The 288,358-nt window shown below is 41.9% G+C and overlaps 5 protein-coding genes and 2 long non-coding RNA genes across 13 annotated transcripts in view; 3 read left to right on the forward strand and 4 right to left on the reverse strand.

Moving 5' to 3' along the window:
- Positions 1–7,046: 7,046 nt before the first annotated feature.
- Positions 7,047–42,421, reverse strand: Dram1 (DNA damage regulated autophagy modulator 1). Of its 2 annotated transcripts, XR_003480536.2 has the most exons (8): positions 42,088–42,421; positions 29,871–29,938; positions 26,959–27,101; positions 21,505–21,682; positions 14,159–14,217; positions 9,802–9,894; positions 8,806–9,012; positions 7,047–8,301 (listed from the first exon to the last, which is right to left on the reverse strand). XR_003480536.2 is itself a non-coding variant. In XM_027392563.2 (7 exons), exons 1-7 carry the CDS (start codon positions 42,216–42,218, stop codon positions 8,968–8,970), a joined length of 717 nt encoding a protein of 238 aa, XP_027248364.1. In that variant the 5' UTR covers positions 42,219–42,421; the 3' UTR covers positions 7,047–8,967. The 2 variants fall into 2 exon arrangements, 1 of the variants encoding a protein (XP_027248364.1); XM_027392563.2 differs by having other exon boundaries at positions 7,047–9,012.
- Positions 42,422–52,668: 10,247 nt separating this feature from the next.
- LOC103160195 lies at positions 52,669–66,191 on the reverse strand. 3 transcript variants are annotated; one of them, XR_004771595.1, is made up of 6 exons: positions 66,087–66,185; positions 65,234–65,428; positions 64,644–64,768; positions 62,295–62,396; positions 53,097–53,367; positions 52,669–53,005 (listed from the first exon to the last, which is right to left on the reverse strand). It is a non-coding gene; the product is annotated as an uncharacterized LOC103160195 (long non-coding RNA). The 3 variants fall into 3 exon arrangements; XR_003480538.2 differs by lacking the exon at positions 64,644–64,768 and having other exon boundaries at positions 52,672–53,005; positions 65,234–65,360; positions 66,087–66,191; XR_004771594.1 differs by lacking the exon at positions 64,644–64,768 and having other exon boundaries at positions 52,672–53,005.
- A 255-nt stretch (positions 66,192–66,446) lies between these two features.
- On the forward strand, positions 66,447–138,706 carry Gnptab (N-acetylglucosamine-1-phosphate transferase subunits alpha and beta). Of its 2 annotated transcripts, XM_027392564.2 has the most exons (21): positions 66,447–66,605; positions 81,509–81,594; positions 90,430–90,549; positions 91,042–91,083; positions 92,820–93,025; positions 97,980–98,044; positions 98,387–98,521; positions 115,486–115,647; positions 116,872–117,051; positions 117,262–117,432; positions 118,598–118,721; positions 119,785–119,988; positions 120,350–121,395; positions 123,115–123,314; positions 123,513–123,732; positions 124,806–124,919; positions 126,476–126,561; positions 127,027–127,125; positions 128,641–128,808; positions 133,629–133,719; positions 137,139–138,706. In XM_027392564.2, exons 1-21 carry the CDS (start codon positions 66,489–66,491, stop codon positions 137,214–137,216), a joined length of 3,714 nt encoding a protein of 1,237 aa, XP_027248365.1. In that variant the 5' UTR covers positions 66,447–66,488; the 3' UTR covers positions 137,217–138,706. The 2 variants fall into 2 exon arrangements, with proteins under 2 accessions (XP_027248365.1, XP_027248366.1); XM_027392565.2 differs by lacking the exon at positions 115,486–115,647.
- An 18,205-nt stretch (positions 138,707–156,911) lies between these two features.
- On the forward strand, positions 156,912–165,515 carry Sycp3 (synaptonemal complex protein 3). The gene is made up of 8 exons (XM_035450882.1): positions 156,912–157,041; positions 157,405–157,468; positions 157,750–157,784; positions 160,285–160,402; positions 161,073–161,172; positions 164,016–164,114; positions 165,163–165,267; positions 165,392–165,515. The coding sequence occupies exons 1-8, from the start codon at positions 156,912–156,914 to the stop codon at positions 165,443–165,445; spliced, it is 705 nt and encodes a 234-aa protein (XP_035306773.1). The 3' UTR covers positions 165,446–165,515.
- Positions 165,300–196,183, reverse strand: Chpt1 (choline phosphotransferase 1). Of its 3 annotated transcripts, none has more exons than XR_003480540.2 (9): positions 195,801–196,177; positions 185,836–185,983; positions 183,281–183,422; positions 176,055–176,139; positions 174,578–174,709; positions 170,492–170,650; positions 169,983–170,108; positions 167,568–167,771; positions 165,300–165,471 (listed from the first exon to the last, which is right to left on the reverse strand). XR_003480540.2 is itself a non-coding variant. In XM_027392566.2 (9 exons), exons 1-9 carry the CDS (start codon positions 196,071–196,073, stop codon positions 165,427–165,429), a joined length of 1,221 nt encoding a protein of 406 aa, XP_027248367.1. In that variant the 5' UTR covers positions 196,074–196,179; the 3' UTR covers positions 165,300–165,426. The 3 variants fall into 3 exon arrangements, 2 of the variants coding, with proteins under 2 accessions (XP_027248367.1, XP_027248368.1); XM_027392566.2 differs by having other exon boundaries at positions 167,661–167,771; positions 195,801–196,179; XM_027392567.2 differs by lacking the exon at positions 174,578–174,709 and having other exon boundaries at positions 167,661–167,771; positions 195,801–196,183.
- A 13,486-nt stretch (positions 196,184–209,669) lies between these two features.
- On the reverse strand, positions 209,670–285,825 carry Mybpc1 (myosin binding protein C1). The gene is made up of 31 exons (XM_035451369.1): positions 285,804–285,825; positions 272,182–272,217; positions 269,251–269,292; positions 261,766–261,804; positions 261,122–261,157; positions 259,491–259,604; positions 257,625–257,773; positions 256,755–256,872; positions 254,643–254,694; positions 252,746–252,802; positions 247,445–247,611; positions 246,246–246,378; positions 243,872–243,996; positions 242,898–243,003; positions 241,762–241,928; positions 239,543–239,705; positions 237,613–237,719; positions 236,940–237,073; positions 235,061–235,220; positions 233,307–233,411; positions 232,066–232,254; positions 230,715–230,849; positions 227,604–227,657; positions 226,548–226,715; positions 223,615–223,703; positions 221,962–222,157; positions 219,959–220,098; positions 217,116–217,275; positions 216,343–216,479; positions 213,986–214,172; positions 209,670–209,928 (listed from the first exon to the last, which is right to left on the reverse strand). The coding sequence occupies exons 1-31, from the start codon at positions 285,823–285,825 to the stop codon at positions 209,828–209,830; spliced, it is 3,588 nt and encodes a 1,195-aa protein (XP_035307260.1). The 3' UTR covers positions 209,670–209,827.
- A 2,301-nt stretch (positions 285,826–288,126) lies between these two features.
- The window catches only part of LOC113832984, a 4,501-nt gene continuing 4,269 nt past the window's right edge, over positions 288,127–288,358 (forward strand). Inside the window, exon 1 of the long non-coding RNA XR_003480541.2 lies at positions 288,127–288,358. This exon is cut by the window's right edge and continues 86 nt beyond it. This is a non-coding gene — a long non-coding RNA (uncharacterized LOC113832984).

Here is a 288,358-nt window from a genome sequence, read left to right on the forward strand (position 1 = left end):
TGCACATGATAGCTAAACAAAGTGGCGCACACATATAATGCCAGCACTTCGAAGGAAGAGGATCAGGAATTCACAGCCAGCCTTAGCTACATATTGAGTTTGAAGCCAGCCTGGTCTACATGAGACCCCATTTGAGAATTTCTTGGGCCTGCTGGCCTGGGAATGAAATAAATGATCTTCCCTTCTGGGCCACCATGACTTTTTCCATAGGAATTCGAGAACACACATCTCTTTCCAAACAGAAACAGCTCCTAATCCATCCTGCTGTGCCACCCAGAAGCAAAGATGCAGGAACTAGAAAGTCCTATGGAGCCTCCAGGGCCTGAACAACAGTGAAAGCCCCAACTCCAGGTCCAGCAATTCTTGATCAGCTCAGTGCTTGTCTCAAAGTCCAAGGGTGCTAGAGAACTGACCTTAGCCCACCAAACATCAGGACTGTCATTCAAGTCGTCTCTCCCTGCCGTTTCTACTGAAGCCCTAACCCTAGATAGCCAGAGCCAGCCAGGTTATCTACCCTGGTAAAAAAAAGCAAATAGATGAGACATTTCACCATTTTCCCACATCTGTCTCTATAGAGCTGGAGTGACGGCTCAGGGTTTAAGAACATTGGCTGACCTCAAAGAGGACCTGGGTTTGGTTCCCAACACCCACATGGTAGCCCACAACCATCTTTAATTCCAGTTACAGGGGATCTGACACCCTCCTCTGAACTCTATGGGCAACAGGTATGCAAACACACACACACACACACACACACACACACACACACACACACACACACACACACAGGGGGGGGGCCGCAAAATACTCATGACATTGTTAAAAGATTTATTATATGATGCAGGAAAACTGACAAATTGATCCATCCCCACAGTCAGACTTAAGGCTCTCAATAGGAGAGTTCACTCCCTCTTTCCTTGATACCTCCTGAATGCCCTGTTCTTGGGTCATTCTGCACCACACCCAGGTCCAGAAGACTCACCAGTCTGTTGGCTCCTCTGAGTTGCTGTTGTGGATCACTTGTCCAGGATGGAGAAAGAGAAGTTGAGATCTTCCAAAGCACAATTCTCAAAAAGAGTAATGATGTGTGTCCTTGACCCCAACGCTGGAGGACATGCACAAGGCCAACCTAGGAGATTATGATGGTCTGTGTCCATTGTCACCAAGGATTAAGAAATGTCAAGGGGATTAGTGGAGAAGCTTTGGTGTTTGTCTGAGATGATCCCCGGAGACTATGACACACCCTTGATGGTTCTTTAGTACCATGACAGCATCAAAAGGTGACAGAAGTGGGTCACTGGGAGAAAGTCTCCCAGGCTACAGCTCTTTTCTAGGCCCTTCTGGTAGCTCCCCTTTATGTCTGTTTCCCCATGCCTGATAAGAGGAGGAAGGCCCACCTTTCTCCTACCATCAGGATGTGATGACATTTCTGAAACAGTAAGGCAGAATAGACCCATCCTTAAGCCGCTGTGTCAGGCTTTCAGTCATCATGATGAAACATGACTAACACAGCTGTGTGATGAGATCTTGCTTTTCAAAAGAGCACAGTTCTCTCAAAAAATAGCAGACATCCAAAAATGCCAAAGGAAATAGGAATTCATATCTGTCACCCACAGTTTGGTCACTCTGATCAGTCATTTTTCCTTTCTTTACCCTGTGTCCTTTTCTACATCCTTTGAGAGGATTATTCAAGTAAATCTACAAAGATAGGAATGGGGCTGTGTCTCCAACATCACACTACAATTCTGTGGTACTGAGGATAAAGTTTAAAGCCTTGTACATACTAAACAAGTGGTCTACACTGAGCTATGTCCCCAATGCTTCACATCTCTCCAGTCATGGTCTCTGTAGTTCAGGCTGGTTTGAATTTGCTATATAGGTCAGGCTGACCTCAAACTGCAGATCCTCCTGCCTCATCCTGCCTAGTGCTAGGAATACAGGCAGGTGCCACCATACCCTGCTACTGCTGTATATTTTCCCAGTCAATTTTGTCATACCAACATCAACTATTCCAAAGGAATTACTGAATTTTGTTTTTATGCTTGTGATAGCTGCTACAATTTCTGTTGATTGTTAGTGTGACAGGTTTTTAGAATCACCGTGGAAACAAGCTTGATATGTCTGTGAGAGAGTTTGTCATGATAACTAAGGGGGAAGACCATCCTAACAGTGGATGGACAGCCTTCTGTGCATTTGGATCTTAGCCCTCATCAAAAGGAGAAGGCTAGCTATGCACCGAGTTTCATCATTCTCTGCTTCCTGACTACAGATGCCATGTGACCAGCTGCCTCGGGCTCCAACCACCATAAACTCACTGCCCCAACTTCTGCTCAAACTGTGAGCCAAATAACCCCTTCCTTTTAGAAGTTGCTTTTGTCACTATTTTGCCCCAACTGTATGTAAAGTAACTAATGCTGAAAGCAAAACTTTAACCACAAGATTTTCTGTTTGGAGAATTCAATCTCCCAAGCTATTTGTTCACATTGACCAACTGAAGTACCCAAGGCATAATTATTACTTATCTGTATGTTAAAAATATCAATATTGTGATTTTTTATATAAGGATCATTACATATCCAGCCTAGAACTCACTATGAAGAGCAGGTTGGCCACAAACTCATGGTCCTCCTAACTCAGCCTCTCAAGTACTGGGGTTATTGTAACCATCATCCCTGGCTTGATTGTTTGAATAAGTTCCACTCCCTTCCCCTCCTCTCTTTTTCTCCCCTTCCTCAATGTAGATGTAAATATATGTATACATATTTTACATATGATGCTGGGGTTGGAAGTGGGTAGAGAGGGAAAAGATTATGCTGCAGCAGCAGACTGCAAGGTTTCATTGAAACCCCGGGTGGACTAGAGATCATCTTGACCACACAAGGGAAGAGTCAAAGGGAGGCTGCAGATGACAGGAGCATTCTGTTGACTGACAGGTGAGCCCAAAGCCTAGCTCTTCCTATAGTGAGTATTTAAATAAAGGGAAAGTCTGTAGAGGATCAATAACATGTCAGCAAGCCTCTGTCCCACAGTGCCTGCTGCAAAAATCCATGTAGGTGCCCAACCCACAGTCACATTTACTTGGGGTGATGACTTTGTCCCTGGGAAAGGTGAACTCATATTTGGCAGTCTCCATGTAGAAGGAAGTGGTTGTACTTGTTAGAAACAAACAAACAAATGTCCTAGTGAAAATGTTTGAATAGCGAAATCACAGTGTTTGTTGTGCAGTTCCCCTTTGTTCCAGAAGCTCATGATGGAAATTTCACACACCGATTTTCTTGCACATGTATTAAAACAAGTTCATTTGCTCTAATTGCAGAGGTTAGGAAACCATACACTCATTCCATAGGAAACTTGCAAAAGAAATGGTAGCTGAGTTATCCAAGTGACAGGTATTCAGACATAGAGCACAGTATTCCCACAGCTAGTAATTAATAGGAAGACAAGAACTGGAGGCCCAGGGCTGATGAGATGGCTCAGCAGTTAAGAGCACACTCTGCTTTTCAAAGGTCCCAAATTTGGTTCCCAGCACCCATTGCCAATGGCTCACACCACCTGTAACTCCAACTCCAGGAACTCTGACCTCTGCGGCACCGGCACTCACAGATGCACACACAGACATAGATCTTAAATCTTTTAAAAAATAAAATAAAAAATAAGAGTCTGAGGCCTGCTGTGCCACACAGCTATCTGCTGCAAAGGACCCCCAAGAAGGTCAATTAACAAATGTATCTCCAAGATACACTGCTAAACCAAGGGGGGAGGGGAAAGGCTCAAAGCACTTTTTAGTAACACAGCTTTAAGTTTTGTACTTGATATAAACATGTAAAGGAGAAAACTGAGAAGCGTTTGATTTTTCTTATGAAAAAAAAAAAAGCCTAATGAAAGTAACTATCTATAAGCCAGTGGGTTAAAGTACTTCCTGTGCAAATCTGATCCCCAGATCCCATTGTGTAAGGAGAGAATCAATTCCCAAAGTCACTCCTTGACTTCAACATGCACTTCAGTACACTGTATCCCACCAATCCCACATATACACTAGCAAATTTTAGTTTATTTTTAAGGTTTTTGCTGTTATTTATTTTCATTGCAAAGTAGCCACAATTATTTTTATTAGTTCTTGATCATACTTACCCTTTCCCCACCTCCTCATGAGCCACACCCCTCCTTATGCACCCAACTTTCTTTTCTTTCCACCCATCAAATCCAATTTGTGTGTCCACGTGTTTGTGGGTATGTGGCTCTCCGGCAGTGGTCACATGACTCACTGAGAAAACTGGCTCTTAACCTCGAAGCAGCTATCAATTGTCAATAGCTCCCCAGCTATGGGTGGGATTTCGTGTCCATTTCCCCCCTCAGTGTGAGATTTAATTTTTAAAGTAGTTATCTTTGAAGAAAGTCGTAAGCTGAATAAATGGCTTCTCAGAGTATGCATCATTCGGTGTTATTGTGAGGATTTAAATCAACAATATATTGTTTATTCAAAATGTTTACAAGTGCCCGGTGGGGGGCGCACACCTTTAGTCCCAGCACTCAGGAGGTAGAGGAGGCAGACCTCTGTGAGTTAAAGGCCAGTCTGGTCCACAAAACAAGTTACAGGACAGCCAGGGCTGTTATACAGAGAAACCCTGTCTCGGGGGGAGGGGGGGGGAAGAAAAAAAAGAAAACACGATGTTTAATAGGGAGTGGTTCAAAGGATTTGAGTGTAGTGACCAAACCCCACTCACCTTGGAATCTCTTTTGTACCCATATAGTGACCCAGCAGCAGGTCACAGAATTGCCAATGGTAGGACCCCTGGTTAATTGTATCAGTTAGGAGTCTTATAGGTAAAATGTCAAGTGTATCTTGAGGTGGGTCTGGTGCCTTAACTTACTTGTGATTTCTGAATTTGGAAAGCTGAAAGAGGGGAACTTGGCTAGAAAGCCAGGTTCAGGCCAGCCTGGGCTACAGGACCAGATCTCCTCTCAGGTTTTTAAATGAATCTAAAATTTATTCCTATCAGAGAGCAACAATCCAGATCTAAACTAGCTTGGAGCTTTGGAGCACACAGAATTGCTTCCTGAGGAGGGTTGCCTACACCACAGGCTTCCCAGCATCTCTGGGAACCCCGGCTTCAGCCTCACACATCGCTGCTGTCTCCTCCAACCGTTTCCAAGCATCAACTTCGGAGGTTGCTGCCATCTCCAATATGAGCTTGGGGTTCTGTTGCCCTTCATTTTGGAACACGAATCTGCTGGGGGTGACCAGGGGGAGCCAACAGCTTCCCCTCCAGGGCCTCAGTGCGGTTGTTCTCTTGTGCAACCAACATGATGCGGATGCATGACATTCTGGGCTTGAGAATGTGGGGTATTCAGAGCCAGACCAAGAGTATGTGTGTGGGGAGACAGCTGGGCTTACAGGCGTGCCAGAATAGGGAGAGGGGGAGAGTGGGAGACCACTTATCTCCCTCCACCACTCCCCTTTCCTCATTCCAGGCCCCAACTCCAGACCAGCGTGTCTCCAAGTGAGGGAAAAAAATGGGAACATGGGACAATGCCACATGTAAAGGATGTTAGGAAACCCAAACACAGTTCGGCACTGATGTACTTAATTTGGTTTATAAAATGCAATTTGCAATTTCTGTGGAATCCTCTGTTAGTGTTAAAAGGGAAAACAAAAGGGCTCAGTTGAATAGACGTCAGAAAAAGAGTCCCGGATGGAGTCTGTCGCCATGGGGCGGGAGACTGCTCTCGCAGGTCGCTGGACCACTCTCCTTTAGTTTCCTCATTTGAAAAAAAAAAAAAAAAGCATGATAATAGCCTACTCTACTTCACAGAGGTTGCATAGAAACGTAAGAGCCATGACTTAAATGTTAACAAAAGGCATGAGTTACTGAAATGGCTTACTCTTACTTTTTGAATCTAAAAAGATTATTAGTGAGTATAGCTTGATTTGCTCTCAAACAAGTTGAGCTTTTTTTTTTTTAAACCCGTTCAAGACCTGTTTCCTACAACTTTCTGAGGAGAGCTTTACCCAGCATCAACCCAGAGGTTTTGGGTGATGCTGACTCCTCTGTCTCCCAAAAGTAGGCACGTGACCAATCAAAGCAAACCTGCCCCAGCCACGTGACCCGTGTAACCAATCAGTGCAACAATCGGTTTCAAATTTGAGCTTTTGGTGGAACTATAAAAGAAGCCTCCTCTCCTTGGCAGAGCAGGTGTCAGGCCTGAGGGTTCTAGAATTCTCCTCACTCCTCCAGAGGAGAGGCTGCCCGAAAACACCGGTCCTGCGACACCTTCTGTTGCCGCAGTCCCTAATGCCATTTCTGCTCTGTAACCTGAGACAATAGATGCTCTTGTCCTCGAACAGAAGTGGATTTCTGGGGGAGATGGCTCAGCGGTTGAGAGCACTGACTATTCTTCCAGAGGTCCTTAGTTCATTTCCCAGCAACCACATGGTGGCTCACAACCACTATGAATGATATTTGGTTCCCTCTGCTGGCATGCAGGCAGAAGACTGTATACATAATAAATAAATAAATAAGTGGATTTCTGAAGCCTGTAGCTCTCAGAGTCTTGGCTGATACAAATCACGAGACAGTCTGAGACTCTGCAAAGATGAATCAGTCATGCTCAAATAGAACACTGCATGAACTAAGACAACAGAAGACTTAAGCCACATCTTCATTTTTATGTACTTATTTCTGAGATGTTCACACTTGTATGCTCATCCAAAGGCCGAAGGATATCAGGTGTCGTTCTCTATTACTCTGTCTTATTCCCTAGCGACAGGTCTTCTCATGAACTCAAATGGCTCCATCTTTTCAACCTGACCCCCTGGCCTGCCAGCCACAGCCTACTGACCCCTCCCTCCCAGCACTAGGTCTACAGCCATGTTCAGCTCTTATGTGGGTGCTAGGGAGCCAAACTCGGGTCTCCATACTGATGCAGTTCTTACCCATGGAGTCAAGCCACACCTTTATAACAAGCATCCAGTTATCTGGAACCAGCCCAGATAACTATACTTCATAAGAGCACCCTGGTGACATTTTGTAACAAAGACAAATTACTAAAATAAAGTAATATTTTATTTTACCTTCTCAGGCATGCAGTCCAAGGAAATACACATTTGTAGAAATTAAAAATAATAGCAAAATGGGGATAACGTTAGAAGTTGCATGGAATCTGCAGAATGGGGTGATTTGGGACCTTCTCGGCTTGCCAAGACAGGTCTAGCCCATGTAACAATTTCTGTGGTATCTGTCCAGAAGAGAGTTGTCACACAATCATGAAGCCCAAACAACTGAAACATGTATGGTACACAAAGCAAAAAGGAAAACGTTACTAGGTAGCACGGACTAGGTGTTGACATCAAAATAACCGGTGAACTAGAGTAAATAAACCTACTAGGCAGCACCTCAAACATTACTCGATTTGTTCGTTCATTTATATATGCACATATTGGATTTGTATTTACTAAGCACCTACTGTGTGCCAGAAGGCACGGTGTTGAACTCTAGGTAAGGGCACCTGCTCTGCCCTATAGGAGTGAGCACCCAGTCTCCGGTGGAAATGCAGAGGACCACCTGCATTCTGGGAAGTTCCAACAACATTCCTGACCAAAGCAAACAGCAGCACGGATTCAGTCAACCACGGTTTCCAAGGGGAAGGTGCTGGCTCCCCTTTCTCTTCAGAATGACAAAAGGTCACTGTTTTGTTGTTGTTGTTGTTCCAGGATTAACAACACAGCATTGTATTACAGTGGACTCAGAAATGGTTGTCAGTTTCCTCCACTCCACACTTAAGGAAACCCAAGATGTCACAACAGAAGTGGCTGCTGACCCTCACCCACCCAGGAGTCACCACTGCATGCCCCTTGGTTCCCAGGTGTCCCGCACCAAGGCCATCCAAATGGGCTGCTCTGCCCTTGGCATGTGCCTTCAAGGCAGCTCCACTTGCCCATACTTAGATATGGAACTCAGGATCTCACCAGCACCTCCAAGGCCACTTCTTCCTCTACAACAGTTGTGAACCGGATGAAGAGGCGGGGTCTTCGGGCCTTGCTTACCTAGGAAAGGGCCTGACTGACACCTTCCCTGTGATGTCACTAACAGTGGCCACAGGCATTGAAAGGAGCAAACAGCAGCCTGCACCCAGGCTCCTAGGCCCATCTCCTGTGTCCTGGTACCTTGATGGGCTTACAGGGAAACTAAGAAGTCTCACTTCCAATGCCCCTCAGGAAGGGTAGTTTATCATTTCTGTGCTGCCATGCAGAGCCCATGCTACCAGGAATTAGTTCCTAGGTCCACCAGGTAATAGCAGCTTCTGTGGGAGAAGCCAATCAAATAAGGAGGCTGAATTTTCAAACTGAGGTCTTCTACATCTGCTGGTTAATGTGCACAGTAAATGGTTTTTGAAGCCTTAACTATAAAAACATTTTTGTTTCATGCATGCACTAAAAATCAAAGTGCTTTAGTATTAATTTATTAACAGAATCTTTACCATTAGGATATATAATCACTATGAATTAGATTATATAAATGCTTGTGATGAAAATTATGCAAATCATTGTTTTAAAAAATTAAATTTTAAAGTGAATATCCCGATTTGGCTTTTTTTTTTAATGCACCAAACTTAACATTTTTTTCACTTAGCGTATTTTTATAAGTCAGTCATACATAAAAGTCTAAATAATCTATACAAAAATATTCCCATTTTCTGCAATGCCTCATCTTTTCTACATATGAATTTGTTCATTAAAGTGTCTTAGAAAATATAAAAATATTGCTAAAGTGTCATTGATGCTAAACATTCTCTAGAAAAACATACCTTTGTAAAAAGAACAACTACTAGAAATTCTGAATGAAATTCAAGTCCCGGATGTGCCACAGATGCGTCCTGATCAGGGTGACATCCAAGTCCATCCGTCCTCTGTGCCACTTCCAGAAACTAACTGTGACATTCACTGAGTGAGACAGGATTCTCGCTCTTTCAAAAGTCATCATTGATTTCTGTGGATATCCTTAAGGTGACACTCTACAGAGAGGGAGAGGAAGAATATCAACAAGTAAAACAGTTCCAGTATTAGCGATGGCATTCTCAGATGTGCCCTAAGAGGTGGCTCCACTATTGTGCCATGCTTGAAATGGGTCCTAGAGAAGTCTCTTGGCTTTGTACATGTTTTAGCCAATGACTCACTTGTTCTAGAAGGTGAGAGTTTCCCTGGGGCCAAATATGCTAAGGTCTTGTCTTCTCTTGGTCTTGGGAATATTTTTCAATAACAAAGTTTTTGTGCTTGTTTGTTTGTTTTTTCAAGACAGGGTTTCTCTGTGTAGCTTTGGAGCCTGTCCTGGCACTCACTCTGGATACCAGGCTGGCCTCCAACTCACAGAGATCTGCCTGCCTCTGCCTCCCTAGTGCTGGGATTAAAGGCATGCGCCACCAACGCCCGGCTAACAACAAAGTTTATTACAGAGTCATATTTTCAGGGCTTTGGAACTAGTGAGATCTACCTGAAAACAGCCAGGACTTTGAGCATCAAATAGCAGATAACATGAAAGTTTCACTGGTTAAGTGGCCAGTTAGAGATGTATCTAATGTGTCCCTCTTTGGGAACAAGCCAATACGGTTGGGTGGTACAAAAGCCCCCCACCACACACACACACACACACACACACACACACACACACACACACACACACACACACACGCACACACACACACACACACACACACTGTAAGAGTAAAAGAGAATGGAACTTTTCAAATTTTTGCTAATCCTGATCATCACAGATTCATATAAAATTTGAACTGATGGATCCTTACCTGGAAATCTTGGATGAATGTTAGGAAATAGAAAATAAAACCAAAGGCCACAGTCCATTCACAGATAGCGCTCACTACGTGATACACATAATCCTAGTAACAACAACAAAGGAACAGGGTTTAGCCTAAAAGTGCTCATCCACAAGTAATCACCTGAAATACGAGGAAATCAAGACCAGAGGAAAAGCTGCCTGTTGAACACAAACTGTAACCTTGAGTTAAGGCCAGATGCAAAGCCTTGCAGGAAGAGGTCAGGGACCAGCCCAGAGCTGGTGGGGATGCAAACCTGCCCAGAGTTCTTTACATAACTTCAAGATAAGGTAGATCAAGGACCACAGAATAGTTGAGACCCCAAAGCATATTTGGACCCCAGTAAAGATCTTGATTTGATTTGGTTCCCCACTGAAGTGTCTTGTGTGCACTCCCAGGGACCGCCCAAGAATAAGTGTATGCATGCAGGCAAGACTAGCCCTGCCCAGCCTGGTTCTAGGTATGTCTCTCTGTTCTTGTTCCTGTTAATTCTGCAAACAGTTCTGCTCAGCACAATCAGGCAAGTAGCTGCAGGGCAAATGCCAGAGAAACACACCCATCCCATGACACTCTCTTTGAAGAAAACTAATGCCCAAATCAGGGCCTCCGAACTCAACTGTGTCTGGAGGTGAGGAATCATGAAACAGATGGTTGAGATACTGAAGATCAACTCATCCCATCTTTTGATTATATTAGTTTTTACTTTAATTTATTTTTCAGTGTTGGGGATTAGACTGAGGGCCCTGCACAAGCTAAGAAAAGTGTTGTTCCCTGAGATACATTTCCAACCCACTCACTACATTCTCACAAAACAGGAAAATAATATGCTGTTTCCAAAGTAAAAAGTTCTTCATATATGCATGCATGAGTGTGTCTCTCCCTTCCTCCTCCACCGTGTACTCCTCCATTTCTGGGTCTGTGTCCCCCCCTCATGTCTCTCTCTGTGCGTGTATATGTGCACATGTGTGTCTCCCTCCATTTCTGTGTCTGTGTGTCTCCCCTCATGTCTCTTTGTGTGTATGTATTTCTTCTTTCCCGTGTGTGGTGTGTGTGTGTGTGTGTGTGTGTGTGTGTGTGTGTGTGTGTGTGTGTGTATGTCTCCTTTCCCATGTCTCTCCCTGTGTGTGTGTGTGTGTATGTCTCCTTTCCTGTGTCTCTCCCTGTATGTGTATGTATGTATGTGTGTGTGTGTGTGTGTGTGTGTATGTCTCCTTTACCGTGTGTCTTCCTGTGTGTGTGTGAGCATGTGTGTTGTCATCTGTGCTTTTTTTCCTGTTGTAAATTCATTTGAAAGCACTATTAAATTCTACATTTCTTTTTTACCCTAGTCTGCACTCTGATCAACTCACATGCCAACTCTGTGGACACTTAGTTTGAGGTCTGTGATTTCAGGTGAACATGTCAGTTCTGGGGCAACAGCTCTTTTGACCTCCTTTGCATTCACAGAGATTTCAGATGTGTGCCAAACTGTGGTAGATATCTCTACAGATGTTCACATCCGTGCATGGTTCTCACCCAAGGTCACAACTGAGGAGATGCTGGCCAGTCTGATTAGGGACAGAGAAGAGTAGTCACTCATGTTTGGTGCTAGCAGCAGGAGTCATAGCCTACCCCAGATCAGCCCTGAACAATGAAGAGGGCTTACAAAAGCAGAGGCAAGGGATCAGAGAGATGGCTCAGCAATTAAGAGCACTGGCTGCGCCCCCGTTGGTTGCTCACACCTTTAATCCCAGCACTCGGGAGGCAGAGGCAAGTGGATCTCTGTGAGTTCGAGACCAGCCTGGTCTCCAGAGCGAGTGCCAGGATAGGCTTCAAAGCTACACAGAGAAACCCTGTCTCAAAAAAGAAAAAGAAAAAATAAGAGCACTGGCTGCTCTTGCAGAGGACTGCGGTTTGTTCCCAGCACCCACATAGTGACTCACAATGGTCTAACTCCAGCTACAGGGGATCCCAAGCCTCTTCTGCCTCCAAGGAGGAGCACCAGGCATGTGCATGGTGCATATACATATGTGAAGGCAAAACATACACACATAAGTATTTTTTTAAAAATGTAAGTAGTCAGGAAGATTGACAGATGGCTCACTGGATAAAAGGCACTGTGGCCACACCTAATGACCTGAGTTCATCCTTTGGAGTCCACATGATGTAAGTAGAGAAACAATTTTAGAGAGTTGTTCTCTGATCTCTCTCTCTCTCTCTCTCTCTCTCTCTCTCTCTCTCTCTCTCTTTCTCTTTCTGTGTGTGTGTGTGTGTGTGTGTGTGTGTGTGTGTGTGTGTGTGTGTGTAAACAAAACTGTAAAAAGAAAAATGATGGGGCAGTATGATACTGAGAGAGTACCAAACCAGAGTTCAATTTCTCCACTTTACATGTATATGCAGGCTAAGTTCCATAAATGACAATGAATTATAATTCTCATCCTCTCCACCAGGTATGCAGAGAAAGATCTAATATACTACATGGAAGTTCAGGGCAGGGCCTAACAATTACTCTAGCCAAACAACTGATTTAAAGATTCTCACTGCAACCATTGATACTGAAAGCAGAAGGCAGCATCTGGATGGCAAAGGAAAGACAAAAACCAGACACTATTTTTGTGCTCTACAAGGTCTCCCTATGTAGCCCAGGCTGGTCCTAAAGTCATGCTCCTTCTTGCCTCAGTCTTCAGAGCCCTGGGATTGCAAGCATGAGCCACCCACCCTGCCTTTCTCCTTTTCACACTTTCAGATAGGAAATGGAAGAAGCTAACAGATTTTCAGGGGCCTAAGGGCATGCTTTGTTGAGCCCTCGATTGCATTTCATTTGTGGTGGAACACTGCCACCTAGTGGTTGAAGATTAAAATATACCTGGAGTTGCTCTACTGACTTTTAAGTTTCCCCTTACTGAGGAACACCAGACCACCACTCAGACCTTTTGACCAACTATTCAAAGGCAGCTCTTTTTGAAACTCTAGCTGGGTCATTCTCTTCCTCAGAAGCATCCCTGTAGCTGTCTTGATGGTTTCCACTGCATGCCCAAATCTTCTGATCTTTTTGAAAACTCTTGCTCTGATCATGCTATCCCCTCTCCCATCACTGCATTGATGCCCTTCCTTTTCACCTCTTATCTACAGCTTCAAACCCAACTGCTTTCTGAAAAACATCAAATTCAGGACCCTCACTTCCCAGACTGCTTAGCTACACCTGCCATGGTTGAGGGAGAGGGAGAGAGAGAGAGAGAGAGAGAGAGAGAGAGAGAGAGAGAGAGAGTCCTTCTTTTAGTCCCTAGGATACATCCCCTAGTCCACGGTGAGAATTAACTATTGCTTCTGTGGTCTGCAGTTCTACAACACGCTGTTGGACTTCAATTCAGAATTGTGCTTACTTTCAGAGTACCATATGTGGCAGAAGACAGCACTGTCTGCCTCACTGATCTCCAGGCTTCCTTGGGGACTTGCTTACCCACAGCTTATCCTTCCTCTTAGCCTTCCCCACGGAGTCCTGCCCATGGCAGGCTCATGAGAACAGTCTGAGGGTGTCCCTGCAGAGTCTAGTTCTTAGACGGGCCTGTGCCTCTTCCTGTCTGTTTCTGACTGAAAACATCCCTCTTCTTGCCCTCTGGTACTTGCTATCATCTTCACATCCCCCATGCATTGCTCATTCTAGACAAACTGATACATCCTAAGGAAGCAGTTGGAGCCCCAAACTGGCCAGTTTCCTTGGGAAAAAAAGAGATTCCAGTTTACTGGAGTCGGGGTAATTAAGAAGACTCTCTGCTTTTTAAGAAAACCTGAAATGCCAAGGCTCCACATAGAAAGCCTGACTCAGGAAAAAAAGAAAACAAAAACAAGAAATGAATGAAAGAAATCCTAAAACAACCACAAACCTACACTTTCTTGCCATTGTCCAACTGCATAATGTCTCTGTGTGTGCATGAGTGTGTGTGTGTGCGTGCACGTGTGTGTGTGTGTGTGTGTGTGTGTGTGTGTGTGTGTGTGTGTGTGTGTGTGTGTGAGTGAGTGCGCGCGCGTGCGCATGCGTGCACTGGTCTCTACCACTGAGCTTCTTCCCTTCCCAGTGCAGCTCTGCAGTGATTACTCCAGTGTGTAGACCAGCAGCTCCCTTGGATTCATGAAATGCAAATAGCAGCCAATTGCACCTGTAAGTAGGTTTGCCTCCACACTGTCTTCTGGAACTAATGATCACATGCACACAGTAAGCTGATTCCATGTCACATTGACTCCACACTTCCTGGCCCATTCTAAGAAAGGTCAGTGACCCTTGCTAGGGTTCACCAGCCACAGTCTCACAGACCCACGGTCAGCAACTACACAAAGGGTAAGTGCTTACCTTTTCTTTTGGATTCCATTCCAGTTTGGTTATAGAAATTAGTGAAGCACAGGCAATCACTTATAAAAAAGGAGATGGTTAAGGAACCAGCAGAAGAAAACAGGTTCTTTACTATTCAGACAACTCTACTCAGTCATTATAATGCTTAAATATAGCATTTCTAAAATCAAACCACCTCTATAAACTCCTTGTAATCTCAGACCTTCAGTCACGACAGTAGCTATACAACAGGGCCGCAGAAACTTGCCTAGCATGCCTAGAGTCTCAAGTTCAGTCCCCAGTACCACCAAGTAAATACATAAATCAACAAATTATAGCATGGAAATGCAGTTATTCTTTAGCAATACTTTTTTGGGTGCTAGAGTGGTTTGAATAAGAATGACCCTCATAGGATTGATATGTTTGAATGCTTAGTCACCAGGGAGTAAAACTCTTTGATAGTGTAAAAAAGATTAGTAGGAGGGGTGGCCTTGTTGGAGGAAGTGTGTCATTTGGGGTGGGCTTTGAGGTTTGCAAAAGCCCACAACCAGACAGTTGTTTTCCTCTCTCTCAGCCTATGGATCGGGATATGGCTCTTAGCTACTTCTTCAGCACCATGCCTGCATGCCACCATGCTCTCTGCCATGACGATAATGGACTAAGCCCCTGAACCTGTAAGCCAGCTCCAATTAAATGTTTTCCTTCTAAGAGTTGCCACGGTCGTGGTCTCTTCACAGCAATAGAACAGTGACTGAGACAGGTGTGTATAGTAAAATTTTCATCTGTGTCTGTTTTGTTCAACCTGAGCATTTCCAGGTGTCCCATGTAAGCAAGCTACTTAAAGCTAGCCTGTCTGACACAGGAATCCAAGACAGGTCTTTTTTTGAACTCCTGCTACTGAATAAAAATATATTACCTCTGAAATGTCATTCCCAAGGAGACAGCTTCCATAAAAAGGAATACTCCATATACATAAATAAGCTACCAAGGGGCTGGAAAGATGGTTTTGTGGTTAAGAGCACTGGCAACTCTTCCAGAGGACCCAGGTTCCAATTTCCAGAACCTAATTTCCAGAACCTATTTGCATAAGCAACTAAGTCCAGTTCCAGGGGCTCTGGTGCCCTCTTCTGGCTTCTGGGGGCACCATATAAACTTAGTGCAAACACATACATACACGAATGCAAAATACCCATACACATAAAATACTAATTAAAAAAGCTAATTTTCAGATTCAAACTATTACCTTCTAGAAATAGATTTCTGATGGGTGGTTGGATAGAAGCAGAGCCCCTTCCTCCGACCCGGAATTTTAGAGCTGAACAAGTCTGTTTTAAGTCGGGCTTGGGGGTAAAGGGCAAGCCCCCTGCAGACCAGAGTAATGATGCAGCCATGGAGGTCCCCGCCTTCCCTGGGCACTACTGCCTCACAAGGGCAGGGGTTGAACTTGGAAGGTAAAGGGGGAAAAAGCTATGGGGGAAATAGAAAGCTCTAGAAAGTCAAAAAAAAAAAAAAAAAAAAAAAAAAAACTACAGGAACCCAACCCAAAATGCTGAGCCAAAGCCATGGTTTGTGCCTCCTCTACAGTTCAGAGTCACATGTCCTTTCCTGGTCCCTCCCTTCCTATTCTGCAAAGCTTAACAGTTCCCTACTTCTCAGAATAAAAGCAGCAAAAGCATCGATGTTCCTTGATCATCTAATGACCATACTTCTGCTTCCACTAGGTTCAGAGTCTATTCATTCTACCCTCTATTTACTCTTCCCTCCCTCGCTGTCTCGGGGGGCGGGGGAGGATGGGAAGTTCAGTCAAACAGACTTAGTCTCAGCACTCCGAGATACTAAAGTTCCACTAGAGCATGGTATGCTAGAAAGAAAAGAGTGGAGAGCATCATGGCTCAGATGAAAAAACAAACAAACAAACAAAAAAACCTAATTCAGTATGCACTGGCATTTGGGGTGCCGGGGAAAACATCACAGAGTTTTTCTTCATCTGAGTTATGAACTTTAAAGACATCTCTATAGCAGGCCCAACCTACAGAACTATAATGTGTAAGTGTAAATTTGCTAGTAACCATGGTTTTAAAAACTGAAAAAAGTCAGGCAGTGGTGGTGCACGCCTTTAATCCAGCACTTGGGAGACAGAGGCAGGCAGATCTCTGAGTTCCAGGCCTGTTTGGTCGACAGAGCAAGTCCCAGAACAGTCAGGACTGTTACACAGAGAAACCCCATCTTAAAAACCAAATAATAGTAATAAATGATGATGATGATGATGATGATAAAAGAAATAAATGCAGTTAATTTTAACAGTGTATCTTATTTAGTCCAGCTTACTAAAATACTATCACTATAGTAATATTATTTAATGTTAGCATATATTCTATGCTACCCGTAGTGAGGGAAGAGATCGATGGCTCATTGTTAAGGTTGTGCACTGTTCCTCCAAAGGACATGAGCTAGGTGCCTAGCACACACATTGGACAGCTAACAACTGCCTGTAAACCATAGCTCTAGGACACTTGATGCCTCTTCTGACCTCTGTGGGCACCCTGTATGCACACACACACACACACACACACACACACAATTTAAAAAATGATAAAAAAATTGGTGATGATGTCATTTTAATGTATAAGAATAGTTATTAGTGTAAACTGGTATAGGATCTCATATCAATAATCCCAACACATGGGAGGCTAGGATAAGAGAAATCAAAAGTTTGAAGCCAGCCGAGGCTGCATAATGAGTGTAAGCCCACTCACCCCAGACCAAAACAAAACAAAACAAAAAAGACAACCACCAACAAAAGCAAAAGGACAGGGAGCGAATGATGTCATCTAGTCTCTATTCCCTTTTTTCTCATGAGTGTGTATTTTTACATCTGTGAAAGATCTAGCCACATTTCAAGGATGCAGAAAGTCACAGTTACTGTGATGGACCAGAAGCCCAGCTCTAGAAAAACCCAAGGGATGAGCAGAGACCAAGCAGAGAACAGGAAACCACCATGCCTGGAGGGCAAAGTGTCACAATGAGGCTGAAGAAACCAGAAGTCTCAGGTCACATGTTTCAAGAGCCCTTAAAACTTTCCTTCTCTCTTCCTTTCTTCATTCTCTATTCTTTTCTCTCCCTTTCTTATTTGTTTATTTATTTATTTATGAACCTGTCTTACTACGGAGCTCTGGCTGTCCTGGAATACACCAGACTGGCCTTGATCTGCCTCTGCCACCTGAGTGCTGGAAATATAGGCATGTGCCACCACGGCCCAGCCGTTTCCTCTTTCTTCTCTTCCTTTCCCTCCCTCCCCCCCCCTCTCTTTTTTTTCTTCCTTCCTCTCCTTTATCTCTCCCCCTCTCTCCTCTCTCCTCTCTCTCTCTCTCTCTCTCTCTCTCTCTCTCTCTCTCCCTCCCTCTCAGGTTTGAACTATTACCATCGCGCCTGGCTTCTATGAAGTTTTTGGAAGCTTTAGAAGCTGAGGCAAGATGAGCCAATAAGCAGGAGAAATTAAGAACCTTGATATGAAATGATGGGCCTCATGGCTGGGTATGGTGGCACACGACTTTAGTCCCAGCACTGGGGAGGCAGAGATGGGGGGATCTCTGAGTTCTGGCCCAGCCTGGTCTACAGAGTTAGTTCCCGGACAGTCAGGGCTAGAAAGAAAAGAAAAACAAAAGGACTGGCCTCACTCAGTGGCTCAGTTTCTTCAGGAGTTAATGGAGCTGGGGTTTTTTTGTTTTGGTTTTTTTTTGGGGGGGGGTTGTTTTGTTTTGGGGGGTTGGCTTTTTTTTTTTTTCGGTTTTTCAAGACAGGGTTTCTCTGTGTAGCTTTGGAGCCTATCCTGGCACTCACTATGGAGACCAGGCTGGCCTCAGACTCACACAGATCCGCCTGCCTCTGCCTCCCGAGTGTTGGGATTAAAGGCATGAGCCACCACCACACCAGTTTCTGTGAGGCTGTTTTGTGTGTAAGAAACATGGACAGACGTTCTAAGGAGCCTTTACCAGCTTCCCGAGAAGCAATGCCACCACTGAAAAGCTGAAGGCCACAGACTTTCAGGAGGAAGTTTGTTAAAATCCATTCAAGGGAGTTTGTTGCAGGGACTTAGCCTGCTTCTGTGTGGGTCTCTGACCTTTGGCTTGGCTTAGGAATTTGAACCTCCTGGACATAAGAACAGGAAATGGAAATGATGGGAAATGGAGGCCAAAATGTCCCTTGTGCTGGGGACTCTCTGGTTTGAGTATTGAGAGATTTTCCTCTAGAAGTTGGAAGCAAAGAAAGGTTTCCTGCACATGAAACTGTTTATGACAATACAAACACCACTTACACAGTTTTACAGTCAACACAAGCTAAAGATTTAAGGAAATGTATTTCGAGAGAAAGTATGAACATCTTCAGACTAAAACAGGACAAGGAAATAGGGAAGGAGTTGTCTTCAGAGCAAAGGCTGCAGTTTGTTAGTACATTTCTCAGTGTCAGGACTCAGTTCCTCCTTGGTTGAAAATTTTATAATTAAAAATTTCTCCAAGGCTGGGCAGTGGTGGTGCACATCTTCAATCCCAGCACTGGGGAGGCAGAGGCAGGTGGATCTCCGTGAGTTCGAGGCCAGCCTGATTTACAGTTAGTTTCAGAACTAGGAGGAAGAACGTGTAATCTCCACACTCTGGAGGCTGAGAAAAAAAGGGCGGGTGGGGGGTGGGGGGTGGGGTGGGGTGTGGGAGGGAAGGTCATGGCCAGCCTGGGCTACAGAATAAGACTCTATCTCAAACCATAATAAATAAAATCAAAAGCAAAATTGCATACTTAGGCTATCTGATGTAACTTCTATTTTTGGATAGAAACACGGAGCTCAGAGTTTAAAGGACATGATGAGTCATGGAGCTTGACCACTATAGATCATGAACTGGCCTACATTGTTTGCAAAACAGCATCCATTTTTTTTCTGCAATCTAACACAAGATCAAACGGTGGAGAAGTTTCCACCCTTGAAATACCATATCACTTTTATTTTCTTGGTTTAAATACTTCATGAAAGAGAGAGAGAGAGAGAGAGAGAGAGAGAGAGAGAGAGAGAGAGAGAGGAGCTGAGTGTGATCACACACACACCTATAATCATCGCAGCACTGAAACCCAGGCTGAAACTGGTTGGCTACTGGCCAGCAGAAGTTACACAACAAGACCTGTCTCAAACAAACAACACACACACACACAACAGATGTGCAAGCACACGCACGCACGTGCACGTGCACACACACACACACACACACACACACACACACACACACACACACACACGGCGGGGGAATGCTTCCCTTTTCTTTTTTATTATTGAAAATAGATTCTCCTTTGATACAACACATCACCACCACAGTGTCCCCTTCCTCTACCCCTTCCCACCTGAACACCTCATCTCCCCTAGATTCACTCCCATTCCGTTTCCCTTCAGAAAAGAGCAGGCCTCCAGGAGACAACAACTAAACTGGACAAAACAAGACACAATAAGACAAGGTCAAAAGCTGTCACATTGAGGCTGGACAAGGAGGAAACGGGTCTTTAAGACCCTAGTCCCATAGCCCAGGCTCATCCTCATGCCTTTGCCAAGCCAGTGAGCTAGACATAAGCATGTGCCTGCATGCCCAGCTTTCATTTCCTTTAGATCAGAATATATCAGCATGATTAAATACTCATTTCCTTTATTTCAGGGCTAAATTAGAAAACGAAGTAAACTTCATATTGAAAACAAGGTTCGAAACTACAAAAAGGCTCAATGCATTTTGGTTGACTTAGTCGTGAGTGACAGAAGTTTAAAAGGAAATCCTAGGTCAAGTTGAGTTAACCAAACTGTCATGTCTCCAGTAGGCACGGAGTCCAGACTCTTGAGATGTCGCAAAGCTATTTCCTTAAATACAATGCCAATATTTGATGTCTTTAACCAAACACTTTTAAAAAACTAAATATTTTCATATGGCTTGTGAAAATGACCGGTGGGAAGGAAAAGTCAACAGGCTGGAATGTCCTTGCTTTTTTTCTATTCCCAAAGTCTGTTTGAATCTAATACTTCTGTAGTGTGTACACTGTTCTCCTATTTGGTCCTCTGAAGAATATGGACACTTGGCAATTTTTCCTTTCCTTTTTAGTGCTTTAGACATGGGTGTAGAGAGAACATCAGACTTGCTGGGACCAAGATTCTTCGCTTAGCTGAACTATGTAGTCTGAATCCTGACAACCCTTTCTCCTGGGCCCATCTGTTCATGTCAATATAAAAAACAATTTAACTGAAATATAAATTTAGAATATAAAACCAATTTAACGAAATCCTGGTTAAGGTTAGTGTGGTGGTTTAAATAAGACTGGCCCCCCAACAGGCTCATATATTTTAAAGTTTGGTTCTCAGTTAGTGAAACTGTTTGGGAAGAATTCAGAGGTTTGGTCTTGGAGGTGAGTCACTGGGGCTTTGAAATTTCAAAAGTCCTTGCCATTCCCAGTTACCTTCCTCTGCCTTGTGACTATGGACCAAAATATAAGTTCTTAGCTACTGCTCCAGTGCCAAGTATGTCTGTCTGCCACCATGGTCCCCCACACCATTGAGAGTCATGGACTCTAACCCTCTGAAACCATAAGCCCCAAATAAACTCTCCCCTCTGTAAGTTGCCTTGGTTATGGTGTCTCTTCACAGCAACCAAAAAGTAACTAAGACAGATATAAAGTGTCTCCATCACCACCCCCAAAGGTTCTGCCAGGGTCTGGAGGAGATTCTGGAAATGTTAAGAAGTAGGACCTATCGGAAGCAGATCGCTGTGGTCGGTCCTTAGCCAGGGCTGGGGAACTCATGTCCCTGACCCCTTCCCCCACCTCCTCCTGTTCCTGTCTCTCTTCCTCCCCTCTGTCCCTTGCTTTCTCTTTCCTGTTCATAATGAAGAAATTCAGCCTCCTCATGCTCCAATTGCCATAATGCTTTGCCTGAGTGCACCAGTCCAAGAAACCATGGACTGAAGTCTCAAAAACAGTGAACCCAAATTAAACCTTCTCCCCCCATAAGTTGTTTACATCAGGTACCACAGCGACACTGAGTCTAATAACCCATCTCCTCACAGTTGGTATGATCAATCTGGCTAAAAGCCATCTACCCCCAAGCTGTCTGATTGCCCTGAAGTGTCTTGTATGAGAATTATGGCAAGGAAGTTGAGCTACCTTAGTCCTCTTCTACCCAGTGACCCCATGCTGCTCCCTGCTATATAGACTTCCACTTACCCACAAGTGAGTCTCTCTCCCTACTGCAAGACCCCACCTTCAGCAGTCCCTCTAGCTACTGCTATGGCCTGAGTTAGGACAGTCTTCTTCCTCGCCATATTCTTCCAATTGACACGTGGAAAGGATACTGGGGACCACAGCTGCGCAGGAAACAGCAGAGATGGCCATCCGGACATGGCATGTCGTGAGACTGTTCCACTGGGGACATGATTTGTAGGAGATGATCGATTGCAGGAGCGTGTAAACTACACCGCAGACAAAAGCCAGAAGGGCACCACCATCATGGACGACAGGCACAGCTAACTCCTGTGGAGATCACAGATGGGTCTTACTCCATGGGACAGTGCTGACCTGAAGCTGCCAGCACTCGTCCACTCACCCTGGGAGTCTCCCAGCCAGTGGTTCTCAACCTTGCTAGTGCTGAGACCCTTTTAAAAGTGTTCCTCATGTTGTGGTGACTAATCAGAAAATTGTTTTCATTGCTGCAGTGGTGGTGCACACCTTTAATCCCAGCACTCAGGAGGCAGAGGCAGAGGCAGGTGGATCTCTGAGTTCGAGGCCAACCTGGTCTACAAAGTGAGTTCCAAGGCAGGCTCCAAAGCCATACAGAGAAACCCTGTCTCGAAAGACAAAAAAAAAAAAAAAAAAAAAAAAAAAAAAAAGTTGGTACTTGATAGCTGTAGTTTTGCTGCTGCTATGAATTGTGATGTAAACATCTGATATGTAAGATATCTGATATTCAACTCCTGTGGGTGGGTCATTTGACCCCCCCACAATGGGGTTGTGGCCCACAGGTTGACAACCATTGTAAGCCATCAGCAGTCAGGGAGGTAGATGTTTATCTGAGAATCAGTATGGAGCAAAGCCTCCTGTTATTGATTCATGCCTGTTGCTGAAGCTTCTTGCTCCACAATTATCCAGTATGTGAGATATGGAAAAAGACAGCATCCACCCTGGAGTAGCTCTGGGGGAATGAGCTTTAGAGCCTGGCACTTCTAAATCAAAAGTCCTAACTCCACCATAAGACTGTGACTTTAAGGTAATTAGAGCCTCCCTCCATCTTGGTCTGCCATCAGTTCTGCCGTACAAGCATGCTCACAGTAAAGACTACAGGACAGGTCTCCTACAAAGATTGCATTTGGAGCAGGGCATGATGGGGCACCCTTTAATCCCAGCTCTCAGGAACAGGCAGATCTCTGTGAGTTCATGGCCAGCTTGGTTTACAGAGTGAGTTCCAGGACAGCCAGGGCTATAGAGAGAAACCTTGTCTAGAAATAAAATTTTAATGCATTTATACATTTAGAAGCCAGATGAGGCAGCTCAAGACTGTAATCTCAGCACTGAGGCAGGTGAGTCACTGTATCTGCACAATTGCATCCACATTCTACAATACACCATGCTATTTTCTGTAACTAGGATATCTAACATGGGCATAGAGATAGTTCCATATAGAAAGCAAAGGACATTCTATGTTTTAAAATATGGGCCCCTTTAAATGTGTGTGTACTTACAGAATTCAGGAAAATAATCATCAGAGTGATAATGAGAAAAGTATTTAAGATGAAAATTCTATATTATATATGTCTTACCATAATTCTAAAAATATCTTAAAAGAACCAAGAGAAACAAAAAATTCCTTTTATTGCTTGAATGTGAGGCCTATTTGGGTGAGGGCAAAATAGAAACCAAAGCATCATCTGCTAACGAGTCACTTTCAGGAATAATCAGAATTCTGGTGCTTTCCACACTAATGGGCATCCTCAATTTGAATACATTTTCCCCTCCCACTATGAGGACATTTCCTTCCTCCACCCTGGCCATCGTGACACATCTTTTGGAGCAAGCTGAGAGCGTATGTCCTGCTATGATCAGATCAAAAGACTCCAGACTCTGCCGCATTTGCATCTCTAATGTGTCTTCTTCACAATGGAATATGTACTCTGTCACTAAAGAGGTCTTGAAACTAGGTGTGGTGTTACACGCCCATGATCACTGCACTCAGGAAGTCAAGGAAGGAGTATCAAGCATTCATGGCCAGCCTGCGCTACATAGTGAGATCTCATCTCAAAAATCCATCTCTCTCTCCTCTCCTCTCCCTTCTCAGAGCTTCATGTAGCCCAGGTTGGCCTCAAACTCCCTCTCAAGCTGACCTTGAATTTTGAGTCCCCCTGACTCCATCTCCTAAATGCAATAGGCAGACTTGCACCATACCCAGAATTATAAGATGTTGGGGATTAAACCCAGGCCTTCATGCATGCCAAGCAAGCATTCTGCCAACTGAGCCACATCCCCAGCCCCCTGTCTTTTAGAAGGGGGGGGTGTGGTTCTTAGGTCAGACATGAATTTTCAGTGGATAAGATGGAGACTCAGTATGTTCTTCGGAAACTTTTCCAAGTTTCAAGGCAATGAAGTACAGAAAACACTAAGCGGGTTAAACCTTGGATTTTTTTTTTTCACCATAATGAACATCTCAGTTTTAAAAAATTAGTTTTAACTTACAATGATATATATCTATGATATTTATGTAAGGTTTTGTATATGTTTATAATGTGAAATGATTAAGTCAAGATGCTCTCTGTCTCTTGGTGAAAGCGTACTACTGTGCCTGGCTTGTTTGTTTGTTTGTTTACTTATTTATTGAGTCGGTCTCTTGCTATGTATCGAGGCTGGCTTCTAACTCATAATCCTCTTCCCTCACTTCCTCCAGAGTGCTCGAATCAAAAGTAGGTGCGTCACCACATAAATGAGGCTTATGGCTCTTTTTTGTAAGAGAGAGAGGGTGTCTGTGCAAGCTGTCAGTTTTCTCCCTCTGTGGTGATTTGGGGACTGAATACAGGCCATCAGGCCTCACAGCAAGGGCTGTTGTCATCTGAGGGACCATCTCAATGCCCTGGTCTACAGCTCTTAACTGGCTTTTTTCCTAGTTCATCACTTTAACCACTTGGTTGTGACTACACAAGCATAGCTTTTTTTTTTTTTTTTCATGTTCTACAATCAGCCACCTTTTGTTTTATTTCAATTTTTGATTTTCTGAGACAGGGTTTCTCTGTGTAGCCCTAGCTGTCCTGGAACTCACTCTGTAGGGTTTCTCTGTGTAGCCCTAGCTGTCCTGGAACTCACTCTGTAGACTACACTGGTCTCCAGATTTGCCTGCCTCTGCCTCCTAAGTGCTGGGATTAAAGACGTGTGCCACCACTGCCCAGACTTCAGTCACCTTTTCATTCCATAAAATAAACACTAAAATAAAATTTATTTATAAAAATAAAAGGTTAGTGTTCTCTTGCTTCAGCTTTTAGGTTCTACCTATGAGGGAGACCATACAGTATTTGTCTTTTTTGTGTCTGTTTATATGGGTGCAAATATGTGTATGTTCATGTATCCACACAGAAAGCAGAGGTCAACCTCAGATATCATTTCTCAAGAGCCACCCTCCTTGTTTGGACAGGGTATCTCACTGATCTGTAACTCACCAGTTACCTTAAGCTGACTGGCCAGGGATCTGCAGGTCACTGCTTCCCCAGTGCTGGTGCCATCAGATCTGAGTTACAAGGACTCTAGGGATTAACTCAGGTTCACCAGCTTACACAGAAGGCACTTTATCAGTAGACAGAGCAATCTCCGCAGCCCCTGGCTCATTTTACTTAACTTGTTGTCTTATGTTATCATCTCATAGGAGAAAATTCCCAAAGAAAATGAAACACTGACAGAAATAAATGAGTCAAACCAAGGCAGGCATCCTGCCCACCCACAATTGGGGAAGCAAGCTTCAAACATCAGTGGATTTAAATGATCAAACTAGCAGAGCCTCCACTGTCTCCTGGACTCATACCTCAGATTCTTCTCCAGGTCCACGGCTATTGCATGCTAAAAATGAACCACGGAACCTCAAAGGAAGCTGGATGGAAACTTTATGAGAGCACTGACTAGGCAAACAGTTGACTCCCATGGAAGTCGTAAAGATCCTGTGCCTGGGGTTTTGTAAAGAATTAATTCCAGGAAGCCTTAAAGGAGAGTTTGTTTTTTTTTTTTTAAATCCACTTTCTAAACACCTACATTTTCCTAATAAAGCGCGTCCTCTATGATTTTAAAAGCGGCACTTACGGCTTAATAGTGTAATTCAGAGGCGACAGTGATATGATAAAATGCATACCACCCTCCCTCACATTCACACACTGATAATGCTCTGGCACACTAAGCCCCTATCCCCATCCCCACCCCTATGCTCACCCCCACCCCACTAACGCTAACAGAGGGCATCTCCCTCGGTGAGTGTGGAGATGGTGAGCCTGTGGGGCTCAGGTCAGGCTGAGGCCACTCTGATGGTGGTCCCGTTCCACACAGGGGTAGACATTAGACAATGGATGGACTACAGGTAACTTAGGAGGTGTGTGCTGATTCCTGCCTGTGGTATGTGCTTGAGCAGCTCACTAGAGTGAAGCCTGCCATCTTTTTGTAAAAACAAGCATCATACAAGGTCATTGCTGGGGGGAAAAGGTTACAGATTCCCCTGGGCAGAACCCAAGGCCTCCCATCCTGTAGTAGCCCATCCTACTCTCACTTGGAGAGAACAGTAGAGTGCAGGACCATCACAGTGGCTATGACTACCACAGCCACTAAGTGCAGACTCTTGGCTACTGTACACTGATTCGATGATCCAGTCCTTGCAACGGTCTCATGAGGTGGGTACTATCAGTAGTATGAACATGAAGTTCACAGATTTCTCTAAGATATTAAATAGCTTCTCCATAAACAAACCAAATCTTCCTTGGGAAAGATTGTGGGATGAACAGGAATCTACAAGTTAGAGCAAAGTATGGCAACTGGAACAGGGCCATATTTTGGTTCTGCAAACTAATTCACTGAATAAATCTGAGTAAATGATTTCACCTCCACAAACCAAATCTTCATCTACAAAAGGGAGAGGTCAGGTGATTGTCTTTGAATACCAGATGCATCATAAGCAGTGTCAGAATCATAAACATTCACTCTGAGGAAAATCGTTTACAAAGCTAAAATAGCTCCTCCTGCTTCGGACTAGATGGATATGAACTGGGAAGCCAGGCATGGCACACCATGTCTGCAATCCCTGCACTCAGAAGGTTGGGGCAGAAGAACTAAGCATTAGCAGTTTCAAGGTTAAGAGTGTGTGTGTGTGTGTGTGTGTGTGTGTGTGTGTGTGTAAGAGAGAGACAGAGAGAGAGAGAGAGAGAGAGAGAGAGAGAGAGAGAGAGAGGGAGAGGGAGAGGGAGAGAGAGATTAAAAGGACTGCCTTGAGTTCCAGACCAAGCTGAGTCATACAGATAGCAAAGAACTGTCTTTAAAAAAATAATGAGCAAACAGGGAGCAGTGTTGAGCCTCCAGCACTGTTTGAGGTATACACTCTCATTATCGTCCACATATTAACCCCTTCTCTCCCAAGTCCCAAGCAAGACTGATGACCATGTTAAAACTCAATCAACCCAATCCTAGTTCATTGACCATCTCATTGCTCTCCCAGCACAACCTGGTTTCTTGATTTCCTGCTTCTCTAATCATACCTGGACTCTTTCATTGTCAACCACCCCAAAACACTCAGGCCATACCTGAAAATTGGCTACAATGCCCATTCCGATACATCCCACCAATCCAAGAACTAATGACACCAAGTTAAAGACAGGAGTGCCAAAATAGCAGGTCTCATTTTGCTTCTCCACTATTTTATATCTTGTATACATCGTAGCTGCACCTGAAAAAAAAGTACAGTCTGGTGAATGTTAAGCCCCAATTCTTTTAATGAACAACAAGAACATGTGTGAATCTTTGTTTTTCTTTTTATATATATAAATTTTCTTAATTATGGCTGGGAGTGTAGCATGAGGCCTTGGGTTTGATTCCCAGCACGGGAAAGAAAGAAAAAAGTCCTGATTGCAACACATTTTGTTGTTCCCATTCTCTGTCCCATGCAGTGAGAGCACTCACGCACATGCGCGCGTGCGCGCGCGCGCACACACACACACACACACACACATCCCTACCTTGGCTATTTTCATGTAAAGAGCATTGCACTCCACAAATTATTCTATGATTTGCTTTTCTGGCTTAACAATGTACCATGAAGAATTTTCCAAGTCACTGCAAAATAAATCTACACTGTCCTTTTCAGTGTGTGAAATCCTGTCTTTATTTCTCCCTTCTCTTATAGATGGATTTCTACTTTTCCCCCTGGGGTTTCCAATTACAAATAATACTCCATTAACATTTCTGATTTGTAAGTTTGGGGCACATTTTCAGAGCAGTATTCTAAGGTTAAATACATACACACACACACACACACACACACACACACACACACACACACACACGCGCGCGCGCACGCACACACACGGCTTGGACACATTCTGCTCACCATTCTTCTGTCTACTGTTAATATTAACTTTTTTTCTTCTGGTCTGTTTTTAAAGTGCGTAAAATGTGTAGCCCTCAATATGATAAGGTGAACTTTGTGTGTATTGACACAGTTAAGGCCACACTGGGCAACCTAGAAGAGACCTTATCTGAAAATTTTTTAAAGTAAAAACTAAGTAAATAAAAAGCTGGCTAGCAAGGGGCAATGGCACAAGGCTGTACTCCCAGCTTTCAGAAGGCTGAAGAAGAATTGCAAGCTCTGTGCAACCTCTGGTCTACGCAACAAGTATAAGTGGCCCTGGCTGTACAGCAAGACTTTATTTGAAAGGGAAAAAGCTAAAACTGAACACTTATCCCAATTTCAAATTTGGATATATTCATGTCATGCATTGTGTCTAAAGCCTGAACCTATCATTGATTGTGGCCAAACAATTACTTATTCTAAGTCGGGCTGGGTAAAGATGCATAAAAAGGCATTGGAACTGACTGGCCCTCTCTCCTTCCCCGTTCTCACCTCCAAACCCAGCTGGAAGCACCTACAAATGGGTGAACAAGTGAAATTTTCTACCAAATTGCACAAATTCTAAAGTTGCCCAGTCACTCAAAAGGGTTCCAGGAAATCCTCCTGGCCTACTCTACTGAACAGAGAGGGAAGGAGTGTTGGTTATACAAAGGGACCTGGTGGTTCCACTGGGCGGAGGATAAAAGGAGGGTTGAGAGCCCCACATCTGACATCTATATCCTCCAATCCTCTAGTAGTAGACAGAAACCTTTATCAACCATGAAGCAATTGAAATCAGTGTACATGAAATTAATTGGCTCATGACAAGATTGCATCCCATAATTTATTTCCGCCTGGCTTCTGAGAAATGGAAAAAGGAAAAAAAGTCACACCTGAGATAAAAATTACTCTCGTTTTATCTTTTTCTATTTCTCCTCAGAGGTCAGCAGTTCCCAATCTGGAAAAAGCATCCAAGTCCCCTAAATGGTTTTGTTTTGGATTTATGGAACAAACCCAGTACTGCCCACATGCCAAGCAAGAGGTCTGTCACAGATCTACACCCTGGCTCCATGTATTCCTGACTGAGTGGATCTGTAGGTAGCTCCAGAACATGCTTCTAACCCCAGATGATTCCAGGTAAGCTGCCCTCAGAACACATTTTAAGACATCGCCTTATGCAAGGAACTACACAAGCGCCTTGGCTACAAATAAGGCTTTTTTTGTTGTTGGTGTTGACTTTTTGTTGTTGGTTGGTTTTAGGCAGGAAGGGGTGGAAACAGGGTTTCTCTGTGTAGCCCTGACTGTCCTGGAACTCTCTCTGTAGACCAGGCTGGCCTCAAACACAGAAATTCGCCTGCCTCTGCTTCCCAAGTATTGTGATACAAATAAGTTTTTTAAAACTAAATTACACTGAAAATCCATTTTAGGGCTAGAGATGACTCACCAGTTAAGAAATCTTGTTGTTCTGTCATGAGGATTGAACTTAAGATCCCAGCACCTACACTGAGGTCTTACCATAGAACTTGTAACTTACCATAGAAGGTCTTGTCAAAAAAATAAAATAAAATAAAATAACATGCTTGTAACTCTAAGAGATCTGACTTCCTCTTTCTAGCCCCCAAGGGCACTGACACATGCATGTTTGTGTACACACACCAATAGTTAAAATTAATCACCAACATGCACACACACAAATAATAAAAATAAATCTTAAATAAAATAAAAATATTAACTCCATGTCAGAAGTTTGGGATTTAAAACTACCTCTTGCAAACCCTGTGTCAGATTACCAGATAAAGTTTAGTTCTATAATGAGGCTATACATAATTTGGGATTTTTTAACATACTCTAACATGCACAAAGTAGTGCAAAATGCTAGTTACAAAAACATGTGCTTTTTCAGCACTTGGGAGGCAGAGGCAGGAGATCTCTGTGAGTTCGAGGCCAGCTTGGTATACAGAGTGAGTCCCAGGACAACCTCCAAAGCAATACAGAGAAACCCTGTCTTGAAAAAAACAAACAAAAAAAATGTACTTTTTTGTAAAGTACACAAACTATAACATTTTATTTCACATAAGACTAAATTCCTCATAATAATCGTGTACTTACCAAGAAATGCAGAGAAGTTTATCATGAATCCAAAAATACCACTCTCTGGAGGTGTGGTTCCTGTGTCACTGAGAAGGAACAAAATAAAATTTCTGAATTATTTCAAAAGGAATTTCAATTCCAACCCCTGGACAGATAACTGGTCCATTTCATATTGAACTTCCTAGGTGTTAATACACTGAATTTCAACAGTGTCACCTGAAGTTGTTCTAAAGTATTTTTAGTTTGAGCTGTAAAGAAACCTAAAATTACCAGGCGGTGGTGGTGCACGCCTTTAATCCCAGCACTTGGGAGGCAGAGGCAGGCGGATCTCTGTGAGTTTGAGGCCAGCCAGGTCTACAAGAGCTAGTTCCAGGACAGCCTCCAAAGCCACAGAGAAACCATGTCTCAAAAAACAAACATAAACAAATAAACAAAACCCTAAAATTTGTTTTTCTACCAAAAAAGGATGACATTTAGGGCTAGGGAGAAGATCTGTCAGTAAAGTGCTTGTTGAACTCAATTCCCAGCACCCACATGGAAAATCTAGGTGTGGTATCTCACACGTGTAATCCTGAGGGGCTCACTGCCTAGCCAGCTAGACTAGATGAATCAGTGAGAGATCTTATCTCAAGAAACAGATGGAGAGTAATTGAGTTTGTCCTCCAGCATCCACAAGTATGCACACCTGCTCAAGTGCACGTGAGTGCGCACACGTACACACATACACACCCATACCTGCACCTGCACCCATACCTGTACTCACACATACATGAAGACACTACACACACTTTGGAAGTTTGAAAGAAAATGGGCTCCAAAGGGGTGGCACTATTAGCAGGTGTGGCTTTTTGGCGTGTGTGTGTGTGTGTGTGTGTGTGTGTGTGTGTGTGTGTGTGTGTGTGTGGTCTTGGAGGAAGTGTATCACTGTGGAGATGGGCATTGAGGTCTCATATACTCAAGCCACACCCATTGAGATGACCCCTTCCTGCTGACTGGAAGCCAAGATGAAGGACATTCAGCCACCTCTCCAGCACCACGAAGGACTAAACCTCTGAACTGTAAGCAAGCATCTACAATTAAATGTTTTCCTTTATAAGAGTTGTCATGGTCATGGTCTTCACAGCAACAGAAACCCTAACTAAGACACATATGAATAAAAGATAGAAAATGGTTAAAATAAACAGCATGATTATTTCTCAAACCCACCTGATAAGCTCAATATGAATTGAGCGAGACTATTTTAAATTAATGTAACTAAAAATATGCTCGGAAATTCCATAGTTGATATATTAAGTACATATAAACACACCACTTATAGTGACTGGATTTATGTATAAGAACAAAAAGTTGAGCAATATTATTGATCACTACTGAGTACTATATGGAAGCCACACAGGAAGGGACCTCATTCATAGCCGTCCCCAGCTATAAGCAGTCTTAAGGCCATGGGTTGAACATGCCTGCTAGAATATTGAAGGTACACTCATTGGGTCAATTATCTTAGCAAAAAGAGGCTCCAATTTCTCAAAGAAAGTCTTCGGGGTGTTGGTAGCACACGTCTTTAATCCCATCACTCGGGAGGCAGAGGCAGGTGGATCTCTGTGAGTTTGAGGCCAGCCTAGTCTACAGAGCCGGGAGTTCCAGGACAGCTTCAAAGAAAGCAAGTTTTAGCTGGGTGGTGCTGGCACAATCCTTTAATCCTAGTACTTGGGAGTCAGAGGCAGGTCTCTGTGAGTTCAAGACCAGCCTGGTCTACAAGACCTAGTTCCAGGACAGGCTCCAAAGCTACACAAGGAAACCCTGTCTCAAAAACAACAAATTTGTTACTTAGGTAACTCAGAAAGCAGTGTTGAAGACTTGAGAGCATGGCCCAGTGTCAAAGTGCACGCACAGGCACCCAATTCCATTCAGAGGAAGTGTTTGGCATGTTCTATTTTCTTTTTGTTGGTGCCAGGTTAAAAAAAAAAAAAAAAAAAAAAAGCCTCCTTTCCAGCTTAAAAATGATGACAAAGGTGTTCCCAACATGTAATGGGTTCAGGGTGCTTCCACTTTTAAAAACAGCTCCAAAATGTATATGTTGAAAATTGATCACCATGAAAAGACACAAACCAAGCATTTGGGGAAACTCTACAAGAAGCTTGTGCAAGCAGAAAGCAGGCACCTCTAACTTTTAAAGGGATGTAAAGAGGCTGAAAGCGGCTGGTAACCAACACCTTGACTCCTTGCTGTTCCCGTCCTACACTCAAGGAGGGCTGCAGAAAGCTGTCCACATGCACGGTGCCCTTGAGCTCAGGGCTGAGTGGACCAGGGGGAAGGGACAAGAGCCAGGAACAGACTAATGGCAGATATGGTCTGAGCTCTTGGGCAGCACATTCACCTGGTGACTAAGTCTGATGAGAACATCAGGCTTTCCTGGCTCCACCTTAGGGTGTAAAAAAGCAACCCCGGAAAGATGCCCCACAGTGCTCGTCACTCATGAACACTTTAAGTGCACTAGGGACAGGAGCTAAGTAGATGTGTGTGTGTTTGGAAAGTGAAGGGAATAACCTAGTGGGATTACATTCAAGAAAGTATATAGCTAGGAGATTAAAAAAAAAAAAAAACCTAGGCTAATGGTGTGAAACTCTTGTCTCAAAAAAAAAAAAAATCAGCAAACTATTTGAGATAAAATTTCAGTCACAGTTGATCAGGTAAGAATTATCAGATTTGGGGTTTTCTATTCACAGATAAAATGGTACCTAATTGCATGAGCCAATTTTCTTTCAAGAATACTTCAGGAAATTTTTCTAAGCAGCAAATAAAATCTGGCCACATATACAAAATTTATAGAATAATATTATTGGGAAAGGTGGGGACAGCAGACAATGGAAGATGAGTCTAGTTTGTGGAAGGAGTAAGAGACATGCAAGACAAGGACAGAAGGAATGGGGATCCCTTGTAGGAAAAATATAAACAAAAACAAAATACATATTCCATAATTAAACTTATCATTTTTTATGCTAACTTAAAAATTAATAAATAGTAATAAGTTATAATAGTATTGTTTGTACATTATCATTAGTAAAAGTAAAAGAGTTCTTATATCAGTGAAAAATGTCTTCATGCTGGGTTAGATAGTGTAAATTTTTAATCCCAGCACTCAGGAGGCAGAGGCAAGCAGAGCTCTGTCTGTGAGTTCAAGGCCAGCCTAAGCCACATATTGAGTACCAGGCTAGCCAGGGCTACATAATGATACCCTATCTTAAAAAAAAAAAAAAAAAGAACTACATGAATCTGTCAAGTCTCTGATATTACATATTACATGATAAGAAAACGTTGAGTAATTCCTTCCACCAGATGTGGAAATTCAATGAATGTATTGAAGGACTGCCAAGAGACTTTGAGTGTGAGCCCTTTTGTTTTTTATGTTCTCTTTAAGCTCGAATTAAATGATGCCATTACACAAGATCAGAGGTAGACCATTTGTCCATCCATATCTATTGAATACATGAATTCAACCAAGCAAGAATCCAAAACACATTTCAGATTCAGTGGCAGCAATCAGGAGTAATTTTTCTTTTGCTCATGATTTAGAAGTTGTTGAAGCCATTGTATACACAGTAATTTCAAAATAAGTTGTACCTGAGGAATCAATTGTGACTGCATTTCCTGTGTTTACATTTAAATAAATTCAGCCAACTCTGGAAAATCCCAAGCAATTTGAGGAACATACTCCAAACTAAATTTATGGTAAGGCAGTGAATAATCGAACAATACAAAGAACACGTGCCTGATGGTGCCTGACTTTGCCAAGGATGGACAAACGAGGTTTTTTAATCACTCAATACATGTGATTCCCACTACGAAGGTGATGGCTTAACCGGGGGCTGGAGATAGTGAATGTGTCTTCAGACAGAAAGTTATTAGCCTAATGCCAGGTTCAGTGAGGAAGAGAGACTCTGTCTCGATGGGATAAGGTCTCTAGATGCATGTATCCTCATCCACTTGCCACAGACAATAAATGAGTAAATAAATATAAAAAGAAAGGCATTGGACTGACTAAGTTTGACAGCATGTGCCTGTAAACTCCAGCACTTACGAGCCTAAAGCAGGAGGATCAGGAAGGAGTCTGAGACCAGCCCTGAGAGATTTAAAAAGAATTCTGTCCACCTCCAAATAGGAAAAAAATCCTGCCTTGTCCAGGGTTGGGTTCACTGTTAACTTTCAAACCTAAATTCTCAACCTTAACTTGAAAACAAAAGAGCTACACTCAGAAGACCTCTGGACATTCCAGTCTAGCAAGAACATGCTAGCCAGGTGTTGATGGCATGAGACTTTAATCCCAGCACTCGGGAGGCAGAGGCAGGCCGATCTCTGTAAGTTGGAAGCCAATCTGGTCTACAGAGTGAGTTCCAGGACAGCCTCCAAAGCAACACAGAGAAACCCATCTTGAAAAACAAGAAAAAAAAAAAAAAGAGCATGCTAAAGAGTTATCATTAGTCAAACTCCTCAACAATGGCTCAAAAAAAGCCTGCACAATCCTGACTGCTAGCATACAATGCTATGCTCACACAGCATAGGAATGTGCTTAAGGAAATGTAACAAGGGCCATCATGGCAGAGCTCATAACTGTGTCCATGGACTTTAGATGTTCAGCCTGGCTTCCTACTCATGTGGCCTTGGACAAGTTTTTCTTTTTTCTTTTTTTTTTTTTTTTTTTTGGTTTTTTTGAGACAGGTTTTCTCTGTGTAGCTTTGGAGCCTATCCTGGCACTCACTCTGGAGACCAGGCTGGCCTTGAACTCACAGAGATCTGCCTCCCGAGTGTTGGGATTAGGGCATGTGCCACCAACACCTGGCTTTTCTTTCTTTCTTTTTTTTTTTTTTTTTTTGGTTTAGCCTTGGACAGGTTTTTAAAGAGATTTCCTTTATTTATTTATTTTTTAAGGTAGCCATACTGCCTTAGTTAGGTTGCTGTGATGAAACATGATCACAGCAACTCTTATAAAGAAGAGATTGAATTGGGGACTCACTTACAGTTTCAGAGGTTCAGTCCATTATCATCATGACAAGGAACATGGTGGCATGCAGGCAGTCAAGGTGCCGGAGTTGAGTGCTACATCTTGTAGACAACAGGAAATCGACTGAAAATCACACTGGGTACAGCTTAAATAAAAGAGACCTTAAAGCCCTCCCCTGCAGTGACACACTTCCTCCAACAACGCCATACTCATTTTGGGAGCCATTTTTCTTTCAAACCCCCACAAAAGCTAGCTTTGTGTTGGGTCCTTTGTTTGGCTTTGAAACTGGGTCTCATTTCCCTGGCTCATCTGGATTATTACACTGTATAGCCTAGGCTGGCCTTGAATTCACCTCCCTTTGACTCAAGAGCTGAGATTCTAAGTATGAGCTATCACACTCAGTTAAAGGTTTTTTGTTGTTGTTGTTTTTGTTTTTTTTGGTGGTGGTGTTTTGTTTTGTTTAAGGACAGACTCTTCCTATGGAGTCCTGGTTGACCTCAGAATCACAGAGATCACCTATCTCTCTGCCTCCCCGAGCTATGATTAAAGGAGTATGCCACCACATCCAGCTGTAATTTTGATTTTGAAATTAAAGTCCTGACCAAACTGTTTTTTTTGTAGAAAATATGAAGCAAATATTTATTTGCCTTCCAGTTTACAATGGTTCTCTGACATTATCTTTTATATATGAAGTTTGAAATATGTATATTGTTATATTGTTGAGAACAAACTTCCTCTTTTATTTTTTTTTAAAATATGTATTTTGACTTTATATTTATGTTATTTTCCTGGATTTATGTATATGTGCTACATACATGCTAGAAGTGTGCATTGGATCCTTTAAAACTGGAGATACAGACATTTTTGAGCTACCATGTGGATGCTGAGAACAAAATCTGGGTTCTCTGCAAGAACAGCAAGTGCTCTTAAGCCACTTAACTATCTCTCCAGACCAAGTTTCTTTTTGCATTGACTATTTATTTATTTATTTATTTATTTATTTATTTATTTTAATTAGTTTAAATTAGGAACACGCTTGCTTCACATGTCAATCCCTTCTCCTTCTCCCTCCCCTCACCCCCAACCCCCACCAACCTCCCCTTCCCCTGCTCCCCATGGAGCTAGGGCCCTCCATGGGGGCTCCCCAAATTCCACATCATCATCCTGAGCCGGGCCTAGGACCTCCCCCATGTGTCCAGCCTGAAAGAGCATCTCTTCACGTGGGATGGGCTCTCAAAGTCCCTTCTTGGACCAGGGAAAAATACTGATCCACTACCAGAGGCCCCATAGAGTGCCGAGGCCTCCTCGTTGACATCCACATTCAGGGGTCTGGATCAGTCCCGTGATGGCCTCCCAGACAGCAGTCTGGGGCCCATGTGCTCCCCCTTGTTCGGGCCAGCTGTTTCTGTGGGATTCACCAGCCTGGTCCTGACCCGTTTGATTTTCATTCCTCCCTCTCTGCAACTGGGTTCCAGAGTTCAGTTCAGTGTATAGCTGTGGGTGTCTGCCTCTGCTTCCATCAGCCACTGGATGAGGGCTCTAGGATCCTGACCAAACTTTTTATGTCACTTACTATGTGACTCTGGTTCCCTCTTTACAATGTCTTAATTCTATAGGTAGCCAAGTTTTCTGCCATTGTTTACTGAACAGAAATAATGATCATGAGGAACAGCATAGGTATTCAAAGGCCACATATACTGTCTAATAAAACCACACTCCCCACAAAAACTAAGATGGGTGCCCTTCAAGAGGCCAGACCAGGACCCAGAACTGACAAAACTGTAAGAGTGTAGGATCACACATCAGATACTAGCACACTTTCAAGGAAGGTTTACGAGGCAGCATGGATGTTATCATGGGAAGCCCAAAAAGATAAACTGATAAGAGAGCCTAGACAAAGAAAGAGAGTTAGGCTTCCTTGAGAATGTGGGTGTGGCCTAATCCTATGATCCTTTTGTTTTTGGTTTGATACCCACGCATTAGCAGGTTCATAATGCACACAAAAATATCACTTCATACTACTCCAACTTACTACATGTAGCTAATCTGGTCCCTTTAATTTACCCATAGGATAGAGAGCCTATTTGTTTAAAATATTGAAAACCATACAAAAATATGCCAAGAAAATTCTTATTGACCTCGGCTGTCCTTTGCCACAACATTTTTATTAGTCTATTTGAGAAGCTGGTAATGATTCAGGACAGGGTGCATGCCAAACACGTGTTTTGTTTTTGTTTGTTCGTTCATGTTATTTGATTTATTGCTTTTTTTTGGTTTCTTGGTTTTTTGGCTTTCAGGTTTTGCTGTTGTTTGGGGTTTTTGTTTTTGTTTTTTTGAGACAGGGTTTTAGTATGTTGTTCTGTTAATCCTGCAACTTGCTATGTAGACCAGGCTGGTCTTGAACTCACAGGCTGCTTCTGCCTCCTGCATGCTGAGGACTAAAGTGTGCTCAACCACACCTGGCTAAGCACATGCTCCTATCTCTGAGCTTGGTCCCTTGCTCGCTCTCTTATTGTTGCTGAAGTCTTCTTTATCTCAGGCTGTCCTCGGACTGGCAGCAATTCTCCTGACCCTCTTGAGTGTGGAGACTAAATTGGTCACTAACATACCCAGTTTCCTATTAATCTTCATGCAAGCTGATACAAGTGTATTTGCTTTTCTCCTCTTTTGTTTCTAACTAAAAAATGACAAGCTTTGTTCTGCATCTTGCTTTTTTATCCATGTAATAATGTAACTTGGACATTTATCCTTAGGGATGCAGTGCTCCAAAGATAAGAAACCACACTGACAGCTCTAGCTTTAAGCAGTACATTCTTTGGCTAATCTATTTATTTAGCAAGTTCTTTGTTATGACCATTTGAAAGGTTTCCAAGTTTACTGAAAACAACATTGTAGCTCAGTGGGAGAGACCTTGTCACACTTAAGTTTGAGTTTGCTCCCTATAACACACAGCAAATAACTAAATGAGTAACTAGGAACAGCAAGCAATCCTTACAGATATGTATTTCTTTCACAGACTACCCCCCACCCCAAAAGGGCAGCTGTTATATCGCATGCTTTATTTATCCTTTTCATAGATTTTCCACTAAAGTCCCTCCATAAAAATTTAAAATCAAGGGCTGGAGAGAGGGCTCAATGGTTAAAAACACTATCTGCTCTTCCAAAAAGACCCAGATTTGTTTCTCAGAACCCACAGGGAGACTGACAGCATCTGTCACTCCAGTCCCAGGGACCCAACACTTTCTCTAGCTTTCTGGGCACCAGGTATGCATAAGGTACACAGACATACATGCAGACAAAACACCCATTAATAATAATAGTAGTAATAATAATAATAATAATTTAAAATCAATTCACAATCCCAGGAGTAATGGAATTCTCCCCAAATCTCACCAAGAGTGTTATCAAATGGAAAACAGCATCATGAATTCCAACTGGAATTATTTCTTTATTTTTTATTATTACATATTTTACTTGTGTATGAATTTCAGTATCCTTCCATGTCTCAGAATCATCTGATCATTTATGCAACATATTAAAGACTGGGCCTGCTGGTCCATACCTAGTATCCAGGCACTTGAGAGGTGGAGGCAGGAAGATAAATAAATAGTTCAAGGTAATCCTTGGCTTCATATCAAGTTTGAGGCCAGCCTAGACTACTTGAGACTTCATTTCAAAAGGCAAACAAATGCAAAAAAAAAAAAAAGATCAACAGTGCCACAAAGAGAAGTTATCTGATAAGAAGGAAGCTGACTTTAAGATCATCCTGGAAAGTGGTTTCCCCTCTTATTTCATAATGCGCTAAAAATACCAGACCACCACAATAACTAAACAGCAAAGGGAATTCATCCTGAGAAACTACACATCACCAACCAAACACCCAATTGGCTGGTCTTATCTAATAGGGGTCCACCATGACCTGGAACAAACAGACTGGGGAGAGGGGCATTTTCTATACAAGCATGTTTTTATGTGGAGCTGGGACTCAAGCCCAGAGCTTTGAAAAAACAAGGCAAACACCCCATCATTGAGTAAAATCCACTTTCAGAGCTCTCATGGCTCTTGTATTCCTGATTGGCTGGAAGGCAATGGGTGCTGGGGTGAATAAAAGGCTGGAAATAACAATGCATGTGGTTGTCCTCTGATGCCTTCAAGCAGTTGGACTATAGCTGTGGTTGCCCTTGGACACCCATAGGCCAGCAATGGCAAGTGAACCACACATGTGACATGGATAGATTAAAACTGCAAGCACATGGCCTCCAAGATGATTCAGTGAGTGAATCTGCTTGCTGCCAAGCCTAGTAACCCAAGTTTGATCCCTGGAAACCACATAAGTAGAGAACTGACTCCAAATTATCCTCTGATTGCCACTTGTATGTCACAGAACTCCTGTGTGCACACACATACTCATGTGTATGTAGACTGGTTATAGGAGTCCAAGAGTAGTAGGGCACAATTTTAAGTCTGAGCTACCCTTCTAGGTATTATAACGATAGGCTTTGTTAAGATGATGTTTGAAGAAAGAGTTGAGAAAATCTGTAGATATCTAGATAGCATCACTGTGAGATAAAGAGGTGTGCGTGTTTCTATAGCATGGGAAGAAGGACTATAGATATTGCTCAGTAGCAGAGCACTTGTCGTGTGTGGCTAGCAATGACAAAACTGAAGAGAGCCAGACTCAGGAGCAGTTTTATCCCAGCTACTTGGGTAGCTGAGTCTGGAGAGTAGTGATACCAGCATGGGCTACAGAGGGATGCCCACTTTCAAGAAGGAGAGGAGGGCCAGGCGTTGGTGGCACACGCCTTTAATCCTAGTACTCGGGAGGCAGAGGTAGGTGGATCTCAGTGAGTTCAAGACCAGTCTGGTCTACAAGAGCTAGTTCCAGGATAGGCTCCAAAGCCACAGAGAAACCCTGTCTCGAAAAACCAAAAAAGAAGAAGAAGAAGAAGGAGGAGGAGGAGGAGGAGGAGGAGGAGGAGGAGGAGGAGGAGGAGGAGGAGGAGGAGGAGGAGGAGGAGACATGGTTAGATGTGATTACTCAGGCCTATAATCCCAGTACTCAGGAAGCAAAAACAGGATTGCCACAATTATGAAGCTAGTCTGGGCTACATAGCAAGACCCTGCCTCACAAAAAACAAAACAAAAACCCAAAAACCTAGCTATAGTCCAACTGCTTGAAGGCATCAAAGGACAACCACATTTCCAGCCTTTTATTCACCCCAGCACCCATTGTCTTCCAACCAATCAGGAATACAAGAGCCATGATACAATGTTTTGTATTTTTTTGGTTCATGACCACAATCCCTGGCTATAAATCCCTCCCGAGTTGGGACACTGAAATTCTTGCCATTTCCAGCCTTTGGCTGGCTGCAGAATAATTATCTGATCTACCTTATCTGATATTAGGTCATAAGACCCTTTTCAGGCCAGGCATTGGTGGCACATACTTTTAATCCCAGCACTCGGAAGGAAGAGGCAGGAGGATCTCTGTGAGTTCGAGGCCAGCCTGGTCAACAGAGTGAGTTCCAGGGCTCAGAGATCTGCCTGCAGAGGGCTTTTAAAACTTTCTTTTCATCATCTTGTCATTTTGCAGTGCTGGGGACTATGGCTAGGGTTTTTGTGCATGCTAGGCAAACAGTCTAAACTCTGATATATTTCCAATCCCCACATACTTATTGATGTCTAGCTATTACCTGCATCTGGCCCTTATGTCAAGGGCTCAGAGACTAGTGCCCCCACTGCTATAAAGGTAGAAGACAAACAATTACCCAAATCCCCAGGCACATTTGGGCAACCTTTTGTTTGCTTTGGCTTGTAGTTCCTAGCAATAAGTGGTCTGTCCCTCTTGTGACTTTGTGTCCCATAATTCGGCACTCCTTAAGGTTTTCCTTGTTAGGTTGTAAGCCCCTTCCTTGGAGTGTCTGTGATTCCAGCATGACCTTATTCAGCTGATTTGTCCACTCTGATCGCTTCCCATTAGAGGGGAACGTCAATCATAACTACACCAGACACACAGATTCCAGCCTGGCCAGTCCCTATCATATATTATCTAGGAATGAACTACAGAACTAGGAAAATCATAGCTGTTATTCTTCTCAGAAGGGATAACTGCTCATTTTTACACAAGTCAAATGTGTATCTTGATTCAGAAAAGGGAGACAGGGAGACAGGTGCTGGTACCTGGGACTAAGATAAGCCATGAATACCATACTAAGGTTTTTCAGGGACCCAGGACCAACCACTAAAGTTCCTCCAAGGACAAAGCTACTCCTGTCACTAAATACATAGAACCATTAAAGAGGACCAAGATGTTATCCCTGCCATGGATAAAGTGACCCTCAGGAAAGATGGAGACTAAATAGGAAACATTAAGTAGTAACACAAGAAATGCCACAGTTCTGACAACTTGAGGGTTCTGAATTTGGTGACACCAGGTCCAGGGGCCCACCCATCCTAAATTTGTGACTCCTAAGGCTCTGACAGTAGCTTTGTGTTGCTGTTGACACAGGAAGACCAGGGCATGAATTCTGTTTCTGACCAGCTTGTGAATTCTGCTTCTGTGGTTTGGTAGTTTTTACACCAATGTCCTATGGCTGTGGCTTCGCCCGTTTAAACCTCCATTTTCTTTCGTGGAAAATAAACTTAGACATTCACTTCAAGAACTGTTGAGAAGTGCCGGGAAGAGGTGGGGGGTGGGGAGTGCTGACCACCTTTAATCCCAGTTCTAGGGAAGCAGAGGAAAGTGGCTTTCTGTGAGTTCAAGGCCAACCAAGAGTTCAAGACAGCAAGAGCTGCACAGTGAGATCCAGGCTCAGAGAGAAGGGGGTAGGAGAGGGACCAGGAGTGGATGAGAAATAGGTGAGCAGCTTGGCACATGCCTGGATCATAATGGTATCCATTCTGAACTATCCTTGTCTCAATGCCACCAATGAAGGCTCTTCTCAAGATTTTATCACATACTCGGGTACCTTCTGACGGCCCTCCAAATGCTGCTCTGTGCATTGTTTCTCATAAAGGCAAAACCCAGCACGCACTCCCTGACTCTCTATTCAGGCCGGGGGCGGGGGGGGGGGCGGGGCGGGGAAGGGAGTGTCAGAGATTATCTTTCTTTGCCACACCTTGCCCCTACCTCAAGAAGATGTCCCTATACCTGGCCCGGATGCCTTTCCTCCCTCTCAGCAGCGCTGTCCCATGGGCTCGGTCCCCCTGGTCCCTGACGCCCCACTTGTCCCTCACCTGATGTAGGGGAGAAAAGGGTTGACGTGCCCAGAGAGCACCGCGACCACGTAGGAGATGATGAAGGCTGCGGACGACCATGTCACCAGGAGAAAGGGGACGAAGGCCATTCCCCTGAGGAAGCACAGCATCGCGGTGAGAGGGCGCTACGCTCGTCGGGTCACAAGCCGGCTTGCTGCGGGCTGCCTGGAGGCGGTGGCCACGACACAGACAGCTAAAGTACGGCGGGACGGAGGCTCCGCGACAGCCGGGGCAGGCCCAGCCCCGGAGGGAGGGAAGCGCTCAGAGGCGAGAGGGCGGAGGGCGGACGGGCAGCTGGGTGGGTGGGGCGCGGGCGGTCCAGGCTTGTTGCGAAACCGGTGAAGTCACAAAGCGGCCGCCCGGTCCCGAGGAGTCGGAGCGCGCGGTCACCTCCCCGCCCACGCCGGGCCACGCCGGGCCACGCCGGACCGCTTGGCTTCCTTTCGTTTTTGCTTGGGACAGTGTCGGGTGGGTGCCGCGGGAGACGCGGGACCCCGCCGGGCTGGCCAGCTCTTGCTCAAACCCGCCGGGTTGGCTGGATTCCCAGCTCCTCCTTCCCTCGGGGTTTCCCTCTGAGCCTCTCTCCAGCACCCACGGAACTTCCTTCCAGTGTCTGGTCGGGTCGAGCAGTTCCTGCAGGGTTCAGGCAGAGGGGTTCAGTGACGTTTGCCAGGTCGCTGGGCACCGGTGTGACACATGCCTAGGTGATAGGTACCTGGAAACCCAAATCGCATAGTAGCCTGGTTTGATAATAGGGGTCTGTCATCCCTGGTGCTTGGCTACTACTGAAACAGAGGCAGGAGGATCAGAAGTTCAAGGCCTGACTGGGCAGCTTATTGAGATGTCCTGTAAAGGTGGGGATGTAGCTCAGTGGTAGAACACTTGCCTAGCATAGCTGAGGCTCTGGGTTCTATCTCTAAGCATCACAAAGAACCTCCTTCAATCAAGTGTCAGGGAGAACTGGATCCAGCACTGTTCCAGCCTAAGTTGCCCAGGTTGCTACCCATGCTTCCGTTCCCACCAAAACTACTTGGAGTATTTATTTCCTAGCAATAAGACAAGATGACTCGACCTACTTCAGATTCACCTCAAACTCCATCAAAACCAAACGACGGGTGTTCCTGAAGCACAAACCTGGTCTGTGCAGCTGAGTTATAGTTTGGGGATTCTGAGCCCCACTTTTGACCAAACGTGACCTAATGTGGGTTCATCTTGGCTACATAAACTTATCTTGAGTGCCACACTGTGCTAACGGATAACCTATGGAGACTAAACAACACCATCAAAACTAGAAGACTGATCGACTGGCTAGCAAAACTATGCAGAACAGGATTTAAAGCATGAAATAGACAAGATGAGAGCTCGGGACTCAGAACTGGAGTCCAGATTAAGGACCATAGAGGTCTTGAGAGGATAACAGCTTTCAAGAGGAAATATGGGGATGAACACATGACCTCCTGCTAGCACGGTGTCACATCTCTAACGCCAAAAGGAAGTAACTAATGAGACAAAAGTGAGACTACCTGGCCAGGCCAAGGAAATGGCAAAAATGCAAGATGGAAAATGCTTGCTTCTCCAAAACTAAGACATTTAAATATTTGTGAGGCAAGGGATGGCTTGGTTTTAGCCAGATGTGGAGCTCACATCTGTAATCCCAACACTTAGAAGGGTAAGACAGGACAGTCAAGAGTTCAAAGCCAGCCTGGGCTACACAGTGAACTCTACACAGGGCTACAGAAACCCTGTCTCAAGTAACTGTCCTTCAGTCGTGACTTCTGGGAGGCTCTTCAGCCAGAACTCCCTATGTCTTCTGAAGCAGCAATCTCTCAGTCACTCCACACTCGTCGAAACCTGGGCCTGAGAGATGGCTCACTGGATAAAGATGCTTGCTGCCAAGCCTGGTGACCTGAGTTCCATCCCATAGACCCACACAATTGAAGGAGAAAACCCACTGACTCAGGCTATCTCACCTCCACAGATGCTGTGCCCCCCGCCCCCAAACACACACACATCAACTGTCAGTCATGGTATTCATTGTACATTTCTTTCTTTCTTTTTTTTTTCTTTTTTTTCTTTGGGTTTTTTTGGGACAGGGTTTCTCTGTAGCTTTGGAGCCTGTGTCTTGGAATGCACTCTTGTAGACCAGGCTGGCCTTGAAGTCACAGAGATCTGGCTGCCTCTGCCTCCCGAGTGCTGGGATTAAAGGCATGCACCACCACTGCCTGGCTCATTGTACATCTTGCCTGGTTTCCTGTGTTTTGGAAAACAACTCTCATTCAGTCCTCTTCGCCACCCTGCCCCCCTGATGGGGGAAGTCCTTCTGTGTATATGTTTGTCTTATTGGTTGATAAAGTACTGTTGGCCATAGGGAAGCAAGTTAGGCAGGACTGGGAGTCGAGGGGAATTCTGAGAAATGTAGTGGAGAGAAGTCTTGTGATCTAGACAGGAAGCGACATAGCAGGCAGATTCAAAATATAAGCAGGGACAAGCAGGAAATCACTCTCTTCCTCCTCTCTTCTGTGTGGAGTCGCCATGTGATCCCCGGAACAGGACACATACGGCTGGCATCCTCAATAAGGTAAGTCCTTATAAAATATATAGATTAGTAGTTATGGTTGATAATTAAGACTGAGCTAGCAAGTAAGAAATCCTAGTCATTGGCCAGCAGCATTGTACCTAATATTAATCTGTGTGTTATTTTGGGCGCCCACGTGGCGGCAGGGCTCCGGCAGCTCGTGGAAAGATTTATCGTTCCACCCTCACCACACCCCACCTTCTCCTTTTTTTGCTTTAGTAAGAGTTATATCAAAATAAAATTTTCTTTTGCAGAGGACCCCCCAAAGGAATTTCACTTGATCGCCTTATGTTTTTGTTGATTGTATGATTCCCTACAAAATCCAATTTGACAGTTACTGTTTTTGTCATTTAGAGATCTCTCTCTCTCTCTCTCTCTCTCTCTCTCTCTCTCTCTCCCTCTCTCTCTCTTTTGCTTGTTTTTGAGTCAGGGTATAACAGGGGCTAGCCTCAAACTCATTTTGAAATCTTCCAGCTTCGGCCTCATATATGCTGAAATTACAGATAAGCACCACCAAAAGTGGCTTACTAACCATTTAAAATATTGAATATAATAATTTGTCTGGCCATAGTAGCAATAGCATGTTTGCTGGTGCTGTTTTTTAAAGGGATTCAGATGAAGTTCATTACAAAGTAGAGGTGTGCACTCAAGGAAAATGCAGACTAGAAGGTCATTCATTTTGTAACTAGGGCACTAATAGAAGACATCATAGACATATCTATGAAGGTATTTCCAAAATGGCTTAAATGAGAAGGGAAAACTGACCACACACGTGTACGTGTGTGTGTGGGGGGGGGCGCCCAGAGTGAATAAAAAGGAAAAGAGGGAAAAAGCTATCTGAACACATTCCCCTTTCATCAGTGCTACTACAGATCAAGGGGGTCTGCTTACTCACTGTGGTAGACTGAGTTCCTCTCAACTGTGAGCCAACATAAGCCTTACCTTCTCTAAGTAGCCTTTTCTTTAGGTAGTCACAGCACTAAGAAAAGCAATGAATGCAACTGACATATGAGAAGTGGTTACCAAGAGACAAAGGAAAGAGGCAAGCAAATCTAACTCGACATCAAATAAAATTTATTTATTATTTGGTTTATCAAGACAGGGTTTCGGGCTGGAGAGATGGCTCAGCAGGTAAGAGCACTGACCATTCTTCCAGAGGTCCTGAGTTCAATTCCCAGCAACCACATGGTGGTTCACAACTGTCTCGAATGAGATCTGCTGCCCACTGCCTGCATGCAGGCAGAAGACTGTATACATAATAAATAAAATCTTTAAAAAAAAAAAAAAGACAGGGTTTCAGCGAGTGTTGGTGGCGCACGCCTTTAATCCCAGCACTTGGGAGGCAGAGGCAGGCTGATCTTTGTGAGTTCGAGGCCAGCCTGGTCTCCAGAGTGATTGCCAGGATAGGCTCCAAAGCTACACAGAGAAACCTTGTCTCGAAAAAAAAAAAAAAAAAAAAAAAAAAAAAGACAGGGTTTCTTGGATAGCTTTGAAGCCTGTCCTAGAACTCACTCTTTGGACCAGGATAGCCTGGAACTCATAGAGATCCACCTGCCTCTGTATCCCAAGTGCACAACTGGGTTTAAAGCTGTGCACCATCACTGTATAGTGATATATTATTTATGATTTATTAAAGCTTGCCTGAAGATTCAGAAAGCGAAGTCAGTCGTAAGTCATAGAATCCAGTCACACACCTTTAATCCCAGCAGCCAGGAGTTAGGAGGTGTTGGTACACACCTTGAATCCTAGGACTCAGGATTAAGCGATAGATGGAACTCTGTGAATCCAAGGCCACCCATGAATACATTAGAGCGAATTATTCTAAAATAGAATTACAGTTCACATATTTAATACCAGACGTATTTAAGATAGGAACAGGGTCAGCATCACATTTGTTCTTCAGCAACACTGAAAATAGGAGGCATTGATTCTCCAGCCATGCTGAGGAGAGACAGCAGGATCAGCCCATTCAGCTTGAGGTAGTGGTAAGAGTTAGTGGCCCGCTATTTGCTTTTCTGTTCTTCAGCTTTTAGTTTGAACCCCATATCAGTCTCTGGGTCATTTATTTTTCATGTTACACCACTGCGTGGCTCAAATGCAATTTAGTAAGACTTGCCAACAAAAGCTTATCTTATGTTGCAGAGAGAAAGAAGGACCAACCATCATTATGTAAGAGGGAAGGGATGATATGCTATGTTTTCGAAGGCCCACCAGTAGTAAGGTAACTGGGCTTTCTCTCGGGCGATCCCCTCTCTACATTCGCTTATTTATATTGTGTGCACACGTGCATGAGGGCATGTGCATATGAAGGTCAGAGAGCAGTTTAGATAGAGTCGGGTCTCTCCTACCTGTGAGTATGTTCGCCCTGGGGAAGCATACTTAGGTCATCAGGCTTGGCAGCAAACTCCTTTAGCCACTGAGCTATCTCACTAGCCCCAACCTGGGCTTTCTCAAAATCTATTCATATGCCAAACACTAGCTAAGAGACACATGTCTGCCTCAAAAGGCTTAATTGGCCTCCGTAAAGACTTTGTTCATCTTGTGGAATTTGGAATATGCTGGTTAGTCATTTGCCATATTGACACAAGCTAGGATCACCTCAGAAGACAGAATGTCAGTTAAGAAAATGTGTCCTTCAGGCTTGTGGACTAGCCAGTCTGTGGGGCAAATTCTTGATGGTTGATATAGGACGGTTCAGCCCACAGTGAATCATACCACCCCTGCGTAGGTGGTCCTGGGTCATATGAAAAGAAATTTGAGCAAGCCATGATAAGAGGCTGGAAACAGTGTTCTTTCATGGGCTCTACTTCAAGTCCTACCTTCAGTTTCTCTCATGGCTTCCCTCCATGACTAAGCCCTCTGCAAGTTGGCTTTGATCAGAATTTTATCACAAGAGAAACCAAACTAAATGCATGTCAGGGCTACCTGGCAGGCAAGATAGCACTTTCACCCCACATGGCCAGCTGGATCCTACATAGGTACATAAACATAACTAACCGTGTGTGTGTGTGTGTGTGTGTGTGTGTATGTATGTATGTATTTAACCTTAGAATACTGCTCTGAAAATGTGCCCCAAACTTACAAATCAGAAATGTTAATGGAGTATTATTTGTAATTGGAAACCCCAGGGGGAAAAGTAGAAATCCATCTATAAGAGAAGGGAGAAATAGACAGGATTTCACACACTGAAAAGGACAGTGTAGATTTATTTTGCAGTGACTTGGAAAATTCTTCATGGTACATTGTTAAGCCAGAAAAGCAAATCATAGAATAATTTGTGGAGTGCAATGCTCTTTACATGAAAATAGCCAAGGTAGGGATGTGTGTGTGTGTGTGTGTGTGTGTGCGCGCAGCATATGGTGTCAACCAGTCTTGAGAACACAGCTGCTGCTTTCCCTTTGCAAAGTTTGCCATACCATTGATCTCCCCAGTCCTAGCTTTACAGATATGTGACACTACATCCAACTCTTACTTCTGTATTTGAAATAACACAAAACATTTTGACTTTTTGTACTTCAGTTATTTTTCCACAAGAGACATTGCCCTGCCAAAAGGGCAAATAAATATCTTAAACTCTCTGTAAACATCCTAACTCACTTGAGACTATGGCATTGTTTTCTTTGCCTCCATTAACATGGGTGTGTCAGTCAAATATTGACTCTGCTTCCATTAGCACTATAAACTTTTGATTCTAGGTTTTGACCTACTCCCTTTTAAAGTGAGTGATTGCTTATTTTGCAGTTGTACTAATTACTAGTTACCCACTCTAATTTCTAAGTCCCCTTCCCAATAACAGATCCTTATTTATTTTGTCTGTCTCCAAAAACTAGATTGTAGCCTCCCTTGCAGTTATGGGTGCTTTTTTACCTGATTTTGACTAGTGCATGAATAAGATGCATTTCATGATATCTCTAAAAATGCTATTTCAGGAAAGCTGTCTTGTAATTAGATGAAATGACTGAACTCCAGAAGCTATATTGGAATATAAAGTCACTGATTTCAGGGGAAAAACTTTCACTGGTGATTGGAGTTGGGGTGGGTATTTTCAGGTTCTTGGTGTCAGTCAAAAAAAAAAAAAAAAGGCTCCCACAGATTTACAAAAGAACCAAGATAACTGTATTTAAAGCCTAAAAGGAATGCACTGGGCATGGTGGCACAGTGGCACGGTGGCACACGCCTTGAATCCAACACTCGGGAGGCAGAGGCAGGTGGTTCTCTTGAGTTCAAGACCAGCCTGGGCTACAGAGTGAGTTCGAGGCCAGCCAAGGCTACACAGAGAAACACTATCTAAAAAACAAACAAAAAATGCCACAGTAATAAAAAAAAATAAATGAAAAAGGGATACACTATCAATGGACCATATGAGTGGAGGTACTCAAGGCCCCATGACGTTTGGAGGGACCTTTTATGGGATTCAAGCAAAGGAGGAGCTGATTCTAGAGAGCATAGTTTTGGTGGTTTTCTATTCTGTACGATAGTTTATATAGTTTATTCTTCTTGCTGAGTATGTCCTTTTCCATCTGATTTTAACCATATGTATGACCCCTGTGTATAGCATAAGACGGTAAGTGGGAGACCCTCCCTAAAAGTTTACTAGAGGACACAGCTTTTCCTCATTTCTATGCACCTGAAATCAGTTCAGGCTAGATCAGTCCCTCTGTCCTTCATATCTGTATACACTGGGGACACACTGAATAGAAACTGAATTGTCACTAGGGGTGAGGAAAGCTACTGTGCAGGACTGGGACTTTAGTATGGTGGCCCGATGAAGCTAAAGGAATTAGGATTACAAGTGCATTGTTACAATAAAGGGGGCACTAAGCAAAACCAACTAGGGGCCCAGGCTAAACTCCCTTCTATGTATGCCTGCCTCAAAGCCATCAGTCACATCAGAGGAGGAAATGTGTCCCTTTCTGACCTCAGGGAACTACTGGGCAGTCTGTATTGTCTTGTTCTAGGTTTCTAATGTAAAAAAGAAACTTCTTTCTTACACAAACCACTATCACTTGGGGATTTTTTTCTTTTACATATAATCTCAATACTTTTTTCTATTGATTTAATTATTCTCTTTCTTGTATCAGAATCTTAATTGATTTAAGTATTCTCTTTCTAATGCACCAAACCAACAGCTGGCCACACTCCTAAAGAACTGGGGATAAATTCTTTTACACACACTTTTCTAAATATCTTTGAAATAGTCCTCTTGTTAATTCCCCAATTTATTTTTTTGAAAATCTGGATTTGTATGTGCTAAACTTTCTCTTAAAAGCCTCATATGTTTCTTCTACCAGATCAAGACATTTTTCAAATTCAAACTCCAGGGCTTTTGTTTCTCCCTTACACATTTCTGATTGGTGCCTTCAAGAGATTGTACTGGGCCCATAGGCAGGCCAGTAATCCCAGCACTCAGGAGGCTGAGGCAGGAGGATCATTGTTCAAGACCTTTCTGGGCCACATAATGACTCCCTGTCTCAGAATAATAAAATAATAATAATAATAATAATTAATAAATAATATATAATAATAATATATAAAGTGGCAAGACCATGAAAATTTAGAAGAGACTTAAGGAATTGACACAGGCTGAAGAGTAAGGTAATAATGACATAAGACAACCTGGATCCTGAACACACAGATGGGACATTAGAGAAAAATAAAATCCTAAGATTTGAATAAAGTCTGTCCTCAATGAGTACCAATGCACAGGCATTAATTTCTTGATTTGGTGAATATGCACTGGTCATCAACATTAGGAGAAAAATGGGAAAAGGTATATATAGTTATATACATATATAACTATAACATATATATATATGTATGTATAACATGTATCTTCTATTGTCATAATTTTTTTAAAGATTTTATTTATTATGTATATAACATTCTGCCTCCTCCATGTATGCCTGTACACCAGAAGAGGGCACCAGATGTCATTATAGATGGTCATGAGCCACCATGTGGTTGCTGGGAATTGAACTCAGGTCCTCTGGAAGAGCATTCAGTGCTCTTAACCTCTGAGCCATCTCTCCAGCCCCTGTAGTATGCCACCATTTTGTTTTGTTTTGTTTTTGTTTTTGTTTTGTTTTGTTTTGTTTGTTTTTCGAGACAGGGTTCCTCTGTAGCTTTGGAGACTGTCCTGGAACTCATTCTGTAGACCAGGCTGGCCTCGAACTCAGAGATCTGCCTGCCTCTGCCTCCCGAGTGCTGGGCCTAAAGGCCTGTGCCGCCACTACTGCATAATTTTTCTATAAATTTAAAATCATCCCCAAGAAAATGTTTCTACTAAAATTAACTACAGTAGTTTATTTGCCATGAACTCAAAGTTCTTTCTCTAAATATAACACACACACACACACACACACACACACACACATTTGTTCTGGAGATTGAACCTAGAGCTTTGTAAATGCCAGTCATTTGCTCTACCATAACCTCTGTGGTAAGTTTCTCATATTTCAAATTTCACACTTCAAGCCAGGAGTGCTGTTGCTTATCTGTGATCCCAGCACTTGGGATGTGGAGGTAGGGGACCAGGAATTCAAGGTTATCCCCTGATACATAGGGAGGCTGAGGACAGCTGGCCACATAAGCCCCTATCTCCAAACAAAAATTTCCGTATGTTTTTTGTCTCTTAGTTTAAATTGGGAGAGCTTTCACACATCAGCAGACGGAGGGTCTGGTAAACACCTAATTCCTAAGGTTCACCAGCTTTTTTTGGTAGTGGTGGTGGGATTGTTTTTCGAGACAGGGCTTTCTATGTAGCTTTTGAAGCCTGTACTGGAACTCTCTCTGTAGACCAGGCTGGCCTTGAACTCACAGAGATCCACTTGCCTCTGCTTCCTGAGCGCTGGGATTAAAGGTGTGTGTGCTACCACTGCCAGGCATGTTCACCCTCTTGTTGTATCATTACCTATCAGAGAACACAGAGAAGGAAGCAAGGCCATTTGGTGTTTTCTTCTCAAAAGAACATGTGATGGGTAATCTTGGTTATTAACAAAGATTTTGAATCAACTAAGGGACAAAACTCTAGGCAGGTGTGTAAATACATTTCCAAAAGGGATTAACTAAAGTGAGTGGATCTGCCCCTTTGCAGGGTAGGATGAAGGCCCACATAGATCAGAACTGGTAGAAGAAAGATCTCTTACTTACCTGCCTACCTTTGCTTCTTGCTGGTGAGCATATTTATTGGGATGCTCCTGTTGCTCCTTTCTGCAATCCTTTGCTGACATCTGGCAATCTTCAAGGCCTTTAGCCCCAAATGGGGGCTGCTGACACCCACCCACTTCATGGACTGAGCAGCCATGTCACAATGCAAACAGCCATTGTTGGACCATTCATTTAACCTCCCGCCTTTTATAATACACATGCATTTTATTGGTTCTTGTAGAATATATTTGTGATTTATTAAATTTTGCCTGAGGATTCAGAAAAGCAAAGTCAGCCACAAGCCTTAGAAGCCGGGCACACACCTTTAATCCCAGCAACCAGAAGTTAGGAAGTGATGGAACACACCTTTAATTATAGGACTCAGGATTAAAAGGTAGATGGATATCTGCGAGTTCAATGCCACCCAGGAATATGTTAGAGTGAATCAATCTAAAAGAGAATTATATCTCACACCTTTAATCCCAACATTAGGGACCTGTTTTAGACAGAAGCAAGGACTCAATAGAGACATTTGTTCTCCAACCACACTGAGGAGAGGCACCAGTTTTAGACTTGGTGAAGAGCTTGTGCGGGGATCAGTCCTTTCGGCCTCAGCTAGAGGTGAGAGCTAGTGGCCAGCTGCTTTGCTTTTCTGATCTTCAGCTTGAAGTTTGAACCCAAATATCAGTCTCTGGGTCATTTATTATTTCGTGTTACAGGTTCTGTTCCTTTTGCGAACCCTGAATTAACTAATTCCACCATGAGGACTCCAACCCCATGACTGAACTAGGTCCAAAAAACTTTTCCCACTGAAGGTTGAAGTTAGGGAAGAGGGCACAAACACCAAGCACATAAAAATCACTTTATGACAACCATATTACTTTTCGTAAGTACGGGATGGAGGCAGAAAACACACCATATTAGTTACTCTGTTCATTGCTGTGACAAAATGCCGGACAGAAGCAACCTAAAGGAGGAAGGATTTATTTCAGCTCATAGTTTCAGGGAAAGGCATTAGGGCAGGGAAGGCATGCCATGGCAGTGTGGTCAGTACTTGCAGGAGGGTGAGGAGACTGCTCACGTGGTGGCTGACCAGGAAACAGTAAGCATGTGAAATCATGGGTTTGAAGGCCCAGCTCCAATGACTTATTTCCAGCAGCCAGGCCCTTCCACAACCTCGAAATAACACAAAAGCTGGGTATCAGCACTCAGTACATGGACCCATGAGGGTTTCACACATACTGTACACAGATGAACAGGTTCTCACCTAGAATAGCAAGAATCCCACTTTTCCCAAGAGAACTTGCTGGGAAGGAACTTCTCAGGCCAGGACTTCATTTCCCAGGGTTCCTTGAGACACAGTGGATCAGAACTACTTACTTCCCCATAAGAAGACCAGAAGGCATGTAAGAAAAGTGAATGTGTCTTTCCCACTTGTCTTCCTTCATTTGCTGGCTGGATGCCAATGCCTGGGTGCCTCGGAAGTCACATGGTCCCTGAAAGACTTTGGGAGGCCAAGCACCCCATCCAGCTGCCACCTTAAACCACAAAAACAAAACACTCATTTGGGTACACTGACTCTGATCATGTCTAACTAACAGGGACAGGGTTAGTATCATGTGATCTTTCTAGACTCACAGCATTAAGCAGAAGTTAATCCCACTGACCAAAAATAAGACCACTACCACAGTTTAAAGCCAAATTTGAAGCAAACTTTAACTAATTACTGACCAGTTGGATGGGCTCTGGCCAGGTTCATCTCTGGTTCCTCAGAAAAATGGCTCGGAATCAAGTTTTGTAGAGTCTTAAGTATTTCCCATCAGGTCCAATCAGGGACAAGCCTACATCCTGACATATTTCCTGCCTGTGAACTTCCTGCCCATATGTGATGAAGCACATCTGGGGCAGATGGGCCAAACAAACCTGTTTATGGGAGTGAAAACTTATGGCTTGTTATCTCCCAGAAATAACAGCCTCCAGCATTTCAGGAACTATCCATCCTTGGACAAGGGGCTTATAGAACAGAGGCATTTTTGTTTCATGGATCTCTAAGGCATAGCAATTAAAACTTAAAATGTAACTTGTGCTCTCACAGATGTAGCTCAGTTACAAAGTACTTGCCAAGCATGTTCAAGGTCCTAGATTTGATCTCTTACCTTGAGAATGAAGATTTCAAGGAACAGTAGATACAGGGCATGAAAGAACTGTGCAAATCACTGTGTTTAAAACTAAAATAGTATCGGTTGGGCTGGGCGGTGGTGGCTCACGCCTTTAATCCTAGCACTCCGGAGGCAGAGGCAGGCAGATCTCTGTGACTTCGAGACCAGCCTGGTCTACAAGAGCTAGTTCCAGGATAGCCTCCAAAGCCACAGAGAAACCCTGTCTCAAAAAAAACCAAACAAACAAACAAACAAAAAAAAACAACAAAAAAACCCAACCAAACCAAAAAAATAAAACTAAAATAGATGCTTTGTGTTTTTTGGTTCATGACCACAATCCCTGGCTATAAATCCCTCCGGAGTTGGGACATTGAAATTTTTATCATTTCTAGCCTTTGGCTGGCTATAGAATAATTATCTGATATACCTTATCTGATACTAGGTCATAAGACCCTTTTCAGGCTGGGCGTTGGTGGCCTTTAATCCCAGCACTGGGGAGGCAGAGGCAGACAGATCTCTGTGAGTTCAAGGCCAGCCTGGTCTACAGAGTGAGTGCCAGTACTGCCTCCAAAACAATACAGAGAAATCCTATCTGGGGGGTGGGGCGATGATGACAGGACCCTTTTCATTCCAGAAGGACTTTGCCCCTCCCCTAGAAGAATGAATGTTGCAGTTGCAGGGAGTCCAAGAAGAGCACTGAAATACCTGGGCCTCCCTGAGTCCCCTGCTTGCTCTGTCTATTAGCACAGGGTCACCCCCTTTAGTCCAATCCAATTTCAACATGGTTGTCTATGTTTCAATCATGTCTATGTACTGAATTCCTCCACAAAAGCCAAAGGATACAGGCGTGATGCACTGTCCAGACAACCAGCATCCAGGAGGCAGAGGCAAGAAGAGTTTGAAACCAACCTAAAATAGATCATATGACTATGTCTCAAAAAGAAAAGAAAATGAGGAGGATAGGGGGAGGAGAAGAGGGAGAAGAGGATGAAGAGGAAGGAAGGAGGGAGGAAAGAAGGAAGTAAGTGAGGGAAAGAAAACCAATCTCAGAAGGAAAGGAGGGAGGAAGAAAACGTTTACATCTATACCTTTATATATTTAAGAAAACAGTCTGGTTTTCAAGTAGTGTCACTATTCGGAGATTCCTCTGAGAGACGCTTATGTGGGTGAATTTGTCTCTGCTCTGAAGTGAATAGCTACATGGTAGCATGCACCACCTCTTCAGAAATTACCATGGCAGTGGCTTCTTTTCCTGTCTCTGTGATACAATACTTGATAAAAAAGCAACTTAAGGGGGAGTTTTTTTGACTCACGGCTGGGGATGCAGTCCATCACAGCTGGGAAGCCACGGCAGCAGGAGCTTGAGGCAACTGGCCACATTGCTTCCAGAGATGGAGCAGGCAGCTTTCTCCTTTTTATGCAATCTAGGACCCAAGCCCATAGGAGGGTGCTCCCCACATCCAGGGCAGGTCCTCCTACCTCAGCTAGCCTTAGCCTGATCTAGATAATCCTTTACAGGGTCTGTCTAGAGACTTGTCTCCAGGTGACTCTAGATCTTATCAAGTTGACAATACTGCCCATTGCAACCATGTATGTTGACTCTAGTCTCCTTTTTTCATATGTGGTGCTGGGGCTCCAACCTGGGGCCTTGGGCATGCTTTCTTTCTGTGATCAGAAGAAATTTAAAAAGTGTTCTTTCTTTCTTTCTTTTTTTCTTTCTTTCTTTCTTTCTTTCTTTATTTATTTTGGCTTTTCGAGACAGGTTTTCTCTGTGAAGCTTTGGAGCCTATCCTGGCACTCGCTCTGTAGACCAGGCTGGCCTCAAACTCACAGAGATCCTCCTGTGTCTGCCTCTTGAGTTCTGGGATTAAAGGCGTGCGCCATTAATGCCCGGCTTTAAAAAGTTCTCTTGAAGACAGGATTGGATGGAACCTTCTCCATGTATTGTGATTCCTGGGCATGGAGCCTTTCAAAACAGAATCAAGGCTGGGACCAGGCAAGGCAGTCAAAATCACTATGCCAGCAACTGATGCTCTCTGTCTGTCTGTCTCTCTCCCCTCTCCCTGCTCTCTCCCTCTTCCCCCTCTTCCCTCCCTCTCCTTCTCTCCCTGTCCTCTCTCCCTCTCTTCTCTCTGTTATATACATGCATGTTCCTGCTTGTTTACACTTGTATATTATATTTTCCATAGTCAGGTCCCTATGCTGCGAATGAGTTCTGGGCTCTGTTCCCAGATATGCAGGGTTGTCACTCTTCAGTTTAGAAAGTAAGGAAATTTCAACATGTCCTCAACATATTTTGGGGTAAACTAGAGAGTACGAAGTAAGTTTGATTTTTCTGGCATCTAAGCTATAAGTATTCACTGATTTTTATACAGTTAACTCCCAAAGATGTGGATTTGTTTCTTTTTAGAATGTTCCTCTGCTTAGCCCTGTTCTTTCTTGAGGCTGTTCTCCTATATATAGGCCCATTCATGGTCATCCATATGTGGAACCATGCTTGATGTGGATGCCTCATGACCATTTGTTGAGCCATTTGCCTAGCAACCCAGATGTTGGACCTTCGGGCCACTTCTTTGCATCCCAGGTCTATTTCTGTTTCACATTCCACAATGATGACATGTTATCCCAGCAACTAGACTCTAACATCTTTGAGAGTAGGAAACAGTGCCAATAACTGATAGAGATTAATTGATTATTAAATGTTTGTTGAGCCAGGTGGTGGTAGCACACACCTTTAATGCCAGCACTTGGGAGGCAGAGGCAGGTGGATCTCTGTGACCTCAAGGCCAGCCTGGTCTACAGAGATAGTTCCAGGACAGCTAGGGCTGTTACACAGAGAAACCCTGTCTCAAAAAACAAAAACAAAACAAAAACATCCAAAATGTTTATTGAAACAATATATGGAAGTGAATGCTTGATACTAGCTTAATTCTATTACCAAGACAATCTGACTTTATATGTTTGTACACATCAGTTGCCTATTAGTATTTCATAAGATGTACTATGGCTTTAAGCATAGAAATCAGAAGGATGTTTAACAATCATTTGTCACTCCAGTCCCAGAGTGTCCAGAGCCCTCTTCTGGCCAACAGAGGCACTGCATGCATGTGTTGCCTAGTTTATACATTCAAACAAAATACACACATAAAATAAAATGAAAATAAATCTCCAGGGCTAAAGAGAAGGCTTAGTGGCTGATTTTCCATAGGTCCTGGGTCCAATTCCAAGCACCCACTTGACAGCTCACAGCTATCTGTAATTCCAGATCCAAGAGATCTGATCTCCTGTCTGCCCTGCACAGACACCAGGCATGAATGTGGTACATGGACAAAGGTGCAGGGAAAACATCCACATATATAAATAGTAACAAAAAATTAATTCAAAGGAAACAGAGAAATGCCAGTTTCTCAAAGAGACAGAGCACCAAAGTCCTTAGTGACCATTGTAATGATAACTCAGTTGTCCAAGTCATTGTCATTTAGAGCAGTAACATCTGATACTTCCTCGCTTTCATAACAATTTCTGGCAATTGGTTTTATTAAAGTTAATGAAAAGTGTTTCTGAGAAACCTGGGGATTTCCATTATGACAATGAATACGAGAACTGTTAAGTTTTTGGTTTTTTTTTTTTTCCGCCTTCCCCTCATGCATAGTTTCTAAATTAAGTCACAAGTACAGGAACTCCTATGACATGAGTTTCTCAATTTGGCTAACCTCAAATCTTTACTGACTTCAATAGTCATGCATAGAACTTTTCTATTAGATAAAATTCATGTTCAGTTGTCATTGTCTATGGAAATCCTGAGGTATGGTACCATCATATATAGACCACACAGGCTTATCTACCTATTTGTGTCCCATAAATGCTCTCTGTGTATATCTATATCCCTTGGGAAGTCCTATGTCTCTATCTATCTCATAAGAGGAACAGACTCCACACAGAGGAAAGAAAGATCTCCACTAGTATCTTCTCTTGCTACTCTGTGAACACTGAACAACACTTGAGACAAGACTAGGGAGGTGGCTCAGGGGATAAGGTACTCACCACCAACACTGAGACCCAAGTTCGATCCCAAAGACCCACATGGAATATGGAGCAAAATGATTTCCACAAATTTTCCATGTGTGTTCAGGTACATATGCACAAGTATGTGTGTGTGTGTGAGAGAGAGAGAGAGAGAGAGACAGAGACAGAGACAGAGACAGAGAGAGAGAGAGAGAGAGAGAGAGAGAGAGACTTATAAAAAAACACCTTGAAAATGGCTGAGAAAACAACAGAAACATTAGGATGTAACTGCTTGCCTCCCATCTTTGGAAAAAAATGCAATTTGGGGGTGGGGGAGGGGCTGGAGGCCTGGCTCAGGGGATAAGATAATGCTTTGAAAAGGGCCAGAGGTCAGTGCCTGGCACTCACATCAGGAAGTTTATAACAGCCTATAACTCCAGCTCCAGGTGACTGATGCTTGCCCTTCTCTGGCCTCCATGGTTACCTGCACACGTGTGCATACACACAGCCGGGTGGTGGTGAAGCATGCCTTTAATCCCAGTAGTGGTGAGGTAGAGGCAGGTGGATCTCTGTGATTTCGAGGCCAGCCTAGTCTACTGAGTGAGTTCCAGGACAGGCTCCAAAGCCACAGAGAAACCCTGCTTGGAAAAAACAAAGAAAAAGCCAAACCAAACAAAGAGAAAACAAAACAAAAAAAACAAAAAGAAAGATATACATGCAAATAAAAATAAAAATCTAAAATGTTTAAAGCAGCTTTTGGAGGGAGGAATTTTTTACTGATGTATTTTGATTTACTTTATGATTAAGGTCTTATTGAGTAGGTAATAACCCAGAATTTAAGATGGGTTCATTTAAAAGCACATTGACTGAGGATTTGCAATTTGCCAAACACTGTCCTTTGTGACTAGGGCTACACAAAGAGAGCACTCCACTCTACACCTGAAAACAAGGTCTCCGTGTTCAAATGAACGTTATTTGTCTAGGAGAAGCCAAGTGGTCCCATGTGGCAGGAGCTCATGAGGCTGGGAGAAGTGATTGGATTTTTACCATGAAAACAATAAGAAGTTAAGTCCTAGGGTGGCATCATTATTTGATTGGTTGATTTTGTGGTGATAGCGACAGCAGCTCACAATGACTAGAGATAGCACTGTCTCACTAGAGTTAGTGTTCAGGGTTAAAGGTGACTACTTTAAAGGGATGTTGACCAGATGTGGAGGACACCTTAGTTACACGACAAGTCTGAGGCCAGCCTAGACTATATGAGATCCTGTTTAAAAACAGAAAAGAAATACTAAACATATAAGATACGATGCTACATTGCAGGTGGAGGGAAGGATTTGGTCAACTTTTTGAGTGGAATAAAATAAAGAGTCCAGGATGCAGAGCTTGTTTTGGGCATCAGAAGCTCAGACATTTTAATCATTAATGGAGCCAGAGAACGTAAGTGTGGCAGGGCTAGGAGTTCTGTTTTAGAAATGTGTAGCAGTTTGAAGTATCAACATGAAGATACGCACGGGGGGGGGGGGGGGAGAAACTGGTTGGAAATAGTGAGATCACCGTGGAGAGACATCGTTATGGAATACCGAGGAAGGGGATGGTACGCTGGAGCAGACTAACAACGCCACGGATCTTCACCAGAATTCTAGGACAGTAGAGTACAGAGAAGCCGGATGACTGGACTGAAGAGTGCCCGTGTTAGAGTAGACAGCTCTGCAGACACAGCAAAAGGGGGTCCCGGGAAGTCATAGAAACTTTGTCTCTGCTTGTCTTTTAGCTGGTTAATCTGAAACGCCCTCTACTGGCTCCTGTCTTGGATACTCTGTCCCCAACTGGAGAAGGCTTGGAATGCTAAATGCGTTGGAGTTTCTAGAAGAAAGGCCTTCCTGCTTAAAAGTAGGTCACCAGAGGAGGGCCTTTGAAGGTTATATGGCCCTTCCCTCAGCCCCTCACCCCAAGTTCCAGCATGCTTTCTGCTTCCTGGTTGGCTGCCATGTTGAAAGCTGCTGCCTCCCCTTCCTGACTACCAGGTACAGATCTGCTGTGGCAGCCCAAAATCTCTCTGAAATCCTGAGCCAAAGCACGTGGTCTCTTTCTCTCCTTTGCATTGCTTTTCTTTCTTTCTTTCTTTCTTTCTTTCTTTCTTTCTTTCTTTCTTTCTTTTTTCAGCTGTTTTGGTCAACCAATACAGCTGGCCTGAAAAGATTTCTCTGGACGGGTGGTGTGTTCTTTATTAATTCTAAAGTTCCAGAAGCTGAGGCGAGTGAGGATCACTAAGTTCAGAGCTAACCTGGACTAGTGTTTTCCTGACCCCATCCAGCGATCGGGGCGGGGCGGGGGGAGGGGCTGCCCATACTATGAGTGAAGAAAGGCTACCTAGACAAAGGGGAATCAGAACTTGTTGACCCTGTTGTTCTGTGTGCTTCTCCTCCCAGTGTGTAGAAGCAATCACGAATATGTGATGAATTATCTATAAAACCCCAAAGGGATTGATTAGGTCTAGAGAGTTTCTGGGTAGCTGAACTTCTGAATCCTAACAGCTGGTACACCTGAAGAAGGCGTAAGGCATTATGCTGACCTGCCCTTGTCACCTGGCTGAATGCACTCAGGCAGTACCCTGGTCAGCCCAGGCTTCCATGAGTACTAGTCTGCAAGAAGCTGCAAAGGACCCCTTTAAAACAGACCCCCGCCCACTTACACTTTCTTCCCTGTGGTTCCCCTGGGACAGATGGTACTTTTCCTGTCTTCCGCTTCTCTTCTGTCCTCTCTCTGTCTTCTTGTCTCTTTTCTCTTTACTTTCCCCTTTCCCTCCCCTTTCTAATAAAACTCACTTAACTCCTGTCTGCCGCACGTTTGTCCCTCACCTGCCATGGCATCCACCAAGGTCCCCCTGGCGCTTTGTCATAACTGAGGATATGAGGGCTGCAGATCCCTTTTCCCTTGCATCTTTTCATTTTCATCCTCCTTTTCCTTTTGGTGGTGGGAGTATCAAACTCAGGGCCTGCACACGATTGCCAAACACTATCCCTGGACCCTGATTTTGTGAGTTACGGTCTCACCATCAAGTCAGGCTAGTCTCAAATTTGTGAAGCCCTGTCTCTGCCTCCTTATTTCACCTTACCAGTTACAGTCAATCAATCAGCAAGGGGAGGCGAGGCTGGGACCCGGAGGACTGCTGCGTTTTGGCTTGCTTCTGTGGCATGCTCAGCTTGTTCAGGACCATGCTCAGGTGTGACCTTGCCCACAGTGTTCGAGGCCCTCCCACATCAGTGAAATTGCCCTGCAGACATGCTCACAAGCCAGCGGGGGAAGCATTGTCTCAATGGAGGTCCCTCTTCCCAGACGACTCTAGTCTATGTCTAGTAGACAAAATCTAATAGGCACACTCAGGCAATTTGTTGCCTTTGTAGTGCTCACTATAATGAAGCAGCAATGAAGGTTATTCTTTGAATTCTGTGAGGTGCTCAAGCATATTAATTGAACCTGGGGAGAGAGGGGTTGCTTGGGCTGTGTGAACTCCTGTTTGTACCTTGTCCATAAGCACTGAGAAACCTGGGGTTTTGACTGGCATCTAATTAGAGGGTCCAGTGTTAGGCACTCAACGTTGGGATCTGCCACTATCTTGGTATCAGAATTTAACTGGAGTGGAAGATACCCAGATGTTGTTCACTGTTGCAGAATTTAGCCTTGTGGGTGGGGCAAAATCTCCACAGGATTTTTTTAAAAATATAATTTATTTAACTTTTATTTTATGTGCATTGGCATCAGATCCCCTGGAACTGGAGTTATAGACAGTTGTGAGCTGCCATGTGGGTGCTGGGAATTGAACCTGGGTCCATCAGGAAGAGCAAGCAGTGCTCTTAATCACTGAGCTATTTCTCCATCCCCCCAGGGGATTTGAGGTCACAAGTTTTCTATGTTTATTACAGTGTGACAGTAGAGGGAAAATGGGATGATTGTTTGTTTAGACAAGTTCTAATTGTGTAGGCCATAATGGCCTTCCGAGTTGTGCCAGTTATCAATTGTTGACTTTCTGCTCCAAATTTGTGTTTTTGGTGTGTTAATGTCCATCGTCTTTGCCGTGGGTGTGGTATTAATCTTGGCCAGTAGAGGGCAGTAAAGGAATGTTGCAGGAACAAGGCTGTCGCTTCCTTGTGATTCTAGTGTGTGGCTTTTGCTTATTTCTCCAGTTGCAAGGTGAGTCGGTGTGCAAGTAGGCGAGAAAAGCACTGGTGACATGTCCCAGTCGTATGCCTAGAAAGCAGTCTCCTCGGGACCTTGCCATATTGAAATGGTTTACTGACCTTCCTGCCATCCTTCCCCTTGTGGTGACACAGGGTGCCTCAGGTCTGACAACTAAAGCAGCACTCCGACTCTTCTTGAGAAGCTATACTCCATGCCAACATCTGTGAGATACAATAACATCAGTGCTTAGAGGGAAATCTATACTTTTGGGGTTTGCAAGAAACAATGCAAGAGGCCCTAGGTTCAGTCCTCTCAGCGCTACAAAACAAAATTGCTAGAGAAAAAAAGTGAACTAAGTATGGAGTTTGACAAACACCAGAACAAATGGAGAAAAAGAAGGATGGAACTTACAAAGATAAAAGCACAAACCATTAAACTAGAAAACCAGAAGAAAAAGTGGGGTTGGTAGCTTGTGTCTGTAATCCCAGTTGGAAGGGAGACATGGGAAGATCAAGAGTTCAAGGTTTAGAGGAGCAGTGGTGGCACACACCTTTAATCCCCGTACTGGGGAGGCAGAAACAGGTGGATCTCTGTGAGTTAGAAGCCAACCTGGTCAACAGAGAGTTCCAGGACAGGTAGGGTTTATACGGACAAACACTGTCTCAAAAAAAAAAAAAAAAAAAAAGTATGAGGTTTGTCTGGCTGCATTGGGAGTTAGTTAGAATTCATTTGAGACAATGTTTCAATATCCTCTGCCTCCCACCCCTGCGCCCAAAACAATAACTCCTAAACCAATTAACAAAACAAAACCAAAAAATAAAAAAACCTCAGGGGAAATAGGATAAATTAAAGAGTACACAAAATGAAACAACCTAAAAAACCCATAGGAAACAGGGTTCTGTTTTAATTTTCTTTTGTTTACCTTTGGATTCATAACCTTCTTGCTTCAATGTCCCAAGTACTTTGCAGGTGTGCACCGTGGTGTTCACAGCAACTGAGATCTTTGAATGAGTGTAGTTTCTCATACAAAAAATAACCCCAGGAGGTTCAAACAATTCTCCAAGTGAATTTAAGGTGAAAACATAGTTTATTCCCTCTAACAGTCCAATTCCTTTTTTAGTAAACTGTTAATCCAATTAATCAAAACCATAATTATGACAACCCTCTCACTTTTCTTTTTAGTACAAAGAAAGCCCATGCAAAATGCAATTTCTTTACACAAAACATATATGGTCCAGAGCACTTTGGAAATTGATTTTTCCACTTAAGTGTGGGGGAAGGAGACACTCAAAGGTGATTTTTTTGAGGTTCTAATTCCTGAAGGAAAATTCCTATTTTCTCCTGAATTTTGAATGCATTGAGAAAGCAAGTCTATAGAATATAGACCTACTTTAGTTCTGACAACTTTAATTACAGGATATTGTCTTACATCTTCAGATATGTAGGCAGCCTACTGCATCTCTGAGTCTTCGCAGGTATCAGCCTAGGCCCATGGACATGTATTCTTATGCCTGATCAAGTCGCTTAGATATCTATAGCAGATCAGTATATAGGGCATTCAGATAAATGTGCAAATATACAAGTAGGGTAAGTATGTCCCCCAAATTGCATGGGATATACTTATACTAACTATATGCATTGATTTTCTTCTAAGATTTTTAATTTTTATGTGTATAGATATTTTTGCTTGCATGTATGTTTAGTACCATGTAAGAGGCCTTTGACTTCCCTGAAACTGGAGTTAACAGATGTTTGTAAGCCACCATGGGGGTGCTGGGACTCAACCCTGGTCCTCTGGAAGAGCAGCCAGTGCTCTTAACAGCAGAGCCTTCTCCTCAGCCCTTGTACTGTTTTTCTGAAATTCAGAATTAACTTGGTATTCTGTGTCTGGCAATTCTACCGTCATTGCTCTTGCCTTACTGCCTCAGAACTTCCCCAAGATATCTTGGATTTTGTTAACATTCTCAATGCCTTTAAGAGAAAGTTTTTAAACTGATCAATTAATCTTGAGACAGGGTCTCACTGTGTAGCCCTGTCTGGCTTTGAACTTGCTATGTAGATCCATCTGGCTTCAAATTCACAGAGATCTGGCCGCTTCCACTTTCTCAGTGTTGTGATTTAAGGTGTACACCACGCCCAGTTAAAGTCTTTTATTTCTGATATGATCTTCAAGGCCCTGCCAAACTCTCCACTTTGCTGTGCCTCGGATTGTCTTGTCTTCAAGTTTCAACATGGCCAGTCCTGCCTGGATGCACCTCCCTTCCCATCTTCTCTAATCCTTAGGCCTTTTCTCCATATCATTTGAAGGTAAGGTTATAATGATTTCACTACCCCCAAGATAAATGATAAATGGGTGTTTATTGGGGAACACTTACACAGAAAAATACAAAGAACCCCAGGAGCACTTCTCTTCTCTTCCTACCTGGTCGGCTGACCAAAGAAAAAGACCCATGCAAGCGAAACCTCACCTTATGCTTCCCTTCTTAGGCTTCCCTCTTTCTGCTTCTGTACTCCTGAAGTCACACCCAAAGGGATGTGGCCACTGTTACAGGCAAGGCTGCTACAATCATGTGTTAAAGTCAGCTTTCTGTTACTGTAACAAATGCCAGAGACAGTCAATTTAAAAACCATTAAGGTTTATTTTAACTCACAGTTTTGGAGGCTTCATCCCTTTACCTGTTGCCCCCTTACTTTTGGATCTGGAAATCTCCTGATGCTAATACATGTATAAATTAGCCACACCTTTGTTGGTTGCCCTCTTGTACATGCCCTGCTTGTATCATAACATTGATTTTATACCTGGTGATTTATGCATTTATCTTCCCTGGCAAGAGTGACTAACTCTAGTTGTTCTCCATACCTGAAGGATGCTTTGCATTATACCAGGTATGTAACGAGCCTTTCTTTGTCCCACCTATCAGCTCTCAAATAACCACACAGAGACTTATTAATTATGAATGCTCAGCCTTCACTTAGGCTTGTTTCTAACTAGCTATTATAGCTCAAATTAACCTATTTCTACTAATCTGTGTGCTGCCACCTGGCTCATGGCTTTTACCTCTCCTCCTGCATGTCCTGCTTCCTCTTAGTCTTCTCGGTGTCTCCCAAACCTAGATTCATCTCTTCTTTTCTCCGTGCCCAGAAGTCGCACCTAACCTCTTCTTGTCAAGTTATCGGCCATTCAGCTGTTTATGAAACCAATCAGAAGGTGCCTTGGCAAATACACATCTTCACAGCATACAAAAGGATTATTCTACAACACAGGCATCAAGCAATTAAGCACTAACTAAATATATATGCACACACACACACACACACACACACACACACACACACACACACCCGATCTAATAATCTTGTGACTATACAACTTTTCAATTGTATGTGAACCGGCCCTGAAATGGCTCAGCAGGGTCAGGTGCTTGCTTCAAAGTCTGACTACCTGGGTTCAGTTCCTTGAACTCATAATGTAAAAGGACAGAAACGACTGATGATCACCTCACGCACATACAGAAGTGTCCAAGAATACAGAAACATACACACACATAGCTAAATATAGTAAAAGAAAAAAAAAGTGTTCTTAGCAGACCACCTATCAAAAGCTAAGGCATTAGATAGTATCTAAACCCGTTAGAGTTTTCCCTTCCTTTGCCATAACCAGCCTAACCTGTGGCCTCAAAAACGCATTTGGCAAATGCCTTGATTAGTGATTTCCATTTTTTTAGAACTAATCAAACCTCGTGCTAGAACATTCAAAGTAGATTGTCATTTTGGGGCAAGCTGAATATGTGTTCTCTAACCACTGTCCCTCACATTTGTCTCCAGAATAAACTTTAGACAGGAGCTGTGCTTTTAGCGGCATTGTGAGGATGCTCGTGAGGATACTTAAGGGGGACAGTCTAGTTGGTTACCTGTTGCACTGGGTGGGTCCCGCAGGCCTGGTCCCTCGGGGCCCAGAGGGCAGAGCCCGCAGCGCACGCGCAGATGGGAGGGCGCGCGCCTGCCCTTGCCCCTCCGCCCGCCAGGTGGCGCTGGCGACCCGCCGCCGCCTCTCGGAGGCCAACGCGGGCGGCGCCGGCTGCCTTGCGGGCCGCGGGTCCGCCTCCGCCGCGCCGAGGGCGTGGGCTCCGGGCTCCCGGAAGCGGCGGCCGCGGCGTGGAGCCCAGCGGGCTGTCGGTCGCCGGAGCGACCATGCGCGGCGGCCGGGGACTGTGAGCCAGGCGCGGCCGTGAGTGGCGGCTCGCTGAGGCGGTGGCGCGGCGGTGCGCGGCGGGCGTGGGCTCCTCCCGGCGTGGGGTGGCGGGGCCGGGGTGATGCTGCTCAAGCTCCTGCAGAGACAGACCTATACCTGCCTGTCCCACAGGTATGGGCTCTACGTCTGCTTCGTGGGCGTCGTTGTCACCATCGTCTCGGCTTTCCAGTTCGGAGAGGTGAGTAGCGGAGCCCGAGCCCTGCAGCCGCGTGCATAGCCCTCCCTGGCCGAGCCCCGCGCTGCCGGCGCCCGGCGTCTCCCGCCCGCCTTCCATCCTCCCTGCAGCCCGGGGACCAGTACGCAGCCCACCCGTCCCGGGCGCCCGCAGCGCGCATCCTCTCCCCGGCTCGGCTTCGCTCGGCTCGGCTGCGGCAGCTGCGCTGGACGTCCGGGCCTCCCGTACTCCAGTGCGCGGGTCCCCTTCCTTCCCCGGGCTGTCCCCAAGAGCCCTCCAGTCATTTGACTTTTGCTCTCTGGCCTTGCGCCGGTGAAACTCCCTTCGAGGACATGCAGTTGGTATTTTTTTCTGTAGTGATCCTCCATTCCTTGGCCCTCCTTCAGAGCCAATTCTCCGGTGCCACCCTCCTAATCTTTCACCTCTGACAAAACACCTTATCTTCTTAATCCGGTTTCTTCTGGATTTCAGACTTTTATCTAAGAGGCATGTGCAGTTTTGCACGTGAATTTGCAAGGTGAAGGGGATTTTTTTCTTACCCCCTTTTCACTCTTGCTGTGCAGTGTTGAACAGCTGTATGTTAGCGGGTGGTGGCCTCACTGGTAAGAATACTCTCCTGGATGGGAGGCACCAAGTGCTTATCTCAGATGAGCTGTGAGTAGGGTCCTTGTCAGGTGACCAGGACTGCCTGCCGACCTTGGACTCCAGCCCGGGACCTCTTGAGAGCCAGCACAGACCCTTGCGTCATGGGGTATGCTAATACTTTTTAGAGCAAGGCACTGTCTTTTCTTTGGCAGAGACCTCCGCTGAATTCATGTGCTGTAAAACAGTTTGGTTACATTGTGAACTATTCAAAGGGCACAGGCAACCGGTTTGGGAAGTGGGAAGCACCAGGTGAAAGGGATTTTGTGTTCCTTTGGAGCCATACGTTGGACGTTTTTGGACCGAAATTACTCGTTGTTTTAGATTTCATAGTTACTTGATTCTGGGCAGTCTAATGCAGCACTATCTTAAGTGTGCAAAGGCGATGGATGGGCACGCGGGTGTGAGTCAACAAAACACTACTTCTGAAAACAGGAAGAAAAATTGTGCTTTCAAATGGCTTGAAATTTGTCTCCCAATTTTATTTGTTATATTTTAGAAGAGGTTTAAAGGATTTTAAAATGAACACGATGATTTTATTATAAAATGCCACAATACACATGTATTGTAGAGGAGGTGGTATTTGCTTAAAGGAAGTAACTCCAGTCCAAGCTCAGTGCCAGGTACTACTACTGTATGCAGACTAAGCATGTGTTTAGTGACTGGATGAATTATATGGCATGTGTCTAGGTATGTTTTTAGTGGTTCCAGGAACTAGAAAAAAAAATAGTCTTAAAGTCGAAATGAGAACATCCCAAGCTTGTAAGAGTGGGATATTTTCTTTCTTTTGGTTTGTTTGTTTGTGTGGTTTTTTTTTGTTTTTGTTGTTGTTGTTGTTGGGGTTTTTTTTTGTTTGTTTGTTTTTCGAGACAGGGTTTCTCTGTGTAGCTTTGGAGCCTGTCCTGGCACTCGCTCTGGAGACCAGGCTGGCCTCGAACTCACAGAGATCCGCCTGCTCCTGCCTCCCAAGTGCTGGGATTAAAGGCGTGCACCACCAACGCCCAGCGGGATATTTTCTTAATATTGCACTACCTCCTAGTCTGTCTTTGTTTCATGTGATTGTGTATAGTTGGTGTGTCTTACTACTTTTGGATGACTTTGTTTTTAAAATAGTCTCAACTAAATTGCCCCGGCTAGGCAGGAGTTTGCAGTCTTCTTGCTACAGTCCTCCCAAATGCTGAGGCTGGGTTGTTTTTAACCTGGTTAATTTTAACTGAGCAGTTTATTAACCACAGTGTAAAATACATTCATTACAGCCTTGAAGTCCCCACAAATTTTTGTTTCATTTTGTTTTGAGATAGAGTCTCACCATGTAGCCCATGGCTGGCTTGGAACTCCCTATGTAGACCCGGCTGGCCTTGTACTTACTGGCAGAGATCCACCTGCCTCTGTGTCCTAAGTGCTGGTATTGAAGGTGTATACCACAATGTCTGGCTTGTGGGCACATATCTTAAAGTTTAGATTAAATTAGAGAAATGAGAGTAAAGAGTGTCAGAAGGGAGCATAAGAGCATGCCCCAGTCTGTAGTGTGCTTACACAGAACCGTGGAGAAGAGGAGCTGGAGGGCGAGGTAGATGGAATCTGGATTTGACTGTTGGTTCCAATTAATAACCATGATAATAATGAACATATACCTTGCTAGGGATTCTCCTTACTGACTTACATACTAATTTAGTCTTCATAGTATCATCTAATACGGACTATTATTTTACCCACCTTACAGGTTATGCAACTGAAGTATTTGCATAGGTTAACGCAGCTAATTCTTGGCAGACATTTGCATCCAACTTAGACAGTTGGCTTTGATGCCATCATCATCATAACACTTCTTTTTAGTCTCTCTTTAAAGATTTTATTTATGTTGTGAGCATGCATGTGGGTACACATGTGTACTTTGTGTGTGTGTGCTTCTCTCTGCCTTGTGGTTCCTAGGGGTCAAACTCAGCTTGTCAGGTTTGGCAGCCAGCACCTTTATCCCCTAAGCACTTTCATTACCTCTGCCTCCTCTCCTACTGCTGGGGACCGAACCTATGACCTGCTTCATCCTTAAGCTCTCAATGATTTCTCAAGCAGCCCACACTTAATCTGATCTAGGAAAAGAAATCCAACACCTCTCAGCTTCCTCTTTAAAATAAAGGCAAGGGTATCTTCTTATCAGGGTTGCTAGTGGGGATTAAGTATGTGAAGCACTTCATTCTAATGATAGCACATAACATTGTTGAATGATCTTGGCTAATGCCACTTTCAGTGTTCTTATCAGTTATTTTGTCTCTGTCTTTACTTTGAAATATTTTCTTGAAACAGTATTTTGGTTATATATGTGGCACCAACTTGTTAAATAGTTATAATGCATATAAGGGTTGAAAAAAATCATTGTTAAATTTCGAGTTCATTATTTTCCCCCTCTTAGTGCTAGAGGTAATGTGGGCATTTTTTTTTAATTCTCTCTCTCTCTCTCTCTCTCTCTCTCTCTCTCTCTCTCTCTCTCTCTCTGTGTGTGTGTGTGTGTGTGTGTGTGTGTGTGTGTATGTGTGTGTGTGTGTATGTGTGAAGTTCCCCTGGACCTGAGTGACAGGTAATGTGAGCAGCTCAGGATAGGTGGTGGGGTTCAAACTCCAGTCTGCTGGAAGACTGCTGAGCCAGCTCTCCAGCCTCTGCTAGAGTGCCCCCACCATGTGTGTTTGAGACAAGGTCACATGTACCCCAGGCTAGCCTCCAGCTCCATATATACCTGAGGATGACCTTGAACTTCTTTCTGAGTCTCCTGCTTTGACCTGCCTAGTGCTGGGATTATAGTTGTGTAACACTGTGCCCAGTACCAGATCTAACCCAGGGCCTCTAGGGCCTTATGCAGGTTAGGCAAGCACTGTACTAATTGAGCTATCTCCCCAGCCCTGGGTCGTTGCATTTTAATAAGCCTTTTGAGCACTGGTCCAAATTTTGAGGAAAAATATAATCAAGGGAGAGATCTATTAAGTAACTTGTTTTCCCCTAAAAGTGGGGCCAAGTATTTTCTGGAGAACCCTTGGGAATTCTTGGGAATTCCCTTGGGATAAATGGAAACATAGCTGGACCCAAAGGTGCTGCTCTAGAGGGTGAGCTGAGCCCTCATAGTGGATACCCTGGTCTGAATGAAATGACATGATGTCTCTCGGAGGTACATGAAGAGGCTTTTATTGTAGTTGTGAGGGAGAGTGCATCCAGAGGCGTTGGCAAGAGTCCAGAGCAGGGGGATAAAGGAGTAGACTAAACATGGCCAGTAGATTGGACTGCCTGTGAGAGGAGGCTGAAGTGAGGAGCAGGAGACAGATGGGAAAGGAGGGGAGGTCGAAGAGGAGAGGTGAGGTAGAGAGCAGAGAGAGAGAGAGCTAATGAATGCTGACCGGCAGGGTTAAAGGAATGAGAAGCTGAGAAGGGAAGCCCTTTTGCTGGAGAAGTTTAGGGTGGGGCAGGGAGAGAAGAGCTGAGGGGAGCCAGGATGCCAGCATGGACTCTGAAACAGGTGCTTGTGGTGTGAGAGAACCTGGGGTCAGCATACACTTTAGTATGCTAATAACCACCACAGTTAGCCTTTTGTCCCAAGTCTCCTTAGGAAGGCAGGTCACATCAGTGGGTGAGTGTAGCAAGGACCAGCTTGTTTGTTGTAAGTCACGTTGGTCTGAGTTCCTTATAAGTCAGAGCACTAGACTGTGTCCTTAAGAGTCCTTTAAGCAATCTAGATCAACTGTGCCCTCAATTCGGAAATGTTTGGTTCTGCTTTGTAGGGTACAACCTGACTGTAACGTTAGCACTCAGGAGACGACAGGAGGCCTGAGCATTAGAGGTTAGCCTGGACTGCACAGTGAGACTTTGACTCCAAGGAAAAAGAAAACTTCTGGCTTTAGCATTAGTGTTCTGTCTTGTTATAGGTGCTATTATGTGTCTTACGCCCTGCTCTTGAGGTAAGAATGTATTTCAGGCCCATCATCATTGACAAACAAATCTACACACCCTTTCCTGAAACTTCCACGACTACTGCATTATCTCACCATCAAATACCTGCACTCTCTATAGTGAAGTTCAGAATATTTATACTCTACTAGGAAAATACTGACTATAAATAGTCTCCTATCAGTTAGGTCAGGTTTTACCACCAAATGAGTTCAAGGCAGGTCAAGTATGCTGCCAAGCAAGGGACAAAAGCAAAACTGGTGTTTGCTGCTTTTTGGATTTTAGGATTGTGAATAAAGGTATGTGGGTGTTTGTATGTGTGCCTTGTCTTACTTGGGAATATATCAGTTTCTTCAGTCAACTAAGCACGGAAACAAAACCAACTCCAACTCACATAGGAAAGTCGGTAGGGTTGGTTAAAGCCTGCTCCTACTGTTCGAGGATTTCCTCCCTTGCCCCCTGTTCTTCCACTTGTCTGTCTGTGGTCATGGTTTTGGATTTATGAAGCATTCCTTTTCCACAATAAAGAGGATTGAAAACCAGGTCCAGCTCAAGTTACCTTTGAGACTAGTTTTCTTAACTTGTCCAATTTCAGCAAAGAAGTGTGTTACATGTTTGTTTTTGATTGGTTTCCTGCTTAAATTGTTAGGGTTTTAGTGTGATCTTGGTCAGAGGCAATAAAAGGGAGGGAAAGAGACCTGTCTGAGGGCGCAGTCCCTGGCCTGTACAAACTAATTCTCAGCCATGTCCAAATCGATTAACTCCTAGCTGATCCTGTAGGTGGGGGCTACCCCTCACAGCTTTATGATTTATTTTTGGCAGCAGAGGTTTTTATTAAAAGTAATTGTTTAACGCTGGGCATTGATGGCGCATGCCTTTAATCCCAGCACTCAGGAGGCAGAGGCAGGCAAATCTCTGTGAATTCCAGGTCAGCCTGGTCTCCAGAGCGAGTGCTAGGATAGGCTCCAAAGCTACACAGAGAAATCCTGTCTCGAAAAACCAAAAAAAAAAGTAATTGTTTTACTAGAATGGTGGTGTACGCCTTTAATACCAGCACTGGGGAGACAGAGGCAAGTGGATCTTTTGAGTTTGAGGCTGGCCTGGTGTATATTATAAGTTGATGGCCAGCCAGTGCTATGGAATGAGACCCTGTCTTACAAAATAAAAGCAACTAAAAGAACTGCTAGCCAATGCATTCAAGGCCCCTGGCTCCCATTTTAATGTTCAAGAATGTACATTTATTGGGACGTTCACACAGGAAAACTGAACTGACAGTGTGGCTCAGGGGATAGTGTTTGCTGTTCAAGCCCAACAACCTGAGAACTCATGTAAAGGGTGAAGGAAAGAACCAATTCCTCAAAGTTATCTTCTGACTTGCACACACACATACACATACACACCGGCACACAAGCACACTCACATACACATGAAGCACTAAAAAAATAAAAGAAGTGTTAACTATAATATTAATGGAATTTGTGCTATAGAGAAAATGTTATGGATTGCATAGCACTTTTCTTTAAAAAGTCTTTCTTTGGGGACGCTACTGTCAGAGCCTAGTGAATTGGCAAAGCAGAGACTATGTCTCAGTCACTACTCAACTCTTGGTAAATTGAAAGTGTTTATTAACCAGAAGGTGCCAAGTAAATTCTGGAGCATGGACGGTTGTACAGATGGTTGTACAGATGGATGGATGGATGGATGGATGGATGGATGGATGGATGGATAAAGGGTGATTTTTAACTAGCATCCTTTTAACTTCATTTTCAGTGAAGGTAAGTCATCTACTCTGATCAATGTGTCCTTACTTTGTATTTCCAAACATGATTAATGTGACTGTAACTTGTCTGTTTTCATGTTCTGAAATTAATTTTTGTTCTAGGAAGTTTTTCTAGAAACATGAGGCCTGCTGTTAGGAAGTGCACAGTATTACATAGAAGGTACAACTCAGGTTGGGGAGATGAGGCCACTGCACATTTAAGAACCGCATAATAGTGTAAGGGAAAAGGGAATTCAGTATGTGCATAACGGCTTAGTTTACGGGAAGACAAACCACTGGGTGAGACATTTTAGAGGAACCTTGGAGATGGTTGCAGGAGGCACAAGCTTTAGGGTGTCCTCATCAAGGAGTAGGCCTGAGGGCAGAGGAAAGGAAAGACTGCTTAGGACAGTAAAACTGGAGTAGCTGAGCGAGGCTTGGTAATGCAGATAAAGTGTGATCCCTTTGCATTTTCATTCCCTGGTCACTGGAAATAGCTGCTGGTTGTCTGTCATCAGTAGTACTGGGTTGCAAGTGACAGATTCCAACTCAGACCTGTTTTTTTTGTTTTGTTTTGTTTTGTTTTTTAAGGAGCTTATTAGCTGGTATAACTGGACAGGCTAAACCTCTGGCAGGTTGGGTCAGGGTGATTGAATGATGTCAGGATCCCTCCTTGTCCTGTTCTTCAGCTCTCTCAGGCAGCCTACCCCAAGTGGATGTGGTCTCCAGCTTCTCTACTGCTCCTGCTAGTCACTGCAGAGCCTTTCTCAGTGGGGCTGGCCACACTCTGAGCAGCCAGCATTGTCCTGGGGATGAATGCCCTTGTCATACCCATGTCAGCCACCTGAATCACCTGCAGAGCCTTGGGGCTGGGCAGGCCTGGGAGTCACAGCTGGACCACATGATCAGAGAAGGCTATCCCAGAGAACAGATACCAGTTACCACGTTGTTATCAAAGATTGGCCAGAGCAACAGATGTCCAAGATACCAGCTTCAGTTCAAACCCATTTCCTTTCCTTAGCCTTCACATTATCCTGAGATAACTGTTTGCCCTTTATTGTGTAGATGTAGTCGTGGTCTGTTTCTGTGGAAAGTATCTGTGAAATTTGTATTCTTGTTTGGGTTTATTATCCTTGGGCTTTGCTAAATACAGCCCAAGGGTATCCCATAAATCTTCCAGCAGTGATTCAGAATATAACATACACAGCAACTTCACATTTGCATTTGGTCTATTCTTTTGTTTTTGTGTTTGTTTGTTTGTTTGTTTTTTTGAGACAGGGTTTCTCTGTGTAGCTTTGGAGCCTCTCCTGGCACTCACTTTGTAGATCAGGCTGGCCTTGAACTCTCAGAGAACTGCCTGCCTCTGCCTCCTAAGTGTTGGGATTAAAGGCATTTACCATCCCCCCTCATGTCTATTTTTTTTTTTTTTTGGTTTTTTTGAGACAGGGTTTCTCTGTGTAGCTTTGGAGCCTATCCTGGCACTGCTCTGGAGACCAGGCTGGCCTCGAACTCACAGAGATCCGCCTGCCTCTGCCTCCCGAGTGCTGGGATTAAAGGCATGTACCACCAACGCCTGGCCAGGTCTATTTTTATTAATGAATTTTAGTATGTTGTAAAAGCAAAATTTCCTGACCAGACAATAGATGTCTGTAGATTGCTCTGTCTGCAGTAGCTCCATGCCCACCCTTTCTTTCACTGCTCACTGCTCCTTAGTCTTAAATGCTAGAATTGACAAGTACCTAGCACCAACCTCGAACTCCCCTCCTGTGGCAGACATACACATTTATCATAAGGTTCTTCCCACCCCAAGCCCAGATGCAGCCAGAAAAAAAGAATGTAGTAGCTTGGGGTTCCACCAGTGCCCCAGAACTCTCCCAGAAATGTAGGAAGAATTTGTCTGAGACCTAAATTCTTTCCTGCATTGTTACCAGTTGCATCATACAACCATGCCTGGAAGAACACTCAGCATTTGTATTATGTAGGGGTGAAGTTTCTTTATGAAAGAAGAAACAAAGGGTAGGCCATTAACTGTGCTTGTCCTGATGAATATAGTAGGCTGTAGTTGGACCCAAGATCTGTATTGGTAACAAAAACGTCTCTGTTGGTCTAGGCATGGTGGCGTACACCTTTAATTCCAGCAATGTGGATCTAGAATAGGCAGATCCTTGTGTTCGAGGCCAGTCTGGTTTCAAGTTTCTGTGGGCACTTCAGATTGCAAACTCTAATATCACCTCAGAATTAGGGTGGCCAGTCTCAGGGAGTAACAGATCCCAGAGCCTAAGTTGAGGCTTTGTGCCTCCCCTGGCTAGGTCTGCAACAAACAGCAAAACCGAAATTTAGGAAAGAGATGAGTTTATGGGCTCCCTCTTTCCTAACCCAGTGATCGAGCATACAGAAGACAACAAGGAAACAAGGGCAGGAAGTCCTTCCTATGTAAGTGTGAAGACCTCAGGTTTGTCAAGTGTCACATACCTAAAGGGCATCCTTCAGAGGCTACTCCTACCACCATGCTAGGAGTGGTCACTTGGTCATCCCTGGTGAGACCCTTTCATTTAAATGGGTTGGTAACTCCTTCCATGGCCTCTGGAGCTTTTTATCTTAGCCTCTGACTGGGGGTGGGAGTCTGGATCTAATATAAGGGTCTGTCTTATGTTTGACCCACTTCTGCTACGTGGCACACCCATCTTTGGGTCCAGCGAGGGAGTATCAACTTCCATTTCCTTCTGAGAATAGATAGCTGACAGTTCTTTATATTTCTTAGATGTGAGGCAGGGGTGGCATTTATGATTTGAACAATGGTGAGCCGTGTTGATGATCCACTGACTCTTCCCTGGGTAGGGGAGATTGGAAGAGTTTCTATCCTAGCCCCTGGAAGAGGTGGAACAGCAGTTACAGAAGGCCAGTTGCTTCCTCTGGGCTCTGCCCCCTTCATGCCACGATGGGGATGAATTTCCCTCCACTCTGTAGGGAACTTGGTGTTTGGGTCCATTACTCACTTGACACTGGAATGTGTTTTCTTGTATTTGGCACTTGAGAAGAAAATGTACACAGCAGCTTCTCAGTGCAACTGGCTAGCTCAGGGGATAAAACTTAACCTCCCATTCTGTACTCAGCAACCTGAGGTCAGAGGTGGCATTTCTGTAACTTTAAAACTGTTCCCACAGAATGCCTGGCTCATCCATTTTGTTAGGAAATACTTAATCAGGCCCCAGGGGATACAGCAGTCAGGAAGACATACATGGCTGCTGCTGACAAGGAGCTTGTACATCAAGACATTAAATACTACTTCATTACAATTGTGAGCAGTGCTGCAGAGATGTAGAGGGTGTGGTGGGAGAGACCAGTGGTGGCCTATGTCAAGGTGGCTTCTTGATGCTATGGAAGCTCAACAGGAGGGCCAGAAGTACTCAGGGAGAGAGGGAGGAGGCCAGGGCTGTTTCCAGCATTCACCTTCAGCTGGTGGGGACATTTAGATTGTCGTGGCTGGGCATGGAATGAAATAGTGCTGTGGGCTTTAATGTGTAGAAGCCAAGGAATGCTTTGAATGTATAGGACAAATCCCCAACAGCAAAGAATTATCCAGGTCCAATGGCAGTGGTGCCAGTATTGAGAAACTACCATTTCTCAGCCAAAGAAGCAGAGCAAAGGCCTTGGCATTAGGGGACAATCAAAAGTGAGTAAAGGTGTCTGTCACCAAGTCTGGTGACCTGAGTTTGAGTCCCAGGCCCAGTGTGGTGAGAGGAGAGAACAGATTCCTAGATTCCTACAAGTTGTCCTCTGCCCTCTACATCCATGCTGGGATATACATGCCCCTGCCATACACAAAATAAAGAAAGAAAGTCCCTGTGGCAAGGAAAATGCTCTGATACAGGGGTGATCAGTGAACAGAAATAAGTTTTGATGCTCACAGAATTCCTTCATCAGATGCTCAGGGAACACCTGCTCTCAGGGACTGGGAGCACCAAGTGACTATTTTACTTACTTTTGATGATGAAGTTAGTGGAGTGGCTGGCAAACACATGATGAGCAGATGACTGGGCCTGCTAAGCGTTTCAATTCTACCCTTTCCTCTATGCTCTCCCACCAGCCTAATCCAAGAATCCTGCAGAATGCCCTACCCACAACCACTCACTCTCTTATTCAGGATTTCTCAGTTCTGTTCACTGATTGTACTGGCTGGTTTTAGGTCAATTTGACACAAGCTAAGAATCATCTGAGAGGAGGGAACCTCAATTTAGAATACACCTCCATAAGATCTGGCCATAAGGCATTTTCTTAATTAGTGATTGATGCAGAGGGCTCAGCCCATTGTGGGTGGTGCCATCCTCAGACTGGTGGTCCTGGGTTCTGTAAGAAAGCAGGCTGAACAAGCCATGGGGAGCAAGCCAGTAAGCAGCACCCTCCATGGCCTCTGCATCAGCTCCTGCCTCAGTTCCTGTCTTGCCTTCCTTCAATGAATAACAAGGCCACATAAGCCCTTTCCTCTCTGCTTACTTTGGTCATAGTTTCCATCACAGTAATAGAAACCCCCTAACCAAGACACTGATTGTGACCAAGCCTGTGAGGACAGGTGGGTTAAATGGGATGTCAGATGTTTACAAGACACCTTGCAAAGTACTCCATGGAAAGCATCCAATAAACACTAATTAAGTGCCATATGTCCCCTTTGGGGAGCTCTTCTAGCTGTGATGTTCATGTAGGCAGACGTGAGAGACTGGCTTTCTTAGCTGATGCTTGTCAGCTGTTCCCCAGAGACAGCAGAAAAGCTCACAAGGATTGCCCTGTGTGCTGTACTGTGTTAATGGGATAGCAGAGGGGCAAGTACTTTATTAATATGTCTTGCACTTTTATAATTGCTATATAGACATCTCTAGTTCCTTCTAGAGTATAACAACCCAGTGCTTGTAATAGAGGATGTATATTCACAGTATGCCTTTTTAAGTTTCTCCAGTCTTGGGACAGTTTGTTCCAATCTTGTGGTGCAAATGACAGTATCTTTAGCAGGTGATTTGTCAGCTTGTGGGTGATTCATACATGCAGCACATTAAACAGGAAGAAAGGATCTTAGAGACAACCTACAGACTGTCTCTGTATCCTGTGATCAGATGGAAAGCCATATGATTTAAAAACAAAAAGAGAGATAGAAAGCAGGTTGAAAAAGCCATGAGGAGCAAGCTCATAAGCAACACTCCTCCATGGCCCCTGCATCAGCTCCTATCTCCAGGTTCCTGCCCTGCTTGAGTTCCTGTCTTGAGTTCCTTTGATGAAGAACTGTAGCCTCATTTTCTCATTAAATTTTAAATTAGATTTTTGTTGTGTGTGTTGTGTGTATACATGCATGCGTGTGGAGATCGGAGGACAATTTGCAGAAGTCAGTTCCCTATTTCATCTGAGAATTTTAGCCACTGTAAGGACAGGATAAACACACACTTTTTATTTAATTGTGGCTATTTATGGCTATCTCAGGGAAATAGTTCTGGGTCACTGCTGTGTTAGGTAAACACCAGTTTCAGAACTGGTGAATGGCTGCATTCATAAGTGTGTATTTTACAAGCCAACTGCTGGTAAGTGAGGGAGCAGCCTGGGCAAAGCCAGAGCCAGGTGACACAAGCTCAGCCCTATGGCCAAGAAGGGGGCGGTGTGTGGCATCTGCCTCACAGTTGCCATCCTGTTACAGGGATTCAATAAGGTGCAGACTGCCGTTTTTTGTAAAAATGGACCAGCAACTGATTATGAAAATAGACTCCTAGAAGTAGGAAACATGAGAGGTAGGGAGTTGGCTCAGTCAGTGAGGTACCACTTTGCAAGCCTGAGAACCTGAGTTCTTGTTGTTAGCACCCACATTAAAAGTGAGGGCAGAAGCATGGTTCTCCATCTAGCAGAATCGGTGAGCTCCAGGCTTAATGAGAGACTACCTCAAAGAGTTAAGACAGCGCAACCTAGGAGGGAGATATCCCATGTTGGTATACCTCCACACACATTCACACAGATGTGCACACACACAGACACACACACACACACATTTTAACCTGATATTACAAGCCTTCTAATGTTATTTATACTTTAAAAACTAGTAACATTGTATGGTGTGTCAAAGATCACTTTTATAAATAGTATTGTAGTTCATCATTTACCAACAAATCACCCTGATGGCAGAGAAAAGCAAATACTCTGAGGAAACTGGTTTAGAGCAGTGGTTCTCAACTTTCCTGATGCTGCAACACTTTAATACAGTTCCTCATGCTGTGGTGACCCCCAACCATAAAACTATTTCGTTGCTGCTTCATACCTATGATTTTGCTACTGTAATAAATTGTAAATATCTGATATATAGGATATCTGATATGTGACCCCAAAGGGGTGGCAACCCACAGGTTGAGAACTTCTAGTTTAGACAGTGGTGTCTGGAGGAAAAGCTTCGTGACAAATCTAGCATTTCATCTGTAGAAAGTGACATTAATTTCCATATAAATTTTTTTAGAACAGATCCAAATCTTTTTTTTTTAAGATTTTAATTTTCTTTTATGTGAATTGTGTTTTGTTTGCATTCATGCCTGTGTGAGGTTGCTGGATCCCTTGGAACTGGAGTTAACAGTCCAGACAGTTGTGAACTGCCATGTGAGTGCTGGAAGTTGAACCTGGGTGCTCTGGAAGAGCAGTCAGTGCTTTTAACTGCTAAGTCATGTCTCCAGTCCCTCCACATAGACTTTTGATTTGCATTAGTGCATATAATGCTCTAAGTATCTTGCCATTACAAGAATGAAGGTTCCGGAAGCTATGCTCTGTTTAATGAGATATCTAACATGCCTGGCTAGCACAGGAGAAAAGGCAAACAAGGACAACAAAGCTGGGGCTGTAGGTGTAGCTCAACATTTAAGAGTACAGGCTACTCTTCCAGAGGACCAAGGTTCGATTCTCAGCTGCATGTGGCAGCTCACAACTGTCTGTAACTCCAGCCCCAAGGAATCTGATGCCCTTTTCTGGCCATCACAGGCACTACATGTGTGGTGTTCACATACCATGCAGGCAAAAGAAATGATTTTAAAGATAAAAACAACAAGGCTGACAGTCAGGCATGGAGTACTACAGACAGTGGGTGCTAATTTCCAAGTCATCAGTCAGGATGCAAATTACTTGGAGCAGAGACGGGAGGGAGCACTTGGATTGGACTGAGGGATAAGGAACTGTTTTACTCACATGTCAGAGCACTGTGACGCTGGTTGTTCTGGTGTGAGCAGGCACATGAGGGAACATGAAGCCTATCTGCTGAACTTGGCCTTCCTTGGTGAGGTTATGCACCCTCTCTTCCTGCTGCAGCTTCTGGGCAACCCCCTAGCCAACAACAATTTTCCTAGCTTTTTTTTTTTTTTGTGACTTGTTTTTCAAAAATGACTAGTGTTGTTCCATGCCAGACTACACAGAGATAGAGATGGAGAATGATGGCTATGTTTTACTCAATAAATTGATATTCATACAGTCTCTTCTGTTGAAAATTAGCACACCTGTATTTTACAATGCAGTTGACATTTTATAGCTACAGGTTTGGTTCTGTGTAATATCAAAGATGGAGGATAGTTTTGTACATGTCTAACTTTATTTCTAAGTATCAAATATATTACTGTTAATCATAGTCACAAACCTGTACCATAAGTCTCAGAATTTACTCCTCCTTGCAGAACTCTGTGCCCTTCAGGCAACATCTCTTTACAACCAATTTTCAGAATGAAAGTTGACTGCAATGCCAACTGCACCACTGAGGACAGAATGCCAACCCCTCCTAGGAAAAACAAAACAAAACAAAACAAAACACCAAGAAAGGCTTCTCTGAGGAAGCAAGGTTTGCAGTGTTAATGAGTGGAGTCTTTCTGAAGCACAGTCAGAGAGCAAAGGAAGTGGAAGCCCCGGGTACAGGCTCTGAGAAGAACCCTCCTCAGACTTGCCGTGGGGCATAGGCTGCCGTGCAGTTCTCCTGCGCTTCTGTTAACCCATCCATGGCAGGCAAGTCATAGTTAGGGCCCTGCTTCCTAGCCTGGCTTCTATTCTCTCCTGGTATCTACCCATGCTCTCTGAAAAAGTCAACTGCACAGATGCCCTCAAACAACGTGCCCCAAATGCACTCTTCCAATTAGCTGACTTTGTCCCTTTCCCATCTTCCCTCAAGACCCCATTCAAACATCACCTCCCTTTAAATGTTTTGTATTCCCAGACCTCATCCCAAGGCCAGTGAGATCCTAAGTCCTCTCAGATGTTTAAGCCACAATTGTAGCTCATTTACTGGTCTGAGCAGGGTATCTGATGTGGGGCAGCATGGAGTGGGCAGGCGCTCTGGACAGCTCAACAACCTGCTTCTTTTATTTATTTTATTAATTTATTTTTTACATTATAGTCCTAGTTCCTGCTTCCTCCTCTTCCCCTGCTCCCCCCCAACTCCCACCCCTCAGACAGGGGAAGAACTCCCCAAGGAAGTCTACTAAGTCTGCTTCTTTAGCGGTTGTTTATGAACTGAAATGAACTTTTGTATTGAATTGTTAGTTTTTGATGCACACAAAGTATTGGTATTTTTCTTTTTTTCTAGGTGGTTCTGGAATGGAGCCGGGATCAATACCATGTTTTGTTTGATTCCTACAGAGACAATATCGCTGGGAAATCCTTTCAGAATCGGTGAGTTATTTTGTAGTGTCTCTGTTATTTGAATTTAAAGAATAAGCCATGAATTCCTTCATGTTTTAAATATGGTGGTTGTTTAAAGAGATCTGCCCTTGCCTGGTGGTGGTGGCACACACCTTTAATCCTAGCACTTGGGAGGCAGAGGCAGGTGGATCTCTGAGTTCAAGAACAGACTGGTCTACAAGAGCTACTTCCAAGACAGCCTCCAAAGCCACAGGGAAACCCTGTCTCGAAAAACAAAAAACAAAACAAAACAAAAAAAGAGCGATCTGCTCAGGCTGTTTATGTCAACATAAAACATGTCTCTCATCTCCAAGGGAATAAGAAATAATTTACTTTTGAGGCAAATATATGTGGCCAGGAGCATGGATTTGAATTGTGCCAAGTAATATGTCATGAAGTTTTAATAGTTATGTAGCAAAAGAAAATCATAAATTTGTTTTCTAAACACATTGATGGCAGCTTCTGGAAAGTGGGTTGCAGCAAATTGGGATTTCTGCTATAGGTTCAGATGATGGCATTCCTAGCTTTGGGATTGGTGGAAGCTAGTGGTCTGTTAATACATTTTCAGTGTCTCTCACTTAGTGGTGGCAAGGCTTTTAGCTCAGACACAGAGATGAGCACTGAATAGCTATTGAGGATATTAAAAATAGCCCAAGAGGCTGGGTAGTGGCGGCACATGCCTTTAATTCCAGCACCTGGAAGGCAGAGGCAGGTGTATCTTGGCCAGCCTAGTCTACAGAGCAAGTTCCAGGACAGCCAGGACTGTTCACAAAAAAACCCTGTCTAGAAAAAACCAGAAGAAGAAGAAGAAAAAAAAGAGACTCTGAATCTGCAACATTCTAACTCTTTACCAGATGGTTCTAAGCCTTCAATTATCCTTGTAGACCCTTTAATAGAGGTGTGACCTTGTTCTGGGAACCTCAGTTCACACAGAAATGGCTTCATATATTTCAGCATATATATACCCACCTGGAGAAAGCATCTAGTTCATCCTATTTTGTAGGTGAAAATTCTTGATCTCCAAGAAGTAATCTTGCCTTACAGGGTTGAATAGACTGATTTGTTTTCTCTCTAGTTCTGTGAGGCACAGAAACGTTCATCTACCACAGGAAACCAGGTCACCACTACACACGTGGGTGCTGGCCAGCTTAACAGCACTCTGTCCACCAAGGCACACCCATAGTAACTGCCAGGGCTGGACCCTGCACTTTTGATTATCACATCCTGTTGCCTTTGAGATACCAGATTTCTTCTGTGTAGGTGAAGCTTCCTAAAATGCCACATTTAATTGTTTGTTTGTTTACCTGCTTATTTATTTATTTTTGATTTTTCAAGACAGAGTTTCTCTGTGTAACAGTCCCGGTTGTCCTGGAACTCGATCTGTAGACCAGGCTGGCCTCGAACTCACAGAGATCCTCCTACCTCTTCTCCCAACTGCTGGGAATAGAGGGGTACACCACCACTGCCCAGCTGTTGTCTTTATTCTTACTCTTAGAAAATTTCTTTTTCATAAGCCAGGCCTCAGAATAGAAGCAATATCCCCTCCCCCAATATCCTATGTCCCTTCTTACAGATAAAATGAATCACATAGATCCTTATTTTTTTTTGTCTAGAAAACTATTATTTAAAATTTTATTTTATTTTTAATTGTGTATTTGTATGTGGCTATGTGCAATTGCATGTGAGTGTCCATGGAGGCCAGAAGAGGGCATCAGATTCTCCCAAACTGGAGTATCAGGTGGTTGTGAGCTGCCTGAAATGGGCTGTAGGAACCAAACCCAGTTCTTCTGCAAGGTAACTGCTGAGCCAACTCTCCAGCCCCAATAAAACATTGTGACCACAATGTATGTCTGTGTTGGAAATGATTCAGGCAAGCAGTGTGTGTGTGTGTGTGTATTTGTGTGTGTGTGTGTGTGTGTGCGCGCGCGCGTGCGCGCGTGCACACTTTTCTTTCTTTTTTATTTTTTTGGAGCTTGCAGATTTGGCCTGGCTGCCTGGCAGGTGAATGCCAAGGTTACTCACCAGGGACTCTCCTGTCTCCACCTCCTTCTGAGATAACAAGAGTGCATATTGCTACAGCTCAATATTTACATAGATGCTGGGGCTCTGAACTCAGCTCCTGGTGACTGAGCTGTCACTGCTCTAGCTCAAGCCTTCACTTTTTGCTTTGGTCTGCAGTGTTCACTAATTGTCAATGGCATCCCTTTCACAAAGATTGACTCTCTGATTTACCCTGTTCTAGACATGGAGATGTGTGATCTGTGTTAACAGTGATTAGGGGAGACAGCTTGTAATCAAAGTAAGGAGGGACAGCCATCCTCCTAGTTTTCAAAGCAGCAGTTTTCAGACACAGGCTCCCCAAGACCTCAGGGATTCAGTGAAACACAATCTAAGACCTCAGGTGTTCAGTGAATGTAAGATCTTTTTATAACAAATGCTTGATCTTATACTGTTTAAAAGCTATGAATTAGTGAATGGTATAAAAACAATAGTGTGTGGAATTGCTCACACCCTAAAATTTTATCATTGCATTTCGTGAAGGGAACAAAACAGGATGTTCTGTTTATCAATGCTCTAGGTGAAGCAGTGACAGTTGTTAACTTATTATGTTGATCCATGAGTATATATCTTTTTAATACCCTAGATCAGTGTTTCTCAACCCTTTGGGGGGTCACATCAGATAGCCTGCCTATCAGATATTTACATTACAATTCATGACACTAGCAACATTACAGTTATGAAGTAGCAATGAAAGTAGTTTTAGTGCTGGGGTCACCACAGCAGGAGGGACTGTACTAAAGGGTGAAAGCATTAGGAAGGTTGAGAACCACTGTTCTAAATGATGCTCATATGAGCAACATGGTGATTGCTTAAGTAAAAGTTGTTGGGCATTGAGTCACAAGTTCAACTAGCCATCTTTTCCCCTCCTCTTTATTCTTTCTTTCACATCTGGCATCTCCGTCCCACTCACTTCCCCGTTCTTTCGTATCCACCCTCAGCCCTTGCACCCCCCAGTAAAATAAAAATAAAGTTTAAGAGAAAGAAGGAAAAAAATCAGTCTTGTCATGGCAGCTGTAGTGTGACACAGTGAGTTACACTGTAGGCCCTTTATCCATACATCTTTACTTGCAAGTGTTCATTGCAGAAAGTCATTGGAAAGTCTTTGGTCTGGTTTGAAGCCTCTGGTTTCTGTTACACTAGCAATCCTGGGCCCTTACTGGGGGACTCCTCTTGATTATCCTGCTGTTGCCCTGTGTGGTGGAGATCCTGCAGCTTTGGGTCTGCAGGACCCATCCCTTCAAGTGTTCCAGCAGATCGCAGATGGGATTGATCTTGGAGTAGGCCAACTCATAACCTTGGTTCTGGGCCTGGGTAGTTGCAGGGTTGGTCAGCCTGCCAGCTCTCCCTTGTCCCCACCACCAAGGTGAGCTCTCCTGCATCCACCTGGCAAGTTCACTCTTTGTAGTGACAAGCAAGGGGCAAGGCCATCAAGGAGCATCTTTTTCATGGCAACTCTTGTAACTTGATAGGACAAACAACAGTTGTAATTCCTCAGACTTATTTATTTACATATGTATGTATGTATTTATGTCAGTGAACAAGGTGGTCTTGTCATTTCAAGGAAAGCAAGTAACAGTATTTGTTTGTAATTCTAATATTTGACTTTTCAGGTGTATAGACCTTGCTTCCGGTGTGCTGACAGTGCTTCACGTGCATTTGTGATTAGGTTTGGCCTAGTCTCCCAAGTGCCATTGTTACATAAGAGGATTAATAGAATGCACCAGCATTTGACAGATTCTCGAGGCTGTTTAAGCTGTTGTTTTCCATGTGCAATGTTACAGAATCTTGCTTTAATAATTGAGCTGTTCAAAGTGCAAGTATAATGTACAAGCCCTAGAAGTTCCTGTGTTTTCAGATCCTACTGAAGCTAATCCTGAAGTGGCTATGACTGATTTTGTTTTGTAGTGTCAGAGAAGAATATAAACTATTGTCTGAAAAAGCTATTAAAAGAGCCCCCCCCCCCACTATGTCTATGTGAATGAAAGTTTCTCCAAAAACCTTTCAGATTGAAAACAGAAGCTGTAAGATGAGCCTAGCAGAGATTTTCAGAAATTACAATAATGCTTCTCTCTATTTTGTTGTTGTTGCCTAGAAAATAGTTACTGGGCTTCAGAGATGGGTCTGCTGGGAAAGTGCAATAAATAAGTACAAGAACCCAGAACGACCCCAGCACCTAGGTCAAGTAGCCAGTCGCACACCTGTGAATCCCAGCGATGGGGAGACGGGGATGAGCACATATAGTCCTGGCTGGCCTGGAACTTGCTATGTAGACCAGGCTAGCCTCAAACACAAAGAGATCTGCCTGCCTCTACCTCTTGAGTGATTGGATTAAAGATATGCACCACCACACCCAGCTCTCTAATTTGTTTTTGTTTATTTTTAAAACAGGTCTCACTATGTAGCTCAGTCTGGCCTTGCATTCAGAATCCTGCCTCAGCCTCCCAAGTGCCGGGACTGCAGCCTAAAATCTTTGTGACTGATGTTCCTACTATTTTTAGGTTGCACTAAGTAATGTAATATTTATTGAAAGCTTCCATCATTCTGATAGTTTCTGTACAGTTTTTACTAGTGTGCTCTGAATGAAAAGCCAATCCCAGGTTCTCTGTTAGTAACAAGCACATATGTAGATCATCTGCTGCTACCTATTTCCAGGCAGCCGTTTACTCGAGGACTCTGTTTCATCATGGTAAAACATGGGTGTTACATTGTGTGTAAATCCTATTTTAGTTCTGTGGTTTTTGTTCTGTCGTCCTCCCCCTCCCCCACCAGTAAGGTTCTGCTCAATGATTTTAAAAGTTACTTTAAATAGTGGTTTAAATAAAAATTGTATCACATTTTCCTCACCATCACTTCTGTTCTGAGTCCAGGCTTCCTTCTCATCTGGAAACCAAGAGTGTGGTGGAGTGGTTAGAACCAAGGGCTCAGACTCATTACTACCATGCCTGACAGAAAGACAGCTGACTCATGAGCATGAACTGGTCCTGTGATCTCTTTCAGGTCATTTAATTTAACCCATGAGTTAAGCTGGGCATGTGATAGCAGGCTCATTTGAGGAGCCAATGTGTAAGTCACTTAGGAACTTAAGTTGTTTTCCTCAGCTGAATATTTGCCTAGATCCCCTGATCTTATTAAAACCCACCAAGAATGAAAATTTCAGAATATGCATCCAGTCTTCCATCCTTTCCCACCTTTTCTTTGGAAAATATTGAATCAAGCAGGTTTCTTCTTATTATTATTATTTTACATTGTTAGGGTATAAATGCTTGTCACACAAGCTTGATGATATGAGTTTAGCTGCTCGGTATCCATGTAAGAATCATATATAGTATTGATTCTGTAATCCCAGTACACCTCTAAATGGAAATGGGAGACAGAGATAGGAGAATCAGATCATGGCCCAGCTAGCCTGGAGTACACAGTCACAGAAAGACAGATCCTGTCTTAAACTCTGTGAGTCAGTGAAAATTGACTCCTGTCCTCCATACATACCCTCACTGCCACAGAGAAACAAGCATCCATGCAAAACACACACACACACACACACACACACACACACACACACCCCAAAGAATTTTAGTCTGAATAAAGACCATCTGGGAGGTTGGGAGTTAGAGTGACTTTGAATAATTTGGATGTGGGTATACTGAGTCCAATCTTAATGGAAAACACACATATATGCTGAAGACATTTGAAGACATTGTAGTTATTGGGGCTGGAGAGGTGGCTCAGTGGTTAAGAGCACCGATTGCTCTTCCGGAAGACTGGGGGTTGATTTCCAGCACCCAAATGCCAGCACACAATTGTCTATAACTTCAATTTCACGGGATCCAACACCCTTTTCTGACCTCTGCTGGCATCAGGCACATAGAGGGTACATAGACATACATGCAGGCAAAACAGCCATACACATAATAAATAATAATAATAATAATAATAATAATAATAATAATTTTAGTCAAATTATTTATCTAACTGGTATATATTAACCCACTCATACAAGGCACTATTTTGGACCTAGGCAAATAGTGGTGAACATTAATTCGTTAATTAATATTCATTAATCTTATGTGTAGGACTGGCAATGTAGTGGGAGGCATCTGTTGGTCTGTCCTTGGGATTCTGATAGGGTATGCCCTCAGCTGCAGCCACTAAGCACCAACTGTGCACATTCACTACATTGCCTTTTAAAATGGCCCATCCTACCTCCCATGCCACAAAAACCACCCAGCTTCTTCCTTCCTTCCTTCCTTCCTTCCTTCCTCCCTTCCTTCCTTCCTTCCTTTCTCTTTCTCTGCCTCTCTTTCCTCTTTCCCACTGCTCCTGTCCTGGAGGCCTGTCTACCCCCTCCCCTTACCCCTTTTTATGGTCCCTTTCCCTAATAAAAAAAACCCCTCCACTTGAACTCTGCCACATAGCATCTTTCTCTCCAGCCACTTTTAAAAAATTACAATGGGGGAAGATGAAGTACAGCTGTTGAAGCCAGCCATTCTCAAAGTGTAGCCTCCAGATTGGCGGTGTCGGCATTAGCTGAGAACATCTTAGCAAAGAGCCTTCTGAGGTTCCACTTCAGATCCGTGCATTTAGAAACTCCATTTAAAAGTCTTCCATGTAGCTGCCAGCTACTGTTTGAGAACCATTGAAAGACATGTGCAGGGAAAACATAGAGGGGAAGCTTTTGAATATTGTTGTAGTGGGGAGAGAGCCTGGAAATGGAGGAGAGAAAATAAATGACTAATGAAGCAGAGCACAAGATTCATAGTTCTGCTTCTGCCCCAGGTGCCATCTATCTCATGAAAGATACACATGCCTAAGTAAACAGTTGTTGATAGCACAGTGTACTAAGAATCCCTTCAAAGTGGGCAGTGGTGGTGCACACCTTTAGTCCCAGCACTCAGAAGGCAGAGGCAGGTGGATCTCTGTGAGTTCAAGGCCGGGTCTACAGAGTGAGTTCCAGAACAGCCAAGGTAACACAGAGATTTTAACTAGGCAAAGATGTGTTACATTTGTTTATGCTGCAAAATATTAATTTTGTTTGTGCTACATTTGCTAATTACATAAAGATGTGTTGTTTCACCTTGCCTGCCTAAAGCACCTGATCGGTCTAATAAGGAGCTAAATGACCAAAAGCGAGGGAGGAGAAAGGATAGGCACAACTGGCATGCAGAGAGAATAAAAAGGAAGAGAAATCTAGGTTCAAGAAAAGGAGAGAACAGGGAATGCCCAGGGCAAGAAGCTAGGCAGCCTCCATACAGAGAGACATGAGATGCAGTGAAAGTAAGATATATAGAACATTCTTTTGGTAGGCTAAAACCTGAACAGAAACACTAAGGCAAGGCTGGGCTCGACTTCTTTTGAGGATGATTAAAACACAAGACCAGGTTGGGGAAAAACACAGCACGTCTTCATGCCTCATTTACACCGTCGGCTTTTCTCCCAGACGGGCTCCTCTGCGCCAAGTGCTACATTACCTCAGATGCTTTGGGAAGCACATTGAAGAGGCCTCCTGGCTTCTTGGAGGATTCCTTCATAGGCAGGACATTGTAACTCATAGGAGAGGCAGCAGGTTAGTCATTTACTATGTTAGAAAGATGTCAAGGGCTGTGGACCAAAGGAAAGATGAGTACTGGACTTGAGTCCTGAGACAGAAGGCAGAGGCGGTGCTAGGGCCAGGTCTTCCTCTGGACTCTGACAACATCACTCACTGTGCTTTGCTCTTTAAGCTTCTGGTTACTGCTCTAGATTGGGCCACACTTGATTCTTCTGATCCCCCATTTGTGGAATATGAGAGTGATACATTATCTAATCTAAATGGAATCCTAAGACTACGCTCTCTACTCCTGGATAATCTTTATTCTCACTGCTTGACATTTTCTTGTAGCAAAATGTACCATAGCACAGAAATTAGTATATTAACCATTTTTAAAGTGTATGGTTGAGAGTAGCACCAAATGCATTCACGATGTCGAGTAACTGTCATCACCATCTAGAACTTTCATCACCCAGACAGAAACCCCGTGCCCAATGATCAGGCACTCTATGCTCCACTGGAACTCTAAGGCCTCTATCTCTTGATTCTCCTCCATTAATCTTTCATTTATTATTACTATTGTTGTTGTTGTGTGTGTGTATGATGGTAGGGGTGGCATGCCATGGAGCATGTGTGAAGGTCAGGGGATAACTCAAGGAGTTAGTTTCTCTACCTCCCAGGGATCAAACTTGGGTCTTAGGTTTGTGCAGCAAGCATTTTGAATTCACTGAGCCACCTAGACAGTCCCTCGAGTAATTTTTAAAAAAGAAAGATATCAACCTCTTTACAGGGTGTTTGTGAGGATCAAATAATAGGAATTTCACGAAGTTTCTAACATAATGCAGTTCATAGAGATAGTATTTGATAGACACCACTTCCCCGACAGTGGCCCCAGGAAAACACACTGTTCTGTTGAATGTGCATGCCATAATTCTATGGCATTTTCATTGATTTTCTCTGATAATGTCTAAATTTAAACTCATCATTGTTGTTTGTTTGTTTGGATTTGTTTGTTTGTTTGTTTTCTAGCCTGGGTTTCTCTGTGTGGCTGGCCATGGCTATCCTGGAACTTTGCTCAGTAAACCAGACTGGCCTTGAACTCAAAGATCCACCTGCCTCTGCCTCCCAAATGCCACTACCACTTGGCTTAAGTCTAAATTCTTAAATAGAAGTTCTGTTATAATATTTTCCCCCTGGAAAACCTACGATTAAGCTGGAGACCTTGTGGTTTGCCCTAGGCTTTGTCTGCCCATGCCAATCGATGTGGTTTACACCTGGGTAAATGGCACAGACCTTGAACTGCTGAAGGAACTACAGCAGGTCCGAGAGCAAATGGAGGAAGAGCAGAAAGCTATGAGGTAAATCAATTTAAAAAGAAGTCCAGGTATGGTTGTGAGCTCACGTAGGTATAAGTCAGAAATGGGCAAAGTGCTCACTCAGAGCTGCCTCACTGTTGCCCCTCTCTCATCTGGAAGATTTGCTAAGAATTCCCCCACTTACTTCCTTATAAATGCCACCAGTGCACTCCAGTTGCAGGATATTTGCACCACATACTGCAATGGCTTCTCTTTGTTGTGGGGTATAAGACTGCTTAAAATGACTGGCAGCTGCATGCCATGTTTTGTAAGGAAAACAACAAGATGGTATTTTGTTGGTTACAGTTGGAGATTAAGGGTCACTGATAGCATTTCATTGGTACATGATTTGCTTACATTTTCAATGGATAAGCATTGTAACACTTCCCATTGGCAACATAGTTGGAAAGGCAACATTGTAAACTCTCCCTTGTTCCCATTTGGGGCAATTACTAGCTGATGTATATGTAACAAGCTGTGTTTGCTTTTTATTAGGGAAATCCTTGGAAAGAACACAACAGAACCAACAAAGAAGAGGTAAGTGGTTTGATTTCTTCTCAGGATTAAGCTTGAAGGGCTGAACTGAAGTATCAAGGTCAGCATTGTGGGCACATACTGTTTGTTTCATATTTAAGCTACTGCTGGTATTTAGCCCCACCCCTGCTATTTTTGACACCCCAATTAAGTGCATCCACCAGAGAGAATTTGCAGTGCTAAATCGAATGACTGACTGAGCGCTCAGGTGTTTCTGTTCTAGCCAATCAGATCCTGCTTGTTTTTGGCAACCTTAGAGTACTCATTTATCTGTCTTGATGCATTGTTCTCTTGGCCTCTGCTAACTAATTATACCCTGTGTTTTGACTATAAAATTTATGCCCATCATTTATTTGTCCAATTATAATCTCTCCTTATCTTTGGAAGCTGTCAGGTTATATATACTTAAGGACCAGGAAGGAGATTTAGCCCAATGACAAGAACCAGATACATCTGTCTTGCTAGGTATAGTGGTTTCAGTCATGCTTAGCTCTAATGAGCCCTTAAAACAACTCCCATTGATGAACAGAAGCTTTGTAACTGCCTCTTTCCCACTTAGATTTAAAGGGGTTGTTTGTGGAGATTGTTTTTATTTTTTTATTTTATTTTTTTTGAAAAACGCTCTCATATAGCCCAGGCTAGCCTTCACACTCACCGCATAGCTGAGAATAACCTTGATCTCCTGCCTATTCCTCAAGTGCTGGGATCATAGGAGTGTACAGCTACACTCGACTCACAACTGTCATAGTTTATGGCCTAAGATGTCCTGCTTTTTAATTCCTATAGCGATGCATTATTTTCATGCCTCATACCTCTCAGTATATTGGGCAGGCATATTATAAGTGTATTTATATGTTATAAGTATATAGTGTGTATATAGTACCACATTGTGTGTCCCTAAAGAATTATGAGGCCAGATATGTTTGAGAGGGACAGACTGCAGTGCTTTGATCAACACTAAGTCACCATTTTTAAGGGGTGCTAACTGAGCAAACAGGGTAACTGTTGCTTTCTTTTGATTTCTTTGATTATCAACTAAGATGGTTGCAAAGTTTTACTTACACATCATTGTACTAGTTGTGGTTCCCCCCTTGTGGGCTTTCTAACAGTGTTATGTGTCTATTTTTTATTCTGGTAACTTTTAAAGGGATTTCTTTTATTCAGATAGAAAGTCTCCTACATGTTCACATTAGAACCATGCTACACCTGCTGTTTCTATATCTGTAATGTCCAATGTAGTTCATATTGTTCTAATTGGGGTGGGTAAATTGTATTCAGTAACATGATACCGTTAGATCAAATTTCTTTCCAAATATGCTAACAAGGTGCTTCATTGGACTTACAAATATATATATATATATATATATATATATATATATATATATATAGTACTGAAGTGCTTAATTTCTTATGAATTTTTAAATTAGCAAATTTTGGTAGCAAATTTACTTAATCCACACCCCGCAGCATGTTTTCATGGGCTAGAATTCATAATTGATCCTCTTCCCTCGTTCAAGAGATATCACACTTGACTGGTACTCTTATAATTAATAGAAGTTTGAAAACTGTATCTTTAAAATGTGTCTTGTTATTTTTATTCCATAGTCATTAACAAAAATGTTAATATTCTTGAGATTAACTACTGATTATGCTACAACAATTTTATATGTTACAGGGTTTTTAACTCCCCTCCCCTTTAGCAATGGCCACAGCTTTCCTAATGTTGTTTGTCTCTGCAGTGAGAAGCAGCTGGAATGTCTGCTGACACACTGCATTAAAGTGCCCATGCTTGTTCTGGACCCACCCTTGCCAGCCAACAGCACCCTGAAAGACCTGCCGTCTCTTTATCCGTCTTTTCATGCTGCCAGTGACATGTTCAATGTTGCAAAACCAAAAAATCCTTCTACAAATGTGTCAGTTGTTGTTTTTGACAGCACTAAGGATGGTAAGATTTTTTCCTATGTTTTTTTAATTTTATTTTATTATTTTAAATATATGAGTGTTTTCTATACATGTATGCCTGTATTCCTCATGTCTGGAGACCAGAAGAACATGTTGGATCCCTGGAAACTGGTGCTATAGAGAGTTGTGAGCTGCCATGTGGGTCCTAGGAATTGAACCCTGGTCCTCTGGTAGAGCAAATGCTCGTGAATGCTGAGTCATCTCTCCAGCCCCTGCATGTATTTTATTATTGTTGGAGGTTTCATTGTGGGAACAGGGTCTCTATTATATAGCCCTGGCTGTCCTGGAGCTCACTCTGTAGACCAGGCTGGCCTCAAACTCACAGAGATCTGCCTGCTTCTGCCTCCTGAGTGATGAAATCAAAGGTGTGCTACCATGCCCAGCTGCCTGTGTGTATATTTAAACCATGATGTCACTAATATTCAGAATAACAGAATTCTGAATGCAACAAGTGATTTTTTTTTTTTTAAGAACTGCCCTATAAACTAAAAAATGTCCTGAGAAAAGCCCAAGAGCCATTATTGTATTTCATTGTAAACCATCTCATCTCGGGAAAGGGCTGCAAAGCAATTCCTCCACGCGGACACATCATAGCCCATGTTCTGAATACTCTAGAGGACCTTCAGCCTGGCACACAAAAGTACCTCCTTCTCCTGCTCAAAGTCAGGCTGTTTGTTGTTGTTGTTGTTTTTTTTTTTTACCATATAACTCAATGAGATTATGTTCTGTAGTTTGGACAGGACATACCAGAGCATTCAGAAATGGCTTGTATTCCTTCTACTTCACACAGTGAAATGCAAACTCCCAAGGAGATGATCAAGGTGTGAAGGCTAGGCCTTCATGAGGAGAGTTAGCATCCTTTTATAATACCCCAGACTCCCAACTCTCCCCCCCCCCCCGGAAGTTGACAAGATGACTCTGACTACACTTGAAGTGAGTCCCCTAAGAACCAACTGTACTGGACTCTGCTCTTACCCTTGTGACCTCCAGAATTGTGAGGCATCCCCAACTGCTGTTTGGAGGACAATGGGTGGCTCAGTAGCTTGTGGAATTAGTCCTGACATGAAGTTGCTTTGTCCCTGTGCTGGGGCCATGCGTGTGTCCCAGCTTGGGTCTATCTTCTCAGTCATCTTGTGCATTGGGCATCTCTACCTGGAGAAGCTGTGAATTTTACTTGGTTACTATGAAAGCTGTCAAGCTCCTTCCATAATACAGGGTGCCTTTTGTCCACGTCCTACCTCCCACTTTTTGGCAGCATCTTTGCCCTCTTCCATATTTCTTACCTCATAAACTAGTAACTAACCTCATCCTATCACTTGCTTTTATTTTGCCAACAGTTCTTAGGTTCCTCCCTCATTCATTCGGTTCACAGACTCCTATAACAGACTCCACGCTACTCTGTCTGTAAAGTCCTCTACCTAGCACGAACTGGCAAATCTGAAAATCCTGATCTCATTGGTTCACTGCCTCTTAGAAGACTGTACTTCAGTAATTCATATTTGCTTTCCATATGGGTGTAAGCTCCTTCCTGTTCCTGGTATTGCAAGTTGCTCGGCTGTGCCCTTAGTTTTCTTCCCTGTCTATCTTTCATCATATTTCAACTGCCAGTGGCCAGTGTGTAGTTGGTGGGCCATGGCTAATGCCACCCCTCTTCTTCCCCACCCATCTCTTCCATGGGAGGACAGAGCATTCAGTGTGCTTTTGGCTTTGCTTTCCCAGCTCCATGGGATTTGTAATATAATTCATAATTTATTTTCAGTTGCATAGGAATTTATGATGTCCTGTGTAACTTAATGAGACAAAACTGCCACTTGCCAGTTCATATTTATGAAAAATGCCACATGCTGTTCCTGATATTGACATTATTTTTAGGTCGAAGGAAATTGTGAGCTTTCTAAATACAAGTCTCTTCCCTTCGGATGAGAGGTGTGGTTAGCTGTCACCCAGCCCAGCCCTGCCGCTTGGTCCCAGGACTCCAAAGCAAAGTGGCTTTTCCAGTCACACTTACACCCTTTGATTTACAAGAAACGATACCTTTGTAGGGCAGTTCACATTATGGCCCAACTAAACTGGCCTTTAGAGAAAACTGCAAATGGCTTTGTTGTAGTTTTATACACCGGTGTAATGTGTTTCCAGTGGGTACAGAGCAGGCGTGGAATCTCTTCCCCATGAGTGTCCTTTCATTCTTGAGCTCTTTGTTCTAGGTTGTTGTTCCTAGGACATTTTTACAGTATGTCCACTGGGCTATGGATATAGCTTGGGGGTAGAGTCCTTGTCTAACATGCACCCTGTATATGATCCTCAGCATTAAAAAAAATAAATTAAAATGTGTCAGCTGGACATGACCTTTGTATTTCCCATGGCTCGCTCTACAGGGAAAGCAGGCCTATCTACTTAACGGCATGCCATGTACTGCCCTCAGTGATAGAGGAACAGAAAATGAATAGGTGGCTATACCCTGTGCCCTGAACTGGCAAATAATTAACAAATAAATAAATCATATACTTTGTAGAAAAGAATGCTATAGAAGAAAATTGAATGGAGGTATGGAAAAGGAAATGGCAGTCAGGAATGGGATGAACATTCTAAATTGAGTGGTGGGGATTTTCTTAATGTGATGTGAAGAAGACCAGGGTACCAGCAGCATGAGTGAAGAAAGAGCTATCGGGGAGTTAGGACTGCTAGTGCAAAGGCCTGCCTCAGGGGTAGGAGGCCAGAGTGAGTGAGAGAAAGTAGGCAAAGATAGACTAGAGAATTGGGAGGGAGGAGGTCATGGCAGCCACATTGAACCCAGAATCTTTAACCCATAGTGCGGTGGGGAAAATCATTGGAGTGACAGACTGTCTGACTCGTTTGTGTGTGTAGTGAGAGTGAGCTACAATCCAGGCAAGACTGAATGTGGCTCAGAGCAGAAGCGTGTGGAAAGGGAGAAGTATTTGGATTTTGCCCATTTTGGAGGCCAGCCCACCTTGGTTTCTTGGTTCTCTTGTGATGGTTGTAGAATTGGCTTGTAGTGCCTAGATACAGATTTTACCTGTTTGTAGAAGATGGTATTTTGCTGCATCTGATGCATTGCTCTAAGTGGCCAAAAGCTTGGAAAATCCTTAGCCTGTTAACTAGGATACCACATCACCGTCAGCTTTGTCTACATGTTTCACACATTTCATAAACATGCTTCCTGTTTCTTTTAAAACTGTAGTGTGGAGTTCATGATGGAGCCAAGGGCTGTGGCAAACCTCTCAAGCTCTCTTCGGGTTGGCGCTGGCTGTGTAATTCACACCCTTCGGTCAGAATGGGTTAGGTCATAATCTCCCCTACTGAATATTCAGTCTCTTTTTCTCATAAACATGAATGTGGCGTGAGAATGTCACAAAGACTTTGATTACATGCATGTTATATCGCGTATCAGACCTGTTAGAATTCTCCAGTTTACCAACATATCGCCCTCTATCTATGGAGACAGAGTTACCTGATAAATAAATGCACTTGGAAGACACAGTCACTCCTAATGTCCATGCTGCTGCTTATAGGGGTAGGCTTGTTATTGCTGGTGGTCCTGGTATTTTGAAACAGGATACTATGTATGGCCCTGGCTGGCCAGGCATTCACTGTGCACAAGCTAGGCTTGAACTCATGACTGTCCTCTTGCATCAACCTCGTGAGTGTTGAGATTGTAAGAGTGAACTACCATTCCTGTCTTTTTTTTTAGATTGTTTCAAGACTTCCTTTACTGCAGCCTTCCCAAGGCCTTGTGCACCCTAAGCAGGTGCTGTCCTACTCAGCTACAGCTACAGCTACAGCCTCAGCCCCATTGGTATGGGCTTGACACTCTCACCCAGGATTGCTGTCCATCTCCCCAGACTGTAATTTGTAGGACCTGCCTCATTTGTCCCTCTGGAGGAAGTTCTGAATTGGAACCATATGTTGTCCTCTTTTTACATTGTTTCTGCCTTGCACTACTCCAGGGCTGTCCTATTCAGCAACTGCAACTCCTGCCCAGCAGTTAGGCTGCAAGAGCCACAGCCTGAGGGAATCAGGCACTGATTCTTTTGACAGCTACAAAGGGAACTTATCTAAATCTCTGCCCCTCCAAACAATTCAAGATTCCAGGTTGAGGTGGAATTCTGAGTTCTGAGAGGCTAAATAGCAAGTAGCTCTCCTCGATGGTGTCCCCAGGAGCCCTCCTTGCCTTTCCTTATAAACCCTTCTCCCCCAGCTCCTCCCCACCACTTCCTGTCAGCTAGTTACTGACCCAGCCTCCTGGCCACAGGTGAATTTTTATTTGATCAAACACATCTTTGCATCACTAAACAAATGTTCCAGAACATAAACAAAAGTAACACAGCTTAAAATAATACTGTACAACACCTGCATCCTGAGAGTTTCCTGTTCTCCTCCATTCTGGATGTCTGCAGGATGGTTACAGTGTCACTTGTCCCCTTTGCTTCATACTTCTCTTGCAGTGTGTGCTCACCACCCCCAACTCTGAGAAAGTTGCCTCTTAAGGCAATAGTGGCTGTAAGGCAGCTGCTTGCTTTTATCGCTCCCTTTCTTGTCTGGCTGCTCCTACTTGCTAGTCATGACATTCCCAGAGGTTTTAACGTAGACAATGTTTGTTTGTTTATTTCATCCAGGTGTACTGTTACATATGTGAGTTTCCTATCATCCCATTATCTTTTCCTTTCATCCCAGCTTAAGTTTATTTCCACGAAGCACTCCATGTTTCTGCTGCCTGCATAAATCTCTTGGCAATGCAGGATTTAATGATCAGTTATACACTGCTTTAAGGTGTGTTTTCTTTGTTGAATGTGCTAATTTTATTGGCTCTGCTGTTTTTGAAGCCATGTATTATGCTATTTTAATGCTCCCATGCTCTGTATAGTGTTATGCCAGAGAGTTAGATAAGTATTTGTTAACCGTGTGCTTGTTTCTTATAGTTGAAGATGCCCATGCTGGACTATTTAAGGGAAGCAGCAAACAGACAGTTTGGAGAGCCTACTTGGTATGCCATTTTAAATCTAATTGTACTTTTCCATTAGGCTAGAATAAAAGGATGAACAATAAAGGTGTTTTCCTTAGGTCGTGCTGTGTAGTCCCATCTGGCCTTGAACTTGCAATCTTTCTGCCTGCCCCTTGGAAATGGCTGGGATTGCAGTCCTGTGCCACCATCCTTTGCTCCTTAAGAGCCTTTTCTCTGACAGTAGCTTCCTGGTGACAGTGAGTGTCCTGATATGGCCATATTTACTGTGAAACCCAGAGAGCACAGTGGAAACACACCAGCTTCTCCGTTTTTCACCAGCTTCAAGACACAGAAGGCGAGCTGAGTCTTTTCCTTTTATTTCAGACAACAGACAAAGAAGTCCCTGGCTTAGTGCTGATGCAAGACTTGGCCTTCCTGAGTGGATTCCCACCGACATTCAAGGAGACAAGTCAGCTGAAGACAAAACTGCCAGAGACTCTTTCTTCTAAAATAAAACTGGTAAGAACAGAAAAAGGGCCACCGGTGTGGCTCACCTCATTCCAAGTATGGCCATTCTCTCATGACCCAATTTGCATTTTGTTCAAAGTATAGCCAAGAGTTACAAGGCAAAGATAAACTCTGCCTTGTCACAGTCCGCTGTCAGAAAGATAAATCTGTGCAGGTCCTGATTCCTTACTCTTTTTTGAGACTAGTTTTTAGTCTATGGCCAGATTGGTTTTGAAATTGTAACAATCCTCCTGCCTCAGCCTCTCAAGTGCTAGTATGACAGATTTGCACCTCCAAACCCAGCTCTGAAATTACTGCTTTTATAATTTATCATTATTTTTAACAGTGCGTGCGTGCGTGCGTGCGTGCGTGCGTGCGTGCGTGCGTGTGTGTGTGTGTGTGTGTGTGTGTTGGGGAAGGTCATAAAAGTAGTAAGAACTCTAATGATCATATTTATGAAAGCTTCATTCATAAAGGGATTACACTTCAGACACTGATAATGTTTGATAATATGAAACTGATTCATTAAGAGCAAATGCAGGCATTGACATATTTAGGATGTGTGTGTATTTCTTACCCTTCAGCCCCAACCAGCCTTTTCCTGAACATACGTAGATCCAGGACACAATCCATATGTTTTCTAGTTGACCTTCCTTATGTCATGCTATTGTCACTTTTTCCAGGTGGTAAACTCGGGCATCTCTCTCTTAGAGGAGAGGGAATAGAGTCCTTGCCTCTGGAACTGTAGGGATCTTCTTCTTCTTCTTCTTCTTCTTCTTCTTCTTCTTCTTCTTCTTCTTCTTCTTCTTCTTCTTCTTCTTCTTCTTCTTCTTCTTCTTCTTCTTCTTCTTCTTCTTCGGTTTTTCGAGACAGGGTTTCTCTGTGTAGCTTTGGAGCCTATCCTGGCACTCACTCTGGAGACCAGGCTGGCCTCGAACTCACAGAGATCCGCCTGCCTCTGTCTCCCAAGTGCTGGGATTAAAGGCGTGTGCCACCACCGCCCGGAGGGATCTGCTTCTTGAATTTGTGAGATTTTGCCCTAGGTTAAGCTTGCTTGATTCCCACTTCCTCTTATTTTGCCAGTTAACAGTGTGTGGGGGATGGAAAAGATGGGGGTCCTGGGAAGGGAGTAAGGGCGTTCTTACTCTGTTCTTGTGTTAGTTCCCTTTAATGCACTTCTTTTTCCTCTTTCACTGGGCCTTACAGTTTAAGTGCTTTGTCTTATGTTTATGAGAAACCGATGATGTGGGTGACCTCTGCTTTTTCTGTTTCGTATCTCCCCCATAGCTAGCTTGCTTTGTCTTTTTGTTTCTTCTCTTTTCTTCCTTTTCGTTTTTGTTTGCAACAGGTCTTGCTATGTAGATTGGGCTGTCCTCAAACTTGTAATCTTCCAATCTCTGCAGCATGTCTGTGCCCAGCCATTCCTTGGAACTTTTCTTCATTGTACTTTGAAATACAGTAGGAGCTCTAGAAGCGCAATTAGTTAATATGCAGTACTCGTATGGCATGGAACAGCCCTCGACTAGATTTGGGCTGAATTTGTGGTTAATCTGCAGTTACTCTAAAATACCATAGTGCCTCCTTTCCCCGAGGTACTTTCAGTACTGATTTGAGCAGTTAAAATCATAGATTAGCTTTTGTTTCAGCCACAGTTTATATTTGGCTTCTTGACTTTTTAGTTGCTAGTCCCAGAATTACAGACACATGCACATTTGTGCCTTCCACGATCAGCTCATCTCCCTTTTATGGGAAGAGTGACTTTTGTGTAAGTCCACATTAATCAAAATTTAAAAAGAAATTTGGAATTCATTCTGCTTCTCTAGAATCTTCCGCTTTTGAATGAATATTTCCCATCCTGCTCTGCTGCAGCTGCTCGTCATACTGACTACATTTGATGTACCTGCTAGTGATAGACAACCACTGACAGATGACAATCCCAGATAGTGGCGGGCCTCTCTCCAGACTGCTCTTGGGTGACCTGGCTCGAATGAGTGGAGGTGTGTGGAAAGTGGTGGTAACTAGAGTGGCCAGAGAAGCCAACAGCCAGGAAAAGCAGGTGTAGAAGCATTTGAGTTCAGTTCTTCAAATCTGTGGGCATTGAGGGGGCGTAATGCATGTTCCTGAGAGAGAGAGAGAGAGAGAGAGAGAGAGAGAGAGAGAGAGAGAATGTGTTTGGTTTGCATGTGTGAGTGTGTGTGAGTGTGCGTACTGGTGTGTATGGGTGTGGATGTATGTATGTGTACAGATACATGTGTATCTGTGTACGGGGTATACATATGTGTGTGTGTGTATGTGAGTGGGTGTGGATATGTGTGCGCATGGGTGTGAAGGGGGAGGGTGTATATGTGTGTGTGTATGTGTACTGGTATAGGTGTATAGAGGTGTGTGCGTGTATGTCTGTGTACAGGGGTGTACATATGTGTGAATATGTGTATGTACATGTGTGTGCATATGTGTATGTGTACACAGGTATGTGTGTGGGAAAGGTGTGTGTGTGTGTGTGTGTGTGTGTGTGTGTGTGTGTGTGTGTACATGGAGGCCAGAAATTAATGTCAGGTGTCTTCCTCGCTCACTCTCCACCTGATTTTTTGAGCCAGAGTCTCTCATTGGGTCTTTAGCCTCACCAGTTGGCCAGGCTGCCTGACCAATGAACTCTAGGGAATCTGCCTGCCTCCCTCCCCCCTACCAAGTGCTGGAATTACAGGCAAGCTCAGCTTGAACGTGAGTTCTGGGGATCTGAACTCAGATCTTTGTACTGTCTTGATGCCATTTCCCAGCCCCCAGGTCTTCAGCTCTTCCCTTACGCCCTGCTCTCTGCTTCTTCTGAGACTGGGGTTTCCTTTCACAGGCTCCAGTCATCCACATTATTTTTATCAAATAACTCCTGTGTTCTAGGGAGTATGCTAGACGGAACCAAGGGAATCAAAGCATTTACTTGGGACTGAACATTTCCAAATAGTAATATAACATGTCCAAGAATGCCTGGGCTTCACATGCATCAGGAGCTAAGACAGGCTTTGCAGCTTGCTGGGCCCTACACAGAGCCGCATTCCAGGGCGGGGCAGGGAGTGTAGCCAGAACAGTCTGAACAGAGGGCTGGAGGCTTGGGAGCATTGGGAGTAGATAGTAGGGAGTTCTAGAGCAGGATTGCCACAGTCTGTGTAGGGACAAAAGCTGGAGAGATAGGTAAGGCAAGATTGCTGGACCTTATCCTGGAGGCAGGGAAGACTGTGAATAGAGGAAGACAATCTGGTCTATTTCTAAGGCATAGAGTAGGGACAGGTGTAGTAGATGATAGCTAGAAAGAAGCCTGAGGCATGAAAACCAGTTCAGTCCTGCAAGGTATTCCTGTTCAAGGGCCTCTGGCTATGGGATGCCAGTGATGGGAGGAGTTCCAGAAGCATCTGAGAGATACTCAGCATCCATTGAGCAAGCTGTGGGGGAGAAGGAAGGCAGAAGGAGAGGTGGATGTGTGCAGTGCAGTAGAAGTGACGGTGTCAACCACACTGAACTGTGGTGGAAGAAACCAGAGTCCAATTTGAGTGCTGCAATTGAGGCATGGGCAGCACAGGAGAGGGAAGACACTGATGTTCGGGATCTGAGCAGCTCGACCATGTCATGCTCCTCCAGGAGGTCTTTGCTGAGGCCCATGGTCCAGGAGTCAGACAGGGCTTCACTGTGTGTCCAGCAGGTGTCACAGGCCACACTGTCCAACAGATATCACAGGCCACACTGTGTCCAGTAGGTGCCACAGGCTGTACTGTGTCCAGCAGGTGTCACAGGTTCCAGGCATCTCGGGACATTGTTCTCTTCACCTCTGTACCCTACATGGAGGGTTGAACACTGCTCTTGAAGGGCACTCTGTTACGATAAATCTTTCTGCCAAAAGCCGCCTGAGCCCCACCGCCACATGTGAGCTTTACGCCAGCCGCCTGCCTGAGTTAGGGCCCAAATGAATACACAGAAACTTGCATTAGGTTCAAAGCTGCTTGGCCAATGACTAGGACTTCTCATCTGTTAGCTCAGTCTTAATTATCATAAATCTATGTATAAGACTTATCTTATCGGGCGCCTTATTTGCGTCCTTCCTTGACGGTGGCTCACATCCTGCGAAAGGGAAAGAGAGACACTTCCTGTTTCTCCTTCTTTAAATATGAGTCTCCTTGCTATGTCACTTCCTGCCTGGATCACCACTTCTGTACTATATTTCCCAGAATCCTCTTTGACTCCTAGTCCCATCTAACTTGCTGTCTCATTGGCCAAACAGTATTTTATTTAACAATCAATAAGATAAACATACACAGTACATTCCTCATCAGCACTCAACTGTATGCAGGCCTTGGGACAGAGCGAAAGCTTGTCAGTGCTGTGAAGATCCGTTCTCACCATGCTTGGTGCTGTTACACTAAGTGGATGTACGCACACACCCTTACCTTATCAGTAAAATTTCTAGATGTGACACATACAGAATCTCTCTCTGGATAAATTACTCATTGTCTATCTTCAGTTCACTCTAAACCTTTGTGTTTTTAGATGCCTTCATTCCTAGTAGGGCTTTTCCATTGAGTTTGGGTTTTGGTTCTGTTCTATTCTATAACATGTGAAGAACAGGTAGGAAGTCGTCCCAGAGTTCACAAAGAAATATCTGCAGTGAGTTTAATTCAGTGATGATGGCTGCTGAGTGGGTGTGCAGGTGTGGGGGATGTATGCCCTGCCCTCAAGTGTTTAAATTGTGTTTTGAAGCAGAGGAGTTACAAAGTATTTGGGGAGTGCATGAGTAATTGGGTTGCCCTGTTAGGATGAGGATAGAAGTGTACCCAAAGGTTCTTGTGTTTGAACATGGGAGTCCCTGCTGGTGACACTATTTTGAGTGCTTGTGGAACTTTTAGGAGATGGTTCCTAGCTGGTGAAGTGGGTCACTGGCAGCAGGCCTTGGGTTTATAGGCCAACCCTAACTCCTGGTCTGCTGTGATGTGAACAGGCAGTCTCTCACTCCTGCCATCATTCTTTCCTACTACAGATGATGGACAGAACACTTCCTTCAAATGGCAAGCCAAAAAAAATTCTCGCTCCCTTAACTTACAGTGACAAAAAACATGGCCAGTGCACACATGGAAATAGGAAGGGTCTGTGTGTTTCAGAGACACCAGGGAGTTTGCAGACTGCTATACTAAGTTCACCCAAGGCTAGATGACCTTATTGCTTAGCTAGGAAGGGTGGGACAGGCAAGGGGGTGACAGCATAGTGACTCACCTGCATTCTGCCTCCTCAGGGTTCTATTCAGGACCTGTTTAAAGTCACCCAATATTATGCTGCCAGCTAAACATCTCTAATTTGAAAATGGAAAGTCTGAAATTCTCCAAAATCCAAAAGTTTCTGAGCATCACATGATACCACAAGTGTAAAATTAACTATATATCCCTGTGAAACTTTGTTTTATGTACAGATTTACTTAAAATCTTCTGGCTATGTATATAAGGTATATATAAACATGAATTTCATGTTTAGACTTGTGTTTCATCCCTCAAAGTATTCCATCTCATGTATATGTAAATATTTGGGAACTTTTCTTTTTTTTTTTTTTTTTTTTGAGACAGGGTCTCACTATGTAGCCCTAGCTAACCTAGAACTCACTATCTAGACCAGCCTAAGCCACAAACTTAATATTCACCTGCCTCTGCTTCCTGAGTGCTAAGATTAAATGTGTGTGCAACCATACCAGGCCTGAAGCAAAATAGACACAGTGACACAGTGGAGCACTTCTTTAATCCCAAAACTCAGGAGGCAGAGGCAGGCAGATGGTTGTAAATTCAAAGTCAGCCTGGTCTCCATAGCCAAGCCAAAGCTACACAGTAAGACTCTGTCTCAAAACAAAACAAATAAACAAGCAATAAAAAACAACTCTTAACACTAAAACCCTTCTTGTCACAAGAATTTTAGATAAAGGATACTTGGCCATGTAATATTATTACTAACACACCTTTAATGACTTCCATGAAAATATCTTACTGACTTGGCTTTTAATGCATGAGCTTCCTTTTTGCTTTTTTCTAAAATAGCAGATGAAGCAACAATTATAGAACTAACTTTAGCTCTGGAACAACCATCAGGACATTTTAAACCTAGCAGCCCTGATCTATCAAATCACTAAAAGATGCTGGTTTGTTTTGGTTATCTGTAGCAAAATTGTTTTTTTTCCCAGGGTCTTTTTAATGCCATGAAAATCAAATCAACCTAAATTTAAAACCAACTTCTATCTTCTGAGTTTTTGAGTCCTTTAGAATTTTGTTGGGGGTACCTGTATTACAGGAGAGCCCTGCTGTTCTTTGGGATTTGCCATTCTCCTGGAGCAGGTTTGTCTGCCTCTGTGCTTTGTAGGAGGTTTAGCAGAACCCAGGCCTCTGTTCTCTGAATCAGAGCCTCTTATTTTTTTTTGGGGGGGGGGGTTCGAGACAGGGTTTCTCCGTGTAGCTTTGGGGCCTATCCTGACACTTGCTCTCGAGACCAGGCTGGCCTTGAACTCACAGAGATCCTCCTGCCTCTGCCTCCCGAGTGCTGGGATTAAAGGCGTGCACCACCAACACCCTGAATCAGAACCTCTTTAACCTTTCCACCATAACCCCTGTGACTTGAGAACTTTTTATATGACTTTAGGTATGTAGGTATAGGATATAGATATACATTTACTGATAATGAATTATGAAGAAATTTTTTGTTACTTACATCTAGTGTGTGTGTGTGTGTGTAAGTGCCACAGTGTACATGTGTGGAAGTCACAGGACAACTTTCAGGAGTCAGTTCTGTTCACCATGTGGATCCTGGGAGTCAAACTTGTGATGTCATGCATGCTTGGTAGCAGGTGCCATTATCACTTGAGACATCCTCCCAGCCCAGGGAATTCATTTTCAAATAATTCTTTGGTATACAAGTAAGTTTACTATTTATCAAAGATGAAAGCAAATTTCATATTATTGAGGTGGTTGTAAACAATTACATTCTTGCCATAGTTGATACTTGAGAATCAGTTTTTTTTTTTTGTTTTTTGTTTTTGTCATCAGTGCTAAGAATTCTCCTCTCTGGTAGAAACACATTTAGGGGTGTTTCAGAAATTTTTGAAGCTGCAAATGTAGCTCAGTGGATTGGAGTCCCAGCTCTGCAGAACTGGTGGCCAAAAGAGCAGGAGTTCTAGCTAAGAACTCCATCCTTCAGCAGAAACCACAGCGCCTCAACCTTACCAGAAATCAACCTCCAGCAATAAATGACATTTGCTACCAAAAACAAAAATAAACAAAAAAAAAAACCCAAAAAAAAAACAAACCCATCCTTTTCCAGCAAGACACTTCAAGTACATAGAATTGCAGGGTTGGGTTGCCACCTGGTGGACAGCAGAGGATACTTCATGCTCCTTATCACTACCCCTTATAGAGGTAGAAAAATCTGACCTTTAAAGTTCCTGGCCTTCTATCTCTTTCAACTATTGTGTGTTTATCGTGAGAGCCAATTTCTGATTTTGATGCTGTATTTAGAAGCTAGTCCTGGGCACTGCTAGTATGGGCTGTCGAGATGGCTTAGTGGGCAAAGGTGCTTGCTGCCACATCTTCTGACTAAATTCAGCCCTGTTGTCCCACATGTTAGAGGGAGAGGACAGACTCCTGCCAGTTGTCCTCTGACATCACCTGCACTGTGGTGTACATGCCCCCTCCTTCCAAGAAAGGCATAGATAAAATAAAAATTTGAAGATTACCTTACTTAAGAATAATTTTCTTGGTGTACTTCTTCCAAATAAATGTTCGTACAAATTATGAAATAAAATTAGACATCATTTTAAATAGTGCTGCAAATCTTTGGCTCTTTTATTAGAATCCCCAGGCTGTCTTAAGAATCTCTGAAGCATCTTTTCTTCTAACAATGGTGCTGGGTTGGAAGCCAGAGCCTCACAATGAGGGTCAAGCACTCTAGCAAGACTATACACATCCTCAGCCCGGTTTCTTCTCTTGTTAGTCATACAGCAACAGCCCTTTATACTTACTGACTAATCGTTAAAAAGATAGAGATGGTGTTTTGTTTACCTCAAATTGGAAACCCATAGCCTTTTCTGTGGTGGCTTGGGACTCTAGAATCTGTGCAGTGATGTTCACACAGGGCCTGGTGACAGCCTGGCTCTTGCTTTGCTCCCCAGCCAGGTGGTTTTCCTGCTCTGCCACTGGCTGATGATCCCTGGCTGCTTCCTGGAGTGAACAGAGCTGAGAAGAGAATGCCACTTACTCGGAGCTCAGCTCAGCAGGCAGCTGGCCCCAGCAGGTCCTGGATGACCCCAGCCAGCCTGCCAACTGCCTGCCTCTATTGCATCTCTGTCCAAGCCTCTACTTGTAGTACAGGTGTCTGCTGAGCCAGCTGTCATTATCCCTGCATCTCACAGGCCAGCATAGCAGTGCAAGCCTGGATGAATGACACAGGCTTAGAGCAGTGCAGATCAGAATTTACACTTTAACTCTGGCACAATATTTGCCCACGGCAGTGTCTGGTGCACGGTATGTGCCCAGTCAGTGGTGGAAATTGTAGTGAAAATGCTATAATTACCAAGCTAAAATATAACAGACGTGTAATCTGCCTCAGAAGGCTGGGGTAAGAGAGTTGCAAATTAAAGGCGCGTCCGGCCACCTCAGTGAGATCCTATCTGAAAAAGTAAAAAGGCTGGAGGATGTAATAGTGGCAAAGCACTTCCCTAGCACAAGTGAGGCTATGGAGTCATTCCTCAGTGCCAACATGAAGAAAACTGCCTGTGTAAACATGCTAAGACAATTTGGCTTTGTTGGTTTTTTAACATGGTGCATTTTGTTGTTGTTTTGTTTTGTTTTCGAGACAGGGTTTCTCTGTGACTTTGGAGGCTGTCCTGGGACTAGCTCTTGTAGACCATGATGGTCTCGAACTCACAGAGGTCTGCCTGCCTCTGCCTCCCAAGTGCTGGGATTAAAGGCGTGTGCCACCACTGCCTGGGTAATATGGTGTATTAGATGTATAGGTAATAAGATGTAGCATCTTCCTTATTCACAGAGTCTGCACACTTAGCTTTCCCTGATGGATAGTACCTAAGCAAAAGGAAAAACAATGCTAGCATAAATCCGTTACTAATGACACATACTACATACTCACTGTGAGTCAGAAATTAAGTATTATGTTTAGATATGCTGGTACATGCCAGGGATGCATTAACCTCAGATCTTTAAATGGATTTTAAACTTATCCTAACGTGTCTTAAAAATCTGTAAACTTTTAAAATGTCTCTGAGGCTTAAATAATTTCCAAGGTAAAAACAATTTGATAGAAGAGATTAGGATGCAGACATTTCTCATTAAGTTTAAAATTAAATTGTAATACTAAATTACTGTTTGTTTATTCTAGAATAATGATTTTCCTCACTCTAGGGAGCCCTTAGAGGTATTGTAGGAACCCATGAATGGGAAGAAAGGAGCAGAGAGTCATGGAAATAGGTGGGGTATTCCTAGACAACTGCTTCCCATCCCACTGCACACAGGCATCATTGACAGCCATGGGTGATGAGCCCTGGAGTTCTTGATGCATGCCAGGACAGGAACACAAGAGTTAATAGCATGCATTGGTGAAAAGGAGGGAAGACAGACATGAAATTCCACTACTCTCTTCTGCCTGGGGGCCTCTAGAAACTCGGGGAACTGCTTAGAAAAGGAGTTGAGACAGTCTAATAGCAAACACAGAGCCCAGAATAACACTGAAAGCATCTGTGTTTTTGTCTTAAAGACTAAGAAAGAAAACAGCAGCCTTGTCAGAGAGGCCAGCGTGGCAAGAGGATGTACTCTCTCCAGTGGGGTGGTTTCCATCCTTTTCCTTAGTTTCTGCTTGAAAAACCTCTTTTCCTAGGAAATCTTGATCTCGAGGCCAAATCAAATACAGATGGACGTGGTGTTGGCACTGAGAGGTTGGAGAAGCCAGTGTGTAAAACTTGCTGCTGTTCACATTGTTTGCCCTTAGATTTGTGGTTGCTCCAAAGCTTTGCCCACAAAAAGGTATATTCCTCTGGAGGCACCTCGACATCGATGCCCAGGATGCTCCAGGAGTAAGGCAGGAAGCTGCTGAGGTGCCACTTACATTACAAAGTCACCTAATCCAGCAGCACTACCCTGCAGGCTTCCCCCCCAGTGTGGTCATGTTGGTCATAGTCTAGAACAAAGTCAGAAACCATTGGCTTTTTCTTTTTTCTTGAGACGGTCTCTCCACACAGCCTTGGCTGTCCTGGAACTCACTCTGTAGACTAGGATGGCCTGGAACTCACAGAGTTCTGCCTGTCTCTGCTTCCTGAGTGCTGGGATGTTCCACCATAACAAATGTGTGTGTGTGTGTGTGTGTGTAAATAAAGAGCCGTAAAAACCACTTAAGCTAACTCTAAAGAGTTGGGGGGATTTCATAAGAGTCTGATGTCTCAGGACATCTAGAGTCTCCTGAGAGATTGAGGAATGGCTACAGCTGTCAAACAATGCCCAAGGTGCTCTGGTCACACCATTCTCCACTCCATCCTGTTATTAGATGTTCCAGTCGCAGTCATCTGACTAAAACTTTTGACCCATAATACTATCTTTACATTTCAAAACTAAAAGTTAAAAAGCTGGGCATGATGGCTCACACCTGTAATCTCAGCACTTGGAAAGCTGAGGCAGGATTGCCATGAGTTTAATGTCATCCTAGATTCTTTTATTTTTTCATTCTTTCATATTTTTTGTTTTTGTTTTTGTTTTGTTTTTTATTTTTATATATTTGAATTACAAACAAGATTGAATTACATGATGATCTCAGTTCCCTTCTCCCTCCCTTCCTCCTCTACCACCCCCCCAACTAAAATCCTACCTATCATATGTCCTTTCTTCTAATCTACACCTGACTCAAAATTCTGCTTCTCATGACTTCTGCATCCTTCCTTTTCTTCCCTTCTCACCCTCGTAGCTTCCTCCCCCCTCTTCCCATGTTCTCAATTTGCTCAGGGGATGGTGACCCTTTCCCCTTCTCCAGGGGACAAAGTTTGTCGCTTTTTGGGTCTTCCTTGTTTACTAATTTCTCTGGCAGTGTGGACTGTAGGCTGGTAATCCCTTACTATATGTCTAAAATCCACATATGAGTGAGTACATATCATGTTTGTCTTTTTGTGATTGGGTTACCTCGCTCAGAATGGTTTCTTCGAGTTCCATCCATTTTCCTGCAAATTTCAAGATTCCATTTTTTTTTTTTCTGCTGAGTAGTACTCCATTGTGTAAATGTACCACATTTTCTCTATCCATTCTTCGGTTGAGGGGCATCTAGGTTGTTTCCAGGTTCTGGCTGTTACAAATAGTACTGCTATGAACATTGTTGAACAGATGTCTTTGTTGTATGAATGTGCTTCTTTTGGGTATATGCCTAGGAGTGGAATTGCTGGATCTTGTGGTAGACTCATTCCCATTTTCTTGAGGAATCGCCATACTGATTTCCAAAGTGGCTGTATAAGTTGACACTCCCACCAGCAGTGGAGGAGTGTTCCTCTTTCTCCACAATCCTCTCCAGCATAAACTGTCATTGGTATTTTTGATTTTAGCCATTCTGACAGGAGTAAGATGGTATGTAGAGTTGTTTGCATTTCCCTGATTGCTAAGGATGTTGAACACTTTCTTATGTGTCTTTCAGCCATTTTAGATTCCTCTATTGAGAATTGTCTATTTAGTTCTGTACCCCATTTTTTAATTGGATTGTTTGGTGTTTTGGAGACTAGCTTCTTGTGTTCTTTATATATTTTGGAGATCAGCCCTCTGTCAGATGTGGGGGTGGTGAATATCTTTTCCCAGTCTGTGGACTGTCGTTTGGTCTTGCTGACTGTGTCCTTTGCCTTACAGAAGCTTCTCAGTTTCAGGAGGTCCCATTTATTAATTGTTGATCTCAGTGTCTGTGCTACTGGTGTAATGTTCAGGAAGCGGTCTCCTGTACCGATTAATTCAAGGGTATTTCCCACTTTATCTTCTAATAGGTTCAGTGTGGCTGGGTTTATGTTGAGGTCTTTGATCCATTTTGACTTAAGTTTTGTGCAGGGTGAAAGGCTTGGGTCTATCTGTAGTCTTCTACATGTTTGCATCCAGTTATGCCAGCACCATTTGTTGAAGATGTTCTCTTTGTTCCAGCGTATGTATTTGGTTTGTTTGTCAGAAATCAGGTGTTCGTAGGTGTGTGGGTTAATATCAGGGTTTTCAACTCTATTCAATTGGTCTATCTGTCTATTTTTGTGCCAATACCAAGCTGTTTTCAGGACTATAGCTCTGTAATAGAGCATGAAGTCAGGGATGATGATGCCTCCAGAAGTTCTTCTGTTGTATAGGGTTGTTTTGGCTATCCTGGGTCTTTTGTTTCTCCATATAAAGTTAAGAATTGTTCTTTCAAGGTCAGTGAAGAATTGTGTTGGGATTTTGATGGGGATTGCATTGAATCTGTAGATTGCTTTTGGCAAGATTGCCATTTTTACTATGTTGATCTTGCCTATCTAAGAGCATGGGAGATCTTTCCATTTTCTGGTATCTTCTTTAATTTCTTCATTTAGAGACTCAAAATTCTTAGGGTATAGGTCTTCCACTTTTTTGGGTAGTGTTACTCCAAGGTATTTTATGTTGTTCGTGGCAATTGTAAAGGGTGATGCTTCTCTGATTTCTTTCTCCACAAATGTGTCATCAGTGTATAATAGGGCTACAGATTTTTTTGAGTTAATCTTGTATCCTGACACTTTGCTGAAGGTGTTTATCAGCTGTAGGAGTTCCCTGGTAGAGTTTTTTGGGTCACTTATGTAGACATATCATCATCAAATAGTGAGAGTTTGACTTCTTCCTTTCCGATTTGTATTCCCTTTTGTTGTCTTATTGCTCTAGCTAGAATTTCAAGGATAATATTGAAGAGGTATGGAGAGAGTGGACAGCCTTGTCTTGTTCCTGATTTTAGAGGAATTGCATTGAGTTTCCATTTAATTTGATGTTGGCTCTTGGCTTGCTGTATATTGCTTTTATTATGTTGAGGCATGTTCCTGTTATCCCTGATTTCTCCAGGACCTTTATCATGAAGGGGTGTTGATTTTGTCAAAGGCTTTTTCATCATCTAGTGAGATGATCATGTGATTTTTCCCCCTCAGTCTGTTTATATGGTGGATTACATTGAAGGATTTTCATATGTTGAACCATCCTTGCATCCCTGGGATGAAGCCTACTTGATCGGGATGGATGATTTCTCTGATGTGTTCTTGGATTCGATTTGACAGTATTTTATTAAGAATTTTTGCATCAGTGTTCATGAGGGATATTGGTCTGTAGTTCTCTTTCTTAGTTGTGTCTTTGTGTGACTTGGGTATCAAGGTTATTGAAGCCTCATAAAAAGAGTTTGGTAATGACCCTTCTGCTTCTATTGTGTGGAATACTTTGAGGAGAATTGGTATTAGCTGTACTTTGAATTTCTTGTAGAATTCTGCACTGAAGCCATCTGGCCCTGGGCTTTTTTTTGGTTGGGAGACTTCTAATGACTGCTTCAATTTCATTAGAGGTTATAGGTCTATTTAAGTTGCTTATCTGTTCTTGATTTAATTTTGGTGAGTGAAATCTGTCCAGAAAATTGTCCATTTCCTTTAGATTTTCAAATTTTGAGGAATATAGGTTTTCAAAGTATGACCTGATGATTCTCTGGATTTCTTCTCTGTCTGTTGTTATATCCCCTTTTCATTCCTGATTTTATTAATTTGCATGTTCACTCTTTGTTGTTTGGTAAGTTTGGATAAAGGTTTGTCTATTTTGTTGATTTTTCTCGAATAACCAACTTTTTGTTATATTGATTCTTTGTATTGCTCTCCTAGTTTCCATTTTATTGATTTCAGCCCTCAATTTGATTATTTCCTGTGGTCTGCTCCTCCGGGGTGTATTGGCTTCTTTGTTTTCTAAAGCTTTCAGTTGTGCTGTTAATTCTCTAGTGTGATTATTCTCCTGTTTCTTCATGTGGTCATTTAGCACTATGGACTTTCCTCTTAGCACTGCTTTCAAAGTGTCCCATAGGTTTGGATATGTTGTGTCTGCATTCTCATTGAATTCTAGGAAATCGTTAATTTCTTTTTTTATTTCTTCCTGGACCCATGAATTGTGCAATTGGGTGTTACTTAATTTCCATGAGTTTGTAGGTTTTCTGTAGTTCGTGTTGTTGTTGAATTCTAATTTTAAAGCATGGTGGTCTGATAAGACACAGGGGGTTATTTCAATTTTTTTGTACCTGTTGAGGTTTGCTATGTTGCCAAGTATGTGGTCGATTTTAGAGAAGGTTCCATGTGGCGCTGAGAAGAGGGTAAATTGTTTTGTATTTGGGTGGAATGTTCTATAGATATCTGTTAAGTCCAATTGCGCCATAACTTCTATTAGTTCTTTTGTTTCTTTGTTAAGTTTCTGTCTGGTGTTCCTGTCCAGTGGTGAGAATGGGGTGTTGAAATCTTCCACTATATGTGTGTGCATTTTGTTTGTTTTGGTTTTGGTTTTGGTTTTGGTTTTGGTTTTTCGAGACAGGGTTTCTCTGTGTAGCTTTGGAGCCTATCCTGGCACTCGCTCTGGAGACCAGGCTGGCCTCAAACTCACAGAGATCTGCCTGCCTCTGCCTCCCAAGTGCTGGGATTAAAGGCATGCGCCACCAACGCCTAGCTGTGTGTGTGGTTTTATGTGTGATTTGAGTTTTAGTAATGTTTCTTTTACAAACATGGATGCCTTTGTATTTGGGGCATAAATGTTTAGAATTGAGACTTTATCCTGATGGATTTCTCCTGTGATGAGTAGGAAATGACTTCTTCATCTTTTTTGACTGATTTTAGTTTAAAGTCCAATTTATTGGATATTAGAATTGCTACTCCCGATTGTTTCTTGGGTCCATTTGATTGGAAGATAGTTCCCCAATCTTTAATTCTTAGGTACTGTCTGTCTTTGAAGTTGAGGTGAGTTTCTTGTATGCAGCAGAAGGAAGGATGCTGTCTTCTTATCCATTCTGCTAATCTGTGTCTTTTTATAGCGGAGTTAAGACCATTAATGTTGATGGATATTAATGACCATTGATTATTGTTCATTCTTGTTTGTTTTTGATTTGGTGATGGTGGTGAGATTATGTGTGGGATTCTATCCCTTTTTCCTTTTGGCTGTTGGTAAGTTGGGAATATCTATTGCCTATGTTTTTCTGGTTGTAGTTAACTTCCTTGGGTTGCAGTTTTCCTACCAGTACTTTCTATAGGGCTGGATTGGTGGATATGTATTGTTTGAATCTGGTTTTGTCATGGAATATCTTGTTTTCTCCATCTATAATGATTGAAAGCTTTGCTAGGTATAGTAGTCTGGGCTGGCATCCATGGTCTTTTAGTGTAGGTAGAATATCTGTCCAGGACCTTCTGGCTTTTAGAGTTTCCATGGAAAAGTCAGGTGTGATTCTGATAGGTTTGCCTTTATAGGTTACTTGGCCTTTTTCCTTTGCTGCTCTTAATATTTTCTCTTTGTTGTGTATGTTTGGTGTTTTGATTATTATGTGGCGAGGAGACCTTTTTTTTTTGTTCGGTCTATTTGGTTCAGTCTGTAGGCTTCTTGTATTTTCATTGGCATATCTTTCTTTACGTTGGGAAAGTTTTCTTCTATGATTGTGCTGAATATGTTTTCTGCGCCTTTGAGTTGGCTTTCTTCACCTTCTTCTATACCTATTATTCTTAGGTTTGGTCTTTTCACGGTATCCCTTATTTCCTGGATATTTTGTGATAGGGATTTGTTGGACTTAAGATTTTCTTTGGTTGATGAATCTATTTCTGCTAGTGTCTTCAACTCCTGAGATTCTGTCTTCCATCTCTTGTATTCTGTTGGTTATGGTTACATCTGTAGTTCCTGATCATTTACCCAGCTTTTCTATTTCCAGCATTCCCTCAGATTGTACTTTCTTTGTCTCTATTTCAGTTTTTAGGTCTTGAACTGTTTCCTTGAGAGATTTGTTGATATCTTGTATTTTTTTTTGGTTTGTTTTTTTCTTCCATTTCTTTAGGGATTTTCTCATGTCCTCTTTGAGGTCCTCTATCATTTTCATGAAGATGCTTTTAAGGTTCATGCTCTTCTGGTTCATCTGCATTGTGATGTTCAGGTCTTACTGGTGTGTGGTTCCTAGTCTCTGGTGGTATCATATTGGGTTTTCTGTTGTTGAATGTGCTTTTACCTTGTCCTCTTCTCATCCTTTCTTCTGGTGGGTGTAGCAAGAGTTTCTTGCTCTCCTGGTGGGTGTGGGACCAAGGTTCTCTTCTGGTAGATGTAAACAGATCCAATACTCTAATGTCAGTATTCTTCTCGTGGATGGAGGTGTCACTGTTACCCAGGCGTCTGCAGTGTTTGGGCGTGCCGGCTCCTGCCGGGCAGGTGGCAGTTGGAGGCAGAGCTGTCACTGGGCCTCAGTGTGTTGGATCCCGCCCCCGACTCAGTCTGGTGCACAGGTTGCTTGTGTCAGATGACTCTGAGCAAGGACGATGAACAGGAACCGGAAACAGCTCCTGGCCTACTTGGGCTGGCGGATGGAGACAGGGCTGCCTCTGGGTGTTCGGTGTTTGGATCCCGGCACCAAACTCGGTCCGGCAAGCATGTCACTTTTGTCAGATGACTCTCAGCAGCAACGTGACGAACCCCATCCTAGATTCTTAAAACTGTTTCAGTAGGGTGTTGGTGGCACACGCCTTTAATCCCAGCACTCAGGAGGCAGAGGCAGGTGGATCTCTGTGAGTTCTAGACCAGCCTGGTCTCCAGAGCAGCGAGTGCCAGGATAGGCTTCGAACCTACACAGAGAAACCCTGCCTCGAAAAACCGAAAATAAAATAAAATAAAATAAACTGTTTCAAAAAAATGAAAATCTGTGTTTATTCCTTGAGGTCCAGTGTGCCCATGTGTATCTTTGTTATCTATCAGTTGCAGTTGTATTCGGAGGCCAGTGTTGCTCTTCTAAAATTGAATAACCCCAAAGGTTTCCAAGAGCTAAACAAGCAAACCAAGAAGAACATGACCATCAATGGGAAAGAGCTGACCATCAGCCCTGCGTATCTGTTGTGGGACCTGAGTGCAATCAGTCAGGTAATGGGTGTAGACCTCCACAGCTCAAGGAAGGGGCATAGATAGATCTCTACAGCGCAGGTCAAGAATTCAGAGTGTTTGCCATTGCCAGAATAGCTCAGCTAGAAGAACAATGGGCTGAAGAAATAGAATGCTAAATACCTATATGTCAATTTAGTAGAAGAAAAAGGACTTACTGAGAAGTGACTGCATTAGGATTTTTCTAAACTTCCATTTTCTACCATTGTTTTGATACTTATTGAAAAGAACAAGGCTGGAGAGATGGCTCAGTTGTTAAGAGCACTTGCTGTTCTTCCAGAAGACCCAAGTTTGGTTTCAGCACCCATGCTGTATGGCTTATAACTTCCTATAACTCCAGCTTCAAGGGCTGTCACACCTTCTCTGGCCTCCAAGGACTCCCACGTACATATACACTCAAGAGTTACTCATAAATATAAAATAAAGCTTTGGTCAGACTAGATGGCACATGACTTTAATTCCAGCACTCTAAAGGTAGAAGCAGGCAAATTTTTGTGATTTAGGGGACAGCCTGGTCTAGGTAGTAAGCTCCAGACCTGCAAGACCAATGGAATCTAAGACCCTTTATGTAAAGTATAATAATAAAGAAGATGGTATATTCTCTCTCTCTCTCTCTCTCTCTCTCTCTCTCTCTCTCTCTCTCTCTCTCTCTCTCACACACACACACACACTTGAATTTTAAAGGTTAGCCAGAGCCCCTATCTTAGTTAGGGTTTCTTATGCTGTGATGAAATACTGGGACCAAAGCAACTTGGGGAGGAGAGGATTTATTCAGCTTAAACTTCCACAGCACTGTTCTTCATTGAAGGAAGTCAGGATAGAAACTCAAGCAGGGCAGGAACTGATACAGCAGCCGTGGAGGGGGTGCTGCTTACTGGCTTGCTCCCCATGTCTTGCTCAGCCTGCTTTCTTATAGAATTCAGGACCACCAGCCCAGGGATGGCACCATTCACAATGGGCTGAGCCCTCCCCCACCCATCACTAATTAAGAAAATGCCCAACATACTTGCCTATAGCCTGATCTTATGGAGGCATTGTCTCAGTTGAGGTTCCCTCCTTTCAGATGACTCCAGCTTGTGTCAGGTTGGCATAGACCTATTTCCCCTGAGAACAGAGCAGAGGGTAAAGACAAGGAGGAAGAGCTAGGGTTTCATGCAGATACTTACTTCATGTCTTTGTGTGCCAAACATCTCTCTCATCTCCCAGTCCAAGCAGGATGAAGATGTGTCTGCCAGCCGTTTTGAAGATAACGAAGAGCTGAGATACTCATTGCGATCTATCGAAAGACATGCACCATGGGTTCGGAATATTTTCATTGTCACCAACGGGCAGATTCCTTCCTGGCTGAACCTTGACAACCCTCGAGTGACGATAGTAACCCACCAGGTGTGTGACTTTGCAAATAGCCCAAGGCTGTGGTTTCCTATCTGTGCTTTCAGTGTGGTACAGTGATCTCATCATTTCATTGCCCTCACCTTCTCTACCTCCATGTCTACTTTCTTTGAATTACCACAGTCTCTTCCCTTCCCTCTTTCTAAATGCCCAGCCAGATCAAAACAGCTCACATTTACCTTATGAATGTGCTCTCTGTTAAAGGACATTTTCCGGAATTTGAGCCACTTGCCCACTTTCAGTTCACCTGCTATTGAAAGTCACATTCATCGCATCGAGGGGCTGTCACAGAAGTTCATTTATCTAAATGATGACGTTATGTTTGGTAAGGATGTTTGGCCAGATGATTTTTACAGTCACTCCAAAGGTCAAAAGGTAAGTGCTAAGATGGGTGGGCACCTAGCTGGAAAATCAGTAGTAGATGAGGAAATGCATTTCCTCATGTGTCCCTGTATACATTTCTATGTGCGAGTATTAACAAGTCTGCATTTGTGACTCCCTATCTCAGGAGAGTCTGGATTAAGAGTAAGAAAACCACAGTGGGATATTGCTTTCCTGCAGCCTCTGATGAACATGACCCCCCTTTTCCTCCTTGAACCTTTATATTTTCCACTATAGCAAACCCACTTTGCAACAGAATTGCAGCTAGAGTGAGTGACAGCAAAATGACCTACATACACAATAAGGGGGTGGGTGAAATTTCATGTAAGGTGAGCTGTCTGGCTCAGGCTGTGCTATGGGGAAGGGTAGAACACTGAAGGTTTAAATCAGGTGGGATGGGGAGACCTCTCTGAATTGAACTGGATTTGTTTGTTTGTTTGCTGTGCTGGGGATCAGCCCCAGGAACTCATATATGCTAGAAAAGTACTTACTCTACCATAGAGCCAAACAAACTACTTACTCTACCATAGAGCACACTCTAGTCATTGACAGGCTCTAGTTCCAGTTTAGATTTAAAAAAATACATTCTGAATAAGTGTAATGTGCAAAGGAGCTATGACTTTAAAAAGGAAGGGGTATATTTATCTTTAGTGAATTTAGAGAGTAAACATGTGTCACATAGCTCACTTTGGGAGCTCAGAATGTCGTAGGAATTAATTTGCCTAAGCACAGCCTTAGCCTGGAGATAGTGGCTCCTGGCATTCACCTTCTCCTTCCCTGAGCCTTGGGGGATTATGCAGAAAAGCTCAGGTGACTAGTAAGTGTCATGGCCAAAGATTGACTTGTGGAAGAGCCCCTTCCTGCCTTGCCATGTCTTTGTATTCACATGTAAGTCTGACACATGCCTATTTTATTTAGAAGTAGATTATAAGATCATGTTAGTAAAACTAACCCATGATCCAAGTCCTTGTTCTCTGAAGCAACTGGGAAAGAAGAGCCATGCTCAGCAGGTTTAACTCTACAGTGGGTGTTGGCAATGTGGAATAGCAGTAGCCAGTCTTTGAGAAAGTTTGGAAACCCAATTTTTATCTAAAGATATTTTAATTCAAGAGCGAAAAGTGTCAGAAATTGCTGTATTTCCTCTTTGATTTTATCACAGGTTTATTTGACATGGCCTGTGCCCAATTGTGCTGAGGGCTGCCCGGGCTCCTGGATTAAAGATGGCTACTGTGACAAGGCCTGTAACAATTCAGCCTGTGACTGGGATGGTGGTGATTGCTCCGGTAAGGACGTTTAAATGTGACTTGTTCATTTTTGCATCCTTAATCCTAAGAATATGTGCAGCTGATTTCCTAACCCATACATCCCATGTGACTCGGTTTATTCACAGTATCCATTACTGAATGGATTTCTCTGTAGGCTCTGCATTTAAAAATATCTTTTGTTATTGTTTAAAGTTTCTAGAATACTCTTAATTATGTTAACCCAAGGATCATTCCAACTGGTTCTATAAGAATCCATGGCAGTAACTTTCGGGGGAAGCTGCAGTAGGCTGTGAAATAATCAGAGTTGCAGAATGAATGTCTCTTCAGCTCCCCCATTCACCTTTGGACTTTTATGTTGACACTTTTTAAAATGTGTTTACTTATTACTTTCAGTTCATAAAGCACTAAATTCTAGAACTTTATTTATCTGTTTTGAGACGGGATTTCTCTGTAGCTTTGGAGCCTCTCCTAGAACTGGCTCTATAGACCAGGCTGGCCTCGAACTCACAGATATCTGCCTGCCTCTGCCTTCCAAGTCCTGGGATTAAAGGCATGCACCATCACTGCCTGGCCTAGAACATTATTTATAACCGTTTTGATTTTTGGGCTCCGAGAAAGGGAGTGTGCACAGATGTTATCACCTTGGTGGTCTAGATGAGGAAATGGACTTGGAAATGTGTTGAATATTAGAGGAAACAAAGTGTCAAGGCTGTTTTAGCCTTCTTTCAGGTGCCCTGTTATAAAATATAGGCAGCTGCAAGGAGAGAACACAGCTATATAACTAGACCTAGTTACTACCTGTGTCTTGACATGGTTTGGGGAATTCTGAGTCATGGTCCTTGGAATAATCTCTTTTCCCTCCTCCAGCTTTGCCCTATCTGTCTTAATCACCACTGCCTGTACCCTTCTAGGTGAACTCCCTTCCCTTAAGACACAGGGAGTATTCATGATAAGGAATAGGATGAGCCTCTGTAGTGGCAATCCATGCATCAGCCTTGCACACATTTGTAAGGAATGATGAGCTGTCTTCTTTCACAGTTGTAAGTCTAGTAAAGACTCTTCCTTCCTTCTCCCTCTACAGGTAACAGTGGAGGGAGTCGCTATGTCGCAGGAGGTGGGGGTACCGGGAATATTGGAGTTGGACAGCCCTGGCAGTTCGGTGGAGGAATAAATAGTGTCTCTTACTGTAACCAAGGGTGTGCGAATTCCTGGCTCGCCGATAAGTTCTGTGACCAAGCCTGCAACGTCTTGTCCTGTGGATTTGATGCTGGTGACTGTGGACAAGGTATATGTATTGCCATGAAAACATTAGAAACAAAAGGCTAACTCCACTAATAGAGGAAACACTCGATGGTTGTCATTACTTAAAGTATCCTCAAATGGGCGAAAAGTTGGAAATTAGCCATTGAAATTTATTAATTGAAATTCATGAGCATCTCTATAGTGAGTCAGGGTTAATGTTCCATGTAAACTGCTGTGGTCAGCTCAAATGGTAAAATGAGCCATAGTCCCAAACCTTGTATTACAATTTTTGAGCATTTTAAAATAAATTTAAAGTCACCTTAGAAAATAAGAACTTGAACCCAGAGAATTAAGGGAAGGCAGTAAAAATGTCTAAGAAACCATGTTTGTGTTTTTTCCTCTAGATCATTTTCATGAATTGTATAAAGTAACTCTTCTCCCAAACCAGACTCACTATGTTATCCCCAAAGGTGAACACCTGTCTTATTTCAGCTTTGCAAAAATAGCCAAAAGAGGAATCGAAGGTGCCTACAGTGACAATCCAATAATCCGACATGCATCCATTGCAAACAAGTGGAAAACCATACACCTCATACTACACAGTGGAATGAATGCAACCATGATATACTTTAATCTCACACTCCAAAATGCAAATGATCAAGAGTTCAAAATCCAGATAACGGTAGAGGTGGACACAAGGGAGGTGCCAAAGCTAAATTCTACAACTCAGAAGGCCTATGAAAATGTGGTTAGCCCAGTGACACCTCTTCCCCAAGCTGAAATCTCTTTTGAAGATGTTCCCAAAGGGAAACGCTTCCCCAAGGTCAGGAAACATGACATAAACACAACAGGGAGATTCCAAGAGGAGGTAAAAATCCCCCTGGTAAATATTTCACTCCTTCCAAAAGAGGCCCAAGTGAGACTGAGCAAGTTGGATCTGCAATTGGAACTTGGAGACATCACTCTAAAAGGATACAATTTATCCAAGTCAGCCCTGCTGAAGTCTTTCCTGGGGAACTCAGCAGATAGTAAAGTAAAACCTCCAGCCAGAAAGATGGACCAAACAAATGACAATTTGGAGGTCCCACAGGAAAAGCTCTCTCATGGAAGCCCAGGTGACGTTGTTGCTGGTCAGAGATCAGAGACATGGATGTCCCCAGTGGGGACAGTGAACTCGAATGGCCGTGACCATGATTTAAATCCACCTCTAGTCTTGGAGGCTGATGCAAGACCTACTTTGGAAACTCAGACCCAACATGCACTAGGCATGAGTGCACCCAAAGAAGAGCTCAAAGGGAATGAAGAGGAAAGAGGCAGAGTGGAGGGCAAAGCTGACAATCACATAGCTGTAAATGAGGTAGTGCCTGGAAGGAGGCTGCAGCACTACACAGAGAGTTACCCAGGCTTTTTGCCCTGGGAGAAAAAAAAATATTTCCAAGACCTTCTTGATGTAAGTTAGATCCAGCCTTATTCTTTGTCATGCCCAGGAACATAACTAACTTTGTAAGTGGTAATATAATACTAACTACCATTTGTCAAGCACTTTCCTGTGACCACACCGAAGTAAGTGCTTATCTTGACTGGTTTCATTTAATTTCCTCAATTACCCTAATTATAAACATGCCACATACTTTTGCAGTCTAGGAAATGGTCCTTACTGAGTAAGCGTTTTAGCTGGGGTGGAGGCTGGGAACATGGAGGAACAGCAGTGACATCCTGTCTCCTTGGCTTGCAATTCTGATTCTATCCCAGCTTTACTGCCCAGAAACCTGAGGTTCAGATAAGTCCATTGACATTTCCACCATCAGCACAACCAGCCCTGTAAGCCAAACCTCAGAACCGGGGCTCTTGTCCCTTGTGTCACATGTGGCCTACACTATGCTATGGTGTCATTTTCCCTGAAGGGGCTGCCACAGTGATGAACACTGGAGAATACAAACACAGTCACTTCTCAGGAAGACTAGAGGCCACTAAGGAGGACAAATTGAAATAAAGCTGATAGTTGTGGCTATGTGGCATTTCTGTTGAGTCATGAGTCAGGAGTCCCAAGGGAACTGGTCTCAGGAGCCACACCCTGTGAGCTGACCCTAGATGGGCCGGAGTTGACAGACTAAGAAAAGTCGCATGGTCAAGGACGGACAGTGAAGAAAAAGAGCATGAAGTGGGCCCTGTGCTTGTCCCTCTCAGCCCTTTTGGAGGCATCTTTTTGCCTTGCACACTGGGCATTTACTAATTGAGTGGAAAGTGGCAGTTCTCACTGGTGTTGCTTTTCATGACTGTAGACTACTGCAATTTTCAAGCAGTACAAAGATCTGCCATAAAAAGGGAAGATCTTTTTGAATCTTCTTCCTTGTGACTTGATAAATGGCCGCCCTTCCCGTCTTTTCTTGAAGTGCATAAACACGCCACCTATGCAGTTTCTGTCCTGCAATGGTGGTTGCACGCCATCCACACATTCCCTGTGGTTACCTCCAATTCGGTGCCTGTGAGAAAGTAGCCCTTGGCAGCGCCCTTGCTCCTCTAGCAGCTGGACCTTTCCAGTATTTTACAACTACAGCACTTCAACAGGTTCTTCCACATTATCTTATGCTTACCTTTTTATTTCCATCAGCAGAATTGCTAGGTTTCGTCCTCGTAGACTTTATGTCCTAAAACGTGGCACTACTTCATACTCCCAATGGTACACAGGAATGCTTGCTCCTCCATACACTAAACAGCACTAGTCAGGGTCATTCTTCCACATTTTCTTCAGTTTGTGAAGCAAAAAAACTTATTCTATTAAAGTATGTTCACATTCTTTGCCGGTTTTCTTTGCCTGTACAGTTCTGCCTAACTGGTTTTGGTTTCTATCATATAGTGGAGCTCAGTTTCTTTTAGTCATACCTAGAACTCAAATACATGCTCTTTTGTTACCACCACTATACAATCTGTATGTAAGCAGTTTTTCTAAATGTTGTATTGAATTGGCTAGTATTCTATAACTAGTTTTTAAGGCACACCCAATAGGCCTGTTATGTCACTGTTATTCTCAAGCCAGTGCTTTCCCTAAGATCCTTAGAGTGACCTCACAGCATGGAGTCACTAACCTTGAGGACTGTTAGTGAGCAGTCATCACATTGTGTAACACGGTGCATGGCACAGTGTTTGTTACATGTAATTCTCATTTTAGGAGGAAGAGTCATTGAAGACACAATTGGCATACTTTACTGATAGCAAACATACCGGGCGGCAATTAAAAGATACGTTTGCAGACTCCCTCCGATACGTCAATAAAATTCTAAACAGCAAGTTTGGATTCACATCCAGGAAAGTCCCTGCACATATGCCACATATGATTGACAGAATTGTTATGCAAGAACTACAAGATATGTAAGTCTCAGTTGTGCTTGTGTGCCTGCCTGTGTGCTTGACATTTGTATATTTGCCCTGATGAGCTGTGGCCTTCGTATCTGATGAGTCAAAGATGCCATATAAATAAGATGTGAAGACAAACTTGCGTTTTCATAAACATCCAATACTGTATGTACCCAGAATATCCAAAGCTCTTTACATGTTATCTCTGGACAGGTTCCCTGAAGAATTTGACAAGACATCATTTCACAAGGTGCGCCATTCTGAGGACATGCAGTTTGCCTTCTCATATTTCTATTATCTCATGAGTGCAGTTCAGCCCCTGAATATTTCTCAAGTATTTGATGAAGTAGATACAGACCAATCTGGTGTCTTGTCTGATAGAGAAATCCGAACACTGGCTACCAGGATTCATGATCTGCCTTTAAGCTTGCAGGTAATGTATCGTTTCAACCTTAAGCTTGTAACATATTGAGTGGAAAATAATTCTGATAGCACCTCTTTTTCTACTGCATTTCAAGTAAAGATAATTCTGAATATTTAACATATAGGCTAGCAACTCATCCGTTTATTAGTGCCAGGACTAAAATATGTGAAACTTGTGTTTTGTGGTCTTGCATTGGGGAAATCATGTATTAATCTCCGAGGGGAGAGCCAGGTGGTAGATACCTGCACATGATCCTCGTGACAAGTTCATTCAGGGGATGGGGTGCTGTGGACTGGAGATCTCCGTCAAGTCCTCCTGTGGTCCTTAGAAATGCAAAACTCAAGTAGGGAGATGTTAAAATGAATTGAGTTGTGCTGCATCATTCCCTGTGAGCCTGGACCACCTTATAAAAATGGGTGTCTCACCAACTTCACTCACCTTCTAGTTCAGATGAGGATGTAATATTGTGTTGTCTTATTTTGCTCTTTTGAAATGTTTCTATTTTATACTTAAGAATGCTATTGCTTTTGAGTCATTTAGAATAGCCACTTAGAGACTCTTATATACTTTTTATTATGTTTTTCCCATTTATTTATTTATTTATTTATTTATTTTCTTTTTGGTTTTTCAAGACAGGGTTTCTCTGTGTAGCTTTGGAGCCTATCCTGGCACTCGCTCTGTAGACCAGGCTGGCCTCGAACTCACAGAAATCCGCCTACCTCTGCCTCCCAAGTGTTGGGATTAAAGGCGTGTGCCAGCAACGCCTGGATTCCCTTTTATTTTTTGAGATTATAATATAATCATGTCATTTCCCCCTTCCCTTTCCACCCTCCAGATCCTTCCATGTACCTCCCTTTCCATTAATTGTTGTTAGACACGCGCGCACACACACACACACACACACACACACACACACACACACACACACACGTATATATATTTCTAAATACAGCTGGGCATTGGTGGCATAAATACAACCTACCCAGTCTATATAATGTTACTTGTATGCACATATTTTTTATTTTTAAACCAGCTTTTTTATGTATAGTATATATAACAGATTTATATTTTGCTTTGGTTAGGATTTGACAGGTTTGGAACACATGTTAATAAACTGCTCAAAAATGCTTCCTGCTAATATCACTCAACTGAACAATATCCCACCAACTCAGGAAGCATACTACGATCCCAATCTGGTAAGTTTCATGGTAACCCTTATCAGATGCCTCTCCACCATTCTGTGTAGCACATCCAAACCAGAGGCAACATGGCAGCACAGATAATACACAATCACTTACATCTTTCTTGGGAAGCCTTCCCCACTCTGAATACGTAAGTTCATTTTTAGATTGGTTGGATTCCATAAATAGACACTCTAGTGACCGAGGGTAGCAGCAAGTAACCCAAGAACTCTCTTGGAAAGAGCACTCCATAGAAATATGTCAGACAGGGTGCTGCTGGCCCCTCCTGGGCTTTGTGGGGGATGACGGATGAGCTCCACACACCTGTGGCAACGTCACTTCTTAACTAATTGTTACCTGTAAGAGATGTCCCCATTTCAGAGATGTGCAAATATGTGCACCTCAGAATTGATGAAAGGGCATACAGCATACACTATTTAACTTGTTTTTGTAAGTTATACATATGATATATGGGGAAATGCTTAGAAAATCAATTGGATGAAGAGGGAAATGGGAAGCACACACTATGGCCTGAATTATCAAAAATTCCCTAATATTATCCACCCCTACTTGAATACCAGAATATACATACCTCAAAAGGCATATTAAATCACAGATAGTTTTTTAGTATTGTCTACTTATGTTTTCATATTTTGTACAATGAATATCTTTTGATTTCATAATCAGAATAAAATTCTATTAAAATTTTTCTGGAGGGAGAGGTGGCTCAGTGGTTAAGAGCATCTTTTGTTCTCGTGGAGGACCAGGGTTCAGTACCTACATGTTGGTTTACAGCTGTAACTTCTGTTACAGCTGGTTCACAGATGTCTATAATCAGTGAAAGGGTATGTGTGTAATCAGTAGTCATTTTCTGCCTCTGGAGAGGATAAAATCATTTTTAAAACATAGAAGTTAAATTATGCAGGCTAAAGAAATTCTCAGCAGAGTTTTAAAATAATAATTCTTTTTCGAAGTTTTCCTAGATTTAGTCATACCAATTCTGTGAAAGCTAATATAGTCAAAGGCATTTACAGGTTAGTCACCTGTTGTAATTTATTTGTTTGTTTTTAATTCTGCTTAAGCCAGGCCTTGTGGCACATGGCATGTAATCTACCACATGAGAGGCAGAAGTGGGAGAATCACAACTTTAAAATCAGCTTGGGTCTCCTTAGTAAGTCCAGGTCAGCCAGGACTTCAGAGGAAGAGGCTGTCTAAGAAAACAAAAATAATTAACTGCTTCATTAGGCCAAGGATGGGTAATTAGTTTGTCATTCACATGTTTGTCAAGGTAACTAAATTGCTACTAGTTATCAAGGACTTGAACACGCCTTTCCCCTCAAGAGGGGAAGTAGGCACTCTCGGTTGCCAGCTCATTGCTTGTCTTCTCAGATATGTGTACCCCACGGCTAGGATATAGCTTGTGCTGGGCCCCTGAGCCATTGCCCTTCAATATGTCCTTAGTCCCATAAACTCTTGGTGACCCTTACATTCAGCACCCAATGCTAGTGCCTCACTTGCTCTTCTTGTCTTGTCCTTGGTGGACTGTCTGACCCACTTGTATTCTCTCATAGCCACCAGTCACTAAAAGTCTTGTCACCAACTGTAAACCAGTAACTGACAAAATCCATAAAGCGTATAAAGACAAGAACAAATATAGGTGAGTATAAATCATCTTTGTCTGGCTTCGGACGGTTCTGAAGGTCATGCTGGCATGTTTGCACCTTTACAGTGTCTTATTAATTGTGCATTCATTCAAGGGTCATGTGAGGTTCCCTGTTGTCCTCTTAAAAGATTTGGTCATTTCTGTGCATGTTGGGTCCACTCAAGGTTTTTTGGTTTTTTTCTTTTTCCTTTCTTTCTTTCTTTCTTTTTTTTTTTTCTTTTGCTTTTCAAGACGGTTTCTCTGTGTGTATCTATGTATAGTCCTGACTGTCCTGGAACTCACTTTGTAGACCAGGCTGGCCTTGAACTCATAGAGATCTTCCTGCCTCTGCCTTCCTAGAACTGGGATTAAAGGTGTGTGCTACCACCGCCTGGCTTCGATAAAGTTTTTAAGAATGCTTTTCCTATTGAAATTTTGTGTTTCATTTCCAAAAACTCTTTAAATATGTTTGACAATTAGGTTTGAAATAATGGGAGAAGAAGAAATCGCTTTCAAAATGATTCGTACCAATGTTTCTCATGTGGTTGGCCAGTTGGATGACATAAGAAAAAACCCCAGGTACTATTTTTTTTTCTGATTGATTATAAAATTATGTTTTGTTTTATTCTAAAATTAAATTTGACTAAGACGGGAACAAGCAGGACTAGAGAGAAGGGAGTGGCTGTTTCAATTTAGAGTAGACAGAGAAGCTCCATGTTAAAAGGACATTCTATTTCCTCTGGGTTTGACCAAAGAGGTAGGAGACAGGAGTTAAGTGTAGGTTCCCCAAGGAGGGCTTGCTGAGAGGTGGGAGCACGGGCCGTTCAGTGAGGTCCAGAGCAGACTGGAAGGGAGGGGTGGGGCTTGTAGGCAACTGACACTCAGTATTTCTAATAAGGTTTGTCCTAAGCAATTGTCCCGGCAGTCAGACTGAGTCCTAGTGTCGTAACACACAGGAGGGGTCACTTGAGTGGATTCTTTAACTGATGGGGCAACTCATTGGCTGTTTGATAACCTAGGGCTTCTTAGCCATCATGTTTTTTGTTTAGTTTTATCGTATTTTTGAGAGGTTCTCACATGCCAAGCTGGCTGAAACTTACAGAGATCAGTCTCCTCAGTCCTGAGATACAGGCACCAGCCACCTGGCTCAGCTAATTTCCTTTTTCAAAAACTCTTTTCTTCTTTTGTTCTTTATGTAGGTTCTTAACATGTTCCTACATCCTCTCTGTTTTCCCAAGAATTGGTAGTTGGGTCTGAAGGTTTTGTTAAATTTGATTTTTTTAAATTTTTTGTTGTTTTCAAAAGTGTTGTCACATCTTATCATACTCTTAGTGGCACCTTGGATTAGTGATTTTTGCCCTAAGGAAAGCTTGAAACACTGGGCGGTGGTGGTGGTGGTGGTGGTGGTGGTGGTGGTGGTGGTGGTGGTGGTGCACGCCTTTAATCCCAGCGCTTGGTAGGCAGAGGCAGTTTGAGACCAGCCTGTTCTACAAGAGCTAGTTCCAGGAGAGCCTTCAAAGCTATAGAGAAACTCTGCCTTGAAACACTCCCCCCCCCAAAAAAAAAGAAAAAAGAAAACTTGAAACAAGAAGGGGTGTACCATCTTAAGCTGGTTGTGCTGAGCTCTAGCCTCTCGGCTTAGTTGGAGATACATTAATTCAAAACTCAAAGGGTCTGCACCTTAGGACCAGCTCTCTGCCAAACATCCACAGGAGCATGGTCTCACAACTCAAAGAACCTGTTTCAGAGGTTTTCTAATTTTCTCCCAGCTGCTAACAAAATACTGCAGCCAGTCAAATACATTTTCTGAACACATACATCTGGCTGCACTAAATGGAAGTCATTTATTTGTTCCCATAGTTACATGACTCTTTCAGAGTTATCTTCCCTAGTTCTCTTGTTTTGCAGGTAAGGAATTTGCAAGGGAACTAAAAGGCACCCTTCCTCCTGATATTTCCTGATAGGGAACTTTATTAGCAAATGCACCAACTTAGGGTGCTGGCGCGTTGGAAATGCTTTTGAAAGCCAGATCTCTTACTTTATTGGATCAGACTCATGCGTGTGATTATCAGTGATATTAGCTCTCTGTTTCAGGAAGTTTGTTTGTCTGAATGACAACATTGACCACAATCATAAAGATGCCCAGACAGTGAAGGCCGTGCTCAGGGACTTCTATGAATCCATGTTTCCCATACCTTCCCAGTTTGAGCTGCCAAGAGAGTATCGGAACCGTTTTCTTCATATGCATGAGCTGCAGGAATGGTAAATTCTGGTTTTGCATATATGTGTGTGCCTGTATATCTACATATATATTTATATCTGGATTTTAGGTTGCTGACATTTCCTTAATGTTTTACCTGCTGTGTAATTTATTTGGGAAAATACAGTTACAGTTTTATTAAGCATTTAAAAGACATTTATTGGTGTTTCAAGAGATTTGAGAAAATATGTGACTGGGTTTTTATAATTTTACTGAATGAAACTCCTTTTATTCAGTTGTTTACTGATCAATGTCTATTGATCAATGTTCACTTGAACAGCAGCACTGATTTGGAAGAGCTTGTTGTGTGGTGCATAATGAGAGGCACATGAAATGAGCATGGGCTGACCAGAACCAATGGAAACTCCGTAGCTAATGTCTGAAAGATTGACATCTGGTAAAGCACTGTTTGGAAGTTGCCTGTTACACTTGGGAAGGATGAAGACAAGAGAAAATAATAAAAATTTAAGTGGAGGTCATAGAATACACCTTACCTTTTTTGAGCACACAGTTCAGGGGCATGAATATTCATGGTGCTATGCAGCATTGGTCGAGTTTGAAGACCCTTTCATCACTGCCAAAGTATCCCAGAGCCCTGGAGCAGTCATTTCCTGATCACTTCACCCTCAGCCCCTGGTGACCATTCATTTGCTTTCTCACTGAATTTGCCTATTCTGGATGTGTAAGGACATGTGCCATGTGACCTTGTGTGTCAGATGTCACTTTAGGGGAATTGTTTTCTTCAGTGATAAGGATCAAACCCAGGGCCTCCTGTGTGCTAGTCAAGTGCTTTACAGCCAGGATATACCCTGAGCCTTTGATTTTTTAAGACAGGGTCTCTCATTATATAGCTCATGCTGATCTGGAATTCCCTTTGCAGCCCAAGCTGGTCTGCAGCTTGTGATCTGAACCTTGGTTCAGCCTCATGAGTGCTGGGAGTAATTTGCTCACACTAAAGTAACTGGCAAGTGAGAGATCGAGCCTGCCTCTCAAGTTTACACATTCTAGTATGTTCTGTAGCTGCTGCATGCGCTTCCTTCATATTTGACTTACTGCCATGAAGTCAGGAAACTTCATCTTTGAATTTATGAAGACCTTTAACCCTTTGCCTGTCTCACTTTGGTAGGTGCAGGAACCCAAAGATTAAGGATATATAATGCCAACTTTGAGGTGCTTGAATTCTACCCAGAGTGGTATGCACCAGATAGGATATATTGGTGGTGGCAGCAAGGTTTGTGATGATATTGTTGTCCTGGGAATGGAACCACTGATTCTTTTGGGGAAAGATAACGTTTGGACTTTATTTTGTCCCTATGAAACATGGCTCTCACCCCAAAGGGAATAAAAGTTTATTCTTGAACCAAATGTGAGTGACCATGGCCCAGGAAATGAATTCAGGTTTCCCAAATAATGCGTTTCTCTGTGGAAAAGGCTTTATGAGGTTTCTGTGGTTATTAAACAAAAGAAAGTCATTAGTAAAAGAACTTTAGAGATAACTGATTAGAAACATCAGGTAGGTTAACAGCTGTCTGCAAAAATACAACTCTCATGTCAAAGTAGGTAAGTTTATTCCGGAGCCAAATAAGAGTGGCCATGCCCTGGGAACATAGAATTAAGTTACCTCTAATTCCATGTTCCAATGTGGTAATAGTTAGATGAAGTTTTTTTTTTATAATAACAGAACAAAGAAAGTCATAAATAAAGGCACCTTCCAAATATGTGGTGGAAATATTAGATTGATGGATTAAGACAAAGCTGAGAAATGTCTGCTATAGGCCTTGATGCTGTCTGCTGGCCTCAGGGAATGAAGAGCAGTGGATGGAGCCGAAGGGACTGTTGGGAAATTGGCAGGTCTTTGGCCTGTCTTGACAACTGGAAAGAGCTTGGTGGGTGCATAAATGAAACCGTGGACTCCCTGCTTCTGTCTGTTCATTTGTATAAGGAGAAGCTGTGAGAGATTGTGGATTCATCTTACATACACAGCTTCTCACTGTGTTCAGTTTCCAGGAGCTGCAAAGACAGTTCTTGACATGCTTCCAAGTGTTAATTCCCCCAGTGCAATGACTTTATCTCAGTGGCACAGCTGAGTAAGTGGTGGGCTTAAAGGTAGTTTGAGCTTATTTTTGTGTGTGGCACCTTCTAAGTAGTTGGCCATGTCAAGATGAAGCTGAATATCTCCTTCCCAGACACCAGCTGTCAGAAACTCATTGACCTGGACAATGAACACAAGCTTTGTACTTTCTATGAGATGTACCTACTGATGCTCTGGGTAAACAGTGGATGGGTTATGTGGTCCAAATCAGAAGTGGGAATGACAATGACAAACAAGGTTCTCCCATAAAGCAAGTTGTCTTGGCCCATGGCAGCATGTGCTTGCTGTTGAGTTCTTGTTATAGACCAGGAGAGGAAGTGTCAGTCTGCTCAGGATGCACTGTGGATGCCAGTATGAGTGTTCTCAGCTTTGTTATTGCAAAAAGAAAAAGAAACAAAGGGAAAAGGGGAGGAGGGCAAGGATGTTCCTAGGTTAAGGTTAGACTGAGGGATACTATTGTGCCTCTAGGTTGGGGCCTAAAAGAGCTCACAGGATCCAAAAGCTTTTCAGTTTCTCTGAAGATGATTATGTCTGCCAATATGTTGTCAGAAAGCCCTTAAACAGAAAAGAGAAGTCCAGACCAGAGCACCCAAGAGTCAGCATCTTGTTACTCCATGTGTCCTACAACATAAATGCTGGTGTTTGCTCTGAAGAAACAACACACTAAGAAAAACAAGATGGCTGACTGCCTGCCTCAGCCTCTTGAATGCAGGATACAGTTTCAGCTAATTTTTTTTAAGTTAGTTTTTTTTTAAATTTATATTAGATGTTTTTGTTAGCATGTACATAATAATGTGTTTTATTATGTATTTTAGCATTGTACACTCCATTATTTGTTCTGTCCCCCCACTCTCCATCCCTATCTCCCTGTCCTCTTGTTGGTCCCCTTCTTTCCTTCATTAGTACCCCTTATTCCCTCATGATATATGTATTCTTTTAGCTCCTATCTCCCCCTCCCCCATCAGGTAGGAGTTTTTCTTCACTCCCCATGAATCTTTTTAGCTTCATAAGCTAGGTACACACAGGAACATATGCAGATTAAAATCTAGGATCCACATATGAGAGGAATATGCAGTATTTGTCTTTTTGAGTCTGACTTTTTCTCTTGAGAATTTCCAGTTGCATCCATTTTCCTGCTAATGTCATGATTTCCTTTTTTGTTATGGCTCAATAAATCCCATTGTATGTGTGGATCATATTTTCTTTTTCCTTCACCTGTTGACAGACATCTAAGCTGCTTCTGTGTCTTATCTACTGTGCATTGGTACGCATGGCTGTGGTGGTGATCCCACACACATTAGAGTCTACTGAGCTGGCTGTGTCTTAGCTACCATGAATAGTGCAAACGTACACTCGCGTGTGTGCGTGCACGCACACTCACGCACACTGCACACAAACACATACACAGACACACACACACACACACACACACACACACACACACACACACACAGTTGTGATGGTGATCCCACACACATTAGAGTCCATTGAACTGGCTGTGTCTGGTCACGTGTGGAAGAATAGGACTTAAACTAGAAAGTCATCTATTCCCGAAGACTAGTAAGAACCTGGGACTAGGCAAAAGCCCAAGTGTAGTAGGTATTGGCTTATCTTTTAAGCATTTTTTTATTGAATGTTCTTAACAGTTTATTATTTCCAAAGTATAGATGAGAAACTGTTGCACTCCCTCTCTCTATTCCCAGCTCTTGTGTTTTATGTCCCTTTCATTCTTCCCTCACTTTTGCTTTATTCCTTTTTCTTCTCGTTGCCCTAAGACAGCTTGCCTCAGCTAAAACTGTACTATGTGCTTTACTTGTCTGTCTGTCTTGTGCACAGCCTCCATTTTTACCCTGATTGTATGACACACCTGTACCCCCACATTTCACCCACTTTCCTGAGAACTTCATTTCCAGAGTCGCCACAGTCCCTGACAGCTGCTTTCCTGTGGCTCCGCATGTCCCAGAGCTCTCATGGGCCCTGCTCATCCCTTCTGTAGGACTTTGGGTGACTGTGCCAGTCTGCCACTGTTGTTTTCCCCTTTTCAGCCAGACATGTTCCTTCTCCCTCAAAGTGAAGGGAAAATGGTACCTTATTGGTGCAGCTGGCCCCATTTGTCTAGGGTTTTCTACAAAACTTTATTTTGATAACACATGTTTCTAGCCACCCGATTGATGGCATGTCAGTGACTCTACAAGTTTCTAAACACTTTCAAGCAGAAACTTAATCTTGTTTATTCCTCCATATCCAGAAATTTTTTTCTGAAGTAAATGAATGTGAATGAATAAATTTTAAAAATGTTATTTTAAGGTCTACAAGTACTGTTCTTTGGAAGCCGAGGAAACATTTACAGTGTTTATTATAAAGTAAAAGATCTTTAAAATATTAAACGTGTCATAGTACAGAAAATACTTTCTCCTTAGGATATTGTAACAGAAAACTTTAGACCTTAAAACCAATCCAGAAAATCTTGAAATAGATATATTTTCTTGTTTTTTATGTTGTTCATGTGTGTACTATAATATCAGTGTTGAAGCATGTCTTCTTCAGACATATAAATAACAATAAATACTTCTATAATAACCAAAAAATAAAATAAAAGATAAGAGCTTGTGTTAGAAATGTGTATTTTATTAATTTTTAGGGTTGACTATGGATAGTATCTTTTTGCTTTTCAATATGCACAGTATGTTTTTGTAAAACTCAGTGAACGATTCTTATGTCTCCAAACAGGAGGGCATACCGAGACAAGTTGAAGTTTTGGACCCATTGCGTACTAGCAACATTGATTATATTTACTATATTCTCATTTTTTGCTGAACAGGTAAGTTTTCTGTATTTTACATAAATCGTAAGCACTCTTTCTGGGTAGACTGTATCAGCACCTTTTAGAAAATGATATAAATTCAGACCCATAGTCAGGTGTAGAGTCCTAGAACTCGGGAGGCTGAATCACAAGCTTGAGGATAGCCTGGCCTACTTAGAAGCTGTGTTGAAAGTCTGCGCGCACGCGCGCGCGCGCGCACACACACACACACACACACACACACACACATGCACACACCAAACAAAGAAGAAAAAGGAAGGTAAAACGGTTTCACAAACAGTACATTTACCTTTTTCCTCTTTGCTTCAGCCATCCATGTGCCCAGCATGCAAAGTCATACCCATTCAGCCAGCCTAGTGATGCTTCATTTATTTCTCTTGTCTTCCTTTTTACTTACAAACTCAGTGGGTTAACCGTGGACCCCAAATTATGACTGAAAAGTTCTATTTCTAATCCTAACTTTGCCTAGAGTCATTATCCTGTATTAAATTTTCTTCCTCTGGCCTTCCTAGAGAAGCCAGTGTCTCCTCCTCAGATACTCATGGTCCTGTATGTCACTGTACACACCAGCAGTCCCTAGAGAAGCCAGTGTTTCTTCCTCAGGTACCCATGGTCCTGTATGTCACTGTACACACACCAGCAGTCCCCTTACATTCCTCTGAATTGCCAGATTGTCCTTCCCCCTCTGTCACATCCTTGTACAACTGGGCTTACTTCTGTCCACCTGAGCATGCATCCAACCTCCTTGATGAGGGTCCAGAAATAGGAAGATGTAAGGGCTGATAATAAAACGATAAGAGAATCTTCACTGAACTATAGTGTGAAATACTGTGAAGAAAAAGACTGAAGGGGAGAAATGAGAAATGGGCCCATCTCACTGGTACAAGCCCAGAGGCCTCCTCAGCCTCCATGGGAGGCGAGTGCTGAGTGGAGCTGCTCTGCTTGTCACTCACAGGAAGTGCACACTGAACAGGAAGAGTGTGAGTATTGAGAGCTTTAGGATAAATGATGGCTTCCTGCCACAAACCAAATGAGTGAGCAGGACAGTATGGCAGCTGGACCGTCACCCGCCTATCAAGTAGCAAGACCTTTCTTGGTCCTGGTTGCCATGTTCTCGTAGAGGGGGAACCACAGCATCACCTGCTTTTAGAACATGGTTCCCCCAGGAACTTAGCAGTGTGCTTGCAGATGTTTCAAGCTGAAGGAGAGGGACTTGGCTGAGGTGACCCACAGGGATTGTTGTAAGGAAACAAAGACCAAGCTTTCTCTTGTGTCATTTTTTTTTTAAGATTTTATTTATTTATTATGTATAGTCTTGTGCCTGCATGCCAGCAGAGGGCACCAGATCTCATTCAGGGTGGTTGTGAGCCACCATATGGTTGCTGGGAATTGAACTTAGAACCTCTGGAAGAACAGTCAGTGCTTCTAACTGCTGAGCCACCTCTCCAGCCCCTCTCTTGTGTCATTTGTACTAGAAGAAGACAGGGAGCTAGAAAGATAGAAGGGAAGGAGAAGGAAAAGGAAGATTGCCTTCGTGTTTCTCCAGCACCCTGCACTCTACCTGCGCAGGGTCTTTCTGTCCGTCTTCACCCTTACCATCCACCCTCAGTCCAACAGCAAACACTGCTCCTACCCCAGCTCCCAGGCCCAGCCTCTTGAGCTGAAGGGAAATGGCTGATCCTGTGTAGATGAGAAGAGGAAAGTTAATCTCAACATTAGGGATCCAAATGGAAACTGCAAAAACATAGTTGGGTTTTTCCCCTCATAGCGGTTTCACAATAATGATTAGGTTTTCCATTTCAGATATAGCACATGTAACTGTTTTTGAGAAAACAAATACTTAGTCACTTTCTAAACGACACATTTAGAAAGGAACTTCAAAAGTCCCGGTGGCAGTGGTGCACACATTTAGCTTCAGCACTCGGGAGACAGAGACAGGTGGAGCTCTTCGTGTTTGAGGCCAGCCTAGCCTACTGAGCAAGTTCCAGAACAGCCCCCAAAGCTTCAGAGAAACCCTGCCTTGAAAAAAAAATGAACTTCACAATAATTTTTTGTTTATTTTTATGTGTGTGGGTGTTTTGCATGCCAAGTTGCTATGTTCCATGTGTGTGCAAGTGCCAGCAAAGGCCAGAAGACGGCATTGGATTCCCTGGAATTGGAGTTTAAGACTGGTGAACCACCAGATAGGTGCTGGAAATCAAACCCTTGTCCTCTTCAAGAATAACTAGGCTCTTAAGTGCTGAGCCTTTTTTCTAGCACCTAGAAATTAACTCTTTGCATTGCAACCCATTCATAACCATTGTCTTTATTGTTGATAAATACAGAAAAAATTGTCAGGATTTTAATGTAGTTTTTCTTAATAATTTAACTTTATATGCATTGGTATAAAGGTGTCATCCCCTGGAACCAGAGATACAAATAGTTATGAGCTGCCATGTGGGTGCTGGGAATTGAACATAGGTCCTCTGGAAGAACAGCTAGTGCTCTTAACCACTGAGCCATCTCTCCAGCCCCTAATGTAGTTTTTTTTTTTAACTGTCTTATAAAAAAGTCTATTCAAACCCAGAATCAGCGGTCTAATGATTAAATGGCAGCAGTTCCTTTCAATTAAAAAAAAAATCAAATGAAACTGGACAAAGGTCTTGAAAATAAATGCCCTTAGCAATAGCTATATAAAGTCTCACATTACAGATCTTTGAAAAATGAACCATGGGCCAACATAATTTTAGGCTTGCATCTTTGTGGGCACATGCTTAAGCATATTGACTGTAGCACTAGGAATAACTAGTGATTGCTTTTGTTTGGGGGAAGTGTGAAGGGAACTTGAATCAGGAAAGTGTGGGTCACAGAAGGAACGCCTGTTTCACCAATAGTCTTTTGTTACAATAAATCTTTCTGCCAAAGCCGCCTGAGCCCTACCGCCACATGGGCAGTCACCACAAGCCACCTGAGTTCTGCCCACCCAGTGGATGGACAAAATAATACAGAGACATATTAGGTACAAAGCTGCTTGGCCAATGGCTAGGATTTCTCATCTCTTAACTCAGTCTTATTTATCACAAATCTATATATTTTATAAGACTTATCTTTATAGAGGATGCGTTTTGCTGACACCCTCTCTTGCTGGTTTCTCACATCTTGCCGCTGGAGGAGTCGAAGGGGAAAAAGGGGACACTTCCTCTTTCTCCTTGCTTAAATATGAGTCTCCTTGCTATGTCACTTCCTGCCTGGATCACCACTTCTCTACTACATTTCCCAGAATCCTCTTTGACTCCTAGTCCTGTCTTACTTGCTGTTTCATTGGCCAAACAGAACTTTATTCAATAATCAATAAGATAAACATACACAGTACATTCCCCATTAGTCTTTTATCAATATAGACAACTAATATTTATTTTCTGTTCTTCATCATGTAGATAATTGCCCTTAAGCGGAAGATATTTCCCCGGAGGAGGATACACAAGGAAGCTAGTCCAGATCGAATCAGGGTGTAGAAGACCTTCATTTGAAAATCACCTACCTCAGCGTCTTCTGAACATCTCACACCTTACCATCACAGGGTTGTCACCATGATGTGACACACAGACACAGGGGTGTCCCCGAGATGTGACGCACAGACAAAGGGATGTCCTCATGATGAGACAGACAGCCTGCTTGGAAGAAGGGACAGCGTGCAGACATGTTCTTCTGCAGCATGAAGAGCCTACTGCCCTGGAATTAATCAGCACACTGGGAACCTGTGCTGACAGCTGTACAGCTTGTACTTTTAAAGGATTTGCCGAAGGACCTGTCAGCTTTTGATGAACCCTCACTGACAGGCTGCCGGTTTCCTACCACCATCACTGCAGCCTAAGAAGCCAGGCCAGCCTGGGAGCAAATGCTGAGGGACCCCAGGCTTTGCATTCCAAAGGCCACCAGCATAATTTTTCATTTCCTCTTCCTTTTCTCCATTGCTCATTTTTGAAAATAAGTAGCTACTAAGCTAGTTATTCTCTCTTCTGAAAATAACGAATCAGGATGCCCAAACTTGTTTGTGTAGATCTTATTTAAATAATGTAGAAGTATCACTTCCTTTTAGCACATCTAAATTATTGACTTTATTAACATTCAGGTGGTCTCCAAACATGTTTGTGTAGATCTTCTTTAAATAATGTAGAAGTATCACTTCCTTTTTGCATATCTAAATTATCGACTTTATTAACATTCAAGTGGTCTTGAATCACTAATAGCTACTGAAGAGCTCGGGACTGTTGCTGCAGTACTTTGTTTGACTCAGTCCTCTAGGATACTGTGATTTCGTCAGCAGGCCTAATTGCAAAGGGCTAGTATCAAATACCAATGCTAATCACCAGATGTAATTATGTCTTGGAAATGTATATACTCAAACAAAAGTGCCTCACTTCAGAAATGAGGAGTGCTGGGAGCACCAGCTCAGGACTGTGGTGTGCAGGTGAAAATCCACCGTATCTTCCAACAGCTCACTCTCAGCTTGCTTTGTCAGAGCAGCAGTCAGCCACTTTTTCTATAAAAGAACAGAGAGTAAATAACTTGAGACACATCTGTCTTTGTCACACAGGTTTCTTTGCTTAATATTTTTGTTTTGGGGTGTTTTATTTTTTTCAACAACCCAATAAAAAGATGAAAACCAGCTTTAGGTTGCAGCTATAAAAAAACAAGCCCCAGCCAGACTTCACCCAAGACTGTTGTTGGCAGACCGGAGAACCAGCCTCATTTTTACATATGATAAACAAACCCTGACATCAGCCATGCTCTGTTATATCATCATACAGTGGTTTTGTGGAGACGTGATTCCATGAATCCGTTTTGAATTCTGACAGATATCTTTGATCGTGATTTCAATAGTATTCTTCCCAAATGGCACACATTTTTGTAAAGAGAACTTGAAATGTAAATACTGAGTTTGTGCTGTAAATTTTGTGTATTTCAAAAACTGAAGTCTCATAAAAAAGATCACATTTATTGATTTGAGGGTTTTTATTATTATTTATTGTGCATGAATGTTTTGCCTGCATGCCTGTCTGTTCACCATATGTGGAAATCAGAAGAGGGTTTCAGATTCCCTGGAACTGGAGTTACAAACGGTTGTAAACCACCATTTGGGGGTTGGGGATTGAACCCACGTCCTCTGGAAGAGCAGCTAATGTTCTTAGCCACTGAGCCATCTCTCCAGCCCTATGCTTTGATCTTTGAGTCTTTGTTACTATTGTCCAGATTCAACAGTCTTGAATGGTGGTCTGCGTGGTGTGTTTGGCTCTCAGGCTCTGCAGTTAACACTATAAAGTGTGAAGTAATGTAAGGAAAGGGTAGTATTACGACACACTAGAGAATGTTGCTTTGTGGGATGGGGGAGAGATTCTAAGTGGAAAATGTCAAAAAAAAAAAAAAAAAGATCAAGGGATGGGGGTGCTCACCTTTAATCCCAGCACTTGGGAGGCAGAGGCAGGCAGATCTCCAGCCTGGTCTACAAAGTAAGTTCCAGGACTACACAGTGAAACCCTGTCTTGTGGATATCTGGGTATTATTTAAAAGTTGAGAATTTACTTTGGAAAAGATACAGATAACATTTGGATGTAATATAACTTCTGCAGTTAGATGAGCATAATCTTTACCTAATGAGAAGTTTGGTAATAGTGGATAATAAAATGCAAGCATTCGTAGAATCTTTTACCTAATGATTCAGAGGGTCATTACGATAGAATTTGATGAACATTCAGTGTCCAGAAATTCTAAACCTTAGGACCATTCATTCAAGTGAAATTCTATAAAAAATTAGAATGTGTCTTAAGCCCACTTGTGGTACAAAAAAATAAAACATAATATGCTCGTAATCCCTGCATTCAGGAGGCTGAGATAGGAGGTTTGCATGTGTTCAAGCCCAGCCTTGGATACATAGTTCCAGGTTGCCTATGCAATGAAGAGACCTTATCACAAAACCAACACCACAAGGAATAATAGGCAAGCATGAGCGATTTATGAAGAATAGAAATGTATTTCCTAGTAGTTCTAGGGTTGAGAGGTCCAAGGTCAAGGTGCTGCCTGGCTCAGTTGTCTGCTGAGCACTGCTCTGCTTCCAGGGTAACCCCTTGAATGTTGTGCCCCTCAAAGTGAATAATACCTTGTGCTGACAAGGCAGATAGCAGAAAGACAAAAGGGACAGATTCTTTTCATCAAGCCTTTTATATAAGCACAACTAATCTTGGTCACCAAGGTTCTGCCCTTGTGAGTTAATCACTCCCTCTTAACACCATTGCAGGGGTGATTAAATTTGACTGCAATCCACCTGCCTCCTGAGTGCTGGGATTATAGGTGTGTGCCACCGTGACCACCTTACGTATTTATTTTGTGTGTGGGTGGAGGAGGCATATACACACCACAGCACTTTCAGAGGTCAGAGAACAACTTATCAGTTGTTCTGTGACATGGATCCTGGGGAACAAACTCAAACCATCAGACTTGGCAGCATGTGCTTTTACGTGCTCACCACCCCTGGTTGTGTTTTTTCCCAGACTGGCATGGTGGTGGCACACATCTGTGATTTCGGAATCCCGAAGGACAAGGCTGGAAGGTAGTAAGTTCAAGGTCTACCCAAACTCCTTAGCCAAGGGGAGGGAGAAAGAGTATGAGAAAACACCCCAGATCTAGTGATGAAGGGGGCTTCTTGTTAATCTAACTGCTCTTCCCACTTACTCTAGTTCCAGCCCCATCTTTTTAAAGATTTTATTTATTTATTTTTGTATACATCATTCTGCTTCCATGTATATCTGCACACCAGAAGAGGGCACCAGATCTCATAACAGATGGTTGTGAGCCTCCATGTATATCTGCACACCAGAAGAGGGCACCAGATCTCATAACAGATGGTTGTGAGCCACCATGTGGTTGCTGGGAATTGAACTCAGGACCTCTGGAAGAGCAACCAGTGCTCTTAACCTCTGAGCCATCTCTCCAGCCCTCCAGCCCCATCTTAAAATTGTATTAAATAGTAGACAGTTTTTCTACTCAAGTCTCCACAAAATTCACTGGTAGGCACTGAAATGTGCTTGGGTTGGAGGGGGCAGATGTACCTTAAATCTCTTAAAAAAGCATACCAGAGACATAGCCTATGTGATGGTCAGTACTGTCTGACAAGATCTAGAATCTTCCAAGAGGCAAGCTACTAGGCACACCTGTAAGGCATCATCAAGGTTAGGTAAACTGTAGTGGGGAGACCCATCCTACATGTGGGCAGCACCTTTGTGGCAGCCCAGACATGAGGAAGTCTGAGGAGGAACTCTGAATTTTGCCAGCTTGTAATTGTCTCTGCTGGTAAGTGTGTCTACTATGTTGACAGCTTTCTTACCCTATGGCTGCCCCTGCACTGATACTGCTACTGCTGCCAGCATCCTTTGTTGATACCTGAACCCAGCTTCTTCAACCTTCTATCCGACACAGACTGCAGATAATTGGCTCTCCAGGAATATCCCCAGGGCCTGCAGTGCCACATTGGAACTGCCAAGGCACCCAGCCTCATGCACTGAATAGTCACTGTGTAGACAGCGTTGTTAGACTGCACAGAGCAAGCGGTGTAAGCAAGTCTAACAAGGCCCTGTTTATTATATATTCATTCCACCAGTGACCTTCCTCCAGAGGCCCCTGCCAGGACTGTTGCTCAACTGTCCATTCCTGCCTCCCTTTCTATGCCAGTTCTATCCCCAGAATGAAAGCATGCCTCCTAACTCACGCCCTTCCAAGAGTCCAGAAACTCCATTTCTGGTTTAGCATGGAAAATCCTGATTGGGAATGAATACAGAGATGAGTTTATTCTGGGCTGTCTACTTCTGGCCTGAGAAAGGGAGCCTTTCACCCAGAGGAGGCTTGTGAAGCCCACAAGAGCACTGCCCTCCTGTGAAGCAGTGTGTGTGTGTGTGTGTGTGTGTGTGTGTGTGTGTGTGTGTGTGTGTGTGTAAGACCAAGTTTCTATATTGCCCAAGTTGAAGGCAAGCTGCTATCCTTGAAATCATTGCAAAATTCAAATCTGGTGATTAAAATGCAACCAACTTGAAACTGTTTCGCTATTGAAAGGATGAGTGTTTGTATAGAGCTCAGCAAGGACTCTGTAGACGTGGCTAATGTGTAGCTCGGTGCTAGAGTGCTTGCCCCATGTGCACACAGCCTTGGTTTACAGCCCCGGCACAGAAAAGACTTTGAAAATTAATTTTAAATGTAGCTTTCTAATTCAGAACCGGTCCTTTCTTCTGCTTTCTCTTTCCCCCACCTGTCAACTTCACTTTGGATCTTTCCCTGTGCCAGCAACATTGTACTTTCACAAATGTGCTGTGCTTTTCTAGATTGGCCTGTGACTGGATAGAACCTGTTCTTACTGCTTTGTGTGCCTTTTCCTTCTTATCCATTAATACTCGGTTCACACCTCATGGTCTATCAGTGGCCATTTACCTACTGTCTTAGGGTTTCTATGGCTGTGATAAAACACCATGACCAAAAGAAAATCGAGGGCAGGGGGTGGCTTTATTTCATTTTACGCTTTCGTATCATGGCCAATCATTAGGAAAGTCAGGATAGAAATTCAAAGACAGGAACCTGGAGATAGGGATTGAATCAAAAGCCATGGAGGAATGCTGCTTAATGGTTTGCTCCCCATGGCTTGCTCAGATTGCTTTCTTAGACAACTCAGGACCAACTGCCCAAGAGGTGGCACTGCTGCCATGGGCTGGGCTCATCCACATCAATCATCAATCAAAAAAAATGTCCCTACAGGCTCACCTACAGGCTGATCTTTTGGAGGCATTTTCTCAATTGTCATTCCTTCCTCTCAGATGATTCCTTGGCTTCTGCCAAACTGACAACAAAATAGCCAGTACATACTAAGGCATTTTCAAGTAGTTATAATTACTCTAGGGGACAGGGGACTGTGCCACAATACATGTGTGGGAAGCCGGAAGACAATTTTGTGGGGTCAATTCTCTCCTTCCACATTTTTTTTGCAGGTTCTAGGGATAGAATTCATGCCACCCTGCTTCTGCAGCAAGTGCCCATCTGCTGAGCCATCTCACTGAGACATCTAATAGACTGCTTGTCTCGTGACTTCTCTTTGGGTTGAATGTGAGTGCAGTTTAACACGTCTTTGCCAGCCTGCCTCATCTTCACCCCATCCTCCCATCAGACCTGTTCCTTGAACCACAGATATATAAAGTCTGGTATTGGAAGCTATGTGCATGAACAATTGTGAGGAAGTGAAATTGAGGACAGAACAGAGTAAAGCAAGTCCTGGGATGTGTAACGTGGTCCTTTAAAGGTATTGTTCCAAGAACACTGGGAAAGCACCAGAGCAGGGGAGTGGGAGATGAGCAGTCTATAGGAGAATGTCAGGGACTGTATAAGCCAGGTGTTAGAAATGAAACAGAAAAATCTGGGTGGTTGATGGTGTTGGTTGTAGCTAAGTTAAGCAAGGACTAGAAATGCGTGAGTTGAAAGAAGCATTTTAAACTAAGCAAACAGATTTGGGGAATCAATGGAAGGGTCTAACCATAATCTGGCAGACATCAAGAAAATATATATGGTTCAGTAAGATGAGGAGATAACAGAATAGGGAGGCAGGTCTGTGGTGGTTATGTAGAGACAGTGCCAGGGTTTCAGTGCCCAAAGACTTGCAGTGAAGACTGTGCTACTCTTCTCATTTAGAGGAACAGATTGCTCCACTGTTTGAAGTTTGCTGTGGCCATTTGGATGTTTTTGGCAAATGATACCCATACACAGGCTTGAAAAGGGCTTTATGGATTTGTCCTCTGTTTTGTTTTTTTTTTTGGTTTTTTTGTTTTTGCTTTTTTGAGACACTTATTCTGTGTAACAGCCCTGGCTGTCCAGGAACTTGCTTTGTAGACCAGACTGTCCATAAACTGGCCTGCCTCTGCCTCCCAAGTCTGGGATTAAAGGTATGCTCTACCATGTAAGGTTTGTCCTCTTATGGCTGCAGTTGGCCCCCTGAGACCTTGATGTGAATGAGCCAGAGGAAGCCTCCTGGAGAGCCCCTGTTGGAGCATCTCAGCCAAGAGTTTGTGTACTCCCAGCCATGTAAGCAAAGACACTAGATTACCCATTCCCTGTGACTCCATCAGAGGCATGGTGCCACAAGTTACAAGGGAGATCGGCCACAAATGATGAATCACAGAACTGTGCACAAATGCAATGGTATTTCCTTCAAGCCACTAAGCTTTAGAGTGTTCTACTACATAGTAATAGATGCCTCATAGCAACTGAAAGGGATAGTGGAAAGAATGCTCACATAATTAATTTGAATCTTAAATGAAATTTGTTTCTATGTGAACTGGCCTAGATGCCCATTAGCAGCTGAATGGATAAAAAAAAAATGTGGTCCATATATATCATGGAATTTTATTAACTGCAATGAAGAATGAAGTTATGATATTTACAATAAAATGGAAGGAGCTAGAGATTATGTTGAGTGAAATATATGCCATATTATCTTAGTTAGGGTTTCTATTGCTGTGAAGAGACACCATGACCCGGTAACTCTTTTTTTTTTTTTTTTTTTTTTTTTGGCTTTTCGAGACAGGGTTTCTCTGTGTAGCTTTGGAGCCTGTCCTGGCACTCACTCTGGAGACCAGGCTGGCCTCGAACTCACAGAGATCCGCCTGCCTCTGCCAACCGAGTGCTGGGATTAAAGGCGTGCACCACCAATGCCTGGCAACCACGGCAACTCTTATAGAGGAAAACATTTAATGGGGTAGTTTACAGTTTCTGAGGTATAGTCCATTACAGTCATGGTGGTGGCATGAAGGCAGATATGGTGCTGAAGAAAGAACTGAGAGTGCTAAATCGTTTTTTATTTTGTTATTAAATTTATTCACTTTACATCCCGATCGTAGTTTCTCCTCCTTCCTTTCCTCCCCCTACCTCATCTCTGCCTCCCCATCTACTACTCCTCTGTTTCTGTTCAGAAAGGGGCAGGCCTCCCATGGCTGTTAACAAAGCATGGCATATCAAGTTGCTATAGGACTTATCTCCTTCTCTTTTATTAAGGCTGGGCAAGGCAACTAAGTATGAGGAATGGTTCCCAAAAGCCATCCAAAGTGTTAGGGACAGTCCCTGCTCCCACTGCTAGGAGTCCCACAAGTAGACCAAGCTACACAACTGTCACATATATATAAGGGCCTAGGTCAGTCCTCTGCAGCCTCCCCAGCTGCTGGTACAGACTCTGTGAGCTCCTATGAGTCTAGGTTAATTGTTTCTATTGGTTGCCTTGCTATGATCTTGACCGCCCCCCTCCCCAACTTGTATAATACTTCCTTCTTCTCTTCAACAAGATTCCCCAAGCTCAGTCCAGTGCTTGGCTGTGGGTCTCTGCGTCTGTTTCCATCAGATACTGGATGAAGGCTCTCTGATGACAATTAGGGTAGTCACCAATCTGACTGATTACAGGAGATGGCCCGTTCAAAGTACCTATCCATTATTGCTAGGAGTCTTAGATGGGGTCATCTTTGTAGATTCATGGGAGTTTCCCTTGCACCAGGTTTCTACCTGACCCGGATATCAAGACATCTCTTTCAGTACTCTTCCCCTCCATCCAACCCACACCAACCCAATTCCTCATGCTCTCTCCCCCCATGTTGTCTACCCAGGAGATCTCTTCCCTTTCTCCTTCCTAGGGAAATCCATGTGTCCCCCTTTGGTCCCTCCTTGTTACCTAGTCTCTCTGGGGATGTGGGTTGTAGCATGGTTACCCTTTATTTTACAGATAATATCCAGTTATAAGTAAGTACCTACCAAGTTTGTCTTTCTGGGTCTGGGTTATCTCACTCAGGATGATTTTTTATAGTTCCATCCATTTGCATTCAAATTTCTGTTGTCACTTTTCTTAACATTGTATTAATAATACCCCATTGTGTAAATGTACCACATTTTCTTTTTCCATTCTTTGGTTGAGGGGCATCTAGGTTGTTTCCAGGTTCTGGCTATTAAAAATGAGAGTTCTACATATTGGTCCATAAGCAATGGGAATTAAACTGTGTTCCACACTGGGCATTGCTTGAGCATAAGAGACCTTAAAGCCCACCTCAGAGTGACACAATTCCTCCAACAAGGCCATGTCTACTCCAACAAAGCCGTATCTCCTAATAGTGCTACTCCCTATGGGGGGCATTTTCTTCCAAACTACCACACACATAAAGATAGTACATGTTTTTTTCTTATACACAGAATCTAGATCTTAAGTGGGCTGGAAAGATGATTCAGTGGTTAAGAATGTGAACTGTTGCCGGACGGTGGTGGCACACACCTTTTAATTCCAGGACTCAGGAGGTAGAGACAAGCGGATCTCTGTGAGTTCAAGGCCAGCCTGGGCTACAGAGTGAGTGCCAGGGTAGGCTCCAAAACGACACAGAGAAACCCTGTCTCTGAAAACAAACAAAAAAAGAATGTGTAGTGTTCTTGTAGAGGAATGTTTCCCAGCAAATTTCTAGCACACACAGATAGGCCAACAACTGTCTGTAACTGTTGCTAATTTCATAAAAGCTAGGTGTGGTGGCACGTGCTTGTGCGGCCACTATTATGTTGGCTGAAGCAGGAGGATTGCTGCAAGTTAGTGAGTTTCAGGCAATCGTGGACTGCAAAGTGAGACATGGACTCAAAAACAAAAGTCCCTCTCCTCCACTATCGCTTAGCGTTGTGTTGGATGATTTAGCCAATGAGATTTCTCACACGAAAAAAGGGACATGAGAATTAGAGAAATATAAGGTTGCTTTTTAATAACCTCAGAATGCACCTGAAGGACAGGAAGATAGCACAAGAGATGCCTGCTGCAAGTCAGAGAGCCTGAGTTTGATACCAGGAGCCCACATGGTGAAATGAGAGAACCAACTCCTGCAAAGTAGTCCTCGGACCTCCATAGTAGTGTCAGGTGCACGCACATGCACGCGCACACACACACAATACACACATACACACACACACACACACACACACACACACACACACACACACACACGCAAAAAAAAAAATCTTGAGAAAATAAACTTAGAGTGTTGTGCCCAGGTCACAAGGATCCCCAAAGAGACCAGGGAGACAGACCACTGATGCAAATGCACGAGGTTTATTAAATTGTTTATCCTACACTAAAGGAGGGACCACGTCTAGCAAGCTGTCACAGAGCCTCCAGAGGGGGTGAAGTTTCCTGTCTATTGCTAGGTTTTAAAGACAAAAGTCACAGGATTGCATCAGTAGGTACGGGTTGAGTTCTGATTGGTTGACATTTGGGGAACAATCAAGAAATTTCTCAAAGTCATATTTGGGCATGAAATACCTGTGTACCAGGTATTCTCATTGGTCAGTGCTGAGAGGGAACATTCTGGTTTCTATGGCTTTGTCTTGTTACTTGTAGGTGGCCTGCTGTTTATAGATATCAATAGTTTTCAAAACTGTATCCTGAAGACTATAGGGAAAGTTTTGATCTCCCCTGGAGTTTCTTTTGTGGCCAAACAGTTCCCAGGAACCAAGTACCTAGGAGGCTGGGGCGGGGTGGGAGGTGGGGTGTCTGGAGTTTCTTTGTGTTTAGTTTTGGCCCTAGGCTCCAGGAGGCCAGAGGATCTAGAGTTTCCTTGTGTCAGAGGCCTACATGTCTTTTCTATAACTTGTCATGGCTGCTAAAGCAGGGGGCTGAGTGAGGGTCTGGTCCCTTTATTTTTAAATAATTAAAAGTAAAGCCTTTGAGTTTAGTTTTCCCCTTTCAAGAGTACTCTAGAACTAACTTAGCCAAACATAAAAAGAATTTTGCATGATAGCAGGCTATGAAAGCAAAATGAAAAAGAAATATCCCAAAAGTTGAGGCCCTACATTTTCCACGAAGTAGGTGGAAATGAATGGCAGTCCTGCCATCAGCCAATGGGCACCCAAAAGACACCATTTCTCAGCTCACACAGAATACAGAATATAGCCTCAGGGACTTAGAAACCCTGAAGTTTGAAATGAAATATAAGAAGACTACAGATGTTTGCTTTGACATGAGGCTCAATAAAGGTGATCAATCCAGGAGTATGACAAATGTTCCAGAACAGAGAAGGATGAAGTTTGACCTCGCAGTCCTTCATATACTTTGATAGCCTATAAACTAGACAGCTTAAAAAAAACAAACAAAGGGCTGGAGAGATGGCTCAGAGGTTAAGAGCACCGGCTGCTCTTCCAGAGGTCCTGAGTTCAATTCCCAGCAACCACATGGTGGCTCACAACCATCTGTAATGAGCTCTGGTGCCCTCTTCTGGTGTGCATATATTTATGGAAGCAGAATGGTGTATACATAATAAATAAATAAAATCTATAAAAAAAACAACTATCGGTTAGAATAAAGCTCCAATTGCCAGTTATAAAACCACCCAAAATACATGGAAACAAGAAACCTGCAAAAACCTATATTCAGGGCAGCACAAGATGCTTTTTAAAAGAAATTTTTATTTTTTAATATATACATTACAGAAAACAACAAAAGGACTCAAGAATAAAGTCACAAGCAGTTCAACTTGATGCATCCTAGATGCTGTTTCTACGCACAGTTGGGTAATTGAGTCCATATGCAGAAGACATCATGCTTTCCCACACATTGTGGTCATCCACTAAAAACACCTGAGTATTTTGATGAGCAAGACTATACCACACCATCTCAGTCTGTCAAATAAAACTGTGATTCTTTCTTCCCAGATGGATAGTTTTATATCAACTGGATATAGGCTAGAGTCATCTGGGAGGAGGGAACCCCTATTGAGAAAAGGCCTCCATAAGACTGGGCTGTAGGCAAGCCTGTAGAGCATTTCTTAGTGATTGATGGGGGAGGGCCCAGACCATTGTGGGTGGTGCCAGTGGTCATGGGTTCTATAAGAAAGCAGGCTAAGCCAGGCACACACCTTTAATCCCAGCACTAGGGTTGCAGAGGCAGGTGGATCTCTGAGTTCAAGGCCAGCCTGGTTAGTCTACAGAGCAAGTTCCAGGACAGCCAGGACTACACAAAGAAACTATCTCAAAAAAAAAAAAGACAAAACACCACCACCACCTGTCCCCCACCCCCAAAAGAAAACAGACTGAACAAGCAATGTAATAAGCTGGTAAGCAGCAACCTCCAACGCCTCTGCATCAGTTCCTGCCTCCAGGTTCCTGCCCTGTGTGAATTCCTGTCCTAACTTCCTTCAGTGAAGGACTCTGATGTGCAAGTGTATAAACCAAATAAACCTTTTCCTCCCCAGCTTACTTTTGGTCATGGTATTTCATCACAGTAATAGTGACCCTAACTAACACAGAATACAAAAATGGCAGTCGTCCTCTTCGACGCAGCACTGGTGAAGTTACAATTAAAATGAGAAGTAGCCAGCACCTGCAGCAGAAGCTCAGCTGAACCTCAATCCTAACACAACAGTGCTCTCACACTCTAGGCCTCCCTCCACCACCACCCCTACTGCCATTGTATAGACATGTCTTGACTCTCAGTGTCCCGAGGTGACAAAACAATCCTATGTTTAAAAGTGATCTTTTCTGTGAGTTCTATATAGTCATTCACTAGCTATACTTTTTGCCATGTGCTCTCACAATGTGGTCAGCTCAGTTTGGCTATCCCTCTCCAAACAGTATTTTATATGAATTTAAACAAAATGTATTTCCATAATGTATTACTTTACTACTATCTATAAAATATGTCAGATACTTAAGAGCATCTGAAAGATACTGTCAAAAATTATTTAGCATTGTCAAATACACACATATACACAGAGAGAGATGAGGAAGAGGAATAAATGCACACACAATGTTGGGATATTTTAAAAAATTGTCTCCTACACATGACCATCTGTCTCCAGACCTTTTCTGCCCAGCCCTCTAACCTACAGAACAAACACGGGCAGTGTCACTCCTGAGATACCAGAGGCAGCCAAACAACTCTGTTTCAAAGCCATTTCCAGAAGACATGCATGACTCCAACTATTTTTTTCTTTTGTTTTTTGTTTTTTGTTTTTTTCCAACACAGGGTTTCTCTCTGTAGCTTTAGAGCCTATCCTGGAACTCGCTCTGTAGACCAGGCTGGCCTCGAACTCACAGAGGTTCACCTGCCTCTGCCTCCAGAGTGCTGGGATTAAAGGCATGCGCCACCAACGCCCAGCTTTGCCTCCAACTTAAAAAAAAAAATGACTGGACATACCCGTGTGATTTCTCTACCTTACCCTGTGTGGGCAATCCCTACAGCTAAATGCTCAGATTTGGCCTATGTTTTTGTTATGGTGGTTTGCAACCTTCCTAATGCTCCAACCCTTTAATACAGTTCCTCATGTTATGGTGACCCAACCATAAAATTATTTCGTTGTTACTTCATAACTGTGATTTTGCTACTGGTCTGAATCATAATGTTAATGTCTGATATACAAGCTATGTGATATGTGACTCCTATGGTTTTGTGACCCACAGGTTGAGAACTGGTTGGGGAAAGGTTGAGCGCAGCTTTCTCATACTGTATACACAGACATACTACAGTGGGTGGTTAAGTGTCATTAGTGTTTCCCACTGGCCACCAAGTGACCATCAAGTGATTCCAATGATGGAGAGCTGAAGAAAGCAGAGGCAGGAAGATCTGTGGGACCCAGCCTAGTTTTCTTGCTGTGCTGCAGATACCCATGAGAGGCCCTGTCTCAAATCTGCAAGGAATCTAAGAAATGACACTCAAAATTGACCTCTGATTTTCACATTACATATGCACATACATTCTGAAAAACCCATGCACACTAATGTGAATGCTCGAATGCCTCACACACACACACAGAGACACACACACACCGACACATACACAGACATACAGACACACAGACACACAGACACACAGACACACACACACACACACACACCTACACAGACACACACACACAGAGACACATACACACACACACACACACACACCTACACAGACACACACACACACAGAGACACATACAGATACACACACACACAGACACACACACACACACACTGACACATACACAGACACACACACACCTACACAGACACACCTACACAGACAGGTAAGACTGAATTCTCTCTAATTTGGTCTATAGATCAGTGGCACCCCTCCTACTTAAAAGAAAACAAGTTTGGTTTTGTTTGTTTTGAATGAATCTAGGAAAACCCATCTAAAATCATATGGAAAGTGAAAATTCAAGAACCAGCAGTATATTTATGAGGGAAAAACAGGATGTGAGACTTGCTCTATAGGGTACCAAAAGTTTGCTAAGGTTGGGGTGATGAAAATTGTGGTTTGGAAGCAGGGATATAAGAAAAATTGCCAGTGGAACAATAAGGAATAGTAAACTCAAGAATTTTGGTAAATTTTTAGTTTGATTTCATCATTACATACTGCACACGTGTCAAATTATCACACTACACCCCATAGATATGTACAGTTTGTTCTAGCAAAATCTTTGATATAAAGCTAACAGGGAGATGATATATGACACAGCTGTAAAGGGGGAGCACAATTTCTTAATAAATCATATTGAGACATCAGTTTCCATAAGAAAGAAAAAGTAATAGGATACATGTTTGATATGAGGTACAAAATTAAAGGTAAACAAAACCAAAGTTAAACAAAAAAAACTTATAGTGGAACTTGTATAGGAATGGTTTTTAGCATTCAAAGTTATGATAAAATTAAAAGCAAGAAAATGAACTCAGAAAAAGTTATAGAGATGAAAAGCTAGCATAAAAGACCTTATAAACTCAGCTGTAGTGCTTGCTCTGCATGCTTCCTGAGTTTACATAATAGTCCTCCTATCTATAGTAACAGTGCTTTTTATCGAAACAATAAATAAAAACTGAGTTATAAACCAGGCGGTGGTGGTGCATGTCTTTAGTCCCAGCACTAGGGAGGCAGAGACAAGCGGATCTCTGTGAGTTCTACATCTACAGAGAGAGGACAGAGGCAGGACAGGTAGGCTCCAAAGCTACAGAGAAACCTCGCCTCGAAAAACGAAAAAAAAGGAAGGAAGGAAGGAAGGAAGGAAGGAAGGAAGGAAGGAAGGAAGGAAGGAAAAGTGAGTTGTAGACTATTATATATCATGTTGTACTTTTTTGTTACTGCAATGCTCAAAGATAAAGATATTATGTGTTGCCATGGTAAAGACCATGTCTATGCGTTGTCAAAACTCAGAAAATGTAAATCGGTCGTTGGTTTACTCCTATAATCCCAGCGTTTAGGCAGCTAAGGAAGGAAGATTACCATGCATTTGAAGCCAGCCTGGATTAAAACGAGACCCAGTATCACAAAACAACAAAGAAAAAACAAAAACACCAGAAATCGGGAGATGGATAATTTACATAAATTCCGAACAGTTTGTATAAACCTTGGCCGGGTCAGTGGGATGATGGAACCGGGGTATCTGACTTCCTACAGCAGCAGCTCCGGGAAAGAGTGGCCGGAGAGCTGCCCCGCCCACCGCGTCCCTGCGGTTGGCTACACACGTGGCTCCCGGGAGAGCTGGAACGTGAGCGCACCACCGTGGGGGCGGGGCTAAGACGTCAGCGTGCGTGCCCGTACCATCCAGCCAATCAGTGGAAAGCTTGGTCGAGGCCACGCTGGGTTTTCTCCCGCTCAAAGGCGAAGCTTCCTCAGAAGCTTCGAGGCAGCGGAGGCGTCGAGTTCTCGCCCGCCCCAGCCGCTGAAGTAAGGCCTTGGCGCAGTGAGAGCCGGCGTTCTGAGCCAGGGGCGACGCTTGGCCTGGCTCTGGGCCGCTCGAGGCGGACGCCACAGCCAAGTGGGCAGGATGGACATGGCGAACATCCTGAGGGCAGAGCGGTTCACCAACCGCGGCTGGGGGGCGCGGGGCCTCAGACTGGTTAGCTCCGGACGGGCGGGGCCGCGGGCTGAGGCGCCCCAGGGAGCCCGGGGTCAGGGCCTGAGGGAGCCGGAGTTCAAGGGCCTGAGGAGTCGGGGTCGAGGGAGCCGGGGGTCAGGGCCTGAGGGAGCGGGGGTCGAGGGCCTGAGGGAGCCGGGGGTCGAGGGCCTGAAGAGCGGGGGTCAGGGCCTGAGGAGTCGGGGTCGAGGGAGCCGGGGGTCAGGGCCTGAGGAGCGGGGGTCGAGGGCCTGAGGAGCGGGGGTCAGGGCCTGAGGAGTCGGGGTCGAGGGAGCCGGGGGTCAAGGCTTGAGGAGCCGGAGTTCGAGGGCCTGAGGAGTCGGGGTCGAGGGAGCCGGGGGTCAGGGCCTGAGGGAGCCGGGGGTCAGGGCCTGAAGAGCGGGGTCGAGGGCCTGAGGGAGCTGGGGGTCAGGGCCTGAGGAGTCGGGGTCGAGGGAGCCGGGATGGGGGGAAGTCGAGGGCCTGAGGAGCGGGGGTGGGGGTGGGGGTGGGGGTGGGGTCGAGGGCCTGAGGGAGCCGGGATGGGGGGAATCGAGGGCCTGAGGAGCGGGGGGGGGTTCGAGGGCCTGAAGGGGGGGCGAGGGCCTGAGGGAACCGGGAGGGGGGAGTCGAGAGCCTGAGGGGGTGGGGTCGAGGGCCTGAGGGAGCCGGACCGGGGGGGGGGGGAAGTCGAGGGCCTGAGGAGCGGGGGTGGGGTGGGGTCGAGGGCCTGAGGGAGCCGGGATGGGGGGGAGTCGAGGGCCTGAGGAGCGGGGGGGGGTTCGAGGGCCTGAGGAGGGGGGCGAGGTGAGGGAACCGGGAGGGGGGAGTCGAGGGCCTGAGGGGGGTGGGGTCGAGGGCCTGAGGGAGCCGGGACGGGGGGGAAGTCGAGGGCCTGAGGAGCGGGGGTCGAGGGCCTGAGGGAGCCGGGTCGGACTGGGGAATTAGGCCCTGGACCCAGGGAGTTAGTTGGCAGAGCCTAGGGAGTTGGGAGTCAGGGCCTAGGGAATTAGGAGTTAAGGGCTAAGCGGGTCAGGAGGCGGGGCCTGGGGAGTTAGGGGTCATGGCTGAGGGCACTGGGGTCAGGGCTGGGGATTAGTGGTCCAGGACCTAGGGAATTAGGAAAGTAGTGATCCGGACCTTCGATATTAGGATCAGGCTGAGGAAATTAAAGGTCAGAGTTTAGGGAAGTGGGGGCGGGGCCGAAGGCAGTAGTGAGTCAAGAGCTAAGCAAATCCGGCTCCAGGGAATTACAAGTCAAACCTTGGGAATGGGTTTAGGTTTAAGGAATTAGGGATTGGAGCCTAGGGTTCAGGAGGCGGGACCTAGGAAATAAGGTCGGGGAGTTGAGGGAATTCAGGGTCCAGGCTAGGAAATTAGGCCTCAACGGGCTATAGAGGTCAGGAGGCGGGGCCTGAGGAGTCCTGGTAAGGATGCTGGGGTCAGGGCTGAGAGAATTAGTGGTCATGACCTAGGGAATTAGGGGTGCTGCTGTCTAGGGAAATAGGGGCAGGGCCTAGGGGATTAGGGGGTGCTGCTGTATAGGGATGTAGGGGTGGGGTCTAGGGTTAGGGGTGCTGCTGTCTAGGGAAATAGGGGCGGGGCCTAGGGAATTAGGGGTGCTGCTGTCTAGGGAAATAAGGGCAGGGCCTAGGGAATTAGGGGTGCTGCTGTCTAGGGAAATAGGGGCAGGGCCTAGGGGGTTGGGGGTGCTGCTGTCTAGGAAAATAGGGGTGAGATCTACAGGATTAGGGGTGCAGTTGTTTGGGGAAGTAGGGGCAGGGCCCAGGGAGTTAGTGGGTGCTGCTGTCTAGGGAAGTAGGGGGGGGCTAGGGGATTAGGACCTGATTTTACCGGATTAGGAGGAGGGGCCTAAGGATTTAGGGGTAATGAGCTAAGTAAATTAGGAGCCAGGGGATTTGGGATTGGGATGGAGAAATCTGATAGGAAGTTTAGGGACATAGGGGTGAGGAACTGAGAAAATTAGGGGTTTGGGTATGGAATTATGGGCTAAGATCTAAGGATTGGGCACTGAAGAAAATAGATCAGGGCTGAAGGCCTAAAAAACTGTTGGGTACAAGGGAAATCTTGGGTTTTGAGATGAGGTGATGGAATTGGGGCTAAGGGAGTGAGGATTATGGCTGATGGTTTGGATCACGAGAGAATTTGGATGATGTGTTAGTTATGCTGGGGCTGAGGGTATTTGGCTTTGGGGTGAGGGAATAGGGGATTCCTTAGAGGGGTTGGGAGCTGACAGAAATAGTGTGGGAATCAGTGAGGAGCTGAGAGACATTGGGTAAGAGGATGAGGGAATGAAGGGTTAGGGTAGAAGTTAGGGCCTAGAGGATTAGGTGTAGAGGTAAGGGAATAGGTGCCAGAGCCAGAATAAGTTCAGGGCTAAGTTGTTCAAGGCTGCCAGAACTTGTGGTTGGGTTAGAGAATTAGTGATTGGCCCAAGGGAATTAGGGGTGAGAGTCAAATTAATTAGGGTTGTGAGTGAGAGAATTAAAATAGAGTTGGGGAATGACAGAAGTAGGGGATTGAGGGAATTAAAGGTTGGTAATGTGATAGGGGTAGTTAAGGGAAGTGGAGTTTGGGGACTGAGGGTATTTAGGGGCTGTGAAATTTAGGTGTTATAAATGAGAGAATTAGCATTTGGGATGAGGGAGTTAGGGCTTGGGGGTGAAGCCAACTAGGGAGTTGGGGGCCGGGAAAATTAGGTGTTGTGTGGGATGAGAGAATTAGGAGTTGGTTGAGAGAAATTGTCTTTGGGGGTATTAGGGATTAGGCTTGAGGAAATGGAGTTTTGTTTGAGGGACTCCAGGCTAAAGGCACTGGAGAGCTTTGGGAATGGGGGCTGGGGAGTTGAGTGAATCAACTCAAGGCTGAGGGAATCAGTGTTAAATAGATGAGGGAATGCAGTGTGAGAAGGAAAGACTTTGTTGGAGCTGTGGTGATGAGAACTGCAGGACTGAGGCTTGGGTGTTTGTGGGGTTGAGAATAAAGGGCTGAGGGGCTGCGGGAAATCTATAGGGCTGATGAAATGAAGGTCTTAGGGCCTGATGGAATGATGGTCTTGGGGTTAGGAGACAGGTACTAGGAACTGAGGGGCTAGGTCTGAGTGGTGGCATAAGGAATGAGAGACAGAAATAATGGTGGGCTGTAAGGGTGTAACTGAGGGGCTAGTGAGACTGCAAGTCTTTGGAATGAGGGCCTGAAAGGGATGAAGGACTAGGATAGTAATGGACAGTGGGTGTGGAATGCTTAAAGGAATAGGGAATGTGGGCTGAAAGAATAAGACTGGAAGCATGAGAACATAAGGATTGGGGAGTTGGTGGACCAGAGGGCCTGGGAGCTAAGTGAATTAAGGTACTTGGGACTGAGGGGGAACAGAAAAGTAGGGCTGGAACCCATGGGTGTTCAATGTGCTTACTCTGCCTGCTCTGCAGACCCTTTCCCTTTTATATGCACACTTATGGAAAGCTTTATAGGTACATTACTTTCCCAAAAGCTAGATTTTTTTTTTAAGGGCAGGCTTACTCTAATCATCTACATTAACCTCTGAAGTACTGGAATGCCTGGTGTGTGCCACTTGTACTTTTGCTTTTTGTTTAGAACAAGGGTCTTGGTTCTGTAGCCCAGTTGCCCTGAAACTCCTTGTATAACTAACCCCTGTACACTTTATGTATGTATGTATGTATGTATGTATGTATGTATGCATGCATGCATGCAGTGCTGAGGATGAAACTCGAGGCCTCCTGTATAGGCATGATATAACTGAGCTACATCCCCAGTCCTGTAGATCTATATAGTCTAGATTTATATTGCTACAGCAAATTTTTGGAATGCCTGTGATTTATCCTGCTGATAACCATGATTTTACTTTCTGAGATGCAGACTTAACTAAAACTTATCAGGTATCTGGCAGCTAAAGTCAAAATTGAAATCTAGTGACTACAAAAAGCAAATGTTTTTGGAGTCGTATTCAAGCTATCATTGTGGTGTTTTCTTTTTAAAATTGGTAAATGATAGACTGTTAACTATTGGTACAATAAAAAAGGAAATCAGGCTGGCAAGATGGCTCAATTAGTAGAGGTGCTTTCTCTCAAGTCCGACTTGAGTCTGACTTGGTGAAAGAGAATTGACTCCTTCAAGTTGACAGTTGTCCTCCACATGTGTTCCTCCCCCAAAACAAATAATATTAAACATGTTTACTTAAATGATGCCTTTGAATTCAAACAGAGAGATGTGGGGGTTTTGCTGTTTTTTATTGTCTTTTGCTTTTTAAACAAGGCAACGCTGAAGATGGTGCCTGGTGGAAGAAAGCATTCTGGGAAATCTGGGAAGCCATCAATGATGGATCAGCCTAAAAAAGCCTTTGACTTTGAGAAAGAAGATAAAGATCTGAGTGGTTCAGAGGAGGATGTCGCTGATGGTAAATCTCTAATGTTGGGTAATAACAATTCCTAGAGCTCATTTGTTTTGAACTCTATACACATAAAACTGAATAGCATTTTCACATACTTCTCATCAGCTCTTACTTCAAAGAGTATCCCTTATTTTTGCAATGCCCGTAACTTTTTAAGTATAGTACATGACTTACTCTGACAAGACTTGAAAATTTGCTTCTATAAAATGGGTCATGAATTGTGATATGACTTCATTTTTCAGAGAAAATATTATAATTGCTTATCTGCTTTTAAAATTTGTTACAAAATCCTGAAGGAACTGAAAATAAACTTCATTAAAATTTACCAAAATAGCATACTTAATTTCAATTTTTATTTTGTCAATACAGAAAAGACTCCAGTAATTGATAAACATGGAAAGAAAAGATCTGGGGGACTAGTTGAAGATGTGGGGTAAGATGTTAAAAAATATGAGGATGTGCATGGATGTGTGTGTGTGTGTGTGTGTGTGTGAACAAAGATGCTTTCTTTGTTCAATAAATTAAGGAAAATTTACTTCAGTTTATCTAGCAAGTAGTGATGTAAAATACTTGGTATGTGGTATTGTGAATTTCTAATTAAAAGATTGTTTTATTTTTGAAGGTGCTAGGGATCACACATAGGGCACATTGGGAAAATGTTCTGTTGCTGAATTACATTCCTGGTCTTAATTTCTTAAATATAATTTTTCACAGAGGTGAAGTACAGAATATGCTGGAAAAATTTGGAGGTATGTATTTGGGAGATAAAGAACATTGTTTATATAGTAATTGTATAATAGGAAATGTTGATCAGTTCACTCTGTGAATATTGTTTATTGCCTTGTTCTCATAGGGTTTTGCATAAATATTTGTGATTTAGCATCATAGATTTTTTCTTTCTTAACCCTTTTTCATGATATGAAAAGTTAATGTACTTTTAAGAATCTTAGAAAAAACTTTTTCTATTTGTTTACAAGGTATGTGAGTTTTTCATTCACTTATTTTCTAGGACTCTTGTGGAGGAGGATATAAATTAAAGCACCATAAGAGACCTATTAGTATTTTTATAGTAATAAATTGAAAGTAAATGGCAATTTTTCCAGTCAGTAAGAGATTTATAATCAGAGCATAAAGACCTTAAGTTTTAAATATGTTTTTGTATAAGTTTAATTAGAAGACAGCACTCTGCTTATTTGCTTCTTTGCTTCTCTTTGAGACAGGGTCAGGCTGACTGGAACTCAATAGTTAGTTCAGGCTGGCTTTAAACTGAGTCTATTCAGCCTTTTGGGCGCTGGGATTACAGTTATCAGTTACTTTGCCCACTTTAAGAGAATACACTTTTTTTCTTTAACATTTCGGGGAGAGGTGGGCAGCATGTCATGATGGATGTATGGAGGGCAGATGACAACTTGATGGAGTCATTTACCTCCTACCATATGGATGGATCCTAGGGATCATACTCAAGTTGTCAAGCTTGGCTGCAAGTACTTGTTGAGCCATCTCACCAGCCCCAAAATAGTCTTTTTAAAAATATTTTTTCCTATAAGGATTATTATTATTACTGTTAAGTCCATTTTTTGTATTTAAGAATTGCTCTATTTGGTAGCAATAAATGCTTGTTTTTATTTTTTTGTTATTTGGTTTTTCGAGACAGGGTCTCTCTGCGTAGCCCTGGCCATTTTGGGATTCACTGAATAGATGAGGCTGACCTCAATCTCAGTGAGATCCTCCTGCCTCTGCCTCCTGAGTGCTGGGTTAAAGGTGTGCACCACTACCTGGCAATTGCTTGTTTTATAAACAAATACAAATACATTATAGTTACACCATAGTTACCAAAGGTAACTTTTATGGAAAAAAGATAGATGCATAGCAAATATGTTTTATGAACTGCCATACTTATTAGTGATAAAAATGCTCTATAAAAGCCACTGTGAGCCAGGTGGTGGTGGTGAGCGCTTTTAATCCCAGCTCTTGAGGCAGAGGCAGGTGGATCTCTGTGAGTTTGAGGCCAACCTGGTCTACAAAGCTACACAGAAACTCTGTCTCAAAAAAACAACAGTAACACTGAACTGGGGTTGGTGGCACACACCCAGCTCTTGGAAAGCAGAGGCAGGTGGGTCTCTGAATTAAACGCCCGAGTGGTCTACATGGTAAGTTTCCAGGCCAGCCAGGGCTATGCCATGAAACCCCATCTCAACAAAACAAAGTCAATGCACAAAAACAAATCTTCCATTAAAATAATATAAACTAGTCAGAGATGCATTATCAAGGTATTACACTAAGATTTCTTTTATAAAATGTTTATTTTACAAATTTTATTAATAACCCTTTTTTGGATTATTTTTTAATTTAGTATTTCTGACAGAGTTCTAACAATTGCACCAAGTATTGTCTATCAAATGGAGGATTTACCATAAATTTAGAAATATTTAGCCTTTATTAGTATTTATTCATAAGTCTGGCCTTGTTTTATTCATTTTTATCATCTTTGAATTTAAATTTTATCTTGTTATAAAAATCAGAATTGAGAAAAGGTTGGATAGTTTGTATATTTCTTACTTCAAAATATTTAAGACAAAAAGGTTTGAGAATTCAGCCATTTTGAGGTTTCATAATAATTGCCCAGACTTTACTTGGTGAGCTTCTCTAGTCTGAAAATCCAAAATCTTAAGTGTTCACATGTTTTTCAAAAGTACATGTTGGTGCTGATTTTAAAATTGTTTTGCTTTAAATTTTATGATTGTGTATGTGTGGTGTCAATGTGCAATGGCACCTATGTGCAGGTCAGAGGACAATTTTGGGAGTTGACTATCTTCTTCCACTGTGGGAGATGACATCTCTTTAGGGGTTGGTTTGCCCCTTCCACTGTGGATTCCCCGGATCAAACTTAGGTTGTTAGGCTTATGATAGGTGAGTGTTTTGTTTTCTTTTTTCTTTGAGGGTCAGGGTCTCTGTTTCCTTGTTGCCCCTAGAACTCACCATGTAGACCAGGTTGGTCTACAGTTCACAGAGATCACCTGCAGAGCTCTGCCTTCCAAGTGTTGGGATTAAAGGCATGTGCAACCATGCCCAGGGCAGGCAGTTTTATTGTTGTTTTTTGTTTTATTTCCTGCTGAACTCCCTGGTTCCTAAATTTAATTTTTAAATGTCCTTGATATTGTTGAATGAGCCCACACTTATATTTACTTGATTATATGGAACAAAATCATTTTCTTCAACATTAAATTTCAATGTTTATTTTCAATATAGCTGACATTAACAAAGCTCTTCTTGCCAAGAGAAAAAGAATCGAAATGTATACCAAAGCTTCTTTCAAAGCCAGTAACCAGAAAATTGAGCAAATTTGGAAAACACAACAAGAAGAAATGTAAGGTTTTTCAAAGAGCTATATTGTTATCATTTCTTAGTATGTTCTGGTACAAACACCTACAGAAAATACCATCATCTGCTTATTTAGTGAAAATGCTTGGCTTTTTTTTTTCTAATCAAGTAGTCCTATAACCTCATGTCTTCATAGAATTGAAGTGTATTTGAAGTATCTTAGAAGTTAGGATTACTTTTTCTCTTTTAAATAACTGAGAGGTTATTAAACTCCACTGTGGATATGAAGATGTCATAGAAACTATTGTTTGATAACTATATGTGAAAAATTCAGTTTTATATTGTAATTAATTATACATTTTAACCAACTTGGCTATTCTTTTTACTAAATCTTTGCCATGCCAAAATTGGGGTGGGGAGCAACCCAAATGAAAGTATTTATCAGAATTATATTCAGTAGGAAAAATTCACTGAAGATTAAAAGTAAATTTTTCTGTAAAACAAAACTTCCTTGGTTTTCAAGAGCTAATGCATGTGAGAAGACATCTGTTCAGAAAAACATACTGAAATCAACATAAATTTTACTTTTTATTTTCCTTTCAAAATATTTAAACTATTGTTTTCTTTCTATAGCATAAAATAATGTGACTTGAATTTGCTTTGAATGGTATTTTCACATTGGTATAAAATTTGACAGGATTCATTGTTTTTTACAGACAGAAGCTTAACAGTGAATATTCTCAGCAATTTATGAGTGTGTTGCAGCAGTGGGAACTGGATATGCAAAAATTTGAGGAACAAGGAGAAAAACTAACTGTTAGTATTATAACTGACTTTATAATCTATTATAACTAAAACTTAAGTAGAAATAGGGACCCTAGTCATATGTCCACAGAACTAAGACAAGTATTATTAACCATTGTTGCCTACATGTTTTAATATTGCCAGATCATAAACCACAGAAGTATAGGCGCAATATTCCTAAAAGTGCGGGTCTTAATAGTTGATATACTTGTATTTTTAAGTAAAAGAAACTTGTCAATGGATAAAAGGAGAATTACTGGGTTTGGGGAGGTAAGTTAGCTTTAGACAATACAGTTGAATGGGGTAGGGAAGGGTTGCTTATTATAGTGTCAAATGGGCTCTGCTGCTAGGTTTCTATGAACTTTTAATGTACTAAGTTAATTCTCCCAGTTCTAGACTTTACTACAAATTTAGTGACTGCATAGACTGAGACAATCTTTCTGAGTATCATTGGCAGAAAATTCTTGTGGTGGAACATCATTAATCTAGTTTGGATCATTTGCTTATTCCTAACCAATCACCAGTTACTTGTCCTTCCTCCAGCCCTGGCCCCCCAGTCCCATGAGTGCTGGGGGACTGAATCTAGATACAACAAAAAAACATGCTATCATTGAGCTATAACCCCCATGCAAGAATATGATTTATGAATATCCAAATTATATTATTTCCTTTATCTCCAGTGGTGATGGAAGGCAATCTCACTCATTCTTTTTTGTTTTGGTTTTTTGAAACTGGGTCTCACTTTGTAGTCTTGGCTGGCCTTTAACTCACAGAGCTCCACCTGCCTCTGCCTCTCAAATACTGGAATTAAAAGGTGTGTACAACTATGACTAGTTGTTTCATTTTTTTTTAATTGCAACAGCATGTTTATATACTCACTCTAGAGGAACAAATTTATTTCTGGTATTGCAGATTGAACCTAGGCCCTCAAAACTGTTCTACCACTACTCTATATAGTCTCAGCCCTCTTTTTTACCTTTTATTTTGAGACAAGATCTCACCAAGTTACCCAGACTACTTTTGTTTCCTATAGCCTATGTAGGACTTTTGACTTGTGACCTCTTGCCTTAGCCTTGAAAGAAGCTAGGGATATAGGCCAGGTCTGGCTACAGAGAGAAATTTAATAGTAACAGAAGGGATAAATTGCTAAGTTCTTGAGAATGGAAAAGACATGAAGGTGGATTGAGTATAGTCATCCTTAGAAACAAGAGGAAATAGAGTATATAAGTACAAGTAGATAAGATGGTGATAAAAATCTATTTTCTTTGAATTCTGTTTTATTTAGTAAGGTCATCAGACAGTGAAAAGTAATAACCACCATGTTAGAATAATTAGAGTTGAATTTTACAAGATAGGGATTTAGCCAAGTAAATCTAAGAAGGTGACAAGGTATATATGCAAAGGAGTATTACACAATTTAATCTGGGAATTTCAGTAAAAGGAAGAATGCAGTTTTAGTCCTGAATGACAATTGAACTGTAGAACTAAGAAGAAGTTCTAGGCCAGAGTAGTAGGTAATCATGGTTGAATGTACAATATACTGGAAAAACCATATGTAAAATGATTAGAGCCTGGATTATAGAAAACTATTTGGAATCAAATTCTGCTTGAACAATAGTTAGCTGTGAAATAATTTACTGTTACATTTCAGTTTCCTCAGCTTTGAATGTAACTGATGAATACCTGTCAAATAGTTGTGGAGGATTGAGTTCGTGTGTGTGTGTGTGTGTGTGTGTGTGTGTGTGTGTGTGTGTGTGTGTGTGTGTGTTGTGTGTGTGTGTGTGAGAGAGAGAGAGAGAGAGAGAGAGAGAGAGAGAGAGAGAGAGAGAATGTGTATACACACAAGGGACCCAAAATAGTTAATACACAGTTAATATATTTTGTCATTACAATACTATAGAAAGGTTATGCCATTTATAATGGCAAAATCTAGAATATAAGTGAATGGATTAAGGAGACTAGAAGACAGAGTCATTGGTGGAGAACAGATTAAGGAACTACAAGTTCAACATTCAGATGTCATCTGTGTAAGGCATTGAAGTTACTGAAAATAAGATAGTCTTAGGGCTAGGGCTAGGATAGTCTTAGTAGACTCTAGCATGAACAAAGCCTCATGTTTGATCCTCAGCACTTCATAAACCAGGTGTGGTTTTCATTTTCCACTCTGTTGATGACTTTACTCACTAAATAAAACATGCTTATAATCCCAGCATTTGAGAGAGAGAGGCAGAGGGACTCAGCAGTTCAAGACCATTTTTGACTATCTAGTAAATTTGAGGCCAGTTTAGATCCTGTCTCAAAACCTTGAATTCAATCTTTGATGGTGCTATATATAGCCTGTATTCCCAGCTACTTAGGAGGCTGAGGTAATGGAGTCACAAGTTCCAAGTCAGGCTATGCAACATAGTGAAACCTAGTCTCAAGGGAAAAAAAAAATATTTGGAGCTAGAGCCAAGGCTCAGAGGTAATGAGTTCTTATTACTGCTCTTGAAGACAACCAGGTTTCATTTTTTGCACTCAGACGGCAGCTCCAGTTTCAGGGGATCCAATAGTCATCCATACTCTGGCACACAAAATAGTGTTAGAAATATTTATACTCATCGGCTGATACGATTATTATAGTGCATATTAGTGGTAAAAAGTACTTAAACCTAGTCACAATAGTTGTTTGAGTACTAAAGATACTATAAACTGTGCCTTTAAGTTTAATATGTAATTATTTTTTGCTAAATTTAAAAATAAGGGTTGGGATAGAACCTAGAGCTAAGTGTCTGCCTAGCATGTATGAAGCCCACAATAGCAAAACACTTTGACCAAATCATTATCACAGGCTTTTTTTTTTTTTATGTTTGCAGAATCTTTTTCGACAACAACAGAAGATTTTTCAGCAGTCTAGAATTGTTCAGAGCCAGAGACTGAAAGCAATCAAACAGCTACATGAGCAGTTCATAAAGGTGAGTTATACATGGTAATATGTTTTTGCGTTTGTTTGAGACAGGGCTTACTATATAGCCTGGAACTTGGCATGTACATTAGACTGGCTTCAAACTCAGAGGTTCTCTTGCCTTTCTTCCCAAGTGCTGGGATTAAAGGAGAGCACCACCAAGTTCTGCTATCCATATCCTTTTTATATTGTTACTATTATATTATTTTAGAATTCTTACCTTTGCAGTGATGTATTAATGTCTTTAATTTCTGCTATTACATTTGTTCATTCTCTGCTTGTACTATTTCACTTTCTCACTACCCTTTCTCCTATTAAAACTATTAACTCATTTCTCTTTCCTTCATTCCACACCTTGAGTCTGCATTATCATCTTTCTAAAACCTCCGTCTAGTTTCCCCTTCTGAATTTTTAGTTAGGATTCCACTTGGCATCATTCTTTTTAAGCTTCACAAACTATACATGTCCATCACTCCAAACTCTGTATGTAATTACTTTGTTTGAATCTGAAGACTTATGTATTTCCATGCTTGTTATACTATTCCTCTAGAATATTTGTTTCCTTTTAATTAATGGATTAATGTATATTTTGTCAATTAAGCAGGAATATTCATGCATTCCACTACATAGCTACAGGAGTTGCATTTCCATTCTTGTTATAAAGTAGGCAATAAGATAACTATTTGTTGAATGAGTTAAACTTTTTAGCTAGGTGTGTTATGACATATTCCTCTGATTCCAGTAGAAGGGAACCTGAGGCAGGATTAGTGAGTTTGAGGTGAGCCTTGACTATATAATGAGATCCTGTCTAATCTCCAGGACCCACAAGTTGTCCTCTACATGTGAGCCACACACACACATACTCTAAATGAATGGAAATGTAATGAACAAACTTTTATTAATTTAATAAGTTTGTAACTTGAGAAATGACTGACAGTGCTCTTAACCTCTGAGCCCCCTAATTAAAAGATTTTTACTTTGTAAGTTTAAATTGTAAGTTTAAAACCTGTGATTTAAAAGTTACAGTTTATAACCAAAGTTGCCTTTTTGTGTTTCAGAATTTGGAGGATGTGGAGAAAAATAATGATAATCTATTTACTGGCACACAAAGTGAACTTAAAAAAGAAATGGCTATGTTGCAAAAAAAAGTTATGATGGAAACTGTAAGTTCTATTTTAAATCATAAAGATAAGGATTAATGGAGGCACTGAAATGTTTTATTTGCTGAAATTTTTATAACATTTAACTAAAAATTAAACATGTTTCATATCTCCTTTCATGAAACAGCAGCAGCAAGAGATGGCAAATGTTCGAAAGTCTCTTCAATCCATGTTATTCTGATGAGTCTTTGAAGAAAGAACTTGAACCTATGTAATATATGATACAATTAAAACATTATCTATGAGGCATGCCTATAGAAATTACAGTTTAAACTATAACTTCCATAATCATTAGCTTGTTTAAGTGGAAGACTTCTGTTCCTGTTAACTTCTGTTCCTGTTAACTTTTAAATAAAACTTTTAGCAGCTATTTCAGTGTATCAAGCTTTCAACTCTTTTGTTACAATAGTGAATTGTTCTACTATTGTGTCAATAAAAAATGATTTAAATTTAAGTTTTCAGTGTATCTCTTAACAGTCCCAAGGTACAAAGTATGGATGGTGGTTTTGTTTCCAAGATAAGGTCTAACCCTCTTGCCCAGATTAGTCTCAAACTTTTGGGAGTTAAGTGATCCTTATACCCTAGCCTCCCAAGTATCAGGAGCAAGTGCATGCCACTACTACTGGCTTTAACCCTACTAAACCAATAGATCGCCAATTCTAAAATTAGAAGCTTTATACAATTTATTAAAAGAACTTAGTGGGTCTTGGAATAAATTCTAAATTCTAAATTCCAAAAGCATCAATATACCTGAAGATTTAAGTATTGGTTTTAATACACACATTTATGCAAGGTCAACAAAATACCATTTAATTTGGTCTGGTCGGTACTTAATTGACACATGCCCTTATTATCACAAACACAGCTAAAGTTATTTATGGTTTGAGTATTTCATATCTATCCTCATTCAGTAAATATACTGAAGCTTGATTTCACATTCAGTTTTCAAACTTGAACTGTTTTTAATTTTTAAAATAGGCATTTATATAGAGAAACTCAGTTTCATACATGTTGAATTGCTTCAACATTCCTTTGAAGTCAGTTAAACTTACTAGTTTTGAATGCCTTCAATGAATCATTCAGAACAACAAAACAACCATTTGAAGGAACTAATTTTGTTGTATAACCCACCCAGATAAGTCACCCTTCTACCATTTGCTTTGACATTAAAAGGACAATTCAATACTTTTTAATTCCTTTTGGGGGGAGGTGTTGGTGGTAGATCAAGCCAGGGCCTTACTCATGCTAAGCATTCACTCTTCCACTTGGCTATGTCTGCATCCACTTGGCTATGTCTGCAACATGGGATGTAAACCTTAAGTATCATTCAAACTTTTAGGACCTTTCAGTTTACCCGGATTTAAGAGAGGAAAAATAAGTACTTCAGAGTGTTTTCTCTGTATTCACATATTTTTACCTTTTGAGAAATATTTACTTAAAAAAAAACTTTCTTGCTTGGAATACTTAAAGTACATGTTTGTCTGATTATTTCACCATATAGCATATAGCCTGTGGAACTTTTGTGAAATTAGAAATAAGGTCACATGGGCTGTAAGATAACACTGAAGAGTGTTAAGATAATTCTAGTTCTTATAAAGAGAATCTTAAGTATTTTCAACTGAAAATAGAAAAGTACCTAATGTACTTAGTGTTGAATAACTGACACTTGTTTTTTCCACCTTTTGCCATTTTTTTAAAATTACTAATTTCCTTTCCTGTCAATTATTTTAGCTACTTTTTGTCTTGCTTTGGAGACTTATGGTCCATTTTTTTCTTGGAAGTAAATTTTTTAGTAGGACTAAGGCACAAAGATTCACATTGTGCTGAATTGGTACAATAGATTAACCATTGTTTTAAGTTCTAGATAGCACACTAAAATGTATCTATAAAATAGCATATATCTTTTGAACAATAGCTATTATATAAAAATATTTCTCAGTGTACCACTTGACTCAATTATAGCATTATCATTATATACCTGTATTTGGAGCTCACTTTTCATCAACCAAATATCACTGCCAAGAAGGCTAGAAATTCTCTTTAAGTTCTGAACATTTGTGTAATCCTTTGGCAATCAATATTTCAAGTCTGATAGGTACTTTGTAGACACAGTGCCATTTAGAATCATTGGGGTTCAATTTCTTATTGTCCTTATTATTCAAATTTATTTTTTGTTCTTGTTTCTAATTCTTAACATTTTTATGATAAAATGTTAATGACAAGAGGGATTACTGACAGACATAATGGAAGCTACTAGATTTATGTTTTACATTTAAACATAACCTTATAGATAATATACTAGCCTCCTGCATAAGAGGATTTCCTTCACACATAGGTTCCCCTAACTGCTTCTCCTCTTTTCCTGGGGTTACTAGTCAGTCAATATGCTTGTGAACCTGTTCAGGTGCTTGTTGATATGAAGTCTTGAAGATATTTAGATGAAGGTGTCTTGAAATTTGCAGACACAAAGAACTAAAGTATGTCATCATATCAAATGAAGAAATGACCTTTGGAAGCAAAAAAAAAAATAAAATGGTTATCGTTCATCTTTTCTAAAAATACAATTATTTTCCTATCTGCCCCAACTCCCACCTCAAATGTCCTTAAAATTGCTAACTGAAAATACTATATTTTAGAATACTTTTTATACTTAAATCTTATTATAGTCTTAATGTTCTTTTAAAAAAAAAAACAAAACAGGGTCTTGCTATGTAGTCCTGGTTGGCCTTTTAGTCATTATGTAGCCCAGGCTGGCCTTTAACTCATGACACCCCTCTTGCTTCAGCTTCCCAAGTGCCAGGATTATAAGCATGTGCCACAATGTCCAGGCATTCTGGGTATTTTATAGAAATTGAAACATAGAGGTAAAAAAAAAACTAATGTACAAGTGCTCAAAAGTAGAAAAACCTAAGTCTTCTGACTCTACTTTCTGCCATTCAATGAAGCCACAGATTTCCTAGTAGAAGGGGCTGTTCACATATTTTTGTTTCTTACACATTTAAGAACACAAAAGGCCTAGAAAAGAGACTAGTTGAGGGTACCATACACTGTATTCAAAACTAAAGAAAAAAAGGTTAGAGTCAAATACTTTACTTCAGAAAATAAAGCCCAGAAAAAGCTTTTAGGAATGGAATTCTCACCCACAAGAAAAGCTCCTTTTTATTTACTTGAAAATTCTGTCTGTTGTTATTTTGTAAAAAGAATGACAGTCTCACTCTCTATAGCTCTGAAAGCTTTCCCCATATTTTGTGTCTGAATTGTCGTTTACATAGTGTTTTTAAAGAAAAAAAATTAACATTCTCAGTTCACCAGATTGCTCTATCATTGGTGTAAATCAGGTCAATTACTATTACAAAGGTTGTTTTACAACCACAAATTTGATGTTTCTTAATTTGGGGCTTTTTTGAGCCATAAACATAGAGATAGCAAATTAAAAGGAAACTAATTATGAAAGACTTTTCAGAATATTGCTTAGAAACATTCAGTATTCATCAGAAAGTTTTAAAAAATGAGTATCACTACTGGAAATAATGGCAGACATAATGGACTATCAATAGTAGGCTATTAGTTACTCTAGTAAGTTTAATGCTGTGTAAACCTATTGGAGGGTTATTAAATGTATCCTAGTGCTTACACACAAAACAGATAAGTTGTTTTTAAATACCTAAGTCTAGCAAACAGGATGATTATGTAAATTAGTAAAACATCCATATATATTACTAGCAATTTGATAAAAAGCCAGTGAGGGCCATAGGTGAGAAAAATGCAGTTAAAACTATCTTAGCCACCATAAAGTTCAATACCAACCATAAAGATAGATCTTAATATTACAAAATGTTAATGGTTCATTTAATTTGGTAAGATTGAAGTGTTACCAGTAACAACTTTTCCTCAGAAATCTGGTATTTCTTATAAGAAATATATACATTCCTTTTAAACAAAATTTTGTTATTTTGTGCATATGGGTGTTTTGCCTGCATGTATATCTGTGCATCATAGGGGTGCAGCAATGCCATGAGTGGAGGCCAGAATGGGACTGGAATCACAGATGGTTTTAATCTACCATGTGGATGTTAGGGATTGAACTTGGGTCCTCTGTAAGAGTAACCAGTGCTATTAACTGCTGAACCATTGCTCCAGTCCTGTACATTCCTTTCTTAATCAGGATATCATCAACAAGAATTTAACCTCTGCTTGATGACCAAGTCATTAATAAAATATATTTTCACCAAGGGTTGTAGTCAAGGTTGCTTAGCTCAAACATAAGCTAGTCTTCAAATGTTACCCTGAGACAAGGAGTACTATCTGTTCTGTTTGTTTCTCCAACATTAAGTGACAGTTTGGGTGGAGTAAGTGCCAACACCAACCCCATCTACTTGGCTTGTTACCTGATACAAGCTGGGGATAACTTTAATAAACTTAAGTAAAGTTGGAAAGTCTTGAGCAAAGTGGAATTTTTTTTAAAATATCTGTTCTGATTTGGGGGAATAAAAAGAGTTATCTTTAGGTATACAGCTGCATTTCTATGATCTAGGTTGTTGAAAGCCTGACCCCTCAGATATGGCAATCATTCTACACATAAAATGATTCATGAATCAAAAGTAAATTAAATTTAAATATGCAGAGATACTATATAGACTATATATTTATGATCCCACTGAAATGGTTCTTACACTGTGAGCTGACATGTTAAAAAATAAAGGCTCAAAATTACTTACCATTGCTATCCATAGAACAACATATTCATCTATAAAATTATTAAAATATTGGTCTAAAAACAAAAGACCCGGACCAACAAACACAGTGTCTTGAAGATATAGTTCACTTTTTGTCATGTGAGCTATCTATAAAAAAGCAAATAAAATAATTTCACTATTAAGTTTTAAATGTTTTGCTGTAATTCTCAGAACATATTTATGGCATTAACTCACTATTAAGACAAGTCCATTTCACTTCATATTTGATAAAGAAATACTTAATGTATATCACAAGTTCATGAGTAGATAGCTTTTTAGTCCTAAAATTTAAGTTCCTTGATATCAGAGAGCTATAATTGACTATTATTCAGAAACAAGGGAATCGACTATACTATTAACTCATAGTTTTGCCTGGAACACAAAGAGCTATTTGTTATAAAGGAAAGCCAACATTTTATAGGATTTATAAGATTTATAAGAAAATGTGGAAGACTATAATATATATCATGAATCATAAAAGAATTTCTTACCACCAATTTTTGTGCAATTTTAGCAAAGACACATCCAAACATTAAGGTATAAAGGCAAGGGTGTCTTTCAAACACATTTGTTGCAGACTTTTTATAGATCATTATTGCCAATATAATAATTAATCCTATGTGGAGCCCAGGTGACAAAACACTGGTACCCTATGGAATAAAAGCAAAATACTTAATCACCACACTTTAACAATGCATATATTACATGGCAACATTTTCATTTTCTGTTTTAATTATGAGGATTCTAAACTACAAATTTTTTGAAACTTTGTACTTAATTTCTTCAGAACTGAAAATTAATTTGTCATCAAAAGATTAAAGTATAAAATATGCCTGATAGTAAATGTATAAGACCTGTAAATACAGAAAAAGGATATATAACAGCATACCATAATGTTTCATGAAAAATATTTGAAAAGCACCACTAAATTATCATAATGTACTTTCACATTCTTTACATCTCAACTAGGGTACTTAAATTTGATTTTTAGTAAAGACAAAACTTTTTTTTTTTTTTTTTTGATTTTCGAGACAGGGTTTCTCTGTGGCTTTGGAGGCTATCCTGGAACTAGCTCTTGTAGACCAGGCTGGTCTCGAACTCACAGAGATCCGCCTGCCTCTGCCTCCCGAGTGCTGGGACTAAAGGCGTACACTCCCACCACCCAGCCAAAACATGATTTCTTTAAATATATTCTTTGTGAAGTGGAGGAAGCAGTCTGTTCTAGGGACAATGGCCCCACAAGGCCATGATAATGATAATGAGAGCTTAGAAGAAGATCAGGATAGTGATGGGTGAGACCCAAGGGATTAATAACTGAAGAAACGTATCAACTTTGAGAATTCTTTCTAGCGAATGTAAATGAGACAAGAAGTCCCAGAAAGGTTCATGATTATATTGCCCATGTATCTGTTCCAGCCCTGGTACAGGAAGTCTAAATTCAGCTCACCTGGAATAAAAACTGGACATAAAGCATCAACACTGAATGCTATCACCTTGCTGAAATCATGGTTAAGAACTCTTAAATTGTTCAAGCCCCAGCAGCTGGAAGTAACTCCAGACTGTATGTACCCATGTGGGGTCTAGTCAAACCCAGTCTTGGATACAAGGGCTGCCACTGTTGTATGCCAAACAGCTACTTGGAAGTTGTTGTAATACAATATCAAAGATCCACAAAGCTCTTTAAAACAACTTAGATATTTTATAATCTTTCAACTGCCATTTTTACACAAAGCTACTGATACTAACTTTTCACACAAAATACTTTTTTTTTCTCAAGTGTTCTTTGTGTAATAGTAACTTCTGGTCTGGTGGATTATTATAGGGACTAGGCATCTGTGACTATTTCTGGGTATGCAGAACCCAGCCCAACAAGGAGACACTGTAGCTGGAGGAAGCAAGGTCCTTCAGCCAACAAGATATGCCTAAGGAGAAGGAGAGGGCTTCATTCCAAAGAGGCCATTTCTGCAGAGTTATTCACTGACCAATGACCTTACTTCCTATGCCCTGGGGGAGGAGAGGATAGCCTCAGACTACTGATAGCAAGATTTATAGATTGGCCTTCTAGAAAGCTTAACAGTGTTATCCTCTCAGAGAGTTGGCAGGAGAAAGAATATTGCAAACTTTTTTTTTTTTTTTGAGACAGGGTCTCATGTAGCCCAGATGAGCCTCAAATTCAATGAGCTAAGGATGACCTTGATTCTCCTGCTGTCACCTCTCAAGGGCTCGTATTATAAGCATGAGCCACCATGGTCCAGCTTTGAAGATCTGTTTCATGCAAAGAACTAGAGAACTAAAGAATATATGGATTAATTCAAACTTTCTCAAAACCCTTGGGTTATACAATGATAAGGCACAACAGATACTGATTCAAATATATCTCTATATGGCAATCAGATTTTCTATATCAACTTTTACTAAGTCAAAGGAGGCCATTAATACTTAAGACTGCCAATGAATTTTTGTAAAAATGTTAAAATAAAAATTAGCCTGTTAACTACAAAATACCAGAATAATTGATTAGGAAGAACTTAATTTAACCTTTGTTTCTTTGTACATCAAAACCTTCATATAAAATTATATATTCTAGGTCATTAAATTCCCTTCAGTGTGAACCAACACTTTTATCCTAAACAAAATGTTAAAATCCATTTAGTATTGATGCTTACTGAATCTATAACCACCAATGTGTTCATTAAAAAAGCTTAATTCTTTTAAGTGTACATGTTTTAAGCTATAATTGACTATGAATTATAGCCAGGACCACACAGAGAGTCCCTGCCTCCAATACATACATACATACATATTAAACCTTGTTCTAAATGATATTAGGTAATAGTACTTCATATGTTTTATATATTATGCTCTTATGTTTAATTCAATTAAAAAAAATCTGCTAAACCAGAAAACCTATGGAGTGTTTAGATATGCAACAATCCCAATGTTTGGGAGAGTCCAGGCATGGGTGAGTGAGGCCAGTTTGAGCTGTATATGTATGTATGTGTATGGTGTGTGTGTGTGTGTGTGTGTGTGTGTATAATTTTTTGTTTGTTTGTTTGATCCTAGTTTGTTTTCTAATTGAAAACCCATTTTCATGCTGGGCAGTGGTTGCACACACCTTTAATCCCAGCACTCGGGAGGCGGAGGCAGAGGCAGGCGGATCTCTGTGAGTTCTAGACCAGCCTGGTCTACGAGAGCTAGTTCCAGGACAGCCTCCAAAGCCACAGAGAAACTCTGTCTTGAAAAACAAACAAACAACAACAACCACAACAACAACAAAAAAAACATTTTCAGTTAGAAATTACTACCTAGCTTGAGTTTCACTTGATTCATCCTTCAAACATTTAATAATTATTTCTTGGTAAAATATTCTCTTACTAAATCTAATTTTCTTTATTGCAACGTTCCTGACAGTATTCTATTTTAGTACCCATGGTCAAGAAACACTTATTCCCAAGTACCTAAAGCACAGTGTAACACTAAGGTCAGGAGAGAAAACACCTCAAAAAAATGACAGTTTTTACAAGCAGATCAAAACAGGTACATCTAAATGAATTTTATAATTTGCTTTTGAATTATAAATGATAACATTTAAAATTTGAGGATCTATTAATTATAGGAGACTTTTGAAACTGTCTTGAGAGCCAATTTACAAGTGATTTGGGAAAATGAAAATACTTGTAACTAAAAATACTGTATCTCCTGTTTATTACTCTTGACAATTAAATCTTGTTCTAGCTGGGTGTGGTGATGTGAGGTCTATATGGCAACTTTCTGGGCTTCCAGGGTTACATGGAGAGACTCTGCCTTGAGAAAACAAACAAAAAAATTAAACCTTGTTTTAAATTAATATACCCTTTAAGGACAGAAATTTTGAGACATAAAATTTAGTTTAAAGTAATTCTTAAAAGTCATTCTAATAGTTTTCCTATAAAATGGCATTAAGTCCTACCTTCTTATGGTCAACTATCTTGAAGATATTATTAGACATTTTAAAAATATAGACATCACATTTATTTAAAAGTGTCAGAAATTCTGTTTTCCTTTTCCTTAAAAGTACTGACTTTTTAAAACAAATATAAATAAATCTATAAATTACAATAGTATAAGCAAAGTATAAAAACACAAAGACAGGCATATATACTCAGGAAATGAGGTTAAAATTTAATTCTAAATCATCAGAGTAGTTCTTATAAGTACTTAAGTAAATTTCAGTAAAATTTATAAGTAATATTCTTCCATTTGTGAAACCTTTGACCTTTGGCATCTTTCTTATCATTCAATCAAGATCCCATGGTCCATTCTCCTTGCTGCTGGTTTGATCCAGGCACAAATGAAAGCAGGTGAATGGCACTGACAATGCCTATGGTTATTGTGTACAATAATAAAACACTAAAAGAAAGAAAAATGCATTAAGTCTAAACTGTTTTTAAAATGCTATTGTGTTATGTGTCTAAAACAAATTCTTCAAGATAACTGGCTTCTTTCTCCATTCTTAAGTTTTAGGGTATTTGGATATCTTTTTATAATGACAATTTATTATATATTAATATTGAAAGATGATGAAAATAATGTCTTACTGCAATAGTAGATCCATTCTTGCCAACACCACCATGAAGGATCACATGGAAATAATTTGAACAGGAAAATATTGCTCCACCTACTACTCCAAGAACTGGAAAGATCTTCAGTTTTATTTCTAGAATAGGTATCTTTGGTGTAGAGGAAATAAACAAATCAATAAGAAAATTGAGTTTCTCTCCCTACTAAATAGAAACCTGACATGGTTGTGTACAATAGGCTATCCTTTTTCACAAAATCAGCCCTCAGCTTCAGCAATACAAACAGGAACTTTTCTAGGATTGCTTTAGTAACTATAAAATGAGTCCATCAAATCAGTTCAGTTTGTGTATAGGATCATAATTGAATAGTTAATTTTACAAGCCTTTATCTGACTTAAACACAAAAAAGGATAGTTCACTGGAATTCACAGCTTCTAAAAGGCAGCATCACAGAAAAGGCAGACATGGCAATCTGCACTCTACATGTGGTGAATACTGCATGTGTGCATGCAAAAAACTGTGCAGTTAAGATCCAGGATTAAACCTCCAGCAATATATATTTACCTGTGGTCAACTGTTGCTCAAGACAACTTCCAAAGGCAGCAAAGGATTTAAAAACAGTAACAATGAATTGCTAGATGCTATAGCTAGTATATTTTGAAAATAGACTTTGTGTGATGATACCAAAATTTATGGAAACTGTAGACTAACAACTAAATGTAGAAAACCGGAAAGTATCATAGTTTGTGAGAGTAACTTATGTTTTCTCCCTATGCTGTTGCCAAAAACCCTGAATGAAACAAATTAAGATTCAGTTGCAAACTGAAGACAAACACACCTGACTTAATAACTGGAATTGCCCAACTGCTTCTTGGTTCACATTTAGCATCCAAAGGATTCAGGTCAATAGCAGCATATCCTTGATTCAGGATTTGGAATGTTTTGGGGAAAGAATGATTACTTGAGAGTACACTCAGTCTGTGTCTGAGCTTACAGGTATGAAGTAACTGAGAATTTGAAATAGTTAAGTGCCACAAGCAAACTTGTCATTGTTTTTAAGTAAGGTTTGATTTTTTAAAGTAAGAGTGTGTGTGTGTGTGTGTGTGTGTGTGTGTGTGTGTGTGTGTGTGTGTGTGTGTTTAATGTATGCATGGCAGCAGAGGATATTTAGGGACAAATTTCAAATATATTTCACTAATTCTTCTAAAAATATTTGTTTTATGTGATAAATTTTGCCATGGAAAAGGTAATTTCAATGGATTTTTTTCTTTTGTATTAGGAAAACAGGGACAGTTTCTATGGAATAAAATATTCATTACAGAAGAAAATGTCATGTAAGTAGAGCATACAGAATATTAATATTATTAAATGAAAGAAAAAGCTTACACAAGAGAATTAGCTTTAACTCCAAGGATTTCTCAAGACAGGCAATAATCTAATATCTTCCTATGTACATAAAAAGCACTTAAATATAAATGTAAATATTTAGATTTACCGTATAGTCCCACATTGTTGCACCTCCAAATGTAGACAATATAAAGACGATCATTAAAGCTACCTGAATCTCAGTTACATCCACTCTACAGAAGAAGAACAAAGAGCAGGTAAGTCTTTGTAAATAAAGTCCTTGGACAGGAAGGTGAGTTATCACATATTCTACGGCACAGATGCAAATAAATCATATAGACCTGGTTGATTTTTAACTTTTATGCCCATCATTGAATTCTGTATCAGCTGACTGCCAGGTAGAAAAGAACATTTGTTCTCACATAGGTAAAGACCAGTATACATACAGAAAAATTACTGTATAGCATGTATCAGATTCCAAGAAATTACTTAAACTACAGAACAAGATACTTACTTTCTACTTGATGTATTTGTGCGGTTTGAATTTTCAAAAGAAGTGTTATTCTTAAAAATCACAAAACCCTCATAATAATACATAAATAATCATAAGGCTTAAGGAAAATTTTTATTGTGAGTGCAGGTGCATGTGGAGGTCATAGGCAACCTTAGGTGTTGGGCCTCACCTCGCATCTTGTTTGAAAGCAGTCTCTTTGTCATTGCTACTGCACATGCCAGGCTAGCTAGCCTTCACGTTTCTGGGGTTCTCCTGTCTTCATTTCCCATCTAGCCATGGAAGCACTGCCATTACAGACAATTGCTGCAGCACTTGGCTTTATGTGGGACCTGGGGATTTGAACTTGCCCTCATGCCTGTGCAACAAGTACTTTACCCACTGAGCCACTTCCCCAGTTTTAAGGCAAATTCTTCCTTCTCCTCTTCTTTCTCTTCCTTCTTTTTCTCCTCCTCCTTCTTTTCCTTCATTATCTTCCTTCTCCCTCTCCTCATCTTCCTCTTGGTGATCGGTATTCACTTTTTTAAAACATTTTTTAATCCAGGTGTGTGTGTGTGTGTGTGTGTGTGTGTGTGTGTGTGTGTGTGTGTGTGTGTGTGCGTGCGTGTGTGCGTGCGTGCGTGCGTGCGTGCGTGCATGTGTTCTAACTAGCCTGTATGTCCTAGGAATCAAACCCAGGTTATCAGGCTTGGCACCAAGCACCCTTTATCCACTGAGCCATCTTGTATGTCCTGTCTTTTGTAACTTATTTTATGTACATGGGTGTTTTACCTTCATGTACCCAATATGCACCATGTGTTTGCCTGGTGCCCATGAAGGCCAGCAGAGGGTGTCAGATCTCTTGGAACTAGAGTTACAAATGGTTCTGAATTGCCATGTGGGTGCTGGAAAACAAGCCTGAGTCCTCTAGAAGAGCTGCCAGTGCTCTTAATTTGCTTGCTAGCCCATCTTTTCAGCCTCATCTAAGGTAAATTCCTAAACATTTAAGTTAATTTCACTTATGAAGTAGAGAGAATTCTAACAACTTTGGTTTCTACAAACATATTTTTGCCTCATATATAGACATGTTTAAATTTCAGACAAAGGCACTAATCAAACAACATGAGTCCCTCTAGTGTATCCTCCAAACTGTAAAACCCACTCTGCTCTCACGAAGTTGTTCACAGACTGAAAACTCAGTCTACATATATAATCTCTCCCTCTCTTCAGATGTACTATTTAACTTACTGTAGTCTAGACTTTGACCCCATTATTCTACTGAAACTGTTTAAACAAATGGCTCCTTTTTTTCCAGTGTGGGGGACTAAATCCAGGTTCTTACACATGCTAAGAATCGAGCTACATCCCTAATTGACTTTCAATTACTCAAGGATTGAATTTTAGCAATTATCTTGTATAACCTGTTTACAATGTTTAAGATGAGAATCATTCTCTCCTTTTTGCACCACTTTGCTAGATTCTGATTCTGTGTTCGATTGTGACATTTCACTGGGTCTCTTCTCAGGCTCCTTTCTAGAATTCAGCTTCTCAACAGTGGTTGCAAACCATGGGGTCACATAACTGAATATGGGTTGCTGAAAAGAATCAGCAATAGTATAAAGCTTCTCAAAGTTCTGCACAAATAATTCAAAATCAAAAGGGATGACTGGAGTACTTCTGTTGTGCTCACCCAGACTGCCTCACGTGACTTTACTGAAGCCGTGGTTCTGAACACCAACATGCACACATGGCACTGAACATGCCACAAGATGCTGACAGACACTGCTTGAATGCCTTGGTATAGACTCAAGACCCCTGTACATTGTAAGTTGCAGTACTTTTTATTGCACATAAGAAGTTTTCTGCTTTTAAAGAAACACAGTAGTTTAATTGTGGAAAAAGAGACAACAGTTTGTTCTAATCATTCCTCAGCATGTAAGAATCAAATCAATGACTGTGTTGTGTTGGAATGTATGCCTTTAAACATTTCTGTTTGTTGAGTTACTGACTTGAGTTTCTCAAAAGGGCATTAGATAAAGTTTGGCTTAGAATTATGAAAGAATTTTCAGTTGTCTTAGTCAATTTTCTATTGCTGTAAAGAGACACCATGTCATGGCAAGTCTTATAAAGGAAAACATGTAATTGGGGCTGCCTTACTACAGTTTCAGAGGTTTACTCCTTGATTGTCATAGCGAGAAGCGTGGTGGGTATGTAGGCAGACCCAGTGCTGGAGAGGGAGGTAGTTGAGAGTTCTACATCCAGAGTGGCAGAGAAACACTGGGCCTGACTTCAGGATTTGAAACCTCAAAGTCCACCCCACTGACATACTTCTACCAAAGAAGCCACTTCTTCTCCAGCAAGGTCACACCTCCTAATCCCTTCAAATAGTGCCAGTCCCTGGTGACCCAGCATTCAAATCTATAAGCCTGTGGGGGCCCTTCTTATTCAAACCACCACAATCTACTCCCTGACTCCCATAGGCTTGTAGCTATCACAATGCAAAAATGCATTCAGTTCAACTTCAAAAGTCCCCATAGTCTACAACAGTCTCAACAGTGTCCAAAGTCTCATGAGATTCATGACAATCTCTTAACTGTAATTCCCTGTAAAATTAAAATCAAAAAGCAGATCACATATTTCCAATATACAAAGGCACAGAATGTACATTACCATTCCACAAAGGAGGAAAGGTAACATAATACAGAAATACTGGACTAAAGCAAGACCTAAAACCAGCTGGGCAAACTCCAGACTCTGCATCACCATGTCTGATGTCAAAAGGCTCTCCAGATCTCTAACTCCTTTAAGCTCTGTTGCCTGAAACATACTTCTCTCTCTTGGGTGGTTCCACACGCTGTTAGCAGCTCTCCTTGGTAAGTATCTGACAAATCTGGCTTCCTCAACATCTTGTGTTTCCAATACAATCCAGGCTTCACCTTCACAGATTTCACAAAATGGCCTCTCTGAACCTCTATGCAGACACACCCCCACCACACATCTGGTCTTAGCAGCTTTTCTTCGTCATGGAGGGAAATTCTACAACCCCTTTCTAGAAATCCTTGACTCTAAAGCCAGAACCATGTGGCTGAAGCTGCCACGTCCTTCTGCTTGCTGTGGCTGGAGCATGGCCTATCATTCAATTACATCTTTATAAACTTTCTCTTTTCAATGGTTTCTTCACCGCCTAAGCTTAGCTGTCCTGAAACTGGATCTGTAGACCAGGCTGCCACTGAGCTCAGAGATCCACCTGTCTCTGCCTCCCCAGTGCTGGGATTAAGGTTTGTGCCACCATACGGAGCCCTACGAATTTCTTTAATTTCTTTTCACAAGTTGAAAACTTATCTGGGTGAGGTCTTGCTCCTAAGTCACCACTCCCTTTATTTCATTTAGCATCACTTTTCTTCAAATTTTCTAACTCTTTGAGCACTAGATTTATCTCTTTTGTACTTCCTGGTGAATCTTTTCTCCTCAAACTGTGCATTTTATATTCTTCCTTTCTCAGCTTGCTCCTGTTTGCTATAGATTTGCATAATATTGGTCACTAATAAGCAAGCAACACAGTCAATCCCAGGCTGTTTTGAAATCTCCTCTGCCATTGTCATTAATCCAAAACTCTTCAATTTAGCCTCAGGCAAACTTTTCAGACACAGGCAAAAAGAAGCCACATTCTTCACCAAAACCTAACAAGAATGATCTCTAGGCCACTTACTAATATTCTTCTCTGAACCTTGTTAGCCAGGCCATGATAATCTTACATTACTCTCAGCGCCATGGTCTTCCTTGTTCCTACAAGTATAGCCCACTAAGCCCCGCTTAAAGCATTTAACTGCTTTTTAAAAATTATTTTTACTGCATGTGCATTGGTGCTTTGCCTTCATGAATACCTGTATGAGGGTGTCAGGTCCCCTAGAAATGAAGTTACAGACAGGTATGAGCCACCATATAGGTCCTGGGAATTGAACCCAGGTCCTTTGGAAGAACAGTCAGTGCTCTTAACCACTGAGCCATCTCTCCAGCCCACTCAACTGCTTTCTTAATAATCCAAAGTCCCAAAGTCCACATTCCATCAACAAACTGTATGTTCAGGCCTGTAACAGCAATCCCTTACTCCTGGTACCAACTTCTGTATTAGCTAATGTTCTATTACTGTGAAGAGACACATGACCTTGGCAAGTCTTACAAAGTAAAACATTTAATTTGGTTTGACTAACAGGTTCAGAAGTTTAGTCCATTGTCATAATGCTAGGACATGGCAGCATGCAGGTAGACATGGTATTGGACAGGTAGCTGTGAGTTTTATATCCAGATCAGGAGGCAACAGAGAGAGAGAGACAGAGACAGAGACAGAGACAGAGACCGAGAGGTCACACCTCCTAATCCCTTCAAACAGTGCCACTCCCTGGTTGGTGGCCAAGCATTCAAATCTGTGAGCATCTGGGGGCATTCTTATTCAAACACCACACCAGTCATTTGCATATGGCCCTAAACATACTTCTGGCATTTTGTATTATATATTTATGTGGAATGGCAAAAAAAAAAAAAGATCAACTCTGAAAATGTTCTCTGTCCTCTAATATCAAATATTCAGTCAAGATGTATTGTTTAGGTATAAATAAATGAGCACATCTAACTCATTAAAATGCAAATCCACTTTTATCTTTATTGTTTTACTTCTTGTCTGGTGTCTTGTCTGCATGCATACGCGTCTGTGCACCACTTGCATGCCTGGTGCTTATGATCCCCTGGAACTGGAGTTACAAATAGCTACGAGTTGCCACATGGCAATCAAACCCAGGTCTGAGTCATCTCTCCAATTCCATTGCTTTTGTCTTTAATAAATTGTAAATGTTTATGTCCTTTTGAAATAAAATTCCTTATGATCTGTTGGCAGTTAATGCTGAGTACCCATTTTATAAACCTATATACCCAAAAAGCCGGGTGGTGGTGGCACACGCCTTTAACCCTAGCAATTGGGAGGCAGAGGCAGGCGGATCTCTGTGGTTTTCAAAGAGAGTTCCAGGACAGTCTCCAAACCTACAGAGAAATCCTGTCTCAAAAACAAAAAAAAAAACAAAACAAAACCAAAAACAAACGAAAAAAGCCTACATACCCATATTACATCTCAGGAATAAAGGGGTTACGAGTAGAAATAGCTTAAACAGTTGGTTATAGAGTCCATATCTTAAAACACTGGTTCCAGAATTTCATATGCAATTTTATATCCTTTGAAAAATTTTATCTCTACTTAAGACTGTCATCTTACGTTCTAAATCTATATCTCCAATCTACATCTTTTTCCTCTGAGTTCCAATTTTTTATACTTACCTACTTTACATCTCTGCTTAGATACCTGTGTCTCAGTGAATCTAATAAATGAAGGGATTCCGTTTAAAAAAAGATATGGAAGAAAACTTCTCAACTATGTTATTTGGGATGCAGTTAAAAGAATAAAAGGGACTTATGCTTAATATTCAAATAAAAGAAAACGACATCCAGCATTTGCAACATCAATGGCAAACAAACCCAAACTTCCAGGCAACCTGGAGAAATGGTTGCAAAGATTAAGTCACCAAGAAGAAGGAGAAATACTAACATTTGCTAAAGACCTAATACGTGTTACACAACCTATAAATTATTTGGCAGTGTTTTTATTTTGGCTTTTTTTTTTTTATATCGGAACAGTTGACTATCCTAGAAAAATGACTTCGGAGTTGATACTCTTACCTTTAACACTTTTGACTCATTATCAGTGTTGCAATGACTCAGTAGCAATGATATATATGTGACCTATTTGTAACTGTCATGGGTTTTAACTAGTGACTGGAAGCAGATAGAAAATGGGTAGATACTATAGAAAGAACTTTCTTTAGATGAAAGTAAAGAGCATTATGAGAACTGAACTTTACCTCAGGGTTTTAATTAAAACCATGGTAACCCCAGGCATCGTCTTGTTTCTGTCCGCCAGCCCTGAGAAGCCCAGCACTGCCACCATGCCCAGCTTTTCCTGTGTGGGTTCTAAAGAATAAACTCAGGTCTTCATGTTTATATGGCAAGCACTTTACCAACTGAGACATGTCTCCAACACTATTATAATTCGGGAGACTAGAAAAACAACTGAGAAGATTATTCAAATTGATCAAATTATGAAGTTTATGGGAAAGGAATGAGTGAAATCAACAAGTCCTCAACAGACAGATCAGCATTTGTGTGTCACTCTTCTCTGGTGTCTAAGGAGGAGACTCCCAAGGCAGCAATGTACAGCTTTAGCATCTATAGGGTGATCTCATGTGAGCTCACCTGACTGCCTCAGCTGAGCCCTGGATCACTGTTGTTGGTGACTATTGTCAAAGGGTCATGATAATTTGACAAAAAAAAAAAAAATTATTTTCATCTGTGTATGCCAGGCTCATCCTTTGATCCCAGCACTTAGTAGAGGCAACTGGATCTCCATAAGTGTGAGGCTAGCCTGGTCTACATAGTGAATTCCTGGTCAGTCAGGGTTACACATAAAACCCTATCTAAAGATTTTTTTTTTGTTTAAAATTCCTTAAATTCAACAACAACAACAAAAATCCTTCAATTCAACATATTATTTTATGAGCCAAATAGTGTTTAGGTACTATATATTGCTTGGGTACTTATTTTATTCTCTCCTGACCTTAACTAGTAAATCTGAGAAAGAAGGAAAAAAAGTCAAATAATGTAACTATAACATGCTGGATACCAGAACAGCTCTAGGCATAGCACTGGTGGACATTGCAATAAACTAAAGAGTCTTAATTACTGAACAGAGCTTGTTTTCCTTAAGATGGATAGATGCCATTAGAGACTATAAAAATAAATTTGGTTGCATTTTAAAATGTAGAATTTAAGAAAATGCTTACCTTCCAAATCTCAATACCCCTGAGACATAAGTTTGCCAGTGAGCGCAGTAAAACAAGAACATCCCAACAAAGGAGCAGAAGAACAACAGATCAGGATGTGTTCCCAAGCGAACAGCAACTGCAGCCCCAATGGCCATAAATACTGAAAAACAAAGTTTATGAACAGTCAGGAATAAAACCAAGCCAGGCAGTGGTGGTGCACACCTCTAATTTCAGCACTTGACAGGCAGAGGCAGGCAAATCTCTGTGAGTTCAAGGCTGCCTGGTCACTAGAGTGAGTTCCAGGTTAGTCAGGGCTATACAAAGAAACCCTGTCTTGAGAAACCACAATAAATAAAGAAAAACAAGTGTGGTGGTTTGAAAGAAAATGGCTCCCAAAGGGGGTGGCACTATTAGAGGGTGTGGCTTTATTGGAAAAAGTGTCACTATTGAGATGGGATTGAGGTCTCATATATGCTCAAGCCATGTCCAGTGTTTCAGACCATTTCCTGTAGCCTTTGGGATCAAGATGTAGCTTCTTTTCCATTTTTAGCTCCTTCTCCAGTACCATGTCTGCCTGTATGACACTGGACTAAACCTCTGAAATTGTAAGCTGGCTTTAATTTTTTTTTTAATAAGGAGTTGCCATGGTCACAGTGTCTCTTCACAACAATAGAAACCCTAACTAAGTCACCAAGTATTGAGTTATCCTGTTTAGAAATATAGTTTTAAGGGACATAAAATCCTGGAATTAAAATATAATAGTTAAAACAACAGATTCTATTACATTTTTTATGATGCAAAGTTGAGCTTTGTTTGTTTTTGTAGCTTTACATGTGGGGGACAGAGAACTGCTTAAGCAAAGGAGTAGCATGAACTAGTGAGATCCTGTGTTAAAACAAGAAATAAAAGGTGGATGGTTCAGGTATTATGCTGGCCTGCCCCTGTTACCTGGTGGAACAGGCAGTACCCTGGTCAGTCCAAGGTTCCATGGGAACTAAGTCTGCACGCAGGTGCAGAGGACCCCTTTAAAAGGACAGATCCCTGCCCATTTACTCTCTCTGCTTCCTCTCTGATTCCTCTCTACTCTCTCTCTCACCTATGCACTCTCTCTGCGGCGACCGGCCATGGAAGTCAGCCATTATCCCTGTTCCTTTCCTCTTCTTAGTCTCCCTACTCTGCCAGGCCTTATAATAAACTTATAGTCAACATGTCTCATGTCTCAGCATTTCTCTTTTCTTCTTTTTAAACAAAAGAACAACAAAAGGGACTGGGGGATGTAGATCGCTTCTCTAGCAGACAGGGGACCCGTTTCAACCCTCAGTGTCAAAACAACAGTAAAACACACCCAAGGGCAGGTGCTTACGTGAGGAAGTTGCATTTCTGGGCTCTTGGATAGTTCACTTTATAGGCAAACTTTTATGGAGGAGAGAATTATTTCTGACTAAGGAGGACAAAAATGAGGGAATTCCAGGAATGAGCTGGGATTTTCCCAGCCAAGGGTTCCTTACCTTTCATATCTTCCTATGGTGTTTTCAGGGTGTGTCATAGCATCAGATTAAGGACAGAAACAGGGAATTTTGCAAGACTACTGATATGGAGATAGAATGACACTGAAGCAAGGGCATTTAGGGGTCATCTTGGTCCTAGCTGGGTTTGGAGAGTAGCTCTGGGGTTGTATCAGCCACTATGAAGATACCATGCAATTGCTGTAGTGATATTTTGTTTGTAATCTAACAAAGCTTGCTTGAAGATGAGAGGGCAGAGCTAAGCCATTAGTTAGCCACACACCTAGTTAAGTGCTAAGCCACTAGTTAGCCACACACTTAGTTAAGATCTAAGCATCTAGTTAGCCATAGAGGACAGGCAGTGGTGGCCACACTGCCTTTAATCCCAGCACTCAGGAGACAGAGGCAGATGGATCTCTGTGAGTCAAGGCCACCCTGGGTTACATGACAGCAAGTCAGTCTAAAAGAGAAACAGCTCACCCCTTTGATCCCAGCACTTTAATCCTAGCACTAGAGAGGAATATAAGGCAGGAGCTCAGTGCAGTCTCAAAGCAGTCTGAGGATTTGTGGAGACAGGATCCCCCATTTTGGTCTGAGGTAGAGATAAGAGCTAGTGACAGGTCGCTTTGCTTCTCTGATCTTCAGCTTAAACCCCAATGTCTGTCTCTGGGTTTTATCATTCATGCTACAAATTGCCTCTATGCTCTTTGCCGATACAGATCACTTCGTTTGTCTTTTTAACTTAAGAGGTTGAAGAAGGACAAAAATCCATTCTCAGTAACCACTTCCAGCTGACACTGGGCTGTCTCCCCTGTATACTAAGAGAAAGGAGGATTTTAGCCATCTGACCCAGGGGCATTGGAGGCTCTGTATGTAGGGGTGAGCTGGAAACCTCACAAGATCATCTTAGCACAAAATGAACTTTTGAACATCCTTTTAAAACACACTAGGCAAAACTGCTCCCAAATATAAACTCCAGTAAATCTCAAATAGCTCAGATCACTGAGGTTTTAATGTTGTCATTGAAAAGCAAATCACAGAAAGAAAAAGAAAACTCCACTAATTTACCTGTGGAAAGAGAGTCACAGCCATGATCAAACAGTTCCCCTAAAGGAGAACAAGAGTTTGTCCTTCTGGCTTGCTTCCCATCGATGGCATCCAGTGACTGGTAGATAAAGAGTCCCAGGGCACATAAAAAGTATGTCCAGTATGGTGCCTACAAAGGAGTACCAACGAGAATAAGTGACTTGATGAAAATGTTACGATAAGCAGCTGAGCACTTCAGACTGGGACCTGCATCCCTAGTGCACGGCTTTTCTTATAAACTGCATATGGCTGACATTTCTCAGGAAATCTTTGCTGTAAGACCTTTGAGATCAGAGATTGGATTTACTCTCCCACCCATAGCAAGCAACCTGAGATCTGTTGTGGAATAGTTCTTTAGGCAAAGATGTGTTACATTTCTTTACATTGTGGAATATCACTTTAATTATGTAATGGTGTGTTACATGTGTTTATGCTGCATTTGTTCAATATGTAAAGATGTATCGCTGTTTCATCTTACCTGCCTAAGATACCTAATTGGTCTAATAAAATAGCTGAACGGTCTATAGCTAGGCAGTAGAGGGACAGGCAGGGCTAGTGGGCAGAGAGAATAAGTAGTAGGAGAAATCTAGGCAAGAAAGAGGGAGGGAGGGAGAGAGAGAGAGAGAGGAAGGGAGGAAGGGAGGAAAAGAGGAAGGGAGGAAGGGAGGAAGGGAGGGAGGGAGGGAGACAGACACCTGGGGCTAGCCAGCGAGACAAGAAATAGGACATACATAATGAAAGAAAGATAAAAAGCCCCGAGGCAAAACCTAGATAAAGATAACAGGCTAATTTGTTATAAGAGGTAGTGGGACAAACATAAGCTAAGGATGAGCATTCATAACTAATAATAAGTCTCCATGTCATGATTCGGGAGCTGGTTGGTAGCCCAAAGAAAGCCTGATACAGAGATCCTTGAGAGAAGGAAACAAAGGGGCAAACCCCTTGGTTGCTCCAGCTGACTGTAGTTTGCAGGCCACAGCTCAGAAGGGGTCCTGATGGGAGCCCAGTATGTGTTGAAAAGTGCAGAGTTGGGGAAGGTCAAGGTGGCAAGTATGTACGCAGCAGAGTGACAGAGGAGGCAGCTGTACAGAGATGGGCAGGGGTTGTGAAAGGCTACTTTTGCATTGCTGGCTAAGAACTGACCTGTGCCTGAATGGGACAAGATTATTAACTAAGGCCAGGGAAAGAAGTCCCAGGAAATGAAGGTCAAACAATCCTCAGATCTCACAAAGAGCTGGGGAGAAGCCATGTTCCTGTCAGGCACAGCAGGAACACCCGACCTTGTGACATGTGGGAGACAGAACAGTTCTTAGACATGTACTATTCTGGAGCAATCAAAATTAGCCCTGGACCAGGGATTTCCCAGACATCTTTAACAAACTAAACAGACAGACTTACTGCAACTATCACAGAGTACATCTGAGGGGGAAGAGTCTAGCATCCCAAATACAAATCTACAAGGTTTTGCAGCCAATCAAAAATTACCAAGAAGCCGAAGAGGATGATGAAGAGGAGTAAAATCAATCAACCATTATATTCAAGGATGCTAGAAGTAACAGGAACAACAGACCAGAGCATTAAGATCGTTATTACAAACACACTCCATATGTTTAATAAGGTAGAGAAAAATTACAAAAGGAAAAATGGAAGAAAAGGCTCAAAGAGGAACCCACAGTGTAGCATCCACTCTGTAAAACACACTGGATGAAATTATTTTATATTAGATACTCAAGAAAAGGTCAGTGAGCGGGCAGATGACTAGATAGATGAGAACTATCCAGAGTGGTGCACAGGAAAGAAACAAAAAGTAACAGGCACAGATTTGCCTCTGGGACAACACAGAAGCACAGGATGTGTGTGTGTGTTTCAGAAAGAATAGACAGGAGAGTCAGAAAAATGACAGGAAACAAAATATTTCCAAATTTTATAAACCTACATAACTGAGAAGTCCAACGTAATAAATAGTTTTAAAACCAACCAAGGCATTAGACTGGGGGTGCATGCCTGTAATCCCAGCACTCAAGATGGCTAAGACAGGAGGGCCATGAGTTCAAGGTTCCCCGCAAGCTCTAGGCTTTTTATTTCTCTTCCAGAGGATTCCCAGCACCAACTGTGAGGTGGCTCACAACTACTAGTAACTCCAGCTCCAGGGGACTGGATACTTCTGGTATTCACAGACATGCAGACATATGCAGAATACACTCAGACAAACATACATGCACATGAATAGAAATAAAAAGAATTAAAATGTCAACTGACTATTTTATTTGAAGAAATGATAAGCTGAATGACTTATATTTTTGGTTGTGAGCCTAGCCTTTAATGGATGAGCTATCCCTCCAGCTCAAGCTGAATGACTTATACTTTCCCTTGATTAAATTCTATCTCCACTAACTAGAGGTATCTACAGAGTGTTGTTTTAACTTACTGCTCCCACCTGTGAAATCACAAAAAAACTGTCCCATGAAGAGAGTGTATTGTTAGAAAGTCACAAATACCCTCATTATGTATTTCTCAAATGTTTGTGTTTGAAATGCCAACAATCCTATGACCATGTGCTATTTAGGTTCTGGAAAAGCATCAAGACCAGACTGGTGAACTACAAGCACTCTGACCTCTTCTGTGTTTGAGGCAGATACTTTAAATCCTGTTCATGGTACTGACAAAGAGGAAGCATTAAAGTGAGAAAAGGCAAGAGCTTCAGACAGGTGAGATCACTTCCTGAAAGAATGGGCTCCTCTGTGGCACTTCCACCATGAAGAAAAGCAATTCCTAACTGCTCACAATTTGCCTTAAGGGCATACCACCTCACATCAGTACATAGTGAAGGTTATGAGAGACAGACAGACAAACAGACAGATACACACACACACACACACACACACACACACACACACAGAGGGAGGGAGCAGAGGGAGGAGAGAGAGAGAGGAAGAGAGAGGAGGGAAGAAAGGAGGGAGGTGGTCCACCTATTTAGTCTCTGGAGTGGTCAGCTGGCTAGGTGAGGAATGCTGACAGGCAGTAAGAGGGTACAGAGCCTCTCTCTGGGTTGGGGCATGGCTTGTTCTTTAAAAGCATAGTGCTGGAGAAACAAGACAGAAACAGTAACTGTGGGAAACAAAACGGATTTCCTAAGAATCAGGACCAGGAAGCCTTGGTTGCAGAGTAACTGGATGATTGCTACCATGATTAAGCATGGTACCAACTGGGCTGAGAGATGCCAGCAGTGGACGCTCAAACAGGAGGTTCCAGAAGCTTCCAGGCTACAAGATATGTCACAGACTAACTTATGGAGATAGAAGACTCCAGGACGTCAAGAAGGCAGCTTCTTGCCTAAGCAAACACCCTTATCATAAACCTAAATCTATATTACAAAACATTTATCTCAGTCCAAGTCATGTGGCGGGAAGTTAAACACCCAGAGATATGAGGGCCAGCATGTGTCAACTGCCTTTGTTAAAATTAAATGCTGAGCAGAGAGAAGACCTGGAGAAAGATCAGTAAATTAATTGTGGACATTTTAAGTATCTGAGGAACAGGAGGGGAGACAGGATTTAGATGCTGAACCATCTACACCTGCTCTGGACAAACCTTATTTGTGATTCAGATTTGCAAGCCCTGGGCTTTCTGGACAACAGTCTTTGCCATCCTCTAAATGAAAGTGCTAGATTAGGTCGCCTCCAAGACATGTTTCCACTCTAGATTTATATAACACAATCAAGAGTTGAGTTTCTGAGATCTGCTACACAAAATACAGGAACTAAATACCCAGATGGTGAAGACATAGCGATACTCAAGCACATCCCATCCAGGAACAGTTTGCAGTAATCGTTTCCAAGGAGAGAATGTACCCCAGGCTTTCTTCTGGATTCTATCTGCACCCAGATCTTTGCTGGTGAAGAGAGTTAGAAACATTACTTCTTGGTGATTCAGTCTCCAAACAAGGGGGGGGGGGATTGGGGGAGGAGTGGAAAAGAAATAATCACTGTCTCGTGAGAATTAAGTGAATTGTATGTGAGGTGCTTATGCAAGTGGTTCCGCTGGTGTTACTGTCATCCTATTACTCTTGTAGATAACGTTAGGTGACTCATGGGTAATTTGTGTCAGAACGGTTATGAACTATTCCATGTATTTTGAAAGAAGTAGTTAATGCAGCACACCTAAGATCTTATTATGTTAAGGCTTAGAATGTCTCTATGCTTTTGAGTCTGATGGCTAAAGCTGATGTAGTGAAAAGCAGAATCTCCTTTCTAAATGAACATCTATTTTCACAAGTTGGGGGCTTTATGGATAAAGTTTGCCCTTGACTACCCTCCCTACTGTCCAAGGGGAGAATGTGAGTTCTCTTTAATGGCAGTAGTCCCTGTAATAACCACAGCTACTCTCTGCACCCATCTTGTCTGCCTTAAACTCCCATTCCTGTCACAGGCAAGCCAAGCACTTTCTAGCATCTTTCTTCTCTCTCACCACAGAGCTATCAGGGCCAGGACAGTAACAGTGTCACTGCCTGGGTATCATGCTGTCTTGAAATTTGCTACACCAAACAACCCAATCCACTTCTTTTCAATTTAGCTTCATTCTTAAGTTTTAGGTCACTGGCAGGACACAGTCAGATGTCTCTCTGAAACCCCCAGAGCCATGCTTCCCCCGTTTCTCTTGGTCTTACAAACCCCCACCAGATGGCCTGTTACAACTCCAAACTCTTCCACATTCCTCCCATAAACCAGTCCCAAAGGTCTGTGAATCACACAGCCAAGTTCATCACAGAAACAGCCACACTCCTTGGTACTGAATTTCTGTATTTGCTAATTTTCTTGGTGTATGACAAAGATTTGGGGAAGAAGGATTTGCTTTGGTTCACGGTTTAGGTGGTGCTATGATCCACTGTGGTGGGAAGACACAGCAGCCACTGTGTCCCACAGTCATGCATGTTGGTGTTCCCTTTGCTTTCTTTAGTGTCACCCATGACAGTGTTACCCACATTCACAAGTCTTCACTCCTCCGTTAACCCTAATGGAGAAATTCTCAGACAAACACTGGTGTGGTTCCAAACACAATCCTAAATCCTATTAACATGTTAGATTAACAATCATGCTAGCAATACCCCAAAAGTCTTCTGAAATAGAAGTTTAGGAAATACTAGAACTATATGTTTTTCCACTTTTTACTCAACTTTTATACTTAAAAAATATCTCCTTTTGATAGGCAGTGGTGGTGCACACCTTTAGTCCCAGCATCTAGGATGGAGAGACAAGCAGATCTATCTCCTTTTGATAGGCAGTGGTGGTGCACACCTTTAGTCCCAGCATCTAGGATGGAGAGACAAGCAGATCTCTGTGAGTTCAAGGCTAGCCTGGTCTAGAGTGAGTTCTAGGACAGCCAGGGCTACATAGAGAAACCCTGTCTTGAAAAACCAAATCAAAATAAAACAATAAAAACCGTTTGCTGTGTGTTAGAGAGATAGCTCCATCAGTAAACTGATGGTTGAATTAGCATATGGTTCAATCCTCTGTACCCGCGTAAAAAGAGAGGCATGGTGGCACATGTTTATAATCCCAGTTATAATATATGGGGAAGCAGAGATAGGCAAATCCCTGAGGATTGCTGGCCAGCCAGCTTAGGCTAATTGGTGAGCCCCAAGATCCAGAGAGAGATAAGATGGCGGCGGTGGGGGTTTGGAGGCTCCTGAGGAATAACACTGAAAGTTGACTTCTATCTCTAGACGTATGCACATGGACACACACACATACACATACACACACACACACACACACACACACACACACACACACACACACACACACACTCTTATTGGGAACCTGTGACAAGCAGGGCACTTCCTTGTTCTCAGAAGCAGGTTTCCTCAGGGGCAGGTGAATGGCCAGGGGAAAGAGAACATGAACATCTTTGGTGAAGCCAAATAGGATGGCCGCAGGCAGGCGCTCACTGGTTTCATCCTGGACTTGTGGCTTCAGTTCAGTTTACACACTGGCAGTGAGGATAGCACACTCATTTCTATGAAATATGGCAGCTATAAGCAGGGCAAAGGGACTCACACATCACTCACAAATGCACTCAGCCCAGCACTCCAGGACCAAATGGTTTTCATGAGGTCTGAGAAGTTGAAAGGTAGCCTTGCTTTTTCTCTTAGTTTTGGACAGTTCTAGATTATTTTCCCTTTGGCACTTAGTAGAGTTCTTGTTGAGATGCTAAGGGAAACTGAAGAAAGGAGAATGTGAAGTCAACTTCCACTCCAAATCTGTCATTAGGATCAAATGTATTAGATGCCTCAATAACCTGTTCTGGTCTTTAACTTACAATGAAAGGGGTCGAGACTATGCCCCAGTCTAATGAAACAAGAGAGGATTTATAATTCTTCATATATGTCACAATTCAATGTTTTGTTTTGTTTGTTTTTTTGAGACAAGGTTTCTCTGTGTAATAGTCCTGGATGTCTCAGAACTCACTTTGTAGACCAGGCTGGCCTCGAACTCACTGGGATTCCCTGCCTCTGCCTCTGCCTCCTGAATGCTGGGATTAAAGGCATTTGCCACCACCACCCACAGTAATTTCATGTTTTATTGATATTTGACACAGACTTTTCCAGGCGAAGCAGTTTATTCCCTAGAAATTAACAAGAGTGCAGTCACCGAAGCCACGGGCACAACAAGGGAAGCTGTGTCCTGAAGAGCTTCTTCTAGGTACATCTGGAAGGAGGGTGAGGCAAGGAGGCAGCTGCAGGATTTATGAAAACATCTGCTCCCAGATGCCAGAAAGTGCCTTCTTAAATTCCGAGGCCACAGCATGCCTTCCCCCAGTCTCTTCCCTGCTTCTCAAACTTTCACCTTTTGACAAATGGGAGTTAATATTTTCTTTTAGTAAGAGAGGCCACACCATTATAAGACTCCTGCTTTAATAAATGATGATTAACAGAGTATTTAGGGTTAAAAAAAAGTGATTAAAATGAAATCAGATCTCAAAGAACTAAACTTACTTTTAAAAATCCGAGCGGAAATCTGTATGAAGCTTATTGCTTTTTATTTCATTCTCTATAGAACAAATCATTCTCTATAGAACAAAGGTAGTTATAAGCCCAGGTATAAACCACTTCTTATGGTTCTCTCAGGCTGAGTCACATTTTCACATCACAGGTAAGAGAAATGTGCTAGTCAATGCCTTCAATCTGGTCCTGGTCTGCTGTAAGTGTGCCCTTGAAGGAAACACTAACTGTAAATGTACAGGTGGGGAGAAAACGTCACAGCAAATACGTAAAGAGAATTATGCCACAGCTTATGTCAGCAAAAGAAAACAAAAACATGTAAGTATTATGTAGTAGAGAATGCTACTATAGCTGGGGCTCCCCACCCTCTTTGCCCTTTTGCAACTCTGTAAACCTTAGGCTAAAAAGAAGCCCCATCTAAGTTAACTGATATCTCTTTCTTTAGATTTCCAGAACCCAGATGGCTTTTATAGCACTCGTGTTAGTAACTACTCACAAGAGACGGTGCAAGTCCAATGCAATGCTCTGCAGAACACTCCCTGGCTAGCCAAGACTGCCTAAAGCCCAGCCTCACTGCTGCCTTCTGGAGCATGGAAATTCTCCAATGAGGAAAACGCAGGTTCAATGGGGTCAAAGAACCAGCTCTTCCAGCTCCTTCAGGGTGGGCTGTGCATAAACCCGATCCCTGTCTACCAATGCTCATTCTCCTGAATCCTGGTGTGTCAGTGGCCATCGATGATATTTGATTCTGGGAACTCTAGAAGGCTGAGCTAGACCTAGATCTAAATAACCAAGTATCAGACATAGACATTTGGAACTGTATTAGTAAGTAGGCTCCAGGCACTTTCTATGTTCTAAGAAGTGTTCTATTTTAGGAAAAGATAGCCAAGGATTGGGGCCCATGGATTATTTACTCAAGAGTGGTACATGCTTCATCAATGTGAGGGGAGGGGTTCTATCCATTTCTCCTTACATCTGCTTACTCTCAGACCAAACAACAGAAAGAGCCAAAACAGTGAGAGTTGAAGAACATCTCTCAAGATGACATTGTTGTTTCATTTACCAAACACTGTGACAAGACACTGCTAGGAACTGAAATCTGGCAGACTCCATAATAGGATACATTTAACAACACAAGGAAATGGAGACTTTCTACTGGGGTGCTGCAGAGGCCTACAGCAGCACAGCTGTCTAGTTTGGAATCCTAGTTCCCACGTAGAGCTTTATAATCCTAGGAGACAATTTCCCTTCACTTTTCAAAACTATATGAAGAGGGGATATTAACTGTATCTTCTTCATGAGACAGTGCTGATAGGATTCAATGACAGAACAGGACAAAAGCAGCTCAGAACAGTGCCTGATGTACAGCAAGCAGGCGGGCACATTTGCTACCACTCTCATCATTGTGGGAGTTCAGAGGACTAAACAGCTGATTTGACTTAGAAGGAAGAAACAAGTCCACAGGGTAGTGGCTGGGACTTGTCTGTTCACTCTTCTAAGTGCTCAGCAAATGTGTAAATAACATCAAAGTTTATGGCTTAGCCGACGGATGCCAGACACATCCAAAGACTGTCAGTCACATCTAAGCCCAATTCAAAGCTACACTTTACTATACACACTTCACAACACTGTTTACCAACAGTGTATTTTTAATGTGTTTCAGGATAGTTTTAATTTGTTGAGTGAAGTGCAGTGTCCTACATTTATCTGCATGTATCATCCGGTCCTCACTGCTGCCTTGTAAACTGGCCCAGCAGGCATTATTTCTATTTTCAACATGGGAAAACAGATCTGGTAGGTCTGCTTTGGCAGAGGCTGATGAGAAGCCAAGTCCTTCATTTGCAGGCCTGTTATCCTTTAGTCTTGATACAGTGCTTGGGGGGGGGGGGGTTCTGGAAACAGCAAAATCCCAAACCCCAAATGGCTTAGTGTTTTCAAATTACATGGAAACAAATAACAATAGACTGTCTGCTGAAGAATACACAATGACCATAGCCATCAGCAGGGGAGACGTTTTAAACTGCAGATTCCACTAAGCCCTTTTAAAAAAGTGTTTGCACTAGATGCAGAGCATGAACTATTTCTGTTGAATTCCTGTTATTGTTATTGGACTCCAACTTCTACTCTCACTTTTGGGTACAATCTATGTTTACAAGTAATTATGAGGGAGATTAAAGAAAGTAATGTCACAAAATCTGCATGCAATATGTACCCTATATAGTGTACCAAGGCGCTTTTGCTGTGCTATTACTCCCTCTATACTCAGCCCAAGGAACCACTTTTTACCATAGTCCAAAGGCCACATTACTTATTATTTATACTTTAGACATAGTTGGCTTTTATAATCTCTAAGTCTGTAAGGACTGTCACCTATATCCTGTTTGTTTTTCATGAAAAAGTAATGAACCAAAAAGGAAGTTACCATCCAGAAATAACTTATCTTTGATCAGTTATGCTACCAGTAATTTCGGGATCACTAGGCACCACCTTTGACAAACAAGATTATGAAGGGTCCAAAGGGCATCCTGGGCTTACTCAACCCACCCACAGTTCCTGACAGAATGGAGATGCCGGTGTTTAATCCCCAGTGTGCTAAGTGCAGGTTGTCAGTCCCTATAGTCAACCTTCCAGTCAGCCCGTGGCCCCAGGGACAAAGTGGGTAGACACAGGGCTGGGGCAGTGACCTTGACAGCCCCCTCGAGGGAAGCTCAGCATGGTCACGGGTCTGGGGTAGTGGCGTGACAGTCTCTAGGAGCCCGGAGGAGGCTGACAATGAACACCGCCATGGGTCAGTGGTCGGTTCGTGTCGGCACCTCCCTCCGAGACCCGGAGGGTGGATGCTCCGCCAACAAAGGTTCTCCCCTCATCCCTACGCCTATCGTGGGGCCGGCTGGGAAGGAGGCCCAAGGGTTCCGAGGGAACAACACCGGTGGGCGGTCAGCCCTACCTCCTCTGTGACCGTGGGGCAGTAGAAGATGAGCACTAGAGTGGTGACCAGGTTGATGGCGAGGCCGATGAGGGTGATGGTGTTGGGGGCCATCCAGAGCGGAATCCATTGGAGCAGCCAGGTCCAGTAAAGCTGCAGCGGCGGCTCGAACAGCGACTCTCCCACCGCGGTGTAGCGGTGCTCCTCCAGCCGCCGCAGCTGCGTGGCGCTGAGCGGCTCACCCAGCGCCTTCACCCACCGCGGCGCCGGCCTGGCCCCGGCGCCCACCGCCATGGCCGCCTGCGGGGCCCGCCGCGACCCAGCGCAGCCCGCGGCCCGCGCGGGAGGCGGAGAGAGCGAGCGAGGGCACAGAGCCCGGGCCAGCTCCGCCGGTGGGACTCACTTAGCGGCGGGCCGGGGGCAGGGTGGGCGGGGCGGGGGCCGGGGCCGGGGGCAGGGCCTCGGCGAGCTCGAGGGCGGGGCGGGGCTGGGGGCGGGGCTCGGCGAGCTCGCGGGCGGCGGCGGGGCTGGGGGCGGGGCCTCAGTGAGCTAAAGCTCGGGCGCCCTGGACGGGCTTGGCGGCCTGTGGTGCTTTCAAGTTCGGGTCCTGAGTCTGCCCCTGTGACTTTCTTTTTGGGGCTCCGGGACTGGCCTTCCTCTTCAGCCTCTGCTCACGTTTCCGTGGCGACGTCTCGCTAGCCTGGACCGTGGCAGAGCTGGATTGTCTATCTGTTCTAGTGTGCCTACGCTCCTGCCGGCCTTTTATGAGAATCAGGGAGATGCATGTACCGGTCAGAAAACATTCAAGCACCATGGAGGGATGTGGCCCCTCGGCATATTAATTTAGTTAACCCTCACTGCGGGATCAGACAGTGAAGTTTTAAAATAAATAAAAACAAGCAAACAGACAAAACCCAGACCTGAGAAATATTGTCAAAGGGGAACTTAATGTTTGAAACCCAAATATCTGTTTTTCAGACCATTTGCCATTCACGGGGTGGCTATTTTTAGACACGCCCTTATTGAAGTTGAGAAAAGTCTAAGTTTCACAGAATGGTTGAAAAGGCTGATTGCCACATAATGGAAGGTCACCAGTCCCTTACCTCACAATGCACCCATTTGGACTGGGAACATCCTGTCATAAACATGTTCTATTGCCTAACCAGACGCAGGCCCGCCACTATTGCCTTTCACGTCCTGGGTCTGATCTGTATGCATCTGTCTAAGGCATACGACAAGCTGGAAACTACGTGGAACAGCAGATGCATTCTGCCTTACAGTATTTTGACGAAGGGTCAGCAAACTTGAGTCTGAAGGCCAACTCCACCTTCTCATTTCCCACATCCCACGATAGAAGTATGCTTTTTACGTTTTTAAATTATTGGGAAAAAAATCAAAAGAAGAACAATGTGATGTTGGAATTTACATTTCAGTTCTGTGAATATAGCTGTGTTTATTCCAACGGAGGTGAGGAGATGTGAAACAGGATGGACAAAGTCTTGAATATTTACTACCTGGCGTTTTACAAAGCAAGTTGGCACACAGGCAGTGGTGGAACATGCCTTTAATCCCAGCACTCAGGAGGCAGAGGCAGGTGTGGGGGGAAAAAACCGGCAACACTTGCATTATGTATTCCTAGCATTTTATTTATTTTGCTCCTGGATTTATTTTGAACCTAGGACCGTGCTCTCTATTGCTGAGTTTTATCTTCAGTCCTTTGTTTGCTTTTTGTTTTGAGATGGGATCTTGCTATGTAGCCTAGACTGGCCTTGAAGTTGTGATCCTCCTGCCTCAGCCTCCTGAGTAGCTAGGATTACAAGCAAGTGCCACACCTGGCCTCTTTTAATGAGACACGATTGTAAAGGGCACAGAGCACTCTCAGAAGGTATTGACAATTGCTTTAGGCTGCACTAGGTAAACTATTGTGGCTTAAATGAGATAGAAATCGGTTTTGCCCAAACACACTGTCTGGGTACTTGATCAAGGATTGCTACAAAAGCTCAATGCATGAGAGACACTGTTTTCTTCCATTTTACTGTCTGGGGCCACAATTCCCAACCAGTTGGAAGGAGGGAAAAAGAAGGGAGCTGAACTCTCTTGCTTTGAAGTTTAGGATCCAAAGCTTTATTCCTCGTTTCTGACAGAACCCTGCCATGTGAGTGTAACACCTATTTGGGAGAAGAACGAGAAGTGTAGTCTTTAGCTGGCCAAGTATTTTTATGGTTAATTTCTACTACTGTTGAAAACTGAGAGAGCTCATGCTGGAGAGCAATCTGCCCATTTCAACCACAGGCTTGCATTTTGATTTTTTTTAATGCACTTTTTCAAAAAGATAGTATTTTATTAATTCCTTGACAATTCCATACAATATGTTTTGATCATAGTAATCCCTTATTCCTCTTCATAACTCCTCCAAAACCCACTCCTAATTCCTAACCTCGAAACTTCATGTCCTCTTTATTAGTACTGGTTTTTTTTTTTTTTTTCTTTTTTCCGAGACAGGGTTTCTCTGTGGCTTTTGGAGGCTGTCCTGGAACTAACTCTTGTAGACCAGGCTGGTCTCAAACTCACAGAGATCCGCCTGCCTCTGCCTCCCGAGTGCTGGGATTAAATTGTTGTCCATACACTTCTTTGTGTGGAGCCATTCGACGAAGCATTGTCAACCTACCAGAGGCCACGTCCTTAAAGAAGGATGAGTCTTTCTCTCCTGGCAGCCTTCAGCTGTCAGTAGTGCCTCAGGGATGGGGAGCAGAGAACCCCTTCCTCCTTGCTCAGACTGTTGACTAACTTAATTCTGTGCAAGTCTTACGAAGGCAATCACAGCTTCTGTGAGTTCATGAGTTACAGTGATCCTGTCATGTTCAGAGAACATTGCTTCCATCCAGTTCTCCCTGTCCTCTGGCTCTTACCATCTTCCTGCTCTCTCTTCTTCCATAGTCCATGAGTCTGGGGAGAAAGGTATGACACTGGTATCCTACTTAAGGCTGAGTACTTCTCCAATACTCATTTTCTGCAGTTTGACCAGTTGTAAGTTTCTGTGCTAACCACCATCGACTGCACAGAGAAACTTCTCTGGAGACCTGAGACCTGCACTAGTCTATGAGTATAAAGATATGAATTTAGAGGGCTGTGTCCTTTTAGCAAAATAATAGTAGTAGGCTTACTTCAGAGGCCTGTAAGCTCCACTTCCATGAGTTCTTAGTCATATTTATAGTACCAGACATGTGTTTCCTCCTGTGGAGTAGGCCTTAAATTCAATCAGGAAGGGATGGGTTACCTCCATAATATTTGTGCCATTATTACACCAATGGGCATATCTTACAGTGCTGGTCATTATTGTAGCTCAAAACTTGGTAACACGGTTGATGACTCCCTCTACCACCATTTTACAGATGGGCATGATGAGGTTCAAGCTGTTGTCCACAATTATACACACAGCCAGCACAGTGTTGAGCTAGGATCTGAGCTTATGCATTCTTATTCCAGAGCCTTTAATCCCAATCTGCAAAGTGCCCCCTAACCCATGATGTGACTGAGAACAAATTAAGCATTACTGATTTAGAAATCTGAAATGCTCCAATGTCCAAAACTTTTGGAGCAGTGATATGATGCTTGCTGCAAGTGGAATATTCCACAGCTGATGTCATAAGACATGTTAATCAAAAAGAGAAAAATTGTGTGAGAATACCTTCACACCGTTTATGAAGTATACATGAAACAAATGTTGGCACTTGGTTCCTAGATCCAAGATTTCTCATTTTATGCATATACACATAATCTGAAATCTGAAAAATATCAAAACTTACCGGGTGGTGGTGGCGCACACCTTTAATCCCAGCACTTGGGAGGCAGAGGCAGGCGGATCTCTGTGAGTTGGAGACCAGCCTGGTCTACAAGAGCTAGTTCCAAGACAGCCTCCAAAGCCACAGAGAAACCCTGTCTCGAAAAACCAAAAAAAAAAAACAAAAACAAAAAAAACAAAAACAAAACAAAACAAAAAACCTTGGATGGGGATTTACTTTTGCCTGTATTGAACAGTCCAGCTTCTAATGTATCATGTAGGTTTGTGCCGTTATAATTAATCTTGAAGATTCCATAAAGAATTGTTTTCCTAGATAAGGAGTAGCAAAATGGAGTTCATAACTTCTTTTCTCAAAGGAAAGCAAGTTTTTGCACTTGGTTCTTTTCTATAACTTACACTGCATTTCAAATTTTCTTCAACATCTTTCATGTTTAAGCCAAATTTCCCAAAAACATTACATAGTTTCATGCAGTTCTGGTAGGTACAAATTGTACATGAAGTAACTACTTCAAAACCCAGTTTTCACTGGTTTGGACAGAAAAGCAAGGTTCCAATCAACAAATCACCTAGACCCCAATTTGATCGTGGTACATTATGTGTATCAAATTTTACACCATATCCAGTAAATACATATGATTAAAATAATGACTTTTTAAAAGGAATCACTTGGTGAGACTTGCAAAATATGCATGTTTACAGTTCTGACTTGATTATTACAATTGCAGGGTCCTATTTTGAAAACACCTGTTTTTTAAGCTTTTATTTTTCCTTTATGCATTTGAGTATTTGCATATATATATGCATATATATATATATATATATAGAGAGAGAGAGAGAGAGAGGTGTGTGTGTGTGTGTGTGTGTGTGTGTGTGTGTGTGTGTGTATGTGTGTGTACCATGCACATGCCTGATACCCCAGGAGGCCAGATGATGGTGTTGGATCTCCTGGTATTGGATTACAGATGTCTGTAAGCTTCCATGTGAGTGTTGGGAACTGAACCCAGATCTTCTGGAAGAACAGCAAGTACTCTTAACCATTGAGACATCTCTCTAGTCCCATAAACATTTGTTTTTATTAGATTTATTTTGATCTGTCTCAATACTTTGAGATACTAAAGTTCACATTTTATGTAATTATGGTATCTAACAAAATATGTAGATATGCAGTGTTTAATAATAAATTGGCTAAGACCTTTGCTCTCCTCTCTAGACATGCTTAGTGTCCACTCAAGATCAGAGAAAACAAAACAGAATTTCACAACAGAATCCCTGAGATGTGGTAACTGCTTTTTATCTGAAATTGCAAAAGCAATTGAAGGCTAAAGAAGCTGTTCTTCCTGGGACACAGTTATTCTCCCTCAATCTTGTCTCAACCCTTAATCATTTTTAATGGTCCTTTCCTGAGTCCACATTGTACTGTTAAAATGTTTTCCATGGTATGATTTGAGGAACCCTAAAGAGAAGCTCCTTCTTCAAAAAGTCTTTTTCAGCAACTTTGCCTAAAACTGGGTTAAGTCACATTGGGAATTGAGTTGGGTCATTATCTGGAGGGGTGTTGTGGTTTGAATCTGCACCGAGCCCCAAAGACTTAGTTTGGAGCACTTGATCCCCAACTGATGGCACTTTGCTGGGAGGTTGTATCACCTTTGTGCAGTGTGGCCTACCTAACAGGAATTGATCCCTGGAGTTGGGCTTTGAAAGCTATATGCACCTTCCTTTCCAGCTAGAATACACAGTTTTCTCATCAGCAGAGATCTAAAAAGCCTCTATAACATGGTCCCACCACCATGGCTGGGGCAAGCCTTTCCCATCATGGAACCAGGAGCCAGAAGAAATCCTCCCTGCACCTTAGGTTGCTTCCATCGTGCATTTTGTCACAGCGATTTGAAAAGTAACAACAACAACAACAACAACATAAGGGGATACATGATTCAGAATCTTTCCTTTAAGAAGGGGACTGGATGTTGGAGAGATAGATCAACTGTTAAGAGCCCTTGCTGCTCTTCCAAGGAGCAATGTAGTTCCCAGCACCCACATAGGGCAGCTCATAACCACTTGCAATTCCAGCCAGTGAACCTGGCTTTGGTGGGACACCTGCACACACATGGCACACACACACACACGCACAAAGAAAATAATCTTAAAAAAGGGAGACCAGAAGAAGGGGCAAAGGATTGATTCTGATGGTCAGGCAGTAAGGAGATGTGTGTATAACCAAAGTATATGACATTCATGTATGAAAATGTCCTAATGAAATAATTTATTTTGTACAAGGAATATATACTAATTGAAAATTGTAAACACTTGGAAAATAGAGTATTTTTGCTTTGGGACAGCTGAGAGAGAGTGGCCCCACATAAATAGTCATACAAGGAATTAGACAGAGAGCTGGAGCCCCCACCTCCACCCCACCCCATGAATGTGCATAGAAGTCATTAGGGATCTCACTGAAATAAAGATTTGCAAATTTGTAAGTCTGGGAATGAAGCTGAGAATGTTCATTTTTTAGAAGCTCCCAGGTGGCCAGGTGGGTCATCAAATCACCCTTTGAGTAATGGTGTCTAAGCACATAGCCTTAGAAGGTTGGAGTACAGACACCACTCTGAGAAACTCCTTTAGGTCCCATCTGGAAGTGGACAAAAAGAGAAAGAAAAGACTAGAGTAATTAAAAGATAAAAAAGAACAACTGGACTCTATTTTTCCCAACACTGATGTTTTTAAGACACAGAGGGTCTAGATAGAAGAAAGATAGGTATTTAAAATTATATATTTTACTCTGTAAATTTTTTTTACATATATTTAAAAGACATTTTATACCAATTATGAAATCTACTTGTAGAGCAATGGCTGCCTACTGTTGAGACCTATGGTGGTGTCTGAAACTTCCCTGAGATAATACTATGGGTCTCAGGCTAGGAAACCTTCAGCACCTTGACAGTATGCCTGAAGAAACCAGCATCTGTTTAAATACCCATGAAGGGGAATGTCTTAATATTAATTAATTTGTCCTGACTAAGCCAGAAAGGGTGAGGACAGGGCTTCCCCCGAGATTTCATCCCTCAGCTTTCTCCCACGGTTCTCTGTCTTCTACAAAGGATGCCCGGCAGGAAAGGGTTAAGAAGCCATGGCTGGGTTAATGCTTGCAAGGCAAGTCAACAAGAGCCCCTTTCTTTTCAGTCCTTGCTTCCTCCTTTAGTTCCTTGCCTGCTAACATTATTTCTGGCTACATTTCTCTGGCGGCTCTTGACAAGCCCTTTCTTCTGTACAAATAACAATGTTAATCTGTCTGCCCCTCCTCCTGCTGCTGAATACTGCTCCTAGGTCTTGGCTGGCATTGAGTCCCCTTATGTCACATGCTCCTGGTCTATCTCTTGGTGCTTAAATCCTTAAAGGAGTAATTATTAAGGGCTGAATTTGGCCACAGTTGGTGTCTGTCACTAGGAGGACTTGAAAGCATGAAATGCCTCAGGAAAGCTCATGTTACCCATGGACCCTGTCTGCTGAGAGGAAGTTCGTGGCACTCTCGCTATCAGCTGCTAGGAAGAGCTTAAAAATAGCCCCCACTAACAGGTTTTCCTCACAGCAGCCCCCACTGTAACCCCAACTGTCTTCTTCCAATGGGACCTCCCAGTGCAGGAATAAGAACTGAATTCACAGTGGCCCCGGTGGACTCCCAGGTAATGGGCTGGAAAAGGCACAAGGCACTTCATCCTGTAACCTGCAGGGGACACTTTCTTGGCTCCTTCATCCCTGGAATCTTCCAGACGGCCACATGATGTTTTATTTTGAAACATGGCTCTCTTCCAATGACCCTTTGTCATAATTCTTGAAGATTGCCTTACAATTTAGGAATGGTGGCTCCTTCCCTTGTCACAGTGCTGTGGATGAATTCTGCTTATTCTTTCTTAAATAAAAATATATAAATTGAGTAAAAATTTTTAAACTTTAAAATTTTAAGCCAGTATGTATAATTTAGTGTGTAGTGTTTTTTAATGTTTCCTGGGCCCCAAGATTGGAATGAGTTGAAGGAACAAGAAAAACAGGGGTGAACACTCTGTCTTGGGGAGCTAACAGTTCCTGACAGAAAACAAAGGTAAGATCACCGTTACTTAGAGGAAAAAGTAGATATGCCGGATGAGCCATATGAGTGGGTGATTGTCTCCTTACTAACATATTTGAATCACCCAATGTCCCAAGCCACCTTTGAGTCCTCATTCTACGTCTGTCCTGGTATTTTTCCCTTGCAACCTCCTTTAGGTATTGCTAAGGCCACCACACCTGGGAACACAGAGAAATCGCCAAGTAAGTTTAAGAGAGCAGTGCCAACCCTTAGAATCAGGATAACAGGTTGTCTAATGAATTTGTTTCTCCAATCTAAGCTTTTTTTTTTTTTTCGGTTTTTTGAGACAGGGTTTCTCTGTGTAAGTTTGGAGCCTATCCTGGCACTCGATCTGGGGCCCAGGCTGGCCTCGAACTCACAGAGATCTGCCTGCCTCTGTCTCCCGAGTGCTGGGATTAAAGGTGTGCACCACCACTGCCCAGCCAGTCTAAGCTTTTATCAACATTTAATTACAAAGGACTTTATAAATTCGTGTAGCAGTAACCTAAATCTCTGGTACAAGGATAGCAATTAATTGGAATCCACACACACACAAAAGGGTAGTTTCTTTTAGACAACTAATAGACAACTAAGTAGGCACACTGGGAGAGGTCCTAGGCACTCTAGTCTCATGGCCAAACTCTAGGCACATCTGTTTTCCCAGTTTCTCGGCACACAGGTGACTGTAGACCATGGCCTTGACGTACATGTGTTGGCTATGAGGCACATCTATGGGAATTTGGAACCAGAAAAAAAGACCCTAGAAATAGAGGCTATAAAAGGGGGGGGGGCATAAGAAATGTTGCAAGCAGGAATGTCTGCATGGATCCAAGTAATCCTTGAGTTGTGGAGGAAGCTATGATTTGAGAATCCCAGAGTGAAACTCTAGAAAATACTGAGGTCCTTTCTGCCAAATTCTGCCAAATTGAGAGGTAGTACTGTCTAGATCTTTCACAAAGAACACATAAAACTAGCATGTGAAATGCTGTAGCAGTTAATTTTATGTAGTAATGGGATTGGCAGCAGAATGCCACATAGATGCTTAGACAACACTTCTGGTGGTCTTAAAAGATCTTAGAGCCAGGGCAGCGGTGGTGCACATCTTTAATCCCAGCATTCGGAAGGCAGAGGCAGGCCGATTTCTATGAGTTCAAGGCCAGCTTTGTCTACAAATTTAGTTCCAGGACAGCCAAGGCTACCCAGAGAAACACTATCTTGAAAAACTAAAAATAATTTTTTAAAAAGTCTTAGTATTTGAATGGATGGACTGAACAAAGCAGTAAGCCTTCTCAATGTGGTTGGACATTATCTAGTAAACTGAGAGCTCTAAGCACTCCTAGCTCTCAAGCTTTCCCACCCAGGATGAAATTTGTAACATCAGAGTTCTGATTGTTAGGCTTTCAACTATACTATTGACTTTCCCCTGTGTTTACCTTATGAACAGAAAACTATGGGTGACCAGTCTCCATAATTTAAAACCAATACCTTTAGACTCAATCTCTACCTAGAATTCAATCACTTGTCTATCTAATTAATCTAATCATCTACCTCACATTGGTTCTGTTTCTCTGAGCATCCTAATACAATAGGCAAACTTGAGCCTTGAAAGCCAAATGGCTGGGTCCCACACTTGCTAGAATCACGTGTTTTTTAATAAACCACACACTCACCTGTGTATGCTGAAGACCAGTGGCTGTTCCTTCACTCTTTCCTAAGCACTGGGAAAGAGCACAGTTGACCAGAGAACCCGAGGCTTTATCTCTGTTGAAAATTTGGCACTCCACCCCCAATCTGCAGCCACAGCTTCTTCACCAGCCACCTCTAGTGCTGCACTTTTTGCATAGAGAGTTGGTATTGACATGAGCCCCCTTTAAGGTCCAGGCCACCCCGATCTCTATCCCAGTCTTGTTCTATCTCCTGTTGTCTCTGATTGTTCCTTTTCTGTCTCTTAGTCTGTCTTGTTCCCTCCCTCCATCTTCTTCGTTTTCTCTGTCTCCCAGTCTGTCTTTCTGTCAAGTGCATGTCCCTACTCTGGGACACCCTTCCACTCTCTCCTCTGTCTTCTAATAAACCTCTTGCATTAGGTCTGTAATACTTGGCGTGTCTCTTTGCGGCTCACCTTGGCCAATACCTAAAGGTAGCTTTGCCAATGATGCTTTATCATTTCAATCTCCACACAGGACAGAGGGTTTTTCGGTCTCCCTAGTTGCTGGGGAACTCATGATCCCATTTGATATAGAAAAATAAAGTAACATATCTTGTCCTGTACAGTGATTCTAACATGTTAAATTTGCATTATCCAACTTTGAATCCATGCATTCACTCCGGACCTTCCCTGATTATATGAACGTAAGTTCCTGAGTTCCAAGCTGAATTTATCACTGCACAGAGCAGTCAGGCACTCAGTAAGTCATTTGTTGAACAAGTTCAACTTGAGTAAGAACATATTACCTTATCTCAACATTCCTTAGATCTAATGGGCATTTTGCTACTTCCATATTAATTTAGACAACATTTATTAGGCTTTCTTTTAAAATAAATAAGTGTGATCTTTCAAAATTTCAAATGAATTTCCCCATCCCACTTCCAAATCTGGTAAATTCCTGTGATACATAATTTTTCTTTAAACCTGATTACAATGAAGTTACAGAAAAACTGATGGCAGTAACAGTTTCTGATTTTTTTTTTTTTTTTCTCTGTTCAGAGTTTCAAATAGCCCTTTTCTTGCTTGGAACTTTGCTGTGTCTTAAGTATGTATGAGGAAAGACCATAGAAATAACATTATTGAGTATAAGATATGATTAAGAAGGCTAAGTCGTGAATGAGGAAGGAAAGTCTGGGAGGAAGCTTTGCAGTCATTTTTAAACTGTGCAATGAAGATAGGCTAAGAGACTTGACCGTGGGTGACTCAGCAAAATTCGTCAGCCAGTGTTAGCAGCAGGCAGCCAGCTCGGCTATTGTGCTGAGCCAGCCAGCAGAGACTTGCTGCTGGGCTTTGCTGCATTGCCATTTATTTGGTGGGTTCTACTCTTCATGTGTTTATAAATGAGCTAGGCTACATTTGCGCAAAATATTTTAGTCATTAATGTTCAGATAGCTTTCCTGAAGTTATATTGTTATATGTTATATTGATGGCTAACTTTATGTTTAAAAGTTTAAAATTTCTGTGCTTTAGAGAACTGTAAAGCAAAATTGGACTTCCAAATGTTAAGGGCTGCTAAGGGTTGAGTTTTGTAATCGCCCGGTCTTGTACAACAAACAAAACTGCTGTTCTGCTTCTGTGAGCAATAGCATGCTTTGCACAAAATGCCCTGCTTGTGGTAGACAGAATGTAACTTTGTGTTCTTTGCCTTAAAAAGCCCCTGACTGAGGAGGCTGGGCACTGGATTCAGCAATCTCAGGTGTAGACCCTGTGTCTGTATAAAAGCCTCCTTTGTTAAATTTATTTATGGTGTTGGTGCTGGACTTTTAATCCTAGCACCCAGGACTCAGAGGCAGTCAGATCTCTGAGTCTGAGACTGTTAGACCCCCGAAAACTCAAGTATACGGGGTCCCAGGCCACGACTTCGGTCACCCCAATCACCAGGCGGATTCGAGAGCTTGCTGCAAACTGCACGAGGCTTTATTGTAATTTAACGAGCTAACCCCATGTTAGCTCGGGTCTTTTCACCCATCGGCCATGGCGGATGGCTCGCAAAAGACGGCTCCTAGGGCCTCCCAAGAGATCTTATAGGACAGCGTAAGGGGAGTGTCTAGGGGTACGCACAGGCTCACGATTGGTGTGCCCCCAGGCTTGGAGGGCTTGCCCTGTGTTGATTGGTCAACTGGTTGTTATGGCCCATAGGCCCTCCCAGGGTGGTTGCTATGCTCTCTACATCATTGCTGTGCGCTTGTCCATAAAGCACACCCAGGGTCGTAAAGCATAGTGCCACCAGCTAACTTCTGATTGGTTCCTTGTCACGAGGCAGGCATCTGACTTTCTAGTGTCTAGGACAAGGTCATAGAAGCACGTGTTCGGCCGTTATGGCTGCCAAAAGGGAAGCTGGTCCCTTCAAGACCAGCCTGGTCAAAGTGTGAGTTCCAGGCCGCCCAGGGTTATGCAGAGAAACCCTGTCTTGAAAAAACCAAAACAACAAAAACAAAAAATGACTGGTGAATCTCTGAAGGACACCAGACCCATAACATTTGTGGGTTTGTGTGGGTTTTAGGCATTCAACCAGATCCATCTTTTTCTTCAATACCCTGGAGGATTGGCGAGTATTGGAAGTGGAGAAATCCGACAGGGCCAGTGTTTGGAAGGAGCTTCCAGCAGGTTCTCATTGCTTAGATTGTGGGAAAGGAGGCATCAGAAAACCTTCAGAGGCATAGGTAATGAAGGGTTCAGGCTTTAATTAATGCTTATCGGCAATATCTCTTTACGAGACAGACCCCCCCACACACACACACACAACAGTCAGGGCATGCACAGGGACGCGCCATCACCACATCACCCACCACTCATACGTGAGGACGCTGGGCATGCGTGGAACCTCAGTGCGCATGCGCAGTCTTCCCTTTAAAAGTTTCAACTTTACTGCTTCGAGCTCTCTCTGCTCACTCCCTCTCTGCCTCTTCTTCGCTGTCTCTCACTACTTGCTTTCTCTGTGCTTTCTCTGCCTCTCTATGGTGACTGGCCATGGTGGTCTGGTAGAGGTAGAGCCTATCAGCATTAAAGCCTGAACCTTTCAGGTAAGGATCCAGTTTTTCCATAGTATGCATTTGTGGGACTAGTGGGAAAGCTAAAAATACACCAGCTCAGGACCCTGAGGAGTAAGCCTGAGAAGTCCATTTAAAATGATCAAGACAGAAAATGCTGCAGAAGCAGAACCAAGAAGGAAAGCTCTGGAAAGGAAGCTGTCTCAATAAAACAAAACCAGAAATACCCAGCCCAGGCTACCTCCTCCTGCAGACCGTCACTATCAGGGACTGGCATCCCTATCGGATCTTCTGACTGAAAATAGGACTTTAAAAGACCAACAGGGGTTTAAGCGTCATGGGATAGGGTCTGCCCAGAGTTTTGGACAGACTAAGATGACAGAGATCTGTATTCTTCTAGATAAAAAGTGACAGAAGCTTGAGCAACAAGGTGAACCTGAATGAAAGGGATAAAAGAAAAATTTTAAATATTTTAAAATTTTAAAATTTAAAATAAATTTAAAAAATTTAAAATTTAATTTTAAAATTTAAAATAAGGAGATAAGAAGCTAAAGAGTTATGACCACAGCTAGAGCACCAAGAATTGATATTTCCTATTTTATGATGGCAAAGAGCATATGGAATGTCTTTCCTTACCTAAGCTCTATTCAGGCTACTAGAAACTGGTTTGAAATGTACATACTTTTGTTAATCTTTAGCTGTGTAGATAATCTCTGACATATAAGAAACTGTGATATTCTGTAATGTGCACTATGAAAGTTAAGGCCCCAATCTCTCTGGGATTATATGTATGGTTTTACAAAATTCCCAGACTCTCTATGGGCTGCATTTATGATTTAAAGTTTTATTTTGGTACTATAAGAGCTTCAATCCAAGAATTGTAATTTTAAGGTTATAATTAAGGCATGCATGTTAACAGTCACATTATAAATGATCAAATTCTTTAATATGCTCAGAACTATGCTTATAGTCATGCCTAGAACAAATGTGGTTTGTAGTCAGAGGGAAGCTTTATTTAACCTTCTGTATACATTTTCAAGAATATGCCTAAAACAAGTGAAGTTTATTTAAAGTCAAACAAACTTAATAGATGACCCTCAAAACTGTTTTCAGGATTCTATTATGGTGTATTATGTTGTGATTTTTACCCATGGGAAAGAAAAGCATTTAGAGATGCTATTATAAACTGAGATAATGACTTTTCCTTAGTCTATAGTTGTCTTTTTAGTAAAGCATGATGAACTAAGCAAGACTGTAGTGAACAAAGTGGGACTGCAAAAGAGATTTTGTTCGCTATTTTTAATTAAGCAATCTGTGCAAACAATTTTTTTTCTTCAAGGTTAGGAGTAGAGAAAATGACCACACTTTGGGGCCTGGGAGAAAACCAGAAAGTGCTTTCTCTTTTCAACCAAATTTCAAAGAAGTGGTGTTTCTAGAGGCAGTGCCCAGCCCTCAGTATTCCTCAGGATTGCTTGATTGTAAGTCTCGCAAATATGAATCAATTATGTTTGGAGGCACGCCTTGCAGGAGGAGCCTGCAGAAGGACAGCCCACCTAGAGAAGACAAAATGGAGACGGGGCAGTTAAAAACACAAGAAAGATCACGGAGAGAACACTCCTAGGCTAGCTGCCTGCAAAGGGGTCACTCACTCAGTCCCTGCTTGAAATCTTCTCCTCGTTCTTTTTTAGAAATTAAAATGCTCAGCATCCCGACCACCCCCCTCCCCCAAAAAAATCATGTTCCTGGCAGGCCCGTAGTAATTTATCCCCCTACTGTTGTTCAGTCTTGGTTTAAATTCCTAGTGGTTTGAGAGTGCACTGCTCTTAGAGAGGTTTTGAGCCTTCCCCAAATGATGTAAAGCTTCTGACTGAATAGCTGTGGGTAGTCAAGAGAGTCACTTCCCAATTCCTTAATGTTCTTTTAAATTAAGCACAGAATAGTCTGATTCAAGCACATTGGAGAAGAAAAATATTGGCTTTAAAATTGACCATTTATAAACTGTGCAAAAACTAGAGCTAATACCTTCTGAAAGTGAGAGAAATGCCAACTGATATTTCATACCTACCTTCTGAATTACCGTTATATTAACAAAAAAAAACCAAAAAACAAAGTATCATTCAAGAGAAAACCCATGAAGCCTGTACTAACTACCCTTTAGTGAATGCTTCACTTCTTACCAAAAATTCATGACAAAACAAAAACAGCATGCTGTTGGAACAATCTTAAAACTTCTTTAATGCAAATTTGAGAAACTCATTCTCCTTAATAAAAAGGAAAACAACCAACCACGTCACATATTGGTAGAAATGATGCCACTTATATACATGTCCATTCCTTGATGCAAAGAATTCAGAATGCATGGCTACCATTCATTTCATCTACATCATATCCTTGATTCATGCTTCTACCACATCCAACAACTTGCTGCATGTCAAGAAGAAATGATTGTGAAGGATACTGCAGTATTAGACGTTAATTTCAAGATCCAGAAATACACATTAGAACTACGGAGTTAGCAGGTTCTATTTTCATTGGATTATGTAATGAAAATCATGCCATACTCCACAGGCCTGGTATGGCTTATGACATTCATAAGCTTCATATGCTAAAGCCATATGAAAGCTTACCTTAGGTGACAATATACATTCAAAAATCCTTACTGTGCTACAACTAAGGAAGAGAGAGAGAAAGAAAAAGAGAGAAGTGGTAAGCATTAATAAAGTGTAACATCAAAGTTGAGTGTATGTTGGAGGTGAAAGTATAGTCACAATTACGATGAGGTAATTTCATTAATCCTTAGTCGGGTGAATGACAAAGGAAAAAATAGAGTGAAGGGTGTCACTTCAAGAGGATCATTAATACATAAAAATTAATAATATGCATAACCACGTTGCTAGAGTAGGTGGCAAAGCTAATCTGACTAGTGAACATGGTAAGAGCTTCCAAACTGTTAGCTTAAAAAAAAATACCCTACAACATATATATATCGTGTTTTTCAACAAAAGAAAAACATAGACAATATTGAAAAATGTTAGTGTTCGTATATATATGTTGAAATTCCAAAAGGCAAAATTATCAAGTGTAAATATTAAGCTAGTGCATTTCATAATATTATGTTGTGATCAGTTATATGTAACTGGTCTAAGTAAGTCTTACACTCAAGCTACAGTGACTGCTATAACCTACAACACTTCAAAGGAAGAACTCTGGCATTTTATTTTCTCTTTAGTGCTGGCATTACCTCTAAATTCAGAAAGCAGATACTGAAAACTCAGCATAGATCCATATCAGAGTTTAATTCAGGTTGTTTAACCTAGCCCAGAAGAACTCTTAATTAGCTCTCCAAGTGACAGTGGTTCATACACATACAATAGGACTTTTCTATATATAATGCATTTTTCATAAGGTTCTAGACTTTTCCTTCCTTTTAAGTTCATAAGCATATGAAATAATTTGGATACCACAAAGATATCCAAACTGTCCAATAGGTTAGATATTCTGCCAGTGGATTTGCAATGGGAAAATCTTATATTTGAGAGTTTCTGAATGTTACACCTGTCTTTGTATCTTCCATCAAAAATGCAGGGAACATTGCCCTCTTTACAATTTAGCAATCAGGAGGTGCTCAGTTTCTGAATTCCACCACAAATATAAATTCCCTATTCTGGAAACTATCTTCAAGGACCAACCTATTTTTATACACTTGAAAAATGAAGACATTAGGTAAATGTCCCTGTTTTGGGATAGTCGTATATAAAATGAAGATTTCCTCAAGTGCCGCTTTCTGACTTTGTTTATGGGGACAGCTGGTCTGATGAAAGGTATTTGTTCTGCATTAATTAATGTCCTTGGATAATTTGCCTTCCTTGTTCATGGCATAAACATTGTATGCCATGAGCTTCTAAGAAATATAATTAAAAGCAAACCAAAAAACTCAAGCTTTACATGCAAAGTGCGCTTTCATGTAAGAGGAATGGAACGGAAAATGGAAATATCCAGTAGGATATGAACTTTTTGAACCTGTTGCTGCCCCTCCAGGGAGACTGGCTGTCCAGGGGTATTTACTCCTTGATATATCACTGCAGAATTAGAATATTTGTACCGTATTTATTTATTCTCAGTTGACAGTCTTACCCTTTAATACATAGCTTAGCTCATTTAAGTAACCCCTTATCCAATAACAATCTGAAGATAAAGTCTCAGCTTTGTTTTTTAGAACCAAAACCTTTTATCGAGAGAAATCACAGTTGATACCTTATCATGATTTATTTACAAAAGAATGCATTTCCTCATTATTAAATTCAGTCTTTACTCAATTTACTATAAAATTACCCCAAACTATAACATTTACATACATAATATCACTTGTTTGTATAAAAGGCTCCAAATATTGAACCATGTATAAAATTATCATTTTCTGCCCTTAATATTGAAATAATAATTTAATTATTTTTAAGGCATGACTTTATAACAATTTTTTATTTTGCTTTTTGGATGATGTTAGAAATTCATCAATAATACCTTGAAACAATAAGTTTAGAAACCTGATGAGTTTTAAGTGTGGCCTAGATCATCACTAAAAGCTAGTATAGTGGATAAACCTGACAGGCTTTCTCAATAGTAAGTGGAAGAATTTTTTGTGACTATTATAGGCTCTATGTTTATGACATAGAAATATTTCTCTTATCACTCCATTCTGAATTACCATATACCTGAGGGCTGACAAAAATCATAAGAAAAAGAAAAGTTATAAGAGCATGTTATTGTTAAACAAGTTTCTTATACTCTATACTAAACTTAGGAAGGAAAGTTTTTTTGAAAAAAATACCTTAGACATTTATTATGACTATAAAATGCATATTTACAAAGCCAACATTTTTACTTTTTGGTTCTAATTGTTTCATCATAGACAGGCAGGGAAAATAAAACACTGGTTACCAGGGGATAGAAATAAAATAATGAGAGAAAACATGTCAGGGTTGTGTTGTCTGGAATTTCATGGTATCTCAAAGTAGGTTTTGGTTGCTAAGAAAAACTTTAGAATAAACCATTGTCAATTAATGTCTTTAAGATGACATTTTATGCTAAGATTTTTCTTCTATATAAATCCTTATGTTTTTTTTCTTGGTTGTGACATTTCTTAAATGGAATATAAACCTATAAAGAAAAGTTCTTTAGTAATGTTATAATATGCTGTGTCCTATACATATGTCAAACACTAAAGTAATAACGCTACATATATATGTATGAATATATATATTCGTTTGTATGAAGTTTCACAGACTACTAAAAACAGTGACTTGCTTAACTGCAGTTTCAGTAGATAAGGTCTCACTAAGGCTTTCATTATAGAACCGAAGCAACACTGTTGTTACTTCGTTCATTCTTGCCAGGCTGTCCACCTACATTTCATTGAAATTAATGTACCTTTAATTAACAGGAATTTTAAAAAGTACTAAAACAAGCTAACCTAAACAGTCAAGTATCTTAACAAACAGCATGATTCTGCCTAGTCACAATACCCTGCCAAGTAGTTGGGATTTTGCATTGAGAGCTTCTTTAAGCCACATCCTTAACTTAAGCCTACAGATGAGATCTTAGGTGACATACCTTTCACCTCCAGTTTGCACTCAATCTCTACTGTCCCAAGGTCGTTGACTGCTTTGCAGCAGTAAGTGCCTCCATCATAGGGACTGGGCTTGCGGATTTCCAGGGTACAGACTCCTTGGTTGCTGAACATCCTGTATCTTGGGTCATCCACAATAGCCACTTTGTTTTTCATCCAGGTGATTTTGGGCTGAAGTCCAGATTGAAGAAACTCAAGTCAAAATGTGTGTGTGTGTGTGTGTGTGTGTGTGTGTGTGTGTGTGTGTGTGTGTGTGCGCGCGTGCGTGTGTGCATGTGCGTGTGTGTTTGGTTTTTCGAGACAGGATTTCTCTGTGTAGCTTTGGAGCCTATCCTGGCACCCTCTCTGGAGACCAGGCTGGCCTCGAACTCATAGAGATCCACCTGCCTCTGCCTCCCGAGTGCTGGGATTAAAGGCGTGAGCCACCAACGCCCAGCTCAAAGTGTGTTTGTATGTAGCATATTGAGGGCCCCTCTGACCCAGTAATGGAACTTTAAAGCATGGATTAGAAAGAAAGGGCATCTAAGAAATGTAGACAGCTACTTGGTCCTCTTTGTCTCAAATTAAATTTTATCCCATTAGCAAGAAAGCAAATGGGGCAGTTCTAAAGAAGAAAGCTGGAGTTGTGCATGGGACAGCTCAAGGACAATCTTCCCAGATGGATTAAGTTGCATTCCAAATAAATCTACATGGACACAAAATGTTCAATTATAAGACTAATGAATTCCAAGCCTCTGACGTCTTACATGAGTTGTGGATGTGCTAGTTTGATTGTGAAAAACATTATACAATATGCACATCAAATCACATTGTGTCTTGACTATACATGTTCTTCATTCACCAATTATTTCCAGATTTTAAAAATTGATCTACAGGTTTGTGATATAAATTCATAGCAGAGAGTGTATATACTGGATACTTTTCCAAGAATTCCCAATGGTGTCATGATCCTCTGATTGTCTCCTCATTCCCCAAAGAGTTTCTAGTTCTTTGTAGGCTGAATATGTCTTCTCACCATGTCACCTCTCCTGTGACAGCGGTATTCATCATTTAGTGGTAAGAGATCTGCTCCAACTGAATAATGCAAGGTCAGCAGAGATCTAGTCACCCAGGAAGGTGGCTCTGTGCTCCTTGACCCTTGATCTACATTTGCAGTCATTAGCTCCCCAACTTCCTACCTCCTCCTTCCCTCTGTAAACATACTCACCCTTGGCATGCTCTCTCCTACTCTGCATTAATTACTTTGCCTGAGAGCCCAGAGTCAGAGCATTTGCTGTCTCTTTTACCCGGTCCTCTTCCTCCTTCTGCCCTTCAAATGAGAACATCCCCCAAGGCTCACATCTGGGTCCTTTGTGTCCTTTTCCAGAACTTGAGCTCTAAAGGCTGGGTGGGGTATATCACCTGAGCCTTCCTTCTAAACTAAGGGTTAACATTTCCTTATCCCAAGTGGAGGTACCCACGTCACATCTGCTTACACACGCTTAGCAGAGCGTTTTATACTCTGCCCTGAAAGTTTCAGACATTTGATCACACTATGAACCCCGAGATTGTGTTATTTACTGGAAAAACCTGTTTCTAGTTGTGGTGTGGCTCAGCCCTAGCACACACCTTTAATCTAAGAGCTTTCTGCTTGAATATTGTAAACAGGATTAAATAAAGTCAACAAGAGGTCAAGAGGTGAGCAAACAACCAGTTGACAGGAAGTGAACATAGGATGATTAAGAAAAAACCATAGAGAGTAAGAGGGAGTCAGGAGGACAGATAGACTCACAGAAGTGGAAGGGAGGGACATGGAGTTTGAAGAGAGAGTTGAAGAGAGTTGTTTTGAGACAGCAGAAGAGGAAGGAGTTTTCTGGGATGTTGGTTGAGGAGAAAGGTTGGCTGGGTGCTTTCTCAACCTCTCTGAGCTAGCAGGCTTTCATTCCAGCATCTGACTCCTGAGTCTTTTGATAAAATTGAACGTTTGAGATTTTTGTTAAAAACACCACCTGAATTACCATGTGGCTGTTAAGTGTGCTAGAGATCTCTTGATGAGTCAAAACACCTAATATGTCCAGGTAAAACAATATCCCATCTTACCTCTTGCTTCTTTTCCCATGGTTTTGTTTCTTTAGCAGCTATCCATTAGTTAATAGTCATTCACCATGTTTGTACCTACTAATTTAAATACTGTATTTATCCACAAACCCCACTTTTCTTCACTCCTCTCACCCCGGAAAGACACAAATAGAAGTTGGAAGGCCAGTTTATCCTTTTCCTTGCCATTGTAACATGGCAAATATGAAAGAGAGGTTTTGGAGTTGATTCTTAATTTAAGTAATTCCATAGTAAAACACAGTACCTTAGGATTTCCTCGGACGCTGCAGTTCAGGGTGGCATTGTAACCAGCAATGGCGTAGGTGTTAACCAAAGGCTGAGTAAACATGGGGGCCTCCGTGAAGTCAAAGTCTTCATATACTGGATTTTTGTAGATTTTACCTTAAAAATGAGTATTAAAAGATGTTAAAAAAATAGAAGTTGGCTTGAGATGGATTATTCTTGGCATTCTTTACTCATGAATAAAACTTCCTTCAACTCAGACAATCATAAGCAAATGCTACAAGGCATTTAGTCTAATGGGGATACATGGATAGCCAGTCACACCTGAGATGGAAGCCAATGTGGTTATGAGACTCTAAACCTAGTACTGAATGGATGTAGGTGTTTGAGTTTCTTGATCAGAAGTGTGTCCTGATGTAACAATTACAATGAAGGACTTGGCTGGATGAAAAGATAGAATTTAGCTCCTCATTTCTTTAGAGCAAGTCTCGTATAATGCTACATTGAAGGTGTCAAAAATAAACAGAAAACCAAGAAAAATTTCCTATCTGCATGATATCCATCATGTATTGACCCAGTGACCAGAAACTGGAATGAATTGAATGTGTAAAATCTATAATAATAGTGTGATTCTTCTAGAAAAAAATTACCTTTAGAATTGAAAGTTTACTTGAATACTGTTACTATAATTTCCCAGCATGTGCTCACTCTTACTCCCTTTCTCCATATCTCCTCTTTCATTCTTTTCCACTGAATCAACCAAGGCTTCCAAATGTCAGTCCATCTCCAACTCACCATCCTTGGCAATCACAGCACTTTCCTTAGTCATCGTTGCATCCTCACTGAGGCCACACATGTTTTCAGCAAAGACCCGGAAGTAATACTCGTTCCCTATGACCAGTTCAGTAATGGTGGCATTGGTTCGGTGGTAATGCTCAATGACAGTGAACCATTCCTGAAGGGGAAAATGGTTATTATTTTATGAAGGTCACTTACTGATTGGAATAAAAAGAACGTGTCATTAATGAAAAAACAGCACTAATTTTTATGTTGAGAGCAATAACAATACATATTTAATACTATGTAATTTATTACAGTTGTCTGCAATTTAGTCTTCATTTACATGTTAGATTCATATCATCTACTACTACTCCCATCTTGATATTTTTCATAACTGCATCATGTCTGGCATATTTATCCATCTGTTGATCTATTAGTCTTTTGTGGGACAAAATATAATTATAGAATGTGAGTGATAATTTATTGTTAAGAATAATAGATAAAGCTAGATCACTAGAGAAAAATTGATAGTATCCAATAATTTGCCTAGATTATTAATTTAGGTTATTCTAGCTGTCACCTTGTCCCTGCTTGTTTCTCCTGCTGTACTATCTGTACCATTTTGGACATGCTTTATGACCTTAATCTGGATGTTTTTCCTTGTAAGCCTTGTTAAATTAACACACACACACACTCTCGAACACACACACATACACTTTCCTTGTTTACCCTCTCAGCTGCAGTGGATGCACCATTAACATAAAGCCTGCTCTCTCTTCCCACCTCACAGAGCCTATGACAGTACCCAGCACCTAATAGATTCAATACACAAAGTAGATATTAAATATTTAATGGATAAGTGTATGAATAAGTTAAGACACCTTTAAAATTTCTGTCCTCCCCATACCAAGAAATATAATTTCAAAGCTTGCCTTGTTGCCAGTAGAAAACCCCACTATTTGCCCGGTGGTGGTGGCGCATGTCTTTAATCCCAGCAGAAGCAGGTGGATCTCTGTGAGTTCCAGGCCAGCCTGGTCTACAAGAGCTAGTTTCAGGACAGCCTCCAAAGCCACAGAGAAACCCTGTCTCGAAAAAACAAAAACAAAAACAAAAACAAAAAAAACCCCACTACTCAACACATATTTTGTACTACTAACAAAAAATACATTGACTAATAAAAACATACTTTCTAAAGGAAAAGCATTTTCCTTAGAATTTTCAAGGCCATCATTATCTATACATTTTGGGTAATTTAATACCAGAAAAAAAACAGTTATGTGTTCATTTATTCCAAAAACTCTTTATGCAAACCTTTATCCTAACTTTTTTGTAATTGGCTTATCATTTGATTTTACATCTTTCATCTTGCCTTGATGGTGAGTGTCCCCAAAATAGAAGTTATCTTTCTTTCTTATTTTCTTTTTATTCAGCTGATACAACAGTGCTCAACACATAGTAAGAGAACAAAAAATGAGTGTTTGAGCCCACATAATAGAAACAACAAAGGTGGGAGGCCATGGGGATGTGAAGACTGGGGTCTGCAGGCATGAGGAGACGGGTGAGCTTGTCCCCTTGAAGAATTGGTAGAATAAATAAATGCCTTCTAGTCTCTGCTTCTGTTGCTGCTGAAATGCAAGAGAAACACAGGGGTGGGTCAGGGGTCACCAGGCAGTCTCAGTCACATGGACTGGCAGGAAAGTCTTAGTCCAGCCGGACTTGTCTGGATCTCTTAAGAATAAAACGCTGCACACCTATGATGGTCTGCGATAATGTACAGACCATAGAGGGGGCCTTCCAGAGAGACTCTGTTGCCTCTGGGTTGTCCGACAGTATCAGGATCAAGGCCCATGAAAACCCTTCATTGCAAAAGAAGTCTGAGCCATTCAGGTCCTTCTTGCAAGGTCATCCGCCCATTGGCCTACCTCTCAAGCTGTCAGTTTAGATGAAAAATTTCACTTGAAATGCCAAATCTTATTTTGTCATGTAGAGCTTAGAAAAAAAAAGGCTATGTTAAAACAGTTTATGAAAGAAGTAGTTTGAAATGTGATTGTCTTTTCCACCCTAGCCCCTGCTATAACTTCATGACCTAAGTTTTTGCTGAGCTCCAAATGTGTAATTCATAAAGACTTTATACCATTCATTCACTATGCTGTTTTACTATGAGAACGAAAAATATTCTACTCCATTGTGTGTCCTAACATTCTTTCATTCAGTCAGTCTCTTACAGGTAGGCCAGTAGGAGGGTATAGCATATAGATTCATATTTGCCATTTAGCACAAAATTCTGTTCCTCGATTCTTTCGGAGACCCAATTCCTCATATATAAAAGATTATAAGCCATCATTCCCACGGGCTTGCATCTTGAACACATTTAGGCTGGTTTCTTTCTCAGAAACTTAGGACACGATGTAACTTTCACAATCTTTCCTTTATAGCTGATGCTTATCCATTTTTCAAAATTTTGGTTTGAAGCCCATAGCATTGAATGTTTATTTCACAAAGAGAAAACATTGCATGGTGAATATTTATTGAATGAAGAATAAATTCCGTTTGCATCTCACCATCTGCTTTAGATTACCTTAGCTTCACATAACCAAGCAAGTCAAGCATCTGCACCTCCATTTTATAGATAGGGTCTTTTGTATAAGGACATGGGGGTCTAGGAGGTGACTTAAGTGGCAGCACGGGGGATGAATCCAACTCTATGTCTTGAAGGACTGACTCCACCTTGCTGGCTCAGTCACATCGCTCTCCCGCATTCCCCAGAGGCTCCACCAGAGAAGCCTCATGACATCCTCATCACCTCTGACGGGCGTGACTTTGCTCTTAACGTTGAATCAGACACCAGATAGACTTACCATGCTCTTCTTGTCGGCCTTCTGGATGGTATACCCGGTAATGGCTGCATTGCCATCATCCTTGGGTGGTGTCCATGTCAGAGCAACATTCTCTCCCCACACGTCTTCAATAGTCACAGCTTGGGGAGGGCCCGGGCGGTCTGCAGGATTGATTCATGCCATCATTGTGAGTTCACATTCCCCTCCAGTCTATGCCCTATTACACAGGGATATCTTAATATGTGCTTTTTCCTGTTACAGGAGGCAAGACTCTTCCAATCTCAGCCACGGGGTCTGGGCTTCCTTCATCCCAGACAGGCTCAAGGGTCTCATACTCCTCTTAGCTTAGAAAACCCCTTGAGGTTTGGTGAGAGAAAAACAGTGCTTGATTTGAAGAGCAAGCCTCAGCTTCCCAGAGCAAGTTTCTCTTTAGTTCAGCCTATGAGTTGTAACCCCTTGGGGGATCGAAAGATCCTTTCACAGGGGTCACATATCAGATATCCTGCATATCAGATATTTACATCATGGTTTGTAAGAACAGCAAAATTACAGTTATGAAGTAGCAACATAATATATTTATGGTTGGGGTCACCACAACATGAGGAACTGTACCAAAGGTTCACAGCATTAGGAAGGTTGATAACTACTGCTTTAGTTAGAGAACTCAAGTCTCCACAAATTAGAACAACAACAACAAAAAAAGGATTGGAAACAAGGCTTCTTTGTACTGATAAGTAATTTTTATTGTTTGCTGTTTTTAGACATAAAACTCAGCATCCTTCTGCCTTAGCCTTCTATGGGCTGGAGTTACAGGCATGCACCATTCTTCTGTGTATGTGTGTGAGTGGTATGTGGGGGTGGGGGTGTGCATGTCCATGTAAGGGGTGGAGAGACACACACATGTGGAATCCAGAGGAGGTGTCATGTGCTCTCTCACTCTCCACCCTACTTCTTTGAGGTAGAGTCTATTCCTGAACCCAGAGCCACTGTTTTTCAGCTAGATAGGCAGCTAGCAAGCCATAGCAAGCAGGCAACAATGAATCCTGGGATCTCTTTTCACCTCAGTGCTGTGGTTATGGGCCATGCGGGACTATACCTGGCTCGTGCTGGGGTCCAATCTCAGGTCCTTCTGCGAGTGTAGCAAAGGCTCTTAGCCTAAGCCATCTCACCAGCCTCCTAAACTTACTTACTGACATTGCAAAGATACAAAATAGTTTAAGCGGTTGTGGGGGCTCTGTGTATAAAGGTCCCCACTCTGCTTTCCTAATTCTGAACAAAAATGAGAATTAACCTGTTTACTTACTTTCTTTGTGTACTGACTAGCACAAGCAATCAACTCCTTCTGTGTTTAACTGTTGGGCTTTGTTGTCATTTCTTTACATTAGGAAGAAGTCTTTACTCTCCACTCAAACTTTACAATTGGTGAGTTTTGGGTGTGGAAAGAAACGTTTTTAAACTGTCTAGAAGCTACTATGATTTTTCAGCATAAAGCATACTTTATCATCAGGGAATCAGAAATTGAGAATGAAAGAGACTGGATATAAAGCAATGCAGATGGAGTTCACTAACAGTGTCCACTAATTTTCTTGCACATATGTCCCTAGGTCTCCCATGATTAGTAAGTACATTTAGTCAGTGAAAGTTATTTTAAATACTAACAAATCTTACTGATTTTACTGCTTATTTCTTTTTATATTGTTCTTTTCTTTCTTCTTTTTGTTTGTATGTATGTTTTTGTTTTTTGTTTTTGTTTTTCTTAAGAGACAGGGTCTCTGTATGTAACCCTGGCTGTCCTGGAACCTGTTCTACAGACCAAGCTGGCCTCCAACTCACAGAGATACTCTGTGAGATGCCTCTGCCTCCCGAGTGCTGGGATTAAAAGCACGTGCCACCACCTCCTGGCAACTCTTTTTAAAATCTCAAAACTGTGTTTGTGTAGAACAAGCCTAACACTCCTATCTCCCCTAAATAACAAAGACAGTGGTCTTCACTGTCCTTTGACAGGCCCCTTCCCCAGAACCTACCTACGATCTGAATGTCAATGGAGGCATTTTCCTCGTACTTGTCCACTTTGACCTGCAGGTCATACTTGCCAGAGTGGCTCCTCTCCGCTTTCCTAATGAATATGATGGTGTCAGTCTCTGAGTTTCGAATGTTTATTTGATTCTTATCAATTTCTTGACCATCCTTCTTCCAGGTCAGTTCTGGTCTTGGTTTGCCCTAAAATGAAAGACAGAAAAGTTGAAGGGGAGAAATAACATTTGTCTCAAGATTTTTTTTTCTTTAACATCACAAGAATGACAGTGGTCTAACCTATTCTAGGCAAGGATGGAAAGTACCATTTACTGACCTGCTGGTGGGTGATTGCCTTCTGTGTGTCGGGTGCATGACATTTATTATTTGCCTCAATCTACACATGGATGGATGAGTATCATTACCCTCACTGATTTTGAAAGAGGGTCAGCAATTTGCCCAAAGCCTTGAAGTTAAGAAACTTCTAGAACTCATTCTCAAAGGCAGATATGCCAGATGCCAGTAGGATGGTACTTAAGAGCCCATCCCCTGGGATCCTGGAGCCTATGCTGGACTATTGACCACTTAATAATGGTGTGACCCTGGGAAAAGAATAAATATTCCGAGCCTCAGTTTCTCGTTCTATAAGGCAGGGACAGTAGTAGTGTCTTTCACAGAGTGATTATAAAGACTGAAGTCTTCTGCAGACACCGTAAGTATTTAGCAGTATTGGCTAAAGGCTAATGATTTTCCTCTGCACTATGTTCCCGTCTCAGACTAGTCTACAGTTTCTCTAGCTGCTGACACAAGTTTCAGTTTTTTTTTCTTTTTCTTTTTGGCAGGGGTGGGGGGTGGGGGTGGGGTGGCTACAGGGTCTCATGTAGCCCAAGATAGCTTCAAGCTCCTTGAATAGCCTAGGATAGCCTTGAACTCCTGCCCCTCCTTTACCTCCTGAGTACTAAGATTACAGGCATGCACCCCACATCTGGCATATTTGTTCATTTCATATAGGTCTTGTTATGTGGACCAGCTGTCTTGTTATTTGCCTTAAATTCACAGCAGTCTCTCTGCCTCAGCCTCCTGAGTGCTGGAAGTATAGGCATGAGCAGGGTGTGTGTGTGTGTGTGTGTGTGTGTGTGTGTGTGTGTGTGTGTGTGTGTGTCATGGACGAGCATGTGTGTGTGCTTTTGTGTGGGAGAGAGAGAGAGACCTAAGCTGATTATTGTTGTTTTAAAAAGCCAGGCTAATATTACAGACAGTGGACTCTTTTGCTGGAATGATTATTTTACAAAATGGGCTTGTATTTCAAGATTTCAAAGTAAAGTCTGTTTGGTTAGGAGCCATTGTGGAAACTAAGACTATTGTTTTGTTGGATATGGGAACCTGAGAACAGACAGTGTCACAGATGACTGGGCCACAGAGATTCTTCGAACACTTCTTCATCTCTTCTCTCACATATCTCTGCCCCACCACACGTAGTCTTCAGGCATGATGAGATCTCTGTGTCCTGCAGAACTTAAATCTGACAGGTTTATGGCATTTTCTATTATTGACCTAATCTTTCTGAGGGAATTCTGAATCATGGTGAACGTAGAAGGCCAGACCACATCCCTTTTAAACACCCCCTCCTTGGAAAGGCACAGTGAGAGCTTTCTACTTCTTACCTGGAAAGGGATAACCAGATTGACAGCCTCTCCAACTCTACGGATATAAGTCTGCTTCAGGTGCCTTGGGATACGAATCTTTGGTGGCTCTGGGAAAGGGTGGAGAAGCACAGTTGTGAAATCAGTACAGTATCCTGGAAATGGCATTGCATAAGTGGAATGGCAGGATGCTCATGACCCGTTCTTGGGATCACATCTCTTCCACAGGATTTTAGATGTTTCACTAACAGTATATTTAGCAAATTTGGTTCAAACTGTTTTCTTTAAGTACAGATATTATTTATTTATTTATTTATTTATGGATTTTTTTGAGACAGGATTTCTCTGTGTAGTTATTTATTTTTAAGATGTATTTTTAAGCCGGGCATTGGTGGCACACGCCTTTAATCCCAGCACTCGGGAGGCAGAGGCAGGTGGATCTCTGTGAGTTCGAGACCAGCCTGGTCTACAAGAGCTAGTTCCAGGACAGCCTCCAAAGCCACAGAGAAAAAAAAAAGATGTATTTTTATGGAGTTAGAGAGATGGTTTAACACTTAAAAGCACTGGCTGCTCTTCTGGTGGGTTCTGTTTGATTCCTATGACTCATGTGGTAACTCACAACTGTAACTCCAATACAGGAGATCCAATGCCCTCTTCTGGCCTCTTTGGACACCAGGCAGGCAAAATACTCATAAACATAAGATAAAGTAAAATGAAGAAAGAAAGAAAGAAAGAAAGAAAGAAAGAAAGAAAGAAAGAAAGGAAGAAAGCATTTGAGTACTTAGAGAACTCGAAGGTAAGCAATCCCCCTGCCTCAGCCTTCCAAGCTCCCGAGACTTAAGGGCATATAACATTATGGCCGCCTTCCATACATGATTATATTTTTGGTTGTGAGCCCAGCCCTTAATGGCTGAGCCATCTCTCCATCCCCAGACATAATTTTTTTATATGCGTTGGTCATTTGGAAACAATTACTATATAGAATCATGCAGATCTTCTGATGTTTTAGTGTATAATATTTAAAAGTTTTTATCTATTGGTAGGACCACTGTATCAATCAATATTTTTAAGTATTCAAAAGCTATTTGATGCAAGCATGCAAGCCTGATGACCTGAGTTCAATCCCTGAAATCCACATGGTACAAAGAGAAACCAAGTTTTGAAAGTTACTCTCTAGTCCAAAAAAACCCGTTATGGACTCAAGGACCAAGATTAAAATAATTAACATTTTTTATGTTTGATCAACAACACTCTAAGGCAAAACTGAGCCTTGTCTTTAACTGTGAGCATACGGGGTGGTGGTAGCTGTCATAGCTCTGTGGAACTGCTTGATTCATGCAAACACAACAATGGCTTCATTTACACTATCAGGGTAGATGCACATGTGTTGAAAAGGGCCCAGATGCATCTGTCATCATGAAGATGATTGTGACTTTGCAGATCCACGAGCTAGAGTGTAGGTGCAGTTTCACTGCAGTTGGTTCAGAGAATCTGGTCAAGTCATTTAACTGGTCTTCTGAGTACTAAATTATAAACCCCAAAGCTGACCTCCTAAACTGCCTAAAAAAGCAGTGTTTTGTTAATTTTTAACTTCCAGGAAGCAGTCATAAAATTTTGAAGGAATGCCAGCAAAATAAATTTTAAATTTTAAGAAAAGTGTGTGTGTGTGTGTGTGTGTGTGTGTGTGTGTGTGTGTGTGTGTGTGTGTGTGCATGGCAGAGGTTACCCTTGGGGGTCATTCCTCAGTCCACCTTGGACTTTTGTTGTTGCCTTGTTTTTTGAGGTGGGATCTCCCTGGCCTGGAGCTTGCTGATTGGCTAGGCTGACCAGCCAGTGAACCCCAAGGATCTTCCTGTGTCTATCTGTCCTGCATTGGGATTATATATAGTCTATTGCCATGCCTGGCTTTCTTATTTGGGCTCTGGTGATCATACTCAAGTCTTATTGCCTACAGGACGGTGTTACTGGCTGAGCCATCTCCCCCACACTATAAAGAGATTTTAAAAGGTAAAAGCAAAAATGGAAAAGGTAGATTAAATGTGAGAGCTGTATTTGTCTTTCTGGATCTGGTTTTTGTTTTTTTTCTAGGTCTGTCCATTTGCTTGCAAATTTAAAGATGTCATTGTTTCTTACCACTGAGTACTCCATTGTGTAAATGTACCACATTTTCTTTATCATTCTTCATTTGATTGAGGGGCATCTAGGTTGTTTCCAAGATCTGGCTATTTGAATAATGTTGCCATGAACATAGTTGAGCAATGTCCTTGTGGTGTGAGTGTGCCTCCTTTGGAGTCACTCATAAGTGGATACCAGACACAAAGCAAAGTATAACCAGCCTACAATCCACAAACCCAGAGAAACTAGATCCTTCTTCCAGAAACAGATGGAAGCAGATGTGCAGATCTATAATTACCCATTGGGCCGAACTTCCCCATGAGAGAGTGAGGGAGGAGTGAAATATGAACAAAGGAGCCAAGACCATGATGGAGAAACCCACAGAATCAGCTGACCTGAGCTAGTGAGAGATCACTGACTCTGGGCTGTCAACTGGGGATCTGGCAGAACTGAACTAGGACCCCTGGATACAGGTGACAAAGGTATTGTTTAGGCAGTATATAAAGCCCCTGGCAGTGGGACCAAGATCTAACTATAATGCATAAACTGACTTTGTGGAGCCCATTCTCTATGAAGAGATACCTTGCTCAGCCTAAATATGGGGAGGGGTGGGTGCCTTGGTTCTGCTTCAAAGAGGTGATGGGACAGACTTAGTTGATATCTTAGGGGAGGCTTTACCCTCTCTGAAGAGTGGATGGGAGGTAGTATGGAGGAAGGTGGGGAGAGCAGGAGGAGAGGAGGGAGGGAAACTGGGATTGGAATGTTAAAAAATATATTAAGAAAAACCAAAAAGCAAGGTTAGTAAAAAAATATATATATATGAGAGCTGTACCACTTACCTATGACTTCCTTCACAAGAATGGGCTGAGAATAGTATTTGGGCTCACTTGCCCCAGCTGCGTTAATAGCCTTCACACGTACGAAGATCTTTGCATCCGTGGGCAGACCATTGATGGTGAACTTTGTCTTGTCAATCAGGTCCGTGTTTGCAACTATCCAGTCCTCAGCTAAGTCCAGCAAAAGACAAAGAAAAGAAGGAGCAGTGTTTAGTGAGAGAAACCATCCCAGGCCATCACAACCAACTCCAACACATTATTTCATTCATACTCAAATCCTTCAGAAGGAATATGATGTGGGCTAGACTCAGGTTATGACTATTTAAATACCTGAAAAAATGCCCCCAGATGGCTAGCATAAACAACAGGAAGAATTAAATTAAACTCTGTTATTTCTGAAAAAATAAAATAAATTCTTAGTTAGCAATAAAGTGCCCTGAATAATATAGTAAATGTTCACAATAATTTTGTAGCAGCTTTACTCCAACTTGGTTCCACACAGCTTGATATAATCTTGATATTTAGGCCTTGACAAACTTTAAAGTTCAGAAAGACAGGAATTTGCCCTTCTCATGAAGGAAAGGTGCTATTCTTACCACATGGTCTCTGTTTTATCTCAGCTGGCTTATTATCATGAAGCATTAATGTGAATGTAAAGAATCTGATCATTTGCATTCATGAAGAAAAGCCAATTTTATCTATAAAGAGGAAAGGAGGCTCATGACCTGATAATCTCATGAGTTGGTACAACCCTTTCCTTCAACCAAAAATTGGATTTTCTTTTGCAGCAATTGGATAGCTTTGTCCACACTCTATAATATCAAAAGACTTTAATCCCAGCATCCAGGACATACAAGTATTTCAGCTTCTAAAAGTCAGAAACGACCACTGGGAAAAGAGAAGTCTTGGACCCCAATGAGAAAACCCCCTCTTCCCCCCCCCCCAACTCTACGGACTTCTGTGTGGAGGTGGTGGGGGAGGTCCTTCATGTAAGGTCATGTAACATTCCAGATAGGGGTCAAAGAGTAGGGAAGTCCGAGTGCTTCGCAGATACTTTACCTGGTAGATCATACGCAGCCTCCCCATTCTCATTAGACTGTTTGGCTGATGTACCTTTGAGAATCCGTCAATACATTAATTAAAGACACCCACTTTCACATCAGAAGAATATCGTATCAGCAGACAGCATTCTCTGTTAGTAAAGTATGCAAAGTAGACAAAGAGACCTGTCCAGAGTAGTGACGCAAGAGACCAAACATGTTAAGGGGAGGCAGGGCTTCCTCTGTACAGCCCGTGGGCTTTGTCTACAGGCACCTGGCCCAGAGAAGAAAAAGGCGAAGAAAAGAAGAGGACAGAGGATAGGACACCTCCACAGGCAGGAAGAAGAACTAGTGAGCAAAACAAGACCTTGATGGTAAAGGAAGAGTCAGTTCTGGAATCCAGAGGGAGCAGCTTGTTCTCCAGTCCCCCAGGGAATATGATGCCCCAAGGTCCCAGAGTCTAGCACACATTAGCACCGGCTTACCAGGACTCTGCTGTGCCTTAACATATGGAAATGGAGTCAGCCCCAGCAGCTCAGGGAGTAACCCTAGTTACCATGACACATGACAATGAACTCTGCATCACGAAGACAAATGGGACATTCCTGTGTCCCTATATTCCATGTGAAGGGCTCACAGGATGCTTTGGGGCTTGTCCCAGTGGTTTGGAATGATGTGCCTTTTTTTGGTACCTAGGAGACTAGCTGGGGCAAGGAGTCCAGAGTGGCTGCCTCTGGGAACCTTGGCCTCTCTCTCTCTTTTCCCAGCCTTATCGGGACTATAAGGGAGGTTTGATGTCTTGACAGCTGAGAGGGCATGTGGATGATAAAAATTACTTATGACTTTGAAAAAAGATAAGTCTTTCAGCAAATGCTCTGCTTGATAGTTATTGTGCCAGTTTCATAGGCAAGAATCAGTGGATGGGAAAGTGAAAACCAGAGACAAGAAAAAACACAAAAGAACAAAGAACAGATAAAAGAGAAAAGATGAAAAATGGGAGGGGAACAAAAATAGCCCATCTCTTCATGTCCAAGCTACCTAACTGAGGGGAAGAGAAAGAAGAGGATGCCTGAGGGGCGGGGAAGGGACTATACAAGTTGTTTAATGCATGAGGAGGTCTATTTTAAGAAAAAGGATGAACTAGAATGAAGACAAAAAGAATAAAATGCTTCAGGCATTAAAAATAAAACAGAAAAGGCAGAATAATAATAATAAACGCACACAACCTTACATAAGAAGGACTTTCACAGACTAAACCTGACATCCAAAAGCATCAAACACTTGAGAAATTAGTCCAGAGAAGAGCAGCCATTAAAAGAGAATGAAGAACCAGGCAGCCACATTAAGAAAACCAGGAAAGACTATGAGGAGAGAGATACACGTTATGAAAGAGTGTCCATAGAAAGCTAATACCAACATGTTATGTGGCAAAATATATACATCAATGACCGTGTACATATACATATGTATATCCTCATATACATATATATCTACACAGACCACACACGGAATTATGTAAAATACACTTCGTTGTATTTTATCTAAGGTGGGTAACATCAAAATGACAGGCATCTATCATTTTGCTGTATCTTCTTACTTTTTAAACCTATCAGAAAGAAAAGAGTAAAGAATTTGCTCCGTTTCATACACATACAGAAGAGGCTGGCTCAGAGGCCACATCACATACACGTTAGGGAATTCTGCTGGCTGGGCCATATAAAAAGCAGAATGGAGGGCTCGGGACAACAGAATGGAAACAAATTGTACTTGGAAATGCTGGAGGCTTTCCTTGTTGAGTTTGTTACAATACCCACTTCCTTCATTGTGCTAACCCGGAGCCTTTTTCCTGTAAGATCCCCCCCCCACTGGCTTTGGATCCTTCTGAAGCTTGAAGAAAGCATGGCAAGTGGAATGAGGGCAGGGTAAAAGAAATCTGTAGCCCAGGTGCTTCATCCCCATCTCTGCTTCTTCCTGAGCTGCAGCTGCCCTTTCTGCCAGGGCCCTAGTGCAGGCTGGGACTTCAACAGTTGTTCTTCATTAAGTTTCTTCTCCCCAGTGATTTTCCTCCAGGGACACCCATTAGTGTTTACATTCTTAATTCCCAAGGCACTGAAGCTTCTTTCCTTCTCAGGGAGCTTCATTATTAAAGTTTGGGTTCCAAAGAGTGATTTTAGAGGTTAGTTCTTGGTCTTTGTTTAGTGAGATCTCAATAAGCTTCTGTGGGAGACCTTTTGCCTACCATCAACCACAGAGGAGCCAGGGCCCACAGCCAGGGCTCTTTCTGTCTCATTCACCCATTGCCTGTTCTTCCTTTCCTACCTTCCCTTCTTCCTTCTTTTCTTCCTTTCTTCCTTCCATTTTCCTTTCTTTTCCCCCTTTCTTTCTTTTTCCTGTTTGGGCTTACCATACTCTAGACAAATGTGCTACCACTGAGCTACACCCCCAATCCATTTTCAAATGTCATTTTCTTCTGGCCATGGCAAGCAGGAAATTAAATCACTAAACAATGAGTGAATATCACACCCTTTCAATTTTGGTTTCCTGTGACATTTTATTTTTCTCTCTCTTTTACTTTAATCAGAGGGGCTCTTTGGATTCTTTCCTTTCCCCTCCAAAATTTAATTTTCATATGCATGAGTCTTAAGATAGTTATTGCCATATGCTGAATGCATTGCTCATGATCTCTGGGATTTAATCCTAGTTCCTTAACATCAAGAGTTGCTTTTAATTCTTCCTCTCTTTAAGAAGAAAGGATGTGCTCATTGGATGGCCAAATGCATAGTCTATCCCCCTATGCTTGGCCATAAGTAGATATTCAGTACTCAGTGGCACACTGCAGCTGCACTGAGTCTAGAAATGGATGCCCCTAAAGCTTTGTCAATAGGCCATCCTCCTAAGCCAGTCCAGTGGGGATACCCACCTTCAGCACAACTAAGACATTTTTTAGCATCTAATTGTATAGCATTAGAGACAAGAGGAAATCTAAGCTCATTACATCTTAGAAAGATGACCTTTGGCTTGGTATCATTTTTCAATAATAAAGTGATGGTTTCCCAAGAAAGACAAAAGAAAGCAAGGCATATCTCACCTAGCGCTGACGGTATTCACTGTAACTTCTAGGTGTACTTACTTCCTTCAAAGCAATACTCTAGCACATAGCCATCTAAACCTGCTGCGCCAATCTGGTCTGGTGGCCTCCACTTCATTGTCACGGATGAGTCAGTAACAGAGTCAACAGCCAGAAGCGTAGGAGGGCTGGTCACAGCTAAGAACACAAAATTGAGAAAAAGAAGGAACTGTGAATGTGGAGCCATGGCAGAGCACCTGCAATAAGATGAACGGGGATGCAACTAAAAGTACACAGAGAAGCTCAATGTCTTGCTAACGTTCAGTGAGAACTCCCTGAGCACGGTCATGTGTAAGCCAAATGTCTGACTGACGAGAGAATCCTGGAAAGACTGCCACACTCCTTCTCCAGTTTGGAAAGTTTGTGTGAAACGCTAAGCAGCCAAAGGGAGTTAGAGAAATCAATCTAACAATCTAAAGTTTCCATAGCCCTATAATATTAAATATTTATCATCTTTAATTATGTGTATATATGTGGGAGGGGGCTATCTGCTCAGACATGCAGGTGCCCAGCACTCAAGAGAGAGAGTTGTAGGATTCCCCAGAGCTGGAGTTAGAGATAGCTATGAGTTTGGTCCACGTGGATGCTGGGTAGGACTCAGGTCCTCTTTAAGGGTAATACCTGCTCTTAGCCACTGAACCATTTCTCTGGCCCTAACACTAGCCTTTTTGTTTTGTTTTGTTTTGTTTTGTTTTGTTTTTTTTCGAGACAGGGTTTCTCTGTGGCTTTGGAGGCTGTCCTGGAACTAGCTCTTGTAGACCAGGCTGGTCTCGAACTCACAGAGATCCACCTGCCTCTGCCTCCCGAGTGCTGGGATTAAAGGCATGTGCCACCACCACCTGGCCTAAGACTTGCTATTTTAAACAAACTCTTGTACTGAATTTTCCATTTCTTAAGGAATACTTAAATACAATAAAATATGGAGACAGCTTAATTTTCATTTGCCTTTGCTGAACTTTTTATTGATGTTTCATAGATAAATTTAAGATGCAGTTGTAAACGAAGGTAAAGCAAAGAGGTTCACTGGCCAATGTAGTTTGATCTATGACACTTTAAGAAGGACAATGGAGAGTGGTCACATAGACTCAGCTTCATGTTTACAGTCAAGAATGGCAATGAGAGTCACCCACCATTCTCACTGGTGTTCTGTAAATGAATTCCAGGACCTACATTCTGAAGATGTTCAACTTCTCTAAAGTCTGTTTTGAATTTCTTACAGTATTACCCTTAACCATGTCCAGCTATTCCCCACTTCTCTAAGAAGTTCCAGGTCATCCCCATTTGGAAGTCAGAAAGGCAGCACTAATAATCTGGAGCAGTGGCTTCCACAACAGAGACATTTCCCTTGACTCACCCAAAGGAACAAAGGGCTTGGACGGCATACTGGGCTTGGAGATGCCAATGGCATTGACTGCAAAGATTCGGACCTCGTAGGCCACACCTTCAATCATCTTCTTGGGCTCAAAAGTTGTTTCTTTGCAGAGATCAAAATTCAGACGCATCCACCTAGAGCTTTGTTTCTTTTTTCTCTCAATAAAGTATCCTGCAGTGTATAAAGTAGAGACTCGTTATTTTTTAATCTTATCTCCAAAATGAAACTTTATTAGACATTTTATACATTTTAATCAGACTGAGTGAAGTATACAAATGCATTTATATTTTAATGTACCTTATTCCATCAGTTATTGGAGATCAAATAACACAAATATGAACTTTGTAAAATGCAGATAAAAAAGTAATGGGACTAGAAAGATACAGTTGTACTAGAAAAAAGAAAAAAAATGAATCAGAGACAAGTAGTTCCCAGTGACTTAGTCACTGTGGTTGAGCAATCCACAGCCAAGAACCCAGAAGGTTGCAGCCATGGAAATAAAGGGGAAAAAAATCAGTTTTGTGAATTTTATTACCACCTATAGGAAAAATTATTTCTCCATTGAGGAGGCAAATCCCCCTACGAATTTTATGCTGAGAAATTCCTCCATGACACAAATCTGTGGTGCTTTGAATGACAATATCCCTCCCCACCCCCCAAAGCTCACATCAGGCCCTGCCTGCTGGCTGTTAATCAGGATATAAAGTTCTGAGCTACTGTTCTCGTACAAAGCCTATCTGCCTCCCACCATGATCATCAAGAACTAGCCTCCTAAAACTTTAAGCTAAATGCTTTCTTTTGTAAGAGTTACCTTGGTCATGGTGTCTCTTCAGAGCAATAGACCAGTAACTAAAACACAATGCTATGGTGTTCTCTAGCAGAACAATGGGAATTAGACTTGAAGCTGTCTCAGAAGTAGTTGTTGAGTGAAAAGAGCAAGCAAACAAGAGAGCAGATGGTTGGAGTTTCTCAAATCCCAAGGAATGGTGGAACACCACAATAGATAATTCAATTTCAACAGGTATTTGAAGTCATAATCTGTATTATAACAAGCCACTGTTTCCTCCTCTTACTAAGAACTGAATTGAGAACCCCCTGTATGCTAGGCCAGGACTCTACCAACTCAACAGGCTTTCTCCTAGACTCAATTTCCAGAATGTATTCTGTTCTAATATGCATTGAGAGAATGCCAACTGTACACGGGCTGCTCAGTCTATGATTACCCAAGATTGGTGATCCTCCATCATAGGCAGGAGGCTCCCAGTTCATGATGCACCAGTCATCTCCCACTTCTGTCACATTTGGTGCCACTGGAGGATCTGGGATGTCTGTAGTAGACAAAATAGAAAAGTGTTAATAGTAAAGGTGGTTTTGTTTGCTTATTTGTTTTTTCTTATCTGAAATGCATTTAAAAATTATCTTGGACAATATGTCAATACAGGGTAAGGGGAAAAGAGCTTAGTGAAAATAAATATAACAATGTCTAAAATCCTTGAAAACTGTCACATGAGAAGACATGTTCCACCTGGAGCCTGAGACTCTTGTTCTTTACTCTGAAAATGGCAAGAAGAAATTGTAACCTAACTGATAGAAATAGTTGGTTTTTAACTACCAAATGAACTTCCAGCAGAGTGGAACCAAGGGCCAGTTATTGTCATTTTACATCTTATAGGTTAAAGATATTTATTGGAGGAATTCAATTCAGCATTGGCAAGTCTTATGGTTTAGCTTCTAATAAAGTAACTAATTTGGGTTCACTTTGAAATATGGTTCCTCGAGGAGACACAGAGTGGGAGAGGAGCCCCAGAGAACTTGTAACACTAATAGTCAACTAGACTCACATGCCTGGTTTCACTTAGGATAAGGGCATTTGGAAAGCCAAGGACCAAAGCAGATGGTTCCCCTTCTTCGAAATGATTGATGTGTGAAGTGAGGGATTGTGTCTCAGTGACCTTTAATGGGCATTCAAAAGCAGCTACCCAGAGCTATCGAGGTCATGCATCTTAGAGGAGACCCTACTATTGCCACTTTACTCAACTTCCACAATTCCTAACTGCCTTCTAAATACTTATCCTTACACCCACAAGTAAGTTCTCACCCTCATCAAAGAAAACTTTTTGCAACACACAGACTATTTATTACAGACTACCACAACTGTTCAAAATGTTGAGGACAGCTTTCATGGGGTGCCCACACCAGTAGATACATCTACAACACAAGCATAAAATTCAAGATTCTGGGAACATTGCAGAAGTGGGGATGGGGAGATGGGAAGAACCAAAGGAGCAGGGTATCTGCTGTGGGATTGCACCTCTTAGACAACAGGGGAGCTTCACCCATGATTAACAATATGCTGTCTAAACTTAGGGAAGTACAGCACCAACAGACACGTTAATTTGGAAGGGTTTCCCCCACATACACAAAGACCTTCGAAGGCAACTAAGGAATGGTGAAGGTGAGAGAAATAGTCTTCCCATGGATGAGCCCCTAATTGGTTATCTAATACTAAGAGGTAAGTCCAGAAGCCATACACATACAAGTAACACGAATGGACAGAGCAGGTTGTGTTTCTACATGCGCGTGCACGCACGCACATGTGTGTGTGTGTGTGTGTGTGTGTGTGTGTGTGTGTGTGTGTGTGTAAGAATTGAAAGAAGCCATGAATTTGAGAGGGAGTTGGGGGGAGTAGGAGGAGCTGGGTGGAGGAAAAGGAAAGGGCAAAACAATGTCATTATATCTTCATTGTAAAAAGATTAATTTTAAAGGGTTCCCAAAGAGATGATGACTTTGAAGAGCTAATAGCCAGTAGTCCCAAATACCTCTAACTCTTCAGTTCCTCCAGTTAGAAGTTCTCCAGATAAGAAAAATAAGAGGGAGGAAAGTAATGCAAAGAGAAAGACGATAGATGTAGCAAAGAGAGATGCTAGTTTCCTCCTATCTGCTCAATGCTGGAGGCTGGCTCCCCTGGAGAACTTACCCACAACTTTAATCTTGATGCTTGCATGTGCTTCTCCAGCCTCATTTTTCAGATTTATGTTGTACACACCAGAGTCATCTCTCTCTGCCACATCAATGACCAGTGTGCTGCTGTCAGGGTAGGATTCTGCCCTGATCCGGCCACTGCCCTCCATAATAGCCTGACAAGGAAGAGACAAACATGGCATGATAGATTGACAGGAGCCACTGCAGAGCACCTGAGGACCCTGGGTAGACAGATGTGGGAACCCAACATACACATCAGTAACACCCTATTGGAATCACACGTGGTTGTGAGCTGTTACATGGGTGCTAGGAACCGACACCTGGGTCCTCTGCAAGAACAGTCAGTGCTCCTAACCACTGAGCCATCTGCACAGCTCCAAGTTTCTACTTCAGACAAAGGCATGGAAGAAGGACTAATTTCCAGTTGGCAGAGAAAAGCTTCTCTGCCTTCTATTGTACTCTTCTATTTCTATTTTAAAATCTTAAACCACTGAGCTACAACCACAAGCTCTGATTTATTGAGCCAGAGTCCCACTCTATAGCCCTGACTGGCCTGAATCTTGCTATATAGACCAGGCTGGCCTTGAATTCACAGAGATCCTCCTGCCTCTCCCTCCAGAGTGCTGGGATTAAAGGCCACTATACTGGCCAGAGAGCCCTAGGGCCTGATTGGTGCAGCTCTCTGGCGAATGTCTGATGAGGGCCTGTCACTTTGGGCTCCTGGAATGAAAAATCCTAAACAGTCTTTAGGTTCTGTCTGTGTATCTCCTCTTGTACATTACCTGAAACTGAAATATCTCCATTCCCCCTTCTCTCCTCTGCTAGGAACACAAGCTAGGGCAGAGGCTCAACCCCAAAGCACACCCTCCATCCCAGGAGAACTCTCTAAGCAAGGCAGATGTAGACCAATCTCATTTACAAGGCATATTTAGAGTCGTTATCTTTCATAACTTGACTCCAGTGTCCAGAAAATAATTGTTCCCACAATTTTCTCAGTTTGGGGATTATCTATATGAGAATATAAATCAGGTTCTTGTTGTTCCATTTTGGCAGGAAGTCTCCTGTTTTTAAATGTAATTTTTTGGTGGCAGGAAGCCAGCGGTAGCTCAAACTGAGATTCTTCACCCACTTCTGTTTTTCTCCTCCTGGCCCGAGGGCCCCAGCAGCCCTGGCTTTCTAGGCCTCCCACACATCAAACTTATTCTCTTCCTTGATCTTGGCACATGCGTGGCCTTCACCAGGAAATCTCTTCCCTTCAGGGCTCCTTGCATCAGCCACTCAGGCTGAAGTGCCTACACAGCCACTTGCTATCACAGTATGCTTCTGGGTTTTCCCTTGTTATCTATTATTAGTATATTATTATTACACTGGTTATTATTAGGTTTTTTAAAGGTGGGCTTTGCTGTCCTTGAGTGCTCCTGCCCTACTCCATTCAGTGTAATTCACAAAATCATGCTTGCCAAAAAAGTGGATGACTAGAAATATGAAAATAAGTGATTAATAATAGATTTACCTGAAAACCAGCCCACATTTTCTTTTCAAAGGAATTATACCCGTAATATACTCTTTTGTGTGTAGGGGGAGTTTTTTTATTTTGTGTGTGTGTGGGGGGGTGTGAAACAGGGTCTCACTTTGTAGCTATCCTGGAACTCATTATGTAGACCAGGCTAGCTTCAAACTCACAGAAATCTACCTATCTCTGTCTCCAGTGTTCAGATAGACATATTGACTTTCACCTTTTCCCTTCACCTGAATCATGGGAGCAAGGGGCAAGAAGTTGTGTGTGTGTGTGTGTGTGTGTGTGTGTGTGTGTGTGTGAGAGAGAGAGAGAGAGAGAGAGAGAGAGAGAGAGAGAGAGAGAGAGAGAGAGAGACCTTATCTGCTCGGCTCCAGATGGCTTTGGGAGGTGGTTCCCCTGTGACAGGGATCTCAAGACGAAGCTTGCTGCCAGCAATCACTGTCACTGTGTTGTCAGCATCAAGGCCATCCAGGATGATCTTGGGAGGATCTGGAATATTCAGCATAGCTTTTGTCATCATGCAGCCATTTCCATGTGGTATTTTGGCTATCGATTAGCTACCAATATCACTGGTAATAATCATTTTTAACCTGGCTAAAAGTATATATGAGTCATCACAGCAGTTGGTGCTTGGTTCCCTATAAAACTGCTTCTTGATAGATTCTTTTTTTTTCCAGGAAATTAGTTTTTTATTAGTTCAAATTAGAAACAAGCCTGCTTCACATGTCAATCCCTGCATCCTTTCCTCCCCCACCCCCCACTCCATCCCCCTTCTGCTCCCCAGGGAGGGTAAGGCCCTCCATGTGGGATCCCCAGAGTCTGTCATATCATCGTGGGCAGGGCCTAGGCCCTCCCCCACGTGTCCAGGCTGAGAGAGAATACCATTCTTGTTAGATTCTTAAATCCACTATTTATAATGAATAATATCAAATTGATGAATCTTTTAAATCACACAGCCTTTGACACATTATAGTTCAAGAAAAGCAAACAAGTGGACATCTATATGATACTTTCTCTGGTCTACTCACCTATGACATGGACTTTGGCAGACATAGGGACATTGTAGGCATCTGGTGTAAACACGTATTCACCTTCGTCTTCAATGAGAGCATTGGCTATGACTAACTTGTGGACTCTGAAGAAATAGGAAAAACAGATTTCTAACACTTTGCAAGGATGTAGAGTATACATGACCCAAATTGAAGAGACCAGTCCTTTATTGAATGCACTTACTTCATATAGGAGAGAGAGAAGTAGAGGGACATGGAGATAGGGGTTATTCTATTTATTGACCAAGTCAGATCTGGTTTGGAGTATATGAAAATATCTCTGCAAATGTATCTGCTTATTATGTATGCAAGTCTCTATTATTCTTTTGTCTCATAACTTCAAAAAGAACAAAACATAGCAGCTGAATAGTGTGACACTTAAACATTCAAGAAATTACGAAGGAAAACACTGACTGTGGCTATAAGCATCAAAGAGTAATAGTTCCTAAGTTTGCAGGCCATGAATCAGTGAAGCCTAGATGGAGTCTATGGATCTTCTCACTGTACAAAGTGTACATTTGGGGTCTAGGGGGGTAACTCAGTGATAGAGCATCAGCCTAGCATGTATGAGGCCCTGGATTCAATCCTCAGCACCACACACCTATATACTAATACAGATACACATCTAGTAACACATGAAGGACATTCTATGATGTTATGAATGTGTGTAGTTTGTATACATATAAAATTTTAGAGAATTTTTTAAGTCCCATAAATCCACTTGTGACCTGGTGAGAGTTCATGAGTCAAGGTTCAATTTTTTGCCTTAAATCTTTGCTGGATTCTAGGCAATTATGTTTCCCACAAGAAAACAAAAATGGAAGGAAGGTCATGTGATAGTTATTAAAGGCTGACAATAATTATTGTGCAAAGTTTTTTTGTTTTAAGATTTATTTATGATGATGGTGGCACATGCCTTTAATCCCAGCACTCAGGAGGCAGAAGCAGGCAGATCTATGTGAGTCCAAGGCCAGTCTGGTCTACAGAGAGAGAGTTCTAGGACAGCCAGGGCTACACAGAGAAACCCTGTCTCAAAAGAAAACCAAACAAATAAACAAACATTTATTTTATTATATGTGTATGGGTGTTTTGTTTGCAAGTACGTTTGTGTACTGTGTGCATACAGTACCTGTGAAGGCCAGAAGAGCACATGAGAGCCTTTGAAACGAGAATTAAGATGGTTGTGAGCTACCATGTGGATGCTGAGAATTGAATTCTGGTCCTCTAAAAGAGCAGCCAGTGCTTTTAACCACTGAACCTCTTGCCACAGGGTATAAGGATCTTAACTGACAATTATTTGCATTCTGGAATTGGTCAACAAATGCCATAAAATAGAATGAGTGCTCCTATAAACTGAACACAGGAAGTTGGTATTAAAGACAAAGGGTGGGGGAAGCAGCCACAGACAACACAATGTAGGTTCTTCCCAAGCAGGGGGAACTCTTTCATCATGTCAGCTCAACATGTCCTATTAAATGTTTGGTATTAGTCCCCATTATCTCAGTTTCTGCAAACCCACATAAACAACTTGGCTTGGACAAGGCAGGGTGAAACTTCAGCATGGGTACCTCATGTTTATCGGGTCTGCTAGGCCCAAACCAATGGTCTCCTACATATCTTAGTGAACACTAGGGCTAGCTGATAATTGGTCAGGTCCTCAACTAGAATTCAGTCATTCCTCTAACTACATGTTCAGACGGTGCTGTTGATCGGTTTTAGATGGTGCACCATAGCATGAGATGTAAGAGGATCTCAAGTAGGATGTGGTATGCAGCGAAGCAATCACCAGTTCTTACTAGACCAGAAATCTCCATGCTCTCCAAGAAAAGAGTTGATAAATATGTAATTTAGGGAGTGGGTAAAGTGAATGTGGCTAATTCCTTATGAATGGCCCACCTGGCTTGCTTACCTTCCTTTGTGAACAACCTTCAAACGGTCACCTTCCTGAACAGGGAGCCCATTTTTTGTCCATTTTCCTGGTACATTTTCAGAGATTTCACACTTCAAACATACTTCTTTTCCAAGTTTTACAGTCTGATCAGTCAGAGGTGTTGTGATCTTAAGAGGTCTCACTACAGAGATAAAGAGCATTATGGATCCACAGACCAACTCCAGACAAGTTAACATGGTGGCACTTCACAGTGCCCTGTCAGTTCTTCCGTGACACATGCTGTGAAGGTGGCACTTTTTCCAGTGTAGATGATGTAACTGAACAGAACTAAGCATAAAACAAGTTCCATCACCTCGAATATCCATCTTGTTCACCCATAAGATATGAGCCATATCCAGTCACATCTAAGGTTACAGCTGTTCATCTGTTCATCTGATTTCAAACACTCCTCATGCTACTTGTGATGCATTCCAGCACCATACCCATAAGCAAGTATCAGGTCCCTTTCAAGGTAAAGTACTGTATTTACCAACAATTTAACCTGAGAGAAATTGTGACACTTTTTTGTTCTTTTGAATGAAGTCATTGGATTTTTAATTTTTTTAAAAAAACTTATTTTTATGAGTATTTATTTGCATGTATGTATATGTACCTTGCATATGTCTTGAGGCCAAAAGAAGGCATTTAATCCCTTGGAATTGGAGCTATAGATGGTTGTGAGTCACTATGTACGTGCTGAGAACTAAAACTGGATCCTTCAGAAGAGCCACACATGCTTTTGACCACAGAGCCATTTCTTCACCCTTTATTTTTTTAATGGTCTCTAGCAGAGTTTTTTTTTATTTTTTTTTAGTGTAATGGCCCAAATCTTATCTATTCCATAAATCTTGTGGTTATTATCACATGAATTTGCATAACAATGATTTTTAGAAATAGATACACACATGAAGGCAAAACTGACTATAATTACTTTGAATGGATACAGATGTCAGATAAAAATCTGTGGTCCACACACATTTTGATATTAAAATAAAACGCCCACAATTCATGAGTCATATGGAGCACATTGAAATTGCTTCTTCTGGATCAACAAAGGAGTAAAGAAGAAAGATGTCTACTCTGTAGGTGCAACCAACCATCATGACAGTCTGCTATTTTTGTTGGGAGCCAAATCTCAGGCTTGGCATGAGATCCTAGGCCATGCTTGGCAGGCCACATAGTTAACCTTTACATAAACAACTTGACCCAGTCCTCCACCGACAGGCGCAGTCAACCTAGGCAACCCTTTCTGGACCTCTTAACTCATAAACTCTTTACCCTGCCAAACATCCTCTTTGTGGCTTCCTAATATCCTGCCTACACTAACACCTGGCTCACAAACAACCTATTCTACCCCTCCCCATATCCTGCTCTGCCAACTATATAAGCTAGCCAGAAAAAAAGTAAAGTTTGCCACTTGATCAGAATCCTGTCTTGTGGTCATTCTTTCTGCGTCTCTTGTCCCCATTCCCTATCCCTGACTCTCTTGCCCCAGGTTGATGTCCTGCAGGTTGGGACATATTTTAATTTTCATGGCAGCTGCGTACAGATTGTTATTGAGAAATCACTACTTTAAGAGGACATTTGGGCATGAACATTAGTTCCCTAATGCTTTGGGAGTCTATCATCGGCAAATTAAGGTCTTCAACTGAGAGTCCTCAACGGCTCCCCTGGATTTAAACAACTTTCTTCTCACACCAAATGCAATGTTGAGTGTTGAATCTTTATTTAATGACTAGAAGCAAACAGTATCAGCATTCAGCATATTTACTGTCTACCTTTATGGTCTGGCACTTATAACTTTCTGGCTAAGTTTTCTGGTAGGTGATTTTATTCTCCTTCCAGAATTGGTGCACTACCATTAAACTGAGTGGTTGATTCCTTTCTTTTTTTCTTTTACAGGGTTTCTCTATAAAACAGTCCTGGCTGTTCTGGAACTTGCTCTGTAGACCAAGCTGGCCTCAAACTCACAAAGATCCATGTGCCTCTACCTCCCGAGTGCTGGGATTAAAGGTGTGTGCCACCACTACCCGGCGTTGATTCCGTTCTAAGAGACACTCAGTTAGACTGTGATCCAATTCTGCATACTTTAAAATGCCATGAGTAAAAGATCAAACAGATTGAGGCTTTCCTACAACTGAGTTCACAAACACAATCTTATTTGTCAATTTAGAAGGAATCAAAGGAGTCTGACTTACAGTCAACACTTAGTTTAGCGGATGATTGTCCCCCGGTCGTCATGACTGAGTATTCCGCACTGTCAGCCTTTGTCGCACCTTCTATGATCAAAATGTGTTTTTTGCCCTCAACTTTAATTTTGTATCTTGACTTTGGGCCCGGTACAATCTCTTCACCATTCTTAAACCTGAGTTAGCATGGATATAAAGGGAGGAAGAAGATGTTCAGTGGGAAGAAGAAGGGAATGAGGGAGGGTGATGGGATATGAACAAACTAAATCATATATATGTATACATATGAATTTATGTAATATAATATAGTATAAATTTGGCCTCACTTCTGAATTCACAACAGATTTTAAAATTATCCATATTCTAGATTAGTACTAATGATCTTTTCCACACTAATAACTACTGATTTCTGTTGTGTAATTTACTGTATTCCTCTCAATATCACAATTCACAATCTTAAACCTTCTAGTTTTTAATTTTGAGCTAACTCTCAGAAAACATACAATAAAAAGCTCTTCACTTCCCATCACCTCAAATTTTTATTTTTGTTTGTTCATGTGTGTGTGTGTGTGGGGGGGGATGTTCAAAAGGCCTTGAACAAGGTAACTATGCATCACCACTAAGCCACATCTCCTGACTCTTCTTAATTGAAAAGAGTTCCTGATTTTCAGCCTGTCATATTTTTCTAGGGGACTGAAAAAATAAAGTGGTGAAAATTGAATGCTTAGATGGTAGGGCTGGGGTCTGTGTCCCTGAACATGCTAGGCAAATGTTGTCTCACTGTGTTACTGTCCCAGTGACAATGAGGATTTAAATGGAAAGTAGGTATATTATATTTTTCCATGTATGTTGCCAGTAAGGACTGCTACAAAGTTTAAGAACAACCATGGTATTTCCAGTCAAAAATTCTTGGGTAACCTGTGTGATCCATTTACCAGTAAGTCCCTGCTTCCCTACACCTCTGCCCAGACAGATCTCTAAGAGTTGGCTTTTCAGATCATGGTATGGTTTTGATTATCATCTCTGCTAGTACAAAAGGGGTTGAGGTAATTTTCATGTTTAGAAGACACTCCCGTGTTGCATTCTGTTGGTTATGAAGACACTTTGTCTCTTAGACACAGGCATACATCAACAAAGCACTTTACCATTTTACATTGGCGTCATCTTCAGACACCTCAACTTCCAGCTCCACTCTCTCCCCACAGTAAGCGTTCATGTCTTCCAGTTGCTTCGTCACCATAATTGGAGGCTCTAGTTGGCAAAGGGGAAATCAAAATCATTAACTAAGCAAAGCTTGTGTCTTGAACCTGTTTGTTCACAGAGGAAAATGCAGCAATGGGAAAGAATCACCAATCTGGGGTGTGAATTGGAGGTGTGAATCTCTGTTTGTCCATGGCAAAACAAACAGCTCCCAGTGCTGGATCAGTTCCCACCAATTGCTTCAGAAGTATTCAAATATTGTTCTGAAGAGTACGTAAAATGTACACCAAGTATCCTGCCTTCATCAAGTAAGGTACCAGGCAGTAGACACTGCCAATGAAGAGAATGTGTGATGCTTGAAGGTTTTGATTTTTGCTCTTGACCAAGGACAGGGAGTAGAGTTATCTGTAACCAGAGGCTTCATAGAGAAGTAAGGTCAGCCGGGCTTTCTCTGACTCCCCCAGCTTTTCATTGGGTTAGTAAATGCTGCTCTTTTGACGCCAGTGAACGATGCCCCTCCTTCTAACGAAACTGTTTTCATGTGTTCAGCTAAGTGGCCAAAATGCAGGTTACCCATTAAAGCCTGTTGGGTTTCAGAGTCTATAACTGAAATGCCCATCTTAAAGAATAAGTAACGCTTGGCTTAAGTAAAAAGCACTAGGCAGCTTCATGTAGCAGCATTTCTCTCCCCTCAGCTGCTCTAGTCTTCAACAAATCCGAAGACTAATTAGGATTCAGGATACCTGCCAATATAGCAGAGCCTCATTATAGAGCCAACCTAACCCGCAAGCTGAACGTTTCTGGAGGGGTGACTGCTTCTGCTCTGGGCTGATGTGGCTACCTTGCCTCTCCTTTGGATCAGCGTCCCCGGAGGAAGAGCCCTTGCCCCTTGATAATGCAAGAAGAGATTTCTTTTTACCTCTCACAAAGAGCTCAGTAGAACATTTCTCATCTCCAGCTGTCACATAGTACTCTGAATCATCTGTCAGTGAACAGTTATTAATAAACATGATTCTCTCGTTTCCTTTGTGTTCAAAGATGTATCTGTTTAGACAGGAGGAAGGCAGAGTTTGTGACTTTGATTTTCTTTATTAGCAGATTTGGCTTATAATTTGTTAATACTTGAGAATCAAGGATAAATATGTAAATCTTCCATTTATGTAGCATATTTGATATGTCAATGTCATACCAAAGCTCATTTTATTTTTATGATACATGGAAAATATGTGTATTTACATATACTATTTAATTTGTTAATATTTTCTTTCACATACATTTTATTACAAATATAAATAAATTCTCATATAGTTAATTTTTTAACCTGTTTTTGGAAGATAGTTTGTTGAGTGGGTTAGATTTTTAACTCTGTACATTCTTCAAATGACTATGTATTAATTACATGTGTTACAAAAGTGGCAGACACTTTATCATACTTGCTTAAACATAGCCCTTCATCGTTTAGCTCATGGACACAGGATATTTTTGTTGGATGAATAAATGATTGTGCAATTTAAGCAATAACTGTCCTTGATTGATATGATCAGCAGCAAATGTTTCTTAAATGAGTGTAAGCACTGGGCCTATTATATCACAGTTACTCTCTATTAAGAAACCACATGCCAGGCTGGAGAGATGGCTCAGCAATTAAGAGCACCAGCTGTTCTTCCTGAGGACCTGGGTTCAATTCCCAGCACTCATGTGGCAGCTCACAATGTTCTGTAACTCAGCTCCTGGCCTCCATAGGTACAAATGGTACACAAGCATACATGCGAGGCAAAATGCCAATGTACGTCAAATCAAATCCATTTTTAAAAGGAAGTTTAGAAACAGAAAGCTAGAAGTCAGGAAATACTCTAATTATATGTGTTGCGTATGGAGAAGCACACAGAGTATTCTATAGCTGAGAAAAAAAAAGGAAATATCTTAAATTGAAGACTTCAAGAACAAAACAAATCAGCATTTTCTAGTAAAGCCACCCTAAGAAAAACCATGTCTGAGTGAATCCAGGCTGTTTACAAGAGAGTTTTGTACCAGGTATAAATATTAACATCTGGAAGTCATCCTGTTAGGCATGAGCCCATTCGAAAGCTGGAAACACATCACTGTATTCTAGAAGGGAAGGGTTTCTGGAATTAAAGTCTGGGTCAGTGTACAGGTGACACCTATTAACTTAAAACTAGATGCTAGGGCTGGAGATTTCCCAGGCTGTGGGGGATCTCTATGAAGTAGTTTCACAACAAACTAACAATACCACCAAACATCAGATTTGGTGATTCCTGTTTTGGATATTGTTTCAAGGTGTGTGACTTTTGTTTGTTATATTTGTTTTACTGTGTGAAGCTATGTTACTGTACCTGTCTAAAACACCTGATAGTCTAATAAAGAGCTGAATGGCCAATATCGAGGCAGGAGCAAGGGTAGGTGGGCTAGCAGGCAGAGAGTATAAATAGGAGAAATGGGGGAGAAGCAGCAGCAAGAGGACAAAGAAAGGAGGACATCAGGGGCCAGAAACCCAGCTACACAGCAAGACACGGAATAAGAAGGGAAGAAAGATACACAGAAATACAAGAGCCCAGAGGGAAAAGGTAGACACATTAATTTAAAAATAAGAAAAGCTGGCTAGAAACATACCAAACTATGGCTGGGCATTCATAACTAAGCTTAAGCCTCCATGTATCTATTTGAGAGCTGAGTGGTGGGCCCCTCAAAAAACCAAAAGAGTAAAAAAACACGTAACACAACAGATTCCTTTCTTTGGAAGAGGGACAAGACATAACAAAACCCAGGCTTAGGTCCCAGTTTCATTATCTTAACATCAAGCAGCTCTGTTTACGTGCAATACTGTGGATACTCCCAACAGAGCCAAGTAGAAGATGTTCAACCACTACCAAATACTCATGTTATTTTGGGTGTGTTTGTGTGTGTGGGTGTGTGGGTGGGGGATGACCCAAAAACAAACACAAAACCCCAAAACTTCTAATTAATGAGAAGCAATTTTCATCTGGCAGAGCAATGTGTGTTTCAAGTACTTCTAAGTTTTGTTATTTTGAATAGAGAAAAGTTTAGTTGACATATAATGTATAATGACATAAAATAATTGTGACTCACTTGAAATAGCCTCGGAAAACTTTATTTTACATAGCACTGTGACTTTCAGAATTCCAAACTACATGAAAAGTGACTTCAACTTTTTCTCTCCCTTTATATTATAAAGGTATATTGAAAAAAGTTATTTTAGTCCTTAAAAGTGAAGTCAAACTACTGTTCATTTGAATCCTTCAAAGCCCACTTACTTTGTGCTGGGTCGAATTTCTTGACCATTTTTAAACCATTTCACCTCCAGCTTTGGATCTGCCAACTCCACAACAAATCTTACTTTGCCTCCTTTATCAACCTGATAGGCAGGATCGAGAATTTTTGAAAAAGCTGCAAATAGAAACAAAAATATGATCATGTGTCTACACACAGGCTACCAATTTAAATAGCTAATATGTGCATGAAAAATCTAAGAACAAGTTTAAAAGAAAAAAAAAGAGTCTTGGGGAAGAACAAAGGTGGAAGCCTTCCCATTACCCCTTATATTTCAGAGTTATGTTGACCTGTATGCAGTAAGATGATTTAAAATTAAAAGAGAATCCGTGTGTTTTTAAAAGAAGCTTAAGAGAAATGATAGCACTACTACTAATTTTCAGTTATATTTATTTATTTTGTATGTGCCCGCATGCATGTGGGGGGCTGGTGACCGAATACAGTTTGGGGAGTCTGTTCTCACCTTCCACCATGTGGCTTCCTGGTTCAAACTAAAGTAGTCAGATTTGGCAGTAAATGCCTTTACCTGGTGAGCATCTCATTGGCATATGCTCACTTCCTCAGGGGTGGCTTCTGGAATCACAGTGCAGGCAAGGGTTGTGAGAGTGGGAAAGGCTCAGGTGTGCAAAAGAAAACAACAGGCAGGGCCTCTAGATTTCCCAAGGGCTGGTTCTCAACCAATTCAGGGTGACATTTAGTAGAAGTGAAGACCAGATTTATAAAAAGCCATTAAAAGAGTATTTAAGTCCCATCTGAACGTGAAGGGAAACAAAAATAGACTTGATATCACCCTGAATCATACAACTGAAACGTGACAATGATCCAGAGCAGAAAAGCCGGAAGCGCTAGTGGCCAACTTAAAACTCATACCTTTCTAACCCCCTTTCCCCAACACCTTTGTGTTTCAAACCATAGCCAAGCGAACCCATCCGGAAACCTTACTGGGTGCGAGGGGCTAAACTCGGAGGAAGAATCTAGAGAGATACACAGTGAGGGAGACAGGAGCCTGAAAAAATGGATTGTTCCAGCAGAGCACTACTCCCCCTGAAGCCAAAGTGAACTGAAGACCCATGAACCCCTGCAGTCCCCTGAAGCCTTGCTTCATGGATGAAACATAGGTTGAGACTGGACACACAGTTCTAGGTGACACACCTGCCTCTGCCATGTCCCCGGGTATGCTCACCTGCGCTCTTCTTCTCCACCCTGCGCATGCGCTTGAGCCGCTTAAGCATGCCACGCAGGTCGGTGATGCCATATTGGAAAGCGATCTTCTCGTACTCGTTGGGGTTGGCATTCTTCAGCAGCTCCCACACGTCTATCTCGGGCTCCTCCTCCTGCTGCTTCACCTCCCTAGCCCAGAAGAATGGTCGCTTAGGTTAGAAACTGCCCTGGCCCCTAAAGACCTCAATGTGTGGTATGATCCCACTCATCAATGCTAAGGGTTCTGCCTAGAGCCACAAATCCAGTCCACTTGATTTCCTGGGAAACTTCCAGAGAGCAGAAGATTAAATATGTAGACTTTGAACTTTACTTTCCTACTTAAAAACACAATACTTGTCCTGCCCCTATTTCAAACTCACAAAATGAAGTCAAAACGTACACATAAACTTTTTAGTGAATGAGTTTAGTATAAATGAGCGACATAAACCTATTTCGGAATTTCTTCTTTAAGTTCTTATGTTCCCTGAGAAGGAAATACAATAGCAACACAGAGCTTAGAGGACCCTAGGCAAGGATAATGTCTAAAGATCTACTTTTCACCTTACACTGTCATGTCTTCCTGCCCAGCGTAGAAAATGAAGCTAATCTAGAGAATGGAAGGACACAAGAGGTCTTTGGTCCACCATCTTAATGACAATGTCTATCCAATCCCATTAAGGACATATGTGTAGGGGCTGGCGAGATGGCTCTGCAGCTGAGAGTATGCACTGCTCTTGAGAAACAACTAAGTCTGGTTCCCAGCGCACACACTGGAAAAAACTAACAACTGCCTGCCATCCATCTCCAAGGAGTCCAATGCCCTCTTATGGCTTCTGCAAGCATACTCACAGAGACTAACCCCCCACACACACATCTCTTAAAAGAATTTTTTAAAGGAAAAAGAAAAAGAAAATGTATCTTAAAAAACTCATGACCCATTTGGGCATGATGACACACACCTTTAATCCCAGCACTCTGGGAGGCGGAGGCAGATGTATCTCTGAGTTTAAGAGCAGACTGGTCTACATAGCAAACTTCAGGTCACCTGGGGCTACACTACACACTGAGAGGGTGTCTCAAAACAAAAACAAAAACAAAAACAAAAACAAAAAAAAACAAGAAACATCCTTTTCATTTCCCAAAAATGAAAATATGCTTGAAATTGGAACAATGTTAATAATTTCAGGTTCACTAAACCTGGAGACTGAAAACAGTCTTCCTTTTAAATCCATCTTCTAAAATATTTCACACTGGAGGCTGTAGAGATGCCATAGTCATTAAGACTGCTTGCTGCTCTCCCAGAGGACCTGAGTTCAGTTCTCAGCACCCATTTGGAGTAGCTCATAAAAGCTTGTAACTCCGGATCTAGGGGCTTGATACCCTCTTTTGGCTTTCACCTACACACCTAGGCACTCCCTCACACAGACACAGATACACATAATTAAATGTAATAAAACCAAATTTTTAAAGTATTTTAAATTTGGAGAATTGTAGTTAAAATGTATATAAGTAAATGTGTGTATTTTCTTTGGGGTGTCCCCTTACTCTACTAAAATTTTCATTACATTACAGTCTAAATATATCCATTCAAACTTTAGAATTATTTCATACTTCAATTATGTTAAATCTGGAGATTTGTTACATCTGGTATTTTAATTAAGAAGAATTATGTTATACATATTTCAGTTTACATATTTCATATTACATTTGCTATAGATATTTAAAGATATGAAAGTCTACATAATTTATTCTGTTTTCTGTTTGCTTTTATGATGGTTCATGTAGCCCAGGTTGGCCCTGACTTTACCATGTAGCCAAGGATAACCTTAAACTTCTGGTCCTCTTACACCTACCTCTTGAGTGCTGGGGTTAAACATGTGTATCAGCCAATGGTACTGATAATCAAATCCATGGCCTTGTACACACCAGATAAATAAATATTCTACCAACTGAGCTACATACCCAACATTTATTATAATTTAAATAACTACAAGAGAGACAAGAAAAAAATGACACATACTAGGTTCGTGAGGTGAAGGTTTACAGAGAAAGCCAGTAAAAATGTTCATCATTCCCTAGACTCACTGCCAACCATCCTCAGCATCTTTCACTGACGTATGAGGCTATACGCCTTCCCGTCATGTTCCTTACCAAATTGTATGTGAGCATCACTGAGGTCTTTTCTTTTTCTACCACTGTAGTGTACCCCGAGTGTTTCAACAGAAGCTTTTATTTTGTGTTGGGGTGTGAGGTCAAAGCTCTGTTCTGCAGCAGTCAACCCTCCTAGAACCCATCTTTACACACTGTGGTGGCTATTCAGGTCACTGTCTGTGTAGTCAATTGAAGTACAGTGAGGAGAGAAATCAAGACTTTTAGATTCCGTTGCATCATTGGGATAGACCTGTATAGTGCCCACTGCACTTTTATCTACAGCAAAAATTCCTATAAATTGATGGTCCCAGTAAACCATAAATCATTTATAGAAATTTTATGTAGAATAAGACTTCTAAATATTTATAAAGGTCTAATCCCACAATGAAATGCTGCCCCAAAGATTAGCCTTGATTCATCTAGTGTATATTGAAATAAGATGGCTTTAATATGCAAAGAGAGAATTTTCTGTACAGAGACACCGGTTCTAGTATTTATTCCAATAGAGATTTTGCCACACACTTCTGAAGAAAATAGAACGGGTAACCATGTGTCATTACCACAATGAAAACACATGCAACCCACAACTTAGTAAGAAACACATGCCTTCTACCACAATAATGATGAGTTAGTACCATACATTAAATGAGCACAGTCTTATGTGAACAATCCATGAATCTAAGCCTTAATTAAAGGATGCAAAGGAAATGAGAACTGGAGACATAGTCACTGCCCTTTTCCTAAGATTTTTTTTCTCTTGTCATTTGGGCTATTTAAGCAGATTCCTCTTTCTTCCCTGTGCAAATTGTTGGTAGAAACAGTCTGTTTTTTTTTTCCTTTTCCCTTTCATTTTTAAATTAGAGCATGACACTAAATTTACTGTATCACATCCTGATTGTGTGAGTGTGTATGTGTGTGTATGTACGTGTGTGTGTGTGTGTGTGTGTGTGTGTGTGTGTGTGTGTGTGTGTGGTCTTTGTATGAAGACAAACACATTGAAAGAAAACATTCCATTTTTCTAGAGGAAGTGACAGTTTCTGCTACCTACCATCATCCAGGTCTTTTATATTTAATTTAATTTTTATAATTCTATTAGTTTTTATTTTTCACATGTACATATGTGAGTACAGAGAGGACATACATTTTGACCAAAGTCACACAATGAAATTTTATTCTGTCAAGAAAGTGTAATCATTAATACTAAACAGTATTTTCATTTTACTACCTTATATTACTTATTGGTGTTGAGATTGAAGTCTGTCTCACTATCATACAAATATTTTTTTCCATCCTTTTCTATGGAGAAGACCCTGCTTTGTTTCTCTACACACTATCTAGCTTTATTTTCTACAGAGAAAGTGGTTGGTATTTTCCAGTTGAGTGATACGTGCAGAAGGAAGAAAGACACCCTTGTCCTCATCTATGGTGTGTGATGTACATTGTAAATGGCAATGTCAGCTTCTAGGGCAGACTCGGAATTCTTTTTCTAATGTGGAGTCACAGGGATGGCCTTGACCCAGAGAGAAAAACAGAGAAATTTGGATTCAGGTCTCTGCCCTACCTGTTCCAGTGTGACTCTGTGCAAATGACTCAGTGTCTCAGGACCTTGGATTCTCACAGAGAATGAGGTTCACTTAATGACACTTTATACACTGTTGTTTTAAATAAACTTTGAGAAATAATTAATACTATTTAAACTAATGATTTACATATCAAAATATGTGTTTGCTATTGCCACATGTATGATGAATATTTATCATTAATTAATAAATCACACCTATTAATATTTTTGCTTTTAGTCTTAATGTTGAGGTCTCTGATTGAAATCTTCATTCCATTAACTTGAAAAAAAGCCATCCTTTTTTGTATTCTCATCAGTTTGTATTCTCATCCTAACAGAATACAAACACAAGCCTGGTTTCTTTCAAGAATTTACAGTTTTTGAGGAGCATTTGTACAAATGTTCTTTTAAATCACTAATAGGACTTAAATTGTTTTTAAAATGAATCTGAAACACTAAATGAAAACTGATGCCAAAATTATAAATTATTAAGACTAATAGGTTTATTGTGTATTCACAAACTTGTTAGATACAGTATAGTCCCAGAAAATAACACTCTCCTTTTGTTGATTTTTCTGCTATGAAAAATATGTATATAGGTGCAAATAACACTTATGTAATATAGTCTATTATATTATTTTATAATTTTACATATATGGACAGAAATCCTATAACATGGTTATATTCTGACTGAATATCCATATGGCTATCCTATATGTCCTATTACATGAGACAACACTGTCAAGGAAGTGTGAATGATAAATGTTTATTTCTGTTTACTACTGTGTTTCTTTCTCTCTTTTTTTTTCTTTTTTTGGTTTTTCGAGACAGGATTTCTATATATTGCTTTGGAGGCTGTCCTGGAACTCGCTCTGTAGACCAGGCTGGCCTCAAACTCATAGAGATCTGCCTGCCTCTGCCTCCTGAGTGCTGGGATTAAAGGTGTGTTTCATTATTTTTAAAATATTCATTTTGGGGATGGCATTTTAAACATCTTTGAAATAAGTATGTATCTTATAATCAACACTATGTCACAATAAAATATTTAGAACAAATCTTTCATCATTAGAGTTTTACGAAATATTAGCATGTCTTCAAATCAATAGTCTTAAATTTGAGTCATAAATAAAATATCAGAGTGACTCTGCCTATTGCAAAGACCACTACCAAAAATGTGAAGTTGACATTTTTAGTCACGTGTCACAAATCAAAGGTAGAACAAGAGCTGTATTTTCCCAGTCACAGGAGAGAGTCATATGTAGTCTTGGCTGTTTCCAGGCATGTAAGTCTTATGTCTCAGTTATCAGATTCCCTCACCCTCTACTAAGAAAATACACAAAAGCTCATAACACATGTAAGTAGAAAGCTTAGGAAGCCTCAGCTACTACCTTCAACAGATTAGTGTGTAGTCTTTGCTTTCTCTCTCCCTCTTAGTTGATTGTTACATTCTATAAGCAAAACACATATTACAAAATGACAATTCTTTGAAAAACACTCAGCTTAAACTTGACTTCTCTGGGTGGGTCTAAAAGATCCAGGCCATGGTGCCTCACGGCATCACTTGGTTCTCACCTACGTTTCAGGAGACCACTAAAGTCAAGTTCCCCTGCGTCCTCTTGACCTTCTCCACTGTCATCAACAAAAGAAAAGCAAATCCGGGTTTAATGCAGACACGTAGATGAGTTTCCCTGAGCAAACACTCTACACAGAATGTATATGCAATTTTGTACCGGCACACAAGGACTAAATGAACACAAATGATTTCTTTTCACACAAGTGACATTGGAAGTTTTTGGAGCATGTACTTGTGGAAAAGTAGACATAAGGAACTTGTGTCACTGGGTGATTGCAGAAGACACGATGTATATTGCATATATGAAACTGCTTGGATTTGTGTTAAAACCAGATAACACAAATGCACTTAAGCCAAGCAACACAAAGTACTTTGTTTTTGCAAGTTGGGAGCTCTGGAAAGAAACCTGTGTAAAAAGCAAAGGACTTTTGCTGATCTCTGTTATTTATGGGAGACAGAGATTGGCTTGAAGGACAAAGCATAGCCTGTCAGGCATATAAGAGCACACATGGCCTTATATCCAAAGCTAACCTCTATGCCCATGAATAGATGAATCCAATAAGTGATGCCAACCGGGCATAAAAATGGAACTACTCACTGTAGAGCTTTCTAGAAGATGCATTTCTTTCTGTTTTAAAGAGACTGCTCTTTGCAGTATAGTTGTTTGGTTTTCATGTTAGCACCTTTTAACAGCATAGTTCTCAAAATGTTCTCTCTTGAGTTGCTGATTAACTCTTTCTTAGTAACCTTTTAAGGAGTCTCCCTATAGAGAAATGCATCTTAAAGTAGACATGCAGCTGCTCTCTTGATTTTCCATTAACTCTAAGTAGAAGCTGAGGGGCTGCTGAGTAAACAGCACCACGGATTTACTTACATGTCTAATTTTTAATGGAGATTTTGTTTCCTGCTCTTTACAGATGTTAGTTGTAGTTTCTAAGAAAAGAGTATGTGGGTTTAAAAACAGCGTGTCTAAGATGTAAGTCATAAGAAATTAAAGCCAAGTAATGTGTTCTCACATTTTCTGTTAGCAGGTGGCCGAGGGCCTTTTAAAGTAAACACATACATTTCTATTCTTTCAGAGCACAAAACAGTAGCTTGTGTTTCCCTGTCTTAGGATACACCTGCATGTGCCATGAGTACATTTAGGTCAGTTTATTGCTAAGTATCAGATGGGGGGGGGAGCAGTAATAAGATTTGACAGTTTGAGGTTTTTTTTTTTCAAGTTAAAACTTATCATTAACTAATTGAATAGTTTCTAATATTTTTCAAAAGTCACCAAACCTTATATTTCTTGATAAATTAGGCAGGAAATTGTATCTTTTTAATCAGATAAACCATTGCTTTATAATAAAGGAATCACATGTTTTATGCTCTAGGGTCAGTCTGAGTTGTTCCTCTCTATAGCACCCTCAATGCCAGCAGAGTCAGAGCTTAGTCATCTAGGAGAAGCCCACAGTATGTGGTGTTAACTTTAGTAATTGTGTTTCGGGTAGGGCACGTGGCTTAGTAGCTCCATACATGATGAAAAAAATAGAAATGAGAGTTTTCAGCTATGGCTATGCTGGTGCTGTATGGGGTATATTCTTTCTTTTTCTTTTGTGGGCATTTGGGAGAAAACAATGCAATTAAGGATGAAGCCACTCCTCAATCTGGATAATCTAAGACATCATAAAACCTGCAAAAATGGAGACTCCACTCTCTAACAAGAATACCCTAAGAAGTTGTCAATATAAGGTTGGTTGGGCATTAAGCTCATGGCTTTTCTAGAATAGCAACTTTTACATATGTTTGGCTTCAGTGAAATGGGCTTTGCCTTTTGGGAATATGTAGTATGGAGGGAAATCCTTCCACCTCCATGTTATACGAAAGCCATCTGCATTCCCACTTTGAAATTACCTTCTCTTGAAGGCAGATCTGATGTCAATGTTTGGAGTAGTCCCAGTAGATTCTTTGGAAAGAAAGAAAATAATACAATGAATGACATTTAAGAAGGTGGTTTTGTATTCAGTTCTCACATGGACTGTGGAGATTTCCCCAGATGGAAAAGCATTAGATGAAGGGACATGGCTGTCCTCCTGGGTGGCTGGGCTCCTGAGGCATCCTCATCTCTCAGCCTCTAAATGAACAATCAACAGAGAGACTTAGGAGGCAAATTATCATCCCACATGCCTGTCCACTGGTTCACAAAGAACTTTTAAAATGCATTAACTTGATATTTTCTGATAGATATTTTGATCTACTAAATCATGGAGGGAAGTTCAAAAATTAGAATTCTGAAAAGATTTCTCAGGAGACTCTTAGCCATGCCTGGCCGGGGCATGCAAGTCTGTGGGTACTAGAAGTCCTTACAGTGAAGGGACCCATGGTCATTCTGTGTCTGCTTGCCATCTCTCATATAAGAACTTCATGCTCAGCTGGGCGTTGGTGGCGCATGCCTTCATGCCTTTAATTCCAGCACTCGGGAGGCAGAGGCAGGCAGATCTCTGTGAGTTCAAGGACAGCCTGGTCTCCAGAGTGAGTGCCAGGATAGGCTCCAAAGCTACACAGAGAAACCCTGTCTTGCAAAACCAAAACCAAAACCAAAACAAAAACAAAACAAAAAACCTTCATTCTCCATCTTTTAAAAGCTTAAAAAAGAAAACAACAACAACAAAAAAAAAAACCCCACTTCATTCTCTTTCCAGGGTGTCAGCATAGTTCCCCTCTCCTTCTTTCCCTCCCCTCCCTTTCCACTTCCCTTCCCTTTCCTTCTCTTTCTTTCCTTCCTCCTTCCTTTCTTCCTCCTTCCCTTCCTTTCTTTCTATCTCCTTTCTTCCTTTCTTTTATTTTCACTTTTTTAGAGACAGAGTTTTATTATGTAGCTCTGTCTGGTCTGAAACTCACTCTGTAAACCAGGCTGGCCTCAACTGCAGTTGTCTTACTGTCTCTGTCTCCTGAGTGTTTGAGGCATGTGCCACACCTAGCTTGTCTACATAGCTTCCTGGCAGAGTTCATCCTGATGTGAGGACAAAGTTCACTCCCCATGCTCTCCAATCTGCCTAATACTGTTTGAGTACAGGAAAGGGAGTCTTCCTTCTGTGTGATTGCCCTTGTGTGCTCAAGACATGGCTGACTCCCTTCATCCACATACCCTCAAGTAGGACAAGGGTGTGGTTTCTGAAGTCTTTGTGATCCTGGCTACCCTGCTCTGGTGGGATGAAAGTTAAGGGACAGTACACATGACCAATGACATCATTCCAAATGTGGAACAAGCAATAGGTTGCAGAGAAAGGTTTTGTTTCCTAAAACTCAATTTCATTCCATGTAAAGAATTCTATTTAAAACAATACTGGCTTTTTCATCTTTTTGTGGCTACATCACACTTAGATGAACTCATCTTAAGTTCATGATTATTGTTAGTAAGTTGATTTTCTACCTTCATACTTACAAAAGTGGAAATTTCATTTATCCTCAATATACCCTAAGATTTATCCATATTGTGTTTTCTCTAGACAGTAAATAAAACACTTGGGTGGGAAATTTTCATTATGTGACATTAGTCACTATAGGAGAACATCTTCCTTTGTCCTGGCATCCTGCCATCCTTGTTGTCTTATTCCCAAAACTCAGTGGAAAAGTGGCCTCATGCAACAGATAAAATCATTAGAAAAACAATATTATCCTTCTCTGGGAGACTGACAGATTACTGATAGCAAGAGATAATACTGGTTCATCAAACTTACTAAATCCTCCACAATCAGAAAAACACAATCTCAAATGAAAATTAAGATGGTGGTATTGTAGGCCTTTAGTCCCAGCTCTAGGAGGCAGGGGGGATCTCTGAGTTTGAGGCCAACGTAGTCTACAGAGTGAGTTCTAGAGTCAGAGCTACACAAAGAAACCCTGTCTTGAAAACAAAACAAAATGCAAATTAAATCACCCAAATCTAATAGCATTACATAAATATCTTCTCCATCCCTTTCGATTCTGTAAAAGGTCACATTTATCCAGGAGAGATGGTTCTCTTACCATGCACTTCAAGATCGAATGAACAGCTGTCAAATTTATCCTTGTAGGTGACCTCACACCTGTAATTTCCTGCATAGTTCTCTTTGGCCTTGATGATTTGCATCTCGAATGTGTATATCTGCAACGAAAAGCATCCAAACATACTGTAGACTGACCTTTATGGCAGAAATAAGTGTTCACCTTTCAATTACCTAACAAATTTCTCAGTATTGGTGTAAAGATAAGACAGTATCTATATCCAGTATGTCTCCGTCTAGAAGGGTGAATGTGCCCTACAGCTTCTAGACACAGCATGATGCTTGCAACAGAGTACAGACATGGGGATGATAACCCGGGAGGACCAAAATCACTAAAAACTGAACTTGTGTCTTGTAGCTATTTCCTCTGGGTTGGATCGGATCATTACCATTTTGAATCAGAGCAGCTGTGAATCACCAGCATGAGACAATCATAAGATGAAGCCTTTTTAACATTCCCATGTGGAGAGAATGTGGAGACTCACTACGCCCCTCCCTGTGGTTACATGAACAGCAAAGAACTACAGAGGAAAGGGATAATCTGCGGTGCCCAGCTGTCAGCTAAGTTGTACCAAAGATGGGTGATGCAGCTCTCATAAATGATCACCCTGCTGTGGTGAGGCTTTTCATGATGTAGCCCCTGGTTTTCTCAATCTGCTGTAGGTAACACCTTACACATGCTCTTAGAGAAAACCCCAGGGGATCTGTTGGTTCTCCAAACTGGACTTGGATGGGAGCTTTTCTTTGATATCATTGTCTCAGTTATCTGGGGTAAATAGAAATACACTCCCCAGGAAGAAACCATGTAGCAGTCTGAAACAGCTTTCTACCCAAAAGGGGTTCAGGACGGTACCCGAGTTTGCCTCTCGAAGGTCTCCTTTAGCTGTAGGTGCTTCCCAGCTTTGCTGGCCAGATCCATCCATTTCCCTTTGAACCATTTGATAGTGGGTTTCCTAAGAAGATCTTCAGCCTTGACTTTGGCTATAAAGGTGATGTTTGCACCTAGAAAAAGCACAAATGATTTAAACTGGGATCTAGAAACTGTCACTTGTCTTGCTTTCAGCAGAAGAGAGTTGATGCAAGTCTGAACGGTATAGAGCATGGCTCACATTTTCACAGTGGCACAATGGATCGGCCCTGCTTTGTGGTGAGTATCCTTAGGAAAGTCCATCTGATCTGCTATGAAAATCTCTCTGTGTGTGTGTGTGTGTGTGTGTGTGTGTGTGTGTGTATGTATGTATGAATCTCTGTATATTTTTACTGAGTAATATATATCATATTTATATATTATACACAATAGTGTAATGTATATACTCATGATATATATATATATATACATATATACATATATATTATATATATTATATATATATATATATATATGTGAGAATTAAACCCAGGATCTTGTGCATGCTAAACAAGTGTTCTGCCACTAAGCCACATCCCCAGCGCATTTGGAAATTTTGAATCAGAAAAGAAGCAATGAAGATATTGGTGGAAAGAAATATTTATATGTGTATTTGCATTTATGTGGAATAAAAAATCACAAAAGAAGTACATCTCTTTATTATTCAAGATGATGGATGTCTGTAATTACAGGGATATGAGTAAGCTAAACCAATCTCTTTGAAGTTACTTGAAATGACTGTGTAGTCACTAATTAAGCCCTCGGGACATCAGAAGCAGTCTGGCCACTTGCCCAGTGTCTCAGTGTCTTACAAGAACATATAAGAAGCCAACATTTCCACTTGTACGCTAGGTCTGAAAGAAGAAAGTCTGGGATATAGTTAATTATTTGCTCATTTGTGTAATATCTGATCAATACCCAAGAATTTGATAAATTAAAACCCAAGAGGTCCTAAGTTCTCTGTCTCAGCTCTATGCTTATTTCCTTCATGGCATGTAGCTTTTGTGGTTATTTGTTTGGCTAACTTTTCTTGTCTGTCCCTGTCTTTATAATTTATGTGGATATGGCATACTGTATCCAGGACAACCAGATAGCATGTAATGAATATTTCTGAATAAATATTTTCAAATCTGTGCCACCTGTCTGACCAGCTGTCCTTGAGACACACTACATGTGTGTCTGTACACTAGCACATGTACAGACTTGTGGACATCCTAAGCACCTGACGGGGCCAGTCCTGTGATAGTGACGGCAGACAGCAGTCTGCTTCAGAGTACTTCACAGACAGGCATCATTACTTACTTCACAGACAGGCATCATTACTTACTCTCATTTCACACAGGAAGAAACTGAGGTGGAATGATGATAAATCGTCTGTCCTGCTAGCAAGAACTAACATTTTAGATCCAATCAAATTGGCTCTCACTGGGTCTAGGGAGATAGCTCAGTGGTTAAGAACACTGTTCTTCCAGAGGACCTGGGTTCAAGTCCCAGCACCCACATGGCAGCTCACAACTCCAAGATCTGACACCCTCACACAGACATACATGAAGGCAAAACACCAAATGCACATAAAACAAATTGGCTCTCAGGTCCTGACATTAGACTCCTATGTGCTAACAACCACTAAAATAACTATCAAACAAAGATTAGGGAACGGGGGAATAAGGTGGTGGAATAATGGGATAAATGAAAATATTTTGGAATGGCATGAATGTGACAAACATTCTCATGGCTACTGAAAAAATCTCATTTTAAAGTGATTGCTTTTGCAATATGTACAGATGGAAAGGATTCTGGGCCAATACTCACCAACTTTCACTGATCCTGTTTGAGGTTTTTCAACAAACAGGGTGGACAGCTGAGAGTTGGCATTCTGTTTGTCCTGCTCCTCTCCGCCAGCAGGTGACTCACCGAGAGACCATTCTGGAAGCGAAAAGGAGGACATGGATCATTTCAGGGTCAGCTTCTCCTCAGGCTGGCTTACCTGTGTTTGCTGTTCTCCTCCATCCTGATTCTTGCTCTTGCTTAAAAACCTAAATCAAAAAGACAACATTCCCTTGCCCCACCAACCACTAATAGGGAGGGGCAGATCTCCATCCCTACAGTATTAGCTCTTCAACGGCCAGACCAAGGGACATTGCCTAATTCCTGGAATAGTGAAGCTTGTCAGGTGAGTTTTAAGCTGTCTTTGGTGTTCTGCCTGATTCCCATTATCTACACAGCAGTCTCGGTGTCTCTCCAGGTCAAATCCATACAACAGGATCTGGAGAAACTAAAAAGGCAGGAAGGTCACTTTGAGGATAAACTGCTCAGCTTGGGTCAGACAACCAAGACTGGCTTTGTACTTTTAGGTTCCTTGTTGTGCTCAGTGGAAAATTCTACATAGAGGTTAAGTAACAGGGTCATGACCTGCTGGGACAAATTTAAGAATAGTTGGATTGTCCTGCAAGGAAGAAAAAAAAAAAAAAAAAAACAGAGCGAAGACTGGTCACAGCTTTCCCACAAAGAGAGACAAGCTGAAAAGGAAGCTTATATTGTATTTCCTAGCCTGAAAGGAGATGCAGGGTTAACAGTGATTAGCAATCAGCTCCAGTGAGGGAGTGGGGAGGGTAAAAGGGAGCTATAGTCCAGCCTCACTGAACCAAGTGCGGAGTTCAGTTGTTAGCACTTGATAACTGGGGGGAAATGCATGGTTCAACAACTCTGTTTGTTAATGTTTCAGGAAAAGGAGGAAAGTGCACATTTAATCATTTTAGTTTTCACGTGTCAATCATGCTCAGTGCTTAGAATTCTACCCACGATGAAGTTAAGCCAAGTAGTCACTTGAATACACATTCTTAATTCCCATGTTAATGTGTTGTGTCCCTGTTAATAATCATAGCGAGTGGTGATCTCTTGTGTAAAGGATATGAGGACAAGGATTTTCACTATTTTGTTCACTTCTATGCCTGAAGTGCCTGTGCCACTGACTGGCCCTTAAGTGGTCAGGGATAGGACCAGGGTAGGCCCACAGCACAAAGTTATTGAATGAATGAATGACCAAGTAACTTCAGAATTGTAGCTGCAGCTGACAGGACGTGTTTGAAAATGCTCCTAGCAATTCTATTTACAATTATACACAGATGTGAATTATAACTTTGGCACATCCCAGGAATGGAGACTGATCTCTGTTTCTTTGCTAAGTGTTAAAAACAATATTGTGATGGAAGAAGTAAGCCGGTGGCATATGTGGCTGGATTTTTGAATGTGTGTATTTGTATCATGCAAAATTAATTGTTTCTCAACCCATTAGTTTCCTTGTACTGGGAAATGTCACGGAAGAATGCTGTAAAAGCTACAGACTGAATAAACCAAGGATTAGAATGAACACAGCTTCAGAAAACAGTCATTAGTGCTTATGTAAGCCTGTCCGGATGCCTTGTCCCAATGCGTTCGCTCACCTGAATCTTTTCTCTCCAGGGCCCGACTACCCAAACCTGAAAGGAAAGCATCATTTGGAGGATGCAGGAGGGTATAGGAAGGAGGAGGCAGGCTAACTACAACCTTCCTGGGGCACCCCTAAGCCCTATCTCTTTTTGTTATAGAGGAAGAAAACTACAAGTTGGCTTGAGTCCAAGGACTCAGTTACAAGTCTGTCTTCTTTAAGAACAAAAATACAATTTGAAAATACAAATAAAGGTGGGGGTGGCAGGATATACAGATGAAAATGAATGACAAGCATTTTCATCCCTAAACTCATCCATATCCAAGACTTGACTTTTCTCTTTTTTTTTCTTATCTTTTGTTTTCTTTCCTCTTCTTTTCTTTTCTCAGACAATGTCTCACCATGTAACTCAGGTTGACCTTGAATTTAGTCTGTAGTTCAAGCCAGCCTGAACTTGAGATTCCTCCTGCTTTAGCCTCCCCCATACTGGGATTATAGGTGTGTATCACCACACTTGGCTAGGAAATCTTCCTTTTCAGAAGTTTCTCTTGGAAATCATCATTAAAGCCAATGATTCCCCTCTTGCTTCCCCGACCCTTTGCTTCTACAGTGGGACAAGGAATGAATGAGTTAAAAGTTGGGCCAGGGAGTTGTCCTAACCTGGAGGCAGGGCACTCGGCGGAGAGACCTCATCTTCCTCTGAAACAAGAAACAGGAGGAAAAAGTCAAGGAAGAGAGAACTTCATCCAGGTAACCTGGGGAAGAGGAGTCTGGAAAAAAAAGAGAGAGCCTACACAGCATTTTCAGCCGCTGAGTGAGCCCTGGGAGACCTTGAACCTGTGGGTAAACTTTAAGAGCGCGGGCAAAACCCCAAACTGAACAGAAGGAGAATACAAAAAAGGGTGTGAGTGCTGGATAATTCAAATGAAAACATAGATTTTAAAAATGGAGCTACGCCAGAGTTTCTGTGACTGTAAGTCAGTGTGACAATGATGGAGGGGGTTTCCAAGTTTTTCTTCCATAGCTGAAAACAATGTCAGATGTTATGCATACATCATTCATTTAAACTCTGACACATGAGCTTTTAGAGACTGTCTGAGAACTTGTTTCCACCCAGCAAACCTTAGCATTTCCTTTCTGTATTTAAGAAGCCAAAACTCAAGTTAATAAATATAAATTAATCCATTTTTATTAAGTTTAGCGATAATCATCTTCAGAACTTTACAGCCATTTCCCCAAGTTTGTATTGGTACTTCCAGTGCTACATGATTTAAAATTTACTCATGCAAATTTATGAATTCCAAAATATGTCCTGCAGCACTCATGTTCAACTGCACTGAATAGGCCCTTCCTGACACACCTGTGGAGCAACAAGCATGCTTTGCATGTGTAAAGCTACAGTTGTAGTACTGGAAACACTGACCTTTCTTCCCAAAGCATGCAGGCTAAGGTCCGAATAAATAATTCACATTTTACACTCATCATAATAGGACCTTACATGACCTCATGAGTATAATACAGAAGATCCATGTGCATAGAATATTTACTAAAAGTCGTTTAACAATTACAGAGAAGGTAGGCTTTTGTATGATCTATTGGAATATTTACAACAAATACTATTCAGGTGGCTTTCCATCACTTTTAACCCCAGGGATGTATCTTACCACTTCTTCAAACAAAATATTGTAACACAGAGACTTCCCCAGTTATGATTTCAAAACCCAGGTGGAGATTCACCAGGTTATGAAAATTGGGCTTGTTCAGCAGAAACTTTTAGTGATCTAAGAAGGCTGGGACATGCTAGGCTCCAGTGAACGCTTGTATTTTGTTGTGGTGTTTGTGTATATCCACTGGCACACATGTCAACGCCCTTGGTAAGCTCATCTGCTAAGGGACTTGAGGTGATGAACTTCTTAAACTCATTTCCCTTTGGAATTCTCTTCTCCTGGGTTAATCATAGCATTCCAAAAATTGTACATCTGCTTCTAAAAAAAAAAAAAAAAGAGGAGGCAGCTAGCCTGAAACTCATGAACCTCAACCTTGAACTCCTGAACTCCCCCTGGCTTGGCCTCCTCAGAGCTGGGATTACTAGTGTTCACCGCTGTGATGGACTTTGAATGTTGAAAATCCCAATTAAGCTCTCCAACGCTGGCCTGGTTGAATTAAATTGACTTGGGTGAAGAAGAAAAGTTTAATTTTTCTTATCTACCATTAAAGGCAGATTCTGTTGCCGAGGGTGAGGTGGGGGTGGGTTATGTGAACTTTTAGGTTCTGTGGCATTCAACACCATTCTGATGAAAGCAGTATCTCAAAAAAAAAAAAAAAAAAAAAAAGACAAAAAGAAATAGTGTAGTATGGAAGTCACACAACTCCTTTCTCTATTTCAAGGTGACTACAGTGCTGACAAAAATCCTAACATTTCCTTTTGGGCTTACTAGAATACAACACACTTGAAGACAGAGTCTGTAGGCAGCAGGCTATGTCCCCTAGGTGCACAGAAGGGCAATTAACAAAGCAAACTGTTGCTGGATACCGGATGACACTGTGAAACTCTGAGACGATGCTAATAAAATTAACCTTGATCAGAGGGCGGAGCTAGTGGCCAGTGGACAGGAATTAGCCCTAGAGAGAATGGAGAAGTCAGGAATATGGATAAAGACCCACACAGGAAGGAGTAGGGAGGGATTTAGAGATTCGCTGTCTTTTTTTGGCCTGGGACATGTGGAGAGATGCTCTTGCTGGGGCTCTGGTGAAACAGGAAGGTCAGCTGGTCCCTGCTCTGATTCTTCTTTGATCTATCAGGTTTTCACCCCAATATCTGACTCCCAAGTCTTTCTTGATAATAGAACAACTTAGATAAAAAACAACAGCAGAGCCGGGTGTTGGTGGCGCACACATTTAATCCCAGCACTCGGGAGGCAGAGGCTCTCTGTGAGTTCGAGGCCAGCCTGGTCTCCAGAGCGAGTGCCTGGATAGGCTCCAAAGCTACACAGAGAAACCCTGTCTTGAAAAACAAACAAAACAAACAAAACAAACAAACATAAAAACCAACAACAGATCTTCTTTATCTCTAGGTCATGGGAAAATAGCAATCATTGGGCCATGAAAATGATGGTTGAAAACCTGACATTTCTAGGGAAGAAGTCAGAGGAGAGAGAGAACGCAGCCACATTTGCAGCCTAGGATTTCAGTGAGGTTCACGAGTTCTCTGGTTTGTGTGTGGACCCTGCTGTGCAATCCCAGCCACCACAGAAGCTGTAGGGTGTGTTTTCAGTCGTCCAGGCTCTGTTGGGTTATGTAATTATTTCTACCTGGCTGGCTTTGAACTCAAAGTGCCTCAGCCTCCCAAATACAGGGATAAAAGACGAGTGCCACTGTGCTTGACTTTCCCATAGTTGATTTTAAATTGCCTGTTAATGGTAAAAATAATTTAAGCAATGCAAACTTCAGACAAATGTTGAGGCTTTAGAATGAAGAATAAAGGTATATGAAATATGCATGGTTCATAACAAACACTGGTTGAATACTGATATCTTGTCTGGGTTAGACAAATTCATGAATACCTCAAGCAGGGCAGTCATATGTAGAAAATATTATTATACATTACCAAAATCATAGCAGCAAGAACAAAATATTAAAAGACAGCAACAGCTAACATTAATTCATCATTTTTGAGTCATTTTTATTAACTTACACTTTTTTAAATGACACGTCTTCACATTTTGATGTTTATAAAAATCAATATTCATCTTATTATAAATATGTGTATTTAATGAGTTTTTTCTCTCCTCCAGACCTATGATGTCAATGCTATATCTTCTAACAGCTGCCTCAGAACTGAAAAATTTGATGTGAATTCTTAACAAAGTTCATTACTGTAAAGCAATACCATTAAAATACACAGCAAAAGAAAAGGAAAAGTGTATAAGAGGCCTTTCATCCAGGGATTAATTGATAGACATCTAAAGGTGAATTGCTCAAGCACAGTTCAGCATATGAGGAAAAAGCTCCAGGATATTGATACTGTGGGTATAAAGGAACCTAAGAGGAGAAAGTGAATTAAAGAAATTGCATCCTCCAGCAAAGCACAGTTTTAAAGGTCTGCTGACTTGCTTCCTCCTCTTCCAGCCACATTTGGACAGGAGGAAGAGACTCCAGCTTAAGTTATGTGAGAGGCTTGATAAGCATGGGTTTCAGTGGATTTCATGGGAGATAGTTAATGTGATGACACTAATCCCTGGGGAAAGTAAGTTTTTATTTTCCTTGCAGCAACTACAAAAAGCAATTATTTTCCTGGAAGAATATAATACTAAAAGGGGGTGGAGGTGCCTGTCTTTAATCCCAGCACTTGGGAGGCAGAGGCAGGGGGATCTCTGTGAGTTCGAGGCCAGCCTGGTCTACAGAGTGAGTTCTAGGACAGGCTCCAAAGCAACACAGAGAAACCCTGTCTCAACTCCCCCACCAAAAAAAAAAAAAAAAGAAAAGAAAAGAAAGAAAAAGAAAAAGAAAAAAGAAAAGAAAAGAAAAAAAAGAAAGAAAAGAAAGATTTTTTTTTTGAGTAGGGTCTTACTTTGTAGCCCTGGCTGGCTTCAAAACTCAATCTTCCTGCCTCAGCCCCTCAGGTGCCAGGATTATAGGTGTGGGTTGCTATGAATGACTCAGAAGCTACTAATGTGTTTGAAGAAGTTGGCAGATAGAGCCAACATCCTAATTACAAGGTCAGTATGAACCAAGTAACTTTCCTTGGCTACAAAATGAGGCTTTTTCCCCCCAGAAAATTTCTAGGTCATTCCAGAGTAAATTTAGTTAAAAGTATTCTTTTTCAAAAACTTTTTGTTGTTGTTTTTAATTTTATCTGCATGGATGTTGTGCCTAAAGCACATGGCAGGCAGTGCCTGTAGAGGCCAGAAGAGGTCACCATAGTGCCCAGGACTGCAATGGTTACAAGGGACCACCTGAGTGCTTGGAATCTAACGTAGATCCTCTTGGAATAACAGTCAGTGCTCTTAACCATCGATCCATCTCTTCAGTACAGCAAAATATTGTTAATAGTGATAGCTGTAGAGATTATTTATTATGTTTTAACTAGACAGAGGGCTAGAGTGCTTAGTAATAAAAGATGCCAGGATACATTTAGAACTAATCTCTAGATATGATCATGTTTAGAGGCTTTGGGCAATTCTTCTACACTGCCCTCACTAACTATAAGTCTGTACCTTGCCCAGAAAATGAGAAGAATATAGGAATAAAACTATTCAGATCACCATTGTTGTATGGTCAGCAGGTAAGACAGCATAGAAATTCAATTGTTGATTAATCCTGCAAGCGTTTGCTGGGAGGTTGCCATGTGAGGTTCTATGCCAGATGCTGAGGGGAATGAGATAAGGAGACCAAACAGATGTTAAGACACAGTGCCTTACCATCGAATAGCAAGGAGTCAACCATTGATTTGTGACTAAGTGGAGACAATCATAAATGACAGGGACAATACGTCCAAGAAATTTAGAAGGAAGAAGGAAAGGAGGAAGTGAGCCAGATGGTCAGAGCCAGCTGTCAAAGGACTGAAACCAGAGTTAGATAGTTTTTTTAAAAAATGAAAAAACAGTTACTGGGAAGATAGGATGATGAGCATTCTCTGGTAAGCCAAAACCACATGGAGATACATAGATGAGTAAAAATGGGTTAATAATTAAGAGACAGCTAGCCAATAAGAAGCCTGAGCCATCAGCCAAACAGTTTATAATTAATATAAGCATCTGTGTATTTTTTGGGGACTGAAAGGCTTCGAGATCATGTGGTACAGAAACTCCATCTTCAGTAGGCGGGCTCAAACAGAGAAAGACATTCTTATTAATCTTGGAGAAGAGTGTGGTAGCATCAATTCCATTTAAACCATATGGTGCTTCTTTCTTATTGCACCTTTCTGTGCTTAACTATATTCTTTGAAATCTCCCTGCCCTGGATGAGAATGGATGGTAGTTGAAGAGGACTACATAAAGAGAAAGCAAAATAAAATCATTTATCTAGCTTTTTTATTTAGGGACATCACTTTTTATACTAAATCAACTTGTTTGCCAAGTATGAACAGTGACTCTTAAAACACATGGCAGTTTATGAACTCAGGCATGTGACTGTAAGTAATCAAGTCTACACATGTAAGAGAAAAGAAGGCTATTGATTTTAGGAGATTCCATCATCTGGCCTTATTTTATCACACTTGTTTTCTGTAAGGAAGTATTGGTGACTAGTTGCTTTGAGTTATAGAAAACTTCTTTAAGCATGTAAATGGCGTATGATGACCTTTGTAGACTGAGGGTCGAGCCCAGGCTTTGTTTAAAGCATGACAGCATGCCTTCTAGGATTACATCACCTGTCCTGTTGGTTCAGCCCCACGGGTCAGCTCAAGCACCCCTTTCCAAACTTGGAAGCAGAGGTATACTCCACTGGTCCTGTTGAGAATAATGTTACAATAACTGCAGCCAGGATGTGCAAACCTCCTTGAACCTGTATCATGGAAAGATTTCTAGGAGTTTGCACTGTCGGCATTCTGTAAGAAAATAGCCTTGAACTGTGGCCACATAGCCAGGATTAGCATCTGTGGTACTGTCCATGGGCACTCCTGAAGGTCAGGACAAAGTGTAATGCACTAATACTGTGCTCTCATTTACAACAGAGTAAGTCCAAGTTATCTGAAGAAAATCCAGTATACTATAGGAAAGGAAGGAAGGGAGGGAGGAAAGGTGGGAGGGAGGAAGGAGGGAGGGAGGGTGGGAGGGAGGAAGGAAGGTAGATTTTACTAATGTATAGGAGATAGGAATTCGGAAATGACATATGACATACAAAGAACAAATAGATAGTTAACATGCTTAGATCTGTGCCCAGGAAAGATAAGAATCTTTTTATTGTAATCAAAAATTAATCACTCTGAAATTGAACCTACATTCTTCATTAATGTAAAAATGAAAATGCAAACATATAAAGCAAAACTGTCTATCAGCTTCCATGAAAACTTTTCTCTTTTAGGCTAAGGTTCTTACTCTTTAGCCTAAAAAGAGATGGTCAGTGATGACAATACTTCAACCATGGTGATGCACAGAAATACACAATAATGATTTTTTCTTTTCCAAAACTAATATTTCCCCAGAGGGCAAAACATGTGTTAATATTACATCAGTGAGTGTTCAATTCAGTAAACAGCTGCATGATGTCTGCTTAATGTGTAATGTCAGTGTCTACAAATCAGTCTATCTATCCAGTGTGCACTCTGTGTTATACAGTGAGGGGCTGGTCTTCATGTATCTACAGGGTTGTGTACTCAGTGTTGTACAGTGAGGGGCTGGTCTTCATGTATCTACAGGGTTGTGTACTTCATGTTATACAGTGAGGGGTTGGTCTTCACATATCTGCAGGGCTGTGTACTCCATGTTGTACTACAGTGAGGGGCTGGTCTTCATGTATCTGCAGGGCTGTATACTCAGTGTTGTTCCATGAGGGGCTGGTCTTCATGTATTTACAGGGCTGTGTACTTCATGTTGTACAGGCCAGTCTTCATGTATCTACAGGATATGTACTCAGCGTTGTTCCATGAGGGGCTGGTCTTCATGTATCTACAGGGCTGTGTACTCAGCGTTGTTCCATGAGGGGCTGGTCTTCATGTATCTACAGGAATGTATACTCAGTGTTGTTCCATGAAGGGCTGGTCTTATTGCAACAGAACCTGAAGTAGTTCATGTAATGACTTACAAACTGGCAAACTTTTGAACCCTCTGGATAAATCAGCTGATTTTTCCCAACTTAAGCAAACCAGGATCATCACGTTCAGTGGGACTCAAAAACTTCCCACTCACCAACCGATGCTGGCTTCTTACTGAGTGCTCCTGACATTTTTGTAAGGATTTCCCTCCTTTTAGAAATGAGTGTGACAGCTACACACACACACACACACACACACACACACAAGATTGTGCACACACCACTTGGGAACATGCTGATTGGTTCTTGAAGATGAAAATGAGGAACTGGAAACCACACAGATGAAAGCTAATGCAGAGAAATGTCACAGGTCACATGACCACCGATGGACAACCCCCCCCTCCTGTGCTGACCTTGTTGGAGTCAGTCTCCCTCTCCCTCTCTCTAACTCACCTTTTGCTGGAGTGGTTCCCGCCTCTTTCTCTTTGTTTGGTTCTGTGTGGAAAGTACAAGCACATTTTTACAAGTGTCTCACAGTGCTTTATTGGGTGATGAGCAATGAGTAGAGTGAGAAGAAGGAAATAAATGGTGACATTAATGATGCTACAGATTCATTATGCTGCATATCAATTAGGAATTTGGGAATGCTAGTTTAGTGTCACTTTAACCTCTAATCTAAGCAGTTAATAAATGTGATCATTTGAAAAGTATGTATAAAAACATGCAGTATACATTTTGTTAAAATACACTTAACCTAGGGCAGGGTATAGTAGCATACTGTTTTAATCCTAGCACTCAAGAGGTAGAGGCAGAGGGTCTCTGTGAGTTCAAGGACAGCCTGTTCTATATATCAACTTCAGGACAGCCAGGACTACACAGAGAGACCCCATCTCAATAAAACAAACTCTCCCATGAGAGAGAGAGAGAGAGAGAGAGAGAGAGAGAGAGAAACTACACTTAACTCTACCATGTTGTATTACATACTGTAGTAGAACTGAGTATTCTAAGTGGATCACTTTATTTTAGAGTTCAGCCAGGGACACTTTAAGGAACATTGGCCCATGTAAAGGTCCCAATAGATTAGTTTCTGGCTGTTACAAGGAGGTATAAAATGGTTGTGTGATGTATGTTGATTGAAAATGCTCTTGTGTGCACGACTCTTCTGGATTGGCTTGGGTAGCAATAATTGTGTTATGATGACAGCAAGATCAGACTTTATCAAGGTCATCTACTCTGCATTTCTTTCTGTTCAGAATCAGTTTAGAGATGAGAAAATAGTATGTATAAGGTAATAACTGTTGGGGTAGGAAGGATGGCTCAGAAGTTAAGAGAGCTTAACCTAAGTTTGGATCCCAGCCCCCATGTCAGGTGGCTGACATTGCCTGTAACTCCATCCCTCATCTGCTCTGCCTGCACCTGACACATGTGCATGTACATTCACACAGATACCCCATACGAATACATCTTAAGACATTACTGTAACTATTTCATCCATAGCTGGGTGTGGTGGCACACATTGTAATCCAATGGAAGCAAAACGATCATGAGTTCAAGACCAGCCTGAGACACATGAGACCCTATTTCACACAAACAAGAAAAAAAAATTCAGTATCATTTCAAGCATGAGTACTGTCCTCTATCTTCTGTTTTTCTTCCTATCTGTCAACCTGTTTCTTTCTATAATTAGAGTGCCAGCTAACTAAAGACTATTTCAGCAAAGTTTGAGAGTAGGCATTTTAACCTACTACCATAAGTAGCTCAATATTGTATAATAAATATGAAGTATGACCAAATCAGGAAAACAGTTTGTAATGGCCTAGCATGGCATCTAACCTGCAGGCAGAAGAGAAAGGCTTATTGAGGTTCTCAGTGTGCTCAGTGATGGCCAAAAATAAGCCTTACATACAAGAAGAAAATATAGCAAGGAAGAAGATGACCCTAAGAAGAATGTCACACATCTCCAATGGCTTCAAGATAGACATCTACAAAATACTAGATCCAAGCTTATCCATTTGACCTCATAGGGCATCGAGCCTATTTCATTCGTTTGGAAATTCACCAGTATTCCTTACTATTTCAGGTTTCCAGTGAGGCTGGTGTCCTAGCTAGACAAAGAGGCTCTGTGAGCTGTTCAAATCCCTGAACTGCCCTCTTAAACACTATCTCCAGGGTGGAAAAGCTGCAGAATTCTCTCATAAATTTCTAGCAAAAAGAGAAGGAAAAAGCACTACATATTGAAGTCTAATACAGTTTTCCTTGAACTTGGGCAGAACGAGTCAGCAGTGGCCTCCCAGCCCTGGCTCCTCACCACATTGCTAACTCAGATAACTGTCATACAATTGCACGCTGCCCTGCAAGGCCCCCTGACAGCATTGTGAGCATGTCAGCCTAGTAGCTTTCATTTGAATGTTCTGCAGTCTGTTTTATTTTCAGTTTGACTGCAAACCAATAATACTGGAAACTGTTTCCTATTTAGAACTCCATGCTGTGTCTGGTATAGTGTGAGTTTTAGCTTTCAAGTGTTTGGAAGAGAGCCCTGTATCCTTCTCCAGGGTTAGGGTGCCACCTAGAGGTGTGCATGTGGTCTCTTTAAGGAGGGTGACAAGAAAGAGGTTTGGTTTTGGTTTTGGTTTTGGTTTTGGCCTGGGTTGAGGGCTTTTGGGACAATGCACATGATTTTGGTTTCTGTGTCTTGGCAGGAGCAGACACACAAATGATTCCTGAGGTCCACATTGAGCTTTTAACCATCATTTGGGCTTGCTTATAATCCTTTCAACTCCATTTGCTTCCTTAGGCCACAGGTCTCTTATATGTAAAACAGATTTTGTGTGTTTCTGGCTGTATATAGACCTACTATGAATTTAGCTGGATAGTTTTAGTTATTCTCTTTCTCAATCTGAAGTCCAGAAAACACTAACAATTCAATAAATGGTATCTGATGTTGTGCCTCAGCAGTCCCAAATCATTCAGAAAACCATTCCCAAAGAGTTTCTGAAGGTGACTGATGGTGACACAGATCAAGTTGAGAAGCTAATGAGCTTCGGGGTGAGATGGCATCCATTTTCCACTGTCACAAGAAAGATATAAACTTTTACTGAATCTGTGAAAGCTTCATAAATATTTTACCTCTACCAAGACAAAATGTGGGCCTGGCAACAACTTGTATATAACTGAAGGACCTGGAAATAATTCCACAATACATATGAAGTGCTGTTAAAATTAGGTTAATATACTGCATATTATTTTTGTTATCAATTCATCACAGCTGTCATCATCCAATGTCTTCATAGGAAATAGGTTAAAGCTCACAGCATCCATGGAGGCCATGCTGGGATGTACTTCAGAATTTGCCGCTCAAACACGTGAGGGGATGGTTTTACTTACCTTCTGGGGGAGGAGCTGGGGCTGACACTTCATTTTCTAGAAATGAAAAGGATAATGGAAGTATTAGGCTCATTTATCAAAGGTAGGGGCTGTTCCATTCTGGCGGCATCTTCCTGTGCCTGCTGACTGAGCATCAGAGGAGGCATCAAGAGCCCCAAGGCTCACAACCTCATGGTGTGTGGTGGAAGCCGAGGACCTAAATGGCCTCATACAGGTGACGTAGTGTGATGCTGGAGAGAGCACAGGTGAGATGGGGTTCCAGGCTATGCTTGACACTTAGGTCTTCATCCAAGGCTGGGAGGAGTGGTACCCATCTCCAATCCCATATTTTCCATGCAGAGGCAGGATAATTGGGAATACAGTGTCATCTTTGGCTATATACTGAGTTCCAGGACAACAAGGGCTATTCAAAATTCTGTCTCAAAATGTAAAAACAAGCAAAACCTCATCCAAACCATGTACAGACCGGGTATTTAATTCCTACTGCTAAGTTTGTTTCTCCGACTCTGGAAAAATGGCCATAGTATTGATTTGATATTGGAGGACTGCTGTGAGGGTGAAATGAGACCCAGCAGGTGGCAAACACATCCTGTGGGGCTTGAAATGAAGTCCCTTTAAGAGATTCCCTTGCTGCAAATGAAAAGGCACCTAGGTGACTCCAGTATGGTCCTTTATCATGAGGCCACTTCCTGAAAGGTAGTGACAAGTCCTCTGGTTCTGCAGCTCCCCATCTCACTACAGAGCAAAGTACTGGTCTCTGGGAAACAGAATTAACCCTCCACATGATTGTTTCTTTGCCTGTACATCCTGGGCTTCCACCTACACTTATCAAGATGTTCTAAAGCTCAGGGTTTGAGGTTTTACACATGGCTTTGCATATGCAGTAGAATGGAGAAGTGTGGCTGTACAGTCTGCTAGAGGACCTTTTGTTAGAGAACACACCGAGTATGGCCATGTAGTCTGTTAAAGAACTTCTGCACTGAGTGTGGCTGTGCAGTCTGCTAGAGGAACTTCTGTTAAAGAAGACACTGTTTCCAGGTAGCTACAGACACATGCCAGGGTGTGAGAGCATAAAGATGTCCCTGTGGGATTCCCATGGGTACCAGAACTGGGTGCTATTGATTCTGTGTGACTGAAGCAGATGATTTAATTCCAAAATAAGAAGAGGCTACTGATGAAGATGATCTCCTTTAAAAGCATTTCCCACTTAATCATTAAATAAAACCCAAAGACAAGAAAGTTGTATTTTAGGCAGATAATGGGATCTTAGGAGCTTTATAGTTGTCCATGTCTAGGATGCCTCCCAGTGGCTTGGCTGTGGGAATGCACAGGACTTTAGTATATGAAGGCTTGGATGGGCTTCGAAAAAAACGAATGGATTATGCCATGATAGAAGATAGAAAATGAGTAACGCAGGGATGTAGGGTGCCAACAATGTCTTTTTTAAAATCGTAGTTTTTACCTGATATAAACTTAAATTGGCTAATTTACTTGCATGAAAAATTTTTCAAATATTCTGGTGATCAATAAATATTTTACTATTTATTAACAAGGGAGAAAGCAATAGATAGATAGATAGATGATACGAAGATTCCTAGATAGATGGATGGATAGCTATATAGATATCAATGGAGAAGAGCTATTTAGCTTTACATGCTAGCAGAAGTTAACATGGCAGAATGTGATGTCATTCACAGGTACAGTGAAAGGACTTATGTCCCTTTAGATGCCATTGACAATAATGTTTTCATGTCTTCACCACATCATAGAAGTATTGTTAGTGCTGCTATCCACTAGAAGATGAAAGCCTCAGCCTTTTAATTTTCACAGATGAGAGTGGAGAAATGGGAATCCAGTATTGACAGCTCGGCTCTGGGTGAGTTGTTGAGGCACATGGATGAGTACCAGAGCGCCAGAGTGAGAAGCCAGTTTCTCTGACACATTATCTTTTGGTCTGAGCCATGGCTGCAGCATGCCCAAGGACCTCTCCCTGGCTCTTTCTTTAGACAGTGCTCTCTGTCTCCTAACCCTTCCTCCCCACAGTTGTAGTAGCTGTTATTGTATTCCTGCATTCCACTCCGTTATTCTATCTGAGATGGTATCTTTCCCACCAGCTTGGGGCTTACTCTGTCAGGTTGGCATTCAAAGCCATTGTTGCATTTTCTTGCTCTCTCTCTTCTGTTCTACTGCAGACATTCTATCCTGGACCTGTATTCTTTGTCCATCCTCTGACTTTTCTGCTACCTAAGGTCACTGTCTTGTTCATTCCCCGAGTGGGGTTTCTGCCTTTCCTGTGACTATGTTTACAGACTGAGGTGGGGTCCTGACTTGGCCTATCCTAGTCCACTGCTTTACATGCATAGGCTTCGTCTACCTTACTGGCTTCTTTCAAGGCCAGCTGGGCTGTGGCATTCTGTTCTTCCTTATCCCCCTGGCATTCTGTGCCCACATCATAATATACTTCTTATCAACTATGACTTAGCTATTTTCCAACAGTCTCAGTTTATGTGTATACCTCTTCTTCCCCAGTTAAATATTGACAGGGATGCTGTTTATCTCCCTGGCTTCTCCATATATTGCTGGAAATGCATTAAATATATAGGAAACTAAGTAAGAAAAGAATGAAGAAAAGCTTCGTGGATAGTTGAGTAGAAGCTATCAAGGCGAATCAGGCTGTTGGTGCTTTCAGTTTTGTTGTTGAGACAAGATCTTTCTATGTAGCTCTGGCTAGCTTCAAACTTTCTGTGTAGCCCAGGTCAGTCTAGACCACATCACAATTCTTCTGCCCCAGCCTTCAAAGTGCTGGGACTCCAAGCATGATGACCACACACAATACAACACAAGGTGCGTTTCCTAAGGACAGCTAGAGTTCTTATAGATCCAAGTGGGGCCTTGGGTGAACTCTAACAAAATTAATTAGAATCATCTTGGATGCTGAAGTTGTAAACATGCTCCGAATGTAAATTTTCCATCTCCATTGTGTCTGAAAGACCCATGCACTACCCAGCAGGTCAAAATATAAAAAATCAAAATGAGGATTTAAGAGCTTTAATTAAACTGCCTCGTATCTGGAGGTTGCTGTTCTACCAGCCAGATGTAGCAGATTGTCCAAACTGTGGAAACACTTAGGACATTAATGCTAAGACTTTTGCATGAAGTGGAAATGAAAGTTGGATGCCTGCTTAGAAAGGAAATGTGCTCTCTCAAGAACACAAAAACCAGTTGCTTTGCAGCCAACAAATAAACACAACAGCTTACTGACACCTGTTGCATTTAGGAATAACTTCTATTGACATTTTTAACTGTAGTAACCCTTTTCCACATGGGAACTGAAACTCTTACAGGTCTCACAGTTCTTTCCCATCAGGCACACTGGAGAACCCATGCTCTCTAGCAGGGCCTGCACTTCCTGTCTCAGTTGCTCTGAAGGAGGCAGAAGAAATGAACTGATGGACTTTCCAATATCATTACTTCACTTTCCTCTCATATTGGTCACTGTCAAGATCATGTAACCTCTTATATTGTCCCACCTGCAGGAATGTGCCTCTGTTTCCTCATGGGGAAATGGAAGTAACAATAGAGCCTCTACCTCAGGGAGGTTGGCAGGAAGGAATGAGTTAGCAGATTCACCATTTATACCTCATCACTTCCTGGTTTTTCTTAATTACCATCGTTTTTACTTGGTTACACCTGAACAAGAAACAGATGTCTACAAATGGCACCTGTTAAGGATTTGTCTAATTTTCAGGACTGTGGACTTCCCAGTATTAAAATGTGTTTGGAATTGAGGTGGGGCTGAGGAAGCAGCCAGGGATGGGACGGATGTGCTAGCCCCCTCCACCCTAACCATACAATGGGAACTACTGCTAATCTGAGCACAATTCAGGATTAGCATTGCAGTGCACAAGTTAGATAAGTCGATCAATCATCAATCAGTCATCAATTGCACTGAAACAAAAAGGGAAGGAGGAAAAAACCTCCCCATCATTTCTGGGGCATTTACACAAAGAATTTGTGTAGTTTGGAGGTAATAGATAGCCAGAAATGGCGATAACCAAGCAGGCTTGACTCAGGAAATGAATAATGCTCTCTCTCTCTCTCTCTCTCTCTCTCTCTCTCTCTCTCTCTCTCTCTCTCTCATAATTTGTCTCAGACAGACCCTGTCATGCCTAGTCTTTCCACTAAAATCATTTGCATGCACCCCAAATTCATTGACGGCTTCTATAGCAATCATTTATTAATTGCAAATGTCCCCCTCCATATTCCACTGAGTGTGAGATAGGTGGGAGGACCCAACCATCATTTGCTGAGCCCCTATTATGAATTTGGCAAAAATCAAAGGCTTACAAATGTGGCTGAGAGAGGGCATCTCCACATTTAAGGAACTCACAGGTAAACAATCTTCTGTTAGTATTGGTTTTGTTGCCCTTCATCCCTCTGCTCTTCTACAACACTCAGGACTCCCTGCTTCAGAAACCGCAGGATGCACAGGATCCAATTAAAGCACGATTCTGACTGGAGGTCAGTGCCACGTTCAAAATTCTGCATTTCTAACAGACTTGTGGGCACCGCTGGTGCTGCAGGTCCACAGCCTACACTGAGCGTCTCAGACCCTAAAGGTCACCTGTTCCTCTCCCATTTCATAGATGGTTGTAAATGCTAAAACACTTACAGTAACTGGGGACCTCTTCTTCCCTCTTTGGTCACAAGCTTCTTGAGGACAAGGCCAGTCTTCCTTTCCAAGTCCCACCCAGCAGGTGCTCTGTAAATATAGCTGACTGGCAGGCAATTCCTACCCGCACAAAAGCCCCTTCTCCTCCCTGCCAAGAAATCAAGAGCTGTCCCCTGGTGCTCTGTGGGCAGCTTTCTTCAGCTGCATTACCCACAGGGAACACTATGTCTTCCATTGCTGTCCCTGCTGGCCAAGGCTTCCAGGCATCTGTCCAAACTCATCTTTTAGATTTCATCTTACTGTCATCACATGTCTTGCATTTCTTAACAAGGTCAGGAGAGCAAACATGGCAGGGGTTTTGGCTCTCAGGAACAAAGCACCCCTTCCTTTCTAAGGAATCTGCTCTTTTTAAAATCTAGTCTGGAAAGGCAACTAGAATCAAGGAACCTGCCCCATAAATTTCTAGGCAAATACCGCTTGGTCAGCCATGGTAGGTGTGTTGATATCTGGCTCTCTGTGTAGTGATGGCCAAGTGGCAAGTCCTTTGGTAAACTCTAAATCTTAAACAAGCAAATAGATATTGACTAAGCAAGACACCACCAAACTTCTGCCTACTTAGAAGCCAAAAGACGGAGTCTGAACTTTGTGGACCAGCGGGATAAAGGCAGCTATTTGCCCTCTCACTTTGTACTCATCCATTACCAGAAAATGTGCCAACAAGATGGTGTGGAAAAGCAGGGCTATGTACTTTGCTAAAGAAAGAGAAGGAGGAGGAAGGGGTGGGGAGGAGAAAGAGGAGGATGAAAAGAAGAAGGAGAAGAAATAACTGGGGGGGGTGCCCAAATGTTTTAGTGGACAACATAAAAATAAGTGGGATTCTGCAGCAGCAATGAAGCTAGCTTCTGTCAAAGAGCCTCTGGTCTTTGATCTTTTCTAATTCATAACAGACTTACCCTTCCTCTGCAATGCTGAAATGCTTTCAGATGCCTGATCTATTTATGGTGGATTTTTCCTATGATCACCTACTGTAAAAAGCACAGGTATGCCACCAATGGCATGCCCTCACAGCTTGTGCCCAGGCATTCTAATTGATGGGCACTGGTGGCAGTGATGAGACCGCCTCATATGTGGCCTTCTGCTGCTAAAGAAACATGGGGAGCAGAGACTCCATAAATGGTGTGACTTTCTCTGGTGGAAACCATCTCCTCTTTCAGTGCCAAGGGTTCTGGGCTTCATAAGTTGGGAGGTGGGGGATCTTAGCTCTTAGGTAGTATTAAGCTGTCTGTATGTATGTGTCTGTCCACTAAAGCAACATAACTCAGCCAAGTTCTCTCTTTGTCATAGGCTCACTATCTGTAACAAAGCTGTCATACTAGTTTTACATAATAAAATTATTATTGTATTTTATAGTGTCATATATTTAAACAGTACATTATCATCAAAAATGTTCTGGGGACCATTAGGTATAATTCTATTCAAGCAGTCATGCTAGATTTACATAATAAAACTTATTACATTATTGTATTTTATAATGTTATATATTTAAACAATACATTATCATTAAAAGTATTCTGTGGAGGCTTAGATATAATTTCATTTAAATTTTTACATTATGGAGGTCATAATTAATTACATCTCATGAATGTTACATGGGAGCAGAGAAGGCAGGAAGAACATGTAAAAAGTTGTTATCATTAATCCCAGCACTCAGGAGGCAGAGACTGGCAGATCTCTGTGAGTTCGAGGCCAGCCTGGTCTCCAAAGCACGTGCCAGGATAGGCTCCAAAACTACATAGAGAAACCTTGTCTTGAAAAACCAAAAAAAAAAAATAAATAAATAAAAAATAAAAAAAGTTGTTATCATTGGCTGCTGTGGCAATATGTCATTTATGGCTTTCATTCTGAACCTATTGGGCAAACTTCTGAAAAACCTAATCCTCTAAAGCCCTCCTTTGGCAATATGACTTTGAGGACAAGACGGTATGGCTTATTTGCTTACTTTTGTGATAGAGTCTCACTATGTAGACCAAGCTAGGCTTGAAATCCTCCATATCTGCCTCATGAGTGCTGGGATTACAAGAGTGGCCCCCATGTTCAGACTTAATTATTATTTCTACTGTTTAAACACATATTGTGTATGTGTGTTCACACCTATGTGTGTACATGTACCACAGTGTGCGTGTGAAGATCAGAGGGCAGCAGCCGGTTCTCCCTCCCACCATGTGGGCCCCAGGTATTAAACGAAGGTGCTCAGGCTTGGTAGCAAGTACCTTTACCTGCTGGGCCATGTTATTGGCTTGCATGTCTTATTCTCAAGGTAAGATTCTGAGTTCAAAATGAAAAACGTGACTATTTTGTATATTGTAAATGTCAATAATGTTGAATTTCCCCAACCCACTATAATAAGGTCACTTCTTTCTTTTTCCACTAAAAAGGCAATGAGCATTTGTTGACAGTGGACTCTGACACTGTGTACTTGCTCCACTTGGAACCTCGTTTGCCTGGACAACAGCACACAGGAAATGGCCTCAATATAAAACATGGTTTGCTCTTAGACATTCACCTTACCATATAGGGAAATATTGACTATATTAATCACGGTCACTGAAAAATTAACAAACATTTGATTTAGAGTAAATAGTTCTCAAAGTACGGGCTGGGATTCCTTAGTCCCTGGAACTCCTCTAGAGAGTCTAGAATATCAAAGTTATTTCTGTAGCTTTAAGATATTATTTGCATTTCTCACTCATATACTCTCAAAAGCAAATGGTGAACTTTTCCAAAGGGCACACAACAGTGTTCTGACAGCTTATAGAATATGTGCTTATATATTTTTACATTTGAAACAGATTTTGATTTTTTTAATTTCCTTGAAAATAACAATCAAAAATAGGCCAGTCACGTGGGTCTCTGTGAGTTTGATATAGTCTATAGAGCTGTCACATACAGAAACCCTGTCTCACAAAACAAACAAAAGAAAACTCAACAAACAAACAAACTGGCTAGTGCCTTCAATAACTAGAGTGGTATGCTTGCAGCCCCAGTCTCTTTTGAGGTTGAGGACGGGTGACAACTGAGTAAGGTCCTGTTCTACAAGCATAAATAGACATATATATATATATACATATATATATATATATATATATATATATGTATATATATATATTTGAATATATATGTAAAATGTGTATCTGAGTGATAATAAAAAGATTTTGGGGTTAAGGTCCTTTTTTTTTTTTTTTTTTTGAGACAGGGTTTCTCTGTGTAGCTTTGGAGCCTATCCTGGCACTCTGTGAACCAGGCTGGTCTGGAACTCACAGATATCCACCCACCTCTGCCTACCGAGTGCTGGGATTAAAAGTGTATGCCACTAATGCCCGCCTGTGGTAAGGTCTTTTTAACATGAATAAATTCATGTTATATACTTCATTTGGAGCTTTGATTGATAAAACTGTGAAGCTGTCCTTATAGAGGACCCGGGTTCAATTCTTAGCACCCACAACTGTAACTACAATTCCAGGGAATCTGACACCCTTTTCTGATACTGCATGCCTGTGGTGCTCAGACACACATGCAGACAAAATACTCATATGCATACAATAAACATAAACAAATATTTTAAAAATGTAGCCAAACACGGTAGTATACTTTTTTAATTCCAGTACTCAAGAGGCAGAAGCAGATCGATCTTTGTGAGGTCAAGGCCGGCCTGGTCTACATAGCAAGTTCCAGGACAGTCAATGCTATGTAGTGAGATCCTGTCTCGAAAGAACAAAACTGCAAATTGACTTTGAGGGTAGTAACTTGGTTTTCTATAGGCACAATGATAGACAAAGGGGTAATATTGCCCAATACTGCCTCCTCTAAAATCATCTACCTAGACTCAGTTATCCAAGTAGCAGCAGCTGACCTAAAAGTTACAAGGCCATGGGGGAGGAAAATGCATTGTAATCAGCTCCTCAAGCATCCTTCACTGAGACCCCTGAGCTGTACCACAGTCTCGAGTGAGCATAGAACATGGGCCTCAGGGAAGGCAAGCTAGGTGCCTAGAGGAGCAACTTTAAAAAAGGTGGGGGGAGCTCACCATGTTTGCATGGCTTGAAAGGGAATGTTTTCTCAAATGCTGGCTGTTCTCAAGGTAGCACTAAACCTTGAGACTGTTCTCAAGGTGGGAGCTAGGTCTATTACCCCATGTGCACAACAGCAGAGGGAGGGGTTCCATCCAGTTATGGACAGAAGAACAGGAAAGCTATTAATTACTTGGTGTTGATTCAAAAAGCCAGCAATTTGGATTCGTGGGATAACATGATCTACAGTATCTTTAATATAAGGCAAAGTTAAATTGCATCCACTGTGCTCTATTTATTCATTTTGTTTTTTGAGATAGAATCTTGTGTAGCCCAAGCTGGTATTACACCCACTTTGTAGCTAAGGATGGCCTGCCTCTACCTCCCAATTTCTGGATTGCAGACCTACACCACCACTCTGGTTCACGTTTAAAATAGAGAGATTTGTTTCTAAGTATAGATAGATTACATTTTAGAAATGTTTCTTTCCAGTATTGATTGATTCTATCCAGTGATAAAGATATAAAATTATATAATAATAAAACTATATAATAATAATAAAACTATATACAAAAAACAGTTGTTAAGTAAGAATTGCAGTAACAATATCTAATCCATTTGCATTTTGCAAAATTAGAGAAAATAATTACCTCTCATCTTGGTGAGTCTAAGGTTTTATTTCTAATTTACTAAGGAAAACTATAATTATAACTATCTAGTCTTTAACTCCATCAAAGATTCTAGAAGGGTTTAATGTTACGTAGTGACAGGGACACCTCACTGCCTGGACAGTCACCCAAAGTTATTCTGTAACATTAAGGCATCTGTCTCTGGCCCACAGGCTTAGCACATCTGTCAGACTTTTCTGTGAAGCAAAATTTTCGAAGGACTGTCCTACCTTGTCTTAACAAAGTTCAACAGTCACCTTTTTTACATCCTGCTGTTCCAGTTTGGACAGTAACTGTCAGCAATTGAGACAAGGGTAGTTTTGTTGCCCATATGACTAGCTTTTGCCATAAAAAACTCCTTATAGAGTTTCTTTGATGCCCATCATCTTTTCTGAAGTAGATTGGGGCAGCCAGGACCAGACATGTCTCACTGTCATGAAAAGCCTTAGGTTATTAAACATACTGAATGCCATAAGGTTAAAACATTCCCTTTTAGTTAGACAAAAAGGAGAAAATGCTGTGGAATAATCCTCATGTACACTGTAAAGATTTGTCACTCAAATTGGTTTAATAAAATGCTGATTAGCCAGAGCCAGGCAGGAAGGATACGCAGGGTGACCAAACTTAGGATGATGGGAAGGAGAGGGTGGAGTCAGGAGATGCTGGCCAGACACAGAGAGAGCAAGATGTGCATGCTGTACTGAGCAAATGTACCACCATATGGCAGAGTGTAAATAAAGAATATGTGTTAACTTAAAATGTAGAAACTATTTGATAATAAGCCCAAGCTATTGGCTGAGCATTTACAATTTTTAAAAAAAGATTACCAGATTCTAGAACAAAGCAAACCCTCAGCACTGTGTACAGCCCCACACCTTTAAATGACTTAACCCCAGTAATCCAGATCTGTCTGCTGTGGCCCTGTGTTGCTGAAGACTGCACTCCAAGAATCTATACACTAAGTGCATGGATTCTGAAGATTTCAACAATTTACACTTCAGCTTGATAGAAGTTCCCTAGATCCACAGGGCTTTTTTAACCCCTAGGTTAGCTTGTGTTTTTGTCCCAAATATACAACTCATGATGCCATTCCACATTGAAAGGTATGAAGATACAGGCATTTTTAAATAGCAAAAAGTACAAGATATTTCACCCAGTACAATGGCTTGCTTCTTTCGTTCCTGTTTCCAAAGACAATCAGATAAAGGCCAGTATGGCCCAGATAGGGGCAGCCATTGGGTAAAACTGGACTCGACTTGAAGAAATTAAAATAGTCTAGAACACATCAGAAGGAGATTATTTCCCAAGTAATTTGCATTGTCAATATTTTTCTTTTTAAGTTCCCCTAAATGGACCCCAGGAATGGGAAGTGGCATGAACTCCTGAGCTAATTGGGAGCATGAGGGTAGGGAGAGGGAGCTGCCACAATAAGAGCAGGAGAAGAGGGGTAGAGGAGAGGAAATGAGGAGCAGAAATATTGAGTTGGGGGAAGAATAGAGGAGAGAGAGCAGGATGAAAAATACCATATTAGAGGGAGCCACTATAGGTCTGAGAAGAGATCTGGAACTAGGAGTTCTCCAGAGACCTACAAGGATGACATGATCTGACAATCCAGGCAATGGTAGAGAGGATAACCTTAAAGCCCTTCCCCTAAAATGAGATTGATGACTACTCTTTATGACATCCTAGAGCCCTCATCCAGTGGCTGATGGAAGCAGAGACAGACATCCACAGATATACACTGAGCTGAAATCTGGAACTTAGTTGAAGAGAGGGAGGAATGAAGAGTGAAGGGGTCTGTACCAGGTTGGAGAAACCCACAGAAACAGTTGGTCTGAACAAGGGAGAGCACATCAACCCCAGATGCTGCCTGGGAGGCCAGTACCAGACTGATCCAGACCCCTGAACATGGATGTCAATGAAGAGGCCTCTGCACTCCAGGGAGCCTCTGGTAATAGATTGGTATTTTTCCCTGGTGTAAGAAGGGACTTTGAGAGCCCATCCCACGTAAAGGGATACACTCTGGCCCTGGACACATGGGGAAGGGCCCAGGCCCAGCACAGGAAGATTTGGTGGACTTTGCAGAGCCCCCGTTGAGGGCCCTACCCTGCCTGGGGAGTGGTGGGTGGATGGGGTGGGGGGTAGGCTGGGGGTGGGGGAGGAGGGATGGGGGTGAGGGGAGGGAGAGGGAGAAGGGACTTACATGTGAAACAAGCTTGTTCCCTAACTTGAACTAATAAAAAGAAAAAAAAAAAGAGTTCCCTACTATGCCTTCCCCTGGGGTCTGTATCATTGACTCCTGTTTGGAATCAGATATTATGGAATAAACCCCTTCAAGGTCTTTTCCCAAGTGCCTAGAAGGCTTACTTTGGGTGACTTTTTAAAAATAGAGGAAAGGAAGTCCTGGTAACAGATGGGATCATAAAAACAGAACAATAAACACAATGACACTCAATTTGTTACCCACCACATACACATGCAGTAAAGTCTCTATGCACTTACCTGAGAGAAATTCAGTCAGGAAGATCAACCTCTGAAGGCAGTTCTGTGTAGAGAAATCTAAGGTCCCTCAAAACCAATTCGTAACTGTTGGGGACAGTTCAGCTATTCAAGGTGACACTTTCATCTAAGTGAGAAAGGTCATACTCCACCCCCCCAAACACACACAATGGAGCAGTAAAGAAATAGCTCAGTGTCTTTTTCTTTCTGACAGCTGGAGACCCCTCTATACCAAACATTTCAGTGGGAATACAACAGAGACCCTGGGGTGTAGGCCTTTTCTATCTGAATTGGATTAAAACCAAGATGTTTCACTGAGTAAAATAAGAGCAAACTCCTGGTGACAATAATGGTCATCATAATAATTCCTGCTCTCAAACAATGTGACATTGCCTGCCTATAATCCCAGATTACAAGAGACAAAGACAACAGGACTGCCAAGTTCAAGACTATCCAGGGGCTCTACAGAAAGGACCAGGATAACTAAAGCTACATAGCAAGACCCTGTTTCAAAAAAACCCACTTAAAGCAGAACAAAAGACAATCTTTATCTGGTCATGTGTTATAAATCTTAACAAAAGCTAGGAGGAAGCAGCCATTGTCACAGCCTATGCTGTTGGAAATATAAAGCTTCTACCACACACATGGTATGTAATATCTTACACAGTTCTGGGCTCACTGCTTGCAGCCTTGCTATATGGCGGGTCTTGTTCCAGATACTTTACCTGATTTGTTTTCATTTTTACAAAGACTTGTGAATCAGGTATTATTTTTATCACAGTTTAGACGTGGGAGAACTGAGGCATAGGAAGTATATGGAACTTAGAACATGGTTCAGCAGGTATTTAAGCTAGCTAGAATGTTCCATGAGTATCATACAGTAATGTTTAGTAAGAATAATATCTAATATGCATAAAGAAATGCTGGATATATACAGGACAATTTAAAGGCATCCAACTACAAACATGATGAACTAAATTGTGAATAAGTAAACTTTTGATATAGATAGAACATTGACTACTGTGTGACATTTTATAAAAGGCAAAGATATTAGCAGAGTGTTCCTCAGGAGTTTTAAGAAGAGGTCTGGAGAAGACTTGAGTTATTTTGAAAATGAAAGGTGTTTAGCCTAAATAGATAAACACGAGTCAAAAAGTGAACAAAACAAACCATAAGACCTAAAGCCTGGCATGCAATGTAACTTTAGATATTACATGCGTGTGCCAAACTGCCTACAAAAAGATTCTTGGGGGACATAAAAGGGCAAAAGTCTTATCAAAGTGGATTTAAACTTGAGAGGCACAGTGAAAGTCAGATTACAGCCAGTTTCTGGTGAACTCATTTTAGAGAGAGAGAAATACGCATGGGATGGAAGCAGCCTTATCTGCTCTCTGCCAAGTCAGTCAGCCCATGCCTGTCCCAAGGAGATCTAAAGGCTGCCTCTGGAAGCACAAGTAGAGACTTTAAGAGCTCTGCCCCATGAATGGGAACACCCTAAAATTCAGCTTGCTGTGTGTCTATGTGGCTGTGCAAATGCAGTCTCTGTAAGTTAAAGCTGACCTTGTCCACCCAGAACAGACCTGGCTGGGGCAAGATAATATCATCACTTTGATTAAGGGGGGCTGTCTGATTTAAAAAAAAAAAACACCTATGGGGTCATAGTCTCTCTGTTTATGAAATAAATTGGTGCCTCTGGGAAATGAAATGGCAACGTACCTTTTTCATTGTTCTTTTTCATTGTTTGGTCTTTGTTAATCACTGTTCTGTTCTCAATTTTGAGGAAATAGCTCTTGAATAAAAACTAGATTCTTCACAACTTACTTAACTCAGAACACACAATTCAGTAACTATCTTCCCCTCTGAATCAACTAAAGGGCTTCAGGGAAAACAAAACAAAACAAAACAAGCTCATCTATCAAGAACTGGCATCAAATGATGACAAGACAGGGGTAATTCCTTATTGCTAGAACTTTCACACTGACACTGGTTATCTAACACACACATACACACACACACACACACACACACACACACACACACACACACACGCTTTTGTGCATGTATATCTAGAGATGTGGCCTAGCATTAGAGTCAACTCAGAAGTCACTGATGGACAAGAGTACTTGATGTCACTTATTGGAGGCTTCACAGAGGTACTTAGGAAGGAGTTCAGGTAAAAATGGAAAAGTTTCATAATAATAGAGTCTTCTTTACAGGTCCATAAGGACTCTAAATAGACTTTTTAAAATAAACTAGTCACTTGGTGGTGCTGCATGCCTTTAATCCCAGCACTCTGAAGACAGAGGCAAGATCTCTGTGAGTTCGAGGCCAGCCTGGTCTACAAGAGCTAGTTCCAGGAAAGCCTCCAAAGCTACAGAGAAACCCTGTTTTCAAAAACAAAAAACAAAAACAAAAACAAAAACAAAAACAAACAACAAACCAAAAAAAAAAAAAAAAACCCAAAACCAAAAAACAGCACTTGGGAGGCAGAGGCAAGAGGATCTCAGTGAGTTCGAGGCCAGACTGGTTTACAAAGCAAGTTCCAGGACAGCCAGGGCTGTTACAAAGAGAAACCCTGTCTTGAAAAACCAAAACTAAATAAATAAATAAAAGTCATAAGAAATTTAAGGAAAAGGAGCAAGCATGTTTTCTACACCTGTGAAAGCAATGGCAATAATTTCACAGCTACTTCTTCCTGTAGATCCCTAAGATTTAAAAGGACGTAATTTTGAGAGTATTGCAGAAGATTGTTTCATTCAAGTTTTCACAGAGACTTTGATTTGAAAGTGACTTCGGTTTGGGTAGCTTATTCCAACATGAATGGACTTTAAAGTTGCTATCAGTAAGGAAACACTGTAAGTTGTATGTGCCCAGGGACCCTGAAAGCAAATATTTGAATCCTGGGAAAGATGACGCAGACATACTGATGGGACTGAGGAAAGAGGATGTTGAATTCAAAGCCAGTGTGAGCTATACAGTGAGACACTACTTAAACAAAAATGAAAACCTTCAAGGCCTGAGCCATGTCTCAGGCCAAAAATAAAGCAAGCCATGGAGAAAAACCTAAGTCCTCGACAGGTTGACAGGGTTCCTTTCCCTCGAGCTTCCCAGACAAGCAGAGAGCATTTGACCATTTTACCAATCCCTTACTCTTGCCTTCCCTGCTATTTGAAATTCCTTGGAAGCAAGAGGGAGGCTTCTTTGGACTGACTGGATGAGAAGCAAGAACACAACTTGTTCTCCTGTAGTTTTTAAAAGTGTTTTATTTTGAGGGCTTGAGAGGAAAGAATTGCCCTGTCCTTTATTTATCTCCCTGACAGGTGCATACGTTGATCATAAAAGCAGACGCTGAGAGAGAAGAATTTTGCCAAGCATCGAGCCTCTCCAGGGTGTATTTCCCCAGAGCATTCCTTCATACACAGACAGCCCCAGCCTGCACCGTGAAGCTCCAGTACATCAAGGCAACCCCTTTCTGAGCAGGTTGGGTGGAGTGGGGTAGAGTAATACTATAGTACCCATTCATATATCTTCTTTTTGTTATTTCCATATCTTGTTTGAGACAGCATCTTACTTGGGAGCCCATACTGGCCTTGGAGCCACTGTTCTCCTATTTCAGCCTCCTGAATGTTGGGGTATAGGCATGTATCACCACAACACGCCTCACAGTATAGCTTGTACACTCATCCGAGTCTTTTATATGACCTACATGGTCATGCAGAGTTAGGAGGAAAACAGTTGTTCTTGGGGAAAAAAATAAAAAACCTCCTCCTTTCTCCTTTATTCTTCTATCTTTTTTCCTATAAATCATTAGCTTCCCCCTAACTTAAGGTGTATATATATATATATATATATATATATATATATATATATATATATGTTCACAAATCAAGTTTATTTGGGGACTTCAAATAAGCCGTGCAGTGGCTGTGGGGACTGAAGGTCAAGGAGTAAATCTGAGAGGGAGGCACCCATGCCTGTGCTTCCTTTCTGATGATGACTAAGCCCAGAGTCATGCTTAGAAACAGGCAAGAGGTGAAGGGTGCCGCTTCAGTTTCACATTGGTCTTTATATTCCATAGAACATAAAGATGTTCTAGGGACCAGGAAGGTAAAGGAAGTGGGGAAGGCTTCTGGACTGTAAAATGTCTCTGTGACCATGTTCCTGCCTGCTCTCACTGAAAAGGACCCAAGTAAACATAGCGGGTACTTTACATTGACTATCGATGCCGCAGAAAAGCCATGGTTTTGATTCCAGGAGTTATCAGAATATGC

This window comes from Cricetulus griseus, assembly GCF_003668045.3.
Source record: "Cricetulus griseus strain 17A/GY chromosome 1 unlocalized genomic scaffold, alternate assembly CriGri-PICRH-1.0 chr1_0, whole genome shotgun sequence".
Taxonomy (NCBI): Eukaryota; Metazoa; Chordata; class Mammalia; order Rodentia; family Cricetidae; genus Cricetulus; species Cricetulus griseus.

What these genes read in the sequence shown, in the direction of transcription:
- Mybpc1 (XM_035451369.1), bottom strand. Translation starts at nt 285,825, where the DNA reads ATGAAAAAGAACAATGAAAAAG. An exon ending in CCTTCGAGAGGCAAACTCGG is followed by an intron (nt 256,873 to 257,624) that starts GTACCGTCCTGA and finishes TTTTCGTTGCAG; the next exon opens with ATATACACATTCGAGATGCA. An exon ending in GTGCAAACTGGAGGTGAAAG is followed by an intron (nt 209,929 to 213,985) that starts GTATGTCACCTA and finishes TGTCTTCTCTAG; the next exon opens with GTGGGCTGTCCTTCTGCAGG.
- Chpt1 (XM_027392566.2), bottom strand. Translation starts at nt 196,073, where the DNA reads ATGGCGGTGGGCGCCGGGGCCAGGCCGGCGCCGCGGTGGGTGAAGGCG. An exon ending in GCCCCACGGTCACAGAGGAG is followed by an intron (nt 185,984 to 195,800) that starts GTAGGGCTGACC and finishes ACTCCTTTGTAG; the next exon opens with GCACCATACTGGACATACTT. An exon ending in AGAATGGATCTACTATTGCA is followed by an intron (nt 170,651 to 174,577) that starts GTAAGACATTAT and finishes TTTATTCCATAG; the next exon opens with GGTACCAGTGTTTTGTCACC.
- Dram1 (XM_027392563.2), bottom strand. Translation starts at nt 42,218, where the DNA reads ATGCTGTGCTTCCTCAGGGGAATGGCCTTCGTCCCCTTTCTCCTGGTG. An exon ending in CCTTTTCTCCCCTACATCAG is followed by an intron (nt 29,939 to 42,087) that starts GTGAGGGACAAG and finishes GTTCCTTCTCAG; the next exon opens with TGACACAGGAACCACACCTC. An exon ending in AAACTTCTCTGCATTTCTTG is followed by an intron (nt 27,102 to 29,870) that starts GTAAGTACACGA and finishes CTTTTTTTTCAG; the next exon opens with GTGCAGCTACGATGTATACA.
- Sycp3 (XM_035450882.1), top strand. Translation starts at nt 156,912, where the DNA reads ATGGTGCCTGGTGGAAGAAAGCATTCTGGGAAATCTGGGAAGCCATCA. An exon ending in TATGCTGGAAAAATTTGGAG is followed by an intron (nt 157,785 to 160,284) that starts GTATGTATTTGG and finishes TTTTCAATATAG; the next exon opens with CTGACATTAACAAAGCTCTT. An exon ending in AAAACACAACAAGAAGAAAT is followed by an intron (nt 160,403 to 161,072) that starts GTAAGGTTTTTC and finishes TGTTTTTTACAG; the next exon opens with ACAGAAGCTTAACAGTGAAT.
- Gnptab (XM_027392564.2), top strand. Translation starts at nt 66,489, where the DNA reads ATGCTGCTCAAGCTCCTGCAGAGACAGACCTATACCTGCCTGTCCCAC. An exon ending in ACCTGAGTGCAATCAGTCAG is followed by an intron (nt 115,648 to 116,871) that starts GTAATGGGTGTA and finishes CTCATCTCCCAG; the next exon opens with TCCAAGCAGGATGAAGATGT. An exon ending in TGCTGGTGACTGTGGACAAG is followed by an intron (nt 119,989 to 120,349) that starts GTATATGTATTG and finishes TTTTTCCTCTAG; the next exon opens with ATCATTTTCATGAATTGTAT.